The sequence below is a fragment of the Schistocerca piceifrons genome, chromosome 1, assembly GCF_021461385.2.
Source record: "Schistocerca piceifrons isolate TAMUIC-IGC-003096 chromosome 1, iqSchPice1.1, whole genome shotgun sequence".
In the NCBI taxonomy this organism is placed as follows: Eukaryota; Metazoa; Arthropoda; class Insecta; order Orthoptera; family Acrididae; genus Schistocerca; species Schistocerca piceifrons.
Window position 1 is genome coordinate 531,970,204 of NC_060138.1, and position 223,552 is coordinate 532,193,755.

Below are 223,552 nucleotides of genomic sequence, written 5' to 3' on the forward strand. Positions count from 1 at the left end.
CCGCACATAGCTCATGCAGGAAAATTATCCTTGTAATCAATATTCATCACTCTAGTTTTTAATTGCAGTACTACATTAGCTTAGATTGAGAGCATGTTATGTGTCTGTTTTCCAGTAGATCACCTAAGAAGCGTGTCGCCTGACTTTTACCATTATTTCCTTCTGTACAAAAATTAATGACATTCAGGGTACATTGTTCTCGGCTCGTCTCTTTTTGCGTCTTTATTACAACTGTTCATGTCACTGCAGGTTGGTTAAACCAGGTGGCTGGTAAAACTGTTGTCCCATATTATCGTCGAGTCGATGTATGCATAAATCACAGCAATAAACGTATCATTATCGTACTTGACTGTACTCCGGACTGCTTGCTGCTGCTCCACATGAAACGAAATCCAAATGAGATTCCAGCAAATGCATTTACGTGAGGTTTATGCTTATGATGAACTGAGTATAATTCTGGAAGCTTTGTAAGTAGGCTTTTTGGGCTATGTCGTCTCTCTGGAATGCAGATGAAAAATTTCAGTTGAATGACTCACATGACCAGTTTTTCTATGCAACAACATACTTGGATATTAAAGAAACTATCTTGAAGGTCTGCCGTATCAAAGACAACACTTTCAATTTGGTGAATGATTGAAGGAATGTCTGCTGAACACCTGACATTTCAGTGTCTTGTGCTGTGTCTCTGGCTACCTCCAAGTGTCTACATCAGGCATCACATTATATAATCCTCAAGGAAACAAGATTCATGATCTCTGAGTTTCACTACTTCTCACAGATTCATTAAAAAAGTTTTGAGTCAAGAGTAAGGTCGACCATATAAATTTAGAGCAAAGAAAGTGTGCAATAGTGGTGGGCAGGAAATCGCGTATCTGTTAGAAATCACAGTGACTGAGAAGTCACAGATATCACAGTAGCAACTTTACAGAATCTAACTGCGATTTCAGTCACAGTTAGCAGTCGCAAACAGTATTTCACATTCAAAGACGTGAGCCATCTATTGGTCGAATTTAGCACTGCTTTCTGCGATTTCCGTGACAAGTCGCAACTAAGAGTCGCAAGTAGCAACTAGAAAGCGCGGTTAACAGTGCCATCTGTGGGTCAAAGTTCGTACTACGCCCATCTCTGCGGTACGCTATGGAGTCTAACTGCGATTTCCGTGACAAGTCGCAACTAAGAGTCGCAAGTAGCAACTAAAAAGCGCAGTTAGCACTGCCATCTGTTGAGCAAAGTTCATACTACGCTATCCGCTACCGAGTCAAACTGCGATTTCTGTGACAAATCGCAACTAAGAGTCGCAAGTAGCAACTAAAAAGCGCAGTTAACATACTTTTCCTAGTGTCATCTGTTGACCGACGTACGTACTTCGTTATGAGAGCCTTGTGCCTCACGAGATCGATGTGCTGTGTGTGCATATGAAGGGCTTATTTCAGTAGTGGTACAAGTCCATTTTTGTTAATTTTGAGATATAGAGTCGTAAAGTTAAATGAGCGCTGAAAAATCTGCAGTTGAGATACCAGAAATATTCAAGCATATGGCTTCTTGCTAGAGATGAACCTTTATTTATGTTTGTTTGGATCACTAATTTCAGAAGCATTATAGACAGAAAAGTGTAGGTAATGGACTTGTACCACTATTGAAATAAGCCCTTCATATTATATGACGACATGTACATTCAGCATCAGTTATGGTTGGTCAAATACTGCTGTGACTCTGAATGTATTATATTAATAAGAAGCAACATTGCCTTTTTCTCCTGAAAATATCAAGTAACGTAACAAATGTGTTTGATTCTGCTTCCAATATGACAGTTTTGGTTAATACTCCACATGCCTACAGGACTTTGCAATGTTAACGCAGCAGAACTCAGACATCTGTATAAGTGTAGAGAAATGAAAACAGTCATATGAATGCCTCACTTTTGTTCCGACACAGTTCAAGACTCGGGAGAAAAGTTTTACACCTGGTGTTCTACATGGCAACTTCACACACAAGAACTTTTTGCCGACACTACTACCACCTACATAAGTAAGCTTTTCCTGTGTCACTTTCAAGCAATGCACTTAAGCTATTCCTGATTTAACTGGAAGATCTGTACTTCCCCACTTTCATAACAACAGCCTCAAAATGCATATTGTAGACTTCGGGATATGTTACAGGTCAGTGTCACACCAAGATTGTGGAGAAGGGGGAGGGGCACGTCTGTATCCAACAAGTGTTTACCAGTAAATAAGTGGCGGAAAATTACGGGTATAGGACGGCTTAACATGTGGAAAATGAGATTTTTATTATTCACTCAATGTATTTAACATTTATTATTCCTTTAAAATCGCACAACAACTTCAATAAAACACTTTAATCAGTCGCACACTTATTTCATAATTATTTCACTTTTAAACTGCAAATCCTCTAAGAGCTGTCTTGAATCTTCACGAGTCTCTCTCAACAGCCTTGATGTGGATAGATATGTACAGCAATCAGTAATCAGTCAGAACTGCGTCTGCAAAAACACAAGGATTATTAAACAATTTTTGCTGTCACTAATTACTAGCAATATAATTGACAAAGTAGATTGCTAATATTTGCTATATCACATTTGCTAATATTTGCTATATCACATTCGCAAGAACGATCTCACTGAAGTAATTAAGTCCATCAAAACGCTTAGAAACTAACCTCTCATCTGACGAAAACGGTCTAAAGACTGGCAATTTCTTCAGATCTGTTGACAATGATATTTTGGATTATCTCTTTACTGAGTGACTGAAATGTAGTTCAGGTACCTATGAACATAACAATATGTTAGAATTCATTTTCTAAACACGAACTATTACGGTACTGTGCGGCTACTTACATATTAATTACACTATTAATATTTTCACAGTTGTTTCTTTAATACAAAATTAAAGCAAAACGGAAGAATAAACGTAAAACATACTTACCAATGACAGGTTTGTTGAGATGCAATTTCCTGTGTGGACAGATGTAACTTTTTCATACGGTGGTACGTCGCAGAAATCGCAGGAGTCACAGAAATCGCAGAAGTAGCAGAAGTCACAGAAATCGCAGAAGTAGCAGAAATCGCAGAAGTCGCAGAAGTAGCAGAAGTCGCAGAAATCGCGGAAGTAGCAGAAATAGCAGTGGCGGAGGGATACGCGACTTAGGTTCCTTAACTGCGACTCTCAACTGCGACAAATCACAGTTAAGAATAACAGATACTGAAAAGTAGCATTCACAGAAATCACTGATATCGGAAAATCGCAGTTTAGCCCATCACTGTGCAATATTTTTGTCACTACGTGTCTGTTCACTTTGATGAACACAGGTGCAGAAGCGAGATCCTGTGTTGTCCATGTCAAATTTATATAGTATTATTGCATCAGCAATTACAAATTGAAATTAGTGGTCATTTAATTTTTCTCTACTCATATTAAACGAAGCCCTACGAGGACATGAGTTTGACTCCCTAGAAGTGACTGTGTTTGAATCATCCTCTAGAGAAGGTAGTGTCTATACATCTTTCCAATATGTGGGGACTATCAGGCATTGTTCCCACATATACACGACATAATAAAGGAAAACAAAACACCTGAAACTCTATACAGCAGATGTTTTCAAAATATGTTTCAAGATCGGTGCTCACGGGGCAGCAATTTCTCACAAAAACAAAGCAGAATGAAGAACCAAAAGAACAAACTCCACTATTACAACCTGAAAGAAAGTGTCGGAAATAAGATAACTTCCGATTCTAGTGGTAGTAGTACTGGTGGTAGTAGTAGTAGTAGTAGTAGTAGTAGTAGTAGTAGTAGTAGCAGCAGTAGCTTTATTCATTCATATATCTCTTTTTACAAGGATATGGGACATGTCAAAGTATTTACAAGTGTAGACCAATTTAAAATAAGCTAATTCATATACACATACATTTACAGACTTCTAGTTAGAGACAATCATTGCATTTACTCCTGGTATATAATACTTTTTTAAACAAATAACTTATTAAATAATGTAATGCCACACTGTTTACACACACACACACACACACACACACACACACACACACACACATATTCTGTTTGCAAGTACCTTTGTGTGTTCACACCACTTCAACTGAGAATCAATATTCTTTCCTATAAATTTTGCATTTGTTACACTGTCTACAAAGGTGCCATCTACATTTAATTTAACATTGTCTTTTTCCCTCTTCAAACTGAAATTCATGGCATTAGTTTTCTTTATGTTCAATGTAACTTTATTGCTTATTGTGCAATCATAAACTTCCTTGAGTTTCAGTTGCTTTCACTGCAAGGAGTTCTCTTGAAGTCTCAGTGACTATAATATTGCTGTCATCAACAAAGAGAATTTTTTCACCATGAGTAACAATACTGGGAAAATCATTGATGTATATCAGGAATAGTATGGGTCCTAATATGCTACCTCACTGAACCCGTATATTAATGTATTTTGTTTGTGATAATTGTTTTACTATATGTTTAGATCAATTTGAAGTGTGTGTTATCTCTACTCTTTGTACACTATCTGCTATGTATGATCAAAACCAGTCATTAGCTACCCCTCTTATTCCTAATGCCTCCAATTTATTTAATAGAATCTTGTGGTTGACTGTATCAAAGATCCAAAAATATGCCTAGGACACATTCATCTATATTGAGAGCATCAAGTACAACTTTTGTGAATTCTAGTTTGGCTGACTCTGTATTTTTGCCACTTTGGAAACCAAACTGTGATTCGCTTAAAAGATTGTATGTATTCAAGTAATTCATTTATCTGTCTATCATAATTGCTTCTGTTATTTTTAGAATGGCGACAGCAGGGAAATGGGCCAGTAATTTTCTATGTCTTCTACATTGCCTTTCTTAAGGAAAGGTACAGCTCTTTCCTGTTTTAACTGCTCTGGAAATATCCCTGATGTGAAGGATTCATTTATTACATTTGTTAAGGGGTCTTGTATAATCCCTATGGATTGTTTCAGTACACACATTGGTACTTCATCTAAGCCTACTGACATTTTATTTTTTAGTTTTTAAACAGTTTTATTGACTTCATTCTCTGTGGTGGGAAGTAACATCATTATATTTAGCGCAACAATATTTACAGGTGTTATAGTTGATTTCGGGAATTTTTGCTGTAACTCCTCTGCAATACTTGAGAAATGCTCGTTTACATAGTTTGCTAAGTACTGTGGCTCAATCATTGCCTTATTCCCCTCCCTTGCCAGTATGTTATTCTGTGTTTGTTTGCTTCTCCCCATTTCCTTTTCTATAACGTCCCAGACTGATTTGCTTTTATTCTCTGCATTATATATTATTTTTTGCAGCAATCAGCACCTCCTATAGATCTTTTTGTATCTATGATAGAATGTTAAGAATTCTGGATCATTGCGAATCTTTTTCATGGAACTGAGGTGTTTATGTGTTAGGGAGGACTTCTTAATACCTCCTGTTATCCATCTGTTTTTGTGAGATGTTGATACAGACATGCGTACTTTTCGAAATGCTTTTTCAAAGTACCATTTAAACAATGTGGAGAATTTAGAGAATTTCACATTCACATTAGTTTCCTTATACACTTCACCCCAGCTTTGTTTTTCTAGTTCTCTTGATAAATTTTTTATTTTGATTTCTGATAGACGTCGTTTGTAGGCTTGTAGTTTAGGGAATGATTCAATGCTTGATTTTACTGTTGTTATTTGAGAGAAATGGTCTCATAGTCTGAGACATTTCTCCCTGTCAATATTTGTGGCCACATGGTCAATTACTGATGCAGTCATTGTAGTAACCCTAGTTGTACTATTGACCAATTGGGACATGCCAAAACTTTGAAGGATATTTGTAAGGGTGCTGCTGGATTCATTTATGATATGTTGATGTCTCCACACAGAATTATGTTGACCTTTGTAGTTGAGATTTTATCTAGAACTTCTGTTAATTCATTGAAAAAAGTTCCACACTACCACTGGGAGATCTATACATACACAAAATGATTAAGTTCTTGGTGATATCAAGTCCTGTTAATTCAATAGCTGGTATTTCAAAGTGTTTGTTTTCACTTACACTACTGAGGTCATGTCTTGATTTGAACAGTGTTCCTTTTCTGATATAAATGCATGATCCTCCACCGCTTGAAGCAGTCCTGCAGTAAGAGTTTGCCCTTTTACTCAATGATAATACTACATGTTGGATTGCTGTGTCTCTAGTCTACACCAGTGCTCAGTAACACAAACAACTGTGCAGTTCAAATATTGGAGCTCAACTTCTAATAGTTGTATTTTATTTTTTATTGATTGCATGTTGTGATGGAGGATTGTTAAATCTGTGAAATGCCCCTTATTACTCTTTCCAGTGGTTTTCTTTTCTTTGTGATATCTGGTATATGTGATATTTGAAGTGTTAAAATCTGTCTTGTGAGTGATTGTTTCAGTATTTTTTAAACTACTAGAGATATTCTTTGGGTAGGGGAACCTGTTGTTTGGATTTATCCTAAAAAATAACTACTTTTCCTACTTATGACAGCAGGTATTTGACCATGTGTGGCCCAAGGTCCACCCTCTATACTTTCATGAATCAGGTGTACCAATTTTCCCTTCCCAGTCCTGTTTAGCTGATGATGACGAAGTTCTCCTTCACCAACATCGACATCAAAACTTTCTTACCGAGAAAACTTGGCTGTGACGACCTGTTGCGTTACGTCCCATTCCGTGCCGATTACGACGTGTGTAAATGTTGCCACTTGAAATTGTGGAACGTTTTGGAGTGATGTTAAGTTCTGTGAAGTTTGAATTTCATTTCTGCCTTACATTTTCAACATTGCCTGAGACAAATGGTCGCAACACTCTCATTTTTGTTACCCAAGCCCCCACACCCCAAGCGGCACTTCTGAATACATAAGATGAATGCGAATACTAACGTTTATAGTAAGTTGTAACATAGTTTTTAGAGTAGGGAGTGAGTGTAGTGCCACAAAAATCGACAGGTAAAAAATGACACCGCACTTATCATTACTTAGTTTCTAAGATTCCTGGGAGGCAGGGAACTGTACTTCAAATATGATTCTCTTGAAATGTACAGTCGTCTGAACAATGTCGTTTTCCTGTAATAAAAAAAAACTACTAGCAAATACCAGACGACCTGACCTTCTGCAGAAAGACATCATATATCTACCCAACAATGTAGAATTTTGTTCGCTAAACCTTCAGTCATATTAGTGAATGTGGCAAACGGATGGCAAATATTACCTACATTATTTAACATATGAAACAAGCCACAACTATAGCTTAAGAAAAAAAACGCACAGACGTGATAATAAATCATCAAAAGCAAAAAACTATTTCCCACATTATTGTTGCTAAATCTGTGCCGAAACAGATCGATTTTGAAGCAAAAGTAATTACATTTACAAAAATATTTTGTATTAGAAAATGGCATGAAGTGTAAAGGTCCCTGTAGCCAATCAAACATTTTGTCAAACTCAACTATGCTTACCAAATATCTGACAGTGTGGAAGCAGTTTGATGTGTTTGCCAGAAATTTTGATTGATGGGAAGTTTGACAAGATGGTGGGCATTATTTGTGACGATTTTTCGCCTCATATGCTTAGTACAAAAATGATTAATTACAATTTATCTCACTATATCGTGAGTTTCAACAGCCATCGAAACTGCTGCCGAGCACAGAAACAAAATAGCACTGACAATTACCAAAATGGTATAGGTACAGCACCTTTCCCAGCCATATATTACACAAGAGATTATGAACGAAATGAAATTAAAGAAATCGAAGTTGTCCGGTTCTTCCACGGACGATGTGGACTATATGTTCCTATATTGTGGTGTCTTAATAAACTGTTGTTAGAGGTATAAGTAGAAGAGAATAAATTTATCGTATAGTGGAGTCTTCTTTTTCAATATGATGGTGAAGCAATGCTAAGCAAGTTATTGAACGTTTCACCATCCATCCACACAAAGTTGATGTATTTATCAGGTTCTGAAGTAAAATTTCCATTAATAGGTTTTCAGCTGTATATTTCTTTCTCATTTTAAACAGTTCCCTGGGCCAGCGTCTTGTTTCCTTCTTTAACACAGTGCCAGCATCAGTGTCATTGTTTCTGTGGTCTTCAGATCGAAGAGTGGTTTGATGCAGCTCTCCATGCTACTAAAAATGCTTAATCTACATTTTTATCCATTCTCTCTCGTGCCAAAATACAGCACACACGAAAAGCTTCTGCATCAAAAGTAACGTTAAATTGATGAACTTACTTGGTACATGTACAGGTTTGTTTGACACATCCATGGCTAGGTAAGAGTGAACTTGACAGATAATTTTTCTCCTTAACAGGTTTCAAAACATGCCATTATTCATTCAAAGAAGGTTCTGTAATCATCAGGTTTCAGAGAATATTTCCTTTTTGAGATATTCGTGTGCAGATCTCTTATTTTAAGCCATTCCCTGGACCAGAGACTTGTTTTGTTCTTCTTCTTCTTTAAACACACTGCAGCAAAGTCAATGCCAGAACTGGTTTGTTTGCAGTTATGGCTGTTCTCACTACTGTCAAAATACTTCCAAAAATGAACAGCATCTGCTTGAAAATGAAGGTTCAACTCATAAACTGACACATTTTGTTTCAACATGTACAGGCTTGCTTGGCAAATCAGTGGCTATATAAGAGCGGTTTTGATCGTTTATGGGAACCTTAAGATGACTGGTCCGTGAATACCTGGGGAAACCTTGAAAAAATTGTCAGTTTTCTAAACAGTGTAACTCAAAGAATAAGATTTATAAGCCCATATAATGCTTACCACCTTTTAGGACATCTTTTGGGTACATTTTTATGCATGAACCACAGCTTTAGCACTCACACTTTTTAAAATTGTATTTCTTTGTTACAAAAGAAATAAACCATACTAATTATTCATGTACATCACAGGTTACACATTACCCAAAATACAGACGAAGTAGGAGGTTTATTTTTTCCTGTAAGTTTTTTACACTATTATCTTTAAAGCAGACTACTGGAAAGACGGTACAGTCATTAATTTGGGTAGAAAAAAATTGTAACTATGATTATCAAAAATTTTGGAAATCAATTCAGGGTTTTTCTTCAAAAAAGCATTTTATTTTCAAAGTTAAGTCACAAGAGTAGTCTTCTTTTTAGTCAAGCATGTTTTAAGATAGTATACAAAATTTCAGCTCTCTACCTTTAATAGTTTTTAGCCAGAGTGTATGAGAATATGAAATAAATCAACTTCCAGAAAATTCAAGTTAAAGTTAAAAATTGCTTTTTCTATTAAACTTGCATGGCGCTATTCCAACACCGATTTTTCTCCATCAGGTTACCTTGCATTTAGAAAGCAGTTCCACTCAGTGACTGTTATATTGACTTGTAAATTATAGATTGCAGCAATCAGTTGTCCTTTTTTAAATTCTATTATGCAGATCTAGATTTCTTAAATTTTATTATGCAGATCTAGATTTCGGCTAGAAGCTAGCCATTGTCAATGCACTATTATTTTTGCTCAAAGCTTGTATTCCCTGTTGATCAGGCTTCACCCACAGTTGAACTGTGAAGCCCAGTCAACAAGGGCTTACATGCTTTGAGCGAAATAATAGTGCATTGAAAATAATAGTGCAGCTTCAATCGAAATCTAGATCTGCATAATAAAATTTAAAAAAGGACGACTGATTGCTACAATCTATAATTTACAAAACTGATTTTTCTGATATCAAGAGTCTTCTTCAGTCAGTGGCTATATGCATGTTTAGTCCACCAGGCACTCCCAACAAGTACATAACATTATGCCTTGATACTGCACCATCATTGAGACATAGAACAGCATCTAGCACACCTGTCTTCAAGGTATTTAGTCCTACTTATACAGCAACACTTTTTGGTATCCATTCCCAAATACAATTGTTGAAACTTTCATTTGGGTTATGGGTCCTACCATGTAAGCATTTCTCTAATGATCTTTTGTTACTTAGATCCCAATATATATAAGTCGTATAACTTCCATTATAAGAAATGCCAACGAATTTTTATGGTTGTAGGTCTCATCTTGAGTAACAGCCCCCTGGTAGCTACACCATGAATCACTGCCATGTGGGCAGAGTGCATGATATGGGTTGTCATCTGTAGAAGATTTTTCATTCCCTCAAGGTCACTTTTATTTTGTCTTATAGTTTATCCTTAATAATACTGCATCATGTCTATTTCTTGGCCTGTAAGCTGACCATGTCCACTTTATGCACTTACCATCAGCTACTTTCTTTCCCTTCAGATTGTCAATCTTGTGCCTAACCTTTACTGGATATGTACGACACATTCCATTTTTTTCAGTTTTTGTATCAGAATAAAGTTTGGATTCACAAACTTTTTAGTGCCCTTTTGAGTTTCCATCTCCTAGGTAAGATGTATGCATCACACCATATTTCTCCACTGACCTATCCTGTGAAATATCTTCACAACACCTTCAGATTCCATTTCTCCACTATAATCACTAAAATTAATCAAACATTTACGATTTTCCATTCCACTAGTACAGCCATAACAGAGCTTGGTAATACATTCCACATCAATGACTTTACCATTGTCCAAGGAAGTAGCTGTCACTGCACCATTTAGGGAACTATGGCGTCTTTGTCGCCAGGATGCATTCAGGGCTGCAGACATACATGTATTGCTGTCATTCATGTCTACATTTTCCTAAACAGCCTTTTTATACTATCATTTACTACTTCTTCTAATGTCTATAGAATAATTTTATTGTACCTGCCAAAGGTAGGGGGAGGTAAGTCCATAACAGCACATAAAATTTGTGCACTACTGTACCCTTTGCCTATACACTACATAGCATAAGCAAGTTTAATACTTGTATTATACACTCTCTGTTTTGTTATGCCACAAGTATAATCACATTTGCTTGAACCACAAAAATTACAAACAATTCTTAATTTTCATACACAACCTCTTCTAACATGTACCTCCTCAACTACCTCCACACAACTATTGCCACATTCCTGCAAACTATGTTTACTAATTCAGATAGAGCAGACAGTTCAACAATAACATAACTTCAATCAATAGTTGGTGTCTCTATATTATCAGCATTAATACTGTCAAGCCCATTGTACAAATATTTCAGTTTTAGTTTCAAAGCACTTGTACTAGTTGAAGCTGATTCAAGTGTTGTATTTCAGTGTTATCTGAGTTAATTGTTTGGTGAAACGGTTTTCATAAAATTTACGTTGTTTAACACCAAACTTCTTAATTCTTCCAATTGCTTTCAAGTGGAATAAGAAACTAATGCACACAATTACTTTGCTGTTAGCAAAATATTCGAGCCAAACAACAGCAAACAATGACTAAACTCCGAGTATAAACGAAAGATAAGCAACTGTAAAGCTTTTGCAGGTTAACCAAATTAAGAGACTAAAAAGTAAAAAAAACGAAACAAATGAGAGCAAAACTTCATTTTTAACAGAGCTGACTGTCTTCCATGAAGATGTCGAGGAGTGTGAAGCCAGTTTTAAATTCCTCTAATTTTGGTACTTTCTGTGGCCCATTTTCTCCTGGAAGTAAACTCTTTCTCACTCAGAAAACTACAGATAATTTTTTAAGAGGAAAATTTAAAAATTGATTTTTGGCAGTTAATCACGTACAAGTCTCGCTAAGGGGCCCACAAAGGATCAAACGTTTTATCAAATTTAACTATGCTTGCCAAATATTTATCTGTGTGTGGTGCAGTTTGATGCATTTGTCAAGCAGATATCGTGTTTGTGAGAAATTTTGACTGACTGAAAGTTTGACAAAATAGTGGACGTTGTGTGAGTCGACGTTTCGCCGCATATGTTAAGTAAAAATTTTTATATTACAATTCATCTCTCTCTATAGTGAGTTTCCACTACTACGAAAAATATGATCAAGTATAAAAACAAAACAGTGCTGACAACTACCAAAATGGTACAGGTACCACATCTGTCCCAGCCATATATTAAGCATGAAGAAGTTATGCACAAAATCAATTATCTAACGAGCGTGTTCAAAAACTCACCCCTTTTGAAACCTAGCAACTCATTTCCTCAGAAAGTCAATACTAAATAAGAGAAACTGTGTATTTTGCATCAAAATATAAGGGGGCTAAGAGGTAAACTAGAACTGTTGACAATGAATATTTGTGACAGTAATACTATTGACAATCCTGATATCCTTTTTTTACCGAACACCATGTAAAGGAGGGTATCAATATACTGAATCTAGATGGCTGTCATATTGCCTCTCAGTTTTGTCGAAACAGTGTGCAGAAGGGTGGTGTAATAATATATGTAAAAAAGAATATATTGTATACATCTCTAGAGCTCACAAAATACTGTTTTGATCAGCATTTTGAAGCTTGTTTTATAAAAATTAGCACCTAGACCCTGTCACTCATTGTAGTAACAGTATACAGGGCCCCATCAGGGAAGCAATGTATGTTCTTTAAGCAACTCGAATCTCTTCTATCCCATATATATTCAAAAAATAAAAATACTGTAGTCTTAGGAGACTTTAACATTAACTTTCTAGATTATGATAGTAGTAGAGCTGACCTGCTACATATAATGAACACATACAACCTCACACCCATGATAGACTTCCCCATAAGGGTTACGAACTACTGTTCAAGTCTTATAGATAATATTTTCATTGAAGAGAATAGAAAGACCAATACAACAGTAAAACAAGTCCTAAATGGTCTTTCAGGCCATGATGGCCAATTTCTAACTATCAATGATATATGCCAACACAAGGAGGACAAAACAAATAAAATAACTAGCAGCAGAAAACGGCAGTTTGATTTGCAAAACAAGTATTTAAGAAGGACAAAGATGTAAAATGTCATTTAGGGTAATTAATAATGAAAATCTCATAATCTTCAACAGTTATCTTCATCTCATTGACTGGAGTCCAATTTATAGAGCACAAAAGTCAATGACAAATTCAACCAGTTTATAAATGAATTTATGTGCCACTTTGACGCTGTCTTCCCTCTAAGAACTACAAATAACAAGTACTAGAGCCATACCAGCAAATAGTGGCTCACAAAAGGAATAAAAACGTCATGTAGGACTAAAAGACTGCTTTATATTTCTCTCAGAAATACAAATGATCCTGAAATAAGAGCTCATTATGAAAGGTACTGCAAGATCCTAAATGAAGTTCTGATAAAGGCAAAAAGCATCTTCATCAAATCAGAAATAGATAATTCTGGCAACAAAATAAAAACTATCTGGGGTGTTATTAAAAGAGGAACTGGTAGTTACTCAAACGATGCAGAAAATATTGAAGTTAGACATAATGAGAATATCATTGATAAAGGTGAAAATGTTGCAAAAATTTTCAACAAGCATTTTTGACTGCAGCGGATAACACAGGGTGTAATGGTTCTATAAATGAGGCTCTGAATCTTTTACAAAGAAGTGGACTTAGTGCAACACCCCAGATTAGCATGCCTCCTGTCACTGTTGAGGAAATTAAGAAGATATTAAGAAGACCATGAAAAAAAACTCAACTGGTATTGATGGTATTTCCATCAAAGTGTTGAAACACACACACATTTTCGTTTGTGAAGACCTGTGCCACATCTTTAATGAATCTACTTGTTAAAAGCAATCTAAACTGGTCCTTGCACATTCCTTACCTATATAAAAAAAACTAAACTCAGCAATTTACGCTATTCATGCGATTGCTTCCTTCAGTTACATAAATACTTTGAAAGCTGCATATTTTGGTTATTTTCATTCCCTGATGGCCTATGGAATTATATTCTGGGAAAACCAGCCAAAAGCAAACAAAATCCTCATAGCCCACAAAAGAGTCGTTAGGATTCTGTGTGGTGTCAATTACAGACATTCTTGCAGGAAACTCTTCCAAGAGCTGAGAATACTCACAACAGTATCTCAGTAAATTTTCTCTCTCATGTGTTTCTTGTGTAAAAACCATTCCCTTTTTGAAATGAACAGCATGTATCATAACTATGACACTAGGGTAAAAAAAATGATCTACATCTTGAACAAAAGAATCTAAGTATGGTACAAAAAGGAATACACTACTCTTGCATAAAAATATTTAATGCTCTCCCTCAGGCAATAAAAATGTCAGTTACTGATCCACCTACTTTTAAAGATCAACTTAAACAATATCTTCTAAGTAAAACCATTTAGTCACTGGACGAATTTATGTATGAGAATATGTGAATTGATTTTGATCTATTGTAAGTCTGTTCAATGTCATTTGTAACTTTTTACAAAAAACAATTCTTGTAAACATTTTTTCTATGTAATGTACACTTGTACAATCTATTATTATAAACAAATGTCTCAAACATATGTAAATGACACGTTATACACCCAAGCGATTTATCGCTAATGAGTCTACAGAACACGAATGAAATAAATAAATAAATAAAATCAATATCTTATGCATACAATGACATACAAGTGGAGTGGAAATAAATAAACGAAATCGAAGTTCTCTGCTTCTTCCACAGACGATATTTCCACGTTGCAGTATTGCCTGTCAATAGCACCAAGTAGAAGAGAATGAATTTTCGGATAGCTGTCTTTTCTTTTTCAGTGTGAGGGTTTTTGCAGATCTCAGTACTTTAATGGTGGTACTGTTATCAATGTTTCAAATGAAATAGAGTGTAGAGCACTAGATCTTAGTTGGGCATGTGTAGAGGAACACTTTGAAATTACTGGGATCATGTGTGATATAATGAAACTTATCATAGTACGTATCTACCATTCTCCCTAACTCAGATGATAAAACTTTTTTAGATAATTTAGACAGTGTATTCTGCTACATTTCGAAGTTGAAACAATACGTAACTGTAATTGGGGTAGACTTTAATTCAAGTTTTGACGCAACACGTAACAAACCCAGTGTGAATAAGTCACTGAATGTGCTAAGGCAGCACAACTTCCACCATGTAAATTCAGGACCAACAAGACTAAAAGCGTGCTTGGATAATGATTTTGTCAACTGTGCTCGGGATATGTACACCACCGAGGTAAAGGAATTTGTTTTCTCAGACCACTCCATGTTAACAGTAGAGTTAAGACACTTTATAAAAAGGGATGAGAGCAAGGCTGCACAAAAGTTAACAAAATCTAGTACTTTAATATTAACAAAACACAATCTCAGAAAACTAATACACCAGCTGAGCGTAACTAACTGGGACAAATTACTTCTAAACTGTGATTCCAGTGACAAAACAGTTTATGAAACAGTCCACAATTACTTACTAGGACTTTAAAAGCCCATATCGCACAAAAGAAATATCATAAAACAAGAAAGGGTAAATTGTGGTACACCAAAGAACTGGAGAATCTAAAAAATAAGCTACTGCTGTTGAAGCGCCTTGGCAAAGTGAATAATTCTAATGCAATTAAGATCTTGGAAAAAAAATAAGAAACTGTATAAGAAAGAGTTACAATTGGCAAACAAAAGATACAACACAAATCTCATAAAAAATAGTAAAAACCAATGCAAAACAGCCTGGTCAGTATTTAATACTGTTAAAGGTGAAGTCAGACACTTTGACAAGACAGTCCCAATACTAGCAGATACATTCAACAAATATTTTGTAAGCTGTGCTGATGATATCAAAAAGTTGATCAGTAAACACAATGTAACATATATAGATTATCTTAAGAAGGCAAACCTAAATCATAATAGGGCCAGATCGTCATTGAAACACATTAACGAGGTACACCAACACGAAGTTCTTAAATAGTGAAAGAAATGAAAAATTCATACAGTACAGATATTTTAATATGTCAAACAATCTATTGAAAGAAGTCATACATTACATTGCAGCACCATTAACATATTCTATAAACCCTTTCTCATAAAAGGGGTTTTTCCTGATCCTCTCAAACTATCTGAGGTGACTCCAGGGTATCAAATCACATCCTGCAAACTACAGACCAATTTCATTAATGCCAGTACTAGGAAAAGTCTTTGAAGGCATTATGTATCAGCAGATGTATGAGTACCTAGAACTAAATGATATCTTAAGTGCATCACAATTTGATTACAGAAAAGGAAGGTCAGCTATACATGCCATAGAGCTCTTAGTCAGAGACATTTTAGCAGCATTCGAGGACCATGCTCACACAAAAGTAATCTTATGTCATCTGAGCAATGACTTTGACTGTGTTTACTACTCTCTTTTGCTCTCTAAACTCGAGTACTATGGAATATGTGATAAAAGTTTAAAACTCATCAAATCATACCTCAGGAATTCATCTGTCAAAGACACTCAAGGTTCAACACAGATTGTTACAGGGATCTAAATTGGGACCACTTTTCTTCCTTGTACACATAAATGACTTCCCAGGAAATATAGATGTAAAGACATATATGTATGAAGATGATACAACTTTTCTATCTGTAAACCATGTATTTGATAACCTTGTAAGTGGTATGAAATTGACAAAAGAAAATGCAACATCAAATCTACTATTAAATGAGGAAAAGACCCAGAATATGTGGTTCAGTCTATCAATGACTACAAAAATAGAAAAACAAGAGGCAAAATTTTTAGGCATCATACATGACAACAGTCTAACATGGAACTCTCATGTTGATCTCATAGTGGTTCGGTTGTCAAGAGTTATATATTTGTTGAAGAAACTGATGTGCTGTGTGACATTTGAGTATGTAAGGACAGTGTAGTTCGCCTTTTTTCAATCTGTTTTAAGGTATGGATTAATGCTCTGGGGAAACAGCAGAAAAATAAATGTAATTATGGTGATCCAAAAGAAAGCAATCAGAGTAATGGCTAAGGTAGATAATGGGACACATTGTAAACCATTGTTGATTAAATATAGAATATAAACTGTCATTAACTGATATATTCCTGACAGCAATAAATTACATACTTGCTGAACTACCTAATTTAAGTGTAACAAATCAAAGGCATGACTACCATACAAGAACCTGTACTTCTATGCTGTTTCCACTTAATAAATTAGCTGAAACTAATAATACACATGATTATGTATAACAAATTGTCTGAGAATCAAGCCTGACAAATTATTTAAAGAAAATGTACATTACTTCTCGTTAACTAATCCATTCTATTCATTAGAAGAATTTTTAGGAATGCCCAATATCAACTTAAATATGTAAAAATTTATTTTGTAAAATTAATAGGTTAAGTGAACTGACAAAGTCAATTGCATGTAATAATGCTGAATGATCAATAAAGAATCTGAATCTGAAGAATAACGCTAAACAAGTTATTAAATGTTTCACTATGCATCCGCAAAAAATTGATGTAATCGTCAGGTTCCGAGTGTAACTGATGGTCATATTCTTTTTTATTTTTTCTAAAACTAAAATGGTCTAGTGGCAAAGGATGCGAATCGAGATCCAGAGAGTGCGGTAACAAATCCCGTTCAGACCACAACTTTTTCTCTATGATTTTTAATCGAGTATTCACTTCTCACAGCTGTTAGAGTGGCCATGAAAGAAGAATTCTCTTTTGCTCATGCTTGTTTGCTCGTGTGATAACCTGGCTTAAACTATATAAACTTTTTTTGAATAACTTCATATCGACAGTTCGCACATGTTATTCTGATAAAAGTGGCCAACAGAGAAAATAAAACCACAGCAGTGTTTGATGTCACAGGTGACTTCCATCGATGAGGACTTGTAATTTGTTGAGAGATAATGTGTTTTCCAGTACTACATTTTAAAACAATTCCTGTAGGCCATTCCTTATAATAATGTTTGAATGTTGTACATTTGACTATCACTGAAACAGTTCTTGTTTATTCCCTGTAGTCGTCGCAAAAATATGGTGTCTATTGAACGACAAGAACAAACATTTTTCTTACACCATGCACACCGGAAAAAGGAAAAATTGATGCAGTCAAGGCACTTCGCAGTAACCACTATTTTTATTTAGACAGAGCTGGGATGGAGTCAGAAATGGTCACGGACGTTCTGCATATTGTGCTGCATACCAGGCATACTTGATCAAATTCGTAAAGCATGGTGAAGAAAATTGCTAAGGCACAAATGACTGGAGTTTAAGAACACTGTTCCACTGGTAAACCTGACATGGGAGAGTGGTATTGGAAATTATGTTGTCTGATAATTTCCTGAAAAATACTTTCCACTGTCGAAAAAATTGATTATCGAGAGGTTGAATCGCACTAGTAGTTTCAGGAGAAATACACATTACTTCTACATATTTTTCGCTGTAATACACAAAAGCAGAGGCGTCGTTATGCCCAGACAATGAATCCAACAAAAGCAATGAATTAGTTTCTGCAACTGGCAGGAATACATTCTGAACTAAATGCTGAAAATTATTATTTCCCATTTTTCCAGATTTTTACAACTTAAAGGTCCATTTTTTTATTTTTTGCCCATATTTGTCTTGCGGTTCTTGAAGACAGATATACAGCTGCGGAAACAGTAAACCATTCATACTTATCACTGTTATTATCGTATACGAATGTATCATTGCAGTCATTGACTGGACAACCGAGTCCGTCCTTTTTCACCCCAAAATGATAAAGTGCGGTGTGCACGCAGTTCTTTCACGAAACCTGACTGATTTGCGTTATAAACAGTAAGTTTCGTCTTTACGTCGGCTATGAATTTTTCTATAGATTGTCTATCACTGGCAGCTGCTCTAAACGTTTACGTGTCGTAAATTTGGTAATTTTGCAACTTCCCATTCTGTGCTATTCCTTGAACCTGCGTAGCCAGGTCGATGAAGCCTTGAAATCAGCAATGTTCATGGCAGATGCAATTCGGAGTCCCAGTCTCGTAGAACTCCATCGGTAACGGTGCATAGCCTCTCACAAGCCGTTCTAAATCTTTCGAACACTTTTTTATTCAGATGGTTTCGGATTTCCGTTTGGCGCATATTTTCTACTTCATGTAATACATTCTTCCATTCGTACAGTTCATGCTCCTATTTTACGAAACGAAAACGCCTTTGCATACTACGTAACTCCAAGTGTTTTTTCTATCCTTCGTTTAACCAATATTTTACTGCCTTTCCTTTGTTACTGAAAGCTGTTGTGGTACGTGTTTTTTCTAGGCTTGGAAGGTATTCTTCTGTTACTTGCACAACTGACGTCACCCAAACCACAATTCATGGAATCGTCACAGTTATTTCCTATTTCATCTAACGTATCCACAATTTCAAACAAGATATCGGTATCATTCGGATGAATTTTAAGGAAATCAACTAACAAATGGCACATATATATGTCCTCAGGGGAAGTAGATGATTTTGGCTGGAAACCACGTTCTTCATATTTCATCACTGCTAAATTGAGAACGTTAATTGGATTCTACATTACTGTGAAACTAGAAGAAAAAGAAAGGTACTATTCGCAGGCTTGCCTTACGAAAGCACAATAAATATTAATGGATTTTATCTGTATTGTCAGTACTTGTCAATACTGCAAAAAGCAGCGGATAATTTATAGTAGATGTTACTTGAGTGACTAATTCGAGAGTACTGTAATGTCAGAGAAACTATCAAAGAATGGTAACCTGAAACGTCCTTTATAAATTGTGATCAGGTTGTGTCATGTTTTCTATTTACAAATGTACCACCGACCTCGGCTGTGTGTGTGTGTGTCCAGTTACTACAGCACCCTTAGGGGAGTACATTCCTACCGCCGGGCGTGCTACGAATTTGGAAATTTTCAGCTACTTTTTTTTTTTAATACTTGTAGTGCGTGTTAACCTCTAACATCTTGACAGTGCATTTCTTTCGTTGTCTTCCTCCTATGTCAAAAAATTCAGGGTAGATTTCCACATGTCTTATTGGACCATTCCCTTGTTAGTACATGTACAGACTTGTTCTACATATCTTGTCAGGCAAGACATTATTAAGTTTTACGAAGTTTCTTTGTCCGTTTGAAGAAAGTTGATGTAATCATCGTGTTCTGAGTGTAATATTTCCTTTAGCGTATTTACATGGGTAAATCTCTCATTTTAAGCTATTCCCTGGGCCACAGTCTATCTTTCTTCTTCTTTAAACACAGTGCCAAAATCAATTCCAGGACTGGCTCATTTGTGGCCATTCTCATTGCTCTCAAAATACACACAAATACGAACAGCGTGTGTTTCGGAGTGAGGTTTAACTGACAAATGCTGTCTGAATGTGGATACATAAAAGCCCTTTTTCCTCAAAGCTATTTGCTCATTTAAGGGGGCCTTCAGAATGGGCGAATTATTAGACTCCATAAAAAAAAAAAAGAGTCAAGGAAAGCGCTTGTGATAATAACAGACTACAACAGTAATATATACTCCTTTGTGTTTATATTCTCTAGCTTCCACAGGAATAAGCTGAAAATATACATACATTTGTAAGTATTTCTTCATGAATAACCTGCAGCTATGTCTTTGAATCAATGTGATTCGGCTGTTTTTAAGCGTATTTCATGACAATTCATGTGTCTTAGTAATTTACTAACGCATGGAAGGCAAAAACATAACAAATATTTCGTTAACTGACTAGAAAATAATTAAAAACAAACATTAGCTTTCTGATACAGACTTCCATAATTACGATACACGGCAATGCAAAGATCTCCACATACAAGCTGTAACAAGGACCCGAAGCCAGAAACATGTATGTAATCAAGGCATCAAACTTTTTAATGCACTACCAAAACATATCAAAGAGCTGGAAAACGAGGATAACTTTGGCCGGTATTACACTATCAAATTTCTTTGTCCAATATCTTTGTCAAAGATGTTTGATAGTGTAAAAGGCTTCGACCATAATGTATCTATGGTCGAAGGTAAAAGGGACTTTGTCAAGGACGATGCTCCAGTGCTACAACTGCCAGCGGCTGGGGCATACTGCTCGCGGGTGTAAGAACGCCGTCGCGTGCTTGAAGTGCGCGGCGGCTCACGACACCCGCAGCTGCACGAAGCCTCGTGGGGTAGCCTGCAGTTGCGCGAACTGCGGCGGACCACACGCCGCCAACTCGCGTAGCTGCGGCTACCTCCGCGAGTCACGCCGTCTACCCGCCGCACCACGTCCTGCGGCGGCGTCAAGCGCCTCGACAGTCGTCCTGCCACCCCGCTCCGGCGAGGGGTGCGAGCCGCGCCGCCTTGAGGCCGCCACCGATGAAGCTATGGTCGGCTTCCAAGCCGCCTTCGCGGCCGAAAAGACCGAACTGAAGAAGGAGCTCGCAGCTGTGCATCGCCAGCTCCAGCAGCTGCGCGATGAGCTGCGGGCTATTAAGAAGAAGCCGCCAGTTCCCGCCGCCGCCCCCCCCCTCACGTGAGTCGTCCGGTGGGGGTCGACGCGGCCACGCAAACAATCGCTGCTCCGCCCCTTGCAGCAATGCAGGAGGTGGCGCCCATGGAAACAGACGATGCGACACCAGGGCCGCCCCCCACTGTGGTGGCAGCCGCAAGTAACAGTGCCACGGCGCCGACCGACCCGTCCCACGACGATGAGTCAACAGTAAAAGAGGGTCTGTGCCTACCACTCCCAGGAGTGCGTAATGTGCAAACCTTCCTTAAGAAGATTGTGACGTCACTCAAAAACGGGTCATACCCCTATTTCGACTATCCATAACCTTTCACTCCGCCCGACATACCTAAGCCTTCCCTCCCGCACCGCCCATACCGCTTCGGTCATTTGCGGTGCATCTTCATTCGCGTGCTCATCAGGAAAGAGTTGGCCCTCATCAACTCGTACCCGATCTTTACGCCACGAGACTGGGATATTTTGTTCGATGTCTCGGAACAATGGTTCAAGGCAGAGTGCCGTGCCGGCAGGGTCAAGTATACCCGCGAGGAATTCGAAGTCGAAAGATTTGTCAATGAGCAAAAAGCACTACTCCAGCAGCTGCAGTAGTTAAACTATGAGGGAAAATTATGCGGAAGAGCGGAACCCATTGTTGAAAATACCGGCCAGCCACTTACGCCATTCCTTTTCCATTCTCTGACTGTCCCTCACACTATTCTTTAATCTTTCTCCATTAAAATTTAAAAAAAAAACAGCACAAAGTCAAGCAATCGTCCAACCGCCATGTCATTCCACACCAAACTTCAAGTAAGTAGGAGAAGCGTCTTAGTTATGCTAGAACTTCGCCAACTGCAGAGGGTACAATCCCTCAGTCTTGTGCGTCTGCGTCTGCGTCGTCCAATATTTGATCAAATCTAGGGCCTCGCTGTATATTTGATCAAAGAAACCGCTTGTCTTCTGTTCACTGCAATGTGACATGTTACCACATGGAGCGCTAGCATCACTGCAGCGTTCTGTCGTCTGTAGTGGTTTTATAATCATTGCCGGTAAATACAATTGGTGTGTGCCGACAACTACAGAATTAATAGAGATGTCTGAAGCTGATGAGGCGCTTTACAACGTGAGCCACCCCGAATACAAAAATAGATTAAGACGATTGGAGACCTGACCTAACCTGACCTAACCTAACCTAACATAAGCCTCTCCTGTAGCAAGGAATCGGAGTGTTACAGTGAGCCTGTCTTCTGAAGATGTAGTAGTTCTTAAGTGAATATTGTGTTTTGTGATATGAGGATACACTTCATTGAGCACATGCAGAAATGTATGCTCGTCCATTCTTAAGTAATTGATGTACGACTTGACGTCTTCCACTGTAAGCTCACGTAACAAGTTTTGTTGAATGCTTTTATCGTGTCGTCGTAAAACCCACGGCTTCACCCGGATTAGATTAGTTTTTCGTTCCATAGATCCGTGCTGGGGAGATCCTCGTGGATGTGGAACATGTCGATTTTTTTAAGCTGAAATACCAATACTAATAGTATGAATAAATACAATACATCATTTGTTTCTATTAAAAATTTCGCCAATGGAGTAGAAGGAGTTGGCCAGTAGTAAGTCTTTCAGGCTCCTTTTAAACTGATCTTTATTTCTAACTAAATTTTTTATGTTTCCTGACAAATTATTGAAGATGAGTGTTCCTGAGTAGTGGACCTCTTTTTGAACTAAAGTAAGTGCTTTTAAGTCCTTGTGCAGATCATTTTTGTTCCTGGTATTGTTTCAGTTTCAGTTTCAGTTTATTGAGCACCCGTTTTATCATGTACAATGATATGGGATTTGTCATATGTTACATACAGAAAAAAATATGAATAATAACATATTATGTAAAAACTATCAGTGAATAATCTGAATTAAATATATGGGCAAAACAATTATAGCTTACATGATATAAATCTGTAACAATATAGGACACAAATAGGTTACATATATTCTGTGTATAATGGACAGCAACAAGAAACAATGATTATAACACTCTATATTGACAGATTAATTAATTTTTGTGTGTACATAAAAGAGTCTACCCCACGAAACAAGTTTGTATATGAGTAACTTATAAGATAGGTGAAGGCACGCTATCTTTCTGAAGAATTCATATATTCACTAACACTGTAAAAACTATTACTGATTAACATTCTTTTGAGTTCACTTTTAAAACTGCTCAGCTGCTGAATCCTTTTTATTTTTAAGGGAAGAGCACTATAGAGAATTTTTGGGTGGTATATTGCACTCTTGTTGTATTGGGCTTTCTTATGCACTTCTCTGTGAAATTCATTACTCTGTCTTGTTGTATAGTCATGGAACTCACTGTTTAAAGAAGAAAACTGGGGGTGAGACTTCAGAAAGCATATACTTTCATAGATGTAAATGGATGGAAGAGTCATGATTTTATATTCCTTGAAAATTTCCCTACATGGATCTCTAGGTGCAGCTCCTTTTATGATTCTTATCGCTCGTTTTTGAATAATAAAGGAGCGTTTTGCCTGACTTGAATTGCCCCAAAATATGACACCATATCTCAAAAGACTATGCATAAATGCATAATATGTACACAATACTGTTTGATCACTGCAGCAATTTTTGAGCATTCTAAATACATAGCAACATTTACTTAACTTTTTATTGAGCACATCTATATGCTTGTCCCATTTTAGATGCTCATCTAACCAAATTCCTAAGAATTTTGTATTCGGCGTTTGTAGTATATTCTGTTGGCCTAGCTTCACAGTTATATTGGGCTTCATATTATTTGAAACATGTCTGTAATTCATCCATAATGTTTTCCCCTCATTCACAAATAAACTGTTATCCCTGAACCATTTACTTGCTTCAACTGCTGTTGTTTCAATTTTGCTGTTAAGGTCAGTCTCAGTCTGAGCTTTACTAAAGAGACTTGTATCATCAGCAAAAAGTACACAATCAGCTTGTGTTAAATAGTTTGGCAAGTCATTTATAAAGATCAAGAACAACAGGGGTCCCAACACCGATCCTTGGGGCACCCCATAACTAACTTCCTTATAACCAGAAAAGTATGACTTTCCATCATGAACTATTTCTACTTTCTGGGATCTGCCAGATAAATAGGACTTAAACCATGCATGAGCAGTACCACGGAGTCCATAGCAACTAAATTTTTCGAGCAGTAGTTTATGATCAATAACGTCAAAAGCCTTTGATAAATCTAAAAAGACACCACAATGTACTTCATTATTATCAGTGGAATTTAGGACAAGTTTTAGAAAGTTGTATATAGCTGTTTCAGTTGATCTATTCTTTCGAAAGCCATTTTGTTCATCGACCAATATTCCACTTTTTTTTTAGGAAAGTAGAGAGTCTTCCATACTTTACTCTTTCTATAATTTTTTAAAAACAAGATAACATTGATAAAGGCCTGTAGTTTTTTACATCATAATGATCCCCATTTTTGTATAATGGTTTTATAATTGATTGTTTCAGCTTTCTAGGGAAAGTGCCAGTACTGAAAGATGCATTAATTATATCTTCAAGAAGAGGAGAAATATATTTGCTGTGAATGCCATCGGTGCCACAGGATAATTTATTTTTTAGTTTGCTGATGGCATTCTCTACCTCATGTACTGTTACAGGATACAAAAACATAGTTTCGGAATTCAGTGTGACGTTATGACTGATGTCTGTACTACTTTGGGTTTGTATGAGGTTTTGAACTACACTTGTAAAATGACAGTTGAATATATTGGCAATTTGTAATGGATCATTTATAGTTTTGTCCTCAGTTTTAATAACAATGTTGTTTCTTACTTTGCTTCTTCCTAAGTTACTATTGATCGCTTTCCAAACTGATTTCATTTTTTTGTTCTCATTATTTCTACTGATATATGAATCATTATTTAACTTTTTTGCTGCAGTGATTACTTTCTTGTATAATTTCCTATAACACTTAACACGTTGTTTCAAAGCAGGATTTTGCCTTGCTGATTTACTTAACATTCTGAGTTGCTCTCCAGATTTTCTTATGCCCTGTGTTATCCATATGTTAATTTTGCCTTTTACTTTCTTTTTCTTAAGGGGAAAAGCAATTTCAAAGTTATGTTTGTAATCAGCTAGAAATGACTCAAACTTAATGTCTATACTATCATGTTTATCTAGATCCCAACTTGTATTTTTTAACAAGGAATTAAAAATCCTAATGTTGTCCTCATTAATACATCTCCTGTGGATGTGTTTCTCACTTGGCCTAGAGTTTTTACAGAGTACATTATTTATACTAAGTTTTAGTGCTTTATGACCAGAGAATCCAGTGTCAATCACTTCTACAACATTGTCTAGTTTATGTAAGTCAAGAAATATTTGGTCTATTATTGTTTCAGAGTTCTTTCCATGTCTAGTGTATTCAAAGATAGTTGGTGCTAAATTATGCGAACAAAAGACATTGGTCAATTCTGTAACATTTAAACGGTTGATTTTGAAGTTGACATTGAAATCTCCAAGTACAATAATGCTTTCTGTAGAATATCTTAACTCACTAAAAAGACTTTCAACACTGTCCAAAAATTCCATAAAATTACCTGATGGGGAACAGTATACACACACAATAATTATTTTAAGGTCTGTTAGTTTGCAAACGCAATATTCAAATACTTTTTCAATGTTTTTTATCTTACTAAACTTGATTTCTTTACATTCAATTCCTTGTCTGACATAAATGCATGTTCCTCCCCTTCAAAAGTTTCTCTACTGAAGCTACTAACCATTTCATATCCTGTTATTCTGGCAGCAAAAGCTTGATTTTCTTTTAACCAATGTTCACATACACATAAAACTGAAACATCCTTTAGCTCATCAAGCAATAGTACTTCTAATTCTGGAATCTTACTCATTATACCCTGTACATTTTGATACAAAACTACTAATTTTTTATGCTTGGCATCTGTTGCAGTGCTCACCGCATTGGCTGATTGGTGCCTGCCTCCAATAAAAAATCTTTGAGATGGCCTGGTGGTGACACTCTTCTTTTGCTTAAGGGGCGGGTGGTTTTCCTTGCTTCTGCTTGGGTAGTTGGTACAGTTGTTGAACCTGTTAGTGATGTAAGTTGATCTGCTTCTACTGAAGATGGTGATAGTAGTACTGGAGAAGATGCTGTAGACTGGGCTACTGGAGGCAGAAGAATAGTGGGCTCACTTTCCTTAGTAGGTACTGTTGTTGAAGCTGCCAGCAGTGTAGGCTGATCTGCTTCTGTTGAAGATGGTGATTGTTGTCCTACACACGATGCTGTAGACTGGGTTACTGGAGGTGGAAGAATAATGTGCTCACTTTTCTTGCATCTGCCTAGTGAACAAAGGAAGTCTCGGATTTTTTGTCCTAATACAGTCTTCCCCTGTTGTTTAAATGCAGGCCATGTTGGGTATAATGTTCTCTCTCCAGTGAATCTACACTAATGAAATGTGAGTTCTGAAATGCTTTACATATCTTCTTGAACTGTCTGTTAGCCTTAATAATTTCTTTATTTACAATAGAAGTAGTCATAAGATCGTGTCTATGGGGAATACCAACGACAATTACAGGTGTTCTAGCAAAGCTCAAAATTTCTTTCAAATTGTTAGTGGATTTGTAAAGTTCATTCCTGTAGACATCATTAGCTCCACCTATTATAATTGTACGCTGAGTTGAGCTGGGGCGATTTCCGACTTTTATGTTTGTTGTGATTTCAGACATGAGTGCCCTCGGTTTTACAATGGCGGTTGCATTTACACGATAATTATCACGTAAGATTTCAGCAAGACCACGTCCGTGGCTGTCAGAATATATACACACATTTGATTCAGAAATTTGCGCATGTAACACTGTATTAATTTGCGCATGTTCCTTTGTGTGGTTTACAGTACCGGTAGGCCTACCTGTTGTTATTTCACTCTGCGTATTTATCGCTGTGTTTACAGCTGTATGAAACATATTTTTACAATGTTTACGACGCACTGCACTAGACATAACATATTCTTCCCCGTACTTGGTTTTACCTGTATTCACACCTGCCTCAGGTGCACTGATACGTACGTTTATTGCTGAGTGAAGCATGTTTTCACACTGTTTACGATGCACTGGATTAGGTGTAACATATACACTGTTATCGTCGTTAATACTATCCGAGTTGCTAAGAAGGCTTCTCATCATTTTCTTAAGTAGATTTGTATACTGTTCGCACATTTCCACATCACGCTGTAGAGAACACAATACACTTTCGTCTTGTCCATCGGCAAACATTTTGGCTGCAGTCTGTCGGCCGTTACACGTTGTTACCCCGCACTCACAACTTGGATTATTAAAGTTAGTAACACCAAAACATTCTGTGTGGTACCATTTTTGCAATGTAGAACAAATTTTTATTCCTTTACGTACTATTTCACTACATAATACACACTTTATAGACACTACGCAATTAATTTTCATGGAGCGATTCATTAGTCCTACTACACCAGACGCCATGTTTCAATTCCAGAACTGAGTTCTTTGTTGGAAAAAGAGATATATTATTTACGACAAATTTCATTAAGAAGTAAATATACTTAGAGGCGGTAGTTAATATACCCAGTTCTTTGAAGAGGTTTCTGCAGGACTACCGTGAATTTACTCCACAAATAATACGTATTACACGCTTTTGGACTCTGAAAACTTTTGTTTGACATCAAGATTTACCCCAAAATATTATCCCATATGACATTATGGAATGAAAGTAGGCAAAGTATGCAAGCTTTTTCATTTTTATGTTGCCTATGTCTGCTAACACTCGAATTGCAAATACAGATTTGTTAAGGCCTTTCTGCAGTTCTGTGGTGTGCTCCTCCCAACTGAATTTATTATCAAGTTGTAATCCCAGGACTTTTAAGACTGTCAACCTCGTATGTATGGTTCCATTTTTTCCCTCACTTCTTTACCGCATGTGCACACTAGACTTGGCCACTGTTTCTATGTTTCGATACAGTGTATCGATACGTGGAACTGTTTCAGTGTTTCGGAACGGCTGTGGTTCACTGTTTCGAAACAGTGGTGTTTCATTCCACCCCTGTCTCGGATATCCGGACCAGATTCGATCTCGAGCCAGACACAGAAACTGTATCGTTGTTTCAAAATAAGGCTGTTTCAGTCTACCTGTGCTTGGAACGGACTGATTGTATCGAAACAGTGATGTTTCATTCCGCTCTGTGTCGGACGAGATTCGGGCTCGGCACAGGTACTGAAACACAACATACCACTTCGTGAAACACTTTCAAGAGTGTCGAAATCGTTTTGACAAGCAATAGTATGAAGCTTAAGATATCCGAAAACAAAGCTTCGTTTCTAGGTGACTGTCCTATTCCGAAATGGCGTAACATCTGCCTTATAAACATTAACCAAACAATAAAACAACGCATACTATTCACATTCAAAATAATAAATATGTGAAAATCATTCAGTTAAATTACACTTTTTTTTATAACATGCGTTTCTCTGTTCAAGTACAGTAGTCATATTAAGAAACGCAAGTAAGCCTAGAACATTTTGAATAAAAAAAGGCGTAGAGTGACAGTTATTATACATATACATAAATTTAATGTAGGTATAATTGCAAGCAATCTGTTTGACATATCACTGATAGTGTAATGGTGAACGGGAAGGCCTGGGAAGCATGGTGAATTTATAGTAACGGTTCGAAACACCATGAAAGACAAAATTTTTCTGTTATATTTTGTTATTTATTCGAATTATTTGTGAGTCTATAGTCACTGTGCCTATTACCCACAATGATTCCCTTAGTGTGCATGGGAATTAGCAGGATGGGTATATTCTCACACTAGCAGAATGTGGGAATCCCAGTACCATATCCGTTGTTTCTGCAGTTCGCTCCCACCTCCAGTTTCGTTCGTGGTGGTTCTTCTGTCTTCAGCTATGGCTGTCCTCAGCCAATTGAAAAGTATGAAAGTCACACGACACGATAGCAGCGCATTTGCTGCATGAAATACGAAACTGCCAAAACGACTAAGTGATAGTTTCATACTTCCTGCGATATGATTAGTGCTCTCGCACCTCATTTGTGTTTATGTGGACATACCTATACAGTAGACATTCAAGATGATAAAATGTCTAGGTTTATTAGATTACAAAACACAAACTGTTTCACTGTTTCGAAACAGCGTATCGAAACATTACATTTTACTGTTTCATTTGTTTCGAAACAGTTACGTGTTTCAGTTTGCCCATCTCTAGTGCACACAATGCAATTGGGGTACGTACAACTGCTGCGGTTAATGACAAGTTCTTGTCAGCCATCTTGAACTTTGACGAAAAATTTGATGACAGTGTAATACCCCTTCTAGCGCTACCTCAAAGATCTTTGTCAAATATATTGGATGGAATATTGGATCACATCTTTGATCAAATCTTTGACAAAGAAATTTGATAGTGTAATACGGGCCTTTAAAACTGTTATATAGAACCACATGCTTGACAAATGTTATTACAGCATAAAGGCCCGTCCACACGCAACGATCTGTCTGCGCAAATGTCTGCACACATTACAGAAGAAATATTGAATTTAATTGCTGAAAGGAGAAAATATAAAAATGCAGTAACTGAAGCAGGCAAAAAGGAATACAAACGTCTCAAAAATGAGATCGACAGGAAGTGCAAAATGGCTAAGCAGGGATGGCTAGAGGACAAATGTAAGGATGTAGAGGCTTGTCTCACTAGGGGTAAGATAGATACTGCCTACAGACAAATTAAAGAGACCTTTGGAGAGAAGAGAACCACTTGTATGAATATCAAGAGCTCAGATGGCAACCCAGTTCTAAGCAAAGAAGGGAAGGCAGAAAGGTGGAAGGAGTATATAGAGGGCCTATACAAGGGCGATGTACTTGAGGACAATATTATGGAAATGGAAGAGGATGTAGATGAAGATGAAATGGGAGATAAGATACTGCGTGAAGAGCTTGACAGAGCACTGAAAGACCTGAGTCGAAACAAGGCCCCAGGAGTAGACAACATTCCATTAGAACTACTAATGGCCTTGGGAGAGCCAGTCATGACAAAACTCTACCATCTGGTGAGCAAGATGTATGAGACAGGCGAAATACCCACAGACCTCAAGAAGAATATAATAATTCCAATCCCAAAAGAAGCAGGTGTTGACAGATGTGAAAATTACCGAAGTATCCGTTTAATAAGTCACAGCTGCAAAATACTAACGCGAATTCTTTATAGACGAATGGAAAAACTGGTAGAAGTGGACCTCGGGGAAGATCAGTTTGGATTCCGTAGAAATGTTGGAACACGTGAGGCAATACTAACCTTACGACTTATCTTAGAAGAAAGATTAAAAATAGGCAAACCAACGTATCTAGCATTTGTAGACTTAGAGAAAGCTTTTGACAACGTTAACTGGAATACTCTCTTTCAAATTCTGAAGGTGGCAGGCGTATAATACAAGGAGCGAAAGGCTATTTACAATTTGTACAGAAACCAGATGGCAGTTATAAGAGTCGAGGGGCATGAAAGGGAAGCAGTGGTTGGGAAAGGAGTGAGACAGGGTTGTAGCCTCTCCCCGATGTTATTCAATCTGTATATTGAGTAAGCAATAAAGGAAACAAAAGAACAACTCAGAGTAGGTATTAAAATCCATGGAGAAGAAATAAAAACTTTGAGGTTCGCCGATGACATTGTAATTGTGTCAGAGACAGCAAAGGACTTGGAAGAGCAGTTGAACGGAATGGACAGTGTCTTGAAAGGAGGATATAAGATGAACATCAACAAAAGCAAAACGAGGATAATGGAATGTAGTCAAATTAAATTGGGTGATGCTGAGGGGATTAGATTCGGAAATGAGACACTTAAAGTAGTAAAGGAGTTTTGCTATTTAGGGAGTAAAATAACTGATGATGGTCGAAGTAGAGAGGATATAAAATGTGGACTGGCAATGGCAAGGAAATCGTTTCTGAAGAAGAGAAATTTGTTAACATCGAGTATAGATTTAAGTGTCAGGAAGTCGTTTCTGAAAGTATTTGTATGGAGTGTAGCCATGTATGGAAGTGAAACATGGACGATAACCAGTTTGGACAAGAAGAGAATAGAAGCTTTCAAAATGTGGTGCTACAGAAGGATGCTGAAGATAAGGTGGGTGGATGACGTAACTAATGAGGAGGTATTGAATAGGATTGGGGAGAAGAGAAGTTTGTGGCACAACTTGACTAGAAGAAGGGATCGGTTGGTAGGACATGTTTTGAGGCATCAAGGGATCACAAATTTAGCATTGGAGGGCAGCGTGGAGGGTAAAAATCGTAGAGGGAGACCAAGAGATGAATACACTAAGCAGATTCAGAAGGATGTAGGTTGCAGTAGGTACTGGGAGATGAAGAAGCTTGCACAGGATAGAGTAGCATGGAGAGCTGCATCAAACCAGTCTCAGGACTGAAGACCACAACAACAACAACATCACATCTGCGCAGACAGATCGTTGCGTGTGGACAGAAGATTTGCACCAACCTGAGGTGTGTGCAAACCTGGAAGTTGGAGTTGGAGGTTTGAGCGAAATCTCTCAAATCTGTGGGTTCAAACCACATCTGCACAGACAAGTTGGAGCGTGTGTACAGGAGATCGCTGCAAATCTGGCGCGAAACAGCTGTTTACTCAGTCTAGTGTTTGTATTTGTGCGCACAGGGCATTAAAATGGCTGATACTCGTCAGTGTTCTCGAGAGTTTGTAAGTGAATTCATTGAAATATATAGAAACCACCCATGTTTGTGGAAGATTAAAAGTAAGGAACATAGTGACCGAGACAAAAAGACAGCAGCATACAATGCTCTAATTGAAATATTGCGGGCAGTTGACGCCTCGACAAACAGAGAAACGGTAACTAAAAAAAAATCGTTGCGAACTGGCGAAATTATTTGCGGGTGGATGTCGAAACTTATAATTATCTCTTAAAGCTTGTAACCCCTCATATTATGAGAAAAAATACATGTATGAGAAGGGCAATTTCTCCTCATGAACGGCTGGCGGTAACATTAAGATTCCTAGCAACAGCAAGGAGCTACAAGGATTTGGAATTTTCAACTGCAATATCGAAACAAGCGTCGAGTAAAATAATACCCAACACATTTGAAGCTATTTACGCTCTCCTGAAGGATGATCCATGAAGGCAAGTCAAGTAAATTAAGTCTGCCAGCGAACTGTTTACCGAAAAGAGTTATCCAAAGTTCAGAAATCTAGAAGATCTGGTGTAAGAGTAGATCAAGTATACCAGCCAATGTTGTGGTATTTTGATCTGCTTGGCTTTCTTAGTGATCAAGAAACGCCAAGACCAAGCAGGAGTACAATTGAAGATGAAATTGGAGTGTCAATGTGCCAGGAAATGGAACACGAAGTAATGTAAAACAAAACAGGTTCGCCCTGCAACTCTCGCACTAAATGTATGTGAGAAAACTGCTTTCGCTTTAGCAGCCGCTGTCTACACCATTTTGACCGCTTTCTCTGTTTCCTGCGGTTGGTCTGAATGTTTTTTGCAACACAAGCTGCGAACACAGACCACAACAGAACTTCCTCCATTTCTATATTTCAAAATAACTGAATTAAATTTTTTACGTTTACGGTGAGCGTAGTCGTTTGCCACTGATATTTCTTTTCTACACCGACAGATGGCGGGCGAGTAGTAGATTGGGGTTTGTGTCGTGTGAACACACCACATTTGCAGCGATCTTTTGCAAGTACAGACATCTGCGCCGATGCCTGCGCAGACAGATCGTTGCTTGTGGACTGGACTTAAGTGAATATATCTGCGCAACTGTATAACAATATATGTTTAAGTTAATGTGACAAATGAAATTACATCAGTGCATGAGAAATTATGTTATAAAAACACTTATTAGTTGTATATTGTATTAAACTTAAGATAGATTAATATGGATTCAGCACAGATACAAATTTTGTAAAGATATTATATAGTTGTTAAAATGTACCTTGACAAATCCTATATCACAAATGTGATCATTGGGATGATATTAAATAAATAAAATAAATAAATAAATAGACACATGTGGCTGTATGCTTTCTTACCGCTTGGAGCACTGATGTCGCTACTGCTGTCAAACTGTAACAACTTCCGCACCAATGTATGTCATTTCTGGTCGTTCCTATATGTATAGCTAGACGATTGTCAGAATGTTATATCTTCATCGTATGTACTTTGCGCGGCGTCAGTTACTTTGTTTATTTTGAATCTGTTTGTCATCCGAAAGAAAATAATAATAAAAATGTTTATTTATTTAAGCAAAAAGGTCATTCCCCTGCTGCAATCTTTTAATATCTCACCCATTATTTCATACCTTCGTAAATGTTATTTTTAGTCAAATATTACTTATTTCCACAACATATTACCTTTTATTGTTCTCATATTTTAGGCGTATGATTAACTTAATATCTAATAACTTTCAGATTGCGATTCCCAACAATACTAAATTAAAATGTCTGGCTTGGAATAAAGAGCAAGGCTACATCGCTTGTGGGGGAGAAGATGGTTTGCTGAAAGTTTTAAAGTTGGAATCAGGTACTTCAGCCTCTTTCTGCTTTGAGATGTCGCTTGTTCCGTTTGATTAATTAAGTAATCATTCCTTTACGGACACACCATTAAGTTGTTATAAGCGTATTTGGCGTCAGCCTGTTATGGCGCTTCGCGCGACGTAGCCGTTTTTTGTGTGAAATAGGTAACTAAAGCTGCTCACAACCCGAGGGTCGTTTTGTACATTACATCACGAATATGACATTTCGTAATGATGTGGTGGGGGTATGTGGTGCTTTTTCGCATCTAATAATTCGTCCATTGAGTGGGAGTAGTAGTCTTTCAGAAATTCCTTTAATTTGTTTTTAAATGTTGGTTGGTTATCTGTCAGACTTTTAATGTTAGTTGAAAAATAGCGAAAGATATCTGTTCAACAATATAAATTGCATGGATGTCGTCAAATGTTTGTACAATATTTCTTATTAAAATAAGCATACCCCTTACAGTAGTTTACTTAGTTGTACTTTTCTAATCATATCACAAAAAAATTTACACAGTGCAATGTATGTGAAAAATAAGTTACAATGAAATTATTTTAAATATTCATTTACAGTGTAGTGGCTATTATTAAGTAAATATTTTTTTAGGATTTGGCTAAAAGTGTGGGGATCATTTGCATCTTTTATTTATTGTGGCTGTCTATTGTAAAATTATATTCCATAGTATAGTACACTATTTTGAGTTTTTGACTTGTTTCTTCTGTTTAGATGTGAACACTGCCTGGATTTGGTTCCATGGTCATGTATTGTGCTGTGTGTGGTGTACATATTAATATTTTTTCTTATATGCATGATGTTTTGATAGATGTACTCACATGGAATTGTCTCAGTTTCTAGCTTTTTGAATAAATCTTTACAGAGTATGGTTACAGCTATTTGTTGCTGTCATACAGCTCTTCTCTGTATCTTGAAAATAGTTTATATATTCGCAGCACTTATTCCATAACTGAGGATTGACTGCAGATATCCAAAGTAGGCAATTTTGAGGAATGTAATGCTGCAAACAGGTGCAAGAATTTGCAGGGCATAACATGCTGAGGATAGCTTCTTTGGCAAATTCTCACATGTTCTGTCCATTTCAACTGAGACTATATTCATCCCCAAGAATGTGGTATCAGTTACACAATGTAGTACATCATTAGTATCATTGTTTTTTTTTTTTAGTCAGTTTGTCTTTTTCACCTTTATTCCTTAATGACCAGTTGTGGATGCCTCTGAATGCTTCATTGGCTTTTTCTGCTAAATGTGTTGAATTTTTGTCTGTAATCCCCATGTTGCTGTCATCATCAAATAGTATTTTTCTCCATACCTGATATTCTGTGGGAAATCATTTTTATATATAAGAAAGAGAATTTGGTCCAATACATTTCCCTGGGGGACACCTGTATTAATATATTTCGGATATGATAAGTGTTTTATTACTAGTCTTTTAGGAACATGTGAGATTTCAACAGTTTGCACACGACTCTCCAAATATGACTTAAACCAAATCAGTGCCATACGCCTTATTCCTAACATTTCTAATTTGTTTAGCAAAATTCTTTGGTCAGCTGTGTCAAATGCCTTTGATAGATCCAAAAAATGCGTGTTGCTTTCTTGCCTTCATCTAGTGCTTCTAGCACAATTTTAGTAGGGTCAACGGAGGCGTCTGATCCCACCTGTCGGCTTTGACCTGTGACGTAAGGGTGTTGTGGTGTGTAATGCCATGATGGTGCAGACCTTAGTTTATGAGTTGGTTGTGTTTGTAGATGTCGTCTTGTAACGGTTGGTGGTGTCCTTTGGTGGTGTGTTTGTGGTCTGAGTGTTATGTGGTGTATTGGGTTCATTTGAGCATCATTGGTTGCAGTGTGAATTAATTTGTATTGCCTGTGACTGAAGAACAGAAATTGGTTTCAGTGAGTTACCAATTAATTTTTTTTTTGGTGTGATTGCTTTGTCGATTGGTGTTATTGGTTTGCTGTTTGTCATGTGGTAAGGCATTATATTTATTTTGTGGCTTCTTTTGCTAGATATGGATATGACAATGAAATTTATCAGTTTGTGGTTGCATGCTGAGAGGGGTGAGGACATGATGTACCTCATAAAATTTTTGCAGATATTTGGACTGCTGGCCGAAATAGTCAAGTGCAGTGTCTGTTAAGAGAATATGTGGTTGGTGAGAATTCTGGCATCTTGGATCAGGGACTGTCACATGTGGCGGTGATGAAGGGATAACCCTAGGCACTGCATTAAATGCAGTACCTTGTTCAAGAAGTGTAGGTTGGCCATGAGAGAGGTTGTTTCGATTACTTATTATTTTTGTTATAGATCTTCCATCAGTTTTTGTGCACATGAGACTGGTGTGAGTGAGAGGATGGTTTTAGATTGGTTTTCATTTTGTAAGGAAGTGTGTTCAGAATATGTTAAGTATAGGGGTAAGTTGGGTGGGCCGGGGATGGTGGTCAACATAGATGAGTTGCTGTTTGGGAAGAGAGAATATGGGAGAGGTAAGTCTGCAGTTAGTTTATGGGTGTGGGGGGCCGTTATTTCGGGGTGTGGATATGCAGATTGTGTTTCAGGATTTTAAAGGGGCATACGAAGAGGGAATTGGTGGTGTTAATTGAAGAGTATATAGAGGAGGGGAGTATGGTAATATCAGATGCTTTTTCATCTGATAGGGGGCTGGGGAAGAGTTCAAGAATTACGAAAGGGGTGTGTGTACTAATACAATAGAGGGGTTTTGGGGGCAGTTAAATCAATCATGGGGGGTTGTTTTATGATTATGTTGCGGAGGATCTGTTTTTATGCAGTTGTTTTTGTTTATTTTCTGATTTTTTTATTAGTTGGCGGATTTTTGTTTTTTTGGGGGGGGGGGAGGCATTGGGGTTGGGAGGTTTTTTCTGTTGTTGTTGTTGTTGTTGTTGTTGTTGTTGTGTGTGTGTGTGTGTGTGTGTGTGTGTGTTTGTGTGTGTGTTTGTTTGTTTGGGGGGGGGGGGCTGTGTTTGAGGCTGTGGCTGTGTTTAATTGGGGTGGCTGACCTAATGTGTAGCACTGGAATTTTTTCATGGCAAGTAGTCGTTTTTTTGGGTCTATTGTTTGCGAGTTGTGATCTTTTGTGGGGTTTTTCACGTGTTGTTGGTTCGGTGTTATTTATTGGAGGTGTAGGTGTTTGATATTTTGGTATCATCACTTGTGGTAGATTTATGTAACTAAAGAGAATTATTGAATTCCAATTTTTTAGTTGTACGTTCATTTTGGTATTGTGAGCTGTTGTTGACCTATATAGGTCAAGGGAAGTGTCTGATTCCAATGTGTTGTCCGTGTGTTTTGGTATCATCAGTCGTAGTTGACCTATGTAGGTCAATTGTGATTCAGCTACGTAGGTGAAGGGAAGTGGCCGATTCCTGTGGATATTGTGAGTGTAACGGAATGTGGGAATTTCGTGTTGTTTTTATGTCATTGTGTTGTGTGGTTTGGGGCCGTGGTGTGTGTCTTTGTGTTTATATTTAGCTTGTCCCCACCCAAAAACCCCCAATTTCCTCTGCTGATCCCGTTGATTTGATTACATTTTTGGAGGGAGATGTGTTTGTTGTTTTTATATGTATTTTCGTGTTTGTGTAATGGCATCATAGGCACCATATTGGAGACGTTGAGAATGGTCGCTTCTGCTATATTGGTGATGTCATGGGTCAAAGCAGACAGGTGGAATGGGACGCTTCTGTAATCCCCTTTTGTAACTAGCGGATTGTGTACTTTTTGTGGGTCTGAAACCAAATTGTTCATTGCATAGAGGGTTGTATTTATTTAAGTACTTTGTTAGTCTGTTTTTCATTATGGTTTGTATTGTTTTGGAAATACAAGATGATAAAGAAATTGGTTTGTGGTTGTTTACATTTTCTGGATCACCGTTTTTTAGTATTGGTGTGACTTTTGCTTGTTTCAAGTATTCAGGAAAGCAGCCAGATCTGAAAGATGTATTAATTATTGTTGTTAAGGGCTTTTTTACGTTGTTTACATGTTTCTTAAGGACACTGACTGGGATCCCATCTAACCCCTGTGCACATTTTATTGTCTAATTCGTGTGTTACCAGTGCCACCACTTTCTCTGTTGTTGAAAAGAGCACCATTGATTGTGGTGGCTGGTCCTGGTAGTAGTGATGTAACTATGCATTTTGCTATTATTTTTGGATGGAAGTGGGTTGTTAATAACAAATTTCATGAGTGAATATATGTATTGTGAAGGTACTGTGAATATCCTTAAATAAATGTCTACAAGGTGATCTTTTGTGGATTCCAGCAATTATTCTGGTTACATGCTTTTGTGCAATGAATACTTTTTCTCTTAATGATGAATTACCCTCTAATATGATGACACCTGAAAGCAGTGAATGAAAATAGGCATAGTAGGCTAATTTACTGAAATGTTTATCACTAAATTAGCCTACTATGCCTGTTTTCAATCACTGCTTTCATATGGCATCATATTTTTGGGAAATTTACTATGCATGGTACAATCCCTTATCTGACGTACCCCACCAGCTGTATAAAGAAGTAGAGCCTACAGTTAAACGTGGATTCCGAGCCACCATGAACTTTCCATTTTTCACATGTACAAATAATTGCCGCATGTGAAATAAATGATAGGTGTCAGCAAAAATCTTGGTTACTTTGAGGACTGAACATTTAATTATCATACTTGCTGTTTTATGTTTAGCCATGAAGCCACACGTAAAACAAACATGCAACATATACTGTGAATATAAATAATGTGTGGATAAGATAAACAGTTAAATTTTACATCAACACTTGTAACAGTGAACAATACATGATCAGGATTGTATGAGCACAAATTGTGACCTCAGAATCAACATATTTCTTAGTAATTAGATTTTAATCAGTAACCTATAAATTAGTTTTAAGTGTAAGTCAACTGTTTTGTCACTCATTGCCAGATGATGGGACTGGCATTCATCAAAACCTTGTCCTCCTTGGTGAGCTCATCTGGCTTTAAAAACTTTGTTATTTTACTGGGAAAGTCAGTCAGAGCATATAAACAATTCCCCAACTTGCATACTTCTCACATCTATTGTAGTGTCGGTAGCTGGACCGACACCGTGGAGTTGATTGCTGAAAAAGAAAGCTAGACTAACGCTGTGGCCGATAGTGCACGCACGGCTAAAGCAGACGGGCGTGAAGTCTGGAACATAAAAACTTATGAATGAATAAGAAGAAAAGTATGTAGATGCTTTTTACTTAACTTTTATTGATTCCTCGGAATACATCTCTCTGGAATACTCGTAAGCTATAGGCACTGATACAAATGGCTCCTTGCTAGTTCGTAGCCATTAACTTAGCTGATGGCTATTCTGTCTCTCGGCTAATGAGAGAGAAAGGCTTCGTACAACTGGGCGATAGCTAGGTTCGCGTACAACTGGGCGGTAGCTTGGTTCTCGTACAACTGGGGTCGAGTCCACTCTCGTCTCACGAGACCTGCCTTGGTGGTGGCGCTAGGTCTGCGATCACAGTGGCGACACGCGGGTCCGACATGTACTACATGGACCGCGGCCGATTTAAACTACCACCTAGCAAGTGTGGTGTCTGGCGGTGACACCACATTCCTCCCCCGCAAATCGGCGAACGGTCGTGAGATAAGGCTTCCGCCCGCCGTGGGGAGGACCACATGTTGACGTATGCGATGAGGTGGGGAGCCTAACAACAGGCGAGGCTGTGCCACCCGCACCCGGCCATCCGGTCCGAGGGGAGCTAGGAAACGCCTGCAAAACTAGTCCAGGGTGCACGTCAACATGCGGTGTATGCGCCCGTAAAGAAACATGAGGGGCCGAAGTGTCGACCTCCATTGCGTCGGGGGAGCCGACGCGCGATGACGTCACGTGGTCCGGAGCGGGCGGGAGTTCCATGGCGGCGGACAGCTGGTCACGGGAAGCGATCGGCGGCGCGTGACCCTGGGAGGCGCCTGGCGGCGGCAACGAAGCGTCGAATGCGGTCGGCGGCGGCGGCGGCTGCTGCTGCTGCTGCTGCTGCGGCGGCGGCGGCGCGTCGCCATGGGGCAAAATGGAAGGCATCGTCGGTAACACCTGGGGATGAGGCGAGCCAGTAGATGGGTCCCCAGGGCGCTGACCGGACGGCACCGTCGCTGAAAGCAGACGGGGAGCGGCAGAACCCGAGCGACGACAGAGGCGCAGCTGATTGAGATGCCGACGCACCTCACCAGAGGCCCCCAAAACCAAATACATCGCGCGGCCGAGGCAGCGAAGAATGCGCCCTGCGAGCCAACGCCGTGAACCTCGATAGTTGCGATAAAATACAACGTCGCCTGGAGCAAAAGCAGGAGTCTGCCGCTGCACAGGAACCTGATGCGGCGGATGCAGCAAAGACATCAAGGTGCGATGAGGACGACCGTGGAGCAACTCAGCCGGCGAGCGACCATCTCGGGGCTGAGAGCGATACGAGGACAAAAAGAGCAACAATGCGTCCTCCCGAGAATGCGACTCTTTCAATTTCAACATCTGTGACTTGAAAGTCCGGACCAATCGTTCAGCGGCACCGTTGGACTGAGGCGAAAACGGCGCGGATGTCAGATGTTGAATACCATTGGCCTGGCAGAATGACTGAAATTCTGCGGACATGAATTGTGGGCCATTGTCGGAAACAATAGTCTGCGGAAGACCTTCAATGCAAAAGATAGCAGACAACGCTTGGATGGTGGCGGAGGACGTCGTGGAAGACATCCGGACAACAAAAGGAAAATTACTGAAGGCGTCGACCAGAACCAACCATCGAGCATTCCAGAACGGACCAGCAAAATCAATGTGCAAGCGTTGCCAAGGGGAAGTGGCTTTTGGCCACGCAAAGACTTTCCGCGGCGGTGCGGACTGTTGTTCGGCACACGCCGGGCACGAAGAACACATATTCGTAATCGCAGCATCGATTCCGAACCAAGTACAGTGCTGACGAGCAAGTTGTTTCGTTCGCACTATACCCCAATGTCCTTGGTGAAGAAGCCGTAAAACAGAGGACTGTAACGAACGTGGGACCACGACTCTGGACTGATCATTATCAGAACGCAACAACAAAACACCACGTCGAACAAAAAGTCTCTCCTTGTGAGCAAAAAATCGGCGAACCAACGGATCCTCGATCCGAGACTTTGGCAAAGGCCATTGCGTAGCAACAAAACGTAAAACAGTAGCAAGGACAGGGTCAGCAGCTGTGGCTGTAGCGACACGACGAAAATCAATCGGAAACGATTCGACCACTTCATCGGTTTCCGAATCAATGAACATGCAAGCAAGTTCGGAAGAATCGAATGCTGTATCCTCAGCAACAGGCAAACGGGACAACGCATCGGCGTGTCCGTGCTGAGCAGTGGACCGATACAAGATATCGTAGCGGTACTGCGAGAGGAAAATAGACCAGCGAATGAATTTCTGCGCTGTACGTGGAGGTACAGGCTTGGTCGGATGAAAAAGCGATGTCAAAGGTTTGTGGTCTGTGATGATGGTGAAGTGACGACCATACAAGAAATCATGGAACTTAGTAACACCAAACACGAGAGCCAAAGCTTCTTTCTCTATCTGTGAATAATTTCTTTGCGCAGACGAGAGCAATTTGGACGCAAAGGCAATAGGGCGATCATGTGAGCCAACTTTGTGCGCAAGCACAGCACCGATCCCGAAATCCGATGCATCTACCATCAACAAAAGGGGTTTCTGGGGATCGAATGGCGTAAGGCAAGTATTAGAAAGCAACGCCGATTTCAACTGGCGAAAGGCGCGTTCGCATTCCGTCGTCCAGACGAAGGGAACACCTTTACGGCGTAAGCGATGAAGCGGAGCTGAAATGGAAGAGGCATTGCGCACATATTTATGGTAATAATTAATTTTACCCAACACACTCTGTAGCTGTTTCAGATTTTTAGGGGACGGCAAGTCTTGTATGGCACGGAGGTGCTCTGGACTCGGATGTATGCCTTGGGCATTAATGACATGTCCCAGGTATGGTAAGTCACGAGCAAAAAACACACATTTGTCCTTCCTCAAGCGAAGACCATTTTGCCGCAAGACCTGAAATAATGTTCGTAACTTCGCAAGATGATCTTCTTCTGTCTGTCCGGAGATCACTATATCGTCCAGATAGTTTGCTGCAGTAGGGACCGACGCACAAATAGTTTGTAAATATTGCTGAAACAAGGCAGGGGCGGATGCACACCCGAATGGCAGTCTTTTGAAGCGGTACAATCCAAGATGCGTGTTAACCACCAATACGCGCTGGGATTCGTCGTCCACCGGTATTTGCAAGTACGCATCGGCTAGGTCCAACTTTGAAAAATATTTTCCCGGGCACAGTTTAGCAAAAAGATCTTCCGGGCGGGGCAAAGGAAAATTAGCAGTCACTAGCTGTGGATTCACTGTGGCCTTGAAGTCCACGCAAAGTCTCAATTTTCCGGAAGGTTTTGGCAAAATTACTAAGGGTGAGGCCCAGAGAGAAGCTTGCACACGTTCAATTACACCCTGTGATTCGAGATCGTGTAACGTTCGTGCGACCTCATCACGCAATGCGTGGGGAACATTGCGCGCCCTGAAAAATTTCGGTTGCGCGTTTACCTTCAGTTCTAAATGTGCTTCATAGTTTTTAGCGCAACCTAAGCCCGGTGCAAAAATGTCTGCAAATTCGTCACACAACCGAGAAACACTGTCTGGAGGCACAGTCTGATTCACAGATAGGACCTGATTTACAATAGACATGTTAAACAACTTAAATAAATCTAGACCAAATAAGTTCACTGCAGAAGAAGAACGAAGAACGTAAAATGACACAAGTTTTGTTTGTCCCTTGTATGTTGCAAGAAGGCTGCACTGTCCTAACACAGGAATTTTCTGTCCGGAATATGTAGTTAGCTTAACATTTGCGGCACGCAACGGAGGTGCGCCCAGTTGTTTGTATGTGTCGTGATTGAGCAATGAAACTGCAGCTCCGGTATCGAGCTGGAATGGTATCACTTTGCCTTCAAATTCTAAGTCCACAAAAAGTTTATTGTCCTGCTGACGACAAGAGCGACTGTGGTGTGCAATTGGAACAGACACTGGTACAGAATCACTTGCTAATTGATGTGATTTCCGGCGACGTCGACGCACAGGTTTTGTGGGACGATCACAGTCACTGTTTGAGAAAGGGTCACTGGACGAAGTAGAATTAACGACATGAATGTCCATAGGCGAAGGTCCACGAGCCTGAGTGTCCTTGGTTCGATTCCGGCGCGAAGCAAAGGGCCTGGAATGATTGTGATTGTCTGATCTGAGCTTTTTCTGGCAAACACTTTGAACATGTCCTTTCTTATTGCAGAAAAAGCAAATAGCTTGGCGTGACGGGCAATGTTCACGCGAATGTCTAGTAGCACACCGCGGGCATGATTTCACTGCATTTGTGGGCTGGCGCGGCACACCTGGCTTAGCACGCGGCGGCCGCTGTGCGGACGGCCGCGAGGGCAGTAGACCGGGCCGCGTTGCGCGAGCGCGCCCGGCGGGCCGGGTAATGTTACACACAGCTGGCGAAGTTTCAAAAGATTCCTGAGCACAGTCAAGTGTGTCCTGTCTATCCAATATGTCTATCACTTGTTGAAGGGAGGGATTAACTAGTTTCAAAATTTGCTCCCGTATGCGAACATCAGAAACGTTCTGTGCAATTGCATCACGCACCATTGTATCTGAATAAGAAAGACCACAGTCACATTCAAAGGCACAGTCCCTAGTAAGTCCTTGCAATGTTGCTACCCACTCCCTATTAGTTTGACCGGCCGTACGTTTTGTACGAAAGAACGTATACCGTTTGGCAACCACATTAACTGTTTCTTTAAAATAGGCATCTAATGCAGACAAAATTTCCTCGTATGACAAAGTTGCTACGTCGCGGCGGGGAAACAATTTCACTATCACACGGTATGTGGACACACCGACACAAGAAAGCAAAAACGGCTGCCGCTCATTACCTTGAATTCTGTAGGCAGCAAGGTGGAAGGCGAACTGACGAGACCACTCTTGCCAGGTCTCGTGGTTCGGGTCGTAGTGCCTAAAAGGCGGTGCAACGGCAGGTTGTGGCTGCGGTAGCGGTGAAGCGGCTGCGGCCGCATCGGTGTGCAGCGCACGTTGACCCTGGACGAGCTGTCCAAGGGCATCCAGTAACGCCTGCGTCTGCTGATTCTGCAAGCGATAAAATTCGGACAGTACATCTGGAGAATGTGGCGAAGCCATGACACAATTAAATGTAAGCAATCAGAAATAAATGTAAGCAATCAGAAAAAGGTCCTTTTCCCTCGTCGCCAATAATTGTAGTGTCGGTAGCTGGACCGACACCGTGGAGTTGATTGCTGAAAAAGAAAGCTAGACTAACGCTGTGGCCGATAGTGCACGCACGGCTAAAGCAGACGGGCGTGAAGTCTGGAACATAAAAACTTATGAATGAATAAGAAGAAAAGTATGTAGATGCTTTTTACTTAACTTTTATTGATTCCTCGGAATACATCTCTCTGGAATACTCGTAAGCTATAGGCACTGATACAAATGGCTCCTTGCTAGTTCGTAGCCATTAACTTAGCTGATGGCTATTCTGTCTCTCGGCTAATGAGAGAGAAAGGCTTCGTACAACTGGGCGATAGCTAGGTTCGCGTACAACTGGGCGGTAGCTTGGTTCTCGTACAACTGGGGTCGAGTCCACTCTCGTCTCACGAGACCTGCCTTGGTGGTGGCGCTAGGTCTGCGATCACAGTGGCGACACGCGGGTCCGACATGTACTACATGGACCGCGGCCGATTTAAACTACCACCTAGCAAGTGTGGTGTCTGGCGGTGACACCACATCTATATTGACATAAGAAGCAAAAAAATAAACTGTCATTTATGAATGATAACAACCATTAAGATATAAAGTATTGTGTTCAAATTAATGATCTCCTGATGATTCATCATTTTTTATGGAGAAACCAGTCTCTCTGTTAAAATGTAATGTAAAAATAAAAAATCAAACGCATAATGTTTCTCGTGTATGTACATAAGGCAAAACCCAATTCCCCAGACTAATTTAGGACGGGGGAATTCATAGAAATAGTTATTTTTTACAATGTGATCCTGACCAAATATTTAAATATTTAATACAAAGCCAGTAATCACTCTTTACCCTAATTGTGACAAGAAACTGTTCACAGAGTGGTTTCGGGTGGAATCTAGTGGAAATATAAATAATATTCAGGTGACAGGGATTAACCTGCTTCAGAAGCAGTTACAAGAGATACACAGAACTGTAGCAACTTTGAATAATTTTAGTCATCTCTATGTTTTTTCCCCTCGCATGTATAAACATAAGCAATAGCAATGGATTACTATCAGCAAAGTAAACAAGTTACCACAGAATTGAGGTGCAATAACAAATACTAGATAGAAGCATTTTGACAAGAGTATGACTCTTCTCAGTTAGAAAATGGAACCACAAAGAGTTGCATTTTATGATAACCACAGTGATGTAAATAATTTGAGAAATTTCCTGCAACTCAAACTATTTGATGATGGCAGTAACAGTTTCAGGACCATGGTTGTTCACATTAGGGAAAATCCGCAGGTCACCCCCAAAAATTCATACTAGATGTAGAGTGCCTTCAGTACACTTTTACACTTAGTCCATGGAAGTCTAATCATACCAGCTAAGTGCCATTTCTGATGTGTCTTTTGTGTGTTGTGTCTTGCAGTGACATTTGTGTTTCAAACTGAACAGGGTTCTTCTGCTATTAGACATTCATGTTTTTTCAGCAAACAACAATGGGTAGAGTTTTGTACTCCAAAGTTGTACATACATGCATGCTTATAAAATCAGATACTTCTTTTGCAAATAAAAACTCTGTTGCCAGATGTGCAAGTTAAAATTAACCTATTGTTTCACGTGGGAGACATACTGTTCTGAAATAAGATGAATTTTTTCAAAACACTCTATACATCTTTGGAAATGCCAGAGAAGTTGGGAGAGCAACCATCATTTGACAGTAATAACTAGTCTCAGAAATGATGTATATATCCAGACTGAAGAGAAGAATAAAAATTTGTACCAAGGCCAGGATTTGAATCGGGCTCTCCAGCTCACTAGGCAGATACACTAACCCCTTTGCCACCCTGCATGGTGTCTTGCACAACTGCATTGGCTACCCTAGCAAGCCTCCCTCTTCAGTCTAAATTTTCTTCATGCCTCTGCCCACTTGGTATTCCCCTTTAACTCGAAAAGCATTGCAAAAGGTATCCAGTTGTGTTGGAGTAGCACACCAGCAGTGAATGAGAAGGGCCCTCCTGCCTGAAACCCAGGTGTAGGTGCTTTAATTAACTGAAATTATGTGGTTACAGAGACCTTTTCAAGTCTCAAACATCTGTGATGTGTTTATGCAGACTGAAGCAACAAATGAAAATTAGTATCAAAGCTGTTACTGGAACCCAGATTTTCTGCTTGCTGGGCATTCTAGGGTAGTTGTGCAAAGCCACTGTTCCAGGAGGACATAGTGGTTAGCACATCTGCGTAGCGAGCAGGAGACCTGGCTTTGAATCCCGGCCTTGGTATAAATTTTCATTCGTTACTTCAATCTATGTACATACATCATAGATGTTTGAGACTTTAAAAGGTTTCTGGCACTTTATAGTTTCATTTGAGTAGTCTCAGAAAACTGCAGCAAAATCCAGTCCCCAAAAAATTATTAGAATTACATGCAGTCTCTGTCAGTTGTCTCAAAATATATTGCACAATATCCATAAATTTACAAAATAATTACTTGCAACACAGTGCTACTCTTGTTTTAAAGGAAAATGTACACACAAGAATGATCTCATTGGTGAGAGAGCTAAAGGGGAAGCCTTTTACAATCACAGAATTTACCTCATACACAAGTGACACGTTTTGGCAATGCTTTGGGATAACTCTCCATATTAATCTGACATTCTGCTCTCCCTACCTCACAGACAGTGATCAGTGTGGAACTGATGATCTCCATATAAGAGATGAAGTTTTTGTCTGGGCCAGTCTAGTAGGCAGAGCTGACCTCACGAAGAAGCCACCAAAATGGATATGTTCAGCAGGGCTAACTGTACACCTACTGCAACTCACTATGTATTTTTTCCAGAGCTGGAGCTTTGGTGCAATTTCAATTTGAGCCTTTTCACTTTCTTCATCTGAGTAGGAGATGTGTAAACTTCAGTTTATTGGAATGAGGCTGACTGCCTAGTCTGTTGTCTTTGTCACATTCTTTTCTACTACAGTGTATTTTCAACTCATTTAGGTATAACCTCCAGATTCCTATATAGACCTGAATAGGAGTCTTTTGGAGTGGAGAAAACTTTTCTCTGTGAACATAAAGACTGGAAAGTTGCACATGTCACACCAACACACAAAAAAGGAAGTAGAAATAAGCTGCTGAATTACAAGCTGATATCATTGTTGTCGATTTGCCATAAGGTTTTGGAATGTAAACTGTGTTGAAACATTATGAATAACCTCAACAAAAATGATCCATTGGCACACCATCAGCATGGATTCAGAAAATATTGTTCCTGTGAATCACAGCTAGCTCTTTATTCGTGTGACATAAAAGTGCTATTGATAGGGGATTTCAAATAAATTTCACATTTATAGATTTCCAGAAAGCTTTTGCTACCATTCTTCACAAGCTGTGTCTAATCAGATTGCCTGACTGTGGACTATCGTCTCAGTTGTGTGACTGTCAGAAAGGTCATAACTCATAGGAATTGATGGAAAGTCATTGAATAAAACAGAAGTGATATCTGGCATTCTCCAAGAAAGTGTTACGGACCCTCCAATGTTCCTAATCTATATAAAGAATTTAGAAGAAAGTCTGAGCAGCCCTCTTAGATTCTTTTAAGAAGGTGGTGTCATTTATCGTATAGTAAAGTCATCAGAAGATCAAAACCAATTGGAAAATGATTTAGACAAGATGTATGTAAGGCGTGAAAAATGACAGTTGATTCTTACAATAAACAATGTGTGATCATCAATATAAGTACTAAATGCAATATAATAAATTTCAGTTACACAATAAATCACACAAATCTAAAGGCTTTTAATTCAACTAAAACTTAGAGCATACAAGTATGAATAACTTAAATAGGAATGACGACATATTAAATGTTGTGGGGAAGCCGAAGACCGTGTTTTACTGCTAGAACACTTAGAAAATGCAACAAGTGTATTAAAGAGAATGCTCACAACGCTTGTCCATCCTCTTTTTAGAGTACTGCCATGTTATATGAGATCTGTACCAGGTAGGATTGATAAAGGGCATTGAGAAAGTTCAAAGAAGGGCAGCTTGCTTTGTATTATCGGAAAATAGGGGAGAGAGTGTTAGGGATATGATATGCAACCTGGGGGGCTGTCATTAAAACAAAGACATTTTTTGTTGAGGCAAGATTTTTCACAAAATTTCAATCACAAACTTCCTTCTCTGAATGCAAAAATATTTTGTTGACACACATAAGGAGGACTGACTGATCATCATCATAAAATAAGAATTATTGGAGCTCGTACAGAAAAATTCAACTGTTTGTTTTTACTCTGTGCTGTTCGAGAATAGAATGGTAGAGAAATAGTCTGAAGGTGGTTTGATGAACCCAGTACTATGAATGTAAGTGTGAACTGCAGAGTAGACATGCATTTGTAGAGATAGATGAAATGTTCTGAGTGATATGGAAAGGCTTCTTGCCGTTGATGGTCATTTAATTGAAATTGACAACCACACAGTTTGGTTAAGTGTAGAGATAAGTAGAATGTGACCAAGAAGCAGAAGAGCAAATTAATGATTATTAATTATGAAATGTATGATTTTAATGAAGAAGAAAAATATTGTATATATTTCTTCTGTGAACAGGGTGATTAGTGTTTTGATACACAAATCCTGGATTGGTATTAGATGATAATAGCACCTCTCAAGAAAACCCTCTTGCTTATTTCATCATAATGCAATGCTAACTCATCACTATGCTGTACAAACACCCATTTTAGTCCCCTATGCTTCAGATACAGCTTTCACACTTCACTAAGGGACAGCAGTGTGCTTAATTTATGCAAAATAAAATTAAGCAGCTTAATTACTGATACTGTTTTTATACGAGGAAATTTAACATAACCTGTGAATTTTTGAAGCATCTTCCGTGGTTATTCTGGAAATTGGATACATTATGTCTGTACATTTTTTATTGTATTTGTGTTTTCTTTATAAAGTCTGCTTGCAATTTACTTATGGTGTTTCTTCACATATTCTGCTCCTTCCCTCCTTGCTAGCAGCAGTTGACATTAAAAGGCTTCATTTCCAATTTGCATTTGGCAATTTTTGCCATTCTGTGGTATTTCCTGCACTGTATTATTTGCACTTAACTTTCTTAAACTGTTTCTCATTCCACACCACCACATTGTTTATCTATTCATTTGTTTTTGTTCACATAGAGAGAGAGAGAGAGAGACAGAGAGAGAGAGAGTTAGTAAAATTTGTGAAATTGTCTTGTATGTAGTTAGGTTTTTGTGCAGTGGGGGGCCTGGTCGGTGACTATAGGAGACAGAATCTGGGAGGGGAGCCTGTGGTTATATGTGTACATTTAATGTTATATTAAGTGGTCAATCAGTTTGAACAGTGTGTGGTTTGCCAAGCTGGTCTGATCATTTGTGAGTTGTTTATCCTTATGATTTCCATGTCTGTGTCTCTGGCTGTAATGTTATATTGGGGTTGGTATAAGTGTTTTGCAAAAGTTGAATGATTTGTCATATACTTTCATGCTCTACATGTTCTTTGTATCTGGTGTCAGATGTCCTCCTGTTTTGACCTATGTCTCTTCCAACACAATCACTTGGTATATTCCTGATTTCTGATAAAGATCAGTTTTTCCTATTGTTTTTGGAAAGTATTTCTGAATTGAGTTGTTGGTTTGGTGTGCTATTTTTATGCCTTGTTTTTTGAAAATATTGGATATTCTGAGTGTGTATTTTTGGTTATATGCCATTTGTATCATCTTTTACTTTCTGTTTCTAGCGCACTTTGTGTTGTTTCTATTCTTGTATTTTATGTATTTGTTGGTGAGATTTTGTCCTTGTGTTGGTGACAGCTGGATGTTTGTTCTTTTCTGTTTCTTGATTTTCTTGTCCAGCTTTGTTACTAAGTTCTCTTGTATCCATTGTTTGTGGCTAATTGCATTATGGTATTCATTTCTTTTTTGTAATTGTCTGTATGTAATGGTACTCTGTTTAGTATGTGGAGCATGTATCTAAGTGCTGCCTGCTTTTGAGAACTGGGTGTTGTGATGTCTGTTGTTGTCGGTTTTTGGTATATGTTGAATGTGTGTTGCTTGTTTTGAATCTTTATAATGATGTCCAAGAAATTTAACTGTCTATTTTGCTCTTTCTCTGTTCTAAAATATATCTTATCATGAACAGAATTTATGTCTGTGTGTAACTGGTCAATTTTATTGTTTGGTTCATGTATCAGGCACAAGATGTCATTCATATATCTAATCTAGTGCTGGATGTTGTACCTATTTGGCACAATTTTGTTAAATATAATCTGTTCTGTATGGCTCATAAACATGTTTGCTATGGTTCCAGACACTGGGGATCCCATTGGTAATTCTTCACTTTGTAAATATAATTCATTATTGAACTGAAAATAGTTATGTTCTGTTATTAGCTGTAGGAGCCTGACTGTTTCTGATTATTCATGTGGAAGTGTACTGCGTGTGCTGGCCGGGGTGGCCGAGCGGTTCTAGGCGCTGCAGTCTGGAACTGCGCGATCGCTATGGTCGCAGGTTCGAGACCTGCCTCGGGCATGGATGTTTGTGATGTCCTTAGGTTAGTTAGGTTTAAGTAGTTCTAAGTTCTAGGGGATGATGACCTCAGAAGTTAAGTCCCATAGTGCTCAGAGCCATTTGAGCCATTTGTACTGTGTTTTTTAAGATTTTGTTCTATAATGTTTATTGTTTCAGTTATTGGTATACTGCAATACATATTCTCTACATCAATTGACAGGAAGGTGGCTGTATCTGGAACTTGTGTGTCTTTTATGCACTGAATCAATTGTGTGGTGCTTCTGATAGTCATGTCCTCTTGTAATTTGTAGTTTTCCGATAAGATTTTCAACACGTATCTTGCAAGTGGGAGAGATTTTTCTTGTGTAGCTTTGGTTGGCATCGGAGGGAATGTGCACTGGGATTTGTTTGTAGCAGTTTTCTTATTTCCTTGTTTTCTAGTGTGTGTTCAATGTCTTTCAGAGTGTTTCTCAACTTCATTTCGAATTTGTTAGTTGGATCTGATTTTAGTTTTATAATTTTATTTTTGTGATGAACTCTTGTGTCTTAGTGATGCATTGCTCTTTATCCATGAGCAGGGCAGGTAAAGGAAACACAGTGGTTCTCCTCCCATATTCTGTCGTATATTGCCGTACTGGCCCATCCCTCCCCTCCCCCCCCTGCCCTTGCTGCAAAAAAAGTCAGTCTACCCCCACTCGTCTCACGTCTCTACCTGCATACAAGTAAATTTTACAAATTTTAGTAAAACACACACACACACAAACACAAATGATACAATAGTTTCACAGATTGGCAACTCTCACAGCTTGAATGAAAGGAAGTGAACAGACATAAACACTGTGGCAGTGCGGAATGAGCAACTGTGTAAGAAAGCGAAGTGAAAATAATGTAGTGCAAGAAATACTGTAGAATGGCAAAAACCGCCAAGTGCAAATGTGAATTAAGCCTTTAGACACCAACCACTGCTAGCAAGGAGGGAAGGAGCAGAATATGTAAAGAAACACCATAAGTAACTTGCAGACAAACTTTATAAAGAAAATGCTGTTTTTAACCTAAAACAATCAAGAATGTCAAACGTATGTATCTAATTTGCAGAATAACCATGGAAGATGCATTATAAATAAAAGCAAAACACATCTGGTGTAATTATTTGTAACTAAATTGCTCTCTCTCAAGATCGATAAGCTATAGTAGTAGATTTTAACAGCTGCTGCGGAAGATGGCCATGCAAACAAACTTTTTAGAGCATATTGTTGCATTGATGCTAGATAACTAATCATCCTGTAGTGGTGGCCCTTGTCAGCAGACATCCATTAAGAAAAAGATTATAACTTGTTTCTTTAGAATATGTACTAAGTGCACATTAAGCATTTTAATTAGAGGAGGTTGACATGTCACATGTCAAGGATTTCATCATATAAGTGAACAGCCATAACATCCAGAACTATTTCCTCATATGAGAAGTCACTACCCCACAATTTTTGTCTATTCAGCGCACATCGTGTAGCAGGAAAATTAGCATTTGCCTAAGAACACCACTGTTGCACACTCAAATAATGGAAAATAGTTTACCTGAAATGATGGATCCTAGTACACGTCGTTGGTACATGCACGTTACAGGCAAGAATTACATTGAAAACAATGTGAGGCTATGTAACTGGCTTTTCAACAGGACACCATGCTGGCAGATGATGGAACTATTCTCTTAATGGGTGATATTTACATAAGATGATAAGAGCCCCTTATACACTTGCCATTGTCTCTCATTGGTGAATGACGCAGGAACCTACTGTCCAGTCAAGTGGATCTATTTGTTTGCCTTTAGGATGCAACTTCTGACATGTCTGTACAACAACCCCTACCTCCCAAATTATTTCACAGTGGTTTAAGGAGCACTCCACAGGCATAATGGAAGCATGTGTTTGTATGACCTTCTTGGTCACCTAATATCAACGCTATTGAGCATGTCTGGAACACCATCAAACTAGATAGCTCATTTTGGACCTAGCTATGTGCTATGTTCATGAACTGTGAGCGGTAATTGAATGATCATGCTTGCCATTAGGTTTGATGTCTGTTGGGATCCATAATGTGTTACAGCCATCAGCAGAGTAAAATATGTGCTACACAGTACTAGTTAGGTTTTGTAATTCTCTTGCTCATGGAGTGTATAGTGTGTGTCCATCTTGAAGTGTTTCCAATGTAATGAGTATTCCACAATATTTTGGAATTATGCTGACTATGTGTCTTAATATTCCAGCTTACAACCAGGCAGCTACCTTTAGGTGAATTTTATAGCTGGAGACTACTGGCCCAGGTCACTAAATTTATATCACAAATTGAATGGTGCTGCAAGGGCATAGAGCTTGGCTTCATGACTGCAAATTGTATTGTATCTGTGCTGCACTGTCAAATTGTGCTGTATCAGAGGTGTGCAGCTGGGTGCATAATGGTGTTATTGTGCGCATTGATAGTATTATTTGTTCCTGAGCATGGGACTAGGAATAGAATTTTGTCTTTGAGGGGGGGGGACTATGCCCCATGCCTCATGGATATTAATGTCTTCCATGAAACGCATTTCCACAGATCCCTTAATAACTGAATCCTAAAAGGATTACATTGTAGCCAAGATTTTCATGCCACAATAAACCATGGAATATCCAGTGAAGGTACAGTGTTCAGTTACGACTCATCCAAAATAGCAATACAAAAAGGCGGCATCATCTGGCTGTAATACTGAAATCTTATGGAATGTCTAGTTTTTGTTTGTGAGCAGAATCATACAAATTAAGAGTTTCACTACAGTGTAAATAATTCTGGAACTTTTTGTAACAGTGCCATAACATACTGCCTAATACTGCTTCAGCATGCCCTTTTTATTAAGTTCTGTAGCAGTCACCTAAAAAAATATTACTTAAAAATAAATGTTTCAGTCATTACATATGTGCCCTCACTGTAAGACAAGTGCCCTATATATTTTAGTATTATACACCAGTGGTCAGAGTCACAACTGAATTATAGAACCTAACAAGTAGTGTGTAGCACATGTTTTAACCCTGATAATGGCTGTAACATTTTATGGCATGGAACCCAACAGACACTGAACCTGCTGGCAAGCATGATCATGATCATTCAAGTGCTGCTCATTGTTCATAAAGATAACATCTTGTTTGTTGATGGTGTTCCAGACATGCTTAATGTTTGTTGATGGTGTTCCAGACATGCTTAATGTTCAGGTGTTTCTTCCTACAACCATGAAATCATCAACAATGCACCTTATATTTTTACAATATTTTCTTTTTAATGTATGTCTGGTTGGAACTTAACAGAAGGGAAATACGGTACTAATGTAATTTACCACCATGTGATTTATTTTATTTTATTTGTATTTTCTACATCTACACCTATACTCTGCAAACCACCATGAGGTGCATGGCAGAGGGTACGTCCTATTGCACCAGTTACAAGAGTTTGTTCCTGTTCCATTCACTTATGTACCACTGGAAGAATGATTGACTGAATGCTTCTGTGTGTTAATCTTTTTCTAATCTTATTCTCACGATCCATACATGAGGGGATTGTAGTATATTCCTAGAGTAATCATTTGAAGCTGGTTCTTGAAACTTTGTTAATAGAATTTCTCAGGATAGTTTCTGTCTATCTTCAAGAGTCTTCTAGTTCAGTTCCTTCAGTATCTCTGTGACACTCTCCCACAGATTAAACAGGCCTGTGAACATTTGTGCTACCCTCCTCTGTATATTTTCAATATTCCCTGTTAGTCCTATTTGGTACAAGTCCCATAAACTAGAGTAATATTTTAGAACCTGGTGCACGAGTGATTTGTTAGCAATCTCCTTTGTAGACTGATTGCACATCCCCTGTATTCTACCTATAAATTGAAGTCTACCACCTGCTTTACCACAAATGAACCTATGTGATCATTCCATTTCATATCCTTTCAACATTTTACACCCAGGTATTTGTCTGTGTTGGCCAATTCCAGCAGTGACATTGATATTGTAGACATAGGATACTATGTTTTTTTTTTTTCTTTTTGTGAAGTGCAAAAATTTACATTTTTGAACTTTTAGAGTAAGTTGCCAATCTCTGAACCATGCTGAAAATTTATCAAGATCCGACTGAATATTGATGCAGCTTCTTTCAGGTAGTACTTCATTATAGATAACTGCATCATCTGCAAAAATCCTCATTTTACTATTAATATTTTCTGTTAATATACAGTATGAACATTAAGGGACCCAACACACTTCCCCAGGGGAACATCTGTAGTTACTTCTACATCTAATGATGACTCTCCAGCCAAGATAACATGCTGTGTCGTCCCTACCAAAAAGTCCTCACTCCAGTCACAAATTTCACTTGATATTCCCTTATGATCGTACTTTTGACAATAAGCATAGGTGTGGTACTGAGTCAAATGCTTTTTGGAAATCAAGAAATACTGAATCTATGTGGTTGCCTTTATATGAAACTTTCAGTATGTCGTGTGAGAACAGTGTGAGTTGTGTTTCACATGATGGATGTTTTCAAAATCCATGCTGGTTGGCATTGAGAAGGTCATTTTCTTCAAGATGCGTCATTATGTTTGAGCTCAGAATATGTTCTAAGATTCTATGACAAATTGATGTCAAGGATATTTCACAGTTGTTTTGTGAATCTCTTCTACTACCCTTGTTGTAGATGGGTGTGACCTCTGTCTTTTTCCAAGAACTGGACTTGAGTTTTTGTTCGAGAGATCTGTGATGGATTGTAGTTAGAAGAAGAGATAACTCAGCTGCAAATTCAGTATAGAATTTGACAGAGATTCCTTCGGGCCTAGGAGCTTTGTTCAATTTTAACAATTTCAGCTGACGCTAATACTTATTTCATTCATCTTTTCAGTGGTATGAGGTTTAAAGTGGGGCAATACTCCTGTGTTTTCCTTTGTAAAGGAACATTTGAAAACAGAGTTAAGCATCTCAGCTTTTGCCATGCTACCATCAATTTCAGCTCCTTTCTCATTCACTAGAGACAGCGTTTACATATGACCAGTATTTCTTTGGGTTCTGTGAAAGGTCAGTTGACAATATTCAGCTACAGTATTCATTGAAGGCTTCTCGCATTGCTCTCTTGATAGCCAAACGTGTTTCATTCAGCATCTCTCTATCTATAGCCTTACACTTTTTTTTTTTTTACGTCTGTTATGCAGTAATCTGTGTTTCTTTAGAAGTTTCTTTACAGTGACTGTTTATGATCAAGGTTCCCTACCATTATGAACTGTTCTACTGAGTATGTATCTATCTGGTGCACGGTCAACTATTCTTTTAAACATAAGAGCCATAGTTCCGCTACATGCTCCTGCCCTGTGCTGAAAATTTTAAGTTCCTCATTGAGATATGACACAACCAATTTTTTATCTAGTTTACTGAACATATATATATGTGTGCTGGTTTTAGTTATCCCTTGTACTTTGGTAATCATTGTTGCCACAACCGTGTCATGGCCACTGATACCAGTTTCGATGTGGACACCCTCAAAGAGGTCAGGTCTGTTTGTTGCCATTACATCCAATGTGTTTCCATTGTGAGTGGGGTTCCTAACTGTCTGTTCTAGGTAGTTTTCAGAGAAGGTATTTTGTAAAGTTTCACAGAATGTCTTATCACACCCACCACTAACAAAACTGCAATTTTCCCAATTAATTGTCGGATGATTGAAGTCTCCGTCAGTGACTTATTTTGTATATATTCATATCTAAATTTTTTGTGTGGGATAACTTTCGTATGACTATAATATTATTCAGGAAATTATTATGATTGTAATGCTTTAAAAATTTAAAAAATACGTTTTTTGTATGTTTAAGAATATCTCAGAGCTAGTTGCTACCAAGTCCCCCATTCCTACGTACACTTGCACAAATAATTATTTCAATGTGTTACTTTCTATTATAAAGTCAGATGTGCATGAAGATTTATACCAAAAATTTAATGTATTTCTCTGAATTTAATGCATTCAACTGATCTAGTATAGTGTGCAGTACAACACTAGCAAATGTGTTAAATATTATTACAAAATTGAAAAATAATGTTGCCCTGGCAATGTAAAGAAAATATTCAACACATTCACAGGTTTTTGCATGTGCTATCTCAACAGTACTGAAAGGTTGTGATAGTGATTATCGTGTTCCACCCACATCACTCAGTAAACAGAAGGAAGAACTGTTCATTTACTACTATTTTATAGGTTTCTTTTATAAGTTCCAGTTGATTTTATCATTGTTATAAGTTATACCAACCGTTATTGTTCCTACAATACAATTTGTAGTCTTATTTTATCTATATTGTAATATTTTTTCTTTGTTGCTTTTCTTACAGTCTGGGAAACAGTTTACCCTAACACTTATCAAGATCATGATGAAGATTGACCAGTCATTAAAGATGTTGTATCTTACAGTATAATGATTGTGCTTGGGTATTTGAATTTGACACATTAATTTTGTAATTTATATCACACAAAAATAAAAATATGAAGCAGTAATGTAGCATCTGAGATTTGACATGTGCTATTGGCTTTATAAAACCAATTTTTGTTCTTGATTGTGTTCATGGTATCTTATTTACTGCAGTAAAAGCTACTTGACTAGTAATTATTTTAGAGAGCAAATCATGGACACCTTCATGATTACAAAATGACAATATCCAAATAATAATTTTTCAATGAGCATATTTTTTGCTCATGATACGGTGCGGTGTGTCACATTTCTAGCACCAGTTGATCAAACTGAATTAAATAATTATGAACTGTTGTATTAATTTGTAAACAGTTTAGACACAGTTTATCGAATGCAAATGTAAAATACATTACAACAGAGATGCGTGATATGACAAGCTCTTCACTTAACAGTATTATGAAAAGGATAAATTGCTACTCACCATAAAGATGACATGCAGAGCTGCTGGGAGACACAATGAAAAGACTGTTACAAGTAAGCTTTCGGCCAAAGCCTTCTTCAGAAAAGAGAAACACACACATATTCACACAAGCAAGCACATTTCACACACACCTGACCACTACCTCCAGCCACTCTGGTCAGACTGCAATAGAAACATGTTGAATGGGAACAACAATCCGGAATGGGTCAGAGGAGGGGGAGGATAGCAGGATACAAGTGGGGGAAGAGGAATCGGTGCTGTGTGGTAGAGTGTGCAGGGACAAGAGGTGCCAGGACAAGGATGACAGGCACAGCATCAGGTGGCTGGGGGGGGGGGGGGGGGGGGGGGGAGTGGAACATAGAGCAGCAGAGAAGGAGAAAAGACCAGTGGATGCACTGGCAGAGAGCAGTGCACAGTGAAGGTGAGGGGAGGCAAATTGTGAGGAGGTGACAGGATGGGGGGGGGGGGGGGGGGGGTGGAAACAGTTGGATAGAGGGTATGAGAACAGTAGATCACTGAAGATTGAGGCCAGGATCATTTTGAGAGCAGAGACTTTATTGCAAGGATAACCCCCATCTGTATCGTTCAGAAAAGCTGGTGGTGGTGAGAAGGATCCAGACGGCCCAGGTTGTGAAGGAGCCAGTGTAATAAAGTACCTTCTACACAGCTGAATGTTATGTCACAGGGTGGCCCACTTTGCTCTTTGCTCCAATTTGGTGGTGGCCGTTCATCCTGGTAGTCAATCCAATATAAAAAGCTGAACAATGATTGCAGCAGAGCTGGTGTATATCATGACTGCTTTCACTAGTGGCCTGGCCGCTGATGGTGAAGGATAAGCCTGTGACAAGACTGGAATATTAGATGCTGGTCGGGTGGATTGGGCAGGTCTTGTGCCTAAGTCTTCCACAGCAACATGTTCCCTGTGGGAAAGGATTGTGATTGGAGGTGGGATAGGGGTGGACAGGATTGGGGGTGACATAGGGATGGACTAGGATGTTAAGGAGATTGAATGGGCAACAGAACACCACTTTATGAGGGGTGGGAAGGATTTTATGTAGGATGACCCTCATATCAGGACACAGTTATAGATAATGAAATCCCTGATGAAGGAAGTGATTAAATTGTGCTAGTCTGGGGTGGCATTGGGTGATGAAGGTCTCTCTTCTTTGTAGCTGGTTTTTGGGGATTGGAGGTGTATGAGGAAATGGCACAAGAAACTTGTTTGTGGAGTAGGTCAGGGGGATAGTGTCTGTGAAGGCCTTTGTGAGAGCTTCATCATACTGAACAAAGGAACTCCCATCACTGCAGATACGCCATCCCTGGTGAACAGACTGTATGGGAGGGACTTTTTGGTGTGGAAGGGATGACAGTTGTCAAAATGCAACTGCTGTTGGCGGTTGGCTGGTTTAATGTGGAGAGATAGATAGATAGATAGATAGATAGAGAGAGAGAGAGAGAGAGAGAGAGAGAGAGAGAGAGAGAGAGAGAGAGAGAGGAGGAGGAGGTCAATATCCACGAAGGTGGCCTGCTGGGTTGAGGTGGACCAAGTGAAGTGAGTTGAGGCTGCGAGAGAATGAGGATAAGATGTCCTGGCCCTGCGTCCATATCAAGAAGATATCGTCAATGACTGAACCAAACCAGGGGTTTGGGGTTTCGGTAGGCTAAGAAGGTTTCCTCTAGGTGGCCCATGGCTGTGATGTGGATTTATTACCCTACGAAGGAGAAGTAGTTGTGTGTTAGTGTATAGTTGGTAAGGTGTGTGAGGAATGATGTGTGTTTGGAGTCTGAAGGACATTGGGAGAGTTTATGTTCAATAGTGGCAAGACCCACTTCACAATAATTACCTCACTTTTTGAAAGGAGAAATTTCATTTCAATTGTTTAAAGTCCTGGGGAACTGTATCTGTCCCAATAGTCATAATATTGCCTTTACTGTTTCTAGATAAGCACCATGGGCATATTATGAACTGCTGCCTATTTTGGGTATTAGAATCCAGCATTACACTTAGCCTCTCTGAGTTTGGGTTTCATTCATTCGTAGAATTATCTGACATTAAACATAACCCAATCTTACATGAGCATCACTTGAAAGGCCCTTAGAAAAAGACCTACACTATAAATCTGTGAAATAATTTCCTTAGGCTACTCGTAAAATTTGATTTAATTGATGGAAGTTTTATAATTTTATTCATTTCTTCTTTTCCCATACTTTTTTGTAATTATGAGGTCAGAAATAATGCAATCTGATCAGATTGAAAAAGAAATACCATCCCACAGAGTCAAAACTTAAGAGTGTATGTGCTTACTGTAACCATCTGTGATGCAACACCCACTGTGAGGAATTCTGCAAAGCTCTTTACTCATAGTTGACTACTCAGTACTGCTCTTTCTCTGGTTGTCTCCTTTCATCTCATTAGCTGCAAGTGAGAATTATGTGGAGCAGCAGAAAGGACAGTGGGGGCTGAAGAAGTAGAGAATATTGACTTTAAATCTTTGCCTGGCAGATTTATTCTTGATATTAGCTGAGAATGTTCAAACCTACCTGAACTGTGACTATGATTTTCTGTTAACTTGCTTCTTAAGTAATATTTCTGGGCCAAAAAACAATGTGGCTCTCACACCAAAGATAATGCAAGAATGCTTACATAACTTAATAGCTGCAAGCATCCTAGCAAAACTGTTTGCATAACAGATATAACATGTCATTTGGAACTCAGCATTTTCCGGGCACCATCTTGTTTGTGGATCTTTTTTATTTGGCTCAAAATGATCCTCGTATCTGCTCACCATGATGGAATTATGTTGAAAAATATTGTTGTTGTTGTGTTCTGCAGTATGAAGATTGCTTTGATGCAGCTCTCCATGCTAGTCTTTTCTCAACAAGCCTCTTAATCTCTGAAGAACTACTACAGTGTACACCCTTTTGAACCTGCTAACAGTATTTATCTCTTGGTCTCCCTTTACAATTTTAACCCCCAATACTTCTCCCCAATACTAAATTGGTGATCCCTTGATGTCTTGTAATGCATCCTGACAAATGGTTCTTTCTTTTAGTCAAGTTGTGCCACAAATTTCTTTTCTCCCCAATTGTGTTCAGTACCTTCTCATTAGTTACATCTTCTATCCACCTAATCTTTAATATTCTTCTGTAGCACCACATTTCGAAATCTTCTTTTCTTGTCTGAACTGTTTATCATCCACGTACCACTCCTGCACAAGATTACATTCCAGACAATTACCTTCAGAAAAGACTTCCTAACACTTAATGCTTTATTTGCTGTTAACAAATTTCACTTCTTTAGAAATGCTTTTTATGCCATTGAAAGTCCACATTCTACATTCTGTCTGCTTTGACCATCACCTGTAATTTTACTGCCCAAACAACAAAACTCATCCACTACTTTCAGTGTCTCATTTCCTAATCTACTTCTCCCAGCATTGCCTGATGTAATTCAGTTACATTTCATTACCTTTATTTTACTTTTATTGGTGTGAATCCTTTGTCTTCCTTTCAGGTTACTATCCATTCTTTGCAACTGCTTTTCCAAGTCCTTTGCTATCTATGACAGAATTACAGTGTCATTGGCAAATTTCAGAGTTTTTCCTTAACCCATCTTCTGAGATTAATGGTAGGGTCAGTATTGTGCCACATGTTCCAAAATTTCTATGAAACCAAAACTGTTCTTCCCAGTGCTTGGCTTCTACCAGTTTTCCATTCTTTTGAAAATAATTCATGTTAGTATTTTGCAGCCATGACTTACATAATTGATAGTTCAGTAATATTCACACCTGTCAGTACTTGCTCTCTTTGGAGTCAGAGTTATAACATTCTTCTTGATGACTGATGATATTTCACGTCTCATACATCTTGTACATCACACGGAATAATTTGTCATGCCTAGCTCTCCCAAGAATATCAGTAGCTCTGACAGAATTTAATCACACCAGGGACCTTGTTTCGACTTAGATCTATCAGTACTCTGTCAAATTCTTGCAGTATCATATCTCTCGTATCATCTTCATATATGTCCTCTTCCCTTTCTGTAATATTGCCTTCATGTTCATTTCCCTTGTGTAGCCCCTCTATATACTCCTTCCACTTTTCACCCTTCCTTTCTTTGCTTAGTACTGGTTTTCCATTGGAGCTCTTGATATTTGTGCATCTGCTTCTCTTTTCCCCAAACACTTCTTTAATTTTGCTGTTTGCAATGTCTATCTTTCCTTTAGTTGTATATCCTTCTGTATCTTTACATTTGTCCTCCAGCCTTTGGCACTTAGCCATTTTACACTTCCTGTAATATTGTTTTTTAGACATTTGTATTACTTTTCGTCTTCTTCATGTACCACATTTTTATATCTTCTCCTTTCATCAATTAAATTCAGTATCTCCTTTGATATCGAAGGATTTCTACAAAGCCTTGTCTTTTTACCTATTTGATCCTGCACTGCCTTCACTATTTTGTCTCGCAGAGCTACCCATTCATCTTCTATTCTATTCCTTTTTCCCCATTTTTGTACAACATTGCCTAATGCCTCTTCTGAAACTATCAACAACATCTGATTCCTTTGGTGTACCCACGTGACCTCTATCTAATTTCCTACTGTTTTGCAGTTTCTTCAGTTTTAGTCTGCAGTTCACAGCCATTAAATTTGCCCCTGGAAATGTCTTACAGTTTAAAATCTTGTCCTGAGATCTCTGTCCTACAGTTATATAATCAATCTAAAACCTTCCAGTGTCTCCAGGACACTTCCACATATACGGTTGTCTGCCATGATTCTTAAACCAAGTGTCAGCAATGATTAAATTATTTGCTGTGAAAAATTCTGTCGTGTGGCTTCCTCTTTCCTTCCTTCAGTCCATATTCACCTACTCTTTTTCCTTCTCTTCTTATTGCTTCTATTGAATTCCAGTCCTCCATCACAATTAAATTTTCCTCTCCCTTAAGTATCTGAATAATTTCTTTTATCTCATCATACATTTATTCAGTCTCTACATCATTTGTGATCCTAGTTGGCATATAAACTTGTACGGCTGTGGCAGGTGTGGGCTTCATGTCTGTCTAGGCTATAATGATGCATTCACTGTGCTGTTCATAGTAGCTTACCTGCATTCCCAGTTTCTTATTCATTATTAGACATACTCCTGCATTCCCCCTATTTAACTTGGATTTTTTAACCCTGTACTCACCTGACCAGAAGTTCTGTGCCTTCTATCACCAGACTTCACTAATTCACACAGTATCTAACGGAATCCTATTCATTTCCCTATTTAAATTTTGTAACCTACCTGCCTGATTAGAGCGTCTAATATTCCGCACTCTGACACGTGGAATGCCAGTTTAGTTTTTTTTATGACGATGACATCATCCTGTGTAGTTCCTGTTATGTCCAGCCTTGTCATCAAATATGGGGTGTCTCAGAAGCCTGTATAAAACATTCAAACAAATTGTACTAATGAGTTTTATTACAAAATGAAAAGAGGCAGTACTTAACTTTGACAATCACACAGATGTATCACAAGCAAAGGGCGACATATGAAATAATGAATCTTCTTCAGTACAAACAATCACAAGTCTGAGCTATGTAGAATGTACAAGCAAACTAACTAGTGTTGACACTTCTATACAAGAGCGTAGTCTTGAGGTTACTACCAAACTGGGCTTATGTCCTCTTCAAATAGGGGCCGCTGCTGGAGAGGGATCGGTCAGCGTGCGATTGGCTGACGTTTTCTCACAGCCATCTCTGTTCTATCATTCCCAACTAGCATGATGCCACTTGACTTTACGCTGTAACAGTTCCCACTCGGATATCCAAATGGGGGATTATTTTACCTCGGAAATATTGTACCTAAGAGGATGCCATCATTATTTAACCATACAGCAAAGCGGCATGCTCATGGGAAAAATAACGGCTGTAATTCCCTCTTGCTTTGTGCCATTCATAGTACCAAGGCCATGTTGTTTAGGCCACATCAATCAATCCTCCAGACTGTTGCTTCTGCAACTACTGGAAAAGCTGCTGCCCCTCTTCAGGAACTATATATTTGTCTGGTCTCTCAACTGATTGCACCTACAATACAGCTACCTGTATTGTTGAGGCATGCAAGCCGCCTCACCGAGGCAAGGTCCCCATGGTTCAAGGAAGGGGGGGGGGGATGCCACTTGCTGTCTGTGTAATGACAGCTCCTTCATATGTGACATGTATGGTTCCTGCAGCCATAATCATTCTTTGCTGTTGCAGCAGTCGGTGTCATTGCAGCAGAATGTATGTCAGGCTTGGAGCAAATCATCTTGTAAAGAGTCTAGTTTCTTTTTGAGCCAAAAGACTGCAAGAAAGCCTGTAATATACAACATGTTTTTAAAATATCTTTCTTACAGATTGTTAATGGTACATATCATCATCATTCAACATTCGTATCCATTGATTAGTCTGAATAGAGGCTCTTCCTCAGTCGCTGATAGTTTTTCCAGTTTTAGGGATACACAAGTTTCAGAAGTGGCATCCAGTTGAAAGATTTGGACCAGGCCTTTGAGCCAAACACAATTATTATTATTATTGTTATTATTATTATGATGTGATCTTAGATACCCTGGAGCTGGTTAGTATTACTGTCCCCTCTGCCTCTCCGATTACCTTTGTACCTATTGAGCAAATATTCCTAATAGTGAAAGTGTTTCAAATTGCCCTCCTCTTACTGCAAAGGAGTTTGTAAACAATCTCAGTTTGCTGGGTACTATAGTCGGGAGACAGTGTAAGGAGTTCCCAGAGAGCTTGCAGTGCTGTTGCCAGCTTTCAGCTGCTAAGTACTAATGGCTGTAGGTGAAAACTGTAGCTGTCTGCAGATCTGTGACAACACTGAGGACACGTTTACAAAACCAAGTTACATTTTTTGGTTGAGGTAGGCATACACAAATCCTCTGTCCAGCCCACTGCAACTGTAATGGATCAGCTTAAGTGACCACAACTCTAGAGTGTCTAGAATTCCAGGAATGACTTTCAGTAATGATTAAAAATAAAAATTATGAATTGTAATTCCATGGAGAGAAAAGACTGTAGTGAATGGCCAAAACCGAGCAGGAATTGGTGCTTTCTAAATGCAAACACTGCATCAATATTGAGACATAATGTAAAAATTTTTAGATATGGTCCACAAGAAACACCGGGTTTATAATATATGTTAGAAGTACAAACCATAATTATATCAGGGACCGATGACTGTAGCAGTCTGGTCCCTTTAATCCCACAAACCAACCCAACCATAATTATATCAGGTAGGAGATTTCGTTTACATAGTCTTAATGCTAGCCTTATTGTATTATGCAGTTGGAAGAAATTAAGATATTGATTTAACAAAGACACCAGTTTCAGTTATTAAAAATCTTGAACATATCACATGTGCTTGTAATTTTGTTTACGGTACATGAAAGAAGTGTTCACAACTGCAAAAGTTTGAAGGAAGGAAGTCAGATCTAGTTGCAACTTTCTTCCTTCACATATGTGGTGTTTCACAATCAGATGACTCCAGAAATTATGCTAGAAGTGATAATCAGAATATAAACTATTTTTTGAATAAGAATTACTTTCCTGTATTTTTCTCATTTAAAAAATCAAGAATTGTATCGGATGTTCTTGTAACAGTTATCTAATATTTAATAAGAATAAATTGATCACATCAGTGAATAAATGAGCTCAGCCACAAAAGCTTTGTGTGTTTCACAGAAATGATGTTTGGTAAATGGAAGGTTTCATTTCAATGAAGTAAACATTCCAGACCATATTAAAATTTGATTCTCTCGCACAAAATCATTTATTGAATTGAAGTCTTGTACGCTGGATGACAAGGAAATGTATTGTATTTCTGGGAAAATATATAAATTTGATTACATTGAATTGATATGCACATAGAAAATAGAAAACTTGCCAGTTTTGACTCCCAAAGCTACTACATGTACCAGAATGACCACCACCTCGGTCCTCACTGCACGTCACTCTTTAGTATTGCTTATAGACGGAGCTGTGGTCTAGGGATAGTGTCTTTGAAAAGTAATCAGAATCCTGGGTCCTGGGTTCGAACCCAGCCACTGTTTAAATTCTGAATAAAAATCATCAGCTATGGCGACTGAAGAGTTCCAATACAAAGTTACCTTCTTTTTGCCAACAGCCTTGTCAAAGAGGCAAAAGAGCAGACATTGTTTCAGGGCAACCTCTTGTGCTTGGGTTGGGAAACTGCCCCTAAAAGTTGGAAGAGTTAGCAATGATCAGCAGCATGACTGTACAGAAGCCAATAGTCTCATTTACATCAAGGTAACATCTGGCAACGTGTGGTATGCAACAGTGCACTGGCTCCAGTGACACAAGTTGTCACATTATTCATGTAACAAAAGCAGCACTGTGTGTCATGTCACAAGCTGCTGCAGTGTGTCATGACTAGCTAGCACCTGAGCTCAGTGGATTCTTGCATGGCATTTTCCATGTAGCAGCACTAAATTTTGAAAGATGGAGTGATTTGATGAAAAGTATGCAGAATTTATTGAGGACAATAGACAGTCCAAAGTGCTGTGGAATGCACAAGAAACACACTACAAAAATAACCATATAAAAAGAGATGTTATACGGAATCTTGGAATAAAATATTAAATTGATGCGAGCACTGTAAAGAAGAAGGATGTTTCTTTTTTCATAAAGAACACTCCCATGTGACCAATAAGAGAAGGTGGCTCAGTGCCTGATATGATTAACAGAAAATAGTTGACATATGAATAATTAAAATTCATTTCGATGTGATGGAACAACATATAGAAATGGCCAACTGAATTGTTAAGTTTCTTAATATTTCACTGAAACTACATATTTTATAAATTGAGGGTACATGTGTAGTGGTCATAAAATTATAAATCAGTATATTTGTTAACATCGAACATTAATTTAAGTTTCAGGGAGTCTTTTCTCAAAGTATTTGTATGGAGTGTAGCCATGTATGGATGTGAAACGTGGGCGATAAATAGTGTAGATAAGAAGAGAATAGAAGCTTTCAAAATGTGCTGCAACAGAAGAATGTTGAAGATTAGATGGGTAGATCATGTAACTAATGAGGAGGTACTGGATAGAACTGAGGAGAAAAGAAATTTCTGGCACAGTGGAACACCACTGGAAGGTCTTCGAGGTATCTTTGCTAAATTACTTAAAGCTCTATGACTGTGAGTAGTTTCTCTCCAATCTCCAAGAACAGTTGCACCGTTGTCTGAGTAACTCATTGGAGGTGAATAAATTGTCCTGGAAGTTATACTCGGCCTTAGGAAGTTATGAAGAAATGTACAAGCTTTTGTCACTGTCTCAACATCCTCTACTTTAAGCAAAATTGGGTTCCTAAAAACTCTTAAAAACAGAGGACATTATCGCAAAAAATCCATCTTCGACACTATGTCTTGCTCAGAAAAGTTGGTAATTCAATATATTTCTTTGTAACTTTAGTAATTCTGCAGCATATGGTTTTGTGATATTAGTGATCAATGGGACTGCATCATCAGCTACTAAAATATATGGGCTCAGTTTGCTCTTTCGGAAAGAGATACTGAGGGAAGAATTTTTCATTTATTTTCTGTTAATGCTTTCTGAAAAGAGGTGGTTTTGAAAATTCCTCCATCAGATATATGACCCTGGCATTCAAGATGTACATAATTTTTGAAAATAATATTTTTTTGCCGGCCACGGTGGCCGTGCGGTTCTAGGCGCTCCAGTCCGGAGCCGCGCTGCTGCTACGGTCGCAGGTTCGAATCCTGCCTCGGGCATGGGTGTGTGTGATGTCCTTAGGTTAGTTAGGTTTAAGTAGTTCGAAGTTCTAGGGGACTGATGACCACAGCAGTTGAGTCCCATATTGCTCAGAGCCATTTGAACCATTTTTTAAATATTTTGTATCTACAGTTGCCATAAGCAAGATGCTAAATGTTTTTTGTAGTCAACATTCACTGACAGAAAAAATCACACCAAAAAATAAGTAATGTAGAGTAATGAAATTTCAGGAATACATTTGTGTAGGTAACACATTTATGTGATTAACATTGCAAGATCAAAGGTTAATGTAATGAGCAAGATAAGCCTTTGCAAATTTGAAATGCTGATACATTAATAACCAGTGTAACTGGCAGAATGTTGAATGAAAGCATGCTTGCATTGTGTTGTAGAAGTGCTGGATGTCAGTTTGTTAGCTGGAGTTTCATGCCTGTTGCACTCAGTCAGTCAGTACAGGGATGGTTAATGCTGTTTGTGAATGACACTCTAGTTGTCATCTGATGGTGTCGTATATATGTTTGATTGGAGACAGCTCTGGTGATCGAGCAGGCCAAGACAACATGTCAACACTCTGTAGAGCATGTTGGGTTACAACATTGAGCACGTGCTGGGATGCTGTTCATGAATGGCAGCACAACAGGGTGAATCAGCAGACTGACATACAAATTTGTAGTCAGGGCGTATAGGATAACCACGAGAGTGCCCCTTCTGTCATACAAAATCCCAACCCCACTCCAAGTGTAGGTCCATTGCACCTAGCAGACAGACAGGTTGGTTGCAGGTCCTCAAATGGTCTCCCCCTAACTAAAACACAGCCATCACTGCACCGAGGCAAAACCAGCTTTCATCAGATAACACAACAGACGTGTACCTTGCCCTGCAACAAGCTCTTGCTTGAAACCACTGAAGTCACAAATGGTAGTAATTTGGGGTCTGTGGAATGCACGCTACAGAGCACCTGGCTCAGAGCAGTCCTTGAAGTAACCAACTTGTAACAGTTCATTGTGTCACTGTAGTGCCAACTACAGCTGAGATTGCTGCTGCTGATGCAGTATGATATGTCAGAGTGATACGCTGAACATAACAGTCTTCACACTTGGTAATGCCACATGGCCATACTGAGCCTGGTCATCTTGCTACCGTATATTCTCGTGACCATTGCTGCCAGCTATCAAGTATAGTGGCTACATTCCTGCCATGTCTTTCTGCAATATTGCGGAAAGAACATCCAGATTGTTGGAGCCCTATTACATGACCTGGTTCAAACCCAGTGAGGTGTTGAAAATTGCATCTTCGTCACCTTAGAGGCATTTTTGACTAACATCAACTCATCATATCCAGTCTCAAAGGTAACTAACACTCATGACTGTTACAACATGTTTTTAAAGAAAATCTGATTTGCATACTTGTGGTTGTTCTACTAGTGCCACTCTTACACAACTGGTGCAAAATTTTAATATAGACTTCATCTTTCAGATGTAGAAACATGCCTGCCAACTTTCATTTATGTCACCCAACTCCTTCTCAGTGTTTGCAAATTTTTTTTCTGTCATTCTATTCACTTTTAATCTTGGCAGAACACACATTTTGTTTGATATCTATTGTTTCTATACAGAAAGGGAAGTTCTATTTCACTTCAGTATTTTTGGCAACAGTCTTCCATTCCTCAGTTCCCCTTTGGAATCTGAAAAGTAAAACATAACCATTAGTTTCCCCCTTTTTTTCCAGAATGATCACACAGGATACATAGAACTGAATGATGATGACACAAGTCAGTGTATGAAAGAAAGCACGCGTCTAACTCCAAGTGCATCCCATGAAAAGACACTGTGGAACAAAATTAACAAAAATAAAAAAAATAGCAGAGCAAATGGAGAATGATGCTAGAGCTGAAAAAATGGAGGAGTTATTGAGAACTGCTACCACCAGAGACAAATGAGGTGTCTATGGCGAGTACATTGGGAATGAACTGAGGACATTTCCCCGAACAAATTAAACATGTGTAGAGCACGTATTTGTGAATGGGCTGTTCAAAGCAGTGTTGGGGGAGTACAAAAAACAGATTCATAGCAACATGACACTACTACTCGAATCAGAATCCAGTGATGAAATAAGCTGTCTTTCTGAAGGTAATTGTGAAATTGCTTATGTGGGTAATTAGACAGATGAATTCATTGAAATTCCAGCTACCACAGAAGAGCTCCAGCAGTATTTGTAATTCAAACAATAATTTTTACACAGATAAATGGAACATTGTGCAGCAAGTATTTTTAATTTGGCTAATAAGTTTTATCATAAGCATATTAAATTTAATAAAGGATATAACATTGATGAAATAGCTTTACATACTTCTGGCTTTATGAGGGAAATAGCAGAATGTGATACTTTGAATAAGTACATTAGTGACGTGTATAAATCCCCCACGACTAGAAACCGTAATATGATAATGAGTCAAATTCTTGGTGAAATAATGTCTTTATTGTTGGTACCTTTCTTTTGAACATTAGATGTAATTAACTGCAGTAAATAATTAAACCCTTTTTGGCCACTCCTGTAAAACGACTGAATAAGGCACCATTATCTTCCACTAGATCTCCTAGTATACTAGTTCGTGTGCCTTCTTTAAATATTCTTCTCTTTCACCATCATTCTCCCCTCCCCCAATTGATTTTTGTAGCATGCTACAAGACGATACACATTTACGTGCCATACGACTGTGTTTCCCTGTTATAAATGAAGTATAAAACGCTGCATTAGAGATTCATAATGTATATCCTAAGGACGTGTAATTGGAAAAGTGTCATGGTGATCACCCTATTGGCAAAAGATTCCAAATTAGCCCCCAGTCAGCACTCATAGAGACAACTGCCAATGGGCGGTAAGATCGAGCGTGGAATATCAGAAGTTAAAATGTAGTAGGAATGCTAGAAAATCTGATAAGGGAAGTACAAAGCATAGTCTGAATATAGTAGGTGTCAATGAAGTGAAATGTAAAGAAGGCATGGATTTCTGGGCAAACAGATAGAGGGTAATTTCAACAGTAGCAAGAAATGCTGTATCTGGAATATGGTTCGTTATGAATAAGAAGATAGAGCAGAGAGTGAATTACAGTGAACAGTTCAATTATAAGGTTGTTCTCATCAGAATCGACAGTAAACCAATGCCATTAACAATAGGGAAGGTATAAAGGCCCATTACAAGCAGAATGTGAAGAGATAGAGAAAGTATTTGAGGACTTTGAACAGCTAACTAAGGATGTAAAGGGAAATGATAATCCCATAATCATAGGGGTTGGAACATGTTACAAGGGGAAGGAATAGAAGAAAGAGTTAGGGGGGAATATGGGCTCAGTAGTAGGAATGAGAGTAAAGAAAGACTAATTGAAGTCTGTAATAAATTTCAGCTAGATATACCAAATACACTATTTGGAAGTCACAAGAGAAGGATGTATACTTGGAAAAGACACAGATACATGAGAAGGCCAGCTGGATTACACCATGATCAGACAGAGATTTAGAAATCAGATTCTGGACAGTAAGACAATCCAAGAGCATATACAGACTCAGATCACAATTTAGTACTGCTGCAAAGTAGATTGAAGTTTTCAGAGGATCATGTGAATGAATTAGTCTGAAAAGATTTGGGATACTGAAGTACTAAGGAATGATGAGGTGTTTGAATTTCTCTAAGGCTGTAGAACAGCACTAATGAATACCACAGTAGGCAATTCAGTTGAATAGGAATGGACATCTTTAAAAAGGGCAATCACAGAAGTTGATTAGGCAAACACAGATACATGGAGGGTAACTGCACATAAACCTTGGGCACAGAAGAAAAGGAGAAATGTGCAGAAGGCGTAAAAGGAATGATCCTTGGAAGGACTGATTCAACATGTAGAGAAGTCAAAAAACTTCAGTGAAATTGAAAGCATGTCTGATGAGGTGGGCCGGCCACTGTGGCCGAGCAGTTCTAGGCGCTTGAGTCCAGAACTGCGCTGCTGCTATGGTCGCAGGTTTGAATCTTGCCTCGGGCATGGATGTGTGTAGTGTCCTTAGGTTAGTTAGGTTTAAGTAGTTCTAAGTTTAGGAGACTGATGATGACCTCAGATGTTAAGTCCCATAGTGCTTAGAGCCATTTGAACCAGTCTGATGAAGTGGTACGTAAAGAAATGGGAGCTGATATGGAAGATATAGGGGATCCAGTATTAGAGTCAGAGCTCAACAGGACTTTGAAAGTCCTGCAGTCAGATAAGCAGATAGGATAGATAGCATTCCTTCAGAATTTCGAAAACCACTGGGGGAAGCAATGATCAAATGGCTATTCAAGCTGGTGTGTACAATCAATGAGACTGGCAACATACCATCAAGCTTTTGGAATAATATCATACAGACAATTCCGAAGATAGCAAGGGCGGATAGGTAGGCTATCACACAATCATCTTGACACTTCATGCATTTAAACAACTTACAAGAATAGTATACAGAAGAATGGGAAAAAAAGATTGGTGATCTGTTAGATGATGATAAATTTGGCTTTAGGAAAGATAGACACCAGAGAGGCAGTTCTGACTAGGAACTTGATAATGGAAGAAAGACTGAAGAAAAGTCAAGATATACTTATAGGATTTGCCATTCTTTGACAATGTACAATGGTGCAAGATGTTTGAAATTCTGAGAAAAATAGGAGTAAGTTACAGGGAAAGGCAGGTGTTATACAATATGTACAAGAACCAAGAGGGAGCATAAGATTGAAAATCAAGAATGGAGTGCTCAGATTAAAAAGGGTGTAAGAAAGGGACACAGTCTCATTCAATCTGTACATCGAAGAAGCAATAACGGAAATAAAAAGAAAGCCCAAGAGTGTAATTAAAATTTAGGTAGAAAGGATATCAGTGTTAATATTTGCTGATGACATTGCTACCCCCAGTGAAAGTGAAGAATTACAAGCCTTGTTGAATAGACTGAACAGTCTAATGAATGCAGAATGTGTGTTGGGAGTAAACTAAAGTAAGACAAACGTAATGAGTAGCAGAAGTGAGATTAGAGGTAACCTGAACATCACGACTGTTGACCAAAAAGTAGATGAAGTGAAGGAATTCTGCTGCGTTGGAAACAAAGTAACTTATGACAGACAAAGCAAGGAGGATATAAAAGCCAGAATAGCACAGCCCAAGAGGGCATTCCTCATCTTAATTTGAGGAAGACATTTCTGAGAATGTACAGGGCTATTACAAATGATTGAAGCGATTTCATAAATTCACTGTAGCTCCATTCATTGACATATGGTGACGACACACTACAGATACGTAGAAAAACTCATAAAGTTTTGTTCGGCTGAAGCCGCACTTCAGGTTTCTGCCGCCAGAGCGCAGTGAGACAAAATGGCGACAGGAGCCGAGAAAGCGTATGTCGTGCTTGAAATGCACTCACATCAGTCAGTCATAACAATGCAACGACACTTCAGGACGAAGTTCAACGAAGATCCACCAACTGCTAACTCCATTCGGCGATGCTATGCGCTGTTTAAAGCTTCTGGATGCCTCTGTAAGGGGAAAATCAACGGGTCGGCCTGCAGTGAGCGAAGAAACGGTTGAACGCGTGCGGGCAAGTTTCACGCATAGTGATGTGAAAGATTCAGTGTTTAAACCTCCTCTACCAAGAAACGTGCCAGAACTGCGAGCTTGCATCAACAATGCTTTCGAACTCATTGATGGGGACATGCTGCGTCGAGTGTGGGAGGAACTTGATTATCGGCTTGATGTCTGCCGAATCACTAAAGGGGCACATATCAAACATTTGTGAATCCCTAAAAAAACTTTTTGAGTTTTTGTATGTGTGTGCAAAGCATTGTGAAAATATCTCAAATAATAAAGTTATTGTAGAGCTGTGAAATCGCTTCAATCATTTGTAATAACCCTGTATGTATGGAGCACAGCATTGTACATGGTGAGTAATACACTATGGGAAAACTGGAAAAGAAGGAAATCAAAGTGTTTGATGTTTGGTGCTCTAGAAGGATGTTGAAATCAGGTGGACTGTGGACTGGTAAGATTAGGAATGAGCAGGTTCACATTCTAGAGGATGAAACTGTAAGGGAAGACAGAAATGGGAATTCATCCAACAAATAATTGAGGGTGTTGGATGCATAGATTCAAGTGCTACTTGAGGGTTGAAGAGACTGGAGGTCGGCACAAGAGGAAAATGAGAAGGGGAGGGGTGGAGAGAGAGAGAGAGAGAGAGAGAGAGAGAGAGAGAGAGAACTTGCTTAGCAGAGTTAAATGTGGAAAATGTGAAGTAATCTCAGTCATACTTGTTTTGCTACCCACCATCCTAAAAGATTATCATTGAGGTAAGTTCATATATATTATGCTGTGTGGTGATAGGTAATTGCATTGGAAGTAGAATTCCTCCATCCATTATAGTCTGTGAATAGTCAGGAAGACTAATGTATCAGTAGTTTCAGACACACTTGACATACGGTAACTCCAAAACAAAGTGATCCAGTGAGACACCTAGATTATAGTACACAACAGACTTCAGTTTCTGCTAAACTGATTTCATCTTTCTTGAAACCATTGGAATTGCCCATACACCTTTATGCATGATTACACCAGTTAATTGCTCCATTAGCTTTAATTGTTGCTTATTTGGTCAATCCAGTTTCTGCATCAAATCCTCACCATCTTGCATGATGTTCCAAAAACTACCCACATCAAGATTGTCTACATGTAATGCATCTAAAAGTCTTGTGATGTGCACACTGAACAAGTCATGCAATCCTTAAGATATGAGACTCATATTTTAGAAGAACAAGTTGAGCCACTGTGTTGTAGGTCTTCTTTACTTTCCTAAATAATCTACGGTGAATGACAGGATTTTTTTTCAATTATGTCTCACTCAGTTTCCTGTCCCTTCTGTCCCCACCAAAGTTAGTAATCCATCTGTAATTGAAGAAATGAAATATGAACCTCATATTTTCCCCTCTTGTGAAGTACATCTTAAATTGTATTAAGAAAGCTCTAGTAGAGTAAAGAAGACCACTCATGGAAAGTCAGAAATGTTGAGTCATTGACAGGGCCAAACAGCAAGTGTGTGTGTGTGTGTGTGTGTGTGTGTGTGTGTGTGTGTGTGCGTGTGTGTGTGTGTCTGTTGATAAGACTTAATGCTTCTGGTTTTTGGGGAGTGGTCTCCTTTACTCCTAAAATATTTACATCTTAAATTCTTTTTTAAAAAAGTGATACACAGGCTCAGCTAATCTTTCACTGATTGTGTAAAAGTTTCAGCACCGTATCTGAGTAAGAAGGGCCTTTTGCTAAGCAAAGTCTTGCAGATTCTCCCACACAATACAAATAGTTTTAATCATATGCCAAGCATGAAATTGTTAGTTGGTGGCTCAGTTAAGCATTCAGATCTGAACTATCAATAAAGTTCAACAAGAATAAAATCTTCTCGCTTTTGAAAACTGGGAAGATTTTATTCAGACACGCCACTGCGAAAGACTCTGAGGACACAGTGTTCTACAAGTTTTCAAGTACCATTTTAAAATTGCTTTTCATTGTTTGAATGACAGTTACAGACCCATGTCTATTGCTTAGCTATCTGTCACTTGACAATGTTGCCTAGTAGTATTTAAATAAGTTTGCAAAGGGAAGATTATACTACAAAAATTTCCAAAGATATTTTATAGGTGTTGTTGATGTCATCTGTGGTCCAAATACTGGTTTGATGCAATTCTCACTACTAGCCTATACTGTGGAAGTATATTTGTATATTTACTGAAACTACATCTATTCGAACTTAGCTACTTTATCTTTATTCATGTGTTTGTAACCCCCCTCCCCCCCCCCCCCCCCCAATCTTAACACATCACACATCCCTTGACTAGTAAGTAAACTATTCCTTGGTGCCTCAAGATACGTTTGTCAATCTATCCCATTTTTTCATCAAGTTATGCCATAAAACACTTTTTCTCCCCAACTCAGTGCAGTAACTTGTCATTAATTACCTGATCTATACATATAGTCATCATTAACAACATTTTTCAGAATCTTCTATATTCTTCTTGGACATACTATTTATTGTTCTTGTTTCTCTTTTGTATAATGCTACACTCCATAAAAATATCCACTAAATTTGTCAATCTGTAGATAGAGCAAACAGTAAAAGCAATGTAAAGATAAATTTAGAAAAAAAATGAAAGTTCAGTGAGGAGGAATGAAAACTGTAAGGTTTTCCGGTGACACTGTCAGATATGTCAAGGATTTGGAAGTTAAACGTAATTATTATTATCTGGAATAGATTTTCTACAATGAACAACAATAAAAATAAAACATGAACATCTCTAATGGAGCTAACCTGAATCATACAGGTGATGCTTAGGTAATTGGATAGGGAAATGGGACTCTAAAAGTGTTACATTAGTTTTGCTATTCGAGCAGCAAAATAACATGACATTGACATCTATACTCTGCAAACTGTGTCGAGTCTATGACAGAGGATGCATCCCATTTGTACTACTTACCAATCTTTTCCCATTCTATTTGTGTATAGTGTACAGGCGGAATGATTGTGAACATGTGAGCTGTAATTAGTCTAATCTTGTCTTTGTGTCCCCTATGGGAGTGACACACAGGTGATTATACTTATATTTCTCACTTAAAGCTGTTTCTTGAAACTTCGGAAGTAGGCATTCATGGGATAGTTTCTAGCTTCAGGCATCTTGAGTTTTGTTCAGCATTTCCATGATGCTCTCCCTCCTATTGGGGCAGTTACCACACACTGGAGCACTATTCTAGGAAGGGACATGCTAGTGTTTTGTAAGCAACCACCTTTGTAAACTCATTGCATTTCTGTAATGTTGTGCCTGTGAACTTGTCCCTTGCTTTACCCATGACTGAGGTTATGTACCAGTTCCATTTCATAAAGAAGTTATGAAATGTAGACTGTCTATAAGAAGAAAAGCTTTTCTAAAAGTATATTAATATCAAATATAAATTTAAATGTTGTCTTCCTGGAAGTATTTTATAGCTATCTCTCATTGAAGTTTTGTGTTATTTGTCATTCCAGTTTAATGGTCTCTTATTTGTGACCTAGTTTCCCTGGACCTTCAAGCAGAACTTTTTGTTTGGATAATGGGTTTATTATTGACTGAGGTAATGAGGAAGATGATGAAGATAACATTAACTTTTGTTATTGAGAAGGTCTTTCTTTGTGTACATACAGGGTACCCTCCTATCAAGTTTAGAAGCTTACTTTTTTCAGTTGATGTAAGTTTTCTTTCACTATACATTTTTTGTGTAAAAATACTTTATACTTTTTTAAAAACACTATGACATAGTAAGAGAAAGACATTACTCAATATTAAACAGGACATAGTGAAATAAAACAGAAAAGGAGACCTCTTGACTTAGTATTCAACCACACAAATTTTTCTCACAGCTCTTTGCCATTGGACCAGTAGTCTATTTCATTTATCTTGGTTTGTAACCCGCCACATTTCTTTTGCATAATTTACATATTTTGAGGAAACTAGTGGATGATACATAGTCTTTAGTTTCAAATGTCTTTACAGTATGTCGCTAATATACCCACTGCAAAAATGGTCATGGGTAGGAGCTGAGGATTCTCTCTCTACCAGTTGCGAACAGCAACAGTTGGTGCAAAGAGGCTCAGGGCTAGGGATACAGCACGGAGGGCTGAGGGGAACTGGTCTTTCAAGCCACAAAAGCTTTTAATATGTGATTTGCTGTGTCATACAAATATTAACTGTCTGTCTGGGTTTTGTTATCCAAGAGCCAATGTAAATTTTACTGTACCTGGGCAGGGTTACTTCTAGACAGAAACTGGACATCAGGTGCCAGCTATCAATGGCACTAGTTCAAGATACATAGATGTCAGGTTAAAATATGCAGAGTTGTCCTTGTAGTATGGGGGTATGTCACTGTGCTGGATAATGGACTGAGGACTTTCTGTTGGGAGGACGCATCATGTTATCTGGAATGAAAAGTCATCGACAGATGTATAAGTAACTTTGGGTGTGCCCCAGAGAAGTGTGTTGGGACCTGTGCAGTTGTTATTGTATATTAATGACCTTGCAGAGAATATTAATAGTAAAATCATCCTTTTTGCTGATGATACAGTTACCTATGATGAAGTACTATCTGAAAGAAGCTGCATAAATATTCTGTCAGATCTTGATAAGATTTCAAACTGTTGTTGAGATTGGCAACTTGCTTTAAGTGTTCAGAAATATAAAATTTTGCACTTCACAAAATGAAAAAAAAGCATAGTATTGTATGACTATAATATCAATGAGTGACTGTTGGAATCGGCCAACACATTTTAATACCTGAGTGTAACACTTTGTAGGGATAAGAAATGGAATGATCACATAGGTTCAGTCATGGGTAAAGTAGGTTCATTGGTAGAATACTCGGGAAGTGCAATTAATCTACAGAGGAGATTGCTTACAACAGAGATACTGAAGGAACTGAACTGGAGGACTCTTGAAGGTAGACGTAAACTATTCCGAGAAAGCCTATTAACAAAGTTTCAAGAACTGGCTTTAAATGATTACTCTAGGAATATACAACAACTCCATACCTATTGTTCACACAGGGATCGTGAAGATAAGATTGGAATAATACTGTATACACAGAGGCATTCAAATTATCATTCTTCCCATGTTACATTTGTGAATGGAACAGGAAGAAACTCTTAATAACTGATGCAGTGGGACATACCCTCTGCCATGCATCTCATGGTGGTTTTCAGAGTATAGTTGTAGATGCAGATGTAGAACATGCAGTTCCAGAAGTAAATGTCAGTAGAGTTCATGATGTGAATGGATAACCAGAACCAGTCCAGAGTGTAGCAAAGTCATGTTAAGTGTATACAACAATCCAGGGACTAATCCAAATCACAAACATAAACCAGGCAGTCAAGACTCTGCTGTTCAATGACGTATAACTAAAGGCTGCAGAGACTAGTGAGAGAATGATTATCTAGAAGCAAGCCATGGTTTTTATTGGTAAGTGCTCATTGGAGGGCCACACCACCTGGTATGCTTACTATGGCTGTAATCTAGAGCCTGAGTATCTCTGATGTATTCTCCCTACCAGCTGTGTTGGATACTAAACTCTGCAAGCCATCGTATGATGTGTGTGGAGGGTACTATTAGTGTTTGGCAGAAGACACTTCTGGTACCACTATAATTTCCCCCTTTTCTTTGTTCCAATCATACATAGTGTTTTTAAGCTTCCATATGAGCTCCAATTTTTCCAGTTTTTCTTGTCATGCTCATTTTGTGAGGTGTCTGTGGGAGAAAGTAACATATCTACTTCTTGTTGAAATGTACACTCTTTGATTTTAAAATGCCTCTTTTTGCCCTTACTAAAGAAACCAGTGATGAAATATGCCACCCCACTTTGGATTTTGTTCCTCCTTCCTTTTAGTCCTAGCTGGTAACACCATCAGACTGATGAGTAGTACTCAAGACTCAGTTGAAGAAGTGTTTTGTAGCCTACTTCTTTTGTGGTTGAATCACATTTCCTTATATGATTCTTCCATTGAGTCTCAGCCAAGCAACTGATTTCCTACAACTACTTTTGTGTGGTCATTCCACTTTAGATCACACAGGACTATTACCCTTAAGTACTTTGAAGTTGCTACTGCCTTCAGTGATTTATCACCAATAGTGTGATTAAACAGCAATGGCTCTCTCTGTCTTTTTATGTTCAGTATGGGGCATTTATTTCTATTCAGGGTTTACTGGCAGTCCCTACAGGTTGTTCTATATTTTGCTACAGTATTCTCATTTTGCAACCTTGCTGTGATAATAGACTTGTCCATGAACAGTGTATGTAATTTTTGTACAAAAATAAACAAACATTTGTGGAGCTGATAGTTTTCTAGTAACCAAGAAATAAAGGATCGACTGGTGATTTAACAAGTGCTACATTTTATCACTGTAGTATAGCAAAATTTTCATATATTTTGGGATGTATTTGAATTTACTTTGGCCCTTATTGTAAAAAAGACCCATGTTACTGAAATGAAATAAAAGTTTTAGTTTTTACCTTGATCCTTGTGTACACGTTTTAAAAGGATAAGAAAATCTACCTCTCTGTGTGTGTGTGTGTGTGTGTGTGTGTGTGTGTGTGTGTGTGTGTGTGTGTTGCTCTCTTTATTCACAAACTTAAGTACATTACATTGTAACATTTTTCCAATAATGGATTGAGGCATTTGGAGTAAATAATAATTTACATCACTGAAGTGCAGATTTTCACCAGTGATGAAAATGAATTTGTAGTCTCGTTTATGGTTTAAATCTGGTTATTTTTCTAAGAGAAATTACAGAATTCCACTCAAAACCAGTTAAGTTTCATCCAGTCTCCAGAAAATCATCTTACTTAGTTACACAGAGGTAAATAGTAGTTTTTGAGAAATATATCAAACCTGTTTTTTTTCCTGTGACACAAGAGGCTTTTTATGAGTAGCATTTTATTTGAGAATTCATTTATAATGTTTTTAGGGAAGGATGGAAAACTGAAAGGGCTAGCAGCACCTTCAAACTTGTCTATGAATCAAACTCTGGAAGGCCATAGTGGACAAATACAAGTTATTACATGGAATGAGATTCATCAGAAGCTAACAACAAGTGATCAATATGGACTCATCATTGTGTGGACACTATACAAAGTAAGTTGTGTATGACACTAGGAATCACCAATATGTGAACTCTCTTCTAAATTTCACTACAAAATAGAGGTTGTATTTAATTGTAATATTTTGCTTTGTGAGAAACAGTTTTTATTCTCTGTCTTATTTAAGGGAAGATGTTCATTTTGCCTTTTACAATCATGAATACATTTTGTAATGAGGGTGAGGATGAGGATGATTCATTTTCTCTTCTGCAGATCATATACAGAAATGAGATAATGATTTGTGTGGGTTACAAGTAATGTGGGATAGGCAGTTCAAAAATTTAATATGCATTAGAACAATGTTAAAATGACTAATAATAGATAATTATTCAAGTTTGAGAAACTGGCTTGGTTTTCAAAGCAGTGCACAGCTTTTAAATTTTGATTCTGTGAGCAGAATCCACCATGGAAGCTAAAGGAATGCTGTACTTGGCACATGATAAAGACACCTTTCCACTATCAACAAAGTTTCATTTGCTTCACAGACTGTGCTTTGACTTAAAAAAATTGACCAGTTGCGAGCAGGACTTGTACGCTGAGGGTTCCATACAAACTTAATTGTGTATATAGATAGTTTATCCATCCCACTTATCAAGAATTTGGACCATTTTTGCCTGTTATTGACATTGATACTGGCAAGACATTGGTCCCAGGAGTCCCAAGACTTTTGAGAAAGTTTTAATTTTTAAGGTGGATAACAAATTACAAAAGAAATTTTTTTCATGTGTTACAATTGCAAAGTAACAGTTTTCTGCTTTTTTTCCCTTTACTTGTGCTGAAAAACCATGCTTCTTGCCAAATTTCATGACTCTAGATCAACGGGAAGTACCCTACATGTTGTAATTCCTGAGAAAATGGGTTTTTAACAGCTGGACAGACCGACAGACTGACAGACAGACCGACAGACAGAAAAAAAGACAGAAGGACAACAAGTGATCCTGTAAGGGTTCCATTTTCACTGATTGAGCTATGGAATCCTAAAAATATATGTTTTGGTGCTCAGGTCACCACTAAATAAAACCTTGGTCAACATGTCGTCACTACTGTGGGGGAAGATAGTACTGTGATACTAACGTTATTCTGGGATATTTTAAGTGTGCTCAAGGCATGGACATAGTTGCATGACCTTCAGCTGATCCACAGCAGCAAACTACCATTTTCTTTCAAAATTGTCAATTGGAGAAGAGGATAAAATAGTGACAACAGCTTTATCTTCTCTTGGGCCATAGTCGAATGTAAGAAACACACAGTCAAGCCAATTAGTCTCTAACAACAAATATAGACCAGTCATAAAATGTCAACATTGTGATGAAGCCAGAGTACATACCATTTGAAAGGAGCTTCAAAAAAGTGAATAAGAAACACTTCAGTGAGTACTTGCCAATAGAGATACCGAGGATACCAACAAATCACAAGGAATATAAAACTTAACTGACCTAATCAAGTGAGTTTTGAGGAAATAGATACCATGAGAGTGTAGGACAGAACGTATTAGAGGACTGGTCGAGACAACTGAACTTCATTGTGGATGAATCGGGACAGTGAGGAGGTGTTGTATCCTATATGATGAGCAAATTTTTGAGAACTTGATGGAGTGGAATTGGTGATTGTTGTCAGTAACTATGGTTCAAGGCCAGGCCCTCAATTGCAAAAATCTGTGATAGTGCACAGGTTGTAGAGTATGCTGTTGCTGACGTCACTCTACCGATAAACAAGAATTTTGAGAAAGCCTGCATTACTATGAGCCAAACAGAATTACTGTAGAGGCCAAAATTGATTTGTAACCATTCGACAGTTTGGTTGGTTTTGGCCAGGTAGAGAATATCTGCTTTTCGTCCGAACACTGTTGGCACCCCTTGGTGACATGCTCATTGCCCTTGTCAATAGCTGGCTGATACACATGACACTGTGTTACCACTTTTGTTCACCATATTCCCCAGTGTCCACTATGCAGAACCTGGGGGAATGGCCACATGGTGAGTGTCCTGTATTGCCTTGGACCAAGGTCCACAAACAAAAACATGGTAAGGTAATGATGCCCAAGCCATGTTTTAAAAGAAGCTCTGTAATCCTGGGGTTGAACAGGAAAGAGATCAAACTCATGACTGGACTGATTACCATCCATGGGAACTTCAAAAAAACACCTACACACAATGGGTATAATGGAAGAGGACCCTAAATGTAGGATCTGTGATGAGGGTGAAGAAACTGCATCACACCTAATCTTTGAATGCATGGCATTGGAGAGTAAAAGATACAGAATCTTCGGGACAACTAGACCTGAAGAAATTGTGTCTAACAGAAAACTGGTAGAGGGACTCCTTGCACTATTTAAGGGCACTGGTTGGCTTTACTAGATATACAGGGAGTGATACCACACAATAAACCTAGTTTCGGTGCGGGCAGTGGCGGGTCAGACCTATGCTGTTTTAGCTGTCCTGTTAAAATCAATCAATCAAATCCTGTATTGCCAGGAGGATGGTGACAGATAATCTGTGCTTCAGCAAAAAGTGACCCTTTACTGCCATTGTCATAGGAAAAGACACACACTGAGGGTAACCACATTGCACCCCTGTCTTGAAGTGTTGGGTCAGATGCTGTTTCTGGCACCATGCTGCTACGGAGAGTGGAAGATCTGTGAGGTCATGACACACAGCCTGGTATAACTGAAAACACACATCATCTTCTTTATTGAAATCTTGGACACATGGGGGGAGGGGGGGGGGGTACAATAGTGAGTCTGTGTTTAGATGTTTACTCATGGGCTTGTGTAAAAAATGAGTACGAACTAAAGAGCAGTGTGCAGTGTTGAAGCTTTTACATTGTTCGGTTCGACAGGGCTGATCTAAGTCTGAACAGTGCAAGTAATGGCTTATGATCTGGTACTAGATGAAATTTTGTTCCATACAAGTACCTATGGAACTTCTGAATGGTATAAGTAATCACCACTGCCTGCTTTTCAATTTGGTAATGGTTGATTTGGGCAGTCTTGTAAATGTATCTGATTGGTTGTTCTGAACCACCGTTATCTTTTATTTATATAAGAAAACTGCTCCCATACCATGCTGAGATGCATCATAGTGCTAGAGCTGGAAGTTTCCCCGAAGAGTAAGGCATGAGAAATGGTGCATAGTTGAGCTTCATTTTAAGGCATGGGAAAGTCCCCTCACATTGTGGGGACCACATAAAAGCTACCACTTTCTTCCACAAATGTTCAGTGGCTTGGCAATCTGAGGCACATTCTAGAGGAACTACTTACAATAATCAACTTTCCCAAGAATAGCATGCACTTCTTTTTGATTTTTGAGTCATGGCATCTCCTCATTTGCTTGCATATGTCACTTGCTGGGGTGGATTCCATGCTTTTCCATTGTAAATCCGTAATACTGAATGAATTTTTGAGAAAATTTACACTTTTTAAAATTCATGTCCAATCCAGTCTACTGCAATATCTGAAATAACTGCATTAACTTGTCCTTGCATTGTCACATATTTTCTCCTGCAGTGTCATATGCAGGGTGGTACCCTGCTAATCAGCTGCTCTAGCAAACTCTGAGAAACTGATGGTGTGCAGACAGTGCCAAAAGATAGACGTAGGTATATATATAGGCCAAATAGCAAATTCAAGACCAGATATTTCTGAGAATCCTCATCTAGAGGCTACTGGAGGTACACATTAACAAGGTCAATTTTGGAGAAACATGCACTTTCGTTAAGACAGGAAAATAAATATTTCAGACGTGGTATAGGGAATACATCTGCAACAATTTGGGAATTATTAGCTTTGAAATACCAACACAACTGGAACGAACAATTTGGTTTCTTAACTATGATCCATACACTAGCTGAGATGGGAATGATGACATTTTGATCCTATCAGTCTTGATGGAATCACATAACATTTATGGAATCAGGCAAGCATGCGTGAAATGTGGTGCCATCTATGATGGCATGTTAATATGTTCTTCTTTGTTCATTGCACACCCTGATCCTGGGGAGAACAGATCTGCAGAATGAGCACTGAGGTTTGCCAGGTCCTGATGAAGCATGTTTGGTGCAAATACACGCACGTATTTCGGTATAGAAAAACCTGAATTCTTTGAATTGATGGAGTCTGAAAAGTTTTATACTTCACCATCCTTTATAACCAAGAGAGATGTATCTCTGACAACCCCACTATAAGATGCTTGCATTCAAAACAGGCCTACAACCAGGATGCTATGGCTGCCAAAGATGTTGCAGTTCTAGGATTTATTTCTTATGGAGGAGATCTGAGCAACCAGTTGTACCAATTGATGATCAGTGACACTGAGACACATGTGTCCACATGGAATGTGACTTTGCTCTGACCTTTTGACAGCTCACTCATTAATTTGAGCAGATTACCCTAGCCTGATGACCCTGTATTGCAAACTAGTAGACCTTGAGGTTCTCTCTCTATTTTTCTTCGTCTTCTTTGCTGTTCAGACACTTCTAATATGATCTGATATGGCCCCCTGAAAACACACAGCATTTAGAATTTTGCGCACTGCTGTTGCAGATGTTTGATAAAACACAGGGGGCATGACATACGGTAACCCTGCCACTTCCAGTGTGCAGGAGAGGATGCTGAGGAGGAAGAGAAGATGAAGAACTTGTAGGACACTGAGACCACACTGCCTTGTGTACTGTACTTTCTGCTTGTCATGAAAAACTTGTGATCAGAGAGGTTGTTTGATGACTGAGTCACTGCAGTCCTACACAACATCTCTGCGTCTACCAGTGTTGACTGGTGATATGTCTGCTGTGATGCAACACTCGAGGCAGAACTTCATAGTCCTATAGAAAAAGCTTTTCTATAGCGTGCACATCTTCAAACTTAAGTGCTATTTAAAGGATGGTGTTGAGGAGGTGTCATTCATCCATAGTGTTGGTGTTTGCACCTTTTTATCTGTTGCTAATCTGATTGTTCCACCACATAACATAGAATCAGTGTAGATTTGTTTGCAGCTTGTTGTCATGTGAATTTGCAACCATGGTTTATACCTTGCAGTTCTGCCTCCCACTCCTTGTACAACTGATTGGACTCCTTGTGGCACTGCTTCAAAGCTAGTGTCGCTGGAACTACATGGATTTTCTAGATATGATATTCCATCAATACTTCACAGGTGCGATAAAATTGCAATTCTCAAGTTTCTCTAAGGGACATGACTTTTGAAGGAATTGAACCACCTCCCCTTCAAAGCATTGAAATGTTGGTGCAATTGCTGAAGATACAAATTCCTCACTAAACGAAGGAAATGTCAGGGTCACTGGCAAAGCATCTTTCAGAGCAGCCAGTTATTGTTGCATGGCATCCAACTAGTCCCTTCTTTGCTGATGGAGTTCGAGGAGCAGCTGCTCCAAGGTAGCTGCACTCAGGTTTGAAACTCTCATCAGCAATTGTTATAAACTGTGAAGTTCTCAGGAATAAATTAATTTACACTGAGCACACAAGCACAGCTACACAGAGCAGTTCATACCATATTCTTCCAAGCTCTCATACAATGCCAAACATAAGTTGTCATACAAAGTCACAAGATATTGGTGGCCGTAAACTGAGAAGAGCTTCCATTGACACAGGAACTCTGAGGGGTGTATTTAAGGCCAGAGCTCAGACAGTGATTGTCATTGAGATCTTGCAGACAAATGGGGTGATAGACATGCTGCTGGTGTTGAGGCAGCAAGTTTTCCTTCTTATCATTATGTCTTGCGGCATCGTGCTCATGTTGTATCTTTGGCAAGTGCTGTGTTGGAACTAGAGTGGGACACAGTATTGAGCATGCTAGTCTGCCTCTCCATATCAACATCATTGTCAGATATAGCAGCTATACAGCCATGCTTCACAACTTTGCTTAAGATTCAACCCTCTGTTACTTATTTGCTGTTTTCCATACTTTACGGAGGCCTTATTGTGTATCATATTGGACTGTCAGCTACAGGAAAAAGAATATAGTCATGAAGGGATAAAGTTGTGGTTTGAGTTCTGGTCCAGCACACAAGTTTGTTTTCTCAAGAAGTTTCAGTATTAGTACATTTTACCCAAAAACGTATTAAATGTACACTTTATCCTTTATATCCTACAAACGATCCACTGTGCAGCTGTGATGACCAGACATTATTCTCTAATCAGTCAGAGAGCTGCATCAAAAGATGAGTACACCAAGTCTTTGAATATAGCAGTCACATGTGCCAAATTTATTTGCCCACTATAAGTACATACCAAGTTCTGTAAACTGTGACATTAAGAAGAATTTACATTCATATGTGCTTAAATACCAGGATCTAATATTAGTTATCATTTTGCTGATTTCTGCATTGTGTTTATTTTTTAAAAATATATTTTCCTGTGGACAATAAGCCATCACTTAAAAGGGCTTCTGTTTTTATAATTACTGTCTTCCATACCTACTGTAGTGAACTTCTAAATAGACACACTAGGGTAAGCAGATGACTACAGTAAATAGAAAATTAAATCTTTTTTATCACTTATGTAGAATTATCCTGACATATGGGTCATACCAGAGATAAAGAATCATATGCTTATTACTACATTATCGAATGTGTTCTAGAGCTAAGCATTTCAGTTGTATAGATCATATTTACTACTACATCAGCATATTGTCATTTGATTCATAGATTGGGATTTTCAAGTATGAGTTTAGTCCAGCTGATCAAACAAAACGTCTTACTAGTCATTTGGTTAACATGAGGATGAGAATTCAGAGATGGAGTACACTAAGCTTTACCTTTGTCTCTCTGATCACTAGTAGTGCAAACATATTGCTGTGTTTCCAAATGTTTCACCATTCTTGTTGTTCACTAATAAGGAATTACCTTTCTTTTCAGCCTGAGAGTCTGTCTTACCTATTAACAAATCAATGAGATCTACCCCATTTTGTCTCACTGTTGTTTTATATTTATGCAACATTAATATAGCAGACATTCACAGGTGCAACTTTAAAAGTTAAATTGCTAGGAGAAGTTCCTGAACCTCTCAAAATTAACACAGAAGCCCAGCAAGATGATGGTCGGTCACCAATTCTCTTCAGTCTGATCTTAGACAAGGTCATGAGAAAGTGGGTTAAAGGTAAAAAGGATCCATCTAGCACAAGGAAGAGGAAAATTCAAGGTGAAATGTCTCACTTTTGGTGACAATATTGTAATAATTTTGAAGGAAAAAAGGGATGCAAAGATAATGAAGGAAACACTTTACAAAAATGCAGTTAAAACCGAATTACAAATATGTTAAGAAGTCAAAAGATTTGATGAGTTTAAGTATTTGGGAAGTTGGATACAATCAGATGGGTTAGATAACCCCACAAGTAAAGAAAGATAAAAGAAAATGGAATTAGCATACAAACTCACCCAAAGTCAATGTAATGAAAGATCAGTTTTGTTCCAGGCGAAAAATAAACACATGCAACAGTAATTAAATCACAGGCACTATGCAGATCTGAATGCCTAACACTGAATGAAAGAGGTGAACAAGAACTGGAAAGAAAGAAAGAAAATACTCAGAAATATTTTAGGACCACAAAAGAACAAAGATAACAACTGGACGAGGAGAAGTGAAGGTTGATAAAGAAACATAGAAGCACAGACACTATAAGGAAGAGGAGATTAAAGTTTTATGGTCATATTTACAGAATGAATGATAGTAGGCTAGTGAAGAAAATTTTTAATTACATTTCCAGATTAAAAACAGCACAGGCTTGCTGTAAGAGACAAGAAGGGATTTGAGAAAACTTAACATTACAGAAGATACCATGCAGGACAGGGAAAATTTCAGGTTACTAATCCATACTGCAAAATTTTCTATCCAACAATAAAACCAACAACCGAGGAGTGTGATGGCAAATGAACAGAGGCAGGCCATCGGCCAATGCATGAAGAAGTTCTGGGACGATAAAAAGAGAAAGATTGTACCTTAGTCTTAGGTTCTAAGTGGTCTAGAATCAACCAAATAAGTAATAGTAATAATAATAATAGTAATAATAATAATAATAACAATGATAATAAATGTAGCAAGTAAGAATTACAGACTTAAAATTTTTCTTGTGTGAGTTCATTTTAATCAACTGTTTCCTAAGTGCTTCACTGACTGACTGTTTACTTCCAGGGTGCCTGGTATGAGGAAATGATAAACAATAGGAATAAGTCAGTTGTTAAAGGAATGGCATGGAATTCTGATGGTCAGAAGATCTGTATTGTGTATGAAGATGGTAAGATTTTTGCTTCTTCCTCCCGCCATAATTTATACTGTATTGTAATAAGAGCAGAAAGAAGACAACAGTCAATCTTGTGACCATTATAAATTATCATTTTCAAAAACTGCCAGTTTTGGAGTTGTTGTTGACCAAGGTAAAAGGCAAAACTTAGCAGATGAACTTAACTGTTAATTATTATTGTTGTTCTGGTCTGACTGCTCCGACACAGTTCTGCATGCTACTCTATCCTGTGCAAGACTCTTCATCTCTGAGTAACTACAGTAACCTACATCCTTCTGAATCTGCTTACTGTATACATCTCTTGGCATCTTTTTACAATTTTTACCGCCTCCCCCCCCTCCCTCCACACACACACACACACACACACACACACACACACACACACACACACACACTCCTCTCCAGTATTAAATTGGTGATCCCTTGATGTCTCAGAATGTGCCCTTCCAGCTAATCCCTTATTCTAGTGAGGTTGTGCCAGAAATTTCTTTTCTCCCCACTTCTATTCACAACCTCCTCTTTAGTTACATGATCTACCCATCTAATCTTCAGAATTCTTCTGCAGTACCACATTCCAAAAGCTTCTATTCTCTTCTTGTTTAAACTATTTATCATCCACGTTTCACTTCCATGCGTGGCTACACTCCATACAAATACTTTCAGAAAAGTCTTCCTGATACTTAAATCTATACTTGATGTTAACAAATTTCTCTTCTTCAGAAACACTTTTCTTGCCATTGCCAGTCTACCTTTTATATCCTCTCTACTTGAGTTATCATCAGTTATTCTGCTGCCAAATAGCAAAACTCATGTACTATTTTAAGTGTCTCATTTCCTAATCTAATTCCCTCAGCATCACCTAATTTAATTTGACTATAGTCCATTATCCTCATTTTGCTTTTGTTGACATTCATCTTATATCCTCCTTTCTTATATCCATCTGTTCAATTGCTCTTCCAACTCTTTTGCTGTCTCTGACAGAATTACAATGTCATCGGCAAACCTGAAAGATTTTATTTGTTCTCTCTGGACTTTTAATTCCTACTCCAAATTTTTCTTTTGTTTCCTTTACTGCTTGCTTAAAATACAGATTGAGTAACATCGGGGATAGGTACAGTCCTGTCTCACTCCCTTCTCAGCTGCTGCTTCCCTTTCATGCCCCTCGACTCCTATAACTGCCATGTGGTATCTATACAAAATGTAAATAACCTTTAGCTCCCTGTTTTTTACCCCTTCCACTTTTAGAATTTGAAAGAAAATATTTCAGTCAACACTGTCAAAAGCTTTCTCTTAAGTCTGCAAATGCTATTAACATAGGTTTGCCTTTCCTTAACCTATCTTTTATGAGAAATCATAGAGTCAGTATTTCCTTGCTTGTTCCTATATTTCTCCGGAATCCAAAATGATCTTCCCCTAGGTTGGATTTCACCAGTCCTTCCATTCTTCTGTAAAGAATTTCTGTTAACGTTTTGCAACAATGACTTATTAAACTGATTGGTAATTTTCACATCTGTCAGCAAATGCTTTCTTTGGAACTGTAATTATTATGTTCTTCTTGAAGTCTGAGGGTATTTTGCCTGTTTCATACATCTTGTTTGCCAGATGGAAGAGTTTTGTCATGGCTGGTACTCCAAAGGCTATTAGTAATTCTAACAGAATGTTGTGTACGCCTGGGGCCTTGTTTTGACTTAGGACATTCTATATACTCCATCCACCTTTCTGCTTTCCCTTCTTTGCTTAGAACTTGTTTTTCAAGAGAGTTCTTGATATCTACACAGGTGGTTCACTTTTCTCCAAAGGTCTCTTTCAGTTTTCCTGTAGGTGGCATCTATCTTTCCCCTAGTAATATTTGCTTCTGACTTCTTATATTTGTTCTCTAGCCATTCCTGCTTAGCCCTTTTGCACTTCCTGTCAATCTCATTTTTTAGACGTTTCTATTCCCTTTAACCTGATTTATTTACTGCATTTTTTATATTTTCTCCTTTCATCAATTAAATTCAGTGTCTCTTTTTATTAGCCCTTGTCTTTTTACCTACTTGATCCTCTGCTGCCTTCACTATTTCATCTCGCAAAGCTATTATTATTATTGCTGTGAAATTGGTAACACATTAAGAATCACAATAAAGCCAAATGGAAATTGTTGAGCGTGGTCAGTGCATTGGTTTAGGCCACAATCCTTCCTCTAATGTTACTGCTAACAACATTTTATTAAACCCTAACAAAAAAAGAAAAGTGATTGTAAAATATGGGGAAGAAAAAAGATTACAAATGCATAATGTTGTACTACATCTGGTTTGAAATATTGTGTGCTAATTTTTTGGCTGTAAAAATTAATAACACTTCTCCTAATCTTTTATGCAGTTGTCCTTGAAAAACAATGAAGGTTATCATTTGACTGCCTCACATTTTTAAATTTGCGGGTAACAGTTTGGATTTTGCAGACCCAGTGACAGGCCACATATTTGTTCCATACATTACTGCACCCCCCCCCCCACCCCCCCACCCCCCGCCCCCACTCATACGTGGCAAATGTTCATTTGCATAATGTACAGTTTCAGTAAGGAAAAATTTAAATTCACTAACTATGTGCAATCTTCTGTGGTTTTCTTAAATCATTTCAGCAGCATTTCATGATCGTTGTTACAGTAATATCATATCCGATTCTTCATCCCATCCTTATTCAGCTGCGGCAGAGTTCATCTCTGTTGACCGAAATCCTGATGCAACATCAAATCCACATTCTCCTCCTCTCCATAATGCAGAGTAGATGTTGAAACACCTAAATAGAGTATGAGTCATTATACAATAGTGGATAAAATTATACCATGTACCATTTTCGTGCAGTCCATACTGTTTACTTCCGAATATTTTGCTCTCCTTCCTACCTAATATCCCTGAAGTTATACACACATAACACCTTTTGTTTTCTATTTAGTATAATCTGATTAAAATTACTTGTTAATCGACACTTCACTCCTTTGAATTGAGTTCATCCAATCACAGCCCACAGTGTCACACAAGACTCTAAAAGTTGTCATTTTTTTATGTAAATGAGTGGGTCAGTTTAGAGACGTACCATGCCATGAGAACTAAAATTTTGCAGGTTTTTGTGTTATTTAGGAAAAGTGTGCAAAATAACAACTGCAGAATTGTTTTTTGGAATATTCCAGTCCCAGATAACATCATAATTGGTGTCATTCGGGTGACTTCCCTAGATGCTTAGAAGAAATATTTAATTCCTTGAAAATTATTAAGAAACTTTTGATAGGGAGCAGGCTATTGTAACATGTTAGTTTAAATACATTACCACAAACTCATAGTAAACACCTACAGTCATCATTTTTAATAAGTACACCCTTTAATTTGACTCCATTTCTGAGTAGCACATTACTTAAAATTGGAAATAATGCAGTGAAATAAACACACTTTCAATCACAATTCATATATTTCATAAATAATTCTCAACCATGGAAGAAAGGGACGCACCTTATTCCAGTGGCATAGAGAGTAAGTACTTCTTATTTTTATAGACATTCATCATAAAAGGAAAATGATTCTGAATTATTACTCACTTAATGTGCTAGATACAGAACAAGGTATATATGGGGTTGGAGCACCTCCACACGCACACCAGTATGATGGCCAACACAAAAGGTCTACTGCCATCTCTGCAGATTTATTAGCTTTCATTAAGTGAGTTCTTGCAGGATGTGGATGCTGTCATGTTTGTGTACATCTGGTTATGATTAATCATTAATATGCACTCATCTGGAGATAGATAGATAGAAGAATAGTTCACCTGTGGGAAGATGATGTCAATTTTCACCTGTGTGATAGTAGATGTATTCATAGTGGTTTCAGCTTCGTCCCCCAACAGATAGCATAGTGGCATAGCTACCAGAGTGCCATCTGTGTCCACCCTTTAATAGGGAATGCTAACAGCTGGAAGCCACAGTGTGGTGCAAATGTATGAAGCAAGAGGGCAACCATGCCATGAGAGACGCACTCGTGCTTCCTACAAGCAACTGAGTAAGTTTGACAAGGGTCAAATTGTGGACTTCCCAGTGGTGTGATGGTCCTTTGGGAGAATTGCCATACTAGTTGGATGTGCTGTGTCAGTTGTGCAATAATGCTTGTATTAGTGGCCACATGAACATCCTCACATCCATAGATGAGATCCTGGGTGTCAATGTAGCACAGACATCCGCCAGGATCGTCGTATTATAAGAGCAGCAGTGGCAGATCTTACAGCTACCACATCACAGATAAGAAGGCTTGTGAGCACAGTTGTGTCATCAGTAAGTGTAGCAAACCAGCTATTAGCAGTGAGACTACAGGCATGCACACCTCTAGCCCATCTTCCACTTATGCCACAGCATTGATGTGCACGGCTTGAATGGTGCCATCAGAGGATCACTTGGAAGATGGAATGGTGCACTATGGTCTTCAGCAATGAAAGCAGATTATGTGTGCACACAAGTGATTTTTGTTTGCACATGCAACATAGACCTGATGAATGCTGTCTCGTAGAGTGCATTTGCCCAAGACCCACAGGCCACATCCCAGGTTTTATGGTCTGGTGTCGATAAGCTATAACTCCTTCACCTTCGATGTTCCTCTAGGGGATGCTACCCAGCACTCAGAGTATGCAGAATGTTGTTAGGCCTTCCCTTTTGCAGTTCTTGCAGTAGGAAGGTGATGGGATGTTCCAACTGGATAATGCTCATCCACAGACTGTCCGTGAAAGTCACTGTGCTCTGCAAGACATGCACCAACTTCCCTTTTCAGCACAATCTCTGGACTTATTTCTAATTGAGCATGTTTGGGATATGATAGGACAAGAAATGACTTGTGGGACTCATCAACAAATAACTCTTATGCAACTACATTAACAGGTCAACCAAGCATGGTATTTGCCATCTGTACAATTGACGTGATGCCGTAGTCAGCACCTGCATTGACACCCATGGAGGCTACACTGTGTACTAAAGTGGGTGTTTCAGCACTCAGAGCATGCAGAACGTTGTTAGACCTGTCCTTTTGCCGTTCTTGCAACAGGAAGGTGATGTGTTGTTCCACCTGGTACCACAAAACTGGTTGTACTGTTGCTCTGTAAATTAATTATGCACTCCATATGCATTGTTGCAACAATAAAACTTGACAGAATTGCAAACGTCTAAAAAGTTGTACCTATTTTTTTCCAGCAATGTATGAACATTCATATTATTTATTTTTACATGCATGATTGTTTCAAGGACAGTTAATTTCTTTAGCCCTCTGAAAGATTTTTTGCAGGATTGTCATGTTGGAAAATTGCCTATGCACCTAATGATCTGTTCTTTAGTATCACCAGTTGTGATATATGTGTATCATGAGTGTAGCTCCACATTAGGATTCAATAAGAAGATGAGGCCGTAATTGCATGATGATATCCAATATCAGCAAGACATGTATTCACAAAGCTTACACATGCCTCAAGAGTTGCTCATTACTTTTCCAACAAACTTTGTATCATAAATTCAGAGCAGTGAGTATGCATGTCAGGCATTCAGTAGTGTGTGTCTTACTTATTAGAGTGCAGAAAGGAGGCCATTTATAGTAGAGTGAGAAGCATAAAAATTGGACCATGAAAGAATGGAGAAATGTACTCTTCACAGATAAATCTTGCATCAATTTGCACAATGTATCTTACCACATATCCATTTGGAGACAAAGTGAATGTCACTACAGTCTGAGGAATATTATTCAAACACACAGTAGTGTTGAATCAAATTGTCCTTCAATCACAAAATGTTCATTTGTCCAGAATGCATTTAAAACTGTGAATTTGTCTTCTAGTGCTTTTTACAGTTCTCACATTAGTTTTCCATCATTTTTGTGTGTATATATAATAGAGGGAAACATTCCACGTGGGAAAAATATATCTAAAAACAAAGAAGATGTGACTTACCAAACGAAAGCACTGGCAGGTCAATAGACACACAAACAAACACAAACATACACACAAAATTCAAGCTTTCACAACCAATGGTTGCTTCATCAGGAAAGATGGAAGGAGAGGGAAAGACGAAAGGATGTGGGTTTTAAGGGAGAGGGTAAGGAGTCATTCCAATCCCGGGAGCGGAAAGACTTACCTTAGGGGGAAAAAAGGACAGGTATACACTCGCACACACACACATATCCATCTGCACATACACAAACACAACAAGCAGACATTTGTAAAGGCAAAGAGTTTGGGCAGAGATGTCAGTCGAGGCGGAAGTACAGAGGCAAAGATGTTGTTGAAAGACAGGTGAGGTATGAGCGGTGGCAAATTGAAATTAGTGGAGATTGAGGCCTGGCGGATAACAAGAAGAGAGGATATACTGAAGGGCAAGTTCCCATCTCCGGAGTTCTGACAGGTTGGTGTTAGTGGGAAGTATCCAGATAACCCGGACGGTGTAACACTGTGCCAAGATGTGCTGGCCGTGCACCAGGGCATGTTTAGCCACAGAGTGATCCTCATTACCAACAAACACTGTCTGCCTGTGTCCATTCATGCGAATGGACAGTTTGTTGCTGGTCATTCCCACATAGAAAGCTTCACAGTGTAGGCAGGTCAGTTGGTAAATCACGTGGGTGCTTTCACATGTGGCTCTGCCTTTGATCGTGTACACCTTCCAGGTTACAGGACTGGAGTAGGTGGTGGTGGGAGGATGCATGGGACAGGTTTTACACCGGGGGTGGTTACAAGGGTAGGAGCCAGAGGGTAGGGAAGGTGGTTTGGGAATTTCATAGGGATGAACTAAGAGGTTACAAAGGTTAGGTGGACAGCGGAAAGACTTTCTTGGTGGAGTGGGGAGGATTTCATGAAGGATGGATCTCATTTCGGGGCAGGATTTGAGGAAGTTGTATCCCTGCTGGAGAGCCACATTCAGAGTCTGATCCAGTCCCGGAAAGTATCCTGTCACAAGTGGGGCACTTTTGGGGTTCTTCTGTGGGCGGTTCTGGGTTTGAGGAAATGAGGAAGTGGCTCTGGTTATTTGCTTCTGTACCAGGTTGGGAGGGTAGTTGCGGGATGCGAAAGCTGTTTTCAAGTTGTTGGTGTAATGGTTCAGGGATTCCTGACTGGAGCAGATTCGTTTGCCACGAAGACCTAGGCTGTAGGGAAGGGACTGTTTGATGTGGAATGGGTGGCAGCTGTCATAATGGAGGTACTGTTGCTTGTTGGTGGGTTTGATGTGGACGGACGTGTGAAGCTGGCCATTGGACAGGTGGAGGTCAACGTCAAGGAAAGTGGCATGGGATTTGGAGTAGGACCAGGTGAATCTGATGGAACAAAAGGAGTTGAGGTTGGAGAGGAAATTCTGGAGTTCAAGGATGGTTTCCGGGGGTAACAGATTGGGTAAGGATTCCAGGCGTTCGAGAAAGTGGTTGGTGTCTTTGATGAAGGATGGGAGACTGCATGTAATGGGTTGAAGGTGTTGATCTACGTAGGCAGAGATACGTTCTGTGGGGGCTTGGTAACCAGCTACAATGGGACGGCCGGGATGATTGGGTTTGTGAATTTTAGGAAGAAGGTAGAAGGTAGGGGTGCGGGGTGTTGGTGGGGTCAGGAGGTTGATGGAGTCAGGTGAAAGGTTTTGTAGGGGGCCTAAGGTTCTGAGGATTCCTTGAAGCTCCGCCTGGACATCAGGAATGGGATTACCTTGGCAAACTTTGTATGTAGTGTTGTCTGAAAGCTGACGCAGTCCCTCAGCCACATACTCCCGACGATCAAGTACCACGGTCGTGGAACCCTTGTCCGCCGGAAGAATGGCGATGGATCGGTCAGCCTTCAGATCACGGATAGCCTGAGCTTCAGCAGTGGTGATGTTGGAAGTAGGATTAAGGTTTTTTTAAGAAGGACTGAGAGGCAAGGCTGGAAGTCAGAAATTCCTGGAAAGTTTGGAGAGGGTGATTTTGAGGAAGAGGAGGTGGGTCCCGCTGTGACGGAGGATGGAACTGTTCCAGGCAGGGTTCAATTTGGATAGTGTCTTGGGGAGTTGGATCATTAGGAGTAGGATTAGGATCATTTTTCTTTGTGGCAAAGTGATATTTCCAGCAGAGAGTACGGGTGTAGAACAGTAAATCTTTGACAAGGGCTGTTTGGTTGAATCTGAGAGTGGGGCTGAAGGTGAGGCCTTTGGATAGGACAGAGGTTTCGGATTGGGAGAGAGGTTTGGAGGAAAGGTTAATTACTGAATTAGGGTGTTGTGGTTCCAGATTGTGTTGATTGGAATTTTGAGGTTTTGGGGGGAGTGGAGCTGGAAGTGGGAGATTGAGTAGATGGGAAAGACTGGGTCTGTGTGCAATGAGAGGAGGTTGAGGTTTGCTGGAAAGGTTGTGAAGGGTGAGTGAGTTGCCTTTCCGGAGGTGGGAGACCAGGAGATTGGATAGTTTTTTGAAGTGGAGGGTGGCATGCTGTTCTAATTTGCAGTTGGCCTGTAGGAGGATGCTCTGAACAGCTGGTGTGGATGTGGGAGAGGAAACATTGAGGACTTTTATTAAGGATAGGAGTTGACGGGTGTGTTCATTGGCTGAGTTGATGTGTAGGTGAAGGATTAGGTGGGTGAGGGCAATGGATTGTTCAGTTTGGAACTGGTATAGGGACTGATGGAAAGAAGGGTTAAAGCCAGAGGTGGGAACTTTAAGTGTGAGGCCTTTGGGGGTAATGCCAAATGTCAGACAAGCCTGAGAAAATAAAATATGGGAGTGTAATCTGGCTAGAGCGAAGGCAAGTTTGCGGAGGGAATGTAAATAAAACTTAATGGGGTCATTGTGGGGATGTTGTGAGGGTGACATGGTATTAGAAGGTGGAAAGTGTAACATGAGGCTGAAATGAAAATGAAAATAAAAACATATGGGGAGAGATAAAGGTGAACTAGAAAGCAACTGGAGATCTGGTGTGGAAAAAGGCGAAAAAGTGTTGGTTATAGCTGGGCTATGTTGATCCTGTGGTGAACTTGGGTTGGTAGACAACGATGTGCACAAAGGTTAGGTGGTTGTGTTGCCGCCAAAACACGTTAAAGGGTGGAGCAATTCGGGAAAATTTCGGAAAAACTGCGTGTAAATGTATTAAAAGGAGTGGTTTTGTGGTGGTAGACTGTGAAAATGAGGCTAATAATTGTCTGACGAAGAAATAATGACATTGAAACCTGTGGGAAGTGGCTAAAAAAGATCAGTGATGTGGGATAAACGGAAATGGAAAAAAAGCAAAAGTTATTAGAACTGTGGATGGATATGTGTGTGTGTGCGAGTGTATACCCGTCCTTTTTTCCCCCTAAGGTAAGTCTTTCCGTTCCCGGGATTGGAATGACTCCTTACCCTCTCCCTTAAAACTCACATCCTTTCGTCTTTCCCTCTCCTTCCCTCTTTCCTGACGAAGCAACCGTTGGTTGCGAAAGCTTGAATTTTGTGTGTATGTTTGTGTTTGTTTGTGTGTCTATCGACCTGCCAGCGCTTTCATATATATATAAAAAAAATAGAGGGAAATATTCCACGTGGGAAAAATATATCTAAAAACAAAGATGATGTGACTTACCAAACGAAAGTGCTGGCAGGTCGATAGACACACAAACAAACACAAATGACACTTGTGCAACACTTACATTTTGAGCATAGAGATTCCTTTTTTCTTTTTGATGACAGTATGTTTTAATTCTGCTTCTGGTGCATGAATTTCTCACAAGGACATTGAGGTCTTCAGAGCTTGATAATTTAGAGCAAGTGTGAGATGCTTAGGGGATATGGACTGCAGTCTGCTGTCAGATACTGCTAAAATCCTTCCTTTCAGACCTCTACACAACTCTTTTTTACGAATGTAGTCAACTGTACAACTCTTCAACCAAGATACGACAGATGGCTGCTAAACATGTCTGGCACACACACCCACGCGCACACACCTGTGCAGTTACATTGTGCCAGGACTGCAGTTTGATGAGTGTTCATCCAAAAGCTAGTGAAGTTTATCAAAAGTATTCTAATTACATGTTTTGGACACTGTTCCATGCTAAATGTCATATGAGTAAACTTTTTCTATTCTCCTCTGACACCCTGTTTGAAAAAAGTGTTCCCATTTGCTGATTATTCTTAAATTTTGAACACTAGTTTAAATCCTAGTATGAGCAATATCCTTTAGGAGGTGGCATATGAAAACTGAAAGACAAATAAGATATTTGAATTAAGAATTCAAAAAGCAAATAACACTTATTATTCAAATGTGTACTGCAAAAGGTATGCTTGCATAGAACATAACACATGTTTCAGCTTTGCTAAAGAGACACTTTGGTAATGATCAAAGGTATGTATCAACAGCTAAGTGCTGTTTATATTTCAGAATTGAAGACTGTGATTTCTTTGTTCTTTGGGAAACTTTAGAATGGTATTGAGCTCATTGGATTTTGAGCAGCAACTCAGTGGTATTTATGTTGAAGACTCTGATATCGTGGTCAATTTTTATCATTATTCAACCGTCAATAAAGATACACTCTATTGTATAGGTGATAGCTTTGATTCCAAAATGACGAGTCTCTTTGAATTGTGTCACATCCTGCTCCAACTTCAACATTCCTCTCGTTTAATATACAGGTTTATGAGCTGTAGATGTCACTATGAGTAGCCTTCTGTTGCTAGTGGTAGCAAAGTTTGTAAGTGGAATATTGTGCAGAAATGGTAGTGAAGTTGGCTTCATGGAAACCTAGCTGATTCTTCTGCTATTTGTGTCAGAGATTTTTGATGTTGTCTCATGCTATAGAGACATTGAAAGTGTTTGTAGACAACCTTAATTTACTGCATCCAAACATAAAATTCACTATGAGACTTGGATGGGAGGACCAGCTACCATTTTTAGATGTCCCAGACAAGTTGAAAGCAGATGGTTCCCTTGAACATGGCATCTGCTGATAGCCTACTCCTGCTAACCACAGTCTGTAAGCTTCAAGTTGCCATAACACAGCCAGATGGGCAGTGCAAGAAAACCAGTTGGCACACACACTATCAGGCCAAGACACTGACTGTACAGAGTTGAGTCACCTCAGGAAAACTTTAAGGAGTAATAGATGGACCACTTAATACCCCTAGAACCTTTCTGAGGAGACCCAACTCTGCACTTTCAAAGTAACTTGGCCTGATAGAGTGTGTGCCAACTGGCCTAGGGTAATAGGTAGACCAACTCCCTGCACCCATAGTCTAGGGTAGCATCTTTGATCAGTAATCAAAAGTCATCATTTCTGGGTTCGAAACCCAGCACTACTTAAATTTTGGCTAATAACCACCACTGACAGCTGAAGACTTCTGGCATAAGAAGCCACCCTCATTGTCCCAATGACCTTGTCAAAGAGAGCGGACGAGCAGACAGAGGTTCAGGGCACTCTCTCATCCTTGGGATGGGAAACTGTCCATAAAGGTGGAAGAATCAACAATGATCAATGGCATGAGGATGCAGAAGGCAGTGGAAACTACTGCATTAAAAAGACATAATGTGGATCACAGGACATGTGACCTGTAATTAAAAAAGTGTCATGATGATCTCTCCATTGGCAAAAGATCCTGAAATAGTCCCATGATCAGATGTCTGGAAGGGGACTGTCAAAGAGGACATGACCATGAGAAAAAGATTCAATAATCAACGAAAGGATAACATTTTACAAGCTGGTTGGATGGGTATAGGGTGGTATCAACACCAGCAGAAAATGGTATAACGGGAGTAGGATTCGTTATGCATAGGAAGGTAGGGAAGAGAGTGAGGTACTGTGAACAGTTTGGTGATAGGGTTGTTCTGATCAGAATCGACAGCAAATCAACACTGACAATGATAATACAGGTATACATGCTGATGTTGCAAACTGAAGATGGGGAGATATAGAAAGTATATGAGGATATTGAAAAGGTAATACAGTATATGAAAGGAGATGAAAATCTAATAGTCTTTTGGGGCTGGAAAGCAGTTGTAGGGCAAGGAGTAGAAGAAAAGGTTTACAGGAGAATATGGGCTTCAGACAAGGAATGAGAGAGGAGAAAGATTAATTAAGTTCTGTAATAAATTTCAGCTAGTAATAGCGAATACTCTGTTCAAGAATCACAATACTTGGAAAAGACTGGGTGATACGGAAAGATTTCAGGCAGATTACATCATGGTCAGAGATTCCGAAATCTGATACCGTATTTTGAGGCTTACCCAGGAACAGATATAGACTTGTATCACAATTTAGTAGTGATGAACAGTAGATTGAAGTTTTAGAGGTTAGTCAGGAAGAGTCAATTTGCAAAGAAGTGGGGTACAGAAGTACTACGGAATGACAGGACATGCTTGAAGCTCTCTAAGGCTATAGGTACAATAATGAGGAACAGGTCAGTAAGCAGTACAGTTGAAGAGGAGTGGACGTCTCTACAATGGGCAATCACAGAAATTGGAAGAAAAATATAGGTACAAAGTAGGCAACTGTGAAGAAGCCACGGGTAACAAGAAATACTTCAGTCGATCAATGAAAGAAGGAAGTACAAAAATGTTAAGGAAATTCAGGAATACAGAAATACAAGTCACTGAAAAACAAAATAAATGAGAAGTGCAGGTAAAATTAAGACAAAACAGCTGCATGAAAAATGTGAAGAAATCGAAAAAGAAATGATTATCGTAAGTACTGACTCAGCTTATAGGAAAGTCAAAATGACCTTCGGTGAAATTAAAAGCAAATGTGGTAACATTAAGAGTGCAATAGGAATTCCACCGTTAAATGCAAAGGAGAGAGTGGATAGATGGGAAGGGTACATTGAAGGCCTCTATGAGGGGGAAGATGTGTCTGATGTGATGGAAGAAGAAACAGGAGTCTGTTTAGAAGAGATAGGGGATACAGTATTAGAATCAGAATTTAAGAGAGCTTTGGAGGACTTAAAATCAAATAAGGCAGAAGGGATAGATAACACTCTCAGAATTTCTAAAATCATTGGGGGAGTGGCAACTAAACGACTATTTATGTGTAGAGTGTATGAGTCTGGCGACATACCATCTGACGTTCGGAAAAATATCACCCACACAATTCCAAAGACTGCTCATACATCCAAGTTGCTGACAAGAATAATATACATAAGACTGGAAAAGAAAATTGAGGATGCACTAGATGACAACCAGCTGGGATTTAGAAAAGGTAAAGGCACCAGAAAGGCAATTCTGACATTGTGGTTGATAACAGAAGCAAGACTAAAGAAAAATCAAGACACGTTCATAAGATTTGTCGACCTGGAAAAAGCGTTCGACAATGTAAAATAGTGCAAAGTGTTTGAAATCCTAAGAAAAATGGGGGAAAGCTGTAGGGAGAGACGAATAATATACCACGTGTACTGGTATGAAATGACTATTTTTTTGTGAAAATGAAACACTAATATTGAATTGAAAAGTAAAAACATTTTATTCAAAGTACTGACCATTGCTTTCTATACATTTTGACTGCCTTTCTGGCAATTTGTGGACACCACGCCAATAGAAATGTTCATCTTTTGAGCAAACCAATCAGACACCCAATTTTCGACTTCTTCGCAGGAATTGAAGTGTTCCTCAGCCAATGTGTGTCCCATTGTTGGAGACAAATGGTAGTTGGAAGGGGCCAAGTCTGGTGAATATGGCGGGTGGGATAGCAGCTCCCAGCTGGGTGTTTTGATTGTATCCTGAACCAGTTTTGCTTTGTGTGCAGGTGAATTGTGTAAAAAAATTACTTTGCCATGTCTTCTGGCCCATTCTGGTCTTTTTTCGATCAATGCATAGTTCAAATTGATCATTTGTTGTCTGTAGCGATTAGTATTCAGTTTCACTGGGTTTTAGAAGCTCATGATACACCACACCTTTCTGATCCCACCAAACACAGAGCATTGTCTTCTTGCTGAATCGATCTGGTTTTGCAGTCGATATGATGTTTGTCCTGGATTAACCCCTGATTTTTCCCATTTAGGATTCTTAAAATAAATCCATTTTTCATTGCCAGTAACAATTCGATGCAAAACTGATTTTCTTTCATGTCTTTGAAGCAAAATTTGACAAATGATTTTTCGGTTTTCCACCTGTCTTTTATTCAATTCATGTGGCACCCATTTTCCACACTTTTGGATCTTTCCCGTAGCTTTCAAACGGTCAGAAATTGTTTGTTGTGCAACATTTAGCATTGCTGCCATTTGCTTCTGACTCGAAGTATCATCTTCATCCAATATTGCTTGCAATTCGGCGTCTTCAAACTTTTTTGGTGATCTTCCACATTCTTCATTTCTTACATCAAAATCATTATTTCCGAACTGTTGAAACCATCTTTTACATGTTGCTTCTCTTAGAGCATGATCGCCATATGCCTCGACAAGCATTCGATGCGACTCTGCAGCACTTTTTTTCAAATGAAAACAAAAAATTAATGCTTTCCGCAAATCATCATTTTCCGGTACAAAATTCGACATTGTTAACACGATGAAAACATATAATGTTGTTTGTTCCATGACTTGATGTATACTAAATATCTTTGACAGATGTCATACCAACCAAACAAAAAAAAAAATTAAGGCTCATTCACAACAAATGTTCCCTATCGACACATTTGTATCTTAACGCTCATTTCATACCAGTACACCTGGTACAATATGTACAAGAGCCAAGAGGGAATAGTAAGAGTGGATGACCAAGAATGAAGTGCTCGAATTAAAAAGGATGTAAGACAGAGATGTAGTCTTTTGCCCCTACTGTTCAATCTGTACATCGAAGAAGCAGTGATGGAAATAAAAGAAAGGTTCAGGAGTGGAATTAAAATTCAATGTGAAAGGATATCAATGATACGATTTGCTGATGACATTGCTGTCTTGAGTGAAAGTGAAGAAAAATTACGTGATCTGCTGAATGCAATGAACAGTCATTGAGTACAGAGTATGGATTGACAGTAAATCAAAGATAGATGATGGTAATGAGAAGTAGTAGAAATGAGAACAGCAAGAAACTGAACATCAGGATTGATGGTCATGAAGTAGATGAAGTTAAGGAATTCTGCTACCTAGGCAGCAAAATAACCAATGACGGACAGAGTAAAGAGGACATCAAAAGCCAACTAGCACTGGTAAAAAGGGCGTTCCTGGCCAAGAGAAGTCTACTAGTATCTAACATAAGTCTTAGGAAGTAATTTCTGAGAATGTACGTTTGGAGCACAGCATTGTGTGGTAGAGTAATATGGACTGTGGGAAAACAAGAAAAATCGAAGCATTTGAGATGTGGTGCTACAACGAATGTTGAAATTTAAGTAGATTGATAAAGTAAGGAACGAGAAGTTTCTGTACAGAATTGGAGAAGAGAGGAATATGTGGAAAACACTGACAAGGAGAAGCAACAGGATGATAGGACATCTGTTAAGACATCAGGGAATGACTTCAACGGTACTAGAGGGAGCTGTAGAGGACAAAAACTGTAGAGGAAGACAAAAAGTGAAATACATCCAGCAAATAATTGAGGATGTAGGTTGCAAGTGCCACTCTGAGGTGAAGAGGTTAGCGCAGGAGAGGACTTAATGGCGGGTTTCACCAAAGCTGTCAGAAGACTGATGACTCAAAAAAACGGGTAGACCAACCATTAGATGCAATGTGCAGTTTACCGAGCCATGTCATAATGAACAAAGGAAGCAAGAGCAGTGGAACCCAAAGCCATTGCATATTTGCCTAATGCTGTTGCAGTGTCCACTGCCATCTACATGATATCGGAAGAAAAACAGGGTGAAATGTGTTTTGAGCCAACATACCAAGACTGTTCACTGCCCAGTGGAATATCATGAATGGCTTGTAATTATTAAATATATTGCATTATGTGTGAATATAATAAGGCAGACAACAAACAAGCACTACTGAGATGCTATATACTGAGCATATACATGAGGCTAATACAGCTATGGGAGAACTCTACCTTCAGATGCAACATGAGTTTGAGGTATGATGAGATTTAACTTGTGATATGGACTACATATTTTTGAGTATGAGTAATAAAGGAGTGCATATAAATTAAATTGTCAGGAAATGTCATTTACAGAAAGGCAAAATATGAACTCAGAAATGCTTGGGAGCTTACACAGTGACTAATGAGGGTTGAGGCCAGGAGGGTTATGGGAAAGTAGGACGTATTGCAGAGTTCCCACCTGCGCCGTTCAGAAAAGCTGGTGTTGGTGGGAAGGATCCATATGGCACAGGCTGTGAAGCAGAAATTGACATGATGTCATGTTCGGCAGCGTGTTCAGCAACAGGGTGGTCCACTTGTTTCTAGGCCACAGTTTGTCGGTGTCCATTCATGCGGACAGACAGCATGTTGGTTGTCATGCCCACGTAGAATGCAGCACATTGGTTGCAGCTTAGCTTGTAGATCACATGAGTGGTTTCAAAGGTAGCCCTGCCTTTGATGGAATAGGTGATGTTTGTGACTGGACTGGAGTAGTTGGTAGTGGGAGGATGTATCGGACATGTCTTACGTCTAGGACCATTAAGGGGGCATGAACCATAATGTAAGGGGATGGGAGCAATGTGAGGATGGATGAGTATATTGTGTAGGTTCAATGGACGATGGAATACCACTTTGGGAGGGGTGGGAAGGATAGTGGGCAGGACATTTCTCATTTCAAGACATGACGAAAGGTAGTCGAAACCCTGCCGGAGAATGTAATTCAGTTGCTCCAGTCCTGGGTGGTACCGAGTTATGAGGGGAGTGCTCCTTTGTGGCCAGACAGTGGGACTTTGTGAGGTGGTGGGAGACTAGAAAGACGAGGCACGGGAGATTTTTTTTTTTTTTTTGCAATGTTGGGAGGATAATTATGGTCTGTGAAGGCTTCAGTGAGACCTTTGGTATATTTCAAGACAGACCGCTCCTTACTGCGGATGCGACAACCACAGGTGGTTGGCTGTATAGAAAGGCCATTTTGGTATGTAATGGGTGGCAGCAGTTGAAGTGGAGGTTTTGCTGATGGTTAGTAGGTTTGATGTGGACGGAGGTACTGATGTAGCCATCTGTGAGGTAGAGGTCAACATCTAGGAAGGTGGCTTGCTGGGTTGATTAGGACAACCTCCAAACCTCCCTCACATCCCCTCACAACTGACAAACCCTGTCTCGCAGACCTACTACACTTACCCTGCCTCCCCCCCCCCCCCCCCCCCCCACCACCACCACCACCACCACCACCACCACCAAACACAGCCCCGTAATGCAGTCATGAACCTTTCCTTGGCACCACAGAAGTATTAGTCCGTTCCAAAGGCCTCACCTTTTGCCCCTCTCCCAAATTCAATCATGCAGGACTTGTTAAAGATCCTCTCTCCTTTTCCCGATCCCTACAGTGGAAACACTTTTTGGCCACTAACCCTACCAATCAGATTGAACCAAAGACCAGTATTGAACCCTGCCTAACTCAGTTCACTCCTCCATCCAACCATGATCCACCCCCACTGTCCCTCAATCACCCTACGTTAACTTTCCAGCATTTATCAACCTCGAACCTTGCCTCATCATCATTTCCCAAATCCCTCAACATGCAAATAAACCTTACATCTGCAGAAAGAGCCACAGTCCAGCATCTAAAAGCTGATCCCGACCTTATAATCCTGCCTGTGGAGAAAGGCTCCACCATTGTTGTTTTGAACCACAAGGATTATGTGGCAGAAGGACACCACAGGCTGTCAGATACTTCTACCTACAAACCTTGCCACAGTGACCCCATTCCAGAAATACAGCAGGATCTCCAGTTGCTTAGGCCCATCCCAGAACCTCTCCCTGGAGTCCCTCTCTCTGCTCACACCTATCACTCCCTGCACTCCTACCTTCTACATGCTTCCTAAAGTCCATAAACGTAACCACCCAGGATGCCCCATTGTGGCCGGGTACTGTGCTCCCGCTGAGAGAATCTCTGCTCTCATAGACAAACACCTTCAACATATCACCCGGAACCTACCCTCCTATATAAAAGATACCAACCATTTCCTCCATCGACTCTCCACAGTTGCTGTCCCTTTACTACTTGGTGCCCTGCTCATTACTATTGATGCCACCTCTATTTACACTAACATTACTAATGCCCATGGTCTTACTGCTATTGAATACTACCTTTCCCAACACCTGATGGATTCCAAACCAACAACTTCCTTCCTAGTCACCTCGACCTACTATATACTCACACACAATTACTTCTTCTTTGACAGCATTCCTACAAACAAATCTGGGGTACAGCTAAGGGCACCATTCTATGCCAACCTATTCATGGGCGATCTAGAGAAATCCTTCCAAACAACTCAGTATCGTAAACCCCTCACCTGGTTCTGATTCATTGATAACTTCTTTGTGAACTGGATTGATGGAGAGGACACGCTATCCATATTCCTCCAGAACCTCAACAACTTCTCCCTCATTAGTTTCACCTGGTCCTACTCAATGGAAGAAGTCATCTTCTTAGATGTTGACCTCCACCTCAAAGATGGCTACATCAGTAGCTCCATTCATATCAAACGTACTAATCACCAGCAATACCTCCACTTCAACAGGTGCCATCCGTTCCATACCAAGGAGTCCCTTCTATACAGACTAGCCAGCTTGTCACATCTGCAGCCACGAATGGTCCCTCTTGAAATATGCTGAAGATCTCACTGAAGCCTTCACAGACCATAATTATTCTCCCAACCTTGTAAAAAAACAAATCTCCCGTGCCCTATCTTTCCAGTCTCCCACCACCTCCCAAAGTCCCACTGTCTGGCCACAAAGGAGCTTTCCTGCCGTAGCTTAGTACCACCCAGGGCTGGAGCAACTAACTTGCATTCTCTGCCAGGGTTTCATTGTGTCCTGAAATGAGAAATGTCCTGCCCAGTATCCTTCCCACTCCTCCCACAGTGGTATTCCACCGTCCACCGAACCTACACAATATACTCGTCCATCCTTACACAACCCCTGCTCCCAACCCCTTATTCATGGCTTATACCCCTGTAATAGACCTAGATGCAAGATCTGTCCTATAGATCCTCCCACCACCACCTACTGTAGGCCCAGTCACAAACATCACCTATCCCGTCAAAGGCAGGACTACCTGTGAAATCAGTCATGTGATCTACAAGCTAAGCTGCAACCACTGTGCTGCATTCAGTGTGGGCATGGCAACCAACAAGCTGGCTGCCTGCATGAATGGCCACCTACAAACTGTGGCCAAGAAACAAGTGGACCACCCTGTTGCTGAACACGCTGCTGAACATGACATTCTTCATTTCAGTGGCTGCTTCACAGGCTGTGCCATGTGGATCCTTCCCACCAACACCAGCTTTTTTGAACTGCGCAGGTGGGAACTTCCCCTGCAATACATCTTATGTTCCCATAACCCTCGTGGCCTCAACCTTTGTTAGTTGCTGTCCTCACCCCTCCAGCCCCTTCCCTGTTCCCATTCCAGCACAACACAGCTGTCATTCCACCACCACACTCAGTGTTTTTACGTCTCTCCTTTTCCGCTTCTGCCTCCTGTGCCCTCTATGTAACCTGCAGCACTTCACTGTCCACCACCCCCACTGTACTGTCCCTCCACCTTCCCGCCCAGCCTCCTCGTTACCCCCACCTAGTTGCCACTCCCATAATGCAATGGTGCTGCTGGTTTCATTTGGCTGAGACTTCGGTCATGTGTGTGAGTTGCATTTGTGTGGGTGTTGTGTGTGTCTATGTCTATTGTTGATGAAGGCCTTGATGGCCAAAAGATTTATTTATTTGTGACAGTGTTTTTGTTGTGCCTATCTGTGACTCAACATCTTTGCTATGTGGTGAGTAGCAAATTTTCTTTTCAGAGTATTTTCTTGATATTTTTGTAGCACAGTGGCACCTGATAATGGTGACAAGCTATATTACCAAAATAATCTGCTATAAAGGCAACTAAATACCCAAGAACTGGTTTTACGACAAGAATGGTAGGAAAACCTGAGAGTTTTTGTGAAGAGTTCTCTCTTCACATTTTAATTCACTATGAAGTAAATTTATATTCTGTATATTTAATTCCTGGAAAGGGAAATAAAAATAGCTGTTTTTATTATAAAATAACAGAGGTATAATGAGAAAATTAATTATTCAGTTGTAGTTTTCTTCTCTGTATTGGTTTTAAAATTATTTGGCTGACATTGTGATTGATGGTTCTTTTTTCCAAAATGACAGGAGCTGTAATTGTTGGATCTGTTGATGGCAATCGTATCTGGGGGAAAGAACTGAAGGGAATTGCACTCACTGGTGTCGAGTGGTCTCCTGATGGAAAGATGTTGCTATTTAGCCTCAGAAATGGAGAGATACATGTTTATGACAATCAAGGAAGCTTTACGGTATGAAATCTTTGAAACAGCTTAAATAGAAAATTCTCGAGATAAAATATTGTTTATCCTTAACAGAATACACTTAGTAACTTATGGCAGTAATTCTGATTTTGATAAATATAAGAGTACTGTGTGGAGGTGGATCAGTGAGATTGTAAATTCTGGTTTGAAATACCTTCCAGTTTTATGTCACTACATTGATCTCTGTTCATTTATCTTCCAAAGTGGATGGATTTTTGAAGATTCTAGGCATCCAGATGCATAATAAACTTAGGTGGCACCAGTGTGTTGAAGAGTGAACCAAGAAGTTAGTTCTCTCTGTTTTGCACATGGAAGTCTCTCTCAGTGATACTTTCACTCATTTTTGTCCTGTGGCATAATATTTTGGGGCATTGCAATTAATGCAGAAAAAGTATTTGTGCTACATTAACTTTCAGGAAGAATATTGTGGGAAACTGATAACTGAACATCTTGCTGAAGCCTCTTCAGTGCTGTAGGGATTCTTACATTGACATTCCCGTATATGTACTTCCTACTGGTATTTTAGGTTAATACAGAGAGTGAACTGAGTATGAACTCAGCAATTCACAGCCACAATACTGGAAACATAAATATGAGGGCTGTTCAATAAAGAATGATGATAACTTCTTGCTGTCATATTTTCTCATGTTAGAATTTAATCTTATGATATTCTGTTAGTTTAATGTCTAACAAATGTGTCTTACTAGTTTCATTGTTGGCGCTTCTGATTCCCATCTGTGAAAGGCAGGCAGGCTGTGACATGTTCAGTGTCACCTACTGTAATAATAGAGGTGTTGCGTGACAAACAATATGCGACTTTGGAAGTCTGCTTCCTTTTCAACAAATCTTCAGCTGAGGCCTATGCAGTGTTACAAGAGGCCTGTTTTTTCCTGAAGCACAGCTTGAAGATGGTTTAAAGAGTGAGACAATCAGTTTCAAAGAAAGGTGGACTTGTTACTGCTCTTACCGAAGAAAACATTATCACTGCTGCTGTTATTGTGAGTGATGCTCAATGAATAGCCATATGAACACTTTCTGAAACACTGAAAATTTCACTGGGTACCGCCCAAAAGTTGGTGACAGAAAATTTGCACACCAGAAGTGTTTGGGCCTGGTGGGTTCCAATAGTACTGATTCCCATACAAAAGAACATTGCATATAGATCTGCATGCAGTAGAACTTGATGTAAGTGAAAATATGGAGTTTCCGTCAAAGGTAGTCACTATTGATAAAACTTGGCTATATCATTTTGATCCTGAAAGCAAACAGCAAACCTCAGTGAGGAAATCTCCTTCATCATCCCCCCCCCCCCCCCCCAAGAAGTAGAACTGGTTGCTTCTGCTGATAATGTTATGGTCACTCCAGTTTTTGATATTCATGGAATGGTTTACCAGCGTATTGTATCTGCGCGTGCATCAATAACTGGACAATACTGTAGGCATGTCCTGGAAACTTTGCAAGTCCATATCAGGCAAAAAAAACACCACATGCCTGCAAAACAGGTTGGATGCTGCACTACAGTAATGCAAAGCCTCATATTGCAAGTGCTGCTACTGAATATGTTGCAAAAATCAAAGTGAAATGCATTCTTCCCCCCATAATCCATTCGGATTTTCTATTCTGAAGAAACATCTTCAAGGGAGGCGTTTCCATCACCAGTAGCACTGGTGAAAGGTGCAAGACAGTTCTGAAAGAGTTCTGAAAAGTCTTTCAGAAAATTGTTTCCAGCATGTCTTTGCAGAATGACGTTAATGCTGGAGCAAGTGCATCAAATCCAAATGAGACAATTTTGAAAAATATTGTCAAAATTATCTGGATGAATAATGGTGTTTTTTTCAAAAACAAGTATAATCATTCTTTACTGAACAGCCCTCATGCTTTTCATATAGACTATCAATTGCTACATAATGTTCTGAATGGAGTTTTACATTCTGGAGCAAAAGTGTATAACAGGTTGCCAGTGAACCTCAGGCTGGATAATAAACATCCCTAAGTATTTGAAAACCAAATGAAAAAAATATCTCATTAGCCGCTCCTTCAATAATGTGTTAGAATACTTGGACTCAAGACACTAACTTCACTGTAATTCTAATATTTGTGTCAGATAGATCCTGACTATTCCATTATGTAGACTGCTGAAGTTACGTAAATGCTTTGTTTGAAGTATTGGACAATGACATTAGCTGAATAGCACAGGAGGAGGAGTGAATTTTCTTTTCTTTTTTTAAGTAGCTGTTTTTCTCATAATTTACGTGTCTAAAGCAATCTAGAAATAATTACCATACTTATCAGTTTGGGCAGATTTGCACTAGTCATAATTTCTTCTTAGTGTGCTTTACAGAAAAGTAGCCAGCACTCTTCATCATCATGGGGTTTATGGAACACGGTGTGTGAATGAATGAGTTTTGTGTTTCAGTATTGAGGATGAGTGGATCTTGCAGTGTTCTTAATGTGCCACATAGACTGTATGAGCCTGATACAGGCATAAATCATTATCTTATGAAACAAGAATATCCCTGTGATATGCATAATGAAAATATACCTCAAGGGACATGAATTCTTTGGTAAAAAGTAGTTTCACCATAGTGATAATAGAAAGAGACAGAAAGTTCTGTAGTAGCCACAATAACCCCATTTTTATGAGCCTCTGCACTGCTCAATGCTTTTTCATGTAATTTTAACTGAATCTTTGATCTACTTTTCTATATTGCTTGACCACAATACAAAAAACAGTGATTCTTCTATCCCTCTGTACTGAAGCAAATGACTAAAAAATATTGGAAATTGCTTGTAGTTTTTGAGGTATTTGCTCATATAATTTCATTGTTTGCTTGTACTGTGTATTGTTCTCTGAGGGGATAGGGTAGAGCTATTGTGACACAATGATTTGACTTTTCTGACCCCCCCCCCTCCCCCTCCTCTCTCTCTCTCTCTCTCTCTCTCTCTCTCTCTCTCACACACACACACACACACACACACACACACACACACACTCACTCTCTGTTCTTTAAAGGAAATCAAAGTTCTGATATTTTAACAGAAAATAAAAGTTGGTTTGATAAAAATGTAGAGTTACCTACATGAGTTCTCTTTCTTTAAAGATTTCATTAACTTGTTGAGATTCATTCATGAAGTCACCCAGACAGTGAACATTTTCTGGTTTTAATTTCATAGATGAAACTAACAGTCCACTGCCTTCCAGCAATACCAGGACCTTTGCAGGTTGTGGGCATGGATTGGTATGATGGTCGTTATGGCTATGTTGATCAAGATTGTCCTGTTCTGGCTATTTGTTATCAGAATGGCTGCATGCAAATCATGAGAGGAGAAAATGATGACAGTAAGTTAAGCTCTTATTTTGTTTCCCTTTGTTTTTCATGTGAAATTGTCATTATCAACTGTTGTTGTTTTTAACGTATTCTAAGATGTCAGTGAAGAGTTGGTCAAAGCATTATAAACAACACCATTTGTGCTGAAGCAGTCATGACTGAAGCAACAAATCGTATTATTGATAAAATTTGTAAGACAATTGTAGATGTCATCCAAATATGTGTAACATTGAAACATTTAACTTGATCATTTCTCATCATTTGTTATGACGTTTCTGAATAAAATGAACAGCATAAAGTGATACAACAGATTATGTGAATATTTATTTATTCAATTGATAATACGGTCAATGAGAGCACAATCAAATATCTCCTCTGTATTTTCTTTTTAATGTCTATAGTGCCTGTGCTTATTGACACTGGTATGGCAGCTGTGTGTTGTCGCTGGAATCACAATGGCAGCATTATTGCAGTTACAGGAATCATGCAACTGCAGAATGAACCAAAAGACTGCAATGTAATTCAGTTTTTTACTCCATTTGGAGAGGTAAGCATGAATTATTTTTACAGTTGCTTGTTATTGTATTGTTGTTGTTGTTGTTGTGGTCTTCAGTCCTGAGACTGGTTTGATGCAGCTCTCCATGCTACTCTATCCTGTGCAAGCTTCTTCATCTTCCAGTACCTGCTGCAACCTACATCCTTCTGAATCTGTTTAGTGTATTCATCTCTTGGTCTCCCTCTACGATTTTTACCCTCCACGCTGCCCTCCAATACTAAATTGGTGATCCCTCGATGCCTCAGAACATGTCCTACCAACCGATCCCTTCTTCTAGTCAAGTTGTGCCACAAGCTCCTCTTCTCCCCATTTCTATTCAATACCTCCTCATTAGTTATGTGATCAACCCATCTAATCTTCAGCATTCTTCTGTAGCACCACATTTCGAAAGCTTCTATTCTCTTCTTGTCTAAGCTATTTATCGTCCACGTTTCACTTCCATACATGGCTACACTCCATACAAGTACTTTCAGAAACGACTTCCTGACACTTAAATCAATACTCGATGTTAACAAATTTCTCTTCTTAAGAAACGCTTTCCTTGCCATTGCCAGTCTACATTTTATATCCTCTTTACTTCGACAATCATCAGTTATTTTGCTCCCCAAATAACAAAACTCCTTTACTACTTTAAGTGTCTCATTTCCTAATCTGATTCCCTCAGCATCACCCTACTTAATTCGACTACATTCCATTATCCTCATTTTGCTTTTGTTGATGTTCATCTTATACCCTCCTTTCAAGACACTGTCCACTCCGTTCAACTGCTCTTCCAAGTCCTTTGCTGTCTCTGACACAATTACAATGTCATCGGCGAACCTCAAAGTTTTTATTTCTTCTCCATGGGTTTTAATACCTACTCTGAATTGTTCTTTTGTTTCCTTTATTGCTTACTCAATATACAGATTGAATAACATCGGGGATAGGCTACAACCCTGACTCACTCCCTTCCCAACCACTGCTTCCCTTTCATACCCCTCGACTCTTATAACTGTCATCTGCTTTCTGCACAAATTGTAAATAGTCTTTCGCTCTCTGTATTTTATCCCTGCCATCTTCAGAATTTGAAAAAAGAGTATTCCAATCAACATTGTCAAAAGCTTTCTCAAAGTCTACAAATGCTAGAAATGTAGGTTTGCCTTTCCTTAATCTTTCTTCTAAGATAAGTCGTAGGGTCAGTACTGCCTCACGTGTTCCAACATTTCTACGGAATCCAAATTGATCTTCCCCGAGGTCGGCTTCTATCAGTTTTTCCATTCGTCTGTAAATAATTCACATTAGTATTTTGCAGCTGTGACTTATTAAACTGATAGTTCGGTAATTTTCGCATCTGTCAACACCTGCTTTCTTTGGGATTGGGATTATTGTATTCTTCTTGAAGCCTGAGGGTATTTCGCCTGTCTCATACATCTTTCTCACCAGATGGTAGAGTTTTGTCAGGACTGGCTCTCCCAAGGGTGTCAGTAGTTCTAATGGAATGTTGTCTACTCCCGGGGCCTTGTTTCGACTCAGGTCTTTCAGTGCTCTGTCAAACTCTTCACGCAATATCATATCTCCCATTTCATCTTCATCTACATCCTCTTCCATTTCCATAATATTGTCCTCAAGTACATCGCCCTTGTATAGGCCCTCTATATACTCCTTCCACCTTTCTGCTTTCCCTTCTTTGCTTAGAACTGGGTTTCCATCAAAGCTCTTGATATTCATGCAAGTGGTTCTCCTTTCTCCAAAGGTCTCTTTAATTTTCCTGTAGGCAGTATCTATCTTACCCCTAGTGAGATAAGCCTCTACATCCTTACATTTGTCCTTTAGCCATCCCTGCTTAGCCATTTTGCACTTCCTGTCGATCTCATTTTTTGAGACGTTTGTATTCCTTTTTGCCTGCTTCATTTACTGCATTTTTATATTTTCTCCTTTCATCAATTAAATTCAATATTTCTTCTGTTACCCAAGGGTTTCTACTAGCCCTTGTCTTTTTACCTATTTGATCCTCTGCTGCCTTCACTATTTCATCCCTCAAAGCTACCCATTCTTCTTCTATTGTATTTCTTTCCCCCATTCCTGTCAATTGTTCCCTTATGCTCTCCCTGAAACTCTGTACGATCTCTGGTTCTTTCAGTTTATCCAGGTCCCATCTCCTTAAATTCCCACCTTTTTGTAGTTTCTTCAGTTTTAATCTACAGTTCATAACCAATAGATTGTGGTCAGAGTCCACATCTGCCCCTGGAAATGTCTTACAATTTAAAACCTGGTTCCTAAATCTCTGTCTTACCATTATATAATCTATCTGATACCTTTTAGTATCTCCAGGGTTCTGCCATGTATACAGCCTTCTTTTATGATTCTTAAACCAAGTATTAGCTGTGATTAAGTTATGCTCTGCGCAAAATTCTACCAGGCGGCTTCCTCTTTCATTTCTTAGCCCCAATCCATATTCACCTACTATGTTTCCTTCTCTCCCTTTTCCTACTGATGAATTCCAGTCACCCATGACTATTAAATTTTCGTCTCCCTTCACTACCTGAATAATTTCTTTTATCTCATCATACATTTCATTAATTTCTTCATCATCTGCAGAGCTAGTTGGCATAGAAACTTATACTACTGTAGTAGGTGTGGGCTTCGTATCTATCTTGGCCACAATAATGCGTTCACTATGCTGTTTGTAGTAGCTTACCCGTACACCTATTTTTTTATTCATTATTAAACCTACTCCTGCATTACCCCTATTTGATTTTGTATTTATAACCCTGTACTCACCTGACCAGAAGTCCTGTTCCTCCTGCCACCGAACTTCACTAATTCCCACTATATCTAACTTTAACCTATCCATTTCCCTTTTTAAATTTTCTAACCTACCTGCCCGATTAAGGGATCTGACATTCCACGCTCCGATCCGTAGAACGCGAGTTTTCTTTCTCCTGATAACAACGTCCTCTTGAGTAGTCCCCACCCGGAGATCTGAATGGGGGACTATTTTACCTCCAGAATATTTTACCTAAGAGGACGCCATCATCATTTAATCATACAGTAAAGCTGCATGCCCTCGGGAAAAATTACGGCTGTAGTTTCCCCTTGCTTTCAGCCGTTCGCAGTACCAGAACAGCAAGGCCATTTTGGTTAATGTTACAAGGCCAGATCAGTCAATCATCCAGACTGTTGCCCCTGCAACTACTGAAAAGGCTGCTGCCCCTCTTCAGGAACCACATGTTTGTCTGGCCTCGCAACAGATACCCCTCCGTTGTGGTTGCACCTACAGTACGGCTATCTGTATCGTTGAGGCACGCAAGCCTCCCCACCAATGGCAAGGTCCATAGTTCATGGTATTGTATTACTGAAAGCAATTTCTGTGTTTTCTGTTCTAATGTCTGTTTACTTTTTATTTTAAAAATGTTTATAACTTTCTGAAGCTTTTCTAACTTCAGCAGTATTCATAACAATGGGAAATCTTGAGCAGATTAACTGTGAATCAAGAAGGAATATATCACCATTCATCTTATAGAGAAATTTAGATTCACAAATAGGACACAGAGACCATAGTTCAAGATTGTAAACATCCGTCACCACTATCAAATGCATGTTAGTCCACCTAGTTCACCTCCATCAATAACCCTTTACCCATCTCTAACTGTTTGCCTTGTCTCACATTTTAAAAAATGCAAATGTACAGCCACATATAGGAGTAATGGACTTAGTAAACACCAGCATGTGTTTGACTGTTACATATTGTGCCACTATAAATTACAATGAATAATTAAACATCAAGAATAAAGAAAGAGCACATAGGTAAGGCTGGCAGTTTTCCATCCTATTGGTGGTTCTATATTTATTACGCTTACCATATATTTTGGGTGCACCCTAGATCATACTTTTGAAATTACTTTGAAGTCATAACAGTTTACTGACAGTAAACTTTATTTATTTGATTGTATGTTTCAACAGACAAAACTTTTTTTTTTCGGAAATGGTTTGTTTGTTTTAGTTACATCATAAAATTGACAACACAATAGTCATCTCGGTATTGGTTGTAACAGATGAAAATTTAAGGGCATAACTTTTTAACCAGTTTAGATGTGAAGTCTGATGTTTTGGAACTGAGTTTGTGTCTAGCAGTGCAGTATGAAAGAGTAACCTCTTTAGCAGCACTGTTATTTCCATCTTTGGCTTTAAAAAAACTATTATGTTTGTTGAAACAGCAGCATTAATAGCATTTCTATGTTTAACTGTTTTCACATGGTCTTTAATAACACCCTTTCATGTGTGTGCAACAGAAGATTCTCTAGTGTATAGTGCACAACAAACATGTTCATTGTTACTCTCCTTACACTATTAAAAATATTTGTATTCCTGTTGCAAGTTGACATTAAGCACATATTTACTTTTGTACATTTCTAAATGATGAGACAAAAAATGACTAGAGATAAAATGATCAAAAACTTATAGATGGGTTATGTCGTATACAAAAACAACATAGAAACATTGTTCCTCTTGTGTGTCCAAATGACTAAGTGAAAAACTGTGGTTTAAAAGTGCAATGTTGAACATATAGGTCAAAATTTTTTAAAAAATTCTCACCAATCATAAAATCCTCAAACCTTGGACATTTTTGCAACCCAAAACACTATCCTACAGAGTCCTAAAATACCAAGACTGTCTGGGATAACCCCATATGTATTGTAGGCCTAGCCATTATCATCTACATCAATGGTTCCCAAACTTTTTCAGACTGCTGCTCAATTAGCTAAATGCACTCCTCCTCAGTGCCCCACTTAATCATCCTAGATCCTCAGTGCCACCCTAAATTATCAATTACTAATTTTTAAAGTCTAAATATGGAAAAATGGCTCATGTTACTGTAAAACAAATATTGAAATTTATTTTAAATTAAGCAATGAGATTAGCTTTATAACTGAACAATGACTTTGCATTGAAATGTTCTGAACTGACATTCATAAAAAGCATAATGGGATGGATGGACTTGATGAAGAGATATCAGTTAATAAGAGCCTCAGATCTGCCCATTGAGTTATCTGAACGCTATATCTTTGCATTGAAAATAGTCACACCACCACACTAAAACCATGTTCTATGTGATATGGTGAGGGAATGGATGGAGGAGGGCCTTGATCTTTCTCCATACTGTAGGATACTTACAAGGGATGGGTTTCTGCAACCAAAAATCCTGATAAGACTTCTGAAATTTTAGTTTTAAGTTAATATCAGTTTCTAACTCCATTATTTCTTTCCTCCAAAACTCCCACTTTCCTAATATCTGAAAATGGATTTATCACCCAGACTGGAATTTCCATCAAAATCAGATAATTAAATTGTTCTGTCATCCAGAACTCTCATATAATACAGTAAACATGCAGATCATTTGCATGAATGTTAATCTTTTCACCTAAGCCTTAGAGGCTTGGAAATCAGTATAACCCTCCACAGCCTAGGTTCCTCTTGAAAAACCAGCTTTGAAACAAATGTTGAACTCACAGATTTGGCTCTGATAAAGTTACCTTGCAAAGGGACATTAATTTCATCAAGTTTTGGAAATAGTTCTGACAGGTAAGCAACATCATGTCTGATCATTTTTAGTTCTTCTCTGTGCAAAAAACACTATCTTTCAGAAAAGCTCCACAGCAATATCAAAGAGGTCATAAAACCTTTTAATACAGCTGCCTTTTGACAGCCATTAAACTTCTGTATGAAAAAGCAGACATTCAAAATTTTCATCATCCACAGAACATCTGAAAAGGTCCATTACTGACAGCTAGGGATTTAATTTTGCCATCGCAGTGATGACAGTTGGAAGCAAGTTGTGTAAGCAGCCCCTTAGATTTTTTCTACTAAATGTTGGTGATGAATGACACAGTAAACTCTAAACATACCTGTGACAGCTTTCATCAAGTAGGCAATAAACTCATTGTAGAGACCTACCAATGACGATGCACTGTCGGATACACAAGAAAGTATATTCCTATGAGGGATTTACTTTTTTCTGAAGAGTTGTTCAACAACGCCATTTATTGATTCTCTCTTAGTGTGTGTGTTTAGTAGCCGTGCAAATAATACCTCTGAACCAGTCTTTCATCTTTATGAAACATATGTAAAACTAAAAGTAAAGATTCGCTCTCTGGTACAATTGACTCATCAGGTTGTTGTGCAAAATCTATCATTCTAAGGACAGAGCATATTGTGTCTTCCACATTATCATCCACTTCATCTATTTGCCTTTGCACAGAACTGTTACTCAGTTGAATAGTCTCACTTATGCCGTGTGACGAGTTATGTAAAACAGTTCACAGAACCTAACTAACAGCTGGTAGGATGAGTCCCTCACCTGTTGTATGTTTTTGTCCATATTTAGCTAGCAACAATGAAATGTTGTATAGTGCAAGAGAGTGCCGGTACTTTGTTGTGGGCCATTGTGAAACATGTTTGCTTCTCAAATTTATTTTGCAGGGACTAAAAAGCTTAAATCCATGTTCACCTTGTCAGGATCTGCCTTTCACAGATGTTTAGCTATTTTGCAAGACCTCATGGACTAATTAGAGAAGAATCTTTCACCTATTAGGCACATTCATAGCTGCTGTTTTGCAGGCATTGGTATACACAAATATTTCAGGTACTATACGTTACGTTGTCTACATTTTTTTCTTTGGACCTGCCATTTCTTTTCTGAAATATTTTGAAATAAGTGTCATTGAGAAATAACCTCCATCAAATATCTATCTCTATAGTCCTACAATTATGACTTATGATTATTAACATTTGTCAACATTTGCATTTGACTCCCACTTCTTAATAACTTTAAAAATATATCCTGTACATTCAGCAGGCTACTAGAAGCTGCATGTTAAATGAGCTTGATAGAAAAGTTAATGAAACATTATTTTTCTGCAATTTGACTATAGTATGAAATTTAGGCTAAATATGCTACCAGTTCAACTGAGTCTGCATAAGGAACATAATTTTCTTTTAAGCTACAAATAGTACATCAAGTTCACAGTGGATGCTATTCATTCTTTTGACAATTCGCAATGGATTTCAGCACCAACCAGTGGCACAAACCTGAAGCAATGCCGATATTTGGATCATCTCCATAGGACTTGGTCAGACAGAGCTATGTCTCCCACAGTAGCTCAAAGTACTGTGACCACCCATTGGATCCCGCTTACCACCCGGAGAGCAGTACCGACTACTTTGAGAACCACTGATCTACATCTACATACATATTCTGCAAGCCACTATATTGTACATGTTGAAGGTTATTTTGTAAATTGGTAGTCATTCCCTTTCCTGTTCCAATCACAAGTGGAGCAAATGAAACCTCATTTTCTATATGCATCTGAATGATCCCTGATTTCTCATATCTTGTCTTCAAGTTCTTTTTGTGAGATGTCCATTAGTGGTGGTAGAATCACACTGCAAAAGCCAATTCTCTAAACTTTCTCAATTGTGTTTTGCAAAAGGAATGTCATCTTTTCTTCAGGAATTTCCATTTGAGTTCGTGAAGCATTTATGTAATACTCACTTGTTGATCAATCCTATCAGTAATAGTCTACCAGAATTCCTGTGAATTTCTTTGATGTCTTCCTTGAATCCGACCTGGTGGGAGTCCCAAATACTCAAGCAGTATCCAAGAATAGACTGCATAATTTTTCTTAGCGTCCTGAGGTCTCTGTCACCCCTATGATCTTACAGCATCTTGTATGTTACATACTTGTAGAGTTCCAGGGTGTCACCATCTTCTACACTGATGGTTATAAGATGATAGATAAGGCAGGCTATGCTTTCACATCACCTGCTGGCTTATAACACCATTTATTGCCAGGATCATGTAGTGTGTCCATTGCAGAGCTGCAAGCCATCCACAGGGCCTCCTTTTTGTTACTCAGGCCTTTCTCCACAGTGTTTTAATATGTACCAACTCATGAGTAGCCTGCAAGGTATCGACTGATGCTACTCTTGTCACCCTTTGATCTCTGATATCCATGATCTTCTCTCCGCCCTTGGCTGCCCTCTGGGTGCCAAGTCATGTGGGCAACCCAGGGAATGAACTGCCTAGAGCAACAAATACTTACCTCCCCCCCCCCCCCCAATTCCCTTTCATGGTTCTAGCAGTGGATATGCAAATCTATGTCAAATCTCTCTTTGCCCAAAAGTGGAATGAAATCTAATGTGCTACTGCTCTGAGTAATGAACTCCGCACAATCAAGGAGTCTTCTGCAGTTTGGCGCTCTCCCTTCCACTCATCTCAGAAGGAGTCCACTGCCTTATTCTGTCTACACATTGGTCATACCAGACTCACTCAGTGTTTTCTCTTGTGTACCAAACCACACCCACAATGTGTTTGTGGAGCCAGACTGATGGTATCCCATATATTGGTGGAATGTTCCCTTCTTTTGGCTCCTCTTAATATGTATAGTTTTCCAGATTCCTTAATTTTAATATTAGCGGACGATTCATGGAGGGTTGAACTGGTCCTAAATTTCCTCTGTGGAAGTGTTTATTATTTTCAGATATAAGGTTTTGCTTTACTCTTGGAGCAGGGGCAGAGTGGTTCTGATTGGAGCCCCCTCTTCATGTTTTCTCGGTCTGAGACCCACGATCAGTCCCCCTTGCAAAGACCTCTCTTTTATCCCTTTGTTTTTCCAGTTTTTAGTTTTGGGCTACCCTTTTATGCCTTATACTGGTGTGTTTTAACTTCCTTGTTTTATAATTTGACTCCTCTGGCTGGGTCCATCCACTTTTAGTGAATCCTCTCTGTCTTCTGCAAATAACTTTGGAATCGCGGGACTGATAACCTCTCCGTTTAGCCCTATAACCCTCCTTAATTATTGAATCAATCACAATTTTTCTCTTTGTCATCTCCTTAATAAATGAGCTACATATTACTAGAATTCTCCCACCAAACTGAAGTTGACCATTCGCCTTCCCTAAAAATGACCTTCTGTGCTTGCTCCATTTTATGTCATTTTGAAATATTACGCCTAGATATTTAATTGAATTGACTGTGACAAGCAGCACACCTCTAGTACTGTATTTTAACATTACAGGATTGTTTTTCCTACTCATCTGCGTTAACTTATATTCATCCACAGTTAGAGCAAAGTGTCAGTCATTACACCAAAAAGAAACTTTGTCCAAGTCATGTGGTATTCTCCTACAGTCACACAAAGATGACACTTTCTTGTACACTACAGCCTCATTAGTGAATGGTCACAGATCCCTGCTTATGCTATCTGTCAGATCATTGGTCGTATATGGAGAACAAGAGTGGACCTGTTCCATAGGGCACTCCCAATGATATCTTTGCTTCCAATGAACACTCACTGGTCAGGATAATGTGTTGAGTTTTATTATTTAAAAAGTCACTCACATATCTGATGACCTATTCCATATGCTTGTAGTCTGCAGTAGGCCACTGTGTCAAATGCCTTCCACAAATCTAGGAATATGGAATCTGCCTGTTGCCCTTCACTCAAGTTTCACACGATATTGTGCAAGAAAATGGCAGGTTAATTTTCACATAAGCAATGCTTTCTAGACCTGTTCTGACCTGTGTCCAATGCTTTTCTCTCTCAAGAAAATTTTGTTATATTTGACCTTTGAACATGTTCAAGAATTTTTCTCCAAAGTGATGTTAAGGATATTGGTCAGTAATTTTATGGGTCGATTCTTTTAACTTTCTTATATATGAGAGTGACCTGCACTCTTTTGCAGTAGCTTTCACTGGCTGAGATATTTGTAATAAAAGTCAAGCTGTGGAAGTGGCCAATACTAAAGAGTGCTCTCTGTAAAAACACATTGGGGTTCCATCCAGACCTGGTGACTAATTTGTTTTCAATTCTTTCAGTTGCTTTTCAATGTCTGGGATGTCTATTTCGATGCCATCCATTGATGTCTGGGAGTTTGTGTGGTGGTTAAATGATGATATGACTGTGTGGACCTTTAAAAACAAAATTGTAATTTCAGCTTTTCTTCTACTGTGAGCAGCTTAGCAATTTTATGTAGAAACAGAATTTTCAAGGATTCTTAAAAAGATCTTTCACTAATGTATGACTATGAAAACTATAGTATACTTTCAGTATTGATCTTTTTATAGCCACACAAATTTCTGCCTTTGCCTATGACATTTCTGCATTCGTTTCTGAACCAAGAGTGCATTCGTTTTTGAACCAAGAGTGCAACAATCTATTTTTCTGAGCATTTTCTGAAATTTTGTTGCTAAACCACAGTGGGTCCTTTCTGTCCTTAATCCGCTTAGTTTGCACAGACTTTTCCAGAGTGTGATTTACAATCAGTTTAAACTTTTCTAATAATTTTTCTGTGACCATCAAATAGGAACTAAATTTTTGTGACACAGTCTTCTGTGGCAACAGTTATTTATCACATTTGCATAAGTACATTGCAACATGAAACAAAAGTCAATAAGTTCACAATAAGATAAAATAATTGTCCTGAGTCACAAGAAAATACGCAGAATTTGCTTATCTAATTCACCGTACGTGCTGGTTAAACTGAATACTGGCAAGTTTCCATATAGTAACACATGTGTGACAATACTAATAGACAGTGCTGGAAGTCACTGCAGTAGTTAGTTAGTTAGTTCATTTGGATGAAAAAGAATACCATGGTATAGCTGATAAAGTTTAACTTCACTCTAGGAATCTCACACACAGCTGTAGCTGACTTACACAACAGTAAGGACATTATCCGGCAGAATCCATAAATACGAGGATTGACTGAAAAGTAATGTCTCCATCTTCATAACTCTTCAACAGTTGGCAGAATTGGTATGCGGCAGGTGCTGGCTTGTTCCATAGCCTCTTCTCTGCAGCTCCAGTTGGCAGGAAGCCTTAGCATTGAACGGTTGTGTTGTTACAGTGTAAAGTATGGACCTCTGCGTAGACAGTTGGTCAATATGATTTAAGCAATGTGCAGTCATTGAATTCTTGACAGCAGAAGGTGTCACCCCAAAGGAGATTCATCAGAATGAAAGCAGTTTATGGTGATTGTGTTGATGTGAGTACTGTGCATTGTTGGACGAGTAAGTTTATAGATGTTGAGGTGGGAACATCAAACCTGCATGACAAACAAAGAATTGGACATCCTGTGACAGCATCCACCAAGTTTCACAAGTAAAATGGTGACAGATTGATTCAGGATGATCACCGTATCACTCAGAGAGAAATTACAAGCACAATTGGCATTTCACAAGAATGTATGGGTCATATTATTGCTTTGCTTGGCTATTGCAAGATCTGTGCACGATGGGTACCCCAGATGCTGACTCCTGAAATGAAAGTGCACAGACTTTAAATTTGTCAGGAACTCCTTTCATGTTACAAGAATGAAGGTGACGCCTTTCTCCATTCAATTGTGTCAGGAGACAAAACATGGGTACACCATGACGACCCGGAGATGAAATGTGGGTCTATGCAATATCGACACAAAGACTCGCCCCAGAGATAGAAATTCAAGATGCAGCCTTCAGTTGGAAAAATCATTGCCACAGTGTTCTGGGGCACGGATGGTGTTATCCATGTTGATTTCCTTGATCGTGGAACAACAATAAATTCAGAGTGTTACATCACAATGCTGCAAACTCTGAAATGATGGCTAACAAAGGTCCGAAAGGAAAAGGGAAATGTTTCCAGCATGACAATGCCAAACCACACACTTCACGTGCCACCACAGCAGAGCTTCAGAGACTGAATCTCACCACCATACGGCATCCTCCATACAGTCCAGATTTAGCACCGTCTGAATTCCATCTGTTCCCGATAATGAAAGATGATCTGCGGGGACATCATTATGCTTCTGATGAAGAGGTAGAGGTAACTGTGGGATTGTGGTTACAGAAACAGCATCAACTTCTTCTGTAATGGCTTCAGAAAACTTGTTCAGCGTTGGCAGAAATATATCCAATTGGCTGGTGATTATGCGGAAAAGTGAATGTTGGTAATTAAAGATCACATTCTAAGGATTATTTATGCATTTGATTTATTAGAATATTCCCATCCAACCCCAATTAATGAAGGTGGAGGCATTACTTTTCATTCAACCCTTGTATATTGTCTTCACCTACGGATCACTTTCTTCTTGGTGAACCCCTCAGACTCAACAAATTTGAAAAATGATGATATTCCAGGAGCCTGTGTTTTAAAACATTTTATTTGTGTGACTAGTTCTGGACACTGTCCATTCTTAGTACACCAAGATTAAAATGATGCACATGAGAATGGACAGTGCCCAAAACTAGTAGTGCAAATAAGATATTTTAAAACACAGCCAGGTGGAATAATGTCATTTTCAAAGTCATCTAGACAAGCATCAGTTAAGATAAGAACATGACATTGGCAGACTTACAGAGAATGAGATTTATCTCAAGGCCAGTCAGAATTTAATAGGCTGGTTAGTTGGTCTCACATAACTGATTGGGTTGAGACACTGTGTTTTCCTTGCAGCACCCTCGCTGGACTTACTTTAGTGTAATGACGCTTGTCGATAGTTCTGCAAATTTCACCAATATATTTGGTGGAGTTGCATAATGTCCATTCATTGTCTGAATAGGATGCTAACAACTGCTTATCTGCTCTTGCCAACATAAAAAACTCTTGTAGCCTTCTTGATGGATTTATTAACTTCAGTAACCATAAGAGCTGTGAAACATCATGAGAACTAATCATTATCTAGTGCTTTGTAATATAGACATTCTTAAACTTGTTTCTGTTCCAGCCTTCTACCACCAGCAAACAAAACTGCATTTATAGTGGTTCACACACACCTCTTCAGACTTGTTCTTGAAAGAAAGAATAATTATAAAAAATATGTAGAATTTTCAAACACATGCAGCATTAGCTTGAGTAAACTTTTTTACAATTCTGCTAAAGTCTAATAACTTCAGTCTTACTCTTCAGGATATTTTCCAGTCTCTTAAGCCTCTTTAAAAGGTAGTCATTTGATGCTGTTAAAAAAATAGCATCTCAGAAATAGGCTGAGTATTTACAGGTAGTGTTTAAAGAAATAGTGTCATGAAAAAATTGAAATTTCGCATAAGTTTTCTGTTGAATGATTGTTTATGATTTTCATAAAATTTGAACTCAACAACAAAGCTTTGTATCACTTTGTTCACCTATTGTTAACCAGAAACTTCAGGAAAGACTGTTTGCAATTGGTGTGTAGCATCTGTTTGTCATGGTTGACAAATCACTTACTTTTGAGCAAACACTTGTATTAACACAATTAAAGAAATTGTCAGTATAATGTTAGAAACTGAACATGTTGCTAGGTGAGATTAGTTACATTGAGTAATGTCACAGTATCATGAGAAATTGATTAGATGCTCCTTTATGTAGAAGAACAAAGCTGCTAGCTTATGTTTGGTTCATTAATTGGATTGATGAGGTAATGGAGGAACTGTTATATGCTAGAAACTGAACCGTCAATGTGAAAGGGTCTTTGTCATACAAGAAATGGAAGATATACAGTATTTCTTCAGATAAAGGAGCAGTCTGTTAGTAGCTTACTTGCAAATACATGTGATGAAATGGCAGCCATGGTTGGTCAATGTCATGGATTTATAGATAGTTAAAATCCACTATATCAGACATTATGGTAATCCACAGTGAAATCGTAGACAGCAGCTTCTTGTCACTAAAGTGGAACAACACATGTTAACAGGTGTTCCCAGGTAGCCAAATACAAACTAACTTATTTAAATCACTGAGCATAGAGTTAATCAGAATACAGCAGTTAGTTCGGAATGAATCTTCTCAGAGTTGAAACAAAGAAACAAAAGTTCTGTTGTGCTTGAATGAGCAGTTAATTAATCACTGACATACTAGAACAGCTAGAAAGTATCTTATTGAGACCAAGTCCAACTGGGAAGTTCCTCACAGAGAAAATAAGTCCACATGAAAGTTTACTGTCCATTATTGGCCGAGTCCAATGAGGCACTGTTCAGTGGTGAGAGTGATGGCTTCACACTTGTAGTCAGTTTGGCTGCTTGTTGAATGTACAGGGTTGAGAGCGTCTGGGACAGCCCACAGCTGGAACTAGCTGGCTAGGTGTGGTGCGAGTACTTAAATACTCGTTGCACGGAATGTTGCCTGTTCCATTCCAAGGCTGCTGTAGCTGGGCTGTTTTGTCTTGAAAGTCTGAACAAAATGCTCAGCAAAGCAATCAGGTTCCAAATGAATGGCTACCATTTGATCATGTTGCATACCATTCAACTTACAGAATTGCCTCATGTCTTGTGAACAAAATTGAGGCCTGATATGTGTGACCAGACTGGTCAGCAACTTTTCAATCGAGAAGATGCATGACATTACTAGAAAAGTTTGGGAAGAAGTAATGGGCCTCATACAAGAAATATATGGAAATTTGCTGCTTTGATCAAAATAAACCATTGAGCTCCTAAAAATAGATCCACAGTATTCAGATATAGTCGCAAACACGACTGTGTAGGCAGAGGCTACTGGAAATATCTCCTTGGTGGGGCCTCCTAGTGGCATTGGCAGGACTGTTAGTCAGCAAGAGTGCATTTGATGTCCCTATCAATGTCCCTCCATTATACATATTTTCGGGCCAGCCTCTTCATCCTTAATGGATGAGTTGAGAACTTGACAGTGAAGGGTTCAGGGGATGATGACCTGTTTGTTGCCATTAACATGCTAGAAAAGGAGAACACCTTTAGCTTTGAAGACCATGGGCTCATGACACTGTTATCACTAGGTAGATGAACTTCTTATGTAATGGCCAACATGTGGCAGCCTAATGTGAGACCTCCTGCAGTACTGGAATGGCAGGAACCAGCTGAGGGATGGATGAGGAAATGAACCACTGCCACTATGTAGTTAACATCAGTGTTAACCAACTTCTGGTACTGTATAAAAGGATATGTTCTGTCCTTCTGAAAGATGAAGGAGAACACCAGCGTTTAAATGTTGAGTGATAGTACAGTACTGAACATCATATCAGTATATATATATATATATATAAGGAACGTGGCCCACCTTTGAAAGCTGCATGCCATCCTTTGAGATATGCTAGAACCCATGTGTAAGAGAAAGATAATAATGGCTTATGATCAGTTAACAAGAGAAGACGTTGGCCTTAGTCATAGTTGGTTATAATTACATTGAGCTGTTAGCGTCTTGGAAGCGGAAGTGAAGAGACACTACATGTCATTGACCTTATGAGAGATGACTGCTCTCAGCCCATAATCTGATACATCTGCAGCCACTTCTGAGGATCATACATGATTGAGCAGGTGGGCTTCAACAGTGGCTGTTTCAGGTCATAAAACACCTGTTGGCTTCTGGGCAACCAGATCTACTTTACATTCTTGTGTAACAGATGGTGCAATGGCTGCTGTGTGAGGAATACATTTTCTGTAATAATAATTCAATTTGCCAACAACTTACTTCAACTGCTTCACATCAGTGAGATAAAGAAGATTTTGGATGGCCTCAGCATGCTTCAGCATACGTCAGATGCCTACAGCACTAAAAATTGTGCCTAAGTATTACACTGGTAGGGAAAAAAATTGTCCTTGGTAAACTTTAAGTCAGTCTTTTCAAGGACCTGAAAGAGCTTCTCCAAATTGTACAACAGATCCGTTAGGGCTTTCTGCATGGCAATAATGTCATCCAGATATTTGGCCATTCCTGCGATGCTGTTTGTCAATTGCTCCAAGTAGTGTTGGAAGGTGCCCAGGGCACTAGAAATCATGAAGGACAAATGATGTTCTAAACTAAGCCAAAGGGTGTATTAATCATCAGGATGTGTTTTGCCAGTCATCAAAGGGCAACTGAAGATAAACTTCCCAAACATCTATCTTTGCAAAAATCTTGCCCCAGCCAGCTTTGCCATGATGTCCTCCACCCTGGATATCAAGTATTGATCTGCAACTGTTTGGGCATTTATCATGGGTTTAAAATCATGATCAATGCAAAGGAACTGCCCAATTTTGTGACCTGCACAATGTATGTGGCCAACAAACTATTGGTGATTGGTGTGAGGGCATTTTCATCCTGCAACCTATGTAGTTTCAAATGTAATTTCTCCCTCAAGGCAAAGGGGATCAAAATTTTGGAACATAATATGGGCTTCATAGTCTTGGACATAAATTGTCTGCCCATCAAAGATGGTGATGTATTTCCGTACAGGGCCCCAAAAGTGCATGTGTTGTAGGGAACACCATACCTGGCTGGTCAAATCATAGGCCTCCAAACCTAACTTGGTGAAGAGTTCAAGAGCCAAAACATCATACACCACCAGCAACCTTAACGTGAGAATAGGATTCTTGTGCCAGGTGGTTGGAAAGAATGATTGGCCACAGACTGTAATGTCATGTCTGTGTTTTATGGAGTGGCCAGACTTGTGGTGACCCTTACCAACCTGTATGTTTGCAGACTGAAAGGATGGTGCCGAGTGCCATTCACAAATATTGCCAATTTAAGGAGGGTATAATGCAGGGAAGAAATGCACTTACCTGAGGCACCTCAGGACCCAAACCCGTCATCAGGAAGGCACATTACATCTATTTTCATCTACTGTGCAGAGTTACAAACTTCCACCTTCTGGACCAACTTGCAGCCACTTGGATTTAGATCCAAGAATAACCAAACTGAGAAATAAGACTGGATGTAGAAGGGGAGAAGAAAATGCCATATGGGAAGAAAAATAGAATGTAATGTATAGAGTAGAAAGGAGACAGTAACTAACAAAATAAAAAAAATTGAGAAATACCAGTGGAGGAAGGAAAACAGAAGAAGAGATAGGCTTGAACTTTTACTATAACTGGTTGTGGAAAACCCTAATGGGATATTTGTCTTCTGCGCCACTCAGGTATTCTACGTGTTTGTTGGTTGTCATCTCTATGTGCCAAGGCGCACAGTAAACACACATCTGTGTGCCATACATAGCCCAAGGATGTGTCAGTATGGACCGCAACCTGTATTTCAAGCTAGAAATTATTTGGTTCATACGGTTTTCAGTGACATCAGTGCACATTTCCATGCATTTTATAATAATTTTATTTTTACGAAACAGTGCTAGTCCTTTTTAAAATTCTGTAATACACTTTATGCAAAAACATTTAACTGTAGTATTTATATATACTTTTCTATGCTAATTTTTGACTGCCATTCAATTAAACTATTTTTTCCCCATTTCTAGCACCTCCGTACACTTAAAATTCCTGGCCATGAGGTGAATAGTTGTGTATGGGAAGGTGGCTCTCTCAGAGTTGCCTTAGCTGTTGACTCCTTCATATATTTCGCTAACATACGACCTGACTATAAGTGGACGTATTTCCAGAATACAGTTGTTTATTGCTACAATCGACCTGATCGACCTGGAACCATTGTAACATTTTGGGATACAAAGAACAATGAGGTAAACTGTCAAATTTTTTCTATATGTCTCAGAAGCATACAAAATTAAATACTCTAATTCTTTTAAAGTAAGACATTTATTTATGCAGTAAATGGTATTATATTTCTGATAAAAAGTGTATGTATTGCTTTTAAGTTTCCTACGAAGATGAATCATATTGCTGGAAATGAAATACATATTGACGTCATAAGAATATTTATCTAATATATGTAACCAAAAGTATGATAGGTTACTACAGCATACAAAAAGGGGGAAGATAGAAGTGCAAGCTACACAAAGAGTTCTGAAGCTGATAGCTTTTGAACGGTCATTTTAAATATATTTTCACGGGATCGTGTATGAAGCTATCTTTTGTAATTATAATTATGTCATAATAGTTTATAAAACCAATGTATAGGTTTTTTGTGTTTATTTCAACCTTTATGACAGTTTTGATTATTTATATGGTGTCTGTGTTCACAGTGCTATAACAAAAATGTGCGCCTGCTCCTCGGGGTGGCTTCCTCAGGTGAACATTGTGTGCTTGCTACAAGAGCTGATGACATAGACAACGGAGGACAATACGGGCTTATTTTATGCAATGCTATAAGTACACCTGTTGACAGTAAGTGATTCAGTTGCTGAACAAACTGAATAAAAGCTAGGCAGGTCACATAAACAATTAAAATTGTTTAAATGTAATTTCTCAATTGTAACAGAGACATGATAAAATTAAAAGTACCAATCAGTGGAAAATCGAGGATGGAGTGTAACAACATTATGAAAAGGATAGTTGCTACTCACATATGGTGGAGATGCTGGGTTGCAGATAGGCACAACAAAAAGACTGTCACAGAATAAGCTTTTGGCCAACAAGGCATTTGTCAAAAATAGAGCACTATGAGCAGCAGCAGTATCAGCAGTGCATGATGGCAGAGGCAACTGGGTACAGGTAAGGAGAAGGCTGGGGTAGGGAGGGGGAGGGATAGCAGGGTAGGGGTGGAGGACAGTGAAGTATTGCTGGGAAGCATGCAGGGATGAGGTGGAGTGAGGGATGGGCAGTTAGGCCTAGGTGCTGTTAGGAGGTTAGGCAGAGGGGCGGGGAGAGACTGGTGGGGGAGAGGTAGCAGAAAAGGAGGGAAGTTAAAGGACTGGATGTGTTGGTGGAATAGAGGGTTGTTTAGTGCTGGAGTGGGAACAGAGAAGGAGCTAGACTGGGGAGGACAATGACTAACAGAGGTTGAAGCCAGGAGGGTTACAGGAACGTAGGACATATTGCAAGGAGGGTCCCCACTTGCACAATTCAGAAAAGCTGGTGTTGGTGAGAAGGATCCATATGGCACAGGCTGTGAAGCGGTCATTAAGGTGAAGAATGTCATGTTTGGCAATGTGCTCAGCAACAGGTTGGTCTAGTTGTTTCTTGGCCACAGTTTGTCAGTGGCCATTCATGCAGACAAACAGCTTGTTGGTTCCAGAATGAAATTTTCACTCAGCAGCTGAGTGTGCACTGATATGAAACTTCCTGGCAGATTAAAACTGTGCGCCTGACTGGGACTCAAACTCGAGACTGTTGACTTTCGCAGGCAAGTGCTTCAGTAGCTCAGTCGGTACAGCACTTGCCCCCGAAAGGCAAAGGTACGGAGTTCGGGTCTCGATCCGCCAGACAGTTTTAATCTGCCAGGAAGTTTCAGCTTGTTGGTTGTCATGTCCACATAGAATGCACCTCCATGGTTGCAGCTTAATTTGTAGACCACACGACTGGTTTCACAGGTAGCCCTGCCTGTGATGGGACAGGTGATGTTTGTGATTGGAGTGGAGTAATTGGTGGTGGGAGGATGTATGGGACAGGTCTTGCATTTAAGTCTATTACTAGGTCTATGCAGTGATGAGCAGTCCCTCCAGAAACATACTGAGGGGCTCTCTGGGGCCTTTATTTTATACTCCCAACCTTGTACAAAAACAAATCTCCCATGCCTTCTCTTTCCAGTCACCCACCACCTCCCAAAGTCTCACTGTTTAGACACAGAGGTACCTCAGCCCATACCAAACCTACTAACCACCAGCAATAGGTCCACTTTGACAGCTGCCACTTGTTCCATAGCAAGAAGTCCCTTTCATACAGCCTAGCCACTCATGGTCACCACAAATGCAATGACAAGTGGTCCATCTCAAAATATAGTAAGGGTCTCACTGAGGCCTTTACAGGCCTTAATTATCATAACAAACTTGTACAAAAACAAATCTCCCGTGTCTTATCATTGCAGTTGCCCACCACCTCCCAAAGTTTCACTGCCTCGACACAGAAAAGCATTCTCCTCATAACTCAGTACCACCCAGGACTGGAGCAATTTAATTACATTCTCTGCCAGGGTTTTGACTACCTTTCGCCATGTCCTGAAATGAGAAATGTTCTGCCCACTATCCTTCCCACCCATCCCACAGTGGTATTCCGCAATCCACCAAACCTACACAATATACTAGTCCATCCCTACACAACCCCTGTTCCCAGTCTCTTACCTCATGGCTCATATTCCTGTGATAGACGTAGATGCAAGATGTGTCCCATGCATCCTCCCACCACTACCTACTCCGGTCTGGTCACAAACCTCACCTATCCCATCAAAGGCAGGCCTACCTGTGAAACCAATTGTGTGATCTACAAGTTAAGCTGCAACCAATGTGCTGTATTCTATGTGAGCATGACAATCAAGAAGCTGGTCTGTCCGCATGAATGGCCACTGACAAACTGTTGCCAAGGAACAACTAGATCACTCTGTTGCTGAGCATGCTGCCCAACATGACATTCTTCATTTCAATGACTGCTTCACAGCCTGTGCCATATTGCCATATGAATCCTTTCCACCCACACCAGCTTCTCTGAACTGCGCAGATGGGAACCCTCCCTGCAATATATCCTGTGTTCTCATAACCCCCTAACCTGAACCTTAGTTAGTCATTGTCCTCACTCATCTAGCCCCTTCCCTGTTCGCACTCCAGCACTACACACCCCTCTATTCCACCAACGCATCCAGTCTTTTTACTTTTCTCCTTTTCCACAACCCCCTCCCCAAAAAAAATCTCTCCCTCACCCTCCGTCTAACCCCTCAACTCCACTGAGACCTAGCTGCCCTTCCCTCTCTCCACCTTGACCCTGCAGGCTCCCCAGCAGCACTTTACCATCCCACACACCTATCCTGCTATCCCTCCCCCTTTCTGCCACAACCTCCTCCTTAACCCTACCCAGTTACCTCTCCCATCATGCTCTGCTGCTGCTTGTAGTGTAGCCTCATCTGCCAGAGACTGCGTGTGTGTGTGTGTGTGTGTGTGTGTGTGTGTGTGTGAGAGAGAGAGAGAGAGAGAGAGTGAGAGAGAGAGAGAGAGAGAGAGAGAGAGAGATGCATGCATGCATGCGTGTGCACTTGCGCGCGCGTGTGTGTGGGGGGGGGGGGGGTGGCATGCGTGTGCATGAGCGCATCTGTCGTCTATTTTTGACAAAGGCCTTTTTGGCCAAAAGCTTATTTTGTGACAGTCTTTTTGTTGTGCCTATCTCTGACTGAGCATCTCCGCTATTTGGTGAGTAGCAGCTATCGTTTTCATAAAATTAAAAATATGGTACAGAACAGCTGGGCATTACGTGCCTTCTGGAGGCGAAATTTCAGTACTGCCATCTGACACATACAACAGTACATACACTTCTTAGCTTTTGGGATTATTAGTTCTGTCCTCAAGGAGGAGAGAGTGATAGGTTGGGGAAGTCTGAAAAGAAAGAGTGGCACATGACTTGAACCCCAGGATGGGAGCGACCCACTTTTCTGTGAGCACCAGAGGAAATCACAATTCTTGACACTTAAATCCCTGCTAATTCCTGTCCTCAGCTGCACTCTTACCCCTCTCTTGCACTCATCTTACATTCTCCTTTCATTTTCTGCCCAATTCCTTTGCTATCCCTTTTGTTTTGGTAATGACACGAACTTTATTTCACAGTTTTATGAGGACTTCTGTTAGAATATGAATAAAAGACTGGAATTGTCAAAGCAAATTTATTAGAAAAATCTTAAACTACTCTTCATATTACTTCTCTGCATGATCACCATTCAGATTTAAGTATTTATGTTATGTCTTAATGAGGCAATAAGTTACCTCTTCATAAAATTCTACAACCTGAGATTGCAGCCAGCCCTTGACAGTATCCTGAAGATCTTCGTTGGATGCAGAAGACTAGGCATTGAGCCACTTTTTCATGTGCTTGAATAGTTACCTAGGGCTAAGTCTGAGCTGTTGGTAGATCATTCAAAAATGTTCCTTTTGAACTGACACATCAATTCTTGTGTTTGCTAGGTATCAGAGACACAGTACCAGCAGTCAGAGGAGTCCATGTCACTTGTTTTGATTGGGTTTTCTCAATTTTCTTGATATCTCATTGTAGGATTCAGAATTGACTGTCCTTTCACATTCCATAAAATCAGTAAACAAGATTTCTTTAACATACTAAAAGTTACTAGATGTAGGCATCCGGCTGACTGTGTTCTTTGTTATTGAATGGATTTCTCATTTGATAAAACTGTCAAGCACAACATGCATTTTGAATGGCTGCTGTGGGCAACCTAAAAGAAATGTGGTTTTCTTGCTGTACCTTCTCTAAGCACTGTGACCACTGACCTACTGCATGAGACAGTGTGACGGTTGCTTCCCTCCCCAACCCCTCCCCTGTCTTTTCTCCTTCTCCTGCAACATGAAAATGGAGGTTGTTTTCTGGATAGCACTCATGCAGAGACCAGATCAGGTGGCTGCCATATAACACTTGTGCCCTCCAACCATATGGACTTTGCATCCTTTTTGATGGTTGAGGGTGATATTAAAGCCTTGAAGCCTAAGTAATTTACTTCCTGTTCACCCCTCCCAGCCCACCCTACACCCTACTCTCTCTCTCTCTCTCTCTCTCTCTCTCTCTGTCTCTGTCTCTGTCTCTGTCTCTGTTCTTCATGTTCCAGTTCCTGAATTTTGTGATTTTTTTTCCTCATGATTAATTCTAATTTTTTCACTACCTGACAGAGCCACCTTTCACACTTTGTCACACACCACTTACCTGCTCCCTCTTCGCCACCCATCTCTCACCCTGCCCCTCCCAGTTGCCTCTGCCCTTTCTTCTCTCACACCTCAGCCATCTCCACTGGCAGTCCCTCATGAGCAACCAGTCACACTGTTGCTTCATAATTATTCATTTGTATGTGTTTGCATGTGTGTGTGTGTGAGGGAGAGAGAGAGAGAGAGAGAGAGAGAGAGAGAGAGAGAGAAAGAGAGAGATGTTTAAACTACAAAATGAGTGAGAACTTGCTAAACATGTAGTGTTATCATTTCCTATTGTTGTAATAATCCACTAAATACGTATTATTGTTGGAAAAAGCTTGTGAAAGATTTCATAGTTAGTCCCATGAAAACACATTAATTCCCTTTTTTCATTATATATGAAATTCAAAATCAAATCTATTTTTGTTACACAAAAAAAGTCGGGTATTCAAGGCAGACATGAAATATGGCCTTATCACAAATGGTCTAGTTCTAACAGATTGGCATAGTTTTCAGCATTTTTCAATATTAAGTTAGCAAACTATGTATGATGTGGACAATCATCTGACTGAAAGATATGCACCATTTTCAATTTGTAACTGCATAGGTGTTAGGACATCAGGCACTATGGCTTTCAGCATGTGCAGTTGTTATCCCAGGGCATGAACTGATTTCCTCAGACTTATCACAAATGACCCCTGTTCGTGGTCGGTGGTGTGCAGGATATTCAAAAGGGGGGGGGGGGGGCGCACACTCGCCCACACACTGCCTGAAATACTGTAGATGGCATTTTGATTTTGGCCAGCCACAAGACATACTGCCTTCTCTTGCACAAATTACATCCTCTTGCCCTGGCAGTTGCAATTCAACTGTCATGAACAGCTACAGTTGTTCCATCTTTTTCGTGAGTGTGTCTTGGATATTTTACCTCTTGTGTTGATATTTTGACTGGAAACCTTTCAGCAGTTCTCAAGACTAATAATGTTTTGGATGCATTCTGAAAAAATGATAAAATATTCTATCCAGCAGGCATACTTCAAGAAACACAGTTACAGTTGCATTTGGTATGTACAGTTGCACAAGCACACTACATATGGCCCATCACCTCACAAAACTTTTGGTGTTCCTCCTTGTCGTTATGTTAACCTTGTGACGTCCAAGCCACTAGTGTCCAAGATATATGGCATTTCTTTTTCTAGGGTTCATCCCTGGAACCCAGTAAAATAGATGGGATTCAGTTTTTAAATTGAGAAAACAAACCTTTATGGTCTGAAAGTATATATTTCTGTAAGTCTGACTGGCTTCTTCACACTAATCATTATTTTGTGGTTTCAGCAAAATACACAGATATTGAACCTCTTTGGACTGCTATGAACTCATCCCACGTGTTTGCAGCATCACACAGCAACTTTTTACTTTGGCATTATCGAACACCTAAATCTCGTTCAACATTTGCAGCACTAAGTAAGTCACAGAATCACCATTTTACATTATGTATAATTGGCTGAAAATATTATTTAGACTGACAATGAAAAAAACTGTTTAGGTTCCCGACAGCGCAAGGAGAGATTGTACCATATTGATGACACTCCATCTGGCGTTGCCGAAGTTATTCAAGATCTTGATAGGTCTTATGAGGTAGTATTTCATAATCAACTTGTACAAGCGAAACTTGAACATGAATAATTATAATATAAAATTTTACATCATTCAGTAACAATAGATTCCATCATCAAGTACATGTTATCCACATCTGGGATAGGCAATCTTATGGCAAGACACACTGGTTCCAATTACATACATGTAGGTGTATTAAGAGTTATGTCTTAAGTATATTTGTTGACTGCAAGTTACTTTAAGTAAGTGTGTTGTGTTGTCATGTTCGTGTTGTCTAATGATGAGAGAAGGGAGAAAGTGAAACCCAGTGCTGGCATGTAGCCTACTTCTCTGGAGTAGCACCAAAGGTAAGGCTGGGCTTGATATCCCTGTACAGGAACTTTATGTCACTGTCTCTCCTCCCTTGCCAGCTAAATTTCTTCTACCATCTGTTCACTAAGGTGTGGATACTGTCATTTCCAGTCAATAATGGTGTAATAACATTACCCTGACAAATACCTATCCAGATGTGGAAAATATGGAGCCAAAGGCATGTTAAGCCTCAAAACACAAAGTACAGTATTAATAAATAATGACTATGGTGCTCAAGCTGTTGTTTTTAAAACTATTGTTCTATACATTCATAGTAGATCTACTGCTTTCAAAGTTTGATAATATATCTACTAGTCTGTTGTTTAAATTACAGTTATTGCTGTTTCATGTGGAAATTATAATGAATAATCTATTCACATTAGTTAGTTGCTGTTCCAGTTTCAATAAGAACACTTTATATATTATCTCTTACGTATATTATTCAGTGCTTTCATTAAACTTTATGCATCATTCAGAAAAAAATAGCTGCATCACAGTTAAATTTTTACAAAGCATCAGTTACGTTAACTGTAAATATTCATCTGATATTTATTTTACCACTGGGTTCAGGATTTAAAATATTCAAATTTAGGGAAAACTAATCCCCGAGTGTGTAGTAGAACCTGTGAGCAATAGATTGAAATACTAAATAGTATTTACAATGGTGAGTCAGTAAATAAGATGTAAACACCGTATTAAAGTTTGTAACAAAGTTTCTTAGGGTCACAGCATATGTAAGGTGTAAGATAATCGATATATTATGATATTCCACAGTAGGTGATTAGGGAACAGTTGCCAGTGCGAGATTACAAGTACTGTACAGAGCAATATGTCACTAGAACAGCGCACCATTGTGAAACATTTTTGGACCATGGGACTTTGTGTAGGAAGAACATCATGATATATGTTCTCTATATGGTGAGGACTGTATTTTGCGGAAACCTTTTTTGCAAGGATCTTGACATGCTGCATACCCAGGTTCTTTTCAAGACCTGTGTACAACATTATGTGTTAGCAGTTGAATTTTAGTAATGTTTGTGTACATTAGGCATTCTGCTGGTTGACCTCAGAAGTAAAAATGGAGCAGTATGTGCCTATCTGAGTAGCACCTCATGTGTTACAGTTAAGAAGGAGATGGCTTCTTAATACAGATCATTATAGGGGACTAGTCACAGGTTCACTACTGGAAACCTGGGCAAAAGTGATCATCCATGGAATGGAAACATCCCTTCTCCCTGGCTAAAAAAAGGGTTCAAGGTAATTCCATTGGCAGGTAAGGTTACTTGGGACATGCAGTAGGTCATATTGCTTAAATTCCAGCCTCATGGTGAGACTGTTAATTCTGCATCCTACTCTACCAATCTGCGGGAATTATAACAAGCTACACACAACTGATGACGCAGACTCTTGACAGTGAGTGTGATTCCTTAGGATGACAATATGTGCCCTCACACAGCAAGACCAACATTGGGGTTATTTCAAATGTTCCATTGGGAATACATGGAACATCCACTGTACAACTGCTACATAGTTCCCATTGGCTTTGTTTGGGTCTCTCAAAACCCTTTGGTGGTGCAGCACTTAGAAGGCACTGAGGCCATAACCTGAGAGGTTTCTCATTAGATACAACAGCTACCACATGAATTCTTTGCTGCAGACTTTCAAGGCCCTGTCAAGTGAGGGGATAAGTGTTTAAATTTACAGGTGGAATATGGTGAAAAGTACTGCTGTCACTTCATTATGTTGTGACTTACTTATCGACTCACTGTTGTATTCATCTTCTGAATTCTGAGAAAGAACAGTAATGGCTGAATAATGTTATCTTCCCCATGTACTTGTTGATCACTTAATTGTATTGTAGTATTGTATACTTAATACTTGTAGTATTAAGAGACTCTTTCTTTCTTAAAGGTGCTTGTTTTCTCTGTGAGAGAAAAACTCCCAGTAATAGTTCAAAATCTAGTTAATCTTATGCCTTGTGCACCTCTTTTAATCTCTCATTCTGTCTTGATCTACTTGAATAACATATCACATAACTTTAAGTGGAGTTTGTATGAAGCATTTGTAAATATTTAAGTTTTCTGCAGTGCACCAGAAAGATTTGACCACCGTGGCAGAAAGCAGTCAATATAAACTAACAACATGCTGTCAACAACTAAATTTAAAGACAGTATATAAAACACATACTGGCATCTAAAGAGCAACCTTTCAGGTTCAAAACCATTAATTACTCTGTTTTAAATAAATTTAAATCATAGTAGCTGTCAGCTTTTTCCAGTAAGAAATTACCTGAATTTTATAAGACATGTAAGTCTCATATTTTCACTTTTTGAAGCAATAGTAAATGTAAATTTTCAAACCTATCAGGAGGATTCTGAAACCATCCTAGATTACTTAGATGAACACAGTGTAACAAAGTACAGTTTTCTACAACTTTGTTAAAGTATTACTTTTCTCGTGTTTTTAATCCTTATAAATCATATTTTATTTAATTTTCTTCATTTTATTTTTCTAACTTAACTCTTATGTCTCTCAAATACATAACATTCTAAGATCAGTGTCAAAAGTTATTTTTCTTTTAAAGTTTTGCACACCTCTTATCTCATTTACCTTTACTTCCTGTACTTCTGAAGAAAGAAGAAACTTTCTTAAAAATTGTCATAAAATTCAGTATAACATATTTTTAATCCTTTAATGTTTTTGTTACAGCCTACCACTAACATGCAAGAAACAAGTGATCCAATTTGTTGTATGTGTGCCACTGACAAAATGCTTGTGATTGGTAGAGAGTCAGGCATGTTGCAGCGCTATTCACTACCACAAGTAGCACTTACCAACAGGTATTCACTGAGCACCAGACCGTACAAACTGTCTATCAACTGCAACTCAACGTAAGATGCTTTTATGTTTATATTTAATGAATAGTTCATAACTATATATTAACTTATTTTGTAAGCCAACCCTCATTGTAACAAGGACACTTTCACCCTTCTTCATTTTATAGAATTTGATCGTTATTTCATTTGTTAATTTTGTAATAGAAAAAGTATGTCTTTCCTTATGTAAATGCTCAACATATACTGGTCAAGTTTGCCAGTTACTCTTGGTAGAACAAGTTCCTAATGGAAAGCAGGTCTGTCTCTCATTTGTTGTCTTGCTGATCATGCTCTTCAGATCTCATATCTCATAATGAAGGAGAATATTCAGGAATGGGGTGCAAGTCAAGGTATTGTGTGAATACACACATTTGATTAACCCAGTTTCTATTTTAGACCAAATATCAGTTCTCTGTGTGATCTCATTGTCTTCCCCATGGAGTTGCACCAATGTAATGTTCTTATGTGTCCAGCTGTGTGAATTTTTCAAAATGGTGTGACATTTTGATAAGTGTCACTCTCATCACCTTCTTGTGAGTCCCTTAGTAGAAGGTGATAAGAATGACATTGATCAAAATGGTGTGACATTTTGAGAAACTCATCTGACTGTAAAGTCAATAAATTTATATTAATCTGTTCTCTACATTGGCAAATCACTGAACATGAGGCAGAAGCCAATCTGTCTTATTTATATATAAAGTTGACATTAAGGCTACATACCTTCATTATATATCCTTCAGATTAATTTGCATTTGGGATATACATTCTTGTGCTCCAACTCTTACTAAATGTTATTGTATGCAATTTTCATTGGTTTTTATATTTTATCCTTTTTTACTGAAAAAGTAAATTAATGAGCAACAGTGTGCATCTTAAAGCGACTTGTTAACAGACTGTTGCTGTTAAAATTTGAGATTATGGAGGAAACATTGTAAGACCACACTTTTAATTTTTCTCTGCTTATTTCATGGCATAATATTTAATATAAACAGTAGCACTTACTATAGTTAACAAAGCAGCATGCTTCTACTTTTATCTCTTATTTCAGCAGCATTATATTTTACAAAAGTACAGTAGTACACCATATTTCCTTGTACTTATATTTTCTTTTGAAGACAATGTAACTATTAAAACTAATTTCTTTTACACACCTATCTTTTTATCTTATAATTTGAATACACCTTTCTGTTGTGCAGGAGACTGGCAGTAATTGATGTAACTGGTGTTCTCACATTTTTGGACTTGGAATCCTATCCAATTTTTGGTAGCCCTAGAGATTCAGTGAATAATTCAGGCAGCCCAGGTTACAAGGAGCTTAGTAAATTTGAGAGAAAAGATGTGTGGGCTGTGCAGTGGGCCAGTGACAATCCTGAATTATTAGCTATAATGGAGAAGACACGCATGTATGTGTTACGTGGACTTGAACCAGAAGAACCTATACTCAGCTCTGGATATATTTGTTCATTTCAGGTGATGATTTTTTCCTTATATTATGTCAAAATATAAAAATCCAACAATGGAAAGTCTAGGATGGAAAAACAACCACGTGGAAAAGATAGTTTTCTATTCACCATATAGAGCAGGCATTGAGTCATAGACAGGCACTATGAAAAAAGTTGCTAAAATATTAAAGCTTTCAGACAAAGTCATTCTTCCACAGTAGAAAACACATGGCCACTGTCTCGTGGCACTAGAATCTGGCTGTAGTGCCCTGAGACAGTGACCAATTGTACTTGTGTGAATGAGTGTGTGTGAGTAGCAGTGATTGATAGAATCATAGTGAGACTGAAATTGTTGTTGAGCTTTCAGAGAATGGACTTTAGAGCCAACTAATACCACATACACACACACACACACACACACACACACACACACACACACTGGAGTGAACAAGAAGATAAAGGAGCCCTGAGCATGGCTTCAACATCTATCACCATGCTCAAAAACGAAGAAGAAGATACTACCTACAATCCTACCCACCCTCTCCCAAAGTGCTGTTCCACCACCCACCCAGTTTGTCAACTACTCTGGTCCATCCTTAAGTCACACCTCCTCCCAACTTCCTACCACATTGGTGATATCCCTGTAGGAAATTCAGATTCAAGACCTGTACTAAGCACCCAACCAGCTCATTCTGTTCCAGGAATGTCATAATGTCCTGCCTTATTAGGATGTAGGCCACCTGTGAAAGTAGTTATGTGATATAGCCCCTGTGTTGTAACATTTGCATTGCCATTAATATGGGCATGACCACCCAGTGGCAAAAATGCTGCTGAGCAAAACATACTTTACTTCTGTGAATACTTCACAGCTGTGCCTGCTTCCAGGTTTTCTGAATTGCATATACGAGGTGCATTCAAGTTCTAAGGCCTCCGATTTTTTTTCTCCGGACTATAGAAACGTGCACATTGTTTTAAAATGAGGCCGCGTTCATTGTCAATATGTCCCAGAGATGGCAGCATCGTACAGCAGATGGAATTTTACCGCCAGCGGCGAGAATGAGAACTGTTTTAAATACTTAAAATGGCGACGTTTTCCTTACTTGAACAGCGTGCAATCATTCGTTTTCTGAATTTGCTTGGTGTGAAACCGATTGAAATTCATCGACAGTTGAAGGAGACGTGGTGATGGAGTTATGGATGTGTCAAAAGTGCATTCGTGGGTGCGACAGTTTAATGAAGGCAGAACATCATGTGACAACAAACCGAAACAACCTCGGGCTCGCACAAGCCGGTCTGACGACATGATCGAGAAAGTGACTTTTGGCTTTTTCCAACAATGAAAGACACTCTCCGTGGCCGCACATTCACCAGCCGTACTGCTATTGCCTCAGCGATTTTCCAGTGGTCAAAACAGACTCCTAAAGAAGCCTTCGCCGCTGCCATGGAATCAAGGCGTCAGTGTTGTGAAAAATGTGTACGTCTGCAGGGCGATTACGTTGAGAAGTAACACCAGTTTCATCGATTTCGGGTGAGTGGTTAAGTAGAAAAAAAATTGGAGGCCTTAGAACTTGAATGCACCTCGTACATGGGGGTTGTCCTTACAACAGATCCTTCAGTCTGGTGTTCTTCGTAGCTTCAGTCTCTAGTAGCCCCTGTTTCATTCTTACCTTCACCTACTTGTCTGAGCCTCTTACTTCACTTCATTAACCAACAATTACACTTTCTTTTTGTTAATGTCCCTCTTCCTCTGTTCTGCCCACCCCCTTCCCCCTCTTTCCCTCTCCTGACCTGTTCCTTTGATTCGTTATACGCCACATAACTCCTCCTGCGTGCCCAGAGTGAGTTTGTCAGTACCAAATTTCTGTATTGTGATCTTAGTGCCTCTCTCTCCCAGCCAATAGCCACCCTTCCCTTCACCCCTCATTATTCTCCCTTACCTCCTTTCTCACTCAGCCATGCCATCAGACTCAACCTTTCATCCCAACTGGATTGCAGTCCCAGGAAAATATAGCCAACAAGGTCACTGTAGCCATGTGTGTGTGTGTGTGTGTGTGTGTGTGTGTGTGTGTGTGTGTGTGTGTGCTATATTATATTAGCTAGCTCTGAAGGAGAATGTTCCCTGAAAGCTCAAGAATGTTTTCAATATTATTCATCTGTCTGTCAACTCTTAGCACCACAACTATACAGTATTCCACCAAAGGCTATCCAATAATATAAAATTTTCACTCATTGTCATTATTCCGATTAAGAACTTTACTTACTGTCAGTTATGAAAAGAAGCAAGAAATGTCATAAGTGCAGCTGTTGCTTTCTTGCCTCACACATCAAACCTTGCCACTGACTATCATGTGTGTCTGCTGGGTTACTGTGCATGGGCTGCCAGTGACACCGTGCCCTCCAGTATCAATAGTCCTTACATTAAGCTGAGTAACCACTGCCAAATAATATATGGTATGGGACTAAGCCTTCTAATATATGATTATGCTGCACATCATAATATGAGTCACTTCACTTTGAAGCACAGTGGTGAGAGCGTCCTCTCAACAAACCTACACAGGCTGGATTTGATACATACACACACTGTTGACACTGCTGTTTCATGCATATAAGACAGTAAACTGAATTTCATCCCTGAAAACTTGTCAAATGCCATTAAATTTGTGTCAAGATAGACAGTTTTGACTGCAGCTACTTTGATTTTTATGTTATTGATTGTTGGACAAACAACTGACAAGCACAAAAAATATGCAGTAATTTTAACTGCAGCATCATTCCATTGTTATGGATGTAACATTTGTACAATTTACATCCAAGTATTAATGTGAAAGTAAAAAACAGATAGACGTCCATAGAACATTATTCACGGTGAAAGTTTGATGAAGTGAGCAGTGTTGATTTTCCATTAAACAAAGGAACAGGAAGTGTTACAGATGTAACAAAACCATTTTTCATGGAATGACCATGAAACAGTTCTATGTTACTGTCATAAATACATGCAAAAAGTTTCAGTGAGGCACCATGAGATATTATTAATATGGTAAAACTTTGAGCTATGCATTAAAACAGGCCCAGGAAACAATATTTGCAATTTGCATAATGAAACTGTAAAGATGACATTCAGTTACATAACAGTTCTTAAAGCCAAATGTGACTATGAACCCAAAATGTTTACCTGCTAATATTTTCAATAGTTACATGTTATAACTCTTAATACCTGACAGTAAGTTGATTTGATTTGTGATGTCTGTAGAAATCAATTTTTCTGCCAGTAGGGGGAAAAAAAAATTATTTGAGGGAGATATTTCAGGGACTTGTTTTAGTAGTCATGTTTTTAATGGATGTTTAGATAGATCAATGCAAAACCATAATTATGATACATTTTGTTGTAAAAAATGTGTAAAAATACACTGTCACCAATTAAAAATGCATCACCATGAAGGCAGTATGTGACAATTGTCAAATTGGCATGAAGTGTACTATATGTTTCCGAATGTGTATGATTAGATTTCACTTCAGCCACACAGTATAAGTAGGAGAAATGACATATACATTCTGTATATAAGGAAAGGTTATGTAGCCAGTTTTTCATTCAGAGATCACATTTGAATGTTGTTTGCTGGTGAAAAGTTTAAGAAATTCACTCATGAAAGAAGTAGAAACATCCATCAATATATGTTAGAATTCATCACTGGCACAGTTGTTTTTTATCATTCTGCAGCATTGCTACACACGTTGGTCAGGATGTTGTGACTGTCATGCGAATGTGGAATTGGTGCATTAGGGAGGACCACATCCGGTGGCATGCAAGATCTCAATGAGCACGTGCAGCTATACAGTGTGATTCACCTGCCCCTACTGCTGATGTTTATGCAACCCGCAATGTTATAGCTTGCCTTCATAAACCACGTGCGCCGATTTTCATATTTTCTCACTCACTCACTCACTACTGTTTAGTCCTACCGAAAAATGAGCAGGGCAATTTTGTAGGAAATTTAATGTCGTTAAATGTGTGCTGGACCACATTTTTGCTAGAGGCCATAATTTTGAGTTATTCAAGAAAAACGTACAGGAGTGACCTTCAAATGCACTCCACTCTCAAACTCAGGACCCCACCGGTCAGGATTTCTAGTATGTTGTTCATGGCACTTCCTCATACCACTGTGCAAACATTTGCAACAGGATGAGTTACTTCCCATATTCAGTCTTTTTTGTTTTCATTGACTGGTCTTATTGCCCCATCTATCTTATTGTGCACTTACAGGTTGCAAAATTAATGCTTATGTAAATTTTATGTGGCAGTTCTGTGAATTTTAACAGTATAAAATAAGCAATTACATTGTGTGTGTGTCAGGCCTTCTTATTACGAAACAACTGTGCCTGTAAGGATTAAGTTTGGATTGAATTGTCAACATAATTAGTTACGGCATAATATTTACAAAAGTAATTTTTCATTCTTTAAAAAGAATGGCAAGTTTAAATTAATAATTTCAATGAAATACTCAGTGAAGCTGGAGGCGCAATAGTCCAATCAGTAGAGACCAAAAAATATCAAATATCAGGAATAGTTCTTGTAGTCAGAAACTTTTGTACAGTGGCAATAGGGAGTGCCACAAACAACATGCTAGAAATCCTGAATTTTGAGGGATAAGTGTAGGGTGGAGTGCATTTGAAGATCACACAAAAATCATGGCCTCCAGCTAAAACATATCCCAGTATAAAATTTATAATTGCATTACATTTCCTACAGAAAAGTTTCTGGTCATTTTTTCGTAGTAAAAATAGTTTGCCTATAACAAATGAGAGAATATGAAAATGTCACTTGTGGCTTATGAAGACCAGTTATAACACTGCAATATCATAGAATGACAGCAGTCAGGGCAGCTGAATCATCCTGTACATGCTACATGTTTTCGTGGCTGTACTTGATAGTACAGTCGTGTCAAATACATTGAGTCAGAAAATTTGCTTGTCTGCAGCAAGAGAGGTATGCAAATAGTGCGACAAAGTCTGGAGAATTACAGACTGTCACCATGGTGACAATTATTGCAGTTTCCCTTTACATGACAGCTGGTGGGTACTGGACACAGGAGTGAGAACACATCATCTTTTCAGACTAGTTCCAGTTCTACTTAAAGCATCACAAGTGACTATTCATGTTCAGAGGCTTTGAGCAGAAGGAATGTTTCCATATTACATTTGCCATCATCACAAAGGGTCAGCACCTAATGTGATGCTATCGAGTGCGCGCGGAGTGGCCGCGCAGTTAGAGGCGCCATGTCACGTATTGCACGGCCACTCCTGCCGGAGGTTCGAGTCCTCCCACGGGCATGGGTGTGTGTGTTGTTGTTAGTATAAGTTAGTTTAAGTAGTGTGTAAGTCTAGGGACCGATGACCTCAGCAGTTTGGTCCCTTAGGAATTCACACACATTTGAACCTTTGCTGTGGGGTGCCATTGGATACACAACATGATCGCCACTAGTTTGTGTTGTCAACAATATGGATAGGAATCAATACATTTGTGACATGTGAAGACCTATGATTGTGCCCTATCTTCAAGGTCTCAATAATGTTACCTTTTCACAAGATAACACATGTTGTCTGTGCAGCCATGACCTACTTCAGTACAGAGGGTGTTTGACTATTACCCTAGCTAGAGTGTTCTACAGATCTTTCACCCATTGATATCTGTTCATGTGTTACCAATCCAGATCTTTCACCCATAGATATCTGTTCATGTATTACCAAGAGACTGGCACACCACCACTTGCCATCCACTGCATTAATGTTCTTGTATCTGTCATTCAAGCTCAGTTTGATACACTGCCCAGCCAGTTAGAGCTATTGTTGCTGTCAGAGATACAGCTTTGTACTAAATTTCACTTCCTTTGTCTCCCCAAAACACCTAAAAAATTAATCACGTGTTCTTTCTACTACATTGTATACAAAATAAGTAAAGCAATGTGCATGTGACAGTTATGTTCAATTTTGCATCAAGAAGGAGTTCTACTGTACTGTTCCAAAATTACCCTTCTGACAGATGAATGTTTTTAGTTTTCTTCCATGTACTACTAGTCTCTTACTTGAAATATAAGTGGCAGTCGAATGATTATGAAGCAAATGAAGAAAAGTGACTCAACTGTTTATTATTTCAAAAGTAATTGTCATAACTGTATATTTATTCCACTGTGAGACAAGCTGGTCAATGCCTTCATGGAAAAATGTTTGTGGTTGCCTACAGAACAATTATCGTACCTAGGTGTGTACCTCTTCATCTGAAATAAATTGATGGCCACAACTGTCTTCCTTCAGGCCTCCAGAAACATGGAAATCTTGAGGGGAGAGATCAGAACTTTATAGAGGATGTGTGGTCCAGGCCACATGTTGCCAAGGTTGTTTTAACTACACTGCAGAAGTTTCGCTGGGAATCCCGTACACATCCTTGATCGTGATCTCTTCCCATTTGATTTCCATATTTTTGGAGCCCCTAAGAAAAACATTCATATCTGTCAATTTGCTTCGGACAAAGAGGTGTACGCCTGGGTACAATCAGGGTTGCATAGTCAACCGTAAACATTTTTCTATGAAGGCATTGACATTGATAAATGTACTAGCAGTTACAATTATTACTTTTGGAATAATAAACAGTTTACTTACTTTTTTTCCAAATGTCTCATTTTTATTTGCCTGTCCCTTATGTAATCTCAAGTCACTGCACAGTGTAAAATAATTTAGGAGTGAAGGACACAACCCTCCAAATAGTGGAAGCATTGTGAGCATGGTGCCGTTGACAGGCATATAAAACAGAATGAAAACTTTGCAAGCGAACACATGCCCAAGCACATGAACACAAACACACACAAACTCACTCTCTCTCTCTCTCTCTCTCTCTCTCTCTCTCTCTCTCTCACACACACACACACACACACACACACACACACACACACACACACACACACATTTTTGTAGCTACATTGCGCCAGGTAAACACTCAGTGCCAGGATGGTGGCTCGGCAGGTAGACTGGGCTTGGGAATTGTGTCGGATGGGGTGGGTAGAGACAGAGAGAGAGAGAGAGAGAGAGAGAGAGAGAGAGAGAGAAAGTGGGAGCAGGGGCTGAGGAGGGTAGTTGATGGCTTGGAGGGAGGCAGCAAATGTGCGGGATAGGAATGTGGGAAGGAGAGGCAGAAGGTGTATGGGATAGGAGTGTGAAACTTGCCCCCCAGAGCCAGTATGTTCTTGCGCACAAGATGGGAGTGGATTGGGAGAGCTTGACATGACCGAGGAAGCGGGTAACTTTAGGGTAGAGGGTGTAGGTTGGTGGAGATTGAGGCCAGGAGGATTACAGGAGCAGAGGATGTGCGAAGCTTTGGAAAAGGCCATCACTGTCAGGCACTATCCCCCAGACCTATTTTTGCAAGCAGATATCCTGCATCGTATCCTCGCACATCTCTAGTCCTCCCACCAACTCCAAAAACCAATTGCAAAGGAGCATCCTACTCACCACAAATTATCATCCCAGACTGGAGCAACTCAACCATGTCCTTCACCAAGGCTTCAATTATCTATCATCAAGCTTGGAAATGAGGGACATCCTATCCAAGATCCTTCCCATCCCTCCAAAAGTGGTATTCTGATGCCAACATCCATATGTCACTCCCACTCCAAACCTTTGGAAGACCCAAATGTCACAGTGTAAAATAATTTAGGAGTACCTCCCTGGTTCACCCATCCAGTAAATATTACTCTAGTCCCGTCACAGACTTGCCCTATCCCATTGGAGGCAGGGCCACCTGTTGTGAAAGGAGCCACATCATACACAGCTCTGCTGAAATTTCTGCAGAACATATTATGTTGGCATGACCACCAACCAGGTCTCCATCAGAATGAACGGCCACCCCCAAACTGTGGCAAAAAGCAGAGTTGACCACCCAGGGGTGGAACATGCTTCTGAGCACAACATACTCAAGTTTAATGGCTGCTTCACAACCATTATCATTTGGATGCTTCTTGTACCAGCTTTTCTGAACCACACAGATGGATGTTATCCTTACAACACATCCTCTACTACCATACTCCTCCTGGCCTCAGTGTCCACTAACCCACAGCACCCACACCCTCTACGCAATGGTCTCCCCTTCCTCTGTTCATGTCATCCTCTCCAAATCCACTGCTCCACAACATTGTCATTGGGTGCTGCACAAACTCACTAGGTCTGTTGCCCCATTCCTATCCTGTACACTTGCTTGTATTCCTATCCTGCATACCTGCTACCTCTCTCCAAGCTGTCAGATACCCTTCACCAGCCCCTCCTTTGACTTCTGTCTCTTTCTCCTTCTACGCACCCCACCTCACACAACCCATAACGCCAGTAGCTGCCAAACTGCAATACTGGCATTGTTTGTTCAACCAGCACAATGTAGCTGCAGAGGTGTGTGTGTGTGTGTGTGTGTGTGTGTGTGTGTGTGTGTGTGTCTTGTGAAGTATTACTGCATTAGTTTCAGTGAGAAATAAAGAAAATAGCCAAAAAATAAATGACAGAAGTCAGATATTCCTAATATTTAATAGTCACTTCTTTGAAGTAGCACAAAAGTTTAGCATGTGCAATTCAAGGGGTAAAGCAGTAGAATACACGCAAGGAGCAATGCCACATGCACATAGGCAATTTGCATTTACTCCATGCCCTGCAAAAGAAATAAGAATGTAATTAACTCTCTCAAAAGCAAAAACTCTCACAGAGTTGATAGTTTTTCAAGTAATGTACTAAAATCATGTTCTTCATAGATATGCAATGTGTTCAGTAGTATATGCAATAGAACATCATCACAAAATATGATTCATTGCAGACAGAAATATGCTGTTGTCAGACAGATGTCAGTAATTACCAACTAATTTCACTACTTACATATGTTTCAAATGAACTGGAGAAGAACCATATCCGTGCAAGAACCATAACACATCTCTCAAATTAACGATGTTAGGAAAAGGGTAGATTCTACTGACCGTAAAGGTGACCCGGTGAGTTGTAGACAGGCCAACAAAAAGATTATTACAGATCAGAGCTTTTGGCCAAAGCCTTCTACAGCAAAGAAAACATGCACACATTCACACAAGCAGGCACTCCTCATGCACACTTGACCACTACCAACAACAGCTCTGACCAGATACTTAGTCAGTATCGGTTTTGATTTTAAAAGATCTCCCCACTGAACATGTTCTTCTTTTTTTTCACTAATCAGATTATACAATATTTAAATGACTAAATATTACTAACTGGTATTTTTTGCCAAATTTTATCTGACTGAACAGTTCACAGTAGTCAACTCGAGAATTTAAAATATTTCATTATTGGAGATCTTTCTGTAACTGGTTTTCATCCTATCCAACCAAAAGTCATTAAACCCTAATCTTTCTTCCTTTGTTTTATTTAAAAGGTGGCAGAATATTGCATAAAGAAACCCTGCAAGTTAAAAAAATGTAACAGTGTCTTCAGAATGGGGAACATTTATTACAAGTGTGGTACAGGAAAGAATATTGGATCCACTGTTGTTCTTGTTGCTATGTAATAACATATATCCAAGAAGCAGATATAGTTCTCTTTGCTGATGATACAGTTACTATAATGATGCCTAATGGCTGAACTTCAACTCTTGAAAATGTAAATTAATTTTCTTGAAAGTTAATAACTGGTTCTTTGTGAAAATGGACTGTTATTGAACTTAGATAAAACACAATATACACAATTGTGTACTGCAAAAGGCCTAACCACACTCAGTCCTCATGATTCCCTTCTGCAAAATAATAATAAAAACATCCTTTTCATGTTAGCGTGACAGATACTTTCACATAGTACTAGTTCAAATGGTATAGCAGATTGTACTAAGCCAAAACACTCAACCCTTAGCATTTCGGTATTTGGATGAATAGGTAATATTTTTGATGTACCAAGTGGTCTGCATCATGAATGGGAATTTGAATTGAGAAGTGAGTCATTCTAGGGTAGTCCATCCAATTGTGCAAAGCCACTGAGCCAGGGTGGTAGTGGTTAGCAAATCTGCCTAGTGGGCAGGAGACTCAGGTTCGAATCTGAACCTTGGTACAAATTTTCACTCATCGGCTCAGTCTGGATTGATGTTTGAAACTTTAAAAGGTCTCTGGAACCACATAGTTTCATAGGTAATATTCTAATTGATATAGGCTTTTATGATAATCTGTCTTCTATGCACACACACAAACATCACATACAGAGAAAGGTGAGACAACAATATCTTCATTCTGGTGCTCCGGATTTAAAGTACACAACATTTGTTTAGCCTACATTAACTCTGAAATTAATTAATTTAAGGAATAAAGTTCACAACTTCTTTAGAGCTAGAGCACCCCCCCCCCCCCCCCCGCCCCTCTCTCTCTCTCTCTCTCTCTCTCTCTCTCTCTCTCTCTCTCTCTCTCTCTCTCTCTCTCTCACACACACACACACACACACACACACACACACACACACACACACACACAACAAACCTGAGTGCCTGTGCATTGCCCCTGCTGTTATTGTGCTCACTGGAGTGAGCAGTTGCATTAGCTGGAGTGGGTGAGGAGGAGAGGATGTGCAGGGTGCAGGAATGCTGGCATCCTGTATAAGCCATCAATCAATAAGTTCTAATATGTCTTTCTTATTTGTATCCCTTCTTGAATGTGCTGAAGCAGTTGCAGCTTGAATTACTTAACCATATATGGAAAATGATTATATTGGATAGTTTAGTAATGTAGTCACATTTTTAAACTTACTATATTATTAACAAAAATGGTACAAAGATATGAGCTTATCTTTCCTTGCACCCACTCAATGCCACGACTACCAGTTGCCTCTCTTTATTCTCACTTATTTCACAACAGAAGTGTCACTGCAGAGATGAAAATTGCTTGAGTGAGCACCTATCAATGATAAAAAATACTTTACTAGTAAAAAATAAAGACTAAAACAATATCTAATACCACAAAGCTAACCAGAAAGAGTTATGTCGCAACCAAGGAAGCTTTTCATCTTATGATGCCACAAGCCACGAAAAGAAAGCACCCTCTCCTCGTAGAGATGCAGCGCTCTTTAAAAATTCTTATGTCTTATAGTAAAAACTTGGTGGTAATGCTCTTGCTCATTCATTGTGTTGCTGATGACAGTTGTGCTCCACTGTAAAATGCCTAGCGAGGTATACCTACCCCTGTACCCTATCACCAGTATTCATTCACCAAGTGTGTGTTAGTCAAGAATTCCATTTTATGTTCATCTTATCCTCATGCTCTGGAAAGTGCAGCAGAAACAGGAAAGACTTTAATAATCAACAAATCTCATGTGAAACGATGATGTGCATTTCATAGTTGTAAGTTACGAATATGAGTCATCAGTGCATGTTCAGTTGAAACTAAATTGCTGAATGCTCTGTCAGTCTTATGGTTGTAATTAACAAATAATACCTCTTTAGTTGTAATCCATAAATTTTCAGTTTGTGTGAGTAATTGCACAGAACAGAACATGTTTGTGTGTTTTAATTATTCTCAATGACTTATTTGATTCCAGGAGTTAGAGATTCGAGCAGTGTTGTTAGATGAAATTATGCAGAATCCTGAAAGACCAACTTCAGAAAACATTCTTGACATGGAAGTGAAATCGCTTCGAGATACCAGAGATCTTTTGGATAAGGTTGGAATAGCAGAAGCAACAACATTCATTGAAGAGAATCCACATCCTCGTTTGTGGTAACAATTTTTTTGTAAAATTATCACAGATTTCTTTATTCCTTTCAACACTTTGAATTGGTTATGAAGCTATCTGAAGGAAGTGGAAGAAACCATGGTGTGTGAATTAGCAGTTTGTTAGGAGTTCACACACTCTGTGTACTACTGTCAGCATTCTCAAAAATAATTGAACCTATCCTGAAAGACAGTTACATGAATAATTGAATGAGTGATTTGAAAAAGGTACACATTCCAAAAACATAAACTTTCGGCAAATAAAAAAAAAAAAAACTGTTTTGTGAGAAAACTGGTTGTTATACCAAAAAATTTACTATTGTGAATGTGTACAATTGAGTGTAGCAAACGCATTGCACATGGTACCTATGTATAAATATTTGTTATATACCATGTAACTGCGTAAATATGTTCAGGGTTATGTACCTTTTTCAGGTCAAAGTTTTTAAACGCACAAACTTTATGCGAATTTGTGGATTGTGTTAAAAAGATTTCAGAAATAAGCAAGTAAAATTATTCAATCTTTGTAAAAAGGCAAAAAAATATATTTCAAAACTGTTGGCTACATATATTTACAAAAAAATGTTTTCCTATTAAACATTTTTCATTGTTGGACTTTTCATAGTAGACAGTCATCAGTCTTCTTATTCTAGTCGATCAGCAGCTGAAAAAAACCTTGTTTGAAAAATATTATAAAAAAATGTTCTTTTTTATTTTTACTATCATTATTATTTTTAGTTTTATTCAGTAGTATGTGATACATAGCCTATAAATGTTACTTTAAAATATGTTTTTATTACTCTTACCTTGTAGGTGGATCAGTTAGTCATCAACATCATCTTCATTAATGTCTCTTGTATCCAAGAGACTCTTTCATCGAAAAAAGATCGATGCTCATCTGGGATGTAGTGTTTAACTTTCTGGAGATCCTGCAGTTTGTCTTTCTTTATGGGAACCTTTCCCATTGGATATGCCTTGGTGTCAGGGATTTCAACAGTGTTTGTTTTCTTCAGCTTGAAGGTCCATTTTACGGGGTTGTCAACATAGGCGGGTGTTTCAACAAAACCTTTGCATCACTTTAGAAGACGAAGTGTCTGTATGTGCTTATTTTGAAAGTAACTGCTCTGCTTTTTACACTTCTAGGCTGTTTCACAAAGTACTGTGGCCACCAGTTCTTGAATTCCAAAAATAAATCACATTGCATAGTGGTCACAACAAAAGTAGGCTTTGTTTTCTTCACACTACCAATCATTGAGTTGTACTGTTCAGGTGAGTAGACACGATCATGTCACTGGACTTCACGCTTCACTGTGCCAAACGTACGATCACATGGCATAAAGCTGTGCACTCTAATGGGGTAATACAGATGTATAGCCTTGAATCTACTGTTCATGGTCAAGGAGCACAAAAGTCTGCACAGAGCATGATTTATGTTTTGGCATCCACTTGCATCGCTAAATACATGGAGGTACTGCACTTCTTCGGGAATGTGATGTGTGATAAAATCCAAAACCATTGAACGTACATCATATGGGCCTTTGTTTCCCTCACCTTCTGTCTAGGTAAAAAAATAGGCCTTGTCGTTTTTTATGTCATAAACATTGAAGACATAGAACCATAGTTTTCTAAGGTAAAATACTTCTTGTACAGGCAGCAGTGGTAGTGGCAGGTTTTGCATATAATTGAAAGCAATTCCCATGACATCAGCCGGGATTTTGATAGTTCCTTTATTTCCTGCATCTTGTTATAAAAATGCTTAGCACGTCTGTTATGCACCATTAATTCAGCAGATGCTACGCCTTTTGCATTGTCATTAAGCATGTTTGACTTAATTTTGATCTTCAGGTCTTCACAAGTACTGCACACATCGACCTGAGGTCTGTCAAATCGGTAACTAAAGTTTTTCTTGAAATAATCCAAGTAAAACTCATACTTAATTACATTCTTCATGTCAGGAAATTTGTATATGAAAAGTTCATGCATTTTTGCCACATTGAGTTGAGCATCGCGATATGTGACTGTTGTAGGCGTATAGTGAGCAACATATGTTGGAATTGAATCAATATGTTCATGTACTTTAACTAGATGTGAGGCTGGAACAGCATTAGAACAGTTTTCATGTTTACCTCTCATGTCAATAGTGGATTTCCCAGAGGTCAAAGTATGTGTCAACCTAATGACAACTTTGTGTGACACCGCATGTAGGCTTATGTAAGCATTACAACGTACTTCAACTCTGCTTGTCCCTTTCATGGCAAAGTACTTGAAAGAGAATTCATGTGGTTTGGAGTTTTCATTTGATGGTCTGTGCCTTGCAACCTTGTACCTCTCAATTACGCTCATTAACCATGTGTCCTGCTCGTGCTTAGGTCTGCCACTATATAGAGTTCAAATAATGTTCTCCTTTTCCCCAATAAAGAAACTATCCATGCATTTCTTCCTAAACTTACAGTTAGGGCCGGTTGTTTTGGCTGGAACATGAACGCCTGCTGAAGTTACAAACTCCTCACCACGATGCCTTGCTAACTTTTCCATCTCCCGTACATGTTTTTCTTTGTAATGTCTTCCCTTTTTTCGTCTTGGTTCACCACTGTCACTGTCTGTTGCTGACATTGTTACTTGGTTAAAGTAAACCAAAAACTAATAAACTTCACTAAACTACGAGGGCTATCCACAAAGTACATTACGTTTTGGAATTAAAAATAAATAAAGTATTGGAATTTTTTTTATTAAATGCAGATGAAAGCCACACTTAAATACTACTTTTCTACATAGTTGCCATTTAAATTAAGGCACTTATCGTAGCGATGGACAAGCTTGGAAATTCCTTTGTCGTAAAATTCGGCCTCTTGCGTCTTCAACAACGTGGTTACCTCTTCTTGAAGCTGTGCGTCATCATCGAAACGCTGCATAGCCAACCACTTCTTCATTGCTGGGAATAAGTGGAAGTCGCTCGGTGCCAGGTCGGGACTGTACGGCGGATGAGGAAACAACTCCCACTTAAAAGATTCGAGAACTTCACGAGTGGCATATGCCGTGTGGGCCCGGGCGTTGTCGTGAATCAGCAAGATCTTTGAGCCCAACTTTCCCCTGCACTTGTTTTGTATTGCTCTTTTGAGGTTTTGCAGAGTTTGGCAATACCTTTGAGAGTTTATTGTAGTGCCTCTTTCCAGGAAATCCACAAAAATCACACCTTTTCTGTCCCAAAAGACAGTCGCCATCACCTTCCTTGCCGACATTGTCTGCATGCATTTCTTGGGTTTTTGGGGGGGAATTTGTGTGCTCCCACTGCATTGACTGCAATTTTGTCTCACAGTTCACATGCTTAACACATGTTTTGTCACCAGTAACGATGCGGTCGAGTAATGAGTCGCCATCTTTCTCGTAAGCGTCCAAAAACGTTAACGCTGCAGCCATTCGCTGATTTTTGTGAATCTCTGTCAAGATTTTTGGTATCCATCTTGCACAAAACTTGTGGTAACCAAGCTTTTCGGTAATGATTTTGTGCAACAAACTTCGTGAAATTTGTGGAAAACTCATAGAGAGTTCCGTTATTGTGAAATTACGGTTTTCACGGACCGCGGCATTGACTTTTTCAACAAGTTCGGCAGTCACTATGCTGGATCTTCCACTTTGCTCTTCATCGTAAATGTTAGTTCAGCCATTTTTAAATTTTATGACCCATTGACGCACTCCACCTTCAGTGATTATGTTGTCCCCATACACTTCACAAAGCTGCCAATAGATTTCTATCGGTGTATAGGTTTTTGCAGTCAGAAACCTTATTCCAGCACGCACTTCACACTTCATGGCATTTTCAATTAACGCTAACATTTCAGACTGTCACAGTAACTCAACGGAGTGCAGCACGAACCTCTCACTAGCACGGCAGGATGCCGACTGAGCGGCGGAATGCCATGACACCAAGATGGCCGCGCTAGCCTCGCCCCTAATGGACACAAACGAAAACACAATGTACTTTGTGGATAGCCCTCATAATTTTGGCACAGATCTTATCACTTTTCACTGTAAACATAACCAACATAACCTTAAACAGCTCGCTCATCTGCTACATTACACACCAAACACATGACTGAGCAGCGAGCACTAGCACTGTGGTGGGTGTTGCCGACTCTAGTGCGGCTTTGAGTTGAAGAAGGAACATACTCCAGGAATATGTCCTTTCTTCAACTCACTCGTATCTAACTATTGTTGGCAAGCACATTTGAAGTAGAGGAAGATGTTCTTTTATATGCTCAATGGATGTCTATACGTCCAAAGAAGAAAATGGCTATCTCAGTTTAATTTGTGAAATTTGTGGAATGTGTACCTTTTTCAACTCACCCATTCAATTAAAACCTTTTCAATGAAGCACAGTTTGGTTTCTGAAATGGAAAAAAGTGCAATGTCAGCCATTACAGAGTTCACAAAAAAGAAACTTGGAGCTCTTGACAAAGATGACAGTCTGATGACCATAAAATACTACTAAACAAACTAGAAGAACTAGATGTAAGAGGAAAAAAAAAAACAAGTGGTTCCAGTCTTATCTGGAAAACACAGTGCATAAGGTAGTACACATATCTAATGATGATATATTGTTAGTAAAACTATTGTCGTACAAGAAACACATAGATATAGGTGTACTTCAGGATAGTTTATTGGGCTCACTTCTGTTCTTGATATATGTTAGTGACTTTTCACGCAGTATAAGACATGAAGAAAAAGTTCTTTTTGATGATGACAGCTACATCGAAGTAGTTTATCAAACACCAGAACTCCTAATAGAGAAAGCAAATAAAACCCTTAAGGATGGTTACAGTTTGGAAGTATGCAATAAATTAACTTAGAACATAAAGAAAACAAACAGCATACACTTCAGCATAAAGAGAGAAAACAAAAGAAAGTGTTGTGTACCAGCCAATGTCTTGTGATGACACGCTATTCCTATGTACACTTAATTCATAGCTATGGGGTTCTTTCGTGGAGATCAGAGGCACAAAACATAGACACTTTTTTCAAACTGCAGAAAAGGGTCTTGGATTGTATTGTATTGTATTTATTGGTCCTAATGTCTACAAAAGCATCTTTCACATAAGACATTGGACAAATCAGGTTATAATTACACTTCTGAAAGTGTACTAAAAGTAGTATTTAGACTCATTGTAAAGAACTATTTAAAACTGGCTATCCTTACTGCACCAAGTGAATACATCTACCAGTCTGCTGTGCATGTCAGGAAATATATTAATAAGTATTTCCCTAATATTTGCGTACATAATGTACATAATCATGGAACAAGAGCCAGTTTGGACTTAACATTTGCCAAGGAAAAACAAATAAAAAAACTCAGAACAGCATTTTTTATCAGGGAATAAAGCTGTGTAACAAATTGCCTAAGGAGATGAGAAAGGTCAGTAAAATATTTAAAGAAACAGCAGGGATGTGACTATTCCCTGGCCTCCCAGAAGTCGTGATTGTAACGCTTTGTTCTTCTTTTTCTGGAGCTATGTCAGAAACATTGTCTAAGCAGAAGAAATTCGATATTTGAGGCATCTGCAGGAGCAAATTTTGACAGCCTTCATGAATGTAACACCAGAGATGCTACACGGCATAAAATCGAGTATCGTTTTTATGTCTGCAGAGTGACAAGTCGAGTTCACATCAAAACTTAAGGTTTTTTACTCTTCAATTTGGTATTAAATCCTTTCATTATCTTGAAAAGTTTTTTCTGCAGCAGTTATTCAAAATCCTGGCACTTTTTTTTGGAACACCCTGTACGTAATCACAGTGTATTGTGTTTGCAATAGTCGTGGGCAAAAATCTATAGCGCATGATTGCATTCTTTCATCATCCTCCTGAGCTCAACATCTCACTCCTCACTCTCGTCACTGATTCAATCTTTCTGACGGACTGAAGGGAGAATATGGAGATGTGCTTTGGGCATAGTAACTTGGGTAGCTCAGTTGGTCGAGCACTTGCTGCAAAAGACAAAGGTCTCGAGTTTGAGTCTCAGTCCGGCACACAGTTTTCATTTACCAGAAGTTTCATATCGGTGCACACTCCACTGCAGAGTGGAAATTTCATTCTGAAAATATCCCCAAGGCTGTAGCTAAGTCATGTCAGCACAATATCCTTTCTTCCGGAGTGCTAGTGCCACAAGTTTCTCAGGAGAACTTCTGTGAAGTTTGGGAAGTGGGGAACAAGGTTCAGGTGGAAGTAGAGCTGTGAGGATGGATCATGAGTCATGCTTGGGTAGCTCAGTTTGTAAAGCACTTGCCTGTGAAGAGCAAAGGTCCTTAGTTCGAGTCTTGGTTTGGCACACACTTTTAATCTGCCAGGAAGTCTCACTGACCTCATATTTGAGAGGATGATGCTCTATTTGGTCATCCTGATTTAGGCTTTCTGTGGTTTTTCTCAACAATTTCAGGTAAATGCTGGTATGGTTCCTTCATCAAGGCCAAGGCCAACCACCTACATGTACATAAATACTCCCCAGGAGGGTACATCATACCGATTATTGTCAGTTTTCTTCCATATTTCATTTATGTTTTGAGCAAGGTAAAAAGGACTGTCCATAGGCCTCTTTACATGCCCTGCTCTCTGTTACATAATTCTCATTATTCCTGGATGGAACGTAACAATATTATGAAAAGGAAAGTTGCTACTCATCATATAGCAGAGCTACTAAGTTGCAGATAGGCACAACAAGAAGAATGTCACAAATAAAGCTTTCGACCATTAAGGCCATCGTCAACAATAGACATACACATACACAAACACACACACAAAAAGCGAGCATGCAACTCACACACACGAGTTTTTTTTTGTGTGTGTGTGTGTGTGTGTGTGTGTGTGTGTGTGTGTGTGTGTGTGTGTCTACGTCTATTGTTGATGAAGGCCTTAATGACCGAAAGCTTTATTTCTGACATTGTTTCTGTTGTGCCTATCTGCAACTCAGCAGCATCTCCGCTAGATGGTGAGTACCAACTTTCCTTTTCACAATATTGTCTCATTATTCCTACATGAGATATGTGATAATGGCAGCAGAATAGTCTACATTCTTTTCCAAATACATGTTCCTTAAATTCACTCACAAAGTTTCACAAGAACTATGTTGCCTTTCTCCCAGGGATTCTCATTTAAGTTCCCCAAGTACCTCCGTTAGACTTTTGTATGTGTTATGTTGACCTGTTATGATCCTGATAATCCATCTCTGAATTCATTGTCAACAGGATATTAAACTCTAAGCTTCCTTCCTTCAGAATTAGTTCAATATCTGTTGTCATGCCTACTTGGTAAGGACTCCCAAACATTGGGACAATACTTCGGTAGTGATTTACTAATTATATGTGATCATATCATTTCCTGTATTACCCCTGAATATTTATATAATATGACATGCTCAAGATGTTCACCAATTATCTTGTAATCAGTTACTATATGGTTCAATCTCTTTGATAAAGATGTTACCTGACACTTATCTTCAAGTGCATTCTCTTGGAATTTGAAGATTAAACCGTGACAAAATTAGTATAACTTCTACCAAGGACGTTATGCAGCATTTTCCCGACACTATCATGCCGACCAAACAAATCTTTGAATAACCGCACATCTCATCCCAAAAGTCTCTCAATCCTTCCACCAACTCAACCTATCCTATCAGCCTAGGACACATTCCATATTGCTGAACAGTATTCAGTAATCTGTCTTTATGAGTGATCTTATTCATAGGATGAAATACACTTCATTGTTATTTGTCCAATGAATCTGAGTTTTACATCTGCCTTTCTTCCAATGAGATTTGTACTGAATGAGGGGGTGAAATGGCTAAGCCACTGGAATCACTTTCAGTAGGATTGGCATTCAAATACTCTTCTGGCTGTCAGGAGTTAGACTTTCCATGTTTTTCTCCAAATTACTTAAAGCAAATGAAGGGATGGCTCCTTTGAAAAGACATGGCCAATTTCTTTCCTCATCCTGTACATCATTAGTATCCCATCTCTAGTGAGCTTGTAGTCAATGACACTTTACACACTAATCTTCATACCTTTCTTCCGCACTGCAAGGACTGCCGTCATGAGTGAATACATTTCATCAGGACTCCCACCAACGGACTGAAGGCCACCTACCTCCTCACACATAAAGCTGTACAGCCATAAAAACACATATCTGTATGTTCTATGCATGTGTGTGTGATTGCATTATGTTGACATATCATGTATCATTGTGAGACTATCTATGGATGAATAAATAAATTAAAAAGTATCTCTGGAAGCATTGATCACATAATATTGTGGAACTATTGAATTGAATAGTTAGTGATTACTCAGAAAAGTTTTACAGGAGAACAAACACTGACTTGTAGATGAACTAACAAGAGATAGTTTGCATAGAAGCTACCATTATTCTGTTTGAGGCTGCCATTACTAAGTTGCAGCATGTACATGTATTGGGATAAAATGAAAATTTTATTCAGTATCTTGCGCAGCTAAAGATGTTACTTCTGGAAAGAACATTGCATTTCTCTTTCTGGAAAACATTAGCATATTGTGGACCACTTTATGAACATCACCTTTATTTTTCAAAGGTGAATGCTGTGAGAGACACATGTGTATATTTATATGATATATTACAGACGAGAGTGATCTGGAGGAAGAAGAAACCTAGTATTTGATTAACTTCATTGCAGAATATTAATATTTCAAATGTTCCATGAATACTGAAATATCTGAAGACAGGTCCAGATACACTGAATTGAGACTTAGTAGATATTTAGTGATGCAAAACAAAGAGAGAACAAAAGAATACATCAAATGGCTTTTGATGAAAGCCACATCCGTGCCACAGTTGAATTGGTTTTAACAACTGAAAAGATGTCAGTGCCAACTCCTGTTTTGTGGATTTACACGACACATCACAAGCCAACGACTGTGAATTAAAGAGAAAATGCAAGACAAATGAGTGATCAAATCTATGGGTGAGGGTGAAAATCTGTTAGTGTTAAGATATTAAATGATATGGAAGGGGAAGGAAAGAAAAACAGAACTGTTAGACAAAGTGGGGCGTGGGAAATAAGTGAGAGAGTAGTAGGGCTTTGGAGGTTCTGCAGTGTTTCAACTGATTATAGTGAATGCTCTTTCTCAAATTTACAAGCGAAGACTTGTATAAGGTGTAAGAGAGCTAGCCCCCCGTCCCCCCTCTCTCTTTCTCTCCCTCTCCCCCTCTCTCTTCATTCATGCACTTTCCATTTCTCTTGTGACAAAGGAAACATTGCATAATTGCATATATACCGTTTACATCACTCATCTGTGCTTGTTTTATAGTGAGGAGGGTGTATGTAGTAGGAAGCAGATGTCTTTTTATTTATTTTATGGTTTTTATTATTACTGTTATTTGTATACTACACTGAAATATGATTTTACTTTCAGGCGTCTTCTAGCAGAGGCTGCTGTCCAGCAGCTCGACTTGTCCACCGCAGAAGCTGCATTTGTTCGATGCAGTGATTATCCTGGAATTCAATTTGTTAAAAGACTGCAGAATATACAAAATGATACGTTAAAGAAAGCTGAAGTTGCAGCATATTTCCAGAATTTTAATGATGCTGAGAAGTATTATCTTGAAGTGGATCGTAGGTATTATAATCTTTGAATAGTTCTCACTCATTAAAAACACTTTTTTTATCTGTTCTCAAAAAAAAAAAAAAAAAAAAAAAAAAAAAAAAAAAAAAAAAAAAAAAGAAAGAAGAAAAAAAATCCCATGTGCTAGCAGTTTGAAATTTGTAGAAAACTTAAATTAAAGCAATACATGTTTGTGCTGAAAGCTATGTAACAATGCCTACAGCTTTTAAATAGTCACCAAAACAAGTAATGGTTTTATCTGTTTTTCCTTTGTACCAACTTATGTTCCTGACTAATTGATAAATTTGTTTGTTTATATAGTATGTATTATGTAATTATATGGATATCTGGAATATTTTATGTATTAAAGGAATGAGCAGTGGTGAACACTTCTGAATCTAAATTTCTGTTGGAAACTTAAGGAAATATGATACAGTAATATCTTTGTGGAGGTTGGCAGGTGAGAGACTAGGCGAAAAGAAAGTCACAAATGATAATATACAAACAAAGAGGAAACAGCACCCTGATTATTAATGAATATTTATAGAGAAGGTAATCTCTTGGACAGATTGCAAATATCACCACAAATGAGGAAACCGTACACATGCACACGATTAATCGAAGGCCATGAGTGGCTACTCTCTCTCTCTCTCTCTCTCTCTCTCTCTCTCTCTCTCTCTCGTGGTGTGTGTGTGTGGGGGGCGGGACACGGGCACACACTCGCGCGTTACATGGGAGGATGGGGGGAGGTGGAGGTCATGCACATGTGGCATGTGATCACTAACGTGTGCAGAAGGGTGCCTCATTGTGTGTATGTGGAACTAGTTATACCTCTGTGCTGATACATGTTTATCTACCATGATCAATCAGCTATAGATAAGTGGTTGCCATTCCTGATCTTTATCTACTGACTCAGCAGAGGGTTACAATATAATATTTTTGCCAGTGTGGAATCCTTCTCCTGAAATGGTATAAGGAAGTCACATTGTTGCCATATAAATTTGTGTAAACACACTCAATATAAATTACATTCACACATAAATAAGGAACAGCAATTTTACAACAAAGTTAGTTATATTTGCGAGGTAGATTAGGATAGGCTCTTAATCATTTCAATGTAGGATGGCTTAGTCAATGCATAAGTAAATGATAGTTTCAAGAGATTCTATGTTGGGATAGAATCAGTCTTTTAACATAAATACATGAGAGTATATGTATAATCTGCAATGATTTGATTATTCTTGCGTAGATCCGTAAGTTACAGCCGTATAGAATTTTTTTATAAATAAATTCTGTATTAATGCTATAATATTTAACTGTACACATATTTAGAATTTTTAGAATTTCCTGCTGGTACATGTAACAATATATTTCTGTCTGTAAAGTAATTTTGTATAATTTATTTTAGAGATCTAGCGATATCCCTTCGTGAGAAACTTGGTGACTGGTTCAGAGTAGTGCAGCTAATGAAAATGGGTGCTGGTGGCTCGGATGTTCAGATGGAACAGGCATGGAACTCAATTGGCAACTACTTTGCAGATAGACAGAATTGGTATGTTATTACACACTAAACAAAATGATAATATACGTTTGCTGTTTCAGATTGTTGCATTACTTTTTTATTTATTTTAATGATTGGTCTGATACAATTTGAAGGGAAGGTGCCAGGGAATACTATGAAAAAGGTCGCAATCAAGAACGTTTGGTCCACTGTTATTACATGCTAGAAGATTACGCTGCTCTAGAATCTTGTGTTGCAAATCTCCCTGACAAACATTCACTCCTGCCTGTTATTGGTGAAATGTTTGCATCAGTAGGGATGTGTGCACAAGCTGTCATGGCATACACTAAGGTAGCAAAATTTACTATTAGTTCATTCAAAATATTATATGGTAGTTGTTTACCTACTCATTAAATGTTGTTTTTGTTTGTTGCAGTATGGTCAAATAAAACCAGCAGTTGATGCATGTGTTGGTTTAAATCAGTGGGACCAAGCAGTTGAATTAGCCAAACAGTATAAACTCCCAGAAATAAATGATTTACTTTCCAAATACGCTAGCCATTTGCTGGCTAAGAATAAACTACTCGAAGCTGTAGAACTCTATCGCAAGGCAAACCACTTTTTGGACGCAGCAAAACTGCTTTTCCAGGTGTGCACTCTTACCAAATAATAAACAAATTTCTTATGTTACAGTGCAACAATACCATTATTTACAAGTATGAATATACCATTAGAAAGATCTAGAGAGCTTGATTGTAGTGACATGTTAGCTTGAGTTTCATCATTATTACAAAGAAAGGGATTTATCGTATGTAATGTGGATCGCAAATCTGCAACTTCTTTAATAAGAATGCAGTGAAACCAGAGTGAAGGCTTTCATAATGTCAGAGCTTGCAGTTAGTGAAGTACTGGAAATTGTTCAAGCATTTGAAGTAACATTGTCGACACAGAAAGCATCTGATGACAAAGTGAAGGTAGCAAACATTTTTGCTAATCAGTGTTGTGATCAGCATTCATTGGTTGACAGTATTTTGTCATCATTTTCCTCCAACTCACTGTTGCATTACAGTAAAGTGATATGGCAGAGTAAAGTAAATAGAAAAGTAACTAGCAGACGTACTTCTGTAATACCTTTAAAAACTCCAGAAAATGAATATGTAATGTAACATTGGCTCTGATAGCATATTTGAAAGCAGAGAAAGACCACTTCAACACAGCATTTTTGCAAATAATGCCCATAGTTGTAAGTCTCATAAATCTTGCTGCACTTGCTGTAACAGACATAGTAAGTATTGTTGCCCTCATTAAGCACCATATGTTATGCCTGCCAGAACAAAGAATATCTGGTATAGTGTGAATAATGGGCAGTACATGACTTCACTGTGAAATACTGCATTGCTTCACAGTCTAGAGCTGGGGTCCATAGTAATAACCGAAATTCCAAAAAGAAAGTTAATTATCATACTGTTGGCCAGTACCACTGAGTTGAAGCTCCAGCTTGACAGAGAATCTTAACTTGTCGTGACGACATTGGTTCACTGCCACTTGACAGGATGGAGTGGCGAGTGGTTAATTAAGGCCAAAAAGGAAATACACTGAGAGGCTAGCTGACAGAACAAGTTGCATGTCAAATGTACTTATAAAATTATAATTTTTAATAGTGAACTGATTGGTAGCTTCTAAAATATTCAGTCTTGACACATTTTCCTTATTTGGGTTTCTCATACCAAATAAGTGAACCTAATATTTCAAAAAACTCATTTATAGATTTATATAAGCTGCACAAGGAATATCATGTTTGGTAACTCATGCATCTCTTAAGGTGAGGGGACAACCATTTCTGTTGTGCGTGCTCTGCTCCATTTGTAATGCACCACCTAGTTAAAACAACTGGACAGGTGCTAAGATTCGTGGTCTGAGGGTTCTGTACAAACTTAATTATATATATGGACAGTTCATCATCCTGGGAGTCAATAATTTTGACAGTTTTATCAATATCGATACTGGCAAGACATCAGTTCTTGGAATTCCAAGACATTTGAGACCTTTTATTTTAAGTTTTAAGTCAGATAACAGATGACTTTGTGTGTGTGTGTGTGTGTGTGTGTGTGTGATATAATTACAAGTTAACACTTTATGGTATTTTTTCTTTTACTTGTATGTGAAACCCTTCCTTATTGCCGAATTTCAAGATTCTAGGCCATTGGGAAGTACCCTACAGATTTTGACAGAAGCTTTCTCATTTTGAGATTCTACATCTACATGGATATTCTGCAAATCACATTTAAGTGCCTGCAGAGGGATTACTGAAGGTCTGATCTGTTTCACTTGCTAAAAGATATTCTACAGCTTAGATCGCATAAAATATTTCTTTATTTAAGACAACCGGTTTCAGCAGACTTTGTTGTCATTTTCTTTAGAATGTGCCCATCTCATGTAAACATCCACTTGACACCTTGGCGTAGAGCCCAACACAAAATGAACACATTTTACAACAAAAAGATTTTTATGACCTGAAGATGACAGCAAAGTCTGTCAGAACTAATTGTCTTAAATAAAGAAATATTTTGTGTGGTCTAGGCTGTTGAATGTTTTCTCATGAGTTTCCAAGTATTGATATAAATGGCAGTATCTTTTGATTGAATTGACTTAGAAGCTTACATTTGTTACAAGCCAAGGAACTGTAGCCCTTAGTATGTGGCATAAATTTCAACTTCATTTGTATATCCGTTCCTGAGCAAAATGGTCATAACAGACGGATTGACAGACAAACAATTAGATAACAAATAACAATTTTTTTTCATGTGCTATAATTACAAATTCACAATAGTCAGATTGTTCCCTTTTACTTTTACTGTTAAACCTTGCTTCTTGCCAAATTTCATGATTCCAGGTCAATGTGATCATGAATATCACAGTTTTTTTGCAGTCTCCAGTCCTTACCTATCACATTTAATTTAAAGAACAAAAGGGTTTCCATGATGTATACACACGGTAATGGAGGAATACCAGATTTCTTAGGTAATGGAGGAGGAATACCATATTTCTTAAACAGGGGTTTACAAGAGTCTCTAGGCTTGCACCCAAACAAGATTCTAATTGCCCTTTTTTGTAGTTTAAAAGTCCTATTAGCTGTTTTAGAGTTTCCCCAGAAGGTGACCCCATATCTAAGACGAGAATGAAAGTACGCATGATGTGCATTCAATACTGTTTTCTCACTACAGCATGATTTTAATGAACAAAGAAGGTAACATGTTTTGCTCAGTTCTGCATTTAGATATTCAATATGCTTATTCCATCTGATGTTACTCTGCAGCCAAAGTTCTAAGAATTTGGTTTCAGTATTGGTACCAACTGGTTCGTCATTGATAGAGACTGATGGGATAAACATGTCCTTGTTAGGAACATTGTGGAATTTTAGAGCACTGGTTTTCTTACTGTTTATTACAAGCTGATTACTCTGTGCCCAGCTGCTGAGTTGTTTCGTGACCGCGTTTACTGTCTGCTGTAACTGTTCATTGTTGTCTCCTTTTAGTAGAATCGTGGTGTCATCTGCAAATATGAATGTTTTGTGCGCATCAACATTTAAGCTTAGATCATTTATGTTCAGAAGAAACAGAAGGGGTCCATTATTGATCCTTGGGGTACACCACATTTAATTTGTTTATAGTCAGATAAGTGATTAGATACAGTTTTTAGTTCAATATTTGTGTGCTTGATGCACACTGCCTGCTTACGATTAGTCAGGAAGGAACTGATCCACTTGTTGGACAGACCTCGAATACCATATCTTTCAAGCTTTGATAGCGGAATTTTATGGTCCACCATGTCAAAAGCTTTTGACAAGTCAATAAATACTCCTATTGTTTCCTGTTTTTTGTCCATCAGGTTTAGGATGGAATTGATGCACTCATTGTTGAATCATTGCAAGGGTCTCCATAGCACTTTTCCCAAGTTTCACACAGAATTTGATACACACGCACTGTTCTGTTCGCGGATCCATCATAAAATTGCCACACAACAAACACAGAGTATTATGGAAATCACTGTGGACATGCAACACATCCTCCCAGCTGAAAGCCACTCTGCACACTGACTGATAAGATATGCAGCTGTCGCCACCTATCGGTGCAAAGATCTACTACTCCTACTTTCCAGAGGGCAGCACCAGTCCCGAAAATTTTGTATTCCGCCTCATATATGCTATTCTTTGTTTGGAATAACTGTTAACAAATTTAGCCAGAGATCAGTTCTTTTCAGAAGTATACCTAGTGCATGCATATTTACAATTGCCTGTGTATGTGGAAAAACAGCACATCTTAGTGTTAGACATTCCGTCTGACATGTGTAAACATTGAGTACAGAAAATTTAGAAAACATGGCAGAACATGCAGTTGCAAAAAGCGCATTACAATCCAAAAGACCCTCAAGGAACTGCAGTCATTCAAGTATAAAATAAATTATATGCTCAGTTTCTGCCTAAGGTTGCTTGAATTTCATATCATTTGGCCCAGTTACATATGAATGGTGTCAGATTTATACATTCAGAGGCATGTGAGAAGGAGTTAACACAATTAAAGAAGTGTGTCAGATCTCTGCCCCGCCTTGCAAAATTTTTGCCTGGCAAAGATCTTGTATTAAACAGCAGAGGGAGCATCACTATAAAGTGTAAGTTCAGTTTTTTTCCCATGAAAACGCAAATGGCACTGGTCAGCCTATAATTTTTATGTCTGAAGACTGTCAGCACCTCAGTTAAATTACTCTTGGGTGAAAAAAGAGATCCTAGTATAGTGAGTGATTGAGAAATCAAGAAGTTTCATATCTTTCAGTACAGCATGCAATTTCATCTAATAATAGACTATAAACTGCTGATAATGTGTTCAATCCTTGGTGAAAGGTGTCTGACAAAACTGCACTGTGGCTGCAGTGTGCTGTTTATTCCTGAGTAGCTACAATTACAATTAAAGTTGCTGAAAACGGAATCACATGGGACTAAAATAATTTTCAAAATTGGACAAGTTTACAGATTACATAAAACACACTAGGCTTCATAAAATTTGTCAAGTACCATGCACAAAAGTTTAAATTTGCAATCAGGCACTTATTTACCAACCTTTAATTCTGTACAGTAGATGTTCACTTAAAGTATAATGTATAATAAAATGCTGAACTATTCACTAATTGATACACAACATATCATGCCTGTCTTTTTACCTTTGAATTAGTGTATTGTTGTACATACATATTATTTCTGTGTTTATTTGCTTTACATTTCACTTTTTTGTCACATGAAAGAGGGAAATGTGTTTGAATTTCCTGTACAAAATTATTTTTTCTACACAATTTTTTGCATTATGCAATAGTTCCAACAGCTTGGGAGAATTTGTGCATGCTGCAAATTGGATAACATCGTTTATGTGTGCAGTACCTTCTTCATATAGCTGAGAAGTTGAGTTGCAGGTAGGCACAACAAAAAGACTGGCAGAAAGTGAAGTTTCAGCCAGCAAAGCCTTCATCAGTAATAGACAACATACAAACATAAACTAAACAATGGAAGATCCAGGATGGAATGTAACAATATTAGAGAAGGAAAGTTGCTACTCTCCATATAGCGGAGATGCTCAGTCGCGATGGGCACAACAAAAAGATTCACACAATTATAGCTATTGGCCATTAAGGCCTTTGTCAGCAATAGACACATATACACACCCATGCACACGCACGAACCCACCCACCCACTCACCCACACACACACACACGCACACACACACACACACACAAATGCAAGTTTATACCAGTAACTTCTTTGTTCACAAATGACCAATTTGGAAGGTCATGTCCAAATGGCACATCGCCTAAAATCATTTTGACACAATGCAAGGTAGTTTGTTTCTTGATGTGTTTATTAGATCTTGGCTACTTTTCTAGGCCATATCTTTGTCCCTGTTGCAATTACCACAACATTAGAAGTGCATATCAGCTGTGTTAGCTGTTGCACATAATAGGCTGCAATTGCATTTGCAGAGCTGCAGTCACTACAGCTTCATACAGCATCCTCAAATGACAATAACCATCAAATTTGCAAGTATCAGAAGTTGAAGATTAAGTTGTCATGACCCAAAGTAGGTAGTCCAAAACACAATCAATGAAACACCAAAGACAAAGCAGGGCTGTATTTTCGGTACTGATGTGGAGCAAGGTGTGAACCTTTATACAGTAATCGGTAAACTATTGAGTTTACTAACTGGTGTATGTCAGTCACTCTCCATGATCTTTTTCTCTGTCTTCAGCAGAAAAGAGAAACACAGTGGTGGAGTTTGCTGCAGGAGGTAGTAACTATAATGTAATAGATATAAGTACTTTAATATAGAGGGTATAATAAAATTAACATCTATTAACTACAAGTAGGTGAAATGGAATCTAATCATTATAGGTCTATACAGACATCCCTGTGGTAGTGTAGATATTTTCTTTGAAAATCTTAATGACCTGCTTGCTGATAGAGACAGTAAACACTGAAAAAATGGCTGATTTAACGTCATACTAACAGGAGATATAAACATAGACTTGCTGTCTACTGACTCCAGTTCAAAAAAAAGGAAAAAGCTAATACTAATACTACATCAGTTTAATTTAACTTTCCTGATAAATGAACCCATTAGAGAGATTAATAGCAGCAAATCGTCCATCGACAACTTTAAAACTAACATGTCTCACTTTAAATACAATGCATCGGTTCAGAAGCTTGCCATTTCTGACCACCACGCTGTTCAGGTACTGATTTAAACTGGAAATATGACATTACCAGTTTATGACTGCAAAAAAGTATAAACAAATAACTGGATAACTCATTAAGTGAAGACAGTGACAGAAACACTTAGATTTTTCCAGTGTGCAATGATGAAGAATGGCAATAATCATAGACTAAAGTTAGAAACTATGTCATGATTATTATACAGACCTGCTATTAGAAAGTAGAAGTAAGTACAGTATCCAGTCACATTAATGTGACCACGTGTCAAAAGCCTGAATAACCACCTTTTGTAACATTTGCAGAGTCAGTGACGTTCTGAACAATACTGACAGGGTCATGGAGCCATGCCAACTCCAGTGCTGTGGCCAGTTGTAGTAGATCTCTCGGTTTAGGATTCATTGCATGAACAGCCCATTTGAGGTGGTCTCACAGATTCTCGATTGGGTTAAACCCAATCCTGGGAATTTAGTGGTCAGGGGGATATGCTAAACTCATCATGGTGCTCTTCGAACCACACATGTACATTGCAAGCTGTGTGCCACTTTTATTGTCTTGCTGGTAAATGTCATCATGTCAAGGAAAAACAAACTGCATGTAGGGACACGGTCTCCAGGGGTAGATGAAGACTTGTGTTAATCCATTGTGCCTTCAGAAATGATGAGGTCACACAGGGAATGCCATTAAAACATTTCCCAGACCATAATGCTCCCTTGTCTGACAATTGGGGCAGGATGTTTGCTTTCAGATGTTTCATGCTGTACATGCCAATGGCCACTGTCCAATGGAGCATAAAACATGATTTACCTAAAAAGGGCACCTGTCATCACTCAGTGAATGCCCAGTTTGCAATATTGGCATGCAAATTTCAGCCTTTATCACCAATGAACAGCAGTGAGCTTGAGTTCGTGAATCAGGCATCTGCTGTAGAGGCCCATAAGCAGCAACATTCGCCGAACAGTTGTTGAGGAGTCACTGTTGGTAGCCTCTTCATTCGTGTGGGTGATCAGTTGCTCAACATCTGCGTGTCTGTTTGCTCCTACACATCTCCGCAGCCATCTTTCACACCTGTCATATATGGCCCATGGTGCATCACTATTGCCTGGGGACTGATTTTTGATATTGCATATACTTTAACCATGATGGCACACGAACAGTTTACAAACTTAGCCATTTTGGAAATGCTTCCAGCCTTGACCTGAAAGCTAATAATCATGCCCTTTTTGGTGTCAGATAAATCGCTCTGTTGCCACACTTCGACAATTAGTGCACTGTTTTCTGTATCCCCTCAGAAATGCTTTTGTTGCCTCCACTGCTAGTGCTGACACCTGCTGTCTATGAGTGTTTATTGTGCATTGGCACTGGGCATAAGTGGTGGTCACATTAGTATGACTGGACCATGTATATAGCCATGATGTTAAGAAACTCAAGTAACACTGCCATAGCTGTTTGGAAAGTTGTAAGTAGCTTTATAGATTGTAAGAACAAATCAGCTAGTGATCTTACCATCAACTATAAAGGCAGTTCCATCAGTTATCACTATCTGATACCAGAAGCTTGTGACAAGTACTTTTCTTCTGTTGGAAAATGTCAGAGTCACATCTTCAGCCATCACCAGTGTAGATATAAGAAAATTCTGGTTTTGAAAAAAGCATATACTTGGCCACAACCAACGGTAAGGAGATAAAATGGTCAGTTTGATCACTAAAAATTTCAAAACCAGCAGCCATTGATGGGTTGTCTATCAGCACATGAAAAAAAGCGCAGAGACAACATGCCTGATTCCATGGTCACAGTAGTAGATAATATAATTGTATCAACTAGTTTACCGAACAATCTAAAAATAGCACAAGTAACCCTGATTTACAAGAAGGGTGGTAAATCTAAAATTGAGAACTATCAATGAAGTAATGCGTGCACACTTGAAAGCCGCTCACATTAGCAGTGTGTTGTCATCTGTGAGAGATCAATACTGTAAACTTCCAATACACCCTGCCACGGACAAGTGCCTATTTAAACCTTGCAGCACTACACTCGCACTCAGTTATCATGTTATTTCTGCTTGCATACATTTAGCTTATCTTATTGTGTTCGGTATATGTTATGGTGATTGGCGTACATGCCAAGTCTAAGAAAGTTGTACTAATATTGTTAACTGTGCTGTGTGTCCAAGTTACAACACAAGTGACGAGTGTGGGATTGTTCTCCATGTGGTTTTCAGTCTCTGGTTGGTCTTCTGATGTGTCTACAATCTCTGATAGTGCTACTGATGAGTTTTTATGCCGGCTGGTTGATCAGCAAGTGGTTCTTACTGCAGCATTGCAGCATCTCAGTCAACAGCAGGAAGTGTTTGCCACCAGGTATTGCAAACACTTGCCTCTCTTTTGGCCAGTTTGGATCCATCTCAATCTACATTGCCTGCTGTGTTGCCCCTTGCACATCCTACCCCAGTCATTTATTCTCCACCATTTGTAGCTTACGATGAGTCTGTTGAAGAATGGGAAGCCTATGAAAAATGGTTGTGGCACCATTTTCGTGCATTTGGGTTTACTGATGTTACTTTATGCCGGGCTTTCTTTCTGCCTTGGTTATCGCCTCACATGTATCAACTCCTTTGCCAGCTGGCCGCCCTGCAGGATCCATCTTCACTCTATTTTGATAACATGTGTGAACTCGCTTTAAAATACTACTGAAAACAGACATACGTCTTTGCCACTTGGGTTGAATTCTATCAGTGTCGCAAGAAACTGAAACAATCCTATAAGACTTGGGCAGCTGAACTTCATGGTTTAAGCCGCCATTGTCACTTTGTCACTGATGTAGATAAAGATTAATATGCCGACCAAATGGTTCATGATGCAATCATTCGGTTGGCCCCTGATCTTGAGGTTCATGAGCAGGCCATTCAATGTGAAAACCCCTCCCTCTCCAACATTCTGTCTTGAGTACAATCATTTGAGTTTTGAGGGTTGCGGGTACCCAAACTGAACCATGTTGTGATGTTGCAGGTGTTCAACCCACTTTCGCCCACCTTTTTTCAGACAGTTCACAGGAGAACGATATTGTGGCAGTGGTTCGCGCACAACTCACTGCAGAAGCCACGGCCGCAGCAGCACAGCAAGCCAAGAAAACAGGCCACATTGCTCCTGTTTGTAATGCAAAATTCCAACAGCCTATTGCAGATGCTGACATTTATGTCAGTTGTGTATCGGCAATCTCCATTGCACCGAATAAGCTTCTTATCAACATCAAGATTTATCAGAAGATTTTTCAGACAGTTCATAGGGGAATGATATGGTGGCAGCAGTCTGCAAGTGAGCAAAACACCACAGCAGCTGGCACAACTTTTTGCAGCAGCTACAAACACAGCAGCAGCACAGCAAGCCAAGAAAATGGGTCACATTGCTGCTGTTTGTAACGCAAAATTCCAACAGCCTATTGCAGATGCTGGCATGGATGTCAGCTGTGCATCGACAATCTCTGTTGCTCCCAATAAACTTCTTATTGATGTCAAGGTTTATCAGAAGGTTTTGCCCATGCATGTCGCCACTGTTGCTGCCGTGTCATTACTCAATTTGCAAACATAAGTTGGCTTGGGCTCTCCCCCTTTAGTGCCAGTGTCACCTACATTAGCCACCTACAATAAACAGGGCATTCCGATATTGGGTAGTTTCTTGACCCTACTCACATATAAATCTGTGGTTCATCTACTGTCTTTTGTGGTGGTGAACTACACATGCACCGAAAATTTGTTTGGTTTGAATGCCTTTAACCTTTCCAGGTTTACTATCTCTGATGAAGTTAATCTCATTCTGATCAAGTGCTTTACATTCAACTCGACTCTCTACACTCTGAATTTTCTGCCCTGTTTTCTGTGGTCTTGGGTTGTGCCTATAATTTCAAAGCCCACATCACCATGAAACCTTCTGCTAGACCCTGTTCCTTCTGAGCTCACCCAGTGCCGATGGTACTCCATGACCAAGTCAAGGCGGGGCTCGACCAGCTCACGGCCTCTGGGGTTGTCCAACCAATCGCATCCAGCAAATGGGCTACCCCCTTAGTCATTGTCAAGAAGCCATCGGGATGGTTATGCCTTTGCGGCAATTTCAGAGTTTGTGGCAATACACAGTCTATCATTAACACGTATCCATTGCTGTATGCTGACAAAATTTTTGCTAAGCTTACTGGTGGTCAGTATTTTCCAAGATCGACCAATCCAATTCACATTTGCAGCTTCCCATTGATGCTGCCTCTCAATGGCTCGTGATTGTTAACACGCCTTTTGGCTTATATCAATATTTGCGGCTACCATTTGGTGTGGCCAGCACCCTGGTGATTTTTCTATGGTTTCATGAACAACTCATGAGGTCTGTGCGTGGCTGTGGCAGCTATCTTGATATTGTGGTCTTCTGCTCCTCCACTGCTGAACATCTCCAAAATTTACATACACTCTTCTCAGTGTCACAGGTTCAAGTGCAATTTGGAAAAGTGGTGCCACTTCTTTCAGTGTTCTATTGTTTATCTTGTGTTCAGTGTCTCTAGTGCTGGTATCAGACCCCTTTGTCAGAATGTCTCTGTCATTGTGGTTCTTCCGCATCATGCATCATTCAAGGAACTCCATGTTTTTTTTAGGTAAGATTGCTTATGTCATCAGTTTTTGCCTGGGGCTGCATCAGTTTCACAACCGTTATATGCCTTCCTGCATAAGGGGATGTCTTTCCATTGGTTGCAAGCATGTGAAATGCCATTTTTAAAACTGAAGTCCATGTTGGTACAATCTGTACCTTGCCTTGTAACCTACCAACCGGGTCAACATTTAGTGTTAGCAACAGATGCTTTCCAGCCTGGGCTGGGGGTGGTGTTAGCTCATAAATATTCTGATTGCTCTGAATGTCCTATTGCATACACATCAACGATGCTTAATTTGTCTCATACTAGATATTCACAAATAGAGAAACAAGCCGTCGCCATTGTTTATGCCTTAAAGAAGTTTCATGGTTTCCTGTACAGTGTAAAATTCCAGACCCTGTTTCTTTCGGGCTTGCTCGGTGCCGATGGTACTCCGTGACCAAGTCAGGGAGGAGCTCGACCTGGTTCTTCCAACCAATTGCATCCAGCAAATGGGCTACCCCGTAAGTCATTGTCATGAAGCCATCGGGATGGTTACACCTTTGCGGCAATTTAGTTTTGCTGCCTAACCTAGTTAGGACATTCAAAATGCAAATGAAAAAGTACATGACTTGGTCCCATCTGACGTGGTATTGGATCAATTTCTGTCTCCCTGTTGGTTCATGCCGTTCAGCTGTTCGATAGGCATCAATCCCAGACGGTCCTGCACCTCCTGTGGACCAACAACGGACACCTACCTGAGCAACCGTCATCCCGTTTCTGGCCCAGGGTGACTATCCGGGCACGGGGGTTTGGTCATTGCCTGAAATGGATTCCTACCATTATCTCCCAAAGCTGCGGCCACTGTCTCCACAATGTCTGTATGGAAGAGGGCCTCTGTGCGCGGAGTCATTTCTACCGGTTATGCCTGTCCAGGATACCGATGTTGCCACACCAGTCTGCATTGACTGATGAATCACCTGATGTGGCTGGCTCTCTGCCACGACATACAAGAGATCCCCCATCTCCGGTGTATGAACCTGGTGCAGCTCCTCCAATACCGCTACCTGTACTGATGCAGGCACTATCCATACCTGAGCTATCTCCTCTGCCTCAGTCATCAACTGTGGGTTGGCCACCATCCCAAAGCCCACCTGAGGGTCCGGGGGTTAGAATAGGCCCGAGGTATTCCTGTCTGACTAAAAGGAGTCTCACACATTTCAGCCTTTATGTGATGATCCCCTGTAGGGTTTGACCTCCATTTTTCAAAATTTTCCCAAAGAGTGAGCCAATTGGGGAAGGGCGCCTTACATGGTGCATTGTGTCCATCATGCGCTGAGACCTATCGCATCTTTCTCCGACATGGATCTCAATTTCTGCTCATTCTCCAACTTTTGGGCGAAGTCACCCTCCTGGGTGCGTATTTTTCCATCAACTGTGCAGTATTGTTTTCTACGCTGACGATGATAATGGACTTGTTTTGCTTGGTTGCACCTCATATCCAGCACGGTAGCCAGTCTGTTGTGGTAGGGCTGCCATGTACCCTGTTGGTTGTACCCCCTGACCACACAGGGATCACTCTGCTGATGCCTGCACCATTAACTCCCCACGTATGCTGAGAGGTAGATGCCCATCCCCCTGGGGGGCATCGGGACTCCTGGCATTGGCCATCCTGCTGGGTGGCCTTTGCTGCAGCTCAGTGGTGCCCGTGGGGAAGGCCCACTGCTGGTGGTCAGACACCAGCAGTCTCTAAGTGATCCAAGGCTCAATTCAATGTACACAAGTACGACCCAAAATTGTTCCCCTTCTTGACCACACCATGGGAGGAACGTCAGGCAAAGGATGGCAGCAGATCTTATTCGCTCCAGTATCTTATATGTTCGGGAGCTGATGGGGAATCTTTCATGATGATGAAGCCTCAGTTTTTAGTTGAGCATTTAGAGGACAAGCTTTGGTGAGGTGGAGGGATTGTCCAAAATGAGATCTGGGTCAGTCTTGATCAAAACAGCATCCTCTGACCTGTCACAAGAGTTACTCACATCACACTCCATAAGAGCTTAAGTATGGTTAAGGTATCATACTTCACAGGCACTTTCTTTTGCAGTCTGACGATGAGCTGCGCACCAATTTATAGTGTCGAGGTGTACATTTTGTCCGGCATGTCCACCGGGATCCAAGAGATAATCAGGTTCCGACCAGCACCTTCATCTTGGCCTTCAAGGGTGATACATTGCCTGAGAAGGTCAAGATGATGGTCTACTGCTGTGATGGCAAGCCATATACCCCCCCCCCCCCCCCCCCCCCCCCCCCCCCCCGCCCCCGCCCCTGCCCCGTGCTCACGTTTGCCAGCTAATCAAATGACAGCAGCAGGAGTGTTGAGAGAGATATGCCTTAACCATTGGGTGCCATATGTCACCTTCCCAAGTCAGGGCAAAGATCAAACGTGTTTTTGGGTACCAGACCTCAATGGCTGTTCCTGCTGTTAACATAAATGGCGTGTTATCTACTGATGCAAACACAATTGCCAAGCACTTTGCTGAGCACTATGCTTCAGCCTCTGCATTGGAGAATTACCCCCCAGCCTTTCGCTTTCTCAGATGGTGGCAGGAAGGGGAAGTCCCCTTGTTTACTACATGCCACAGTGAATCCTATAACGCCCCATTTACAGAGTAGGAGCTCCTCAGTTCCCTTGCACATTGCCCCAACACAGCTCCTGGGCCAGATCAGATCCACAGTCAGATGATTAAACATCTCTCACCTGACTACAAGCGACATCTTCTCATCATCCTCAACCGGATCTGGTGTAATGGCATCTTTCCATCACAATGGCGGGAGAGCACCATCATTCCGATGCTCAAACCTGGTAAAAACCCACTTGATGTGGATAGCTTGTATGGTGTGTTGGCGGTTGGGTTGGGTCCTGGAGTCATGTGGCCTACTGACTCCATATAAGGGGCAGCTTCTGCCAGAGCCACTCTACCACTGATAATCTTATGTCCCTAGAGTCTTCCATCTGAAAAGCCTTTTTCATATGCCAACACCTGGTTGCCGTGTTTTTTGATTTACAAAAAGCATATGACACAACCTAGCACCATCATATCCTTGCCACATTATACGAATGGGATATCTGAGGCCCACTCCTGACCTTTATCCAGAATTTCCGGTCGCTTCATACTTTCCGTGTCCAAGTTGGTGCCTCCCATAGTACCCCCCATATCCAGAAGAATGGGGTCCTGCAGGGCTCTGTATTGAGTGTCTCCATATTTTTAGTGGCCATTAATGGTCTAACAGCAGCTGTAGGGTTGTCTGTCTCACCTTCTCTGTATGCAGATGACTTCTGCATTTCATACTGCTCCACCAGTACTTGTGTTCCTGAGCGGTGCCTACAGGGAGCCATTCACAAGGTGCAGTCATGGGCTCTAGCCTACGGTTTCCAATTTTCAGCCGCAAAGTCATGCGTTATGCACTTCTGTCAGCATCAAACCGTTCATTTGGAATCAGCACTTTACCTTAATGACAATCCACTCACTGTACTGGAGACATATCGATTCTTAGGTGTGGTTTTCGACGCTCGTTTGACTTGGCTTCCTCATCTCTGTCAGCTTAAGCAGAAGTGCTGGCAGCACCTCAATGCCCTCCACTGCCTGAGCAACACCAACTGGGGTGCAGATGCCTCTACACTGCTGCAGCTCTACAGAACCCTCGTTCAATCCTGCCTTGACTATGGGAGTCTAGTTTGTGGTTGGGCGGCGCCCTCAGCGTTGTGTTTACTCCACCCAGTGCACCACTGTGGTGTTTGCCTAGTGACAGGAGCTTTTAGGACAAGTCCGGTGACCAGCATCCTTGTGGAAGCTGGAGTGCCTCAATTGCAGGTTAGGCATGCACAACTGCTGGCCAGTTACATAGCACATGTTCGTAGTTCTCCTGCGCATCCAAATCACCGTTTCATTTTCCCACGGCGGTTCATTTCCTGCATTGGCAGCCTAGGTCAGGGTTTCCCGTTGCAGTTCATGTCTGATCCTTTCTTTTTGAACTGGAGTCCTTGCCTTTACCACTTGTACTTGAGGTCCATTCACATATACCTCCATGGTGTACACCTAGGCCGCAGTTTCACCTGGACCTGTCAAATGGCCCTAAGGACTCAGTTAACCCTGGGGCTCTCCATTGCCACTTCTTCTTGATTCTTGACAAGTGCCAAGGCCACGAAGTGGTTTACACCAACAGCTCGATGGCTGATGCTCACGTCGGCTTTGCGTATGTCCATGGAGGACATATTGAACAGCATTCCTTGCCTGATGGCTGCAGTGTTTTCACTGCAGAGCTGGTGACTATATCTCATGCTCTTGAGCACATCCGTTCATGCCCTGGAGAGTCGTTTCTTCTGTGTACTGACTCCTTGACAGCCTACAAGCTATCGACCAGTGCTACCCTCGCCATCCTTTGGTGACGTCCATCAACGAGTCCATCTATGTCCTGGACCGGTCCCGTCGTTCAGTGGTGTTTGTATGGTCTCAAGGACACATCAGCATCCCAGGCAATGAACTTGCCGACATGCTGGCCAAACAGGCTACGTGGAAACCGCTTCTGGAGATGGGCATCTCTGAACCTGACCTGTACTCTGACCTACGCTGTAGAGTTTTTTGGCTGTGGGAGACAGAATGGCATAACAGTACACACAACAAACTGCATGTCATTAAGGAGACTACGAATGTGTGGAAGTCTGCCATGCGGGCCTGTCGCAGAAAATCAATTGTCCTCTGCTGGCTCCACATTGGCCACACTTGGGTGACCCACAGCTACCTCCTGTGCCGTGAAGACCTGCCTCAGTATTGATGCAGCGCCCAGTTGACAGTGGCCCACATTCTGGTGCACTGTCCTCCTTTGACTGCCGTGCGACGAAATCTTTGGTTACTGGACTCATTGCCACTAATGTTACCTGACAATGACTCATTGATTTAGTTCTTCGTGTTATTCATGAGGGTGGGTTTTATCATCTGATCTAAGTTTTAGCAAATGTCATTTGTCCCTCTGCGTGTTGCAGAGTGACTGGTTTCTCCTTTTTATTCTTGTGGTCGGCCAGCCACTGTAATCTGCTTTCTTGTTTTACTCTCTTCTGTTTGTAGTGTCTCTCTGTTGTTTTCTTGCCCTCCTTTTATCCTTTTAGTGTTCGTTGCCTCTTCTTCGTTCTTGTGGTTTTTCCTTTCTTTCTGTTTTGTGTTATATGTCTCGTCTGTTTTATTCTCACACTTGTGGCATTGTTTTATTAGGAACAAGAAACTGATGACCTCATAGTTTGGTTCCTTGCCCCCTCTTTTAAACCAACCAACCAACATCCATCCATCCCAAGGCCCTGGACCTGATACGGACATGGAGCTCACGCCAATGTCACCCATCCTACTGTAAGGGTTGACACGGGAAGGTGGATTGCGGTGCTGCCTGCGCCCCAAGTACTTCTGGCAATGAAGATGTCATGAACATTTACGAATCCCAGCCTTTCCCCAAGGGAAGAGGAATGAAGTAATGCATGCACACATGAAAGCTGTATACATTAGAAGTGTGATGCCATCCGCGACTTTGCGCCACAAAAGAGTAATCCTGTGAACTTTCGATAGACTCCACCATGGGCAATCCCAGCCATGCTACACTCATGGTCAGTTATCATGTTATTACTGCTTACATACATTTGCCTTATCTTATTCTTTTCAGTAAATGTTATGGTGATTGGCGTGCATGCCAGAGCCAAATAAAGTTGTACTAACAGTCTTGGTTGTGTTGTGTGTACAAGTTACAACAATCGGACCTCAATCTTGCTTGCATTTTCTTAGATATGTGAAAAAGTTAAGTTATTACATTAAACTAATGACATACCTGGGTCAACATAATCTACTATTTGAAAATTAGAATGGCTTATGAGAAACAAGTCAATTTCAGTAGCCACAGCACAGTTCAAAGATGAAATAATAACTGCCCTAGAGAACAAGGAGTGTGTCACTGGAGTGTTCCTTGATCTTGAAGAGGCATTTTATTGTGTTAACACACCATTACTTGACAATCTATGGAAACTGAATATTAGAGGAACTGGTTATGAGTTTTTAAAATTGGATATGGCCAGCAGGAAACAGTTTGTATTCCAGGGTAATATGGAATACAGAGAATTACGCTATCTTCCCCCTTTAAGCTCTCAGGTTTTCAAATCTCATCTGGTGCAGTCCCTAACTAATTTGTTTTTCCTTCTCATCCTGTCCGCTAAGTCTCTCCTAACATGGGGTTCTGGGTGGCTTTATCTGAACTTTACTCGTTTCCCTAAACCTCTCCAGTCTGTTCCTTCTCTAGTCTTCCTTCCCTTTCAACTCTTCTGCCAGAAGAAGGAGCCACTGGCTCCAAAAGCTTGTAAAAGTTAAACCTTTTTATGTGTGTGTTCTCCTGCTGCCACTTGGTGAGTAGATTGTTTATCTCTCCTTTTACATTACATTGTTGAAGTGGCCAGCATGAAAGTAGAGTCCTTTAGGTCATGGCCACTGCCTGCCGCCAGCAGGGACTGCGGGCTGTGATTCGTCCACTGCTCGGCTCTGTTGCCATGTAGGTGCCATTAGCGGTGCGATAGATCAGAGCAGTAGAAAGCTCACATCTGATCTCAGTATCTTACTGCCTTTAGAAAGGTGCTTTGATGTGTGTTCGATGGTGAACAACAATGCAGGAGCAACGGCCTCCTTGTAGTACTCCTCCGGTCAGTGTGCTTAAAGGGTGGAAAGACATTCGTAAACAATCGAAAATGATCATATCCAATGTACTCAAGTTTTTTACTGATCTGGCCGACAATGAAGAAGCGAGGAATAACTTAAATTTTGCACGAATTCATAAACTTAATTCTAAAGTATGTTGTGTCTCCAAGTCAACTGTAGGCCGTATTAGCAAATTTGTGTCATTGGCAGAATCTCCAGACATGAATGAGTGTTTCAATTCTCCAAGAAAGGGATACGAACATGAACAGAAATCAACTGACTTTGACGATTTTAACAAAGAACTCGTGCATAGAACTGTACTTCGATATTATGTCAGAGGAGAGTATCCAATGGCTAAAAAAATACAGGCTGACCTCCATGAAAAAATTAATTACTCGGGCTCAGAGACCCCTGTTCTTTGTTTTCTCTGCTCCCTTGGTTTCCGATTCAAGAAGTTAATGACGGACAGAAATTCGTAATGGCTCGCAGAGATATTGCACCAGCAAGAGGAAGTTTTTGTGTACAATGCGCTTCTTGCATGCTGAAGGCACCAGGCCTGTAGTTTACTTGGATCTCACAAAACCACATGTATACATGGCATGACTCCAAAGGAAACAGCGATTTGAAAGTACCTACTGGTAAGGTGGCTGATTAATCATCGCCTATGCTGGTTCATTAACCACAGGCTTCGTACCAGAGGCCAAACTTGTTTTTCACAGTGGGAAAAGTTCTTGCCAATCTGATTACCATTCAGAAATGAATGGAGAAGTTTTTAAGAATTGGTTTATTCGACTTTTGTCTGCGCTGGAAGAAGGGTCAATTATCGTGATGGATACCGCCAGCTACCACTCCATTCGGATAGAAAAGCTGCCATGTTCAAATTGGCACAAGGCAGATATTATAGAGTGGTTAAAGAGAAAGAATGTTTCATTTTCAGTTGATGAAGCGAACGCTGAACTCCTCTCTAAGGAAGAAATCGTAGGTGCCAAAAAGACTAACGAATTAGATCAACTGGCAAACAGAATGGGACACCAAGTTGTACGTCTACCACCATATCACTGCCAGTATAATCCCGTTGAATTGATATGTGCCCAAGTAAAGCAAGAAGTAGTTAAAAGAAGAACAACATTCAAACTTGCTGATGTCGAGAATATAAAACACGAAGCTCTTGACAGTGTTACTCAGCAGGACTGGTAGAGGTGCGTAAAACACGCAGAAATATTGCAAGAAACTGATTTATTGAACCAGGGTTTAAGAGACACCATAGTGAAATCTGTGATGATACACCTGGCTGAAACAAGTGACAGTGAATCTGAAGACACGGAGCTAGAAGATCCTTCAGTTTACATAAGTGCTGTCTATGTAAAAAACTGACTTGATTTAAATGTTTGTCTATTCATTTCAGTTATAGAGGACATAATGCGAATGTTTTTCCCTTACAGAAGACATCTGATAAATTTATCACAAATGGTGGCAATTAGTTTACTCGACAGTGACTGTTAATTAAAATAGGATTGTCAATTCTGCATTAATTAACAACAGTTTTCCCTAAAAACCTGTATCAAATGTCTTTACATTCAGATATAATCTTACTGCATTTATTTTACTTCTACATTCGAAATTTAACTCCTTTTTTTCATAGAAGGATTTACTGGTTGTTTTGTAGTAAGGGTAATGTAGTTCATAAAATGACAAAACGTTGTGGTGCTTCTGTATTGACTGTATATATAAACAGTGCAGTTGCATCAGAACAGTCCCAGCACCTATTCTGATTCTCCGAGAAGTGCATAGAAATCTATGATATTTGATGACTTTTACAAAAAGCTAGAATGTAGAATTCTATTACTTCAGTATGACAGAGGATAGTATCCGATGGCTAGAGAAATACAGGGTAATGTCTGTGATAAAATTGATTATTCTGGCCAGTCACTTCAACGCACTATCATCTCCACCCACTTGGTTTTTAATGCAGAAACTGTAATGATGGATGAAATTTGTAACAGAAGACAGGGACATTGGAGTAGTAAGAAAGAGGGTTTTGTGTACTAAGCACTTGTTGCCTGCTGAGAATAACAGGCTTACAGCAAATTTAGATAAAACTTGGGTTTCACAAAACCTTTTGAACAAATACTTTGCTCGGCTTCAGTGGAAATATTGGCTTCAAAATAATTACAGTTACTTTTGGGTAGCGTATATTGATGGTTTGATAATGGATGCAACGACGAAGGATATGTATTAGCAGCCAGTAAAATATTTTCGGGAAGTAGGGAATATTCTCGGTCATATTAAAGCCAGCTGTCCGAACAAAACTCTTGGTGACAGCCTACAATGACCCACGGGCTGCTGCGCACGGAATATCACGGAAGTAATTTTCCTCTGTACGTGATACGATATGATAATGGTGTCTGAAATGCTACCAAAAGTAATTTTGTAGTTTTCTTAACAACTTTCTCATGGGAAGTTTCTTCGCAGTCCTACAGAATGAAAATTCATCAGCGTCTACATTTTTCATTATGCAGTCGGCGCAATTTCATTCCTCCTATAAGATTTTATTTTTTATCTCAGAATACTTTTATGTTTCCAAAATAAGAGATGCATCATGTGCATCTGTAAACTTTGAGGATGTTAATTTTTTTCAGTTCTATTACATTAGTGATTCTGTTACTACCACAAGTTGAAGTAAAAAATTATTTTCCTCCAAAATTTCTTGTAACATTAGTTTTCATTTTTTTCCCTAGCAGCTAGTGAGAATTTTCTTTTGGAAAGTACTCCATCATATTCTAGACTAAAAATAGAGTTGCTCAATATTTCTATTTGAATTTTTATGAAGCTTTGAAATTATCACTATAAACAAAAAAAAAAAAAACTGGCAATGCTGTAAGAAGACGAGATGACTTTGAAGCCCTATTTTCGTGCCGGCCACTATAGTAATTTATTATTTTCAGTGTTAATATTTCCTCCAAATGGGATGCAAGAAACACCAAATAATATGTCAACAGAATTTTGTATTTCATGGTTGGGAGACTGAAAGTAAGATATGTCTTCCCCAGCAACGTGCCTGACAAGGAAATATCACCAACTTGATCTCATATTTTAAGTAAGAAAAAAGCACACTTACAAGATATCAGCATTATTAGTCAATCCCATCCAATCAGTTCCATAATTCTTATAGCACACAGTTATGATGTTCTGAATGTACAGCATTTAAAATTCACTCGCACCAGTTGGCACTTGCTCTGTGTCACAACAGCCGCCTGTTGTCTGAATTTGAAGTACTGTACAAGAGGGTGAGTAAGAGCTTTGTCTGCATAATGTCAGTGAACCAACAAGTGCTAGTGCTTTGCTCAGTGTGTGAAAGTATGTGATTTCTACCCTAAAGGTGCTACCAGAAGTCTCTTTGGTTTGAATATTTTTATGTTTTGTGTTGGGATCCACGAATGTAGTGTAAATTAATGATTTGTCATTAAAGGAATAGTGTAGTGCATTTTAATTATTAACATCATTCTTGTGTATTATTTTCTTTGGATTGAAAAAGTGACACTGTTGAAGTGAAGTACATTTGCAGGCATTGTGTTGTTCTTTGAGATGATTGGCATGAGTGAATTGTAAATCATATATCGTTAACTCAATTTCATATTAATTCTTCAATTGATTAGGCTTATTCATTTTAATTTCGAGGTGTAATATTGAACATAGTCTATATGTGTGTGAGGTTGACATATTATGTACTCTTTTCATGTAAAATGTGTTCTTGTACAAGATTTCAAAATATGTGCAGCAGACATGATCCCCTCCCCTCTGGTTTTCCCTCTCTTTCAACATCGTATCAATAGGAGGATGCTGCTTGTCACTCCACTGTACAGTATCTTTGCACTTAGGCATTAGGCAGCTGCAGTAGGGTGGAGGGAATAAAAACCATGTATTCAGAAAGTCATACTTGTATACTATCAAAATTTTGGCTCATATTTATGGAATTGATTGCTGGGGCAGACCTACAGCCAGTGTACCTCTTTCTCCTTAAAATTTGAGGTTAAGTTGGTAATGTTCCCTTGTGAGTCCAACACTTACTGAGGCAGAATTAATAATTATTTCAGCTTTGATGCAACAAAATATGTCTTTTAAATATAATTAATTTTGTTTTTCTGCTTGCAGATGGCTGAGAAAGAGGGGAGGAAGCACTCACAGCCACAGCGAATAAAAAAGTTGTACGTTCTGGCTGCCTTGTTAGTTGAAGAACATCAGCAGTTATTAAAGCAAAAAGCTATTGGATCCACAGGTACATTTCCTGGTTTTTAGAACTTCTTTAAAATATGATGTGTAGTTTTTCATAAGTTTTTCTTTATTGTATTTCAGTGCGAGACAGTTTGATTACTTACATATTAGTTTTAATTTTTTATTATTGGAATCAGTCCCTAGCAATGGAACCATGTCAGTTGGACATAACTAGCAAATGATACTAGTGAAAAAAGTTGGAATGCTACCTTGCTTGACACAAATAAAATGTTCCATAGTGTAGGCGTGTGGACAGGACTGGAATGATTTTTTAACTAATGGGTGTACTGTACATCACTTTGGCAAATTAGAACTGAAGATCTCCAAGATCAGAGAAAAATTGTGCAAAATGAGGAAATTAAGAAGAAAAAATTATTTTTTAAAAGAAAAGTTAGCCAATTGACTTAATTGTTCATCCATTTTGCGCAATCGTGGTTTCGGCTCTAAACCCATTCTCAGGAGTGTGTTGAACTCAAAATTAATAAAGTATACATAACATGCTGGTCATAGGAACAAGCAGTTATGTATTTGAAAACATTACTTATGTGTCTGATCTGTGTGTGAGATGCTGTCATCAAAACAACATATTTCTGGTTTTATAGACCAGTTGTCATATTACAGGATATGACCACATATTGAAGATACATAATATAGCTGACTTTTGCACAGTGAAAAACCACTAACACACAGTATGGCATATTTAATAGCTGCTGTAGTCCTATGACCTGCATTAGTCACTACTGTTCTTCAGCTGACGTTAACATAAGTCAATTCAGTGGCAGAGATCATAACAAAGTGGCACAACTGTGTGAGCCACATGATCTTCACTTAACCAGACATATTACTAGGAAAGAGAAAGTGGATATATATATTTAGATAATGCTTAACATGTCCTTGTAACACACACTTATACCAGGTTCTTGCTGGTGTACATTGTAATATTCTAAACTCAGAGTGTAAATATAATCATTTTAGATGCACAGTAAAATTTTGATCTTCAACCATTGCATGGGTGCAGTATCATAAAATTGTAATTCACTGATTTATGGAGACTTACATAATAGATGTCGTGCCTGTGCAATAACTTCTATGATCCATGTGAAGTGTTGGGTCTGCCACAGAACTCATAAACTGAAAGATCCTGAGTCAGAACTATTCACGGACATTCTCTACACATTACTGAAGTATGGAAGTCCCCACTACATCATATGACTATTCAGTAGAGTGAGAACAAAGGTAGCTGGGGGTGGCAAGGGGGTAATAGAGTGTGGAGAGAGCGGAGAAGAGGATAGGTGAAGATAAGTGGGACGTGTTGGGGTGGCTGAGAGATGGAATAGATTTGGGGGTGTGCATAGGGGAGTTAGGGGTGCGGGGTAAGCAGAGCATGGTATGTCTGTGAGCTATATTATATACCTTACCGTAGACTTCAGTATCACATGCATGTCTGTTAAATTCATATTGATGTACTTCTGTTACTTATAGCATATGAATTCCTGAACCAAATGTAATATGTTCTGTATACATTTCTAACATAGTACATCAATATGCTATATTATGTTCCCAGACCATACACTGCAATATTACATGAATATTATTAAGTACATATTTATGTAGCCATACTACTTAAAGCATGTGAATATCTCAACCAAACATAATAGGTTCTATACACTTTTTTCAAGGTGACATACATTCCTTTTACAGATAATAATCAAAAATTACTGGGAGTTGTTAAAATTGTAAAATTACCATCTGTTGTTGAAAAGTCATATAAGACATAGATGGTAGATACTTCTACATGAAGACTAACTTAAGCTATTGTGCAAAACTAAAAGAAAATCATAGCTCAGTGATGTCACTATAAGGTAATATGGTCCTTAAATTACATCTATATGGGGTACATAAGCCAGCAGCCTAAGAAAGTACTTTAGGGTTTGGAGAAGGGGGAGGGGTAATTGGAGTTGGAGGAGAGGACAGGGTGGGTGGAGGAGGGGGGGATGGTACATTAGTATACTACCCTATGTACTTGAGCATCGCTAGATAAGTACCCACTGCTCCCCTTCCTCGTAATACCTTTGATAAAGCAAAGATCATTTGGCTCGCACAGTGGTGCTACTTTGTTATTATCTCTGCCGCTGTTGACAGATGTTTACGTCAGTTGGTGAACAGAAGTGACTAATCCAGGTCACAGGAATACATTGCCTGTGAAATACACCATACTTTGTGTTAAATGTTTTTCAATGTGCACAATATCAGCCATATTATGTGCCTTCGATATGTACACATATCCTGTAATACAGTACGACAACTGGTGTGTAAATCTAGAAACATATTCTTTTGATGATGCCATGTCAAAAACAGGTCATACAAATTTTAATATGTAAGTAATGTTTTTAAATATGTAATAAACACTTGTTCCTATGCCCAGCAGTGTATGATATGTACACATTAATATTTTCAGTTCATTGTGTACTTGAGGGTGGCTATAAAGCCAAAATCATGATTCTGTTAAGTAAATGAACAATTGACAGTCAAATCACAGAAATTTCTTTTAAAAAATTCTGTATGACTGTGGTGCTCTATTAAGTAAAGGTCATTAGTCGAAAAAAATTAATTTAGTATGCAGATGTGCACATTGATATATTATCTTTCATTGAATGATAAAACACATGGTTTAGCAAGAAAGAAAAAACTTAAAGAAAAAAAGAGTGTTGATTGGGTAAACATAGAGGAAAGGAAGGGAATGTGTGTTGTTCCAGCGTAATACTTTAATTTTCCAGGCTTGTTACTAAAGTCAGAAAGAAGCTTTTGGTTGTATAAAATGAGTGTGGGAATTACTCAATGACAAAAATGTGCCATGGTCATACTGATGACTACTTTGTCTTTTACTGTTTTCTCTATAAATTATGTCTTTATCTCCTACAAATGATTCTTCATTTTCTAAAACAGATCAGAATTTTGTGAAATATATGTGTGCACACTTTGTGTGTGTGGTGTGTATCTGTTGGGACAGGGTGGGTGTATCTGTAATAATAAATGTGCCCTATCACAGTGGAGTGTTTGCATATAGACTGAGCCCAGATGTTTTATCCACAGGAAAAAAAATTGAACATAAACTGACTGCTTATATGTGTGTATAGGAGAGAAGAAAGTAATATGGCAGTTTGGTAGGGGTAAGGATGTGGGGCGATGGAACAAGGATGGAATGAAGGGATAAAATGAAGCAGAATTGTGCAAGACTGATTAACCTCAGTGGTAGTAGCAAATTGTAGACTGCGAATGGTGACACTCAAAAACCAAAACAGAGCAAGGAGGCCCGCAATCACAGCATTTCAGAGTATGCACATCATATCATCAGTATCACATATGTATATCATCAGTAGCAGATGATTCAACAATTTTCACATGAATAGCATAGTTTAAAACAGACTTGTACTTCATCAATTTGCAGACACAATTTACCCAATGTTGCCCAGATAGTCAGGTGGGCAATGGGAACATGAGGCAGTCACTGCAAGTCTGAGCCAGCTCCTCCCTCCACTACACAGAACACGTATGGGCTACTGCACATGCTGATATCATGGGTCACACTACATCTCACAGACTATAAATAATAATAAACCACCATTATGCAGCTGCATCTTTTCTCATTTTATCACAATATGAACTTGATTTTGTTGATTTGTTCATGCATCATGTCTTTGAAATCGATTGTTTCTGGGATTTGTGTTAACATAACCTGTAACCTGTATGAGAACATCATTGAGGAAGGTTGACGGGAGCCACCTATCTGTATGTTTGCATAAACTTTGTTTGCAGTGGTTTTTGTGTGTGTGTGTGTGTGTGTGTGTGTGTGTGTGTGTGTGTGTGTGTGTGTGTGTGTGTGTTCTGTACTTGAGGTAGGAAGAGAACGACTGCTAGTGACCAGTTAAATCAGTGGTGCCTGTCAAAAAGTTCCATGCAGAGTGACTGATGTTCCAAACTGCCTGCTAATTTGATTACAGCCCACGTTGATTCAACTTACAATTGCTTGAAATACAATGTTTGAACTTTTCAGGGAAATATTTTTATTTTGTGTCTGTTACTGAAATGATTATGTTATTTTTAAATAGTAACTTACAGACTGAACTAGATGTGAAAGAGTGACAGCTGAGATTACCAGGAAACCACCTATGTATAATTAATGTTCATTGCCTTGCTGTTGCAACTATTGCTACAGTGTACAATATGTAAATTAAATTAGAAATTAGATACTGATATTTTCTTATCACCGTTTAGGTGGCCGAAGCACAGCATTGATGGGCTTGCTCAATAGTGATACAGATTCTGATCTAGATACCAAACATGTTGACAATGCATGGAAAGGTGCAGAAGCTTATCACTTTTTTATGCTTGCTCAGAAACAGTTGTATGAAGGTAAGAAACTTTCTACAGTGAAGGATTTGAAATTTAATATGAATATGAGAATTTTATGTATTATAAGCTAATGGTGAAATCTAATCATTTGATATTTTACTGTATTTCCATACTCTTAAAACATTAATCAGAAGTAGATTTGTGTGTTAACTCAATTAGAACTAGTAATTACAACTTCTTCTTTTTCTTCCCCCTCCTCCTCTTCCTCCTTGAACAGTTACATTACAGAGGGTCAACTTTCCTAATTTTCAAGGCCTTTTTAGTCCATCAGTATGCACCTTGTTTTATCAGACATGTATTATTAGTGCCATTTCCTCTGTGATGATGGAAAGACTTTTCTTCACAACATAGACATCAAGTCTGAGTAAGATGTGGTCATTCCATCGTGGTGATTTTATCTGTATTATATGCTACTTTCATTTCCATTACAAACCTTACCCTTAAGAGTGACTTCAACAAGACCACTGCAACCCTAGAAAATGGCAAGCCAAACTCTGTCAGTCAGAAATGAAATTGCTACAAAAAATTTATGGAATGATAATTGGTTGTGAATCATACTATGAGGCAGTAGCAGTTCAAAACAAATGATGCGCAGTCATTTTTTTGCCTCACAATCTTTGGCCCCGATCTGCGTAACAAACACAAGAATTGTGGCATCAGTAAAAATGGGATGTTTTGAACAATCACCTTGCAGCCAAAACTTTGCTCCAAATGATTTTCACCTCTTCACGCTCAAAGAAAGGGACTTGGCTCCTATCACTTGACTCTGATGAAGAATTTCAAGATACCGTTTTAAGGAGGTCATTGCAATCTCAGGGGGCAGAATTTTATGTAGAGAGACTTTGTCACAACTTTCTCATTTATTACATTGTATTTGTTTCATACAGAAATGTACGTAATATTTCCTGTTGCATTGTCTTGTATAATCTTCAATTGGGCATACTACTGGCTACTGATACACGAGATAAACACTTATGTGCTGTTTAAAATATTTTTCATAAATAAAGCAGCTGGTAGCAATTAGATGGCATGACTTGTTTCATGTCCACATTGTGGCAGCTTCAGCATGGGAACCTCTTAGTCTGATATCACCTCCAGTGACTATTTCCTATAGCAGCCCTTAGCAACGTGTACTGTGCTACACGATGTAGCTATAATTTTACTGGCAGTTAGCAGCTTATGTCAGTTTCAGTGACTTTAATTCTATGTGGTTTTAAAATTAACTTCTTAAAGAAGTATTGTTATGTGACAAGTATTATTGCTCTTAAATTTGTCTGTTAGGTGCAACAATGAGTACAACTTTCTTATAAATCTGTTCAGAATGAAAACTGTTTATTCCTATTTTTATCTATATTGCTATTTATTTATGATCTTTCTAGATAATTATGGATGAAGACACCCATAATCAGCATCGAAACATGGTAAAAGTAAAATTTCATTACAAACAGTCAACTGTTTTATATTTACCATATCCTTACAAGATGATAATCTTCTGATAAATTTATTTTGACTGTTCCAGTATTATTTTCCAGATAGCCTTTGTTTATTACAATTGTAGGTGCGTTTTTACCATTATGTCATGGAAGGTTCAGCTCAGAGGGTAGCTATGAACGTAGCTACTATTTACAATGTAATTTCAATCACAGGCAACTTAACATCACTCACAAAGGGAGGCCATGGCGTTTGGAATGCGGATTTACTGCAAACTTTGTACACTATTAGTACTCCGTAAGGACAACAAAATGTGTAAGGAGTAGTGCGTACATCTCAAGCGTTATTGAGAAAATCACAAGATAATTTCAGTCATCAAATATGTACCTGTGCGTGGCCTTTATTATCATAAAGCGGTGGCAGCTGAGTGGTTAGCGTCCAAGCCCCGTAATCCTAGGTCGTTGTATTGAGTCCCATTCGTCACTTCTTCTTCTTCTGCTTCTGCTTCTTCTTCTTCTTCTTCTTCTTCTTCTTTACAGTCATATTCTTTTGTATTTATATTACAATTGATATAATGGGAAAAATACATGTAATCAGATGAACTTTTATTAAATTTACAATGTTGTTTGGCAGTCTAGAAATTTTTGTTATCACAAATAATATAATATTCATAACTACCGACTAGTAAAGGACCTGACGCATAAGTAGTAGTAGTAGTAGTAGTAGTAGTAGTAGTAGTATGGTATTCTGCCTTACGGTAGGTCTTGTCATGGGTTAAGCTCTTCCACTTTTGTCTGTCCATAGCCAGTCTTTTCATTTTTGAATATTTGTCTCCTTTGATATTGTCCAGCATTTGATATCTTCTTCTTCCTCTTCCCCTTTTTCCCTCCACCATTCCTTCTATTCCTTCCTTCAATAAACAGTCCCTCAAAGTGATATTGAAAATGTTTGCTTGTCCGTGATTTGAGAAATCCCTTATACCTGGAAGGAACCCGAGACTACTTGTTACCTGCAAGTTTTGACTGCCACAGACAGCTTTCAAAAGATGTACAACTAATCATCGCTTTCAACATTACGAGTACAAGTTTCAGGATGGTATTTCTCGTAAAAACATAGAAAACATAAAGTTAAACAGCACCAGCTGCATTGAATAAATACTATGTTTCCACGCAAGGTCTTTTGAGGTTTTCCATGGAAAAATAAACCTCACTAACATTTTTAAAAACCTCTCTTTCATCTGATAATTTGGAAGCAAACCATGCATAACACAGCATTTCCTTGAATATCGGCGCTGATAATTGGTCATGCAGTATTGAGAGTATTTTAATAGTGTCTACATGAGAAGCAATTTCTCGTTCTCTTTCAATTAAATAAGAACAATTTTGAAGATGTTTAATGAAATGTTTAACTTGCCTGTAGAAATAAACATCACACGGTTGGCAAATTGGCATGCATTTCGGAGGTACGACATTAACCGTACATGTTCCAAGTGATTCGTCATCGGTGAAAAATTTCGCTGTACAAACCAGGATTCGTCTGACCCCCCCCCCCAAGAATCTATTATTAATAAGAATTTTTCTTTCTTCATGTAGGGAAGCATGACACTAAAGAAAAATTAACAATATAATTGCGTGGTAAGGTTCCCAGATTTCGAACTCATTACAACAACATTCGGAAGACCTTTCATTAATTTGTCAACGATGTTCTGAACCTTTGGTCCAAAGTTCCCTGTGGCTTCTAGCAAACAAAGAAACACATGTGGAAATAATTCGCCACACAATGTAATCGTATATTTTGCCGTGTGCGAGTGTGTCACCTTATTCATATTGCGCCTTCTGACAAACACGGTCTTCGAATTTCTTTCGGCGAGAGTTCTGTTGTGTATGAACTGGTACTGACAACCTGTCTGGTCTGTATTGATAACAATTTTTTTTTTATTTATTTTAAATTTTTTTTAATTCCGGATGACTGCCCTCGTCTGCAATTGAAACTTTCTCACAGCTTCAAGCGTTTCTTCCGGAGATACACATTCCCTCAAACTCACATACTGCATGATCTTCCTCTGCCGAATTCTGTGCCGTAGTTTGAATTTTTTTATCCATGAAAGCGATGCTTTGAAGATGAAGTCCTCCGATTGCAATTGGCCTGCGGCAGCCAGGGTTCACTGCTGTAGGCTTCTGGTTGTTACCTGAAAAGTAAAATCAAAGTTTCATTTTATTAATATAATTATTTCTTCGAATGAGGTTGTTGAAGATACAGCAAATTAGATGTAGAGTGATGAAAATGAACACTTACTTGCTGATAATTTTGGTGAGACTCCACGAGGTCCACAAATCAATTACCGAATATTTATCAATCGTTGATCCTCCAGGTTTTATGTTTTCTTCCCATCCCTTCAAATCATCTTTTCTTGTCAAACTTCTTGACCTTTTTATCTGGAGAGTTCGAAGACTCCATTTGGGGTGTTCTTTTGCCAGTTTAACAACTTTTATTTTGGTCTCCAACGGAACATAATCGCCTTTTGATGCCTTTTCTGCTGGCTCATAATCTCCATCGTCAGATGAATTTTCTTCAACTTCACGGAATTGATCTCCTTTGTCTACTTCATCAAAATGAATAAGGTCCTCATCAGTGATGAGTATTTTTTCTCCTAACATTTCCACGGTAGCCCGATACAGTTCTTCTCCAATCACCATTGCATCAGCAGAAATCGTTGCTGATGCTTCTGTATAGATGACGTCCGCTTCTTGAAGAAGACTCTCAGAATATATAAACGCATCTTTCAAACAATGTTTCGCAACTGCACTATGGATTGAATATTCATGACATTCCTCACCACAGTTCTCGACGAACTGGGTGTCACTTCCATTTTTCTAGTCACGATGTAAGGTTTTATACTTCATGAACAATTCGCACGTGCGTTATTTCTTCCTGCTGCATAAGCAAGGTCTCACTGCTATGCGAGTTAACCATTGAATGATCCCCATTCTACCCCGTTTTGAGCCTGGCCCCGTTGGTCGGTTACTAGTCTGTAGTTATGAATATTATGTTATTTGTGATAATAAAAATTTGTAGACTGTCAAATAACATTGTAAATTTAATAAAAGTTCATCTGATTACATGTATTTTTCCCGTTATATTAATTGTAAATTGTAATATAAATACTAAAGAATATGACTGTGTTGGGGGGGGGGGGGGGGGGGTGATGAACGGGACTCGATCTAGTGACCAACGACCTACGATTACTGGGATTGGATGCTACCCACTCAGATGCCGATGCTTCATGATAATAGCGGCCACGCACATGTACATACACTCCTGGAAATGGAAAAAAGAACACATTGACACCGGTGTGTCAGACCCACCATACTTGCTCCGGACACTGCGAGAGGGCTGTACAAGCAATGATCACACGCACGGCACAGCGGACACACCAGGAACCGCGGTGTTGGCCGTCGAATGGCGCTAGCTGCGCAGCATTTGTGCACCGCCGCCGTCAGTGTCAGCCAGTTTGCCGTGGCATACGGAGCTCCATCGCAGTCTTTAACACTGGTAGCATGCCGCGACAGCGTGGACGTGAACCGTATGTGCAGTTGACGGACTTTGAGCGAGGGCGTATAGTGGGCATGCGGGAGGCCGGGTGGACGTACCGCCGAATTGCTCAACACGTGGGGCGTGAGGTCTCCACAGTACATCGATGTTGTCGCCAGTGGTCGGCGGAAGGTGCACGTGCCCGTCGACCTGGGACCGGACCGCAGCGACGCACGGATGCACGCCAAGACCGTAGGATCCTACGCAGTGCCGTAGGGGACCGCACCGCCACTTCCCAGCAAATTAGGGACACTGTTGCTCCTGGGGTATCGGCGAGGACCATTCGCAACCGTCTCCATGAAGCTGGGCTACGGTCCCGCACACCGTTAGGCCGTCTTCCGCTCACGCCCCAACATCGTGCAGCCCGCCTCCAGTGGTGTCGCGACAGGCGTGAATGGAGGGACGAATGGAGACGTGTCGTCTTCAGCGATGAGAGTCGCTTCTGCCTTGGTGCCAATGATGGTCGTATGCGTGTTTGGTGCCGTGCAAGTGAGCGCCACAATCAGGACTGCATACGACCGAGGCACACAGGGCCAACACCCGGCATCATGGTGTGGGGAGCGATCTCCTACACTGGCCGTACACCACTGGTGATCGTCGAGGGGACACTGAATAGTGCACGGTACATCCAAACCGTCATCGAACCCATCGTTCTACCATTCCTAGACCAGCAAGGGAACTTGCTGTTCCAACAGGACAATGCACGTCCGCATGTATCCCGTGCCACCCAACGTGCTCTAGAAGGTGTAAGTCAACTACTCTGGCCAGCAAGATCTCCGGATCTGTCCCCCATTGAGCATGTTTGGGACTGGATGAAGCGTCGTCTCACGCGGTCTGCACGTCCAGCACGAACGCTGGTCCAACTGAGGCGCCAGGTGGAAATGGCATGGCAAGCCGTTCCACAGGACTACATCCAGCATCTCTACGATCGTCTCCATGGGAGAATAGCAGCCTGCATTGCTGCGAAAGGTGGATATACACTGTACTAGTGCCGACATTGTGCATGCTCTGTTGCCTGTGTCTATGTGCCTGTGGTTCTGTCAGTGTGATCATGTGATGTATCTGACCCCAGGAATGTGTCAATAAAGTTTCCCCTTCCTGGGACAATGAATTCACGGTGTTCTTATTTCAATTTCCAGGAGTGTATTTGATGACTGAAATTATCTTGCGATTTTCTCAATAACGCTTGAGAAGTGCGTGCTACTGCTTGCACATTTTGATGTCCTCATGGAGTACTACAAGTGTATGAAGTTTGCAGTAAATCTGCGTTACAAACACAGATCTGACAAAGATACAAAAATCATTGTGAAAGCGTGTGATAAAGTATGTGATAGATAATCAATGTCTATTGATTTGTCTTGTCAAAGGTCTCAGATACTAATAGAGTAAGTATCACCTTTTCATGATTACCAGTTTCCAGTGCATATTACCGAACATTTTTTTTTTTTTTTGTAGCAGTTTCCACTGTGTACCTACATATATTGTAACCTGTGTGAACCTTCATGTATTATGGCACGCATGCCTGTATGTATGTTTTACCTATTTGTTTCTTGTGTAGAAAAGGTGGAAATTAGGAACCAGCCTGATACTTGTCATGACTGTGTCGGTACATTAAAATGATCCACAAAATTAATGAGACATATTAAATTATCATCCAGTTAATTGCCTCCACAGTGTAATTAATTAAACACTATTATGATTGACGCCAAAAAGTTGCGAATTTAAGTTTGAGTAGTGGAACTAAAGCTGTATTTGGTCAGATTCACACTTACCACCAATCCTCAAACCTCTCCCACTTGCTAGATGCAAGACAGTGCCACATTTGCTATCCAGTAGCATCCAGGGCTACAAAAATTTAACCACGTCTTTTGCCAAGGCTTCTGCAACTATCATCATGCCCAGAAATGAGAAAGATCTTAACCACAATTCTTGTCACTTCTCTCAGTGGTATTCTGCTATAAAAACAATATCCTTATGCCACATATACTCCCAACCCCATGTCACATGAATCATATGAAAGACCCAGGTGCTAGAGCTGTCTAGTGCTCCCACCCAGCTCATCTTATTCCATTCCAGTCACAGGCATATCTTTCACTATTAGAGGCAGGGCTGTAGGTGGAAACAGTCATTTCATATACCAGTTTCACTTTAACTTTTGCCCAGCCTTAATGTGGGTATGAGCGCAAACCAAGGGTTCACCAAAATGAAAGACCACCACTAAAAACCATGGTCAAGAACACAGTTGCCCACCTGGTGGCAGAACAGGGCGCTGAGCAAAACTGCTCGACATCAATGGGTGCTTTGCTGCTTTGTAACCCGAGTCCTATAGACCCTTCTCCTGGGATCAGCTCCTAGCTTCTCTGAATTATGTAGACAGGAATTATCCTTACGCCATATCTCTTGATCCCACAATCCTCATGACCTCAGTCTCTTCTGGCACTTGCCCCATACCCAACTCCACATAATTCATTGCACACACACATCATCTCTGCAGTTCCCTTCTTCTTCTATTCCAGCTCACCCTCCCAATCTACTCTCTACTGCATGCCACACACAACTCCTCATGTCTTCTTCAGGGTGAGCTAATGAGTGCTGCATTCATTTCCCATTCCCTTGCTGGCTCTCCCTCCCAGCCCTTAGCCAGCATACCTTCCATCCTTACCTTCTCCCCTCTACCCCTCCTGTCCCCTCGCAGTGAATTCACCCAATACAAGCATTCACCCCAGACAAGCTAAGCTGCAACACCAGTATGATGTAGTCAGCTTGGGCAGATTGTGTTAAATTGCACAACAGGGTGAAAAAAGGCTATATTAGTAACCAATACCCTGTAAACAAAAGCTGCATAAGGAAAAACAGAAACTGCACTATTTTAACAACAGCTATCATTTATTTACATGATGGGCACAGCTCACCTCCTCAACAGTTCTTTGGTTTAGGTGAAATTTTACATTCTGCCTCTGGTAGATATTGCCGTGTGATATAAGAATAAGGAAACCATTTACAATATTTCACAGTAATTTCACACACAAAAGAATATCATGTATGAAATTACTGTGAAATCTTGTAAATGGTTTTCTTATTCCAGTATTGCAATTTCTGGTACAAAATAATGTCATTACTTGAATATTATGGAGTATCAAATGATGTTCCGAATACTTTTGCAGTATAGCTTTTATTAGTTCATGTTTCAGTTATATTTAATCTTGCAGTTGTTGTGTGATAAATAATGTAATAAATCAATGTTCTTTAGATCTCACAATACAGTAGATGTATGAGATAATTTATGTGCCATAGTTCTGCTTGAGAATCCAAACTTTTTGGAAGCTATTAAGATTTGATACCTCTATTTTTACAGGCAATTTTGAAGCTGCAATGAAAACTGCCCTCCATCTACGTGAATATGAAGATATACTTGAATCTGAGGATGTATATTGCATACTTGCATTAGCCAGCAGTGCAAATAAGGCATTTGGAGTTTGTTCTAAAGCGTTTATCAAACTTGAATCTCTTGAAACGGTAAGCTTCCAGTTACTCAGCAGTTGTATTGTTAAACTGTTTTAGGAGAGTATCAGCTGAGTTGTATACAGAGAGAATTCAGAAAGTTACTCACTTAGCTGCAGCTACCTCACTTGTTAGTCATCCACAAAAGCAGCATATTCCCAGTTGTATAGGAGCCTGTAAACACCCTCTCCATAAGTGTGCCAGAGTAGTTGCAACAGTACTGCAGATGTACCATTGTTATTCATCAGACACATACCCTGAAAAGAAAGTATTTGTAGGTCTTTCAAAAGCAGAGACTTGATGTGTCTGTAATAATTATGAGTAATAATTAATTATGAGTGTGTCTCCAGTTGCCAGAGACTGCTGTTGTGTGTGTGTGTGTGTGCGTGTGCGCCGGGGGGGAGAGGGGGGGGGGGGGGGGGGAGGGTGCGCGCACTATTTTCGACAAAGGACTTGCTGGCTCAAAGGTTATTAGTGACAGTAGCAATTGTATTTTTAAAAAATTTACCTCACTTACTCAATTTTTACCCTGATTGAATCCAGCTTGACTTGTGTGTTAGCTTTCTACCCAACCATTGAACTTTGACTCAGCACTCTTTATAGTTCACAAGAAAAATATGGAACCTGTTGATCAATTCTAAAACACTCCAAGTGATTCTGTTGGACCTAGTGATCCCTTAAGAAAAACCAAGAGGGTAGCCGGTAAGTTGAACTAAAGTAACAAGACTTCCCATTGTGTTAAAAGATTTTTGTATCTAATAAAAAAGGTAACTCAAGAGCTTTTCATAAGGTCAGTAATCTTCTTAAAAGTAATGCTCTTAGAAAACATTTGATAATAACTCGTGTGATAGGGTGTGTAGCTGAAGCCATGATAACTTATGAACTCCTAAAGAAGTCAAAATGAGGTATACAAAGGGTGTTCAAAAAGTTTTGCACAGTCATCTCTTTTTTTTTTTTTTTTTTCAGGACGAGAATGAAATTTTTTGTGAACATACTTATAGCTAAATGTTCCAAGTTGGTATATAAAAGTATTCTCTTTTATTTACAAGTGAGCCATAATGGACCGTGAAGTAGATGTCAGATTGCAACAACGGAAGGTGAGGGAGTTCCTCTTCAAGACCGGCGATGACTTTGCTCATTGATTCACAGGAAGTTGCTCCCTGTTTGTGGGGAGGACACAGTGGATCGCAGCAGTATCCAACGGTGGTTGCAGAGGTTTGAAGAAGGTGATTTCTCTCTACTGGACAATCCACGATGCAATAGACCATCGATGGCAGTGAGTGATGTGAATAAGGAGACCATTGATCAAATCATCCAAAATGACATGTGTGATGACATGACAGCTTGCTGAAATGACTCATTTGTCACTGGGTAGTGTGGTATCACTGGTACAGTCACTAGGGTACAGAAAAATCTGTTCAGATTGGGTGCCTAGATTATTGACAAGAGAAATGAAAACGATGAGGAAGAATGTGTGCGAGGGTCTCGTGAAGACCTTTACTGAAGAGTGGAAACAGTGTTTTGACGGTGTCATTATCCAGGATGAAACATGGTTGTTTTTGTCCAAACTGAGAGCAAAACCCAATCCATGGACTGGCCCTTGGAAGAAGAAACTGAGACTTTCATGAACAGCAGGCCGAAAGATGGTGGCCTCCTTCTTCTGAGATCAGTGTAGTTTCATTTTCATTGACTTTTTGGAACCTGACTCCACAATTAACCAGGACCATTACTGTTTGTCATTGGACAAGCTGTGATGTGTCATCAAGACCCACAGACCACAGCTTCAGGGTCAGCTTGTCAACTACACCATGACAATGCCAAACCCTATACTGCCCATATGACGCAAGAGAAAATCAGGAAAATGGGTTGGAAAATTGTTCCTCATCCTCCCTACAGTCCGGACTTGACTTCGTCTGATTTTTACCTCTTTGGTCGTCTGAAGGTCCACCTACACGATGAAACATTTGATAGTGAAAAAGACCTTATTTTCTGTGTCAAGTGATGGTGTAAAAGTCAATCCCTAGAATTTCACCAATGTGGATTTACATCATGGAAAGAACATTGGGCCAGCTGATGGAGGCTACATTGAGTAGGTTCAATGTATAGCTAAATGTTGCAAGTATATTCACAAAAAATTTCATTCTCCTCCTGCAAAAAATAAGAAAAAAAAATTATACGACTGTGCAAAAGTTTTTGAATGCCGTTTATATTTATCGATGAGAGAGACAAACGGTAAACTGAAAAAGACATCACTTTTACTTTTTATTTCTTGTGTTACCTGAATATATGAAATTATTTTTTCTGTGCCTCAAGATACACCCATACATTATAAATACAAAGAAATGTTACAGGTTCCAGCAGTTTGGGCACACTCCTTTTGTATTATGTGGGCAGAGCGACTTGTGTGAAGTGTGGCATGGCACCCCTTTTATGTCCCTGATAAATGTGTCAGCATAATCATTCATATTAGAGCAGGCAATTACTCAATCTTTGCTGAGGAAGAAAAAGTTCAAGGAATCTAGGTGATGAAATACACACCCTACCTTAGGGCAGTGAAGCAGCTGAAGGCGACACGAGCTACATCATTTAAAACATCCTAACAGTTATCTTAAGTTTTAGAATTTTCAATTATGTAGAAAAGAATGTTTCAAATAATGTAGCTTGTAGGAAATAGGTCCCACTTGTACCTGAGTATGTATTTATAAAACCTGTACAGGAGGACAGCCACTGAATCTGCGATCATGCCCAAGGTAAAGCCTGAAGATGCAGACGAGGTGAACGTGCAATACAACACAAAATTTATAACAGGAGTATCTTCAGTGAGATTCACTATATAATTTCCTCCAAAACAAAGAAAACAGAAACAGAACACCACTAACCCTTTTGCACCAGTGAACTTCTGTAGAAATCAGGAGGGACTGTGCTGCTCAGCTGGTGAACTGCTGCAGAACTCGAGAGGGACCTGTGCCACTCAGCTGTAGCAGTTCTGTCTCTCCTGGTATCTATGTGCTTCACTAACTCTACTTCTGTGGACATTTTGACCTTTCCAGCATCTAGCAGCTGTGTTGGAGGACTGTAGAGTTAGCAGTAGACTCACTAGATAACAGTTGCAATCAGTTTTAAAGTGTAGTTTCAGCTTCTGTTGCACTACTGATTTCCTGCCTTGTTTCAGCTCTTTACTGATGTGGTGAGCTCCTCACTTAGATGTGTTGTAAGGAATGCAATACAACACTGTGCACCTTTCCGTGCTTCACAATTTATCATAAACTGAAGAATTTTTTTAATGTAACACTCTGTGAGATGAAATTGACGTAATATAATGTAAACCAAATGTAAATGAACATTAATGTACACGTGTAAACAAAAATAACTTTAAACAATGGAAATCCAGGATGGAATAATGACAATATTATGAAAAGGATAGTTGCTACTCACCATGTAATGGAGATGGCAAGCCTGGCCTTGGCAACCACAGACAGTGGTCATGTGTGAGAGTTGTGTTTGCGCACATGTGTGTGTGTGTGTGTGTACTTATGTGTGTCATCTAATTCTGATGAAGGGCTGTTTGGCTGAAAGCTGTGTCGTGCCTATGTGCAACTCAGCATCTCTGCTATATGGTGAGTAGTGACTACCTTTGTCATAATAGTGTCAGAAATAACATTAAACACACGTTTCAAATAATGAAGCATCCACCCCACCATTGCTGCGTCCGAAACTGTGAATCTAATAGAAGATACAAAAAAATTACACAAATTGTCTAAAAGATCCAGAACAACCTTTTTATCCAAAATGAAGATCGAAAATTTGAATATATAGAAATATTTTTCCAAATAAACATTTAAAATAATGTCTTACCATTGTAATTAAACTGTGAGTGTGAAAGCAGGGACAGAGAAAGCCCATGGCAGGGGATAGGAAGGAGTTTACTGTACAGTGTGCATGAGCACGACTCGACTAAAACAATGCCAGCGTGAAAGGGTTAATGGAAGAATCAAGCTCTTTGTTCTTCATTACATCATTACACTTCCTGTCGTGTCTCATCTTGTCACGTTAGTACCCAATGCTGAAGTCATTGGCTTCCAGCATTGATTCTTCTTTGCCTGTTGACATGGAATGTTAAAAGAATGAAAAACATACAGTGAAGTATAAATTACTTCAGAATTTACATGAAAGAACTGAAGCTCCTATTGGAGGTGAAGAGACTGATTTTAAACCAATCTTAAAAACTCCACTCCAAGGTTACAGTCTTCACTTAAAAGATTAACATAGTATTGTTGTCAACAAGATTATAAGTGGAGTACAAGGTAAGATTGGGCAGGAATGTCAAAGGAAATCATCCTTGTTCATTTAAAAGGGACTGTCCTGTCTTTCATCTAATCAGTTTAATAAAATTTAAATTTGGATGGCCAGATGAAGATTTTTAACCCATGTCATTTGGAATGTTAGCCTAGTCCCTTAGCTATTCTATCACGCTGCTCAGCCCCAGTGGAAAAAGCACAAAAAACAAAGTTACACTTTTAGTGAGCAGCTTGTAGTACTGCTCATCAGCAGTCCCATTAACCACATATGTCCAAGCTGTTACTGCTGCCATACATGCCTCACTGCTACTACTGCTATTATGCCCCAGCTCAGTGTACTTGGCACTGCAAGAATGCTTCAGTAGAAAGGCTCTGAGAGAGCATGTTATTCATCTTCCCTCTTAGTGTCTGGTACTGGAGTTGATACTAAAACATCAGAGACATTCATGAGGTTGGGGATGAGCACTCACCAGGGGGATGTTGCATTGCAGGCAAGTGACCACAGCAGCATAAGCCTCACACTGTGTGGTGGGCATGTCCAGTTGCAGTGTGCTGCAAAGTATAGAAACACTTTGCCAAACTGTTTGCCACTAGTATCAACTGGATTGGTCTCTCTTTAACTATGTGTTTCCTGGATGTCACCTATGGATCTTCATCAGATTTTTTTTTTTTTTAACTGCTGTTAACGACTTTTGTCTGAGAATTTGTTTCCTCACATAATGGAGACTCTGCAAGTGATATTCTTTCTACTGTTTCCCAACTTTTGATCTGTGTTTCCTTGTGTATTCACTTATTTTATGAATATAAAGCTTAATGTCAATACTTAATGCTTGATGATGTCATCGCCTTCTACAGTGGATATCTTTTTGTGGGGAGGGATCAGGCTTTTGGAGTACAAGACACCAATAGATGCTGCAGAAGACCTAGTTTTCTGTTTTGGCTGAAGCTTAAGACATTATTTGTGAAATATCTTGCTGTTTTCAGCTTGTTAGATAATCAATAGAATGCAAATGCCAGTTGTGCATATACACAAATGAACGGCATTTTCAGTGACATATCTAATACAATATTAATCACACAACACTGTGAACACCATCTCTAATCGCCACTAATATCAAAACCTTGATGTACGCACTAACAGGGGAATATTCCACCTGTGACATTTTTCCGGTTCCATACCTCAATCGGTAAAAATAGAACTCTTATAGGACCACTTTGTTGTCTGTTTGCCTGTCTCTCTGACTGTAAAAAACCCTTTTTCTCAGTAATGGGTAGATGTATCAAGTTGAAATTTATGCCACATAGTTAGGTCCATGGTTCCTTGGCAATGCAATCAAAAGATATGGCTATTTATGTTGCATATTTTGACGCTTGAAAACTTGCTCATTAAAACCATAGAGTACTTCTCATTGACCTAGAATCATGAAATTTGGCAGCAATCAAGATTTCACAGTACAACAAAAAGGCAACATCAGAAAATTGTTAATTTGTAATTATATCACATGAAGTAATTTTATTTGTTATCCAACTGAATGTCTGTCCATTTGTCTGTTAAGACATGTTTTTCCAAAGAACAGGTAGAGTTATTGAGTTGAAATTTATGTCACATGCTAAGGTCTATGGTCCCTTGGTGCTGCAAAAACTTGATGCTTCTAAGTCAATGCAATTGAAAGATACGGCCATTTGTATCACATATTTTGATACTTGCAAACTCACTCATTAAAACCTGTAGGGTACATCCCTTTGACATAGAATCATGAAATTTCTCTGGAATCATGGTTCACAGCACAAGTAAAGGGAAAAAATTGAAGAATTAGTAATTTGTAGTTGTATTATACAAAAAATATTTATTTTGCCATTTGTTACCAACAGAATTCCTGGGGCCGATATCTTGCCAGTATCAGTGTCAATAACAGGCAAAAGTTGGCAAGAATCTCAATTCCCGGGATGGATGAACTGTCTATATACACAATTTAGTTTGTATGGAATCCTTAGAGTGTGAGTCCTACTCATAACTGGCCAGTTTTTTTATCTCCTCCAAACACACTAAAATTTTGTCATGTTCACCACCCAAATTTCATACTCAACTGACCAACTAATAACTTGGCAAAGATAAAAGAAATCGGTCCACCTTTCATACAGAGTGATTTAAGGTGGAATTATCACATAACACTAGTTGCTGGAAATGCAAGTGCCAAACTAAAGTTCATTGGAAGAATTCTAAGGAAACTTAATTCACCCATGAAGAAAGTATTTTACAGAATCTCTGTTCATGTGATTCTTGAGCATTGCTCATCAGTCTTACAGGGTAGGATTAAAAGAGTGGATAGAAAAGATTCTAAAAGACTTGTATATCTTGTCACCAATTTGTTTAGTCAGCACAGGAGAATCGTGGAGTTGCTCAGTAACTCTAGTGGTGGATGTTAGAAGAGAAGTGTTGGTCATTGTGTAGAGTTTTACTGTTAAGAGTATAAAATTCCAAGAAAATTATAGGAATAAAATAAATTCGACCCACATATGTCTCACATAATAGCCATTAATAGCCATGATGGTAAAAATCAAATAAATTGGAGCATTTTACAGCTTACCAGCAGCCATTCTTATTCACTGCTATAATAGAAACACAATGTACATCTGCCACACACTGCAAGATGACTTGGGAAACGTATATGTAGATGTATATAATTTTAAATGTTGAGCAAGTAAGAACCTCGAGGTTCATTGGTATTGATTCAGTGATACTGAAGAAACATATGCCAGAAGATGATGGGTACAAAACATTGTGACAAGACGATGCCACCACTTGGCTGATAACCCGAGAAGAATTCATCATTGAAAAAAACATATCTCATGCTACATATCTACTGTCTCCTGGCTCCTTTCTTCACTGAAATTTGTATTTTATCGGCATTTAATTTTTTTTTTTGTGGGATCTAAAATTTAAAAAACCTCTCTCACACCGGCCTGATTTAGCTTCACTGACCAGGATAGTAAAAACATGCGTATATTAAGGGAATTTTCATTCACAAAGCAGGCTTATCAAATTCACACAGTTCAATACTGTTCTATCCTGATTAAATTGAGCTTAACTTAAATTCCATAAGGCAGTGAAGCAATTTCGTAGTCTCGGTGCGACGAAAATTGTCAGTCGATCTCCTGAAAACATATTTGTAATAATTATTAACTTTCGGTGATCACATGGGGAAGACCGGAGATCTGGTGGTAAGACCATGTTAGCCTATTTATTTATACTGGATATGTTGAGCATACAAAATGGCAGGTTTGTCCAGTGTAAATCAGACGTTCCCCACTGATCCCGTGCAACACAGCGTAGTAAGCAGACCTGTCAATAATAATCAGTTAAATAATACGCGAACACACTTACTTTAGTTTAGTTCATGTATTAAATTCCTTCTCATACAGAATCTCATCAAGATGGTGACTAGCTCAACAATACATACATATACATCCTCCTCCTTTCATGGCTAATCAGCAAGAATTCCTTCATTCTTTTCATAAGAGAAAACATAGATAGCAGAGAAGCTATTCCATGGAGTAAATGGACACTCCAAGGAATAATGGGGCTTGAAATTACTTTGCATTGATAATCATCGTATATTAAAGTTTAGGAATCGGTAAGATAAGAAGAGATATTTCGAGATATGTACTGAGTTATATAATTTATAAAATTTCTGAAAATATCGCGGAGAGACCACTGCAAGAGACATTACATCGCCCTTCGCAGCGAGCAAAGTTGATATGTATCGACTTTGCAAGCTAACTATTGGCTTAGCTAACTTGTTAGGATTTGTGGAACATACGTTCCTATAAATTTTAAGAAGTTAGTAAGATTTTTTGATTACAAGAACTGAGAGAGATTTGGTATAGGTAACACCGATCTTCGTTACCTAGATACCTAGTTAATGCTTTCAAGTGTACTGGGGCATACCCGCATCCCACGTACACAACCACGGAAGATGGACTTACATATTTGTTAATCAGGTCTACCTATTCAGGAACTGACCTTCACAGGGAAACCTCGGAAAACCTGGAGGCTTAGACCCCAACTAGGTATCATAGATGATAGGAAAGACAGAATAATTTAGAAATTTGAGAGATACTCTAGAATTCATAGGAAAGATAAAATCTGCCTCATAACCAAAAAAAAAATCTTTACACATGCAAATTTTTACAATCTTCTGAAAAATTTTCTTCATCGATGTCTTGCTGAACTGCGGTGAAACTGATCGAACAGGAACATGGGACACGGCATGGAGGACAGGCGTTGCAGTGGCGTACCGGACAGGAGACGTAATGGATTTGAGAGACCAGAAGGAACCTCAGGAACAGGTACTCAGGATTGTGGCATGAAACAATTGAAATTCGTCTAAGGAATGGTCAACTATTAAAGATTCCTGGAAGAGGAGGGTTAGTCAAATTTCTCCAGATTCATTTTGAACTCAAATATGGACCTGATCCATCCAATCTTCCACCTGAGGAATGGGAAAATCCATTCGTCTTATACTTTCCACACCTAGGTGTCTTAATCGATACTGTAGTTGCACAATATCACAACTCCAGATCGGAAAACAATTTTTGAAAACATGGATAATTTCATCCATCTTCTTGAGTAAGCCGAAAGGTTCTAATCCTGGTTTTCTTTTCTTTTCTTTTTTTTTTCTTTTTTCTTTCTTGGCTTTTCCAGGTGGAAGTAGATCTGAATCTTTCCTAACTTGGTTTCAAGTACGAATGTGGATAGCATGTCAGAATATTAAAAACTTTATTATTTGAGACAATTTAAAAAAAAAATTATATCTTATTCATACATGATTACAATGAAATTTTGCTGAAAGAGAACGTTTAATTAAGTCTTGCAGCATGACCTCTCCAGCTGAAATTAATCTTTGTTAGTAGTGACTGATGATCAATTTTTTCTCTTTTGTACTCCAATTGCTGCATTTTCTCATGAACATATATGAATGCAATATAACAATAAACAAATCCAATTGGAAAATGGCACATTATTGTAAATTCAATGAAGAACTTTCTCATTAACTCTAATTTTATAAACACACACTAAGCTAGTTAATTAAATTCTCTTGAATAGAATTTAGCTCACGCCAAAAAAACCAGCGAGTCTTTATGTCTGTGGACGGTTGCTATCGATTCTAATTTCCTAACGTGGTTCATTTGTTCTCCTGTGAACTGTCAGTTTACAAACACTAACTTCACTCACAAGCACCGTATTCGATCATATAGTTTCAGTAAACTTATTATCACTGGAGATTAACACTCCCTGAATGTGTATTATTTCACACGCACAAGCTTCTTTGGTGATCACCGCGTAGACAGATAGCCTGTAAGTCTTCACAGCAGCAATAGCTACAGTTCCACTTACTTTTCTATATATTCCTATACTGTCACAGAAGCAGTCGCTTACTGTTCATTAAACTATCACAGATGCTTGGCATGCTGTCATTTAACCTATCACAGTAGCTGAGGCATACTATCCTTCGCACTTCAATTTTTTCAACACCCAAATACTTCATACAGACTTTTCATTTAATTTGAAACACTTTCCTTAAAAGTACCTCTTTAGGTCTACATGGGGAAATAATCCTTTTATTCTTCCAGAATCCAGATATGCTAATAAATACGCACCAGGATTCGGTATATCAACTATTATATATGGACCTGTATAAATTAGCTTCCATTTTCTGATGGTCTTCTTAAAAGAATTTTCTGTCTGATATTGAAAGTCTGAATCCGTTTGATGTTTCTATCATGGATTTCCTTTCCCTGTCTTGCTGTCTCTGTAATATTAATGAGAGCATTGCGAATTTTTTCGTCCCATGACATTTTTGTGTCCTCGAGTTTAGGCAAGTTATCTACCCAAAAGTTTCTTTCGTTATCTCTGAACATCAGTTCATTCAGGGTAAAGTTTGTAAAACTATGTGGTAAATTATTATAAATCTGCTCAAACTCGGTCAAATAGTTTATCCAGGTAGTTTGTTTATCATGACAGTACTTTCTCATGAATCTGTTTAGTTCTCGGAAAACCTGTTCAATTAAATTCACTTGTGGATGGTAGCAAGATGTAAATATCTGTTTTATTCCTAGTTGTGATACTAATTTTCTCCATAAATATCCAGTAAATATCTTTGTATTGTCAGAGATTATAGATTTTGGAATCCCTGCATGAGGAATGTAGTCATTTACAAACTTTACTGCGGCAGCTCTTGCAGTTGCTGATTTTATAGGATATAGTTTAACATGTTTTGTAAGCACATCACAGAATCCAATAATGTACTTAACACCACCTCTGGCTCTAGGAAGTGGTCCACAAATATCACATGATATAAGTGATCTTGGTGCTTCAGGTATTATTGAGTGAAGCGCAGTTTTATTTCCCTTGTTGTCCGGCTTAGCCTTTTGACAGAGAACACATTTCTGTATGACTTTGTGCACTTTTCGCCTTATATTCGGGAAGTAACAATAATATCTAATCTTATTAGCACACTTTACAACACCAACATGACCCCAGGTCAAATGTGTAAACCAAATTAATCATTCTTCATATTCTTCTGGTATGCAGACACACCACTTTGGATTCTCAGTCTTCCTAGATTTAAAAAATAAAATATTATTCACAAGCTGGTAGTATCCTAAATTGACCGTAGGATTTTGTTGATTGAATTGTCGTATTATAGCATTCCATCGCCGATCCTTCTTCTGAAGCTGAGCCATTGTCTTACATAAATGAATATAATATAACTTGTAATTATTTTCTTGAAGAAGAAGCACTGGAAATTCTGCCTTATTATTTACATCCATTGCTGGTGTTATTCCTTCTGGAGATCTTGACAATGTGTCAGCTATAATATTTTCTTTTCTGGCTACATGAATAATTTGAAACTGATATTTTTGCAGCGCCAGCGTCCACCTTGACAAGCGAGGATGCAGCAACTTACAAGTTTGTAAAAAGGCTAGTGATTGGTGGTCACAATAAACTGTTATCCTTGAGCCATATACATAATAATTAAACCTTTTCCAAGACAAAATAACTGCTAAAGCTTCCAATTCCGTAGTGGTATATGCTCTTTCACAGGTGGATAAAACTCTGCTAGCAAATGCAATTGGACAAAAGGTTTTTACACCATCGATGTACCTAATTTGAAATAAACAAGATCCTAATCCCACATCTGATGAATCAGTGGCTAAACAGAATCCGACATTCATATCAGGGTGGTATAATAACGGAGCATTTATCAGTTGATCCTTAATTTCACAAAAAGCCTTTTCACAATCATTAGACCATTGCCATGGTACATCTTTCCTCAGGAGCTGGTTTAGTGCTTCAGAGTTCATTGCTTGAGTTTTAATAAATCGACAAAAAAATGAAGCCAAGCCTATAAAGCCTTTCAGTTGTCTTCTGTTTCCTGGAGTTGGAAAATTTTTTATCGCACTAATCTTCGCTTCTGTTGGAAGAATGCCTTTTGGATTAATCATATGTCCTAAGAATTTAATTCTCTGCAGAGAAAATTGGTTTTTTTTTCTTTTTTTTTTTTTGCAGTTATACCAGTTTGTTTGAACACAGCAAAAATCCTCATAATAAGTTGTACATGTTCCTCCCAAGTTTTAGAGGCAATTAATAGATCATCCACAAAAATTGTTATTTGACTACGTAGTTCTGGTCCAAGGGCATAGTCCAATGCGAAATAAAAACTCCAGAGCTGATATTGAGACCAAACGGAACAACCTTGAACTGATAGCTTCTCCCTCCACATATAAAAGCAGTATATTTTCGCGAGTCCTTGTCTAACTGGACTTCCAGAATGAACTTCTCAAATCAATACTGGTTAAATAGGATACATCTTGAAATTTCTGTAGTAACTCATCGATGTTCTCTGGATGTGTGCGCACAGGTAATATAATTTTGTTAATTTCCCTTGCATATAATACCAATCGAACTTTTCCTCCTGGCTTTGGTACAACAAGCAACGGAGAACAATATGGGCTGTTCGACGGTTCAATAGGATTCCAGTTTAACATTTTTTGTATCTCTTCCTGAACTGGTTGTTTTAATCGTCAGGGAATGGGATAGTGTGTGCGGCAAAATGTCTTATGGGGCTTAATCTGTAATGTACAAACATATCCTGTAATAATTCCGGGCTTTTCATCGAAAACTGACTCATATTCTGTTAATATATTGAATAATTGTTCCCTCTGACTATCCGTTAGGCAATCTAACTCAGCAATCTTCTGTTCGACTGTTTGTCTGAAATCCTCTACTTGAATTGACTTGATCGGTAGTCGGTACATATTATTATTTTCAGCACAAATCAACTGCACAGCAGCACCACGGAAATATCGCTCATACACTGCCTCCTTTCTCAGTAAGATCAGTGTAACAAATTGATCTTTGATTTTAAAATGCACCTTTCCTTCTACCAAGTCCAACTTGCAATTGCAGGCTTGCAAAGTTCTAATGCCAAGAATACAATCTACTAACAACTTTTCCACTATAAGGAATGTGCATTGTTTAGCTACATTTCCCAATTTTGTCTCTATAAGCGTTTGTATCTTGACGTTCCGGGATTTTGCTCCCACTGCACCTATAACTCGGCAATTTTGTACTGGTAGGACAGGGATTTTCTTAATTTTACTAATTCTGCAAAACAAAGTTCCAGGTGCTACATCTGTAGATGAAGCTGTGTCCAATACAACATTGGTTAAAATTCCTCCCACTTCTGTGATGATCTCAGACACAGGAACCCTTTTATCTTCGACTACACAGGCCTCTAAGTCTCTCGTCAATTCATCTGTCATTAATTTGCCCTCATTATATCTCAACATTGCCATGGAATTAATTTCGTTTAAAACAGGTTTGCCCCTTTTGTATTCCCTGGCCGACTTTACGGAGCATAAAGCAGCCCCCTTCAGTTTAAATGTCGATTATTATTTCCTTTTGAATCATCTACTACTTCTGTTATGATTGGTTGTTGTTGATGACTGGTTGTGTTATTTGCTTCAAATCGAGGGTCAGAATTTCTGTACGCATTATTATTGTTTGAAAACTGCTGGTTCTGATAATCTCTTGCATTTCCAAACATTGGGTTGTACCTGCGACCTGTTCGATTGTCTCTGAATCTGCCCCTCGCAGCACTGTTATTGAAATTTCCATTTCCGTTGCAATTGTTTCCATTGAATCTCTGACTATTCCTAGTATAATAATTATTAAATCCGTTTCTGTTCCGGTTTGCGTTTGGCACCTCAATCGCTCTCCTCTGCATAACCGGTTGTCTTGGCCGATGTTCATCTTCCTCGATCATATCTATTGTGTCAAGCATAGTCGTGAAAGAGTCAAGGTCATGCTCATTAATATACAGCATTCTATTTCTGATGCTGGCCGGAAGTCGAGATTTTAATATGCCAATCACATCTTGTAGAGGCATAGGCTTATCCCAATACCGCGATTTGTTTATATATTTCTCAAAGTATTTCTTTAAAGACCCACGTGAAAAAGAAAAGGGTTCCGGGTATAATACCTCCTGCCTTAAATGTTCTTGTACTCCTTAGGACCAGTATTTGGATAAAAATGCTCGTTCAAAATCTTCATGTGTGTCTCAAGTTGATATCATATCAGATGCCCATATAGCTCCTGACCCCTGAATATAACCAGTCACGAAACTAACCTTTTGCCACTCACTCCAATGTTTTGGCAATACTCCCCTAAAACTTCTTATAAACACTACGGAATGAACATTTTTCTTGTCTGGGTTGTAGATCTGGAACTGACGTTGTTTCAGCATTTTCTCCTCAGTATTGCTTTTACAATTACAGGCATTATGACTACCCTCATAGTGTTGTGATTGATGTTGATTGCAAAAACGAACGTGCGCATTAATGTCCCTAAACTTTGCATAATACTCACTTATAATAAACACTTCCTATCTAAAGTTCAACCCAACAGTCACTCAATCAATCTGATTCAAACCGATAGACATTTAAATAGTTATTCTAAATTTTTGTCTACAAAAATTTAATTGTTCTCGTAGGTTGTGGCGAAATTGTGACTTCTGGAACAGGCCTCGTCTTCTTTTCTCTCGTGCACATGCAACATAAAATTCACACAATGTTTAAGTAATGCTCAAAAATGTTTTGCCGTCACAGTGAAGCCAAATTTAATATTTTTTTTTTTTTTGTGGGATCTAAAATTTAAAAAACCTTTCTCACACCGGCCTGATTTAGCTTCACTGATCAGGATAGTAAAAACATGCGTATATTAAGGGAATTTTCATTCACAAAGCAGGCTTACCACATTCACACAGTTCAATACTGTTCTATCCTGATTAAATTGAACTTAACTTAAATTCCATAAGGCAGTGAAGCAATTTCGAAGTCTTGGTGCGACGAAAATTGTCAGTCGATCTCCTGAAAACATTTGTAATAATTATTAACTTTCGGTGATCACATGGGGAAGACCGGAGATCTGCTGGTAAAACCGTGTTAGCCTATTTATTCATACTGGATATGTTGAGCATACAAAACGGCAGGTTCGACCAGTGTAAATCAGACGTTCCCCACTGATCCCGTGCAACACAGCGTAGTAAGCAGACACTGTCAATAATAATCAGTTAAATAATACGCGAACACACTTACTTTAGTTTAGTTCATGTATTAAATTCCTTCTCATACAGAATCTCATCAAGATGGCGACTAGCTCAACAGTACATACATATACATCCTCCTCCTTTCATGGCTAATCGGCAAGAATTCCTTCATTCTTTTCATAAGAGAAAACATAGATAGCAGAGAAGCTAGTCCATGGAGTAAATGGACGCTCCAAGGAATAATAGGGCTTGATACTACTTTGCATTGATAATCATCGTATATTAAAGTTTAGGAATCGGTAATATAAGAAGAGATATTTCAAGATATGTACTGAGTTATATAATTTATAAAATTTCTGAAAATATCGCGGAGAGACCACAGCAAGAGACATTACAGGCAGAACCGCTGTCATACCAGATTAAATTGTTTCCTACTTGATTTCTGCTTGTATATCACAAGAAGCATTTGAAATAATTTAGATTTTTTTGTCATTGAATTTCAGATTTCTGAAGCAAAGAGACAAGAATATGAAGACCTAGCAATGGATATTTTCACAAAATATACACCAAAAGACTCCAGACTCAACCGATCAGAATGTACTGCCTGTGAGACTATGGTGCCAGATGAGTGAGTAAAATATTTACGTTATCGTATTTCTCCTTCCATGTACGTTCTGATTGCAAAGATATGGACCCAATATGTATGTTTCTAATAAATTAGCGATACCATGTTTCCTGTAATTTTTGTAATAGAAAGATAAGAAGCTTAAAACAATCAAACTTAGATTTGAGAGAGAGAGAGAGAGAGAGAGAGAGAGAGAGAGAGAGAGAGAGAGAGAGAGAGGTGACATAGTTAACTGTATGTACAAATATCAAGATTATGTGGTGTGGTCAGTTTAGCAGTTGATAGTGTTGCAGAAAACCTTGAAAACATTGCCTGTCTCTAATGACCTTGTCTTCATCAGTGAAATGTTAAACCCTAATCTAACTTCCCGTAGTAATGTGGACACATCTGTCCATGAGGTACATGTACAAAATAATGATTTTTAAAGTGCATCCCATAATGAAAAATTCACACAGTCATACACTCATGTTTCATAGAGGTGTTACACAGAACTCTACATTAAGTATCTCATGTCATTCTAAAATTAATACAAATGTTGCTTAGGATTTGACTAATAATTTGGCTGGATCATACTGCTATTTATTTTACATGGTGTGAATCAAAGTCAACAGAATGAACCATTTGTGGATAAGAGAGAGATTTCTGTACAGTATATGAATGTCATACAAAATTCAATTTTTGTATTGTTCTGTCAACAGTGAGGTCATTTGCAGCTTATCCAATTTGTTTGTTTCTCTAACCAGCACTTTTGCTTAAAAATAGTTGAGGGCTGCTAATAATAGACACTGTCTGCTGGGATGGAACAGCAGTGCTAGTTATCTCACAACATTCACATTTATCATTGATTATTTACATCTGAGGACTGATTAGTATGGCAGTCACTTACTAATGAGTGTTCTAATAGATACATTTTCTACTGATCTGTAGTCTGCCATAGACATTTGTCTAGCATAAACAAATATCTGAAGTGTAAAAATTCCTTTATACTATTATTATTATTATTATTATTATTATTATTATTATTACTATTATTCAGTAACACAGTTAAACTAAATTTTCCCTATTACAGGTTTAGAATGTGCCCAAGTTGTGGGACAAAGTTTCCTAGTTGTATTGCTACTGGGAGACCACTTTTGGACATGTCTTCAGTATGGACCTGTGGTGTATGCAAACATTGTGCTTCAGAACAAGATATGATTGTGCGACAGAGCTGCCCTTTGTGTCATGCATCTGTACAGCTGTAATGTAGGTGCAACCAGAAGAATTTTTCTGTTTCAAATTTAATCCATCCAACACACCAACACATTCCTCAGAGAGAGGGGGGATATGCAAGTTGTTGTTATTTGAGAATGTGTGTACTTGACTTACATGAATTCATGTGTTTAGCAGAGAACATGCTATATTGTGTAGCTTATTTTGTCTGCATATTTATGTTGCCATCATATGGTATTTAAAACTTTTATTGTGATATTATGAATTCCGTCCTTAAATTTTAGTTGGTGAGAAAACAACTTTTACAGTTGCTCTCTGGATATATATACATTATAATGTAATTTATTAATTGCTAATGCCTTTGTGTTGTCATTAGTGTCCGCAACTGCATGCAATATTGTTCAAAGAGTACAAAAGATGAGCTAAAACTAATTCCGTCCATAAACACAAATAAACAAGAAACATCAGTATGAAAAATCATTAACATAGTTAAAAGTATATTTTAGCGAAATAATTGCACTTTAGTCTTGTAATCTTATTTTTATTGACATTACTAATAATAAACCAACTTTTTTTGTAACACTATTTATTTACTTCCAGCATCAAACATAAATGCTTGTCTGAAAAGTATGATAGGGTGTTAAACAGGTGCAGACTGTAGCACGGAACAGAAATATCTGTATGAGGATACATCAGATAAAAAAGGCATTGAGTAGCAAATGTAGGAAGTGGTATGACTAATTGAGACCCAGGACAAAGTCCTCCTCTGGAATGTGCACACTTCTGCTCATTGTGGGGCCTGAGTGAATTGCCCCCTATTTCCAGCCTTTCCCAAAATATCCCTTTTTCTTTCTAAGAAAGGAACTAACATATCTGAAAACTAGATATAGTTTTGTCTACTATTAAATGTGTTCATTGGCAAAACTTGGGATTTTTTAGAGCTTTCCTGAGTCAATTTTCCTTTTGTGGAAAATACACTAATTTTTGTGGAAACTGCATGACATAAAAGGTACCTGTCTGAAATCAACATTATATCATAGGCTAGATACATAATAGACTAATGATAAAGAGTACAAAACTGCAACTGCTCTGAAATACAATATGATGTGAAATCCACACATGATACTATCAGAGCCTCTAAACCATGTAGCATAGTCTAAAAAAAGAACAGCTGGGTATTTTCCTAGCGAATGTTCATCCACAGAGTTGTAACACAGAGGGGGTAAACAATGGACTACAATGAACAGTTACAAACCCATAACACCCCAAACACGTCTGATGTGTGACATGTCAGAACATAAAGACTGGAAAGCAATGGTACAGGCAATTCTCTGAAGCAGGCTCTCACGTTCCTCACGATATGTGACCTGGTTTAAGGGCAGCTGACCTGGCACATGTAGCTGTCTGATGAAGGTACAGTACCTCAAGCTCTGAAAGGCATTCCCATATTGATACATTCCTCTGCTGGATCAACAACATAGTGACTAACTGAAGTCATGCAGCACCAGTAATCCAATCCTCTGCAATTGTTACTTCAATGTTCATTGTCTCATGGATGTAGCTCATGTTACATACATCAAAACTTGCCTTCAGTTCTCACATATCATTAATTTCTTGCTTAACTTCTGGTTTATATGGTCAACTAAACTGTTGCTGATGTAATTCTTCAAAAGGTGAGTAGCTGAGAACAAAAATCATGGCAAGGTTTGACATCACATTACAGACGTCTTGTTGCGAGGGAATAATAAATCACCTACATCATTTTATAAAAATTTGTAGTAAGGTTCTTACTATAATTTTTGAATTTTGTACACTTTACTTGCAATGAAACAGTTCCTTCTTCATAACTTATAATCAACGCAAAAATGCATGGTGCCTATTGAGTAACAAAACCATTTTCCTTATACCAGTTAAACCCTACACCTAATGAAAGGAAAGATAATGCACTTGGACACATCACAGTAATTACTAGCTTTACTTAGACAAAATTTGTATTTTTTTCTGTACATAGCGCTGCCTACCAGGCATACTTGATCAAGTTCACAAAACTTGGTGGCAAACTGATAAAATACAAATGGCTTCTGTTTTGGGATGCCTGAAATGGCATTGAGCAATCAGAAATTGTGCTGTCATTCTAATTATGTTAGTTGTACTGAAAAACTGAAGTGTCTGTTAGCTGAAGTGGTTAACGCAACTGCTAACAATGATTGGGAAATCTGGTGCCACCCCTCCTTCCACAATGACCTCCACCTGTTCAGATTCCGCCAATCCTTAGCTCTCACCAACATAGTCCTGCAAAACCATATCAACCAAGCCCAATAATCCTTGCAGTACCTTCTCTCCATCCGCAAAATTCTCCTGCTATGCAATCCCAAATTCCTGCAACCCGTAACACACATTGAAACCCTTGCCCTGCAGGAACTTGAGCAACATGCACAACGCCACCTCAAAAGCTCTCCATCCTACTCCCACCTCGGAGCTACTTGCTTCCTACTCCCGCCTCGGAGTACCACTGCCCACCACTTTTACAACCACCTCCAAACCTCCCCCATGCCCCCTCATAGCTGACAAACCCTGTCTTGCAGACCTACTACATTTACCCCACCCTCAAAAACTCCCTCCCACCACCACACAGAACCCAAAACCTAAACAGAGCCACAACACAGTTATGAATCTTTCCTCCAGGAGCCTTAGTCCCACAGAAATATTAGTCCTTTCCAAAGGCCTCACCTTATGCCCCACTCCCAAATTCAACCATGCTGGACTAGTTAAAGACTCTCTCTCCTTCTCCCAGTCCTTACAGTAGAAACACTTTTTCGCTACCAACCCAACCAATCAGTCTCAACCAAAGACCAATATTGAACCTTGCCTAACTCAGTTCACTCCTCCATCCAACCGTGATCCACCCCCACTGCCTCCAAACCACCCCCTGTTAACTTTCCAGAATTTCTTAACCTCGAACCTTGCCTCAACATCATTCCCCAAATCCCTCAACATGCAAACTAACCTTACATACGCAGAAAGAACCACAGTTCACCATCTAAAAACTGATCCCGACCTTATTATCCTACCTGCTGACAAAGGCTCCACCACCGTTGTTTTGAACCGCAAGGGTTACGTGGCAGAAGGACTCCGTCAGCTATCAGATTCTTCCACCTACAAACCATGCCACAGTGATCCCATTACAGTAATCTAGCAGGATCTCCAGACACTATTCAAATCCTTAGGCCCATCCCAGAACCTCTCCCCAGAGTCCATCTCTCTACTTACCCCTACCACTCCCCGCACTCCCACCTTCTACATGCTTCCTAAAGTCCATAAACCCAACCACCCAGAACACCCTATTGTGGCCGGATTCTGTGCCCCCACTGAGAGAATCTCTGCTCTCGTACACCAACACCTTCAACCTATTACCCGGAACCTATCCTCCTATATAAAAGATACCAACCATTTCCTCGACCGACTCTACACTGTTCCTTTACCACACGGTGCCCTGCTCGTCACTATTGATGCCACCTCCCTGTACACCAACATTCCTAATGCCCATGGCCTTACTGCTGTCGAACACTACCTTTCCAGATGCCCTATTGATTCCAAACCGACAACATCCTTCCTAGTCTCCATGACCAACTATATCCTCACCCACAATTACTTCTCCTTTGAAGGCATTACCTACAAACAAATCCGCAGTACGACTATGGGCAACCGCATGGCACCATCCTATTCTAACCTATTCATGGGCCATCTAGAGGAGTCCTTCTGAAATACCCAGAATCCTAAACCCCTCACCTGGTTCAGATTCACTGGTGACATTTTGCTTCACCTGGTCCTACTTAACCCAACAAGCCACCTTTCTAGATGTTGACCTGCACCTCAGAGATGGCTACATCAGTACCTCCGTCCATATCAAACCTACTAACCACCAGCAATACCTCCACTTCGACAGCTGCCACCCATTCCATACCAAGAAGTCCCTTATGTACAGCCTAGCCAGCCATAGTCATCGCATCTGCAGTGACGAGCAGTCCTTCTCAAAATATACCGAGGGTCTCACTGAAGCCTTCACTGACCATAATTATCCTCCCATCCTTGTACAAAAACAAATCTCCCGTGTCTTATCTTTCCAGTCTCCCACCACCTTCCCAAGTCCCACTGAGGAGCATTCCCCAAAACTCAGTACCATCCGGGACTGGAGCAACTGAATTACATTCTCTGCCAGGGTTTCGATTACCTCTCGTCGTGCCCTGAGATGAGAAATGTCCTGCCCACTATCCTTCCCATCCCTCCTACCGCCATCCACCGAACCTACACAATATACTCGTCCATCCTTACACAACCCCTGCTCCCAATCCCTTGCCTCATAGCTCATATCCCTGTAATAGACCTAGATGCAAGACCTGTCCCATACACCCTCCTACCACCACCACCTACTCCAGTCCGGTCACTAACATCACCTATCCCATCAAAGGCAGGGCTACCTGTGAAACCAGTCATGTGATTTACAAGCTAAGCTGCAACCTCTGTGCTGCATTCTATGTAGCCATGACAACCAACAAGCTGTCTGTCCGCATGAACGCCCACCAACAAACTGTGGCCAAGAAACAAGTGGACCACCCTGTTGCTGATCACGCTGCCAAACATGATATCCCTCATCTTAATGACTGATTCACAGCCTGTGCCATATGGTTCCTTCCCACCATCACCAGCTTTTCTGAATTGCGCGGGTGGGAACTTTCCCTGCAATACATCCTATGTTCCCGTAACCCTCCTGGCTTCAACCTTTGTTAGTCTTTGTGCTCACCCATCTGCCCCACCCCTTCCCATTCCAGCACTACGCAGCCGTCATTTCACCGCCATACCCAGTCTTTTAATTTCTTATATTTCTCTCATTTCCGCTACTTACCCCGTCCCCCCTCCACACCTTCTCTCCTGCCCTCCATCTAAACTGCAACACTTGACTGTCTGCCACTCCCACCGTACTATCCCTCACCCTCCCTGCCCCAGCCTCCTCCTTACCTCCACCCAGTCGCCACTCCCATCGTGCACTGGTGCTGCTGATTGCAGTGTGGTCTCAGCTCTCTGAGACTGCAGATATGTGTGTGAGTTGTGTTTATGTGTGTGTGTGCATGTGTGTATGTGTGTCTACTGCGCTGACAAAGGCCTTAATGACCGAAAGCTTTAATTGTGTGAATCTTTTTATTATGCCAATCATGACTCAGCATCTCCGCTATATGGTGAGTAGCAACTTTCCTTCTCTGGTATTTAAAACAAACAGGTAGGGAAAAGCAATAATAAAGAGAGATGAAACTAAATAAGAGATCGATGTTGCAAAAGATAAAAATGTCTGGGTGTGACACAAGTGTAAAAGTGGTGCAATATTTCAATGTCAAACTGAGATGCAATTCATTAAGTGATATCCCGTATTGAGGTACAACCTCATTGTCAGCTTGTACGTATCTGTTACTCCCTCTCATCAGCTACATGGTGGGATGATGGTAGCCCGCAATACAGTAAGTGATGCAATTTCTTTTGTAGATAACAAAAAGAAAAAATCCTTCATTTAGAGAGAGACTATGCCCAAGTGCTCCATTACTTTATGGTTAATACATAGGGTGTATGAAAAAGAGGATAACGGTTCAATCCCACGTCCGGCCACCCTGATTTAGGGTTTTCCGTGATTTCCCTAAATTGCTCCAGGTAGATGCCAGGATGGTTCCTTCGAAAGGGCATGGCAGACTTCCTTCCCTGTCCCAGTGAAACCGATGACCTTGCTGTCTGGTCTCCTCTCCCAAAACAACCCAACCCAACCCTTGACATTCATGGCATATGTCAATGCGGTATTCAGATTGTTCCCACAGTGCTGCGAGCATCTTTTGAGTTACAGCTTCCACAGCTGCTGTTATGTACATGCACAACTTCATATGGTTGTTACATACCACAGATCCTCACATTACAATGGTTCACCTTCCCATTTAAATGGAATATTTCCTCGTCACTAATCACTAAGTGTGGAAGAAAACGGTCATCCTCCAGCTTGCCAAGAACAAAATTACAGAACTCCATATGTTGTTGTTTGTCACCTTCACTAAGAGCTTGCAGTAGCTGAATTTTGGGTAGTTTCCTGTATAAACATCGACGCAACACATGCCAGATGTACATCAGGGATATGTTGAGCTGTCAAGCTGCACAACAAATGGGTTTCTGCAGATCCCTTGTGAAACTGTGGCAGATGTGTTCAACACCTGTGTCAGGCACTCAGGGGTGGCCCAGCGATTTGCCTTTACACAAATGACCTGTTTCTCAGAATTTTTCATGCCATCATGTAGCACTCTGTAGTGTAGGAGGATCCACACCATATCCAGTACAAAAGTCAACACTGAACAGTTATTACTGAACTGCAATGTGCAAAACATAGAACACAAAATGCTTTCTGTTGTCCTGGCACCACTTTTACTAGAACTGAAGTGGGCACACACTGCTGCTATCTAGCAGCAACCATGTAAGACTTGAGTGTTTGCTCTTTCCAACAGTTCGTTGTTCACGCACATCTCAAATAATATAAGTTATGATTTTTTAAAAATCGAATGATTCTTTTTGATAGTTCTAACAGCCTCCATTCGAAACCTTGGCATAAACATCCCACCATAAAGACCAACTCCAGAACCATCACTGGTAAGACACGCTGCATAAGTAAGACAAGGTATTATTTACCATCTGATATGCAGCCACAGTTCAGCTTTGCATGACAGTGCCAACGACAGTAACAATAAATATAAATGTAAATGTACTACACATTTATAGTGATAATTTACAATGGATCTTTTGACACTGTTGTTCAAAGCTTCGCAAGTGAGAATTTACTCTAAAAGTATGCGGAAGTCATGCGGAAAGGGGTAGTTGGGGAGAGTATGGAAAAAAAATATTACAAGAAAGTCATTAGCTAGTTGACTGGGTGTGAAATAATGGAAAATTTACAGAGAACAATTAAAGTCCAAACTAAATCAAATTATTACAAATACTTTGCATTAGTTTATTCTTAAAATTGAAGATGAATCTTCTTGACAGACAAAAACCTCTGTGCTTTAATGATTTGGGTTGTGTATGTTCAGATAGCACAATTCACAGTGATACAGATTTAGGCACTTTGTGAGCACAGATTCTTAACTTCCAAGGTTTTTCAAAGCCGTGACAATTTAGTTTTACAAAAAGTCTATTAACGTAGTTTTGGGTATATCTCGAACTTACAGTTTTGTCCAGAATGTTGTGAAATT

The 223,552-nt window shown here is 39.2% G+C and overlaps 1 protein-coding gene across 3 annotated transcripts; it reads left to right on the forward strand.

The window, feature by feature from the left end:
• Nucleotides 1–33,577: 33,577 nt before the first annotated feature.
• On the forward strand, nt 33,578–216,828 carry LOC124798840 (WD repeat-containing protein 35). Of its 3 annotated transcripts, none has more exons than XM_047262374.1 (23): nt 33,578–33,633; nt 33,791–33,902; nt 79,987–80,153; nt 88,299–88,401; nt 108,590–108,750; nt 111,937–112,102; nt 112,493–112,638; nt 129,835–130,053; nt 130,516–130,657; nt 136,435–136,563; nt 136,646–136,737; nt 139,777–139,958; nt 141,140–141,413; nt 152,954–153,132; nt 162,555–162,758; nt 164,152–164,295; nt 164,400–164,595; nt 164,681–164,893; nt 186,478–186,601; nt 190,873–191,010; nt 199,388–199,548; nt 214,948–215,072; nt 216,139–216,828. In XM_047262374.1, exons 1-23 carry the CDS (start codon nt 33,610–33,612, stop codon nt 216,311–216,313), a joined length of 3,576 nt encoding a protein of 1,191 aa, XP_047118330.1. In that variant the 5' UTR covers nt 33,578–33,609; the 3' UTR covers nt 216,314–216,828. The 3 variants fall into 3 exon arrangements, with proteins under 3 accessions (XP_047118330.1, XP_047118337.1, XP_047118345.1); XM_047262381.1 differs by having other exon boundaries at nt 33,588–33,685; XM_047262389.1 differs by lacking the exons at nt 33,578–33,633; nt 33,791–33,902 and adding an exon at nt 34,042–34,139.
• Nucleotides 216,829–223,552: the final 6,724 nt, after the last annotated feature.

What these genes read in the sequence shown, in the direction of transcription:
- LOC124798840 (XM_047262374.1), top strand. Translation starts at nt 33,610, where the DNA reads ATGTTTATTTATTTAAGCAAAAAG. An exon ending in TCTATCAACTGCAACTCAAC is followed by an intron (nt 139,959 to 141,139) that starts GTAAGATGCTTT and finishes TCTGTTGTGCAG; the next exon opens with GAGACTGGCAGTAATTGATG. An exon ending in AAAAGCTATTGGATCCACAG is followed by an intron (nt 186,602 to 190,872) that starts GTACATTTCCTG and finishes ATCACCGTTTAG; the next exon opens with GTGGCCGAAGCACAGCATTG.